The following is a 288,358-nucleotide window of genomic DNA, read 5'->3' as shown; positions in this document are numbered from 1 at the left end:
CTGGCTGCATGGGTGCTGGACTCTGGATCATGGTGGATGCTGCCTTCTACAGAGTTGATGAACTTGGCAGCGTGGTCGCTCTGTGAACTTGAAACAATTATAGTGGATACTACAGGGGTTTCTTGGCAAGAAGCACAATCACAGCAGAGTCCAGAGTTAAGTGAATCGAGTTTATATAAGAACGCAGCAAAACCATGCGTGCACAGTGTGAACAAAGCAAACACAAAAGTCAATAAACTGCCGCTAGAGGTCAACGGCCAGTTGCAGGGTATACGCCTTTCAAAGTATCGAATGCTTGGAGCATAGTTTAGAAACAAAGTCCAGAACGTTATAGCCGGTCACTATGGAAACAGATGCCGTTATCAGTACGGTATAGTTCTCAGAAAGTCTATCCAGTAGGTACCCTAACCCTGGTCCGGTTAGGGCACGGCAGGGCCGCTGAGTCAGCCGGAATCGCAGAACCACAAGTAGCAAGCAAACGGTAGATTCTTTAGGACGGAGCAAACAGTAAGTCTCACCGATCAGGTGGCAGCAGGTGACAGGACAGCAGAGCAGCGGAGACAGCCAGCGGCTGTGGAGCGGGCAGTAGCAGAGGAGTGCAGTATAGTCTCTTGAAGCAACCACGAATGGAACAACCTCAGCAAGCTACAGCAGCTGAGAAGCCAGGACAACCCAGTACTCAAAGGAACACAGGCAGAATACTCCAGCATTGATTAATGACTGGGGTGGAGTCTTAAAGGCAGCAGACAGGAACACATGAAGGCCAGACCACCTTCTTGGAGAAGGGCAAAATTCCAGAACATAGCAAAAGTGTCCAGAGTCCTGACATTACTCCCTCCTTAGAAGCGGCCTCAGGACGATCCCGAACCCGGTTTCTCGGGGAATCTCTGATGGAAAAGAGAAATCTTCCTTTGAGCGCTGATGTTCTCCACCGGTTCCCAAGAGTCCTCTTCAGGGGGATACCCCTGCCATCTAATCAGATACTGGAGCCGACCTCTGCGAATTCTGGAGTCAATAATGTCATCGACCACAAATTCCTCTTGCCCATCAATTATCACCGGCCGTGGAGGTGGCACAACACGACCCTGAAAAGTATTAGGTGAGACAGCCTTTAGTAGGGAAACATGAAATACGGGATGTACCTTCATAGTCCTAGGTAACTTCAGGCGACAGGCCACAGAGCTCACAATGCCATTAATCCTGAAAGGGCCGATGAACTTCTGTCCCAGCTTCTGTGAAGGAACATTCAATTTTAAATTCTTGGTGGATAACCATACGGAATCCCCTACCTTGAACACAGGTGCTGGTTTGCGGAATCTATCTGCCGATCTTTTGTAGCGCTCTTGGGCTGAAGTCAGGGTCTCTTTTAGGACCTCCATATTCTGTTTCATCATAGTAAGCCTTTCCTCTACAGCCGGAACCGGAGACTTTATTGGAGACCTGGGAAAGATACTGGGATGGTAACCCAGGTTTGCAAAAAACGGTGTTACCTTAGTAGAGGCGTTCTGAGAGTTGTTATAAGAAAACTCCGCCAAAGGAAGTAAGTCCAGCCAATCATCTTGAAGGTGGCTGACGTAGCACCGAAGATACTGTTCCAAGGTCTGATTGGTCCGTTCTGTCTGACCATTTGTCTGGGGGTGATAGGCGGAAGAAAGGCACACATCAATATTGAGTGCAGAACAGAACTCTTTCCAGAATCTTGACGTAAATTGGGAGCCTCGATCAGAGATGATCTCATCTGGGACCCCATGCAGCCGAAACACATTCTGTAGGACCAGATCTCCAGTCTCTTTAGCTGAGGGAAGACCGGCGCATGGGACGAAATGGGCGGCCTTTGTTAAACGGTCTACAACCACTAAGATCGTATTCATGCCTTTAGAGATGGGCAGCTCCACAATAAAGTCCATAGATATCGACCCCCATGGGCGGGATGGAATAGGTAAAGGTTGCAGGAGGCCCGTAGGTGACATACGCGGGGTCTTATGACGAGCACATACCTCGCACGAGAGAACGTAGTCCTTTGTGTCCTTCAGGCATGTTGGCCACCAGAAGAAGCGACTTAGGAACTCTTGGGTCTTCTGTACCCCCCTATGACCTGCCACCTTGGAATCATGAACCACTCTGAAGATTTTGAGACGGACCGCCTCTGGGATGTAAACACGTTGTCCTCTGAACCACATGCCCCCTTTAAGGACCAGATTGACATCAGCAGGTGGGTTAGTCAAGAGTACGTCACCTACATATGCTTCCTTGATGTCCTTCCACAAGTCCTTATCCTGGAGGACCCCGATGAAATTGGCATCGGAAAGAATCGTTTTCGGCGAGGGTCCTGGTAAGGCATCTGCAGCATGAATCCGAGATAGGGCATCTGCTTTCCATTGCGAGAACCTGGTCGAAAGGAGATAATAAAATCGAATTGATTCAGAAATAAGCTCCAGCGGGCCTGACGAGGAGAGAGACATTTCGCAGATCTAAGAAACTCCAGGTTACGATGGTCTGTCAACACAATAACTTGTTGAGCCGCTCCTTGGAGATGGTGCCTCCATTCTTTAAAAGCCGCAATAATGGCCAGCAGCTCCTTATCCCCTACGTCATAGTTCTTCTCTGCTGAGGTCAGCCTATGAGAAAAGAAAGCACATGGATGAAGTAAGGCCTTCTCTCCGACTCTCTGCGAAAGGATGGCCCCCAAGGCGTTGTCTGAGGCATCCACTTCCACGATAAATGGAAGTGTCGGATCAGGGTGGACCAACAGTGGAGCTGAAGTAAAACAGGTCTGGAGCCGAATAAATGCTTCCTGAGCTTGTGCAGACCATTTAAATGGATTCTCCTTCTTTGTCAATGCAGTGATGGGACGGACAATATCAGAAAAATTTCGGATAAAACGTCTATAAAAATTGGCAAAACCGATAAAACGTTGTACCTGTTTTATATTTTTGGGTACCGGCCAGACAGTGATTGCCTGGATCTTTCCAGATTCCATATTCAGCCCCTGAGGGGAGATGACATAGCCCAGAAACTGTATCTCGGAGCGATGGAACTCGCATTTCTCCAGTTTAATATATAGGTGGTTCTCCTTCAGCCGTCTTAAAACCGTCTTGACATGTTCCTCATGTTCCTGCAATGAGTCTGAAAAAATCAAAATGTCGTCCAAGTATATGACCACAAACTGGTCCAATAGATCCCTGAAAATATCATTGACAAGGTGTTGGAAGGTCGCTGGCGCGTTACACAGTCCAAAGGGCATTACTAGATATTCAAAATGTCCATAACGGCATCTGAAAGCTGTCTTCCACTCATCCCCAGGGCGAATACGCACTAGATTATACGCCCCACGAAGGTCTAATTTGGAAAAGACTTTTGCTTGGCGGACTCTCTCCATTAATTCAGGTATTAGCGGTAGAGGGTAGCGGTTACGTATGGTTACCTTATTAAGTCCCCGATAATCGATGCATGGTCTTAGTGTCCCATCCTTCTTTTTCACAAAGAATATATTCGCCCCAGCTGGCGAGGAAGAAGGGCGTATGAAGCCCTTGGCCAGATTTTCATCGATGTACTCTTTTAGGGCCTGAAGTTCTGGTGCAGCCAGAGGGTAGACATTACTAAAGGGGATCGCTGTCCCGGGAAGGAGTTCAATAGGGCAGTCATAGTGTCTGTGTGGCGGGAGCTGGTCTGCCTTCTCCTTGTCACACACATCAGAAAATTCCTTATAGACAGTTGGTATCCCCACTACCTGTATAGAAGATTCGGCCTTCAAGGATGTAGAGATTGTCTCCGTAGCAGACTTCTCCCTTGTTGGGAAAGTGATCGCCTTGGTCTCCCAGTTGATGGTCGGGTTCTGAGAGCGCAACCAGGGAATACCTAGGATCACGGGAAAATGTGGAGAAGAGATTAATAAGAACGACAATTGCTCCTGATGATCCGGCTCCAATAAGATCGTGAGAGGTATTGTCTCCTGGTCTACAGGGCCAGAGATTAGGGGTGAGCCGTCTACTGTCTCCAAATTAATTGGAGAAGCCTTCTGACAAGACTGAATGCCATGTTCCTTGGCAAAGGAAATGTCCATAAAATTGCCCCCCGCCCCTGAGTCGATCATAGCTGAGCTGGAAATCCATCTTCCAGCACACAAGATTTTAATAGGGAGGGAACAATGAGAGCTCTTTTCCTTCACTTCCCCGGGGGGCGTGGTCATAGCAAGTGACTGAAACACTGCATCTATAGGCAGGCTACACTCAGAAGTGTCAGATTCCGTATCACTGCCATCCAGCTCCCCAATTGCAGCTACCACTTTGTTCTGACGTTTAGGACATTTTGGGCAGTTAATCAGGAAGTGATCTGACTGGCCGCAATAAAAACACAAACTCTCCCGAAGGCGATGTTCCCGGCGTTCATTACTATCACGCCTCTGAACTGAGTCAATCTGCATCGGTACCTCCTCCACACCCCGAGATGTCTTACCTGCAGTTTCTTTGGGAGGAAGGGAAAAATTAGACATGCGGTTATACACAGCCAGCTTTTCCTGCCTGCGCTCAGTAAGGCGAATGTCTATGCGCACGCAATGCTGTATAAAAGCCTCGAGCTCCTGTGGGGATTCTGAGCGGGCTAATTCATCCTTTACCACGCTGGACAGGCCTCTCTTAAAAATGGGAACCTGTGCATAAAGGTCCCAATTAGTATCTACTGCTAGTCGCCTGAAGTCGGTCGCATATTCAATAACCGAGCGCTTGCCCTGGCGCAAAGATAGCAGCGCGGTCTCAGCAGAAGCGCGACGATTTGGATCGTCAAACATTAGTGCCATGGCGGCCAAAAAATCATCCAGCACATTCAGGCGTGGGTCACGAGACTCGATCATAGGATTCGCCCAAGCAAGCGCACGTGAGGTCAGCAGCATGATTATACATAGCACTTTAGAACGGCCCGTTGGGAAATGATCAGCATGGATGTCAAAGTACAGCATACATTGGTTCACGAATCCACGAAACTTGTCGCGGTCGCCATTGTATCTAAATGGTGGTAATTTAGGAAGGCTAGGTGGTGGTACGTGCCCTGCAGGCAAAGTCACAGGTCGAGCCCCCTGAGCTGCCATCTGTGTACTGATGTCCTGGAAGTTATGTCCACACTGGGTCTCCAATCCAGTCAATCTGCTTTCCTGTGCTGCAACTCGAGCGTCTAAGTCCTGCAGGTTCTGCTCAAAACCCCGTTGATTACGTTCCACGCTTTCAACTTTCTTTTGCAGAACATTCATATCCTGCTGCAGGGAACGGAGCATGGTGTACACCTGTTCCATCTTGCTGTCTGACATAGCTCCTGCAAACCCCTCTTTTTGGGCTGGAGTATCCTGAAACAATTATAGTGGATACTACAGGGGTTTCTTGGCAAGAAGCACAATCACAGCAGAGTCCAGAGTTAAGTGAATCGAGTTTATATAAGAACGCAGCAAAACCATGCGTGCACAGTGTGAACAAAGCAAACACAAAAGTCAATAAACTGCCGCTAGAGGTCAGCGGCCAGTTGCAGGGTATACGCCTTTCAAAGTATCGAATGCTTTGAGCATAGTTTAGAAACAAAGTCCAGAACGTTATAGCCGGTCACTATGGAAACAGATGCCGTTATCAGTACGGTATAGTTCTCAGAAAGTCTATCCAGTAGGTACCCTAACCCTGGTCCGGTTAGGGCACGGCAGGGCCGCTGAGTCAGCCGGAATCGCAGAACCACAAGTAGCAAGCACACGGTAGATTCTTTAGGACGGAGCAAACAGTAAGTCTCACCGATCAGGTGGCAGCAGGTGACAGGACAGCAGAGCAGCGGAGACAGCCAGCGGCTGTGGAGCGGGCAGTAGCAGGGGAGTGCAGTATAATCTCTTGAAGCAACCACGAATGGAACAACCTCAGCAAGCTACAGCAGCTGAGAAGCCAGGACAACCCAGTACTCAAAGGAACACAGGCAGAATACTCCAGCATTGATTAATGACTGGGGTGGAGTCTTAAAGGCAGCAGACAGGAACACATGAAGGCCAGACCACCATCTTGGAGAAGGGCAAAATTTCAGAACATAGCAAAAGTGTCCAGAGTCCTGACAGAACTGGAGGCAGTGGTGGTGGCGGATAGTTCGGTGCTGTGGGAGCAGGAAAATAGATTGGCTGCTGGTAATATCCTCCGGCCTGTTGATTGTAGATTTGTGACTGCTGCTGGGACTGCTGCTGCAATGTGTGGAATTGATGCGTAAGGTTTTCCGACATGCTCCGCTCGATTGCAGAAAACATATGTCGCGCCAGTCTCTCAAGGTCGGCTTCCAGGCGGTCAAGGCGTTTGTTGTTTCCTTGAACCCACTCTTCACTCTGTCAGCAATCAACCTAATCCCATCCTGGAAGACCGAGCTTAATTGCATGTCCTCTCCCAGGCCCTCTGCCGCTGATGAGAAGACCCACCAAAAGCAGCGGCAGAGGGCTGGGAGAGGGGAAAACCTGATGGACCGGCTGCCTGTTCCCCAGCCTGTGAAGCCTGCAATGTTGCTCCATTGCTGGTGGATGATTGGGACTGCATTTGTTCAGTGGCTTGTAGATGAGGGGCCGCTTCCACAGAGGATGATCCGGGTTGTGTTGTGCTGCACCAGGTTCTGTGTGAAAAAGAGAAAAACATTAGTGAAAAAAAAACAAATTGTGTTGTGCTGCTCCAGGTTCTGTGTGGGGAAAAAAATAACACATTATTAAAAATAAAGTAAAAAAATATATATACTGTATATACTTACGTTCACTAAGAATGTGCAGGCCTCAGAAAGGCAAGGTTCCGGTGGTACTTGTATTTCCGGAACCTTTGAGCAGCACCACTTCGAACCTGAATCTCCTCTCTCATGTCCTTGCTAAAGCGGTCCTTAATCGAGCACCAACAGATTTTGATTCGCTTCACTGTGAAGGGGAAAAAAAACAAAATTAATTGGAAAACAATGCACATACATTAACAGGTTCACTGCCGCATCAGACCACATTGCAATACTTACCAAAATCATTTCTGGCACGTGGCGTGGCACGGTCCCAAATCAGCCAGCAGCAATGTTGCCACTTCTTCCCAGAAACGTTGAATCACCACATTGTTGGAGTGCTGACTGTCACGGGTTTCCCACAAAGGAACTCGCTCTTGCTCAAGGTGGATAAGTTGCTCATTGTCTATATCGAGTGTGATTTCTTCCCGTTGTGAAACCTATAGATAAAATAGAAAAAAAGAATTTTAAGTAAAACTGAAAAAAAATTGTATTACAACTCTGATGAAAAGACTACTTACATCCCTCCTTTCCTCCTAAGACACATGACCTGGACGACCCTGGGAAGAATCATCTCCACTCGACTGCTCCTGCTCTTCATCAGTGGCAGGTACCTGTAAAGAAATTACATGATTTAACACATGTGGAGTAATGCCAGTCAATACATACCAATCAGTAAAGCAAATGTGATTACATAATCTTTGTCGGGTCCATCCTGGGAAGAAGTAAGTTCTTTGCTTAAGGACATTTTGAAGAGCAGGCAGCAGTCAAGTGAAACACTACAGAAAAGAACAGAGAAGAAAAATTAAACTTGTTAAAGGGAATCTGTCACCTATATTTAGTGATATCATGTAAAGATATCACTAAATTATGTGTCCCATAAGGATTTAAGTTGGGCCTTTGACTCCCCCCGACCCCGCACCTTTGAGGCATAAATACCTTTTTTAGCTTGTTGTGGGTGCATGCAAATCGCCGCGGTCCGGTCCGATGGGCGTGGCTTAGGAGTCTTCTCCCCCCACCTCCTCGGCATGCTTCATGTAATCTTCGTCTGTGAATACCACAGACACTGTTGGTGCGCAGTATGCTTTGCCAGACTGTGGGGGAAGCATATAATCGCTACTGCGCAAGCGCCAGTATTTTCCAGCGCGGTCTATGCCCCGGAAGTCTTCACATGCAGGACACACTTCCGGGGCATAGACCGTGCTAGAAAATACCGGCGCTTGTGCAGTAGCGATTATATGCTTCACCCACAGTCGGGCAAAGCAGACTGCGCAGACACCGGGGGCCTTTACATTGCGCAAGCGCGGAAACCAACGGTGTCTGTGGTATTCACAGATGAAGATTACGTGAAGCAAGCCGAGGAGGTGGGGGGGAGAAGACTCCTAAGCCATGCCCATCGGACTGGACCTCGGCGATTTGCATGCACCCACAACAAGCTAAAAAAGGTATTTATGCCTCAAAGGTGCGGGGTCGGGGGGAGTCAAAGGCCCATCTAGAAACCTTATGGGACGCACAATTTAGTGATATCTTTACATGATATCACTAAATATGGGTGACCGATTCCCTTTAAGATCCAAAACCAATGTAGACAAAAAAAAAAAACTTGGACACCAATACTTACATTACAGGCAGTAGTCCAACAGCACAGCAGTCAGCACAAGCCAGGGACAGACAGCAGCACCAGGAGACAACCGCAGCACCAGGAGACGACCACTGCACCAGGGCGCCGACCAGTCTACAAGGAACAGATAAAGCATTGAGAGAGACAGGCATTTACAAAGCGTCTATACTTACATATATAGTGTTGTCCTCACCAGGACAGAAAGCAGCACCAGGAGACAACCAGGAGAAAACCGCTGCACCTGGTGACAGCCAGGAGAAAACCTGCTGCACCAGGAGAATCGACCAGTCTTCAAGGAACAGAAAAAGCATTGAGAGTGACAGACATTTTCAAAGCTTCTATACTTACATAGACAGTGTTGTACTCACCAGGACAGAAAGCAGCACCAGCAGACAACCAGGAGAAAACCGCTGCACCAGAAGACAAGCAGAAGCCCACAACTGTGCCAGGACAGTCGACACGTCTAAAAGTAACAGAAAAAAATTAGTACAAAGTACAAACAGCAGTGAGAGAGACAGACATTTTCAAAGTTTCTATACTTACATAGCCAGTGTTGTGGTATCATCCAGAGTCCAGAGAGTTATGGCCTTGCAGTGTCCACACTTCCTTTTATAGAGCTATCAATTAGCAGGTGGTTGAATCACTTCATGGACCAACGCATTAAAATTACCCATGCGTATTGAACGCATGTGCATATGCATGTCCTTGCATTTATTATCAACTTTGATATCATGTTGGTGTATTTTTTCTGACACTTGGACATTATATGATATTTTCCTAATTGCCATTAATTGCTTGAATGGTATGTTTTTTACAAAATGTTATGCACTTGCACTTTGAAACTGCTTGAGAAAGGGCCACACTTGGGACCGAAACGTTGCACATGGGCCAATAAACTGCACCTGAATCTTATCCATTGGTGTGCTGCCTTCATTTTTGGAGAATGTTGGAAAGATTTGGCATGTGCCTGGAAGGATTTTGCACCCAGTTGTCATTTCTTGTTCTCCTTTTTGATTTTCACCTTTATATAGATTATATATATACTAGCTATGAACCCGTTCTACGCCCGGGTGGCGAGCATTTTTATTGGTATATGGTCTCCCATCCTGGTATGCATGGCACCCTCTCATTCCTATCCTGGTATGCATGGTCCCCTCACCCCCCAATCCTGGTATGCATGGTACTCCCTCATCCCTATCCTGGTATGCATGGTCCCCTCACCCCCAATCCTGGTATGTATGGCCCCCTCACCCCCTATCCTGGTATGTATGGTCCCCTCACCCCCTATCCTGGTATGCATGGCCCCCTCATCCCCCAATCCTGGTATGCATGGTCCTCTCACCCCCCAATCCTGGTATGTATGGTCCCCTCACTCCCTCTCCTGGTATGCAGGGTACCCCTCATCCCCCAATCCTGGTATGTATGGTACTTCCTATTCACTATCCTGGAATGCATGGTCCTTTCACCCCCTATTCTGGTATGCATGGTACCCCTCATCCCCCAATCCTGGTATGCACGGTACCCCTCATCCCCCAATCCTGGTATGCATGGTCCTCTCACCCCCCTATCCTGGTATGCATGGTTACCTCATCCCCTATCCTGGCATGCATGGTACTCCCTCATCCCCCGATCCTGGTATGCATGGTACCCCTCATTCCCAAATCCTGGTATGCATGGTACTCCCTCATGCCTATCCTGGTATGTATGGTCCCCTCAAATCCTATCCTGCTATGCATGGTACCCCTCATCCCCCAATCCTGTATGCATGGTACCCCTCATCCCCCAATCCTGGTATGCATGGTTCTCCCTCATCCCTATCCTGGTATGTATGGTCCCCTCATCCCCCAATCCTGGTATGCATGGTTCCCCTCATCCCCCAATCCTGCTATGCATGGTACCCCTCATCCCCCAATCCTGGTATGCATGGTACTCCCTCATCCCTATCCTGGTATGCATGGTCCCCTCACCCCCTATCCTGGTATGCATGGTACCCCTCATCCCCCAATCCTGGTATGCATGGTACCCCTCATCCCCCAATCCTGGTATGCATGGTACCCCTCATCCCCCAATCCTGTTATGCATGGTACCCCTCATCCCCCAATCCTGGTATGCATGGTACCCCTCATCCCCTATCCTGGTATGCATGGTACTCCCTCATCCCTATCCTGGTATGCATGGTCCCCTCACCCCCCAATCCTGGTATGCATGGTCCCCTCACCCCCCAATCCTGGTATGCATGGTACCCCTCACCCCCCAATCCTGGTATGCATGGTACCCCTCATCCCCCAATCCTGGTATGCATGGTACCCCTCATCCCTATCCTAGTATGCATGGTCCCCTCACCCCCTATCCTGGTATGCATGGTACCCCTCATTCCCCAATCCTGGTATGCATGGTGCCCCTCATCCCCCAATCCTGGTATGCATGGTAACCCTCATCCCCCAATCCTGGTATGCATGGTATTCCCTCATCCCCCAATCCTGGTATGCATGGTACTCCCTCATCCCCCAATCCTGGTATGCATGGTACCCCTCATCCCCCAATCGGGTATGCATGGTACCCCTCATCCCCCAATCCTGGTATGCATGATACTCCCTCATTCCTATCCTGGTATGCATGGTCCCCTCACCCCCTATCCTGGTATGCATGGTACCCCTCATTCCCCAATCCTGGTTTGCATGGTACTCCTCATCCCCCAATCCTGGTATGCATGGTCCTCCCTCATCCCTATCCTGGTATGCATGGTCCCCTCACCCCCTATCCTGGTATGCATGGTCCCCCATCCCCCAATCCTGGTATGCATGGTACCCCTCATCCCCCAATCCTGATATGCATGGTACTCCCTCAACCCTATCCTGGTATGCATGGTCCCCTCACCCCCAATCCTGGTATGCATGGTATCTCTCATCCCCCAATCCTGGTATGCATGGTGCCCCTCATCCCCCAATCCTGGTATGCATGGTACTCCCTTATCCCCCAATCCTGGTATGCATGGTACTCCCTCATCCCCCAATCCTGGTATGCATGGTACCCCTCATCCCCCAATCCTGGTATGCATGGTCCCCTCACCCCCCCAATCCTGGTATGCATGGTACCCCTCATCCCCCAATCCTGGTATGCATGGTCCCCTCACCCCCCCAATCCTGGTATGCATGGTCCCCTCACCCCCAATCCTGGTATGCATGGTACCCCTCATCCCACAATCTTGGTATGCATGGTCCCCTCACCCCCCCAATCCTGGTATGCATGGTCCCCTCACCCCCAATCCTGGTATGCATGGTACCCCTCATCTGCCAATCCTGTTATACATGGTAATCCCTCATCCCACAATCCTGGTATGCATGGTACCCCTCATCCCCCAATCCTGGTATGCATGGTCCCCTCACCCCCCAACCCTGGTATGCATGGTCCCCTCACCCCCAATCCTTGTATGCATGGTACCCCTCATCCCCCAATCCTGGTATGCATGGTCCCCTCACCCCCCCCAATCCTGGTATGCATGGTCCCCTCACCCCCAATCCTGGTATGCATGGTACCCCTCATCTCCCAATCCTGGTATGCATGGTAATCCCTCATCCCACAATCCTGGTATGCATGGTACCCCTCATCCCCCAATCCTGGTATGCATGCTACTCCCTCATCCCCCAATCCTGGTATGCATGGAACTCCCTCATCCCCCAATCCTGGTATGCATGGTACTCCCTCATCCACCAATCCTGGTCTGCATGGTACCCCTCATCCCCCAATCTTGGTATGCATGGTACCCCTCATCCCCCAATCCAGGTATGCATGGTACCCCTCACCCCCAATCCTGGTATGCATGGTACCCCTCATCCCCCAATCCTGGTATGCATGGTACCCCTCATCCCCCAATCCTGGTAAGCATGGTACCCCTCATCCCCCAATCCTGGTATGCATGGTACCCCTCACCCCCCAATCCTGGTATGCATAGTACCCCTCATCCCCAATCCTGGTATGCATGGTCCTCTCACCCCCTATCCTGGTATGCATGGTACCCCTCATCCCCCAATCCTGGTATGTATGGTACCCCTCATCCCCCAATCCTGGTATGCATGGTACCCCTCATCCCCCAATCCTGGTATGTATGGTACCCCTCATCCCCCAATCCTGGTATGCATGGTACCCCTCATGGTGCCGAAATGTATTCGTAATTTACATATTTAAATTAATCTGAAGTGGGCACTGTGGCGCTTGCGCACACCGCGCTGTTCGGCGCTGTTTTCTTCAAAAGGTCTGAGGAGTTGTGCGGCGGTAATTGGTGCCCGATTTCGGCGCCACAACCCGCTGTCTCCTGACTTCACGGCGAATACCTCGGTAATCTTTTGTGCCTAGTGTGATGACAGGAGAGAGCAGGTTGTTGCTCCGGTATCGGCACCTGCGCTTTCCTCTCTTTCCGGCGCCATTGTCTTGAAGACACACTGCAGTGTGTCTTCCCCAAAATGGCGCCGGAAAGCGCGGACTGCGCATGCGCCGATTCCGGAGCAGCAACCTGCCCTCTCCTGTCATCACAGCAAGACGCAAGACCCCATGGCCACACCAAATCGGTAAGGTGTCGTGCCGGCGGGGGGGTGCGTCTACCGCGATCTTCGGGGGGTGCGTCTTCCACGATCTCCTGGGGGGGTGCGTCACTCTGTCTGGAGCCAGACTGCGCAGGCGTGTCGCGCTTGCGCAGTCTATAAAGGCTTCGGACAGAGTGACGCTTAGCCCGTTATGTTATAGATATATATATATTCTATAGCTTGGTCGCCATAACAGAAGGGGGGCCAAGACACATTTCTTGCACAGGGGCCCCATGCTGTCTGTGTCTGCCCCTGCTGTGTTCGTTACTAATCCAGTCATGAGCCCATTCATCTGATCTGTCAAGAGTCACCTCATTTCATCTGTCCATAGAGCCTTTGAAAAATCAGTCTTCAGAGATTTCTTGCCCAGTTTTGATGTTTCAGTCTCTGTGTATTGCTCAGTGGTGGTTGGGTTTCAGCAGTGGCGGGCCTATAGCAAGGGTCCTTCTCCACCTCCAGACTCCGATGCAGCTGCACAGGTTGCATTGGGGCCTGGAGGTGGAGGAGAGCCCTTGCAGGGCGATTAATAATGAAAACAATCCCAATGGTCAGATTGCCCTCATCATAAGCGGCGTATTTTGGCTGGGATCTTTCCTGCAGCTGCGCTGCCTGCAGTAGAAAATGACAGAGGAGCTGCAAGAACACGTCCTCAGCTCCTTCTGCTTGACTCCTTCTCTGTGACACAGGCATGTGCATTAGCACTCTGCGCACGCCTGCGTCATTTAGAAAATTCCCGGCAAGAAGAAGGAAGCGATGCTGCGGTGGGGCAACTTACGGAGAGGTGAGTGTGTGTTTGTTTTTTCTGCAACACAGACAATACAGTTGGGAACAATAAACTCGAAAGGCAATACAGTGGGGGGGGCAATACAATGGGGAGACAATAGACTTGGAAGGCAATACAGTAGGGAGGCAATAAACTGGGGAGGAAATACAGTGGGGGAGCAAATCACTGAGAAGTAAAAACAGAGGAGGACAATACACTGGGGGGAGTAATACACTGAGGAGGCAAAACGTGGGGGCATTGCACTGGGAGGGCAATACACTGGGTGGGCAATATACTGGGTGGGCAATATACTGGGTGGGCAATATACTGGTGAAGCAATACACTGGGGGCAATACAATGGAGGGAATACACTAGGGGCAATACACTGGGTGACCAATACACTGGGGCGAATATACTTGGGAGGCAATAGACTGGGGGGCTATACACTGGGGAGGCAAATAGTGGGGAGGCAATACAATGGTAAAGCAATAAACTGGGAAGGCAATACGCTGGGGAGAAAATATACTTGGGAGGCAATAGACGGGGGGGCAATCACTGGAGAGGAAAACAGTGGGGAGGCAATACAGTGGTAAGGCAATAAACTGGGAAGGCAATACAGCAGGGTGCAATACACTCGGGAGGCAATAAACTGGGGGGCAATATACTGGGGAGTCATAACACTGGGAGCAATACACTGAGGAGGCAATACAGTGGTGAGGCAATAAACTGGGAAGAAGGTAATAAACTGGGGGGCAATATACTGGGGAGCAATACACTGGGAAGACAATACACTGAGGAGGCAATACACTGGGGTTAATACACTTAGGGGAAATACACTGAAGGGGTCAATACACTGGGGGAGCAGTACACTGAGGAGGCAAAACAATGGGGGCAATACACTGGGTGGGAAATATATTGACAAGGCAATACACTGGGGAGGCAATACACTGAGGAGGCAATACACTGGGGAGCAATACACTGGGGAGGCAATATTTTAGGGGCAATACACTCATGTCTCAATGTTATAAAATTATGCAAGGCACCTATGGATTCAAAATACTCACTACACTCCTTGATGAATTACCTAGGCAGTGAAATTTTCTGCCATTCAGGCACCTCAGGGGCTCAGCCAATGCAGGCCACAATCTATTCAAACGAAATCTGCATTCTAAAAGCCAAGAAGCGCTCCTTCTCCTCCGATCCCTGCAGTGTGCAAACAGTAGTGTACAACCACTTATGGGGTACTGCCACATTGGGGAGATATTGCATAACGAATTGTGGGGTCCATTTTCTCCCATAACCCTTCTTGCAAATTATAAATTTGGTGCTAAAACAGTATTTTAGTGGAAAAAATTAAATTATTTGTTCTCACATCTAAATGTTAGAAAGTTTTGTGAATCACCTGTAGGTTAAAAATGCTCACCCATAAATGAATTCCTTGAGGTGTCTAGTTTCCAAAATGGGGTCACTTGTGGGGGGTGTTTGCATGTCAGGGGCTTTACAAATGTGACATGGCATTCACAATATATCCCAGACAAATAGCACTCTTTCTTTTCCCAACCCTGCCATGTGCCCAAACAGAAGTTTTTGACCACATATGGGGTATCACATGTTCATGAGAATTTGTGCAACAAGTTATGGGGTCCATTTTCTCCTATTATCCATTGTAAAAATTACAAATTTGGGGGTAAAACAACATTTTCGTGAAAAAATGAAAATGTTATCAAATTCGGTGTAGTACCTGTGAGTTCAAAATGCTCACTATACCCCTGGATAAAATCCTTGAAAGGTACAGCTTCCAAAATCGGGTAACTTGTATTTTTTTCACTGTTTAGGCACATCAGGGGCTCTCCAAATGCGACATGAAGCCCGCAGACCATTCCTTGAAAGTCTGCATTCCAAAACGTCACTTCTTCCTTTCCGAGCCCCGCTGTGCGGCCAAACAGTAGTTTTCATCCACATATGGGATATTGGCGTACTCAGGAGAAATTGCACAAAATTTGGGATCCGTTTTCTCCTGTTAACCTTGTGAAAATAAAAAAACGGGGCTAAAAGTACATTTTTGTGGGTAAAATATGATTTTTTTTTTTCATTTTCACAGCTTTACGTTATATATACTTCTGTGAAGCAGCATTGGGCTCAAGGGGCTCACCACACATCTAGATACATTTCTTGAGGGGTCTAGTTTCCAAAATGGGATCAGTTTTGTGGGTGTTTTGTGTTGTCATTATGATTTAAAAAGATTAACCCCTTAACGTCCAATGACGGGGATAGCCCGTCATGGCAGGATATCAGTTCCAGCATCATGACGGGCTATTCCTGTCATGCCTTTGAACTACCACTGTCTGTAAGTTCAGTGCTGACAGCTGTCATAGACAGTTGAGAGGCACGGCAAGGGGTGCAGGGACCCTTGCTGTCGGTCCCTACACCCCAAGCGCTGTGACTGACCAAACACAGCAGCGATCGGGCAGGAGATGATGAAATCTCCTGCCCGATCAGTGCAGGAGCTCAGTGCTGCAGTGGCTGAGCTTCCTCCACTTACAGCAAGGAGCGGCATCCCGGCCGCTCCTGGCTGTTAAGCCCCTGAGTGCTGTGATCGAGCATGATTGCAGCGTTCATGGGGGGGAGGCAGAGGGTCGGGGGCTCCCTCTGCCTCAGGTCGTCGTCCCCGCAATGTAATCGCAGACCCAACCTGTGCCATGATGACCCGGAGGTTGTCATGACAACCTCTGGGTCATCCAGCTACGGAAAGCCTGGTCTCAGAAGCTTTCGGCATAGGTATAATGCATTGCAATGCTGGAATATTGCAGTGTATTATACCTGCAAATCAAAGTTAAAAAGTGAAAGTCCCATTAAGGGACTAGGTAAAAAAACATTTTTTATAAAACATATGTTAAAAAAAATAATAAAAATAATTTTAAAAAATCCCCTAAAAAATACAAATTTTTTTTGTAAAAAAACAAAAACAAACAAAAAAATACATGTTTGGTATTGCTGTGTGTTTAAAAATCCCATCTATAAAAGCGTTACCCTAGTTAACCCCTTCGGTGAACGCCGTTAAAACAAAACTCAAAAAAGTAGCAAATTATACTTTTTCCAAACTGTATCATACCGCTTGGAAAAAGTGCAATAACACGCGATCAAAAAGACATATATAAATAAACATGGTACCACTGAAAACGTCATATTGTCCCGCAAAAAACAAGCTGCCATACAGCTCCATCAGCAGAAAAATAAAAAAGTTATAGCTCTTAGAATAAAGTGATGCAAAAATAATTATTTTTTCTATAAAAGTTTTTATTGTGTAAAAAAAGCCAAAGCATAAAAAAAGATATAAATGAGGTTTCGCTGTAGTATCATAGTGACCCGAAGAATAAAGCTGCCTTACCAATTTTACCACACGCGGAACGAAGAAAAAAAAACAAAAACAAAAAAAATTCCTGAATTGCTGGTTTTTGTTCATTCTGCCTCCACAAAAATCGGAATAGAAAGTGATCAAAAAACGTTATGTGCCCAAAAATGGCACCAATAAAAATGTCAGCTCGTCCCGCAAAAAACAAGCCCAATCACGACTCTGTCGGCCGAAATATGGAAAAATTATAGCTCATTAAAGATCATTTTTGTGGAAAAAAATATGATTTTTTAATTTTCACAGCTCTACGCTATAAACTTCTGTGAAGCACTTGAGGGTTCAAAGTTCTCACCACACGTCTAGATAAGCTTCTTGGGGTTTCTAGTTTCCAAAATGGGGTCACTTGTGGGGGTTTCCATTGTTTATGCACATCAGGGGCTCTGCAAACGCAACATGATGCCCGCGAAACATTCCATCAAAGTCTGCATTCCAAAACTGTGCTCCTTCCCTTCCGAGCTCTGCCATGTGCCCAAACAGTTTATCCACCCCACATATGGGGTATCAGCGTACTGAGGGCAAATTGCACAACAACTGTTGGGGTCCTATTTCTCCTTTTACTCTCGTGAAAATAAACATTTTGGGGCAAAAAGATAATTTTTGTGGAAAAAATATGATTTTTTTTATTTTCACGGCTCTACGTTATAAACTTCTGTGAAGCAGTTGGGGGTTCAAAGTGCTCACCACACATCTATATAAGCTCCTTGGGGGGGTCTACTTTCCAAAATAGGGTCACTTGTGGGGAGTTTCTATTGTTTAGGCACATCAGGGGCTCTGCAAACGCAACATGACGCCTGCAGAACATTCCATCAAAGTCTGCATTGCAAAATGGCGCTCCTTCCCTTCTGAGCTCTGCCATGCGCCCAAACAGTTTATCCACCCCACATATGGGGTATAAGTGTACTCAAGACAAATTGCACAACAACTGTTGGGGTCCTATGTCTCCTGTTACCCTTTAAAAAATACAAATTTGGGGGTAAAAAGATCGTTTTTGTGGAAACAAATATGATTTTTTAATTTTCACGGCTCTACGGTATAAACTTCTGTGAAGCACTTGGGGGCTCAAAGTGCCCACCACACATCAGGGGTTCTCCAAACGCGACATGGCGTCCGATCTCAATTCCAGCCAATTTTACATTGAAAAAGTCAAACGGCGCTTCTTCCCTTCCGAGCTCTGCCATGCGCCCAAACAGTGGTCCCCCCCAACATATGGGATATCAGCGTACTCAGGACAAATTGCACAATAACTTTTGGGGTCCACTTTCACCTGTTACCCTTGGGAAATTAAAAAATCTGCCTCTGAAGTAATTTTTTTGTGAAAAAAAGTTAAATGTTCATTTTTTTTTTTAAATATTCAAAAAATTCCTGTGAAGCACCAGAAGGCTTAATAAACTTCTTGAATGGTACAGTTTTTAGAATGGTGTCACTTTTGGGTAGTTTCTATCATATAGACCCCTCAAACTGACTTCAAATGTGATGTGGTCCCTAAAAAAATGGTGTTTTAAAAATGAGAAATCACTGTTTAATTTTTAACCCTTATAACTTAGCAAACAAAAATTTTGGTTCCAAAATTGTGCTCATGTAAAGTAGACATGTGGGAAATGTTACTTAAGTATTAAGTATTTTGTGTGACATATCTGTGTGACAGACCACATGACCAGAGCATTGGGTATTTTCTTGTGGGCAGGGGGCGTATAAAGAAATCATGGCATGCCATAGCAGAAGTTCTATTTGGGCTCGGTCACCCTCCAAAAAAAACAAAACATTAAGAGCTTATCTCACAACTTTGCAGCCCAATTCCTCCCATTGAAGCCCCTAGATTGGCTTTTCATTGTCCCCATAAAGTATGATGCCAACAAAAGTGCCATCCAAACACAGTATGATAACCCATGATAATTCATCCTTAGTACACTCCACACGCAAGGTATGATGACCCTACTGTGCCTCCTCAGCTCCCTTGGCAAAGTATGGTAACCCCAACACAGTATGTTGCCCCAGTTATGATCCCCATACAGCCTTCCACACAGGATAATGGGCCCCACATAGTCCTCCATACGGTATAATGGGCCCCACATAGTGATCTGTTCATAATGATGATCTTACATATTCCTCAATATGACATTGCGGGCCAAATATACCCTGAGGGTCAGATTTGGCCCACGGATCAAAGTTTGTCACATATGCTCTATACACTGTGTAGTGACTCATTGAAATGAATGGGAGCTGAGCCGCAGTTCTTAGAAAAAGCCACTACACAATATACAGGGCTGAATTGTTCAGGCTCTCTCTAGCAGCTGATCATGTGGGTGCCATGTTTTGGGCACCCATCAATTTGATATTGAAGACCTATTCTAAGGATAGAGCCTCCATATCAAAGTCCCAGACAACCTCTTTAGTGTAGTTCTTTTTTATAGAAATAAAATATAAATACAAGCAGCTCCTATACTAGTACTGTACAAGTCATCCAGTATGTAGAAATTATGTTGATTAGTATATGTTTTCTTAATGTATACCTTTCTATAAAATGACCTACAAAATAACCTCCAGCAGGCCACAAATGTGCATGTGTCTGCACAATTGGTTAGAAACTGGCTCTATGAGGATGGTCTGAGTGCCCGACAGCCACAGATGGGGGTTGTGCTCACAGCCCAACACCGTGCGGCCTTCGAAAGAAATGCCACCCCACATCATTACTGACCCACTGCCAAACCGGTCATGCTGAAGGATGTTGCAGGCAGCAGATCGCTCTCCACGGCATCTCCAGACTCTGTCACGTCTGTCACATGTTCTCAGTGTGAACCTGCTTTCATCTGTGAAAAGCACAGGGCGCCAGTGGCGAATTTGCCAATCCTGGTGGTCTGTGGCAAATGCCAAGCGTCCTGCACGGTTGGGCTCTGAGCACAACCCCCATCTGTGAACGTCGGGCACTCAGACCATCCTCATGGAGTCGGTTTCTAACCGTTTATGCAGACACATGCACATTTGTGACCTGCTGGAGGTCATTTTGCAGGGCTCTGGCAGTGCTCCTCCTGTTCCTCCTTGCACAAAGGCAGAGGTAGTGGTCCTGCTGCTGTGTTGTTGCCCACCTACCATCCCCTCCACATCTCCTGGTGTACTGGCCTGTCTCCTGGTAGCGCCTCCAGCCTCTGGACACTACGCTGACAGACACAGCAAACCTTCTTGCCACAGCTCACATTGATGTGCCATCCTGGATGATCTGCATCACGAAACAATCACTGAACTCAGGGAGACCAGTCAAAGGAACCACTGCGGCAGCCGGCAAAGGCGCTCAATCACAGTGAAATCCTAGGTCCATTGCTCCCTGGGAAGTACGAATATGCAAATAAAGTCCATGGAGCCTCATTTAAGAGTCTCAAACACGGGACTAGCCAGATCTTCCTCCAGGGGAGGACCCAGCCAAGGAGCTGGATATTGACTTAAAGGGCCACTTAATATGGTGGTAATGGTGGTTTCCGAAAGGAGCCACTCCTTGGCTGGGTCCTTCCCTGGAGGAAGGTCTGGCTAGTCCCGTGTTTGAGACTCTTAAATGAGGCTCCACGGACTTTATTTGCATATCCTGGATGATCTGCACTACCTGAGCCACTTGTGTGGGTTGTAGAGTCTGTCTCATGCTACCACAGGTGTGAAAGCACAACCAACATTCAAAAGTGACCAAAACATCAGCCAGAAAGCATTGGTACTGAGATGTGGTCTGTGGTCCCCACCTGCAGAACCACTCCTTTATTGAAGGTGTCTTGATAATTGCCAATAATTTCCATCTGTTGTCTATTCCATTTACACAGCAGCATGTGAAATTGATTGTCAAACACTGTTGCTTCCTAAGTGGACAGTTTGATTTCACAGAAGTTTGATTTATTTGGAGTTATATTCTGTTGTTTAAGTGTTCCCTTTATTTTTTTGAGTAATATATATATATATATATATATATATATATATATATATATATATATATATATAATGTGTTCTACCTATTGTCCTGAGCACCTTCTGTAACAGCTTAACTATATCATCAATGATGCTAAAATGTTTCAATTTCTAACATATTATCATAATTATTTTGATAACTAGTATTGAGCAAGGCTCTGTTACTCTGCTTAAATTACAGCCAAATCAGTTCTCATACGTTGCACTGACGAGGGCCAATAGATTGAAACACAGTGTCTGCAAATTGAGATTCTGATTTGGCTTTTATCCTAAGTCATATTACAAGACTCCTAAAGGGTTGATTGTGACTTGTGACTTGTAGGATCGCTAATACCAACAGGTGGTGCTATAGAGTTTAACTCCTCTTTCTCTCTGAAGAGGTAATTTGCATATTAAATTTCCCAGAGGAGCAATGCACGGCGAATAAGCCTCCTTACCTTGACAAGCCAGAGCTGGTATGTCACTCTCCACAAAGAGAAACCTTACCCCTTAGACTACATTACAGCCATAACTTGTGCTGTGACACCCTGATGCCATGCTCGTAGTGTGAACCGGATGTACTGTTACATGCTCTGTTATGTATATGGGTGTTGTTTATAACATATCAGAATGTGACATATTAAACAGACTTTAGGGATCTGGAATCTTTACAATTTATTTCGTTCTACGTCTGTTACTGTTGGTTCCAGCGAAATGATGTAGGTGATGTATCTATGTTTTGTTCAGGAGTTGGAGGAGCTTATTTCCCACAAGACAGTGATGGTGGGGGGAACTATTAGCATATTTGGATGCATCAATGTATTTCCAGTAAAAGACCTCTTTTGGAATAATATTTTCATTTTCAGTTCAGACCTCACCTAAAATGTGATGATGATAAAGTGATTCCAAAGATGCAACTTTCTTGCCCAAAACCACATTTATTGCAAGCGGATCCACATGAATTTTATCTATTTACAATATGAAAACAATGGCCAAAATCAATTTAACCCTCTAGAATTAACAGAAACTTGGAGTGCTAAAGATTAGAAGCTTTTGTTTTATTTGATACATAATATGATATATATTTAATCTCCAAATCAATATTTTTTAATGTATGTTGTCTTATCACAGAATAATTACTACAAAGTGCTGGTCAGTAGTTGCAGTGGCATGGGATGTTGTGCCATAGGGGTACTTGCCCGGGTGAAGGCAAATTCTATGGAGAGCACAACATTTTGACTCCCATCTCCCCTGCTTATTATTTTGTTAAAATATAATATACGTGCTTGGGGGATAAGGGATTCAATGCTAGACTAGTGGAAGAGAATCTGGGACTGCTATTGGTGTATGGGTTAAAGGGTGCAAAATATTTTCCTTACTCTGGGGGCTGGCAACCCACTATACTACACTGGCACCCTTCTGTTTAACTTGCTGTCCACTGCCTGTTGTCAAGTGTAACAGGTGTAGGGATTCGCTCTGGTAGGTAATGGCGGGGCTGCAGTAACAAGGCAACACACAGGCTTAAAATCCAATTTCAGTGGTTTAATGTCACGTTGCAAACAGCAGGTTAACGGAAAGTAAGGAAAAACAAATATACTCCAGCTTGGAGAACCACTAGTCCCAGACTCACCCCTTGCACGGGACGGGCTTAACTAAGCGGCTGCCAGGTCCGCAGCATCCGCCAGGTGCCATTCCCAGGGTTGTTGAGAGCCTTGCTGCTATAGTCCTGCAGTACGGGGATCCTGTATACAAGTTCAGGCTAAGTCCAGCCACATTCCTGTAACTTCCAGACACACTCCCCATGTACCAAACACCAACCTCCATTACATAGCCCATAACCCCTCCCACAAGTGAGGTAGACATCATATGGGCTATTCACGTGACCATGACATCATCGCAGGTCCTGTCTTTATGGAAAAACCTGGCCAAACATTAATCTGCTGGGAGAAATGCATCTCCCATCCAGTAAACACCCTTTTCTGTACCACATACCTCCCTCCTATGCTCAACCCTAAGGGGGTGGACACATGACATACAGTGAACTCTGGGCAGGGCATCTGCATTCCCCTGTAGTCTGCCTGCCCAATGTTCTACTGAAAATTTAAAATTTTGCAGGGACAGGACCACCTGGTGACTCGGGCATTCCTCTCCTTGGTGTCAGAGACACCGCACTACACTCGCTCACAGAGCCAGTGCGCATGTCCTGAGTACAGAAACAGTGCTAAAAGATACCTGTGGAGCAGGGCAGCAGAGGTGACAATGCGTGCTTCAAACTATTAGTGTCAGGGTCCAGTCAGTGCCGGAAAGTAAAGAGGCACAGGACCTGCGGACACTGAAGTTAGCAAGCTGGCACAGGACCTATGGTCAGGTGACTGCAAGGGGGCGGGGCTTAGCGTCCTGCTTTCAGATATGACAGGACACTATATAACAACTCAGAGTCAGGCAAAACGGAGGTCACAACAGTACGGGCAAACGAGGCACAGGAGGGACAAACAGACGGGTAGTCAGACAAAGCCAAAGGTCATACACAAGAGGGCGACGTCGTACCAAGGGGACGAGCAGAGAGAAGTTGGGTCCCAAGCAGAGAGTCATACACGAGAGGTAGCGCAGTACAAGAGGGGCAGGCAGAACTCGTAACAGGGACAGAACCGGATCAAAACCAAACAAGCAAGCAAGATTTCAGGCACAAGGCACACATACGCACAAGGTCAACTAACTCAGCTGAGGGCAGGAGTATAACTGACACCGGACCTAGGTCCAGTGAGCATTAAATAGCCGCCCTCTGCCAGAGAGAGGCAGAACAATTAACCCCCAGTCTGATCAGGACGGGCCAAAGCGAAACCCCGCCCTGGATCATGACACTTAGCTTGACTCATCCACGTAAGAGGGGAATGATCTGTCACCAACCGAAATGTTCTCCCCAGCAAATAGTAGCGCAATGACTCCAGTGCCCACTTGATGGCCATGCACTCTCTCTCCACAATACTGTACCTGGTTTCAGCTGGGGTAAGCTTCTGGCATAGGAAACTAATGGGATGCTCTTCCCCGTTAGTCTCCTGAGACAGCACGGCACCGAGCCCTATCTCAGAGGCATCCGTCTGCACAACGAACTCTTTTTTGAAATTTGGAGTGATCAGGACTGGTGTACCACACAGTACCCCTTTTAACTTTGTAAAGGCCTCCTATAACTGATCATTCCAGTGGACCATCACAGATTTCCTCCCTTTTAAGCAGTCTGTTAAAGGCGCGGACAGGGTTGCAAAGTTGGGAATGAACCGCCTGTAATATCCCACCAAACCTAAAAAGGCTTTCACCTGTTTTGTTGTGAGGGGACAGGGCCAGTTCTGAATTGCCTCCACTTTGTTTACTTGAGGCTTGAGAACTCCTCTCCCAATGACGTAACCCAAGTACCGAGCTTCCTCCAACCCTATGGAACACTTCTTTGGGTTGGCAGTTAGCCCTTCTTGTCGCAGAGAGTCTATCACTGCCTGTACTTTTGCTAATTGACTTTCCCAGTCGGTGCTATACACAATAATATCGTCTAGATAGGCTGAGGCATAGCGGCGATGGGGATGGAGAACAATATCCATTAATTGCTGGAACGCTGCTGGTGCACCATGCAACCCAAAGGGTAACACCTAATACTGGAACAGCCCCTCGGGTGCTACAAAAGCCATTTTTTCCTTCACCGCCTTTGTTAGGGGTACCTGCCAATAACCTTTTGTGAGGTCCAGAGTTGTAAAATACCGTGCCTGCCCAAATCACTCTATCAACTCGTCAACCCGGGGCATAGGGTAGGCATCAAACTTTGAAATGTCATTAAGTTTTCTAAAATCATTACAGAATCTTAGAGACCCATCAGGCTTGGGTATTAGGACTATTGGGCTGGCCCACTCACTTTGGGACTCTTCTATGACCCCTAACTGTTGCTTAGTTTTTACCTCTAGATGGCTTGTCGCCGGGCCTCAGGCACCCGATATGGCTTTAGTCGGGCTTTGGCCTGTGGCTCCGTGACAATGTCATGTTGGATTAGGGAGGTGCGTCTGGGAAGGTCCGAAAAAACATCTGTATTTTGGCTCATGAACTCCCGGACCTCCTGAACCTGTCTAGGAGACAAAGTGTCTGCAATTTTGACTGCGGGTTGGGCTTCTCCTGCCTCGCCCCGAGGTGATGGAGCCTTCTCCATCTGAAACGCAGGCAGCGGACTATCCCCACCTAGGTTTTCTCTATCTTTCCATGGTTTAATCAAACTAACATGGTACACCTGTTCTGTCTTTCTCCGTCCTGGCTGGTGTACCTTGTAGTCTACTGGCCCCACCTTTTCCATGATCTCGTAGGGTCCCTGCCACCTTGCAAGAAATTTGCTATCTACGGTAGGCACAAGTACCAACACCCGATCCCCAGGGCTAAAGGTTCTTACCCGAGCCCCCCGGTTATAGACCCGACTCTGTGACTGTTGTACTGCCTTCATATGTTCCCGGACTAAGGGTAGGACTGTCTCCATTCTTTCTTGCATTTTTGCAACATGTTCTATCACACTTTTGTGGGGGGTAGGTTGATTCTCCCAGGCCTCTTTGGCTATATCGAGTAAGCCCCATGGATGTCTGCCGCACAATACTTCAAAGGGCGAGAACCCCATAGATGCCTGAGGCACCTCCCACACAGCAAATAAAAAATATGGCAATAAGAGATCCCGCCCTTCCCATCTTTGGAAACTGCCTTTTTTAACATGTTCTTCAGCGTCTTATTGAATCTTTCTACCAGACAATCTGTTTGGGGATGATAGACCGATGTGCGCAACTGTTTAACATTTAGCAAACGGCAGAGTTCCTTCATAATTTTTGACATAAAGGGAGTTCCCTGGTCTGTTAAAATTTCTTGAGGCATTCCCACCCTTGAAAACATACCCATGAGTTCCCTTGCTATAAGCTTAGCTGATGTGTGTCGCAGAGGAATGGCCTCAGGATATCGGGTAGCATGATCTAGAGCTACCAAGATGTGTTAGTGTCCCCTTGCCGACTTATTGAGAGGCCTGACCAGATCCATTGCCACTCTCTCGAAGGGTACCTCTATGATTGGTAAAAGCACCAAGGGACTCCGAAAGTGAGGCTGGGGACTGGTTACCTGGCACACTGGACAGGAATTTCAGTACCGTTTAACTTCTTCATGGACCTCTAGCCTGTAGAACCGCTGCAGAATTCGGTCTAGGGTTTTCTTTTGGTCCAAATGCCCCCCAAGTACATGCGCATGCGCTAAGTCCATTACCAGCCTACGATATGCCTGAGGTACCAGTAACTGTTCTACCATTTTCCCACTCGGTACAACAAATCTTGGTTCAGCTCAAAGCGTGGCAACACTGTAGCTGCCCCAGGTTGTTTGGGTTCCCCATTAACAAACAGTACATTTTCTCTGGCCTCACTGCATTTGCCCGCATTCAGTCCACCAATTGTAGGGATTCGCTCTGGTAGGTAATGGCGGGGCTGCAGTATCGAGGCAACACACAGGCTTAAAATCCAATTTCAGTGGTTTAATGTCACGTTGCAAACTGCAGGTTAACAGAAAGTAAGGAAAAAGATAAATATACTCCAGCATGGAGAACCACTGGTCCCAGACTCACCCCTTGCGCGGGACGGGCTTATCTAAGCAGCTGCCAGGTCTGCAGCATCCACCAGGTGCCATTCCCAGGGTTGTTGAGAGTCTTGCTGCTATGGTCCTGCAGCACGAGGATCCTTACTTTAGTGGTAACAACATAGTACTATAGAAAATGGATACCACACAATGGTGTATATATTTTTTAAAAATCATATATTTTATTAAACATAAAGACAAAAAATACACAGGAAAGATGCTGGAACACAAAAGATGAAGAGGGACTACTGCCTTCCTTTGTTAAGGATACTACTGCAGCTTTGGGACATTTGGAAAATATCCAACTTACTGAGGAAATGATACTTGTTACCGCTGACGTGGAGGCCTTGCATTCATCAACTGGTCACACTGATGGATTAAATGCAGTGGAAAAATACCTACGTCATAGCAATTTGAATGAAGAAATGGCCTCCTTTATCTTGAAATTACTGAGGTTCATCCTAACCCATAATGCTTTCACATTTGATGGGAAAATATTTTTGCAACAAAGAGGTACAGCAATGGGGGCCTCGTGTGCACCCTCATATGCAAATCTTTTTATGGGGGCATGGGAGTGGTCTATTTTCCAAGGTGAGGAGATCTTTGGTGTTGATCGGGTCCACAACTGGATCCGCTATATTGATGAGATTTTGTTCATCTGGGAGGGTCCAGTTGTGAACCTTGAGACATTCATGGATCGACTCAATGACAATAACCAAAATATGAGATTAGCCTATAAATTTGGACGTAAGATCGACTTTTTGGACTTATCCATTTCAGCACTCCCAAATGGACGTCTTCTCTACTATGGTTTTCCGTAAACCTACATCAACTAATCCCTGCTACATGCCTCTTCTGCTCATCCTAAATCAACAATCCAAGGCATACCAATTGGCCAGTTCTTGCGCATTAGGAGGATTTACTCTGAAGACCTACAATTTGAAGAACAATCCGAAATCTTAAAAAAGCGCTTTCAAGATCGTGGATATGTCCGTCGAGCTATTTAGAAAGGATACAATAGAGCTAAAAATATGCCAAGAGATCTACTTTTACATAAAAATCAGCCTCTGGCGCCGCGGGATGAGGGGAACAAGCAGGTAAGGTTCATTACCAATTACAATAGTAGGTGGTCTGATTTAAGAAAGATTATTGACCAACATTGGAAAATCCTCCTCACGGATCCCATCCTCAAACAATGTTTGCCCAATGCTCCATCCTTTGTGGCAAGAAGGGACCCCAATTTGTGGGAAATTTTGGTCCATAGTGCATATGATCCTAAGAGAATGGAGAAAAATAGGAAAAACCCTGAAGGTAAAGGGTTTTTTCCTTGTGGCTTATGTAAGGGCTGTGCAAACATGAAGAAGGGACTCAGTTTCTTTAACTTTGAGCGGTCTAGAAAATTTGATATTAGGGCCAATATTACCTGTGCATCTAAGGGGGTTGTGTATTATGCGGAATGCCCCTGTGGGAAAATCTATATAGGTATGACCAGCCGTGAATTGAAAGTACGGGTCCGTGAACATTGTCTGGATATAGAGAAAGCTAAAACAGTCACCGATATTAGCTCTCTAAAGACCTTACCCAGACACTTCAGGAAGTTTCACCAATGTAATTCTAGACTATTGATGGCTAAGGGGATTGATATAGTGATTCTTGGCCCTAGGGGAGGGGATGTGTCTAAAATATTAGCGAAAAAAGAATGTCAATGGATTTACAGGTTGGGGACACTCGCACCCCAGGGCTTAAATGAAAGCTTTGGTTTTAGCGCTTATCTCTGATAACCTTAGGGGTTGCCTTTGGGTAGGGGTTTTAGGTTTTTTGTTAGTGTGTTTTTTAATGGTCCTTTTTGTATTTTTAGTATTCCTGCTCTGATCGTTTTTTGATGCATATCCTCCTTCATTGGATGAATTTATGAAGAAGATCCCTATGATCCTGATGGATTTTTCGCCACGTGTCAACTAAGGGATGGATGTGGAAATCTTCTGCATACTTATGATATTCAAGCTTTATTATGGCATATATTAATGTCTTATTGTAAGCAGCATTATAATTACGACCCTGGTGACAGACTATGTCATGTTATATTAATATCCTATTTGCATGTCATTTTGGTATAGCATATAAATAGTATGTATGGGGTTGTTTGGTATTTTCTACTTTAGCACATTAATTGCACTGTCACTTTATATTAGCCTTATGTATTTTTTTCTATGGGTTTGAGGATATCTCTATTTAGGACATTTGGTATTAATATTAATGCTGATATGTATGTGGACTTTTGTCAGAGATCCGCTTGATGTTTTTAAATATATGCTGTGACCGCATGTATTGGTTAATAATTAGCCCTTAGAATTTTTTGGAGCTATCATATGGTTGTAGTAAATATATTTGTCCTATCCATAATCTCATATATTTGTCAATAACTTTATAGGATATTTTTGGAGCTGCTACATGATTAATATATCTTTTTTCCCTTAAGACCAACCCTTCTCGTGGCGGTTCGCATGCATTGTATACGGAGACACTGGAGGATATAAAGTGGTGTTTTCATGATTAAGGTGCGCTCATCTCCTCTTAGGACCTGGCAACACCGGATCATATGACCGCGAAATATCATCCCCATTGGTTGCTATGTCTCACGTGTTACAGCGTATGCGTCATGGATGCCTCAGCACTAGGATTGGAGCAGGACCTTAATGTTCACTTCACGCAGGCGCAGTTGGCTGTTCTATACAGCGGTCATAGGTGTATGCTGCGCAGGCGCCGGTAGTTAGTCTTGACAGTGGTCACAGCTTTATGCCGCGCAGGCGCCTGGCGCCGCTAGTTAGTTTGGGCAGTGGCTACAGCTTTATGCCGCGCAGGCACCGCCAGCTATTGATCATGACGCACGTTGTGAACACAGATTTTAGCAATTTTAACTGATTTACACACATGGTACTGGTATATAGACCGGATTTCCCCCTGCCCTGACACGCCTCCCGAAGAAGCAGTGCGAAACACGCGTCGGGGCAGAGGGACATCCAGGCATCTCCACCAGCACATATAGGTATGGATTCGTCCACCATTTAGTCTACTTACCTTTAACATTCAGGTCCCAGTTCATAGGTTTACATAGGCGTCTACTGACATGTCCATTAACCTAATAATCTGGCAATATTTTAGCTTATATGTGGGGCATTTTTTATAGTCAGACACAGTTATATTCTGTGCAGGAACACAGTTTCATTATAAATACAAAAACTATGCCACCAGTAATTTTTATTCATTGCTATATTATTTATTGTGTAAAGTGACTTTTTTTGAGCAGTAGATGTATAGGTTTGGCATTTCCACAGTGTTCCTGTTGGTAAATCTTGTTGTTGGGATCTGAGATGCCATGGACTTGTAGTCCCTCTTCATCTTTTGTGTTCCAGTATCTTTCTTGTGTAATTTTGTCTTTATGTTTAATAAAGTATGTGATTTAAAAAAAATATATACACCATTGTGTGGTATCCATTTTCTATAGTACTATGTTGTTACCACTAAAGTAATGATAAGATTCTGTGGTGTATTATCCGTGTAGGGATTAATAATATTTTTGGGCAATATTTGTGACTTTAGCACGAGGATCCTGTATACAAGTTCAGGCTAAGTCCAGCCTGTGACGGACTCAGCTCCTGCTGAGTCCATTTTTTGAGTGGACCCTCTGGGTCATGGCACCCACCCACCGAGGGCGAGCTTACCTTGTGAGAATCCACCCCCTATACAGGGAGTGTCAGGGGCAAGACCAAGGGGGTGAGCCACCACGACTGCTGGGACCAGACGGCCGGCTCAGGTGACATTAGACGAGTGTCTGACGACAAGGACGAGCAGGAAGCAAGACGAGACAAGACGTAGGTGCAAGATAACTTCATTAGGATAATTCAGGATCACATACAGTGTAAACAAGCAAAACGTGCAAGGTGCGCTCGTGGGCACGCCAAGGTCCATAGCATGGTACTTGCCAGGTGGCATGCCTAGGTACAGGTGACGGCACGATGGCATCGGACTCCGGACTGATGGCAACGATCGACATCATCAAGGCATCAGGCTGCGGACATCAGCTCCGGACGTCAGGCCGCAGTCATCCAGCTCATGATCTCTGGCAGCGATCGGCAGGTTCCGGGCATCCAGCAGGCAAACCAGGTTCCAGGCAAGGAAGCACGACAGATGTCCAAGAAGGGTGCGTGTTAGGGAACACGCCAAGGTCCAAGGCTAGGTGCGTGGCAAGGTGCGTGTGTAGGGGACACTCCAGGGTTCAAGGCTAGGTGCAAGGTAAGGTGCATGTGTAGGGGACACGCCAGGGTTCAAGACTAGGTGCGTGTGTAGGGGACACGCCAGGGTTCACAAAACAAGATGGTGCATGTGTGGAGACACGCCAAGGCACAAGGTACGAGACAGAGTGCGTGTGTAGAGACACGCCAAGGCATAAGGTACGAGACAGAGTCCTGAGCGTGCAAAGGGCACGCCAGGGTCAGGCGAGGCAGAGTCTTGCGCGTGCAGAGAGGCACGCCAGGAACAGGGTTCAAGGAACAGGCAAGACAGGAATCAGAGCAGAGCAAAGTTAACAAAGAGTTGTGCAAGAGTAGCACGAAAAGGCACAGTGCGAGAACCAGCGTGAGTGCAAGGGAGCACAGAGACCACGGCTGGGAGCGCCGGCAGGTGGTACTGACGATGGCAGTTGCAGGCGGGCACGACTAGAGGCGGCACCGCCGCGGGGCCACGCAGCCAGACCACTAAAGCACTGGACGGGGCACGGCTGAGGCCCACAGGCGAGCACGGCTAAGGCACACCAGGCAGGCACAGACGACCAGGCACGTGCACGGAGGCACGGAGCCACAAGGCAGGGCTAGGCAAAGACACAGGACAGAGACACGTACAGACAGTACGGCAAAGCCTAGTGCGAAAAGTGCAAGGGCGCACGAAACAACAGGGACAATACAAAGAACAAGGCAGAGACCTGCGCATGCAGAGAGCATGCCAGGGACAGGGACAGTCTAGCAGCGGAGCGTAGGCCGAAGCCCAGAGCCGGGCCAAGGCAGGGCCTTGGGACTAGACAAGGTACACAGGCGAGGCAGAGTCCTGCGCGTGCAGAGAGGCACGCCAGGGACAGGCAAGGCAGAGTCCTGCGCGTGCAGAGAGGCACGCCAGGGACAGACAGAGGCAGAGTCCTGCGCGTGCAGAGAGGCACAACAGGGACAGAGACACGGAACAGAAGCAGACAAGGACTACAAGGCAAAGCTGAGCAGGGACAGAACATGGCACGAAGGACAACACAAGACATGGCACAAGACAAGAGACGGAATACGAGCACGGAGCGTGTGCAGAGATGCACGACAGAGCAGAGGGCAAGGGCACAGAATAGAGGGAGCGCCCCACAGACCAAGCAGCCATGCAGGGACACCACACAATACTCAGGCCCTGAGCAAAGGAAGGGACGGCCTGATATAGGGCATAGAACCTCCTCTTCCAGGTCAGGACCAGGGGAGCACTTCCGGGTTCAGATCCACAGGATAACAGAGCACAGTCACATGATCAGAGTTCCAGACATGACGAGACGACTGCAGATCCAGTGCTGAAACCTAGACAGGTCACATGATCAGAGTTCCAGACATGACGAGATGATTACCGAACCAGACAGTGCAGGATCTTTAGGAAACGTCACATGATCAGCGTTCCAGACATGACGAGATGATTGCAGAACCAGACAGTGCAGGATCCAGGCAGGGACACATGATCAGGGACTCTAGACAAGACGAGAAGATCACAGAAGGCAGAGCAGAAACGCAGGCATCCTGCAGCTCAGACATGAGGTGAGTGTGCACACTGCTCTAGCGAACATGCAGGACAGCAGACAAGATATGCACATGCACATCGCTCCAGGAGTTCTTGAGACAAAACAGACATGGCAGACATGACAAACATGGCGGACATGACACAGCCTTGTTCCTGTAACTTCCAGACACACACTCCCCATGTGCCAAACACCAACCTCCGTTACATAGCCCATAACCCCAACAAAAGTGAGGTAGACATCACATGGGCTGATCACGTGACCATGACATCATCGCAGGTCTTGTCTTTAGGGAAAAACTCAGCTAAACATTAATATGCTGGGAGAAATGTATCTCCCATCCAGTAAAACACCCTTTACTGTACCACACAGGCTATCAGTTGAGAGAAGGCTAGCCAATGGACAATAATAGGCACAATGCATGCTGGGTAGTGTTGAGCATTCCGATACCGCAAGTATCGGGTATCGGCCGATACTTGCTGTATCGGAATTCCGATACCGACTTCCGATATTTTTTCAATATCGGAATTCGGCATCGGAATCGGAAGTTCAGTTGATTGACGGCCTGACGTCATCATGATGCGCGGTGTGTGCGCATCATGATGCGCCGTCATTTCGGGCCTTCCGGGGGTCTCTGCAGGCCTGCCGGGGGGCTGTGCCGGCCTGCCGGGGGGCTGTGTGGACTGCCCGGGGTCTGTACCGGCCTGCCGGGGGGCTGTGCCGGCCTGCCGGTGGTCTGTGCACCCTGTGGGGGTCTGTACCGGCCTGCCGGGGGGCTGTGCCGGCCTGCCGGGGGGCTGTGCTGATGTCCGGGGGTCTGTGCAAGCATCGTCCGATGGGACTACAAGTCCCATCGGGCGATGCCTGCTACCATGACAGTGATTGACACATTAGCCAATGATGGGACAGTAGTAGTCCCATCATCCGGCTAATGTGTTAAATGTTAAAAAAAAAAAAAAAAAATACTACATACATACTACATGCATGCTACATACATACTACATGCTACACACATACTACATATATACTACATACATACTACATACATGCTACATACATACTACATGCATGCTACATACATACTACATGCTACATACATACTACATGCATGCTACATACATACTACATATATACTACATACATGCTACATACATACTGCATGCTACATACATACTACATACATACTACATACATACTACATGCATGCTACATACATACTACATATATACTACATGCATGCTACATACATACTACATGCTACATACATACTACATATATACTACATACATACTACATACATGCTACATACATACTGCATGCTACATACATACTACATACATACTACATACATACTACATGCATGCTACATACATACTACATGCATGCTACATACATACTACATGCATGCTACATGCATGCTACATACATACTACATGCTACATACATACCACATACATACTACATACATACTACATACTACATATATACTACATGCATGCTACATACATACTACATGCTACATACATACCACATACATACTACATACATACTACATACATACTACATGCTACATACATACTACATATATACTACATGCATGCTACATACATACTACATGCTACATACATACCACATACATACTACATACATACTACATACATACTACATGCTACATACATACTACATATATACTACATACATGCTACATACATACTACATGCTACATACATACCACATACATACTACATACATGCTACATATATACTACATGCATGCTACATACATACTACATATATACTACATGCATGCTACATACATACTACATGCTACATGCATGCTACATACATACTACATACATACTACATGCTACATACATACCACATATATACTACATACATACAATACATTCATACAATACATACATAGACATACAGTACATATAACATAGAGTAACATACTTACCAATACTTGTCACATTGTTCCCCGAAGCCATTGTCTTTTCCGGAATAAATATTAACATAACAAACCACAAAAATACTCACCCACGATCCGAAGCAGTCCACGAGTGTGTCCCACGACGATCTTGGGTAGAGAACTGCAGCATCAGATGATGCTGCCGTTCTCTACGGGCTGCAGGAATCCAATGACGGAAGGTAGGTATCCTTCCGCACTGTATTCCTCCGCCACTTAAAAAAAAAAAAGTCCCTAGTCTCACTTTATGCCATTGCTGCGTGGGAATTTCCCACACAGCAATGGCATAAAGTGAGACTAGGGACTTTTTTTTTTTTTAAGTGGCGGAGGAATACAGTGCGGAAGGATACCTACCTTCCGTCATTGGATTCCTGCAGCCCGTAGAGAACGGCAGCAACAGCTGATGCTGCAGTTCTCTACCCAAGATCGTCGTGGGACACACTCGTGGACTGCTTCGGATCGTGGGTGAGTATTTTTGTGGTTTGTTATGTTAATATTTATACCGGAAAAGACAATGGCTTCGGGGAACAATGTGACAAGTATTGGTAAGTATGTTACTCTATGTTATATGTACTGTATGTCTATGTATGTATTGTATGAATGTATTGTATGTATGTAGTATATATGTGGTATGTATGTAGCATGTAGTATGTATGTAGTATGTATGTAGCATGTATGTAGTATATATGTAGTATGTATGTAGCATGTAGTATGTATGTAGTATGTATGTGGTATGTATGTAGCATGTAGTATGTATGTAGCATGCATGTAGTATATATGTAGTATGTATGTAGCATGTAGTATGTATGTAGTATGTATGTAGTATGTATGTGGTATGTATGTAGCATGTAGTATGTATGTAGCATGCATGTAGTATATATGTAGCATGTAGTATGTATGTAGTATGTATGTGGTATGTATGTAGCATGTAGTATGTATGTAGCATGCATGTAGCATGCATGTAGTATGTATGTAGCATGCATGTAGTATGTATGTAGCATGCATGTAGTATGTATGTAGTATGTATGTAGCATGCAGTATGTATGTAGCATGTATGTAGTATGTATGTAGTATATATGTAGTATGTATGTAGCATGTAGTATGTATGTAGCATGCATGTAGTATATAAGTAGTATGTATGTAGCATGCATGTAGTATGTATGTAGTATGTATGTAGTATGTATGTAGCATGCAGTATGTATGTAGCATGTATGTAGTATATATGTAGTATGTATGTAGCATGTAGTATGTATGTAGCATGCATGTAGTATGTATGTAGCATGCATGTAGTATGTATGTAGTATGTATGTAGCATGCAGTATGTATGTAGCATGTATGTAGTATGTATGTAGTATATATGTAGTATGTATGTAGCATGTAGTATGTATGTAGCATGCATGTAGTATATATGTAGTATGTATGTAGCATGCATGTAGTATGTATGTAGTATGTATGTAGTATGTATGTAGCATGCAGTATGTATGTAGCATGTATGTAGTATATATGTAGTATGTATGTAGCATGTAGTATGTATGTAACATGCATGTAGTATGTATGTAGTATTTTTTTTTTTTTTTTTTTTAACATTTAACACATTAGCCGAATGATGGGACTACTACTGTCCCATCATTGGCTAATGTGTCAATCACTGTCATGGTAGCAGGCATCGCCCGATGGGACTTGTAGTCCCATCGGACGATGCCTGCACAGACCCCCGGAGCCTGCACAGACCACCGGCAGGCCGGCACAGCCCCCCGGCAGGCCGGCACAGCCCCCCGGAGCCTGCACAGCCCCCCGGCAGGCCGGCACAGCCCCCCGGCAGGCCGGCACAGCCCCCCGGAGCCTGCACAGACCACCGGCAGGCCGGCACAGACCACCGGAGCCTGCACAGACCCCCTGGCAGGCCGGCACAGCCCCCCGAAAGGCCCGTACAGACCCCAGAGAGGCTGTACAAGGGCAGGAAAGGGTTTTTCTTATTCCGATACCGGAAGTCCCATAGACTTGAATGGGACTTCCGGTATCGGAATCGGCGATACCGATACTTTTTTTAAAGATCGGCCGATACCATCCGATACGATACTTTGAAGTATCGGACGGTATCGCTCAACTCTAATGCTGGGGAGTTTGGGAGTTCCAGTGCTTATAGAGCTGGCAGAATGCTGATGGATATGAACCGTACACTCAAAAAGATTGAGCAATGAGAGAACAAAAGAATCCGGACAGTTCATGGACATATTAGACTGCTATAGGCACCAAAAGGAGTTTTACATTGTTATGGGGTATAGGGGCAGCAAGCTTTTCTACAGATTTGTGTAAAACAACAGGTGAATTTTAAGTTTTGTTAATTAGAAATGTGAGTGAGGGGATAGGGGATTCCAGGAGTGTAATTTGTAACAGGTATGCTAAAATATGGCTGTATTATTTCCGTGTGGCACCAACAGAGTATTGACGCTGATCAAAAAAGCCCTCCTAAATGCACGGTTTTTAATGAAGGGCCTAATTCTTGAACTGCAGCTAATGCAGACAATAAGTATTCAGGATGCAGACATGAAAGAGTGAGGTAACTATTACACATCAGTCCAACATAAGATACCATCGCCTTCCAGCTGACTGGAAAAAAAGACTACCCGAACAGCAGCGTTCTACCGAGCAATATTCCTTTGGACGGTGAATGAGATTAACTGAGTTCACATGTTTCAAATTCAAATTATTTTCACAGATGTTTAGATACTGGGAGAAGATGTCCAACATGTCATAAATTCATTCACAATTTATTTTACTTCTGAAATAAAAGTTATGTAAGTTACAGAGTAACTGAGCTCAGCTCCTGGCATAGGCACTCGCAACTCGCAAGAGACTGTTAATGGAGCTGCAAAAAGTACTCAGCTTAACATGTGGTCATTCGCAGTGCTAGGTGATGTATGTATATTTATATATATTGTGAGACAGTGATCGGCATTGTTGTAAAAGGCCAGTATGTGTCACAGAGGAGGAGATCCCCTGCGCTGTAAGCCTGGAATGTTGCTCTGGGACCTGTAGTTCAACAAGCCTTTTGTTTATAAAAAGGGCTTACAGGGTTAGCCGGAGAGCTGGGGGGACTGGCTAACCACACATACACGCCGACCTATGTGGGTGGTTTCAGCAACATAATGTGACTGTGGTTTGGTCATATGATTGGTGTTGTAAGGTCCTGAGAGAGGACAGGTCTCTGTGTGTTGGAAGGTCCTGCGAGTGGACCAGATTCCTGAAGAGCACATGGTGAGGCCATGTACCTGAATGGTCTCTATGTTGGAAGGTCCTGCAAGTTGACCGGATTCCTGAAGAGCACAAGGTGAGACCATGTTCCTGCAGAGTCTGTGATTGCTAACTGCATTGGGAGGGATTTGGAGCCGGGATGGGGGGTACTTTCTGTATGTGTGGGGATTTGGAGTGGGGATGAGGGGGTACTTTATGTGTGGGGGGATTTGGAGTGGGGATGAGGGGGTACTTTATGTGTGTGGGTATTTGGAGTGGGGGGTGAGGGGGTACTTTATGTGTGGGGTGATTTGGAGTGGGGATAGGGTATACTTTATGTGTGCAGACAGTATGGGGAGCGAACGGGTAAATGTATGTGGACACAGTGAGTAGCGATGTGAAAAATGTATGTGGACACAGTATGAGGAGTGAGGGTGATGGGATGTGTGCAGACAGTATGGGGAGTCAGGGGTATGTGTGAGCAGACAGTATAGAGAGTGAGGGGGTAAATATATGAGGAGACAGTATGGTGAACAGGAGGGATGTTAGAGGCGAGCATTATAATGATACTTCTATCTTTAAGGGCATCGTGTGGAGATTTGCTGCAAGGCAGAAGACCGGAAAAGATGGAAGTCTGCAGAGACGACTGTGGATGAGAAAACTCATCATGGGGTCTGGACAAGAAGAAGAAAAGAACGAATCCAGAGACAACGTACTCTATAAGGTACCTGGATGTAAATATTATTTATGATACTGAATAATTCTCATGTTTTTATTTGATGGGAGCATTAAAGGGATTCTCCATGTTTGTGCTGAGTCTCCAGTCATTCTATGTGACTGCAGACTTCTGAATTCTCACAGTGCGCACTGAACGCTGTTAGGATTCTCTCATGCCGGTAATTTACATACATGCGGTCACATGCTGACTTGACATGTGTGGCCTCACTCAATGAAAATGAACAGAACGAGACCGGGCACGCCTATTCGGAATGTGGCCAGAAGTATATAAATCACATGCTTGTGCTGACGTGACCGTGTACTCTTGCCACCGATACGGGAGAATCCTAAAAGTGTGCAGTGCTTTCATTGTGAGAATTCAGAAGCCTGCAATGTCAGGATTCAGCTCTGCAGGTTCCAGTAGTCATCACATGGACACTTCACTCATATGCGATTTTCATACTTATGGTCCTGTAACAACTAGCTTAGAATCATAGAATCATAGAATCATAGAATCGTAGAGTTGGAAGGGACCTCCTGGGCCATCTGGTCCAACCCCCTGCTCAAAGCAGGATTCGCTAAATCATCCCAGTCAGATGTCTGTCCAGCCTCTGTTTGAAGACTTCCATTGAAGGAGAACTCACCACTTCTCGTGGCAGCCTGTTCCACTCATTGATCACTCTAACTGTCAAAAAGTTTTTTCTAATATCTAATCTGTGTCTCTTCCCATTCAGTTTCATCCCATTGCTTCTAGTCTTTCCTTGTGCAAATGAGAATAAAGTTGATCCTTCTACAATGTGACAGCCCTTTAGATATTTGTAGACAGCTATTAAGTCTCCTCTCAGTCTTCTCTTTTGCAAACTAAACATTCCCAAATCCTGCAACCTTTCCTCATAAGACAGGGTTTGCAGACCGGTCACCATTCTGGTCGCTCTTTTCTGAACTTGCTCCAGTTTGTTGATGTCTTTTTTAAAATGTGGTGCCCAAAACTGGACACAATATTCCAGATGAGGTCTGACCAAAGAGGAGTAGAGGGAAATAATGACTTCACGTGATCTAGACTGTATGCTTCTGTTAATACATCCTAGAATTGCATTTGCCTTTTTTGCTGCTGCATCACACTGTTGACTCATATTCAGTCTGTGATCTATTAGTATACCCAAGTCTTTTTCACATGTGCTGTCACTTAGCCCTATTCCTCCCATTCTATATATACTTTTTTCATTTTTATTGCCCAGATGTAGTACTTTGCATTTCTCCCTGTTAAAAACCATTCTGTTAGTTGCTGCCCACTTCTCCAGTTTATTTAAATCTTTTTGAATCATCTCTCTCTCCTCTCTAGTATTAGCTATCCCTCCTAGCTTTGTGTCATCAGCAAAGTTAATCAGTTTACCCTCAATTCCTTCATCTAAATCGCTGATAAAGATGTTGAACAATACAGGGCCCAGGACAGAGCCCTGTGGTACCCCACTTGAGACATTCTTCCAAGTGGATGTGCAGCCATTTACGACCACTCTTTGGGTCCGATCACTAAGCCAGTTATGAATCCACCTAACAGTTGCCTTGTCCATTCCATACTTAGTCATTTTTTCAATAAGGATTGTATGAGAGACTTTGTCAAATGCTTTGCTGAAGTCAAGATATACTATATCTACAGCATTTCCTTGATCCACCCAATCAGTGATACCGTCATAGAAGGAAATTAAGTTAGTCTGACATGACTTATCAGTTACAAACCCATGCTGACTCTGTTTAATCACTTCATTCTTATCCAGGTATTGACATACATGTTGTTTAATAATTTGTTCAAAGATCTTTCCTGGTATAGAAGTCAGACTCACCGGCCTATAGTTGCCTGGGTCCACCTTCTTCCCCTTTTTGAAGATAGGAACAACATTTGCTCTTCTCCAGTCTTCTGGCACTTCTCCTGTTCTCCAAGAATTTTCAAAGATTATGGAGAGGGGTTCAAAAATTTCTTCTGCTATCTCCTTCAGTACTCTGGGGTGTAATTCATCTGGACCTGGAGACTTGAATTCATTTAGGTTAGCTAAGTGTTTCCTCACTATCTTTCTGTTTATAGATATCCTGGATTCTTCTATTCCCTTAATAGGACAGTGAATAACAGTTGATGTTGCATTTCCTTTCTGACAGAAAACAGATGCAAAATAGGAATTTAAAAGTTCAGCCTTCTCAACATCCTGTCTTACCATTTCATCATTTTCATCCTGTAAAAATACTATAGCATCTTTGACTTTTCTTTTACTTTTGACATATCCCCAAAATCCTTTATTATTGCTTTTGACATCTCTTGCAAGCCTCAGTTCATTTTCAGCTTTAGATAATCTGATTTGTGCCCTGCAGGTTCTGCAGACAGCATTATATTCTTCTTTAGATATGCCTCCCTCTTTCCATTTTATAAACATTTTTTTCTTCCTTTTTAGCATGTGCTTAAGTTCTGTGTTCATCCATCCTGGTTTCCTTAAATGCTTCCTATTCTTCCCTCTTTTCGGAATTGTTAACAACTGTGCATTGAGAATTTCATTTTTCAAGATTTCCCATCCTTCCTGGACATTTTTGTCTTTAAGGATATCCAGCCATTGGATCCCTCCAATTCTCTTTCTGAATCCCTTAAAATCTGCCTTTCTGAAATCTAACCTTGACGTCTGAGTCTTCACAGGTCTTCCACCTCTAGTTATCCAAAATTCTAAAATAGCATGGTCGCTACCTCCTAGGGTCCCAGCCACTTTTACCTCCTCAACCATTTCCTCCCTGTTTATAAGGATTAGATCCAAGGGAGCAGTTCCCCTTGTTTTCTCCCTTACCTTTTGGAAGATAAAGTTGTCAGCAAGAGAGGATAAGAATTTCCTTGACCTGTTAGTTTTGCCTGAGAGAGATTCCCAACAAATGTCTGGATAGTTGAAATCTCCCATGACAACCATGTCATATTTTTTGGAGAACTTGGCCATCTGATGCATAAAGAGTTCATCTATATCTTCGGCTTGCACAGGCGGCCTGTAGTAAATGCCTACAATGGTGTCCTTTCCATTGTTCTGTCCTTGTATTCTTACCCAAACAGTTTCCACAGAACTCCCAGTCTCTGAAGCTTCAATCTCTGTGCAGATATACGCGTTTCGAACATACAATGCGACACCCCCTCCTGGTTTATCAAGTCTATTTCTTGCAAATAAGTTGTATCCTTCTAGTCTTGTATTCCAATCATGTGTATTGTCCCACCAAGTTTCAGTGATTCCAATGACATCATATTTCTTTTCCTGTGTTAGTAGTTCCAATTCTCCTTGTTTGTTGCCCATGCTTTGTGCATTAGTATAGAAACATTTTAGTTTGTGATTGGTTTCTCTTTCTCCAATATTTTTATTAATTAGATTCTTTCGTCTTTGTTCTTCCTTTCCACTTCTAATAGCAGAGTTCTCAATAGCATTTGTCAGGTGTATGGCTTTTTCTGGTCTTTTGCTTCCCTTCCCATGTTGTTCTAGTTTAAAGCTCTCCTTACAAGTGTAGCAAGGCGACTTCCAAATACATGCTTTCCAGTCTTCGTAAGGTGCACCCCATCTCTAGCAAGTAGTCCATCGTATAAGTAGTTCACTCCGTGATCCAGAAATCCAAATCGTTGCTGATGGCACCATCGACGTAGCCAGTTGTTCACCTGCAGAATCTTATTCCACCTCCTTGTTCCATGGCCATCCACTGGGAGGATGGAAGAGAAGACCACCTGCGCTCCCAGTTCTTTCACTTTCTTGCCTAAGTCTTCAAAGTCTCTGCAGATGGTTTCCAGGTCGTTTCTTGCGGTGTCATTTGTCCCCACATGTAGTAGCAGGAATGGGTAGTCATCTGTAGGTCTGAAGAGTCCTGATATCCTGTCAGACACATCTTTAATTTTTGCACCTGGAAGACAGCACATTTCTCTTGTAGTTATATCCGGTCTGCAGATAGCGGCCTCTGTTCCTCTCAACAGGGAATCCCCCATGACCACCACTCTCCGTTTCTTCTTCACAACATTTTTCTTTCTCCATCCAGGAGGACTCTGAAGGCGTACAAGGTTGCTGTTTGTTGGCAGAGTCTTATCCTGATGTATTTCTTCATCGTTTTCCTGCGTGAGAGCCTGGTACTGGTTTCTGAGCAGTATGGGTGCTGACTGCCTCCTGATCCTCCTGCTTCTCTGGGTCACATGTCTCCATTCCTCTGTTTCTTCAGGTGCACTTCGAATTTCTTCTCTTTCTGTAACATGAAGAGATAATTCTGCTCTGTCCAAGAACTCTTCACCTTCCTTAATGATCTTCAACGTAGCTAACCTCTCTTTGAGATTTTGCAACTTTTCCTCCAACAGGGACACAAGCTTGCATTTGTGGCATGTGAAGTTTGGCTTTTCCACTGGTAAATCTGTGAACATGTAGCAAGAAATGCAGCTCACCAAATGGCTCCTGGCCTCTTCCATCTTGAGATTTCTTAAAAACGATGAAAGATGAGCCAAATTTCCGATTTCCTCTTTTCCGATTTCCTCTTTTCAGCTGCAACGGCCAAAACCCAGTGATCGTTGAGCTCGCGGAGACTCTTCACTTATCCCAGAAGGCACTGGCAATATGCAAATGATCTCCTCAAGACTCTTCCCCTGGTTTTCCGATTTCCTCTTTTCAGCTGCAACGGCCAAAACCCAGTGATCGTTGAGCTCGCGGAGACTCTTCACTTATCCCAGAAGGCACTGGCAATATGCAAATGATCTCCTCAAGACTCTTCCCCTGGTTTTCCGATTTCCTCTTTTCAGCTGCAACGGCCAAAACCCAGTGATCGTTGAGCTCGCGGAGACTCTTCACTTATCCCAGAAGGCACTGGCAATATGCAAATGATCTCCTCAAGACTCTTCCCCTGGTTTTCTGATTTCCTCTTTTCAGCTGCAACGGCCAAAACCCAGTGATCGTTGAGCTCGCGGAGACTCTTCACTTATCCCAGAAGGCACTGGCAATATGCAAATGATCTCCTCAAGACTCTTCCCCTGGTTTTCCGATTTCCTCTTTTCAGCTGCAACGGCCAAAACCCAGTGATCGTTGAGCTCGCGGAGACTCTTCACTTATCCCAGAAGGCACTGGCAATATGCAAATGATCTCCTCAAGACTCTTCCCCCGGTCAGGATCGCTGGTGCATCGCTAAATGATCGCTAGTGAGCTTTCATACAGAAAGATCTCACAGCGATGCAGCAGCGACGCAGCGCACGATACTTACCATTCACACACAGCGATCCTGCGTCCTCCCGCCAGCCTCCACGCGTCGCTGGACGTCACAGCAGGAAGCCCAGCAGGAAGCAGACGACGAGAAATGGAGCCGGACATTCTCGCACGATCAGCGATGGACAGCGGGGGAGCCGGTCGTTGGTAAGTATCACACATAGCGATATCGCTAGCAATATCGCTATAACGTCACAAAACCAGTGACGTTTTAGCGATATTGCTAGCGATATTGCTTAGTGTAAAACCCCCTTAAGGGTACCGTTACACCTAGCGATGCACCAGCGATCCCGACTAGCGATATGACACAGTCAGGATCGCTGGTGCATCGCTAGGTGGTCGCTAGTGAGCTGCCACACAGGCAGATCTCACCAGCGACATCGCTGGGGACGGGGGTCGCTACTTACCTGTCAGACGCGGCGATCCTGCGTCCTCCCGCCCGGCTCCACGCGTCGCTCGTCGGCGCCACAGGAAACCCAGCAGGAAGTGGCCGACGAGGAATGGTCCAGGAGCTTCTCGCGCGATCAGCGATAACCAGCGGGGGAGCCGGTCGGAGGTAAGTATCACATGCAGCGATATCGCTAGCAATATCGCTGCAACGTCACAAAATCGGTGACTTTACAGCGATATTGCTAGCGATATCACAGTGTGTAACGGGGGCTTAAGTGTGCAAATCGCATATGTGCTTGGCGGGGGGCGCCGAACCGAATTCTTGCCCCGAGTGCCAGAAAGCCTAGATACACCTCTGCCTTCAGGGTTACCTTTGGCCTCTGTGCTGCCTCTCTGATTAATGCTCTCCTTGCCCAGGCTGAGAGTTTTGGTGGTCGGCCCTCTTTTGGCAGGTTTGTTTTGGACCATGTTCTTTCCATGTGATGATAATGAATTTGATGTTGCTCCAGGGGATCATCAGAGATTGGGATTTTTTTTATAACCCAATCCTTTACCTTCTCAACAACTTTGTCCCAAACTTGTTTGGAGATCTCCTTGGTGTTCATGGTGTTGTTTGGTTAGTGGTGCCTCTTGCTTACCCCATTAATGAACGCCAATTTGTCTTTTTACTGACCTAAGATATAAGAGAATAGCATCCCCATACAGGTGACAATCCAGCAGCTGTCGGCTGTACATTATAGGTGACAACTTGCTGCATTTGCCACGATCAGCGTTGACACCGTCAATATCTGTTTAACCACTTAGATGCTGCTGTCAAAAGTGATTACATCATATAAATGTATAACAGAGTGTGGCTTCCAATTCAACCTCGTCGGCACCCAGAGAACATGATTGTGTTGTCCTGATGTTTGCCACGGCAATTCATGGCCAAATAAAGGCCTTAGAGCAGGGGTCTCAAACTCAATTTACTCGGGGGCTGCTAGAGGTAGAATCTGGGTGAGGCTGGGCCGCATCAGGTTTTCCACAAGAAAAGCTCTTACAAAAACATTCCAATGTTATCAAATGTCTTTATTTTTTCATCTTATTTTGTGTTAAAAAATAAAAATAAATTAACAAAATCATAAGAAAAAAATAAATCAATCAGTAATAAATAAATAAAATGAAAATGATAATAATACAGCAGCTATAGAAGACTGAAGAAACCACATATAGTTGCGGTGCTCGGCGTTTTGCCGCGTCGCGCGGTTCTCCGAGGCCGTCTGTCGGCGTGACATGCGCTGTTATAGTGGGGCATCCTAGGGCACCCGTTATATTAGGGATTTGTAGATATATTCAGTGCATGGATAGTGGTAGAAGCACGGTGGGACGGCTTTTGGTGGGAGGTCTCTTCTTTTGATTGGTTGGACCATTGATTTATTCCGCCTCTTTAGCTTTAACACGTCCCTCCAGTGGGTCCTGCAAATTAAGATAGGCTACGTATTTGTCTACAAAGAACTACTGACCTATTAGATTACAACATAGTAAATGATGATTTGTTAGGGGATTTCTGATTGGATGAATTCTTACATAAAGATATGCTCTTGCTGGTGTGATGTCAACCCCCGGAAGAAGGCTGGTTGCCGAAGCGTGCGTAGGGGCAGATATCACCATCCACAGGAGGTAAAAGTTTGTCTTGCACTTAGATAACTTTCATGTGACTGGCCTTTTTAGTAGCATTTTTTTGTTTTGTAGTTGTTTGTCACTCTCTACCATTTGCTATTGAAAAGCGATTAGTGGGGTGTTTTTTGATATGTGTAACCTCTCAGTAGCTGGTATGTGGTGGGTGGTATCTTTACTTGGGTTTCCCACCTTTTAATTCTATGTGATGTGTGTACTTTTTACCAATAAAGATTTTCTATTTTGTTTAATTGGGTTCCTATGTGTTTCTCTTCGGATACATTTAACGTTTGTGAACCCAGTAATGGGTCCTTTCTCTAGTAAGGAGCTAATTAATTGGATTTGATATAGGAGGTGCTTTAAAATGCTCCGTTGTTGGACTTCAACACTTTTGATGTCATCATAGGTTGCAAGCCCCGCCGCTCATTATGATGTCATAATGGTTGACTATGGGATGGAGGATGTGTGATGGGTATATGGGCACTGGACTATGGTATGGAGGATATGTATGACGGGTATATGGGCACGGGACTATGGGATGGCGGATATATATGATGGGTATATGGGCACGGGACTATGGGATGGAGGATATGTATGATGGGTATATGGGCATGGGACTATGAGATGAAGGATGTGTGATGGGTATATGGGCACTCGACTATGGGATGGCAAATATGTATGATGGGTATATGTGCATGGGACTATGGGATGGAGGATGTGTGATGGAAAAATGGGCATGGGACTATGGGATGGAGGATGTGTGATGGGTATGTGGGCACTCGACAATGGGATGGAGGATATGTATGATGGTTATATGGGCACGGGCCTATGGGATCGTGGATATGTATGATGGGTATATGGGCACGGGACTATGGGATGGAGGATAATTATAATTTGCTATAACTAACCACAGTTAGTTACTATGCCCGGGCAGCGCCGGGTTCTTCAGCTAGTGTATATATATATACATATATATATAAAAATTTTATTTCTATAGCGCCGACATATTCCGCAACACTTTACATTTCAGAGGGGACTTGCACAGACAATAGACATTACAACATAACAATAATCACATAGATCATAACTGATCTCAAGAGGAATGAGGGCCCTGCTCGCAAGCTTACAATATATGAGGAAAAAGGTAGACACGAAAGGTGGGTGGTAACAATTGCGCTGATTGTATGGACCAGCCATAATGTTAAGTGTGTAACAGTACAGACACAGAGGGCTAATGGATGCATAAAGCATGTGGGAACATGATGCAGGGAACCAGGTTATGGTAAAACTTTTGGCTGTGTCACACAGGGATAGATTATGTTAATGCGTTGAGGCGATAGGCCAGTCTGAATAAATGCGTTTTCAGGGCACGCTTAAAATTGTGGGGATTGGGGACAAATTGTATTGACCTAGGAAGTGCATTCCAAAGAATTGGCGCAGCACGTGTATAGTCTTGGAGACGGGAGTGGGAGGTTCTGATTATTGAGGATGCTAACCTCAGGTCATCAGCAGAACGGAGGGCGCGGGTACGGTGGTATACTGAAACAAGGGAGGAGATGTAGGGTGGTGCTGAGACATGGACAGCTTTGTGGGTGAGGGTAATAAGTTTGTACTGGATTCTGGAGTGGATGGGTAGCCAGTGTAATGACTTGCACAAGGTAGAGGCGTCGGTGTAACGATTGGTGAGGAATATGATCCTGGCAGCAGCATTCAAGACAGATTGGAGGGGGGAGAGTTTGGTAAGAGGGAGACCGATTAGAAGAGAATTACAATAGTTGAGACGAGAATGAATAAGAGAAACAGTAAGAGTTTTTGCGGAGTCAAAAGTAAGAAAAGGTCAAATTCCAGAAATGTTTTTGAGGTGCAGATAACAAGAGCAAGCCAGTGATTGTATGTGGAGGGCAAAAGAAAGTATGACTCCAAGACAGCGGGCATGTTGTTGGGGAGTAATAGTGGGAGGAAACACAAGGAGTTCAGTCTTTGACAGGTTCAGTTTCAGATATAGTGAGGACATGATGTTAGACACAGCGTTTAGACAATCGCTGGTGTTTTCTAGAAAGGCAGGCGTGATGTCCGGAGAAGAAGCATATAATTGGGTGTCATCAGCTTAGAGATGGTACTGGAAACCAAATCTACTGATTGTTTGACCAATAGGGGCAGTGTACAAAGAGAAGAGGAGGGGGCCTAGGACTGATCCTTGAGGAACCCCAACAGTAAGGGGAAGATGAGAGGAGGAGGAACCAGCAAAAGATACAATAAAGGAGAGGTCAGAGACATAGGAGAACCAGGAGAGAACGGTGTCCTTGAGGCCAATGGAACGGAGCATAGTGAGGAGGAGCTGATGATCCACAGTGTCGAATGCTGCAGAGATCCAAGAGAATTAGCATGGAGTAAAGACCATTTGATTTAACTGTTAGTAGATCATTAGAGACTTTAGTGAGGGCAGTTTCAGTAGAGTGTAAAGAGCGGAAACCGGATTGGAGAGGGTTGAGAAGAGAGTTATCAATGAGATAGCGGATAAGACGGGAGTGGACCAGGCGTTCCAGGAGTTTAGAGATGAAGGGAAGATTAGAGACAGGTCTATAGTTAGCGGCACAGTTTTGGTCGAGAGATTTTTTTTTAAGTAGTAGTAGTAGTAGTACCGCTTAGAATTATCACCAAAAAGTTCTATCTTTGTCTCATCAGACCAGAGAATCTTATTTCTCATAGTCTGTGAGTCTGGGAGTCCTTCATGTGTTTTTTCGTAAACTCTATGTTTTTCATATGTCTTGCATTGAGGAGAGGCTTCCATAGGGCCACTCTGCCATAAAGGCCCCACTGGTGAAGGGCTGCAGTGATAGTTGACTTTGTGGAACTTTCTCCCATCTCCCTACTGCATCTGTGGTGCTCAGCCACAGTGATCTTGGGGTTCTTCTTTACCTCTTTCACCAAGGCTCTTCTCCCACGATTGTTCAGTTTGGCTGGACAGCCAGGTCTAGGAAGACTTCTTGTGGTCCCAAACGTCTTCCATTTAAGGATTATGGAGGCCACTGTGCTCTTAAGAACCTTGAGTACTCCAGACATTCTTTTGTAACCTTGGCCAGATCTGTCCCTTGCCACAATTCTGTCTCTCAGCTCCTTGGCCAGTTCCTTTGACCTCATGATTCTCATTTGGTCTGACATGCACTGTGAGCTGTGAGGTCTTATATAGACAGGTGTGTGCCTTTACATATCAAGTCCTATCTGTTTAATTGAGAACAGCTGGACTCCAATGAAGGAGTAGAGCCAACTCAAGGAGGATCACAAGGAAATGGACAGCATGTGGCTTAAATATGAGTGTCTGAGCAAAGGGTCTGAATACTTATGACTATGTGATAGTTCTGTTTTTCTTTTTCAATAAATTTGCAAAACTTTCAACATTTCTGTTTTTTTTCAGTCAAGATGGGGTGCAGAGTGTGCATTAATGAGGAAAAAAATTAACTTTTTTTGAATTTACTAAATGACTGCAATGAAACAAAGAGTGAAAAATTTGAAGTGGTCTGAATACTTTCCGTACACACTGTAGGCTTCCGAAAATACTTGTGTCCTTTCCAGTAATCCCACACAGCCTTTTGTGATGGTTAGATAAGGGCTCTGTGGGCCCATATCTTCATCTCCAGGACTTCTCGTCTTATTCAGGCAGAAGTTATTTTATTAATGACATTGGCTGTAAATTTGGGGTCATTGTCTTGCTGCAGAATAAATTTAGATTCAGTCAGATGCCTCCCTCATGGAATTGCATGATGGATAAATACTTGCCTGTATTTTGTAGCATTGAAGACACCAAGAAATGGACAACATTGAGAACTGCAGACACAGTGGTCGGAAAAGGAAATTTGGTGCAGAAGATTAAAAATACATCATAGTTATTTCCCTTCAAAATCATAAGATGTCACTCAGCTCAAATCTACAATTTTCAAATTGCACCTGTTCACACTTGTTTTTTTCTGTTTGGTAGTGCCGGTCAATTTTTTAATTATTCATAGTACACGCTTTCTGACTGAGCCCTCCTCCCAACAGCCTAATGTGTTTTTAAACAGAGCATGATCCTACCTTCCCTTATTATCGTACAGTAGGCTTTTAGCCCAGGAGAGACATCGTGTTAGGTTTAGGGTTCAAACAAAGAGGTATTCCTTGTCGCTGGCTCTTGGGCGCTTACGAATTGGCAATTTGTGAGCTAAGTACCTTCATTTTTTAACATGTTCTCTACAGCAGTAATGCAGTTCTAATTTCATATATTCAATGTTTACATATTATAGCATTTAAGAGTACAGCTTTAATTTGTTAGTTTTCAACTCAAATCTGGCAGCAACCAGTGGGACCCAGTTAAATCCATCTACTGTTTAGAGACATCTGGACAAGAGTGGTCTTCGTGGAAGAATTATGGGAAAAGCCAAGCCTTTGACATAGAAACAAGGCCAAGTGACACAACTAAGCATGAAATATAATAAAATATAAAATATATATAAAATATGATAAAACCAGTTTAAATAAGGATCTGTTGTCTCTAAAAACTGCTGTTACTGTGGAGGAATATGAAAATTTTCAAAAAGATCTGAAATCTAAGATACATTCCCTGGAAGAATCTATTATTTCTAAAAAGAAAAATAAATTTGGCAGGGATATATTTGATTACACGAACAATCAAGTTTATGAATGGGGCAGATGGGAAAGGCAACCTACTCCACCCAGATCGATATTAAAGAAACGCACTCGCACTTTTTTTTCTTCTGCACACTGGAATCAAGTGACTTTTTCTTCTTCGGACTTGGAATCGGATGTTTCTGTGGAGTCTTCCAACAACCCTGAAGTTAACACACATCATGTCAATTATGGTAATAAATCTCAAATGAGTTATTACCACAAACAGAAAAGGTCTAACAATGTGCCAAAAAACGCACCAGGAGAGGCGGTAGGAAACACCGCAAACATCCCATCTATATTCAAGAACAGACTGAGAAGTCAGTCCAAGACATTTCGTTAGACGTAATTAATTTATCATCTGATGTTCTATCTGAAACTGAAACCAGAGTGTTATCTTTGGGGTTGAATTTTGCTCCAACAAACACAGATTTAAATATTTTTTCTACTTTAAAAGACATTAATAAACTTGTCAGGGACCTGACGGTGAAAAAACATTTTTTCACAGAAGAGAAAACACAGGTCCCAACTCCGATTAGTGTCACTAATGAGTTTGCTGGAAAACGTTTTCTGGAACAAAATGGATTGTTAACCCTTATGGATCTGGACACTACCGACATGACTGCTAAAAATGACAATGTGATTTCCACCTTTAAGACAAGAAATCCTTTCTTTTATCCGGTACACACCAGAACTGATTCTATGGATCGTTTCCAGGACAATATTGAACAGGATTTGCGTAATCTCGCATCAGAGATTCCGTCTCGTTCTTATAAACATAATTTGTCAAAAGATGAACGAAATGCTTTAATCAAATTGAAAACAAATACCAATATCATTATTAAGATGTCGGATAAGGGCGGATCTGTAGTGGTTCTGAACAAATCTGATTATGCAAATGCTATCCATAACATGTTACTAGATAGTGATATTTATTATTTTCTTGAATCAGACCCCTCAGCAGAATTTTCAAAAATGTGTAAATGTGTGATTGATGAGGGATTCAGTCAGGGTTTTTTCACTAAAAAACAAGTTGAGTATTTGCATGTATTAAATCCAGTCATTCGGATCTTGCATGCATTACCAAAAACGCACAAAAATATTTTTCCACCCCCCATGCATCCCATTGTATCGGGAATAGGATCCTTCAGTGAACATTTAGGAGAATGGCTTGACGCAATTTTGCAGCCACTAGTTCAGAGAACTCCTGGTTACCTGAAGGATTCCAAGGATGTTTTAAGTATGTTCAATGGGGTAACGTGGGACCCTGAATGGTCATGGTTAACTTGTGATGTGGTTGCCCTATATACGTCCATTCCCCATAGAATTACTTTGCACGCCGTTCAGTTTCATTTGTATAAATATAGTTCATACAATGATTAGTTGCAGGTGTATATCATCTCAGTGCTTGCTTTTCTTTTATCTCACAATTTTTTCTTGTTTGACAAAAAATTTTTTCTCCAGAAAAGTGGAGATTCTATGGGAGCTAAATTCTCCCCGTCAGTAGCGAATCTAGTTATGGCGTGGTGGGAAGAACAGTACATCTTTTGCACAGATAATCCATTTTTTACTAACATCAAATGGTATTCTAGGTACATTGATGGCCTGATACTAGTGTGGCAAGGTGATTCAGTTTCTTTAGAGTTATTCCAATTTTACATCAATAATAATCCTTTCAATCTCAAATTTACCCATACATTTGATAAAAAAAGTATTAATTTTTTGGATTTGTGCTTGACTGGTATCCCTTTTAACACTATCAGCAGTTGTACGTATCGCAAAAAAAAACGCAGGCAACACCATACTTCACGCACGCAGTTTCCACCCACCACATACGATTCAATCAATTCCAGTGTGTGAGGTTATCAGAGCAAAAAGAAATTGCAGTGACAATACAATTTTTGATAGTGAAAAAAGGAACATTGAAAAACATCTCAAAAATAGAAAATATCCTGATTGGACTGTAAATCGTGCTTTCAGTATAGTAGATAAAAAATCCAGAGCGGAACTCATTTCACCGACTGTTGAACCAAATTCCAAATGTCAGATTGAATCTAAAAGTAATAATACTAATTTTTGTTCAGAACAGCCGGTCCTGGTTCTTACATATAGTACTCATTTCAAGTCAATTTCTGACAGTGCATCGAAATCTAAATATTCTGAGAGATGACGATATTATGGATACTATATTGAAGGATGGTATTAGAATTGTTTCCAGACGTGCCCTGACTTTAGCTAATTCTTTATCCCCCATCTTTTATGGCGCTGTTCAGACGAAAAATGTTTCCACTTGGTTGTCCACCACAGGGTTTTTTAGATGTGGGCAATCTCCTTGTAAAACATGTCAACGTTCTAAAAAAAAGTCTGTTTTTTTTTGTTCAAAAACATAAAGAAGTTCAAAATTAAGAGTTTTCTAAATTGCAACTCAGATTATGTTGTATACATAATAGAGTGTTCAGCATGCAGATTGCTATATGTGGGCTCCACGATCAGAAGATTAAAAGACAGGATTAGAGAGCATCTTTATGATATTATTCAGCCCACAACCCGTCATATATCTAACGCATCCAACCATTTGTAAACCTGCACAATAGACAAGTTGCACAATTTAGTGTTTATGCAATAGAGCAGGTGCATGGTAATATACGTGGTAGAGATAGGGTAAAAAAATTGCGGAATAGGGAAGCATTTTGGATTTATTTATTAAACACCAGAGTACCTTTGGGTTTGAACTTAAAGAAGGAATTTATGTTGCACTATTGACTATTGTCTGTACCATCTATATATGACATGTACCGTCGTAACTTAAATGTGTTATGTTTTTTTTTTTTCTCTGCCATGTTATCTGGGTGTTAACCTTTTCTTAGTGGAGCAATTATTTTCATTTGTTTACCACCTGTTTGGGGAGTATTTTAACTTTTGCAAGACTGCTCATTGTGAAACTGAGGAGTAAGAGCACTACACGTGTTCGAAACGCGTCCAGTTATCTAGGACATTCCTTCCTCCAGTATACACTGGTTATCAAGCAGCTTATTACCTTTTAATTTGTTTCGATAAAGATTTTGGATTTTATCTCCGGAGCTGGACACCTTCTTTTTTCACAAGTACCTGACGTCAAGCAGAGACGCTTCCTTGCTCGGATAGAAATACTCATGTGCGGTGTGGACATCATTATGAGGGTGAGCTGAATCAACTTTTTTCTATGAAAATATAGCACCTGGAGGGCAGGAAAATGGCAGCAGGCGCTCTGGATCGATGAACTGAAATCTGAAATATTTTGCTGTAACAGAAGGTAGAACGAAGACAAAATACTGGAGAGCAATACAATAATGAGCATCTGCAAAAAATAGTGAAGCATGATGGAGGTTACTTGCAAGTTTGGGACTGCATTTCAGAAAATGGAGCTTTGGTGTTTTAAATGGAATAATAATAATAATGTCCTTAATGCTGAGAAATACAGTTATTTGTAAGGAATTTGTTATTTTTACTACTTTAAGTACACTCCTGACATAAAGGCAATTTAATTTCCTCCCAGTAGTGACTGACTTTTTAGGTAGTGTCAAATACTCACATTGAAGCACAGATACATTGATTGGTAACTGTTTTTACATATGTAGGATCTATATTATTATTATTATTTATTGTTATAGCGCCATTTATTCCATGGTGCTTTACATGTAAGGAGGGGTATACATAATAAAAACAAGTACAATATTGTTAAACAATACAAGTCATAACTGGTACAGGAGGAGAGAGGACCCTGCCTGCGAAGGCTCACAATCTACAAGGGATGGGTGAGAATACAGTAGGCGAGGGTAGAGCTGGTCATGCAGCGGTTTGGTCGATCGGTGGTTACTGCAGGTTATAGGCTTGTCGGAAGAGGTGGGTCTTCAGGCTCTTTTTGAAGGTTTCGATGGTAGGTGAGAGTCTGATATGTTGTGTTAGAGAGTTCCAGAGTAGGGGTGATGTGCGAGAGAAATCTTGTATGCGATAAAGTACCGGGAGACGAGGTCACAGATGTATGGAGGAGACAGGTTGTGGATGGCTTTGTATGTCATGGTTAGGGTTTTGTACTGGAGTCTCTGGGCAATGGGGAGCCAGTGAAGGGATTGACAGAGGGGAGAAGCTGGGGAATAGCGGGGGGACAGGTGGATTAGTTGGGCAGCAGAGTTTAGAATAGATTCGAGGGGTGCGAGAGTGTTCAAGGGGAGGCCACAGAGCAGGAGGTTGCAGTAGTCAAGGCGAGAGATGATGAGGGCATAGACTAGGGTTTTTGCAGATTTTTGGTTGAGGAATGAACGGATTCGTGAAATATTTTTGAGTTGAAGTCGGCAGGAAGTGGAAAAGGCTTGGATATGTGGTTTGAAGGAGAGATCAGCATCAAGGATTACCCCGAGGCAGCGAGCTTGTGGGTTGCGGAGAGTGGGCAGCCATTTACTGTAATGGATAGCTTCATTGGGGGGGTCACGTGAGATGGGGGAAAGATGATGAATTCTGTTTTGTCCATGTTAAGTTTCAGAAATCTAGCGGAGAAGAAGGATGAAATAGTGGACAGACATAGAGGGATTCTGGTTAGTAGGGAGGTGATATCTGGTCCAGAGATGTAGATCTGTGTGTCTTCAGCATAGAGATGATACTGAAAGCCATGAGATTCTATGAGCTGTCCCAGGCCAAAGGTGTAAATGGAGAAAAGCAGTGGTCCTAGGACTGAACCTTGTGGGACTCCGACAATACGGGGCGAGGTGAGGAGGTGGTGTGTGAGTGGGAGACGCTGAATGTCTGGTCTGTTAGGTATGATGAGATCCAGGATAGGGCCAAGTCTGTGATGCCAAGGGATGAGAGGGTCTGTAATAATAGGGAATGGTCCACTGTGTCAAAGGCAGCTGACAGGTCCAGGAGGAGGAGGAAAGAATAGTGTCGCTTGCTCTTGGCGGTTAAGAGGTCATTGGTGACCTTAGTAAGGGCAGTTTCAGTGGAGTGGTGTGACCGGAAGCCAGATTGTAAGCGGTCGAAGAGGGAGCAAGAAGAGAGATGGGAGGACAGTTCAAGGTAGACGTGTTGTTCCAGTAGCTTGGAGGCATAGGGGAGAAGTGATATAGGGCGATAGCTAGATACAGAGGATGGGTCAAGAGAGGACTTTTTGAGGATAGGTGTGATGGAGGCATGTTTAAAGCTTGAGGGGAAAACACCAGTTGTTAGTGATAGGTTGAAGAGATGGGTTAGGGTTGGGATGAAGACTGTGGTGAGGTTTGGGATGAAGTGGGATGGGATCGGGTCAAGTGCACAGGTGGTGAGATGTGATCTTGAGAGTAGAGTGGAGAGTCATACAGCACTATACAGCATCATAGTACAATTAGGTTGTTATGTCATTGTACATGGAAGCCCATGAAAAACAGAACCTGTATCCCTTGTGTGGTTTGCACAGGATACTGGAAGAAAGGTCTACCTGTTACAGGAGATGTTGGCCATCTATGATGATATTTAGTAGCCAATTATAAGCCAATAATGCTCTTTTGTTTATCCTCATGCCCAAGTGACACACATTTTGGCTGCAGGAGAAGCGATTTTTGGCATAATTGGGATAATTTTTGACTTCACCTCTTCAGGCGTCTCCATCTGCTGTATGTCCTCAACAATATTGGTTATTGGAACTTGTGATTGTCTATATATGCTATTTGCATCGACGATGGATCTTAAGTTACCATTTTTTGATAGGAGAAAGATACGGAGATTGATAGTAAAAAGAGTTGTATGCTTCTCTGAATAAGTCTGTGTGCACATCGGCCTTTATCATCACAATTCTTTTCTGAATATGGCATTTTGGACACACTATACTGCCATCTGCACTTAACTTGCAGGGTAAAATACGATACACCCCCTTCATTTATTACACTGGTCGGAGCTCAAATCAGTTCTGTGGGACAGGTTTTCTGTAAGAGAACTTTTTATGAATGAGCCCCAATAAGCATTATCATTTGCACCTTGCATCTCTAAACATTAAACTTATAGCACTGGCATTTCTACTTGAATGTACCACCTTCATGTGTTTTATTTTGCAGTTTAATTTCCAAATACTAAATTCTAAGGACCCCAATTAATCAATATTGGTATTTTCTACATCGTCCGGACTTCACAGTTCGTAATCGTTTTGGCTACACAGACATCTGAATTCAGTCTGTAACTTTTTTCTTCTAGATGGTAGACCTCTGCAATTACCTGTGTTTAGAATGAATTGTCTATAACCTCTATTTCAGCACAGGTCAAGATGGTACAGGGAATTGTGAATATCTGAGGGGTTGCATTGGAGAAAACTGTAAACAAAACAAGACAATTTCAACTTTCTACATACTATTTAAAAAAAAATTGAAATAGATAATTTCCGAGGCACCAGATATTCACCAAATGTTTCCTTTACTGAATCATGTAAAAAAATACACGCAATTTAAACATGCTGAGATTTCAGGGCCTTTTTTGAGCCAAAATTGAAAAGTAGAGATTTTCTTAAAAGTAATCTTTCAGTAGGATCCACCCTCCTAACCCATCTATATGGGCATGTTGGTCAGAAAAAATTGAATAAAACAATACATTAATATCTGCGATCTGTTGTCTAATTTTAGAGAAATCCACATTTTTCTTAGTATGTATATCAGCTATTAAACTCTATGGGCCAAGACATGGATTTCCCTAAAAAATTTGCATCCAGACCATAGTTTAAATGAAGTGGAGTGTCATCAGCTTGAGACATGTAATGACTGACTGTCTGCTCTCCTTATTTACATGGCTCACACTGGTAAAAGTCCTTTTTCATGAAAAATAATCCCTGACAGATTCTCAGGGAGATCAGTGTCCCACCCATAGATCTGAACAGCTCATTTACCTATTAAGAAAGTGTGTATATATCTCTGGAATAAGACATTGGATCACAGATATGAAGGTATCATTGTATTCAACTTTCTATGACCTACATGCCCATATAGATGGTTTAGGAGGGTTGATCCTATTGACAGAGTCCCATTAAGTCTTGCTTAGAAAAGGCCTTTTTGTAACTGAAATTTGGCTTAGCTGAGCGCTCCCGTGTGCTCTGTAAGAACTGGTGCCAGACTCTTCTGTCAGTGTTTTATTTCTACCCCAAACAAAAGGATTGACCATTCTGGTTTAATAGGCTCGGGTCCTTATACCTTCTACCATAATCTGTCAAGAGAGAGTTGGAAGTATATTATACACATCAGACTGTAGGCCGATCTGATCTCATCAATATCGGAAGGTTCGGCCTACTTTAGCGGACTGATGTGTATTAGGGCCACTACCTTTGACATACCCAACCAAAAACACCCACCAGTTGTTAATTTAAGTAATAACAATGAATTGATAGAAGTTTCCAATTTGTACAATAATTTTTGTTACATTTTTTATACATTGTAAGACAAAAATACTAGTTCGAAATTATCGAAAACTTTATTGATTGTACAAAGTCTTCAATGCACATTGTAATTCTTTAGATTAAACCATGTTTATACAAATTAGCACTGCAATGCAATCTGAAATATTAATTCATGAATGATGGTCATAGTAACACTTCATTCGAAAAATATTGTCATAGATAAGCATATGATATGTTCATTATCAATTAGATTATTCATTTTTTGCACATACATAGTTTCGGGATCATTTACAGCATTTGCTTTGTGTTTAGTAACTGTTAAAGGGGACGTCCCATCAAGACAAACCCTGTTCATATATAATAGCAGGATTTATATCCTCTCTGACTCTGTCACCCAAAGAGGTGCCACTGCTGAGCAAGAATTGGGTTTAAAGGGGATGTCCACTACTAGGACAACCCCTTCTTGATTTAAATGTTTGGCCCAATAAAATAAAAAAGTTTATATTCTCCTGCCATGCAGGCGCCATTCCAGCGGTGCTGACACTCGTGTTTCCGGGGCATTCATGCAGTTGTTATGACACGTGAGCCTGGTGCCCAATCAGTGCTGGCATCACTGGCCCCACCTTTGAACAAATTGAACATCAAGAGGAAGTGAGAGAGCAGCTGCAGTCGTGACTTCCTCTTGAGGGTTGATTTGCCTGAGGGCGGGGCCAGTGACGCCAGCACTGATTGGACACCAGGCTCATGTGCCAAAGCTATGGAATGGCGCCGGCACAGGTGAAGAGTATAAGCTTTTTTTATTTTTTCGGGGCCAAGCGTGAGCTATGAGAAGGGGTTTTCCAAGTAGTGGACATCTTCTTTAAGAGTTAGAATACTGTCTGGTACATTAGACTACCTAGGTAAAAAGAGTGCTGTCAGATAAAAAGAATGTGGCTTATGAAAATCAATCCAACTGGTACTTTTGTACCTTTACTTCGTCCTTACTTAAATGGGGTCACCCTAGAGAGTGCAGCTTGTATATTTTCCAATCAGGTCCAGAAGATTATGGGGTATTAAATGAAATGAAAGTATGTGCATGAGATTAACTGATGTCCAGTAGACTAATATTAGGTCAACAAAACAATATGCATGTTTTTTTTTTTAAAACAACCCATGACAACTGAGGTCAGTGTGAACATAGCCAACGCTGGGGTTGTAAAACAACAGATTCCAATTGATACATGTGTTTTATTGTGGCATTATAGAAGTTAAAGGGATCTATCAGAATTCTGCTTTAGTTACCCTTGTTGACAAATTAGGTGGGAAAAAAAGCATAAAGATATGTATGTAGAAGTCTGGTCTGGGGTCAAAATTTTATTTGGGGCTCAGGAGTTTGATAATAATTTGGTGGGGAGTTAAATATATTTAGCCAGATCCTTATAAGCCTCATCCTAAGGCCGGGGACACACTTGCGAGAAACTCGCACGAGTCTCTAGCCTCAATACTCGACACTAGAGACCGGAGTGTGCGGCTGCATGTTTTCCTATGCAGCTGAAAGCTCCGGTCCCGAGTGCTGGTGGTATTGAGATGCGAGACTCGTGCAAGTTTCTTGGCCTAAAATGAATACTACCATTTTTGCTGCAATCTGTTTCTTGAGTAATTTTGATAAAATAACTGTGTTAACAGCATTAGATTATCTTTAGAGGACTAGTAAACTTGTCGTGTAGTCCTCCATATTTAGGTGCTCTATATGATCCCACTCCACCACTGATTGACAGCTTTCTGTGTACACTGTGCATAGGCAGAAAGCTCAGAGGTGTGGACGAAGTTATACTGAGCTCAACAGCTCTGTAATGGGGATCTCAAAGAGTGTTTAAGCATGTTATGGAGTGTGGGACATACACTTCTAAGGTATAGTAAATGTACGTGATGTTCTCTGATCTCTGCCACCATCTCTGAGATTGGGACCTTATCTTCATTTAAAAGAATTGGCTTCTGCATAGGGAATCACATGGAAAGCCTGAACCATGCCTTCCCTGCCTGTCCATGGTCAGAGGCTGGATACAAGGTCCTCATCATCTGCGCTGGTCCATAGCACATGAACGAAAAGACAGCGTAGGTGTGGTTCAGACTTTCGACTGTGCTATCTATGCTTCCAGGCAGATATTTTCGAGATTTGGCACCAGTCTAAGAAATTGGGGCATCAGCAGAATGGCACCTACTTGGTACAATGACCATATATTAGAAATGTTATCAAATTTACCATGGGGGTGAAGGATTGCGTTTTTTTTTTTTTTTTTTTTAATTGGAACTGCCCCATTGATTCATTTGTGTTGTCTATTGCTTTTGCTTTTTGAAAAGCAGTTGCATTTTTTCACTGAGAAACATTCAGCTCCTTGATTCTGGCCAGCCTTTAGTAATATTAGTGTAGAAAACCTTTTAAACAAGCAGTTTTAACAGCTCCCGGCGGTCATGGTCCAGTCCGGAGTTTATTTTCTGCTGCCTTCACTCTGGACTGGTCATGCGGGGGTTAATCTCCTCAGCATCGTTCTGGAGCTAGCGGGGCTATTTCGGTCTCTCATAGCCTGCTGACCAGTGTTAGGGATAGCTCAAGCTTCCAGTTTAGAGCCTCTGACCCTTGAACCTTGGTGATCCTCCTGCCTTTGACTGGTATCCACGTGTATGACCCAGACTGATCTCTGACCCCGTCTCTTGGTATTCGTCTTTGCTGCTACGTTCCCTCTCTGGGATTTGATTCCCCGGCTTGTACCCTGACCACGAATTTCGCCTCACGTTTTTGGACACTGTGCTCATGTTTTGGCTTTCTGACCCTCGGCTTGGTATTTTGACTACGTGTATTGCTGCTCCTTCTGGTACGTCTGCTCCTGATAGTTTCTAACTCGGTTCGTCTGACCATTCTCTCTCGTTACCTGTCAGACCTGTGCTGTTGCTCAGTGTTGCTGCTCTAGTGTGTAACCTCTCTTCCCTCACCAGCTCCCCCTGGTGTAGGTTTCACTACACCGGCAGCATAAAAGTGTTGGCTGGCTGCATTCCAAGCCTAAAAAAAAGCCACATTTGAGATATATACACAAATGGATTGTCTAACTCGAGCTAAACATTGGACAATTAAATATAATACTACCGTGAAACCATGTCTGCATGGTCTGCATTAATGTGTGATGGGAAATATGTGCATGATACAGCTTTCTTAAAGAAGAAAAAATCTAAAGCTTTATACCTAATAAACAAAATATACAAAAAAGTAAGCCGCATGAACAATACATGAGTCTTTAACACTTGTGATTATTAAATTACAAACATGGAAGACTGATTTTACATAAGATGTCAAAGTGCCTAATGTCTAAAAGTGAATGTCACTGTCACTTTTAGGAACAAAATTCCGTGCTAATCATATTCTTAAATGGAATCTGTCAGCAAGTTTTTGCTATGTAATCTGACAGCACCATGATGTAGGGACAAAGACCCCAATTCCAGTGATGTATCTCTTATTTAACTGGGTGCAGCAGTTATATTAGAGTCACAATCTTCTATGTTGCAGAGCTAGGAGAGCTCAGTTGTTTATCTGTGTATAACTCTGCTTTCTGTGTACATTATACAGGGACAGAGAGTTGCTAGTCAGTGCTGGGGGCGTGGTTGGACTAGGAGGCACAAGGGTAGTTGTCCTGTAATCAGAATCTCCTGCTGATAAAACTTTGCTTGTATTGAAACAGCAAAACAGAGCCATGCAAGTGACATATCCATGAAATCAGGGACTCTGCTCCTACATTAGGGTGCACTCAAATTATATATATTATTAACTTGGTGGCAGATTCCCTTTTCATATATCATTATACCATTTGAAGCTCCATTGTAGCCGATACAAGTCTCCAAATTCCACTGGTGAAGTTCCGATTGCTGTAAGGTATACTAAATAATGAACACAGAATTTCCAATGTATTTTGATTAATACAAATTAATGTTCAAAGGTTGATATTTTACACCGACGTATACTGGAGATTATTTGGCAGAAATTGTTCAAGAGGCATTACTTAGGCCAACTGATCAGATCCTGGATTCCTAAATATAGCTTTGACTACAAGAATGAATGATGCTACCTACCGTTATTGGTTGTTAGTTATACATCACTAATCACTTTTCTTTGGTACTAGTTTTCATAAATAGGCCACAATGTGGGGAACTTTTTGTGGGCCGCATCGATATTCCTGAAAATACATGTTCAATGAAGAACTTCATCATCAATCAAGTTATGAAAAACAGTCTTAGGGAATTAATTGGTAGCTTTCTTCTGGATGTTGTGGAAGGGTTTATCTAGGAATAATTTTTAAAGGGGTTGTCCACTACTCTAAATTAACCCCCCAATGTATCCCCCTGGGGCCCCTAATGAATTTTGTAAATACCTTATGTTGCCTATACTGCCTGTGAGAGGCGCTATCCGTGGCCGCTCACAGGCAGCACATGACCCAGCACTGACGTCACGACAAGTGAGGCGTGACTCAGCGCTGGGTCCCCACGGTGGCTGCTGGGTTGCGGGCGGGGTTACCCCCTGCATCACACCCAGAATCCATGCTTTCTCAATGAATGGGTGTGCGGTGGATGCCGGGTGTGACATGGGGGGATAACCCCGCCCGCAGCCTGGCAGCCAGCGCGGAATGAGGAAGAGTAACCCCCGGCTGCTGCCAGCACTTGACGGGACATCAGCGGAAGCCAGAGCCGGCTGCAGCCGGGGGTCACATGCTGCCTGTGAGCGGCCAGCAATAGCGCCGCTCACAGGCAGTATAGGCAACATGAGGTATTTACAAAATTCATTAGAGGCCCCGGGGGGAGACACTGGGGGGATAATTTAAAGTAGTGGACAACCCCTTTAAATGAAAAACATATAATCCTAAGCAACTTTGTAATTTACACCTCATCAAAATTCCTTACCGCTAGATTCGGATTTCCATCATGTGATCTCACCAATTTGCTTCTTATCCTGCCTTAGATTACATGTTGTAGAGGGCGCCCATGATCTGTGCCTGGTTGAAGGGAGCTATCACCAAGTTTTTTGACACCTAATCTGAGAGCAGCATAATGTAGCGCATACATGACAAACTCCGGCCCGTGGGCCAAATTTGGCCCACAGGGTGATTACATTTGTCCCACGAGGAAATACTCACTGCAGGGAGACGGCAAGTTAGTTTCACCAGTTTTCTCCACTCCAATTAGGGTGCACTTATTTTTCTACCCCACCGTTCATTCTTTTACGCTGCCCAATGGAGAGGTACGTGCGGCTGGGGAAAGCATCCTCTGGCTGCCCCGCAGCAGATTCAACCTGCTTTGCCTATTACAGTACATGAGTCGTAAAGATAGGCTACCCTGGCCAAAAAGGAGAAGCATCTATTTAGCTGAGTAAGTAGCACTGCGCTGCTCAAGTGTCATTGTGTGTAAGGTCACTCATCAGAGACACTGCGGTCCTCAAGGTTAGAAGGGGAGGAATCTGAGGAGGCTAGATAACCATCAAGTTGCTTTTTTTTTTTTATAAAAACATATGTGCTATTGATATTAGTAATGAAGTGGTCAGGATGGTGGAGGGGACAATAGTCACTGCATATGCTTATACATGTATGAATAAGTTCCTGGGCATTATTTTACTGCAAGAGGTGTTGTGTGTATGAATCACATTCGTAGAAGTATAATCACACACACCCATTGTTACCTCCTTGAAGTATCATCATATACACCCCTTGAAGTCCCATTGAGTATAATCAAATATGCCCCATGTAACAAAACGATGCCCCCCCTCCTCCCCTTAAAGGGATTGTTCCTTTTCAGCAAATGCCTGGCTGCAATTTATTAGAAAATAAAACAAGCCACGCTGTACTCATCTACCGGGACACATTTATAAGATTATCTTGGGACAAGAACATTTTTTTAAACACATCTAATTGTGGAATTTATTTTGTTCTAAGATCTACTGATTAAAATCCACTTTGTTCATGGGACAACCCCTTTATGTTTGTTTCCATATGAAAAGGTTATATTTGATGATAAGGAAAAACTTCCTCAATTGTAGACATTTTTTTTAATACAGTAAATATCAAGGTTGGCCTGCAAATTTATCCAAGCTTTTCATTTTGGCCCTCTGTGTATTTGAGTTTGACATCCTTGATGTAGAGACAAAGACTACAGTTCCAGCAATGTGTCTCTTACTGGGCTGCTTGCTGTATTTTTTATAACTACTTTATTAGTATGAGATTATCCCTAAAAGACTAGTAAACTCCTAGTATTAGTCTAGACAAGTACTCCTGCCCCCACTGCTGATTTACAACTTTCTGCCTATACACAGTGCATACAGAAATCAGCCAATCAGCGATGTGGGGGGGGTTATACAGAGCTCAGCATTCGGAGAACTGGTAGATCTGCAGCTGATAAAGCAGTGATTTTATCAAAACTGCTGCAAAAAGTGATACCTCACTGGAATCAGGATCTCTGTCCAGACCCCACTATTAGATGAGGAAACAAAAACCTAGTGATAAATTCCCTTTAATTACTTCCACAATAAGATGTCTTCATTGTTGATATCACATTCATTGCCCTGTTTCAGAACTGCACATGTGTGGCATTAGCTTGCGCATGAGCCATTGTAGAAAAGGCTATCTGAGGCAGGGACAGAAGCAAGTTGGCAGGGAGTGAAACAAGTTGGCAGGGACTGAAGCAAGTTGGCAGGGACTGAAGCAAGTTGGCAGGGACTGAAGCATGTTGGCAGGGACTAAAGCAAGTTGGCAGGGACAAGTGTCGGGGTTCAGAATCTTGCAAGCAGTGAACAATTTTGGCAGGGTATAAATTATAAAGTTGTTTGTGATGATATGAAGAAACGTTTTTTCAAATCAAAAGTTATTCTGGTAAAGCCACTTTAAATGCTGCATTTTCTTAGCCTTGATCTTTCATTAAAGAGCAGTATTTTACTCTTCTAATATATATAACTCAGTAAATACTTGCATATCCAATAAAACTACAGCTATTAAGCATTTGTTTTATAAGTTTGTGTTATCCTCTTGCTTTGTTATTACTCCTAGAAATGGGAATTACTCACTAAGGTTTGTCCCTATGAAGTGATAAGACGGCGCCTATGTAAGGACTTGTCGCCTACACAAGGGGAATTTTAACACCTAGCTGTCAATTTATTTTTGCTTTTCCAAGAGGATTATTAGAACAAACAATTTGCTTTCTGGAATTCTTATTTTAAGGGAAATACAAGATGTAAAAATAAGGAAATCTGATGAGTCTTGCATCTACGGCGATAAATCAGTAGATGCAAGAAGAGACTGTGTAAGACAAGGGTCCCCATCGAGACTCCCTGACATCAGTACATGCGCCCGCATGGTTTGCTTCATTGATACGTTTATGAATGTGTTGCATAATTTTTTCCAATAAATACATAAGAGAAAAAAATATCTTAACATGAGAACAAAGAAGTAACTGAAAACCTATTTCCTTATCCAGAAAGGGATCGTTACACAGCAGTTTTGGCCTAGATCACATTCTTAAAAACTGCACGCAGAGAAATATATATACTCCCACACATCTATGAGAAAATGTTGTTTACATATCGGAACTCCGATTGCCAAAATTTTTTGGCAAATGATTATTTTATTAGTCATGATATCTATGATAGTAGCCCTCATGGTGTCGATGATCATCCTGATATCCGTCCTCATAGCCTTCATGAGGGTAACCATGGTAGCCATATCCTCCATACTCATCTTCAGGGCAGCGCATTCCCAAGGATTGTTGGATGGCCATTTCCTGTCTTCTGAGCTGCATGGAGTCAATTAAATCATATACAATGGCCATGGACCACATGGGTGAAGGATACCAAGACTTGACGTTGCCATCTTTACCAACCAGGAGCATGGAGAAATATTCTGGGCTGATTTGAAAATAGTTTCTTATGTCTCTCACTAAGTTGAAAGAAAGATCTTCCCTCTCAACACTGGAACTTCCTGTAACGACAATGAGACATTACTCCATATCTAAGACACTTCAGGCTGGTTGAGTGCTCACCGATCCATGATCACACTTTTGTATGTGAAGATTGGCTTTGAGATAGACGTTAATCTAATGTGATCCCTGTGAGATCTTAGGTCAGGAAAATCATGGTGTGGCCGTGTTGTGAATGGAAAGTTCACGGTTCTGGACAACACAACAAAACTGATTGTAAGCTAACTGCTGCATAAATATGAGCGCCGACGTCAGCCCAGCTCCACTCATGTCAGTGGTGAAGTCATTTATCTGCTTGCCACATGTTATACAGTGATAAGAAAAAGTAAGTACACCCTCCTTAAATATTATAGTTTTATGTATCAAGACATAATGAAAAGAACTTCCAGTTTCTATCATGACTGTATATAGTATACTGTATATAGGTAAGGTGCACTGCAGGTAACTGTATATATTAAAAGTCCTGTAACTTTCTGTGATACTTTTTGCTTCTGCTTTTCACCATTTTCAAAATTTATGTGCTGACAATGAACTGAGACCTATCCTGACCATGTTCTGTTGGGTATGATCAAGATTTCAGCCACTGAATATATACGAACAAGCTGAGTAAGTAAATCTTTGATACTTTTTTTTTACATACGTGTAACTTTTAAATTGCTAGCACATTGATGGCGCTTGTGTTTGAAACCTCCATTGATTACACAAAAAACACCCCAAGATGTGCGCCGCTCAAGAGAAAGGAGCGCCAAGCTCTTACCTGAAAAGAGCACAAAGAGTGGAGTACTGATGGAGTCTATGCTTTCCATTGTAACCATACTAGGCTCCGTGTGCGCACTCAGGAGGTGTGCACTCCTTTCTCCTGAGAATGTCAAAACTCAAGGGATTTTTTGAGCGATGCATGGGGCTCTCAGGGCTCAAACTCCCATTTATCTTCTTGCAATTAAAAAGTCACATACTTTGCTCAACATTAAAATTGCAATACCAAGAAGGAAAAGTTGTGGAGTTATGGAAATCACAGAATCATAGAATCATTGAATCATAGAATCGTAGAGTTGGAAGGGACCTCCTGGGCCATCTGGTCCAACCCCCTGCTCAAAGCAGGATTCGCTAAATCATCCCAGTCAGATGTCTGTCCAGCCTCTGTTTGAAGACTTCCATTGAAGGAGAACTCACCACTTCTCGTGGCAGCTTGTTCCACTCATTGATCACTCTAGCTGTCAAAAAGTTTTTTCTAATATCTAATCTGTGTCTCCTCCCATTCAGTTTAATCCCATTGCTTCTTGTCTTTCTTTGTGCAAATGAGAATAAAGTTGATCCTTCTACAATGTGACAGCCCTTTAGATATTTGTAGACAGCTATTAAGTCTCCTCTCAGGATTGATAGACATCCATTAATCCATCTGGATTTGCATATCCGCTAAGCATATGAAAATAATTTAAAAAATGGAGAGAAAATTTTCAAAACATCTTCAGGTATTCAGTATTGAGTATGAGCGCCACATGCATTTACACATCTTGGCTGTTATAAATGTGTTTATTAATGTTGTCAGTGCAATATTCTGCCAGGTTGAATACACTTGGGCACACAAATCATCAAGATCCTCTGCTGGCAGCTCCCACTGCAGATGTCAACCAGTGAGGTCCTAGATGTGTTTGATGCTGCAGGCTATGGTACCACATTTAGGTCATGGAAGCTGCTCACAGTAGCACGAGCAACGTGTGGCCTGGCATTGTCATGTTGAAAAAAGGGTTCATGGAAACTCTTGAGGAATGCCCATACCGTCTTTTCATCATTCCACAAATTTTCCTTCTTGGTATGGCAATTTCAGTTTTGGGGAGTGTATATACTTGGTGTCAAAAGTTTTCTTTGTAAGATATGCTTCATACAAAGTTTTTTTCAGGGAAATTTTGGCCCCACACTACACAGAAATGAGTAAAATCCCGTATAAATAAATTTCATGGGTTTTAATGAGAGATTCATATTGCCACACATGCGGCTGCTGATTTTTTTTGAATAGGGCTAACCTACTGTATTTGTAGTTTGCATAGTTATCTCCACACTGAACTAAAAGATTGAACAGTTAAATTCCACAAACAGTTAGGGGACAATTGAAATGACCCCATACATATTAGATGGCCCAGTGATCCTGCTGAAATTGGGGGTCGCAAAACTTTTATCCAATATGTGTGGTGGACTTAATAAAATCGATAAGTTTTACTTATGCTAGTTTTACACTACCAGTGTTGAGTATTGATCACAATGCACGGACTGACTGGAGCTGCATGGACTGGCCAAGTATGGACCACAAGACACTTTTGTATTAAACTGGCCTTTCTAGACACAACTCTTCATCCAATTTTGTTAGGATATCATGTTATAAGGGCTGAAGCAAATATCCTTTTTTTCTCATTGACTATTTTTCCAAATACCAGTAAAGCAAATGTTTCTTACCATTGATAGGGTAGAGCTCTAATACACCACCACCTTCCAGGCCAATGCCAACCATTTTCAAAATGGCCATGTGTCGTAAACCTTAAATGAAACAAAAGTATGTATTATACAGACTTACTATTAGGAAAGCTTAATATTTTTTATAGCAGCAAGTTGCATTTTATTTCATAGCAGACAACCATATCACAATGCCATTCAATAAACCAAATGAATGGTTCAGATGACGCTTCAGTGAAGTTTTCTTACACACATGCAAATGTACTAATATCTATTTATAAGAAAGCTTTATAATTACTGTTGTCAAAACTACTTGTTTTTCTTTAGTATTCTAGGATCATAAAGAATTTCTAAGTAAACTGTGGAGAAACGGGGTCAGTGGGTGCTCTCATCCGCTGGCCCGACTGTCTTTAGCAAGACTGCCTGGACCTGGGCTTATACCACTGAACACCTGCTCTATCTCTCTGTGGGAAATACACTACACAGACAACACAGGGTTAGGGTAAAACAGTGGCAATACTTTATTGAACTACAACACCCAATAGCAAACAGAACAATCCCAGCAATTACCCCAAGATGGTGCACATTACAGGGTCTCACCCTTCCCTTCCACTGACTCGACAGAATAATGGTAGATGTTATGTCTGAGCTCCCAGGGTCGCTACTCGTTCCCCAGGTCGAGCGGCCGCACTGCAGGCAAATTCTAGGGTGAGGCCCGTGAGTTGGGCTTCCCTAAACTCCTTGCAATCTGTCTCCCCCTAGTCAATGGCAACAGTCTGGTCAAGTGTACTCACTGCCGTTGGCTCAGAAGGGGATGATGGAGGCTTGGAGTGTTGGTTATCCTCGGAATGGATGGCAGAAGGATCTACATCAGGGTGTTTCTTGGCTTGGCTTTGGGTGATGACAGTAACAGATTGGCTGGACAGTCCTTGTTCGAGGTAATTCCCCAAAATAACAGGTGTGGGGAGGCTGTCCATGAGTCACACTTCGACCTCTCCCTGGTAAGTACCCCAGTCCAGCTGCACACTGGCTAGAAGGATGTCTGAGCGCTGACCTTCAGCCATGAAGATGGTCACTTGGCAACCTGGTAAATAGTGTTCAGGTGGGACAATATCTAGACTGACCAGTGTGATGGAGGATCCAGTGTACCAAAGTCCCTGGGCCTGGATATCACCGACCTTGACTGACTGGATATGGTGTAGGAAGTTGGCTGGTGTAGGCTGGCCAACCCGCTGTGTAGTATGGACAGGATATATCACTATTGCTGTTGTGTCCTGGGAATAGCATCCCTCCAACCCTGCTGGCTCATGTTGGCAGATGTTGACCGTGTGAGCTGGCAAACTGGCTCCAGGCATGGGGCCCCCGGCCCTGGGAACAATCTTTGGCAAAGTGTCCAAGGGCCCACATGTATAACAGCGCCGTTGGTTGGGCAACTCATGGGTAGTGTTGGTAACCCTTGGTCCTGGTGGTCTGTCAAATCTTTGGTTGAAGGGTCTTCTTGGATCAGTGGGCATATCGGATCTCCAGCGAAGTCGATTGGCTGTAAATTCATCATCAGCCAGTCGGGCTGCTTGCTTTGGAGTGTCGGGCTTCTGGTCAGTTACCCACTCTCGAATTTCTGGGGCCATCTTCTCCATAAGTTGCTCAAGCACGATCACGTCCCAGAGGGCAGCAACAGAGTGGGCAGCCCTACGGTCAAGCCAGCGGTTGCAGTGTCTCCAGAATTGACAGCCAAATTCTACATAGGAGACCCCCTGGCGAGACAAAGTCTGGAACTTGGTGCAATATCTCTCGGGGGTGATGGTAAAAAATGCCAGCAGGGTGTCCTTAATAGTTGAATAATCCTAGCAGTATTGAGGCCCAAATGACTGGCAGCATCCCGTGCCTGACCAGTCAAAGTAGTCCACAGGTATTTAGCCCAATCAGCTATGGGCACCTGGTGCATCAGCATTAAAGTCTCAAAATCCTGCAGATGTTCATGGACTTCGGTGTTGGACTCATTAAACACTGGCAAGATTCTGTAGCGGAGCTGCGTTCCTTGTTGGGGGACTACCATGGGGTTAGGGTCCGATGCTTGCTGTAGGGGTACTGGAACTCCCAAAACTGATTCCATAACACAAGCTCTTTCACCACTTGAGGCTCCAGGTCCCTATGCAACCAACAACTTGTGGATTCAGGCTGCAGCTGACTGGGTAGATTCCAGATCGGCACAGGGTCCTGGCTCTGGCAATTCCTCTGGGTCCATCTCAGCAGAGTTTTTGTCATCCTCCACAACGTTCTGGGTATCCCAAAGAACTAATTCCTGGATCAAATCTGACCGAATGTCCGTGGTCCGGTATTCAGTCCATCGAAGCTGGCTCAGCTCCAGTAGTTGTTGTTTCTTTATACGGCTATACATCCACTCTGGTGCTCTTCCCAAGGCCGAGTTGGTGGGGTTGGACACGGTGGCATCCGAAACCTACTGTGTATGCCTCATCAATGGTCTGTTGGGTCTGTCTACATGCCTCCCTGGTTGTGAAGTCCTGGATGGTGTCTACAGACACCAGTCCCCTGTAGCTCCCCCGGTTCTGCCGGGCTGAGTAGTGTCCCACTTGCTGTCACCAATTATGGAGAAACGGGGTCAGTGGGTGCTCTTGTCCGCTGGCCTGGCTGCCTTTAGCAAGACTGCATGGACTAGGGCTCATACCACTGAACACCCGCTCTATCTCCCGGTGGGCAATACACTACACAGACAACACTGGGTTAGGGTAAAACAGTGTGGCAATACTTTATAGAACCAAAACACCCAATAGCAAACCGAACAATCCCAGCAATTACCCCAAGATGGTGCACATTACAGGGTCTCACCCTTCCCTTCCGCTGACTCACAAGGATAATGGTAGATGTTATGTCTGAGCTCTCAGGGTCGCTACTCCACCTGTGATAGGCGCGCACAGAGGAGATAACGCCAAGCATAGGGAGATAACCGAGAGCAGTCCTGTGTTCTTTCAGCTAGGTCCAAAGTACTCTGAGATGAGATCCTGAAGAGTGAGCCCAACCAGAAGAAGTCTCTTTTATACCTGAGGCAGCTGATCTATTTTTAGATTTACCCAGTGTCCTTCAGTCCACCTTCACAGCCTTTCCCTATCTACCTTCGAAGTCAACAAACTGGTTATAGAATACAATACACAATTAGCATATCAGCACACAATAAACAAAGATAAACATACACTATGTACAAGTCACTATTACAGACTTACACAGTATGTTAAATAATATGACATACTGTCTGTTAGGGCTGGCGGAACGCACCAAATAATAAAGATGGTAATAAGGTGCGCTTGCAGCCCGGGGTCCACCGTGAAGGGGTGGTAAACTGCTGCTAGTAATGGCGGATGCTATATGGTGGTATAATAGAACACATGTGGGTTAACGTCACCTGGTGTTTACAGGAGCGGACTCTGTTGCTTCACAGAGCCGCACTACCGATAAATGCTGTTAAAGCTCACAGCTCACAGAGCTCGGCAAGGTAAACGCTCAGTATCAGGTCACAGAACTCAGCCCCAAGGACACAGGGTCAGAGTCTCTCTAGACCTATTAAGCGTGCAGTGGAGTGTCGACCAAGAGAACCGTGGCGTACAGACCAAGCCACCACTTGGCGTTGAAGCCAGTCTCTGACTCTGCCTCCTACTTGCTCCTCAGCCTGGGCGCTAACAGGCTAGGCTACACAACACATGCGTACCAAGGGTAGGGGTTTCCAATGAGTCATTCACCAGAGACAATCATACATGCATACAACTCTCACTCCACATGGTCTAAATCTTTCTCTATATTAACCTTTTATAGCTGCATCCTTCCGGGACCTTCCTGACCTTCCTGATGGTCCAATCCGAGCTGGAGAAGGACCTGAGCATGTGACCTCCGATCTCCAATGAGAGATCGTCCCACGGGCATGCTCAGTGGACCGAAAGGAGGACTTAATCCCTGGAGTAGCTCACTGCTGACCAGCATGCGTTGCTGTAGCTGGACCAGAGGTGGCAGCAGCAACCAAACCTACAGAGCTGGTCTGAGCAGAGCGCCTGGATCGACGAGTCTGCTGAGCAGCCTCCCTGCGGCCGGAGAGGAATGGGAGACTGCCGAATGCAAGGCTCGGGATTCCTGCTGTGCAGCGACAGGAAGCCGATGCCTAACACTGTCTTCTTGACCCACCAGACATTATCACTTAAATCTGCAAGCCAATATACAGATAAAAAGTCAATTCTTCTTGGTTTGCAAAAACATGGTTGTCTGAGAAATTAAGATACAATCTGGTTTCCTCACATAAACCATGTTAAAAGGTTGTGATCCCATCTCATTGCCAAGATGTGCCATCACTTTTGGATCCATGTGGGTCCAACTACCAGGACCTTCTCTGACTCTAAGAACAAAGTTATTGCTGTATTACATTGCTGTATTCTCTCTGCAACATATCCTTAATTTCAGGACTAGTGATGATCCCAGTAGGCGGACAACCACAGGACAGAAAGTGATGGAATATCATTACTATATGCCATCACATAAGATAGGAAAACCATACCTCACAACTTTTCATGAGGAGGGAGAAACACTGTGGCACATGTAGTGTACTATGGCAATTTTTATTTACCTAAGCCAGTACCTTAAAGGGGTGGTATGATGCCTATGAAACCCTTTATAAAGCTTTAACCACTTTTATAATTATCCCTATTATTACATTTCACATGCTTTTTCCTATCCTCCTATTTCCGAAATGTGTTTTTTTTTTAACTTCCTGTGAATAATCTCAAATGGGATGTCACAGTAGGCTGGGGCTGCTCTCACTTCTCCAAAGAATTTGTCACCTCTCTTGAAACAAGACATCATTAGATGGTGGTATTGCAGCCACTTACCACAGCTACTGTAACTGCTATACCCTGATGACATCTTGGTTCATTAGAGGTAATCGAGCAGTGCCCACAACTTCAGTTGCCGTCACAGTCACTACATCTAAAACTGCAGTTTCTTGTTCTGAAAATAATTGTCATTGGGGAGTGGTGATAGAAGCAGGGTGAGTGACAGCAGCACTGCCTCACAGCTTCTATCACTGCCTTCAATTGAATCATCATCAGGGGGTAGCACTAGTGTCACTCACACTGTTTCTATCCTGACCGCTGGGTATTGATGCGAGAGACTCGCGCGAGTTTCTCGCATCACACTCACAAGTGTGACCCCGGCCTAAGGGACCTGTCGGCTCCCTGTTCCACCATTGTATTCAGCTGTATCTGTGTTCATGCCCAGAGCAAAAATCCATCTTTTGGAGTACTGAATGCTAATCATAATTTTAGTTTACTAACATATCCAATAGGTAAATAATTTCATTGTGGTAAAAGACTTTTATATTGTTCTATACAGGAGCTGATGTAAATTTAATTTTATGAGTCCTAAATAGAAAAAAATAAGTACACAAAAAATAATAATAAGGCAGATATAATTTTTTCACGCCCTATGGTAGACAGTTATACAATTAAATTTTATCTGCAACATATGGACATTCCCTCTAATCTGCCGATAGAGGGAGATGTTGTGCTTCAGTATAGTCATAAATTATTTCACTGGCTGACTAATACATTGCCCAATCTTATAGGAAACATCAATTAATGTGATTCATAATAAAACATCTGAATGTTGGCATCTTCTATTTTAAATATATAATGTACTAGATGGTGGCCCGATTCGAATGCATCGGGTATTCTAGAATATGTATAGTTTATTTATGAAGTTTTAATAATAATGCAATAATGCACCCCCAATCCTGATATGCATGGCCCTCTCACCCCTTTGTCTCCTGGTATGCACGGTCCTCTCACCCCCCAATCTTGATATGCATGGTACCCCTTCCCCCCTATCCTGGTATGCATGGTCCCCTCACCCCCCAATCCTGATATACATGGTCCCCTCACCCCCCAATACTGGAATGCATGGTCTTCTCACCCTCCAATCCTGGTATGCATGGTCACCCTCACCCCCCTTTCCTGGTATGCATGGTCCCCCTCCCCCCCATTGCTGGTATGCATGGTCCCCCTCACCCCCCTTTGCTGGCATGCATGGTCACCCTCACCCCCCATCCTGGTATGCATGGTCACCCTCACCCCCCCTTTCCTGGTATGCATGGTCACCCTCACCCCCCTTTCCTGGTATGCATTGTCCCCCTCCCCCCCATTTCTGGTATGCATGGTCACCCTCACCCCCCCTTCCTGTTATGCATGGTCATCCTCACTCCCCTATACAGGTACAGGTACAGTTGTGGCCAAAAGTATTGACACCCCTGCAATTCTGTCAGATAATACTCAGTTTCTTCCTGAAAATGATTGCAAACACAAATTCTTTGGTATTATCATCTTCATTTAATTTGTCTTAAATGAAAAAACACAAAAGAGAATGAAGCAAAAAGCAAAACATTGATCATTTCACACAAAACTCCAAAAATGGGCCAGACAAATGTATTGGCACCCTCAGCCTAATACTTGGTTGCACAACCTTTAGCCAAAATAATTGCGACCAACCGCTTCCGGTAACCATCAATGAGTTTCTTACAATGCTCTGCTGGAATTTTAGACCATTCTTCTTTGGCAAACTGCTCCAGGTCCCTGATATTAGAAGGGTGCCTTCGCCAAACTTCCATTTTTAGATCTCTCCACAGGTGTTCTATGCCTCCCCCCCATTGCTGGTATGCATGGTCCCCCTCACCCCCCTTTGCTGGTGTGTATGGTCACCCATACCCCCCTTTCCTGGTATGCATGGTCCCCCTCCCCCCATTGCTGGTATGCATGGTCCCCCTCACCCCCCCATTGCTGGTATGCATGGTCCCCCTCACCCCCCTTTGCTGGTATGTATGGTCACCTTCACCCCCCCATTGCTGGCATACATGGTCCCCCTCACCCCCCTTTGCTGGTATGTATGGTCACCCTGACCCCTCTTTCCTGGTATGCGTGGTCCCTGTTAAAAAAAAAAAAAAATAGTTATATACTCACCTTACGACAACCTCTGATCTTCTTTCCACGCGCTTGGCCTCGCGGTCCCAGTAATGCACTGCGCGAAACACCGCTGATGACATCGTGCTCTCGCGATAGTCGGACCGTGAGGCCGGGTGCGTGGAAAGAAGATCGGAGGCCGTAGGAAGGTGAGAATAACATTTTTTTTTTTAATTCTCTTTTTTACAGATCAAGGCCTGCCGCCCCATTGAGCGCTGCACCCGACTGGGAGACACCTGGAGGAAACCTAGCAGACCTGATCTAAATGGATGGCTAGGCTGTCACTCAATATACCGACAATCCCGACACGCCCCAATCACTGATTGGGTGGCTGAGCTGTCACTGAGAATGCTGACAGTCCATCATGCCCCTGCTGCTGATTGGACAGCTAGCTGTTACTCACCAAACTGACAGTCCAGCACGCCCCTGCACCTTTTAGGCTGGATGAGCTGTCACTCACTGTATCCCTAGGACATTGTGAGTGGTAGAGTTGTGACAATTATTATACTGCTTGGGTTAAAGAAGGGAGGTTATATGTAGGGGGAACAAGAAGTGAGAGAGTAAATTATACTTGCTTAATAGTTCTTAAAATAATTATGTTCTCCATACTTTTCTTTCCTTATCTTTGTGTTCTTATTACTTAGCTAAACTCAATAGTGTCAGGCACAACTTTAAGGCCGGGGTCACACTAGAGAGGAATACGGACGAGTGAGAGGCGTTAAAAGCACGTATTAGATTCTCTATGGGGTCCCTCGCACCAGCCGTCTATTTCTCATCCGTATTCTACGGTCCGTGCAATCGCAGCATGCTGCGATTGTCAGCGTACTACGGCCGTAGTACGCCAATGTAAGTCTATGGGTGCGCAAAAAATACGGGTTACACATGGACCACACGTGTGACCTGCGAGAAATACGCAGGTCTTTTGGCTGCTGCCAGGAAATGGCCCAATCCATCATCAGGAAGCTGATACATGCAAATCACCTCAAATAGCGCTCCAGACGTCCAGGAAGTCAGCCTCCACGGAGTACAGCAGCGTCATGGCGACATTTTATCTGAATGTGGAAATGCTAATTGTCCTGGTGCAGGAGCGTCCCGAACTATGGGACCAACGTGATGCCCATTATGCCAACCGGGCAAGAAAGGAGACGTCATGGAGGCGCACATGTAGGCAGATGTTCTATGACTTTGGTGATCGGCCACGTGATGAGCAGCAGAAACTGAGTAAGTACAAGCCAAAAAATTAGTAAAATTACCGCACAACAAAAAATGAATATAGAATCAGCACCCCCCTTCCTGTGCTTGTACTTTTTTCCTCATGAGGCCATTAGATTTTGATGTGACATGTGGTTTGACACTGCCATCATTTGGGCCAGGCCACAAGCTCCTCATCCTCCTAGCCAAACAAGTTATTAAGTGTAGTTACTTGATACATCAACTAATGTGACCCTGTGTATCTGGCCTTTATGCCCCAATTAGATATGCCACCATGGGTAGAAAGCACACCCCAGAAGGCCCCATGCCTAGACTACTGGTAGCAAATGTGACCTATCAAATATGTGAATTTGACAATATTTCCTGTCACATTGCAGTGGAAGATGTGATGAGACACTGGCGAAGCATCCGGAACCAATACCGTCGGGAACGTCAGCAGCGGTCCAGGAGTGGGGATGCGGGCTACATCAAGAGAAAGTACATATACTATGACCGCCTCTCCTTCCTCTCCCCAATTCTGGATCTCAGACCGTAAGTAGATACCTCACACCACATTACACAGATACTTTGCAGGGCCAAAAATATTTATTTATTTTTGGCTCTGTTCTATTTCATAACAGAACTCAGTCCAACCTTACGGACAGAGGAACTGGCTCCGAAACCGACGCCATCATCGATCCTGTGTCTGCAGGGGAAGAGGTGGCTGGCCCATCTTCGCCACCTACTAGGAGCATGGCTGAAGATTCTAGTCAGGAAGTGCCATTGCCTGCTCCCCAAAGCCCACCACCAGGACCATCTGGTGCTGCTGCAGCATCAGCAAGAGCAGAGGAGCAGGGCAACATCAGCAGCAGCCCAACTGGCCACATCCGGGGCTCCCCACAGCCTGCTGCCACATCCCGGCGAGGAAGAAGCCAAAGGCGGCAAATACCTGCCACTGATACCCGCACTAATGTGGACACTGGGTTCCTAAATTATTTATCCAGAGTAAATAGTGATGATGGGGAGGAGGCATACTCACGCAGCCTGGCCCTTTATCTCCGTGCCCTTTCCCGTGAGGTCAGGCTCCGTATTCAGATCCTGCTTGATACGTGCACATACCCCAATACCCCCTACGAATTATTTGAATATATTGAGAGGTGGCAGCTTTCCCCAAGAAATCTCATTCGCCTTAGGCACCCCCCACAAATGCATGCTCAAACAGGATCTGAGGATCCTCAAATACGTGTGCCTACACCTCACCCCCTTCCTCCCACTACCCAACCTTCAGTACAGCAGCCACAAATGTCTGCCTCTAGCCAACCACACCAATATGGCCACTTGTTCGCACCCAGTGTTGGAGGCTGGTCCCAACCTGGTTGGGGACGATATGGCTATCTTGGTGGGAATCAGACACGTGTCTACCACAGCCAACAAGATGCCCCTCCTCATTATTACTCTGGCCAGTACCACCAACAATCACAGGAGGCAGGACACTACCCACATCATGGGCAACAGTATGGCCCCACACAGGGAGATGTTGGGCAGAGTAGCCAGCAGCAACCACAGGCTGCTCTTCCGCCTTCTCCTTCCGCAACGTATGAGAATTTATAATTCTGTCTCCACAATCAGTCTGATGCCAGGAGATGTCCAGTGCGGTTTCACTGGTGATACAAATACCAATCCAAAGGAAAAAACAGGTGGTCTCCATCACCAAACTTTGTGAAAAGTTTAAGAATGTTTTCCAATCATATTAATAATCCACCATGACAGGCAAGGCTACCTTATGCCTTTCAGACAGATATTACATGTCTGTACAAAAGAGAATATTTAACCATGCTATACTGGTCAAGTGAAAGGATGAAAATACACTACTCACTGGTTAAGACATAGAGAGAGCGTGATGTTCTTAAGGCTGGTCGCCTTGATTTGTGACTATAGATAGCTGGGAAACAAATTACTACTTCACTAAGGCCAGCACGCCTTTTCTAGGCATTAGCAAGTGAGTAGTGTATTTTCATCCTTTGACTTTACAGTATAGCGCGGTGAAATATTCTCTTTTGTACAGACATGTAATATCTGTCTGAAAGGCGTAAGGTAGCCTTGCCTGTCATGGTGGATTATTAATATGATTGGAAAACATTCAGAAGAAATGTGAGTGTTATCTTTTATCAATAATTTTGGTGCTGGAGACCACCTCTTTTTTCCTTTGGATTGAAAATTTATAATGTAGCAATGTTGTTATTGCATAATATTATTTTGTGTTCTGTTTGAAAATGTTACTTTTCAAAAAAGTTTTCTTATGCAAAAAGGGCAATTTGGCCCATTGCCACAGTTTTCATATGACAATAATATGTTTGCCAAAAAAAAAGTAAAAATTTGTCTACTACAGTTTACGTATCTGTGTGATTTATCAAAAACAGTGTCAGCATACTAACATACGCTTAGCAATGCAATCAAACAGTCATAGAATCAGAAGGGGTATAAATATATATATTTAGACACACATAAAACCAAAAATTATAACAAAGACACAGCATGCTCTTGCCAAGAAGTTTCCCCCTCAGGTGAGATAAAGTAATTAGTGAAAATATCACGCACTTTGAGCCCAGAGAGCGGTCTACGTTGAAGGTTGATATGTGGTCTCACCCTACGCACATTGTCCGGCCTACGCACAACACCAGCCGAGGAGGAACAATCATGTATCCAGGTGAAGTTATGAAGAACCACACAGACTTTTACAACTTCATCAACATTTTTTTCACTCAGCTGAATGGCAGACTGGAGTACCCGCCATTTGGCACAAAGAATGCCAAAGGAACACTCCACCAGTCGTCTAGCACGTGATAGGCGCAAGTTAAAAATTTTGCGCCTGTGGTCAAGGTTGCGCCGGGGATATGGCCTCATGACATTGCGCGTTAACTGAAACGCCTCATCTGCCACAAGGACATAAGGGACTGATTTTTCAGTGGAGCCTGGTAGCTGGCGTGGTGGTGGTAGATCCAACTGGTTGGTGCGTAGCCGCCGAGCCATTATGGAAGTATTGAAGACTCTAGAGTCTCACGTCCTTCCATAGGCCCCAATGTCAACAATTATAAACTTGTATTGAGGGTCTGCCAGAGCCAACAATACAACAGAAAAGTATTGTTTATATTTGAAGAATTGGGAGCCAGAGTTCGGCAGCTTACGCACCCGGATATGTTTGCCATCAAGGGCCCCAATACAATTAGGAAACTGGCATTCCTCCTCAAAGTCCCTTGATATCCTCAACCAGTCTTCCATCCTGGGCTCGGGCATGACGACTTGATGGAGTCTTGTCCAGATTTCTATACATGTTGACCTGACTATGCCAGAAATGGTAGATCTTCCAATGAGAAACTCATGGTGGAGGGCGGCATAAGACAGGCCAGTGGACAGGAAGCTGAAGAACGACAGAAATGGATAATTTTAGAATGCAGAAAGTCCAAAAAAATCAGTTACATGCCGACCAAACTTGGTAGGAATTGAGATAGACTAACACAAACATATTTGGTTGCACAATGACTAAGTGATATTCAGTACATATTAGACCTAACATTCTGGTCTGTAAGTTTAAACATATGTGGACTAAGATGAGGGCATTAAACTTAGTCCAATAAGCCAAAAATGCATACTTTGGCCCACACATTATGAACATAGAGAATGTGGTTTTGTAGTACATACCGTATTGTGAGTAGAAGTCGCTCCTCTGCAGATATAGCTTTGCGCATCCTTGTGTCCTGAAAGGTTATCCCAGGGCGCACTATCTCCAAGAGTCGATCAAATGTGGCAATGCTCATGCGACAGAATTGGTAAAATTTAACAGGATGCTCCCGCAGAGAGGAATAGAGGTGTTGGAAATGACCTCTTGTGAGTTGTTGCCTCAAAAGTGGATGGACCCACATGCGTCTCCTCCTCCGCGGATCCACTATCACTGGGTATGGGTGACCAAAGCGGCGTGACAAAAGCCAGTTGAAGAGAACCTGCTCAGTTGTGTTGAAACTCAGACCCTCTGCCATGTTGCACATACAACACCAACACACCTAGTGAAGGCAAGGTCACAAATGGACAGAATGGAGGCAGCCACCTGTTCCTGAGGCAATAAATAGGGTGCAGGCTAATTATTTAAATAGTTAGCAGGCCTCAAAACCGTTAAATGTCCATTTTGCAAGGCTGCGAGAAAACTAGCTTACGGATGACATACGGAGCACTATTTAGGGGTCATTCATCCGTATTACGCCTGTAAACCATGGACCGTATTTTGCGTCGGTTAGTGTGACTCCGGCCTAAGGGTTATTATCTGGTGATTTAGCCTGGTTGGGTAGAGTTTAAACTATGGATGTCAATTGTTGGCCTATTTGTGGAAAGTATTAATTCTTATAGCAAATTATGATCATTATGTCATTTATAATACATTATTTGCATTGTACAAATTTCATAATGAACCGTATGGACTCTATATTGTTCACTTCTAGGCATTCACTCCACATGCAGGGGAGCAGGAGCTGATCATGACTGAGAATAGCTATAATGTGTATTCATTGTAATGGATTTTCTGCATCAGGGACAAAGCTTTCTTCTTTCTCCTGTGGCTAAGATTTAGTTTGGAATCATCATCCACAAAAATATTGTATTCTACATCCTGTATAATGACCTGCATAAGGAGATTTGTACATAAGGAGACCAATCATAACCCTGGCAATGCTTTTGCTGGGTTGGTGGCTCTTTTTTTCCCTATCATTCAAAATACTGTGTTTTGCGGATTATAAGACGCACTCCAAATTTTAGGTGAGGAAAATAGGAAAACATTTTTTTTTTTAAATAAAATGGTGCGTCTTTTAATACGCTTTCACGGCAGCTTACCTTGGGTGGAGGAGTGGGATCTCAGGTGGCATAGTTGCTGCTGCAGGAAGATGGCAGAGGCAGGAGATGCTGCAGGCTTCAGGCTTGTAGGAGGTGGTGTTTGGCGAAGGTAGGAATGGGTATCTCCCCACTCCTGCCGAAGTCACAGGCAGAAACTTCCTGCAGCAGTAATCCTGGGACCCTGCTCCACTGCAGTCGGTAAGCTACACTCAGATTGTAAGACTCACCCCCATTTTCCCCCAAAATTTTGGGGAAAAAAAATGTCTTATAATCTGAAAAATGCAGTAAGTCTCTTGCCAAAATCGTGCAGAGATGTTTGAAAGTTTGTAAATCCTTCAGAATTTTCCACATTTCTGCATAAATTTGACCTAAAACTAAATCAGATTTTCACACAAGTCCTAAAAGTAGACTAAGAAAACAAAATGAGTAAAAAAAATTATTAGATTTTCAGTATCTGGAGTGACCCCTTGTGCAGCAATAATTTATTTATTTGTTTTTTTTTTATCTATTTTTAGGACTTGTATGAAAATCTGATGTAGTTTTAGATCAAATTTATGCAGAAATATTGAACATTCTGAAAGGTTAATAAACTTTCAAGCAAATCTGTATGTATACTTGGCATCGTTAAAGAGGTTATCTGGGACTATTTTACTTTTTTACTATGGGCCTAAGAACTAACAAGCAGGTATTTGTTAACTACCTGCCTGTTCTGCCTGCCTGTCAGCTTAGAGTGCTCACTGACCACTCGTTCTGGCGATTCTGTGGCTTTTGCTGATATAATGTTGACAGAGCGGCTGCTTCTCTTCCTGCTGACAGGGCATGGCTGCGGATATCATGCTGATTGACAGCCGGCTCCACACTGCCTAATTAATTTGAAGCTTGCTATCAATCAGCATAACATAGGCAGTCACACTCTTTTGATAGAGCGGACCAGGTGGAACCACCCCCTATACAGGGAGCGTTAGGGGCAGGCCCACGAGGGATGGAACCGCAACAGCCCTAGCTAAAGGGGCGACCAGGGCTAGGTATCGGAGAGTCAGTGGAGAGGAATACGGAACCCAGATGCACGGAGGACTTCAGGAACCAAGGAGCAATAGAGGCAAGCGGGACTGGGGGCACTGGAGGCTAATGGAGGCTGGAGGCTGCAGGAAAGAGAGAGGAAGATGAGCACAGTACGGGCAGGAGCTAAGAGAACACAGAGCGACCAGACGGGTAGCCGGGGGTGACGATCCAGAGAGGCACACAGGACAAGGCTGAGACACAGGGCAAGGCAGGAGGAGGACACAAAGCAGGGGGCTACCGGAGGCAGCGCACACAGGACAGAATGAGCGCACAGAGGATACAAGGGCCTGAGGATAGCGGGAACGCTAACGCAGAGACAGCGTCACCGCAGAAGATAATCAGGCGTCTTACCTGACAAAGACGCTTGCTGAAATAGCCGATGGGTGCTGCCATGTTGGGGGCAGAGCCACTGCGTCACAGCTCCCAGAGGTCCGAGGGCCAAGGGAGATGACAGGCGCAGGCGCACAGGACCGATGACGGGGACCCCGGATGTCTGGAGCGGGGACGCAACGTGGAGTAGGAGCGCGCCGGGAGATGCACAGAAGAGTAGCGGGACCGCGCCGGTAAGTATGACAGGCGGGGAGCGTGATAGTACTCTCCCCTTTACTCCCCCTCTTTCTAACACTGGAGAGAAATCTTTTCATAATACGAGGAGCATCAATATTCTCTCGGGGTTCCCAAGACCTCTCCAATCGACCAAGAACAAGGTTCTTCCTCTAACTGTCTTCATAGCAAGTATATCCTTCACCTCAAAGGTATTGTCAGCACTACCTGGTTGGGGGGTGAGAGAAGGAGCCGAGTGAAAACAATTAAACACTGCTGGTTTGAGGAGTGATACGTGAAAGACGTTAGGGATTAGAAGCGAGGCGGGCAATTTCAACTTGTAGGCCACATCGTTGATGCATTTTACGACTTCAAAGGGACCAATGTAACGCGGACCTAACTTATAGAAGGGGATTTTTAGCCTGATGTATCGTGAGGACAGCCAAACTTTATCTCCTGGACGGTATGGAGGGGCGTCCAAACAGTTTTTTATCGGCATACCGCTTCATTCTGCAACTGGCTCATTCCAGAGCCTCCTTGGTCTCTCTCCAAATCTGAGAGAAGACGCGGACATGGAGTCCGTTGCCTTTACACCCAAGGTGGGGGAAACGGGAAGGGGAATGCCGGGATGTTGTCCAAAAACTATAAAAAAGGGAGACTTGGAGGAGGCTTCACTGGGATGATTGTTGTAGGCGAATTCAGCCCATGGAAGAAGAGGGACCCAGTCGTCCTGGTGGGCATTGTAAAAATGCCGGAGATAGGATGTTAGGCCTTGGTTGACTCGCTCAACTTGTCCATTCGACTGGGGATGATAAGCCGAGGAGAAATCTAGAGTGATCTTCATTAAACGCAGAGAGCTCGCCAAAAGTGGGAAGTAAACTGGACTCCTCGATCCGAGACAATATGCCGAGGAAAGCCATGGAGGCGGAAGATGTGGAGCAAGAAAATCTTCGCCAACTCAGGGGCAGTAGGCAGACTTGGTAAAGGAACGAAGTGGGCCATTTTGGAAAGCCGATCTACAACCACCAAGATCACAGAGCATTTAGAGGAAGGAGGTAAATCGGTAATAAAGTCCATAGCAATGTGGGCCATGGAGCCGAAGGCACAGGCAATGGGTGTAGGAGACCTGAAGGACGTTGTCTAGGGACTTTGTTTCTGGCACAGGAGGGACAGGAGGCGATGAATTCCAATACGTCTCGGTGAAGCGAGGGCCACCAATAGTGGCAGGAGATGAGAGAGAGGGTCTTCTTGGTTCCAGCATGCCCGGAAAACTTCGAGGAATGACTCCAATGTAGGACTTTCAGCCTGTCCCCACTTGGAACAAAGGTTTTACCCGGTGGTGGAGTGACTAGGCTTAGTGGAGCCATGGTAAGAATTTTGGCCGGGTTGATAATATGCATAGGTTCATCCTCACTGTCCATAGGCAAAACTGACCGGGATAGGGCGTCAGCCTTGATGTTCTTATTCCCTGGTCGGAAGAGGAGTTCAAAATCGAAACGCCTGAGGAACAAAGACCACCTGGCCTGCCGTCGGTTGAGCCTTTGAGTGGACTGAATATACTCCAAAGTTTTGTGATTCGTGAAGATGATGAACGGATGTACGGCCCCTTCGAGGAGATGGTGCCACTCCTCGAGGGCTAGCTTTATGGCTAGCAGCTCTCTATCCCCAATGGAATAATTTAGTTCAGGGGCGGAGAAGGCTTTAGAAAAGAATCCGCAGGTGACTAAGCGACCAGAGGAGGATTTCTGCAGAAGAACTGCTCCAACTGAAGATGCGCCCACCTCGAGGACGAACGGCCTATTGGCATCAGGACGGTGGAGCACAGGAGATTTTGCAAATTCTTGTTTCAGAGCCTCGAAGGCGACCTCAGCGTCCGTGGGCCAGTGGTTAGGATTGACACCCTTGTGGACGAGAGCAGAAATTGGCTTAGTCAGAGTAGAGAAATGGGGGATAAATTACCTATAATAATTGGAAAATCCCAAAAAATGCTGGATCGCCTTCACTCCGAGGGGACGTGGCCAATCGAGGACAGCAGAGACCTTCTCAGGATCCATTTCTAACCCAGAGCTCGAGACGATATAACCAAGAAAGGGCAGCGAAGATTACTCAAAGATGCATTTCTCCATCTTGGCAAAGAGGAGATTCTCCCTGAGGCGTTGGAGGACTTGGCGGAAGTCTCGGCGATGAGTGGACAGGTCTGGGGAGAAGATCAAGATGTCGTCTAAGTAGACTACGACACGAGTATAGGAGGTCTCGGAAGATATCGTTAACGAGCTTCTGGAATGCCGCAGGTGTGTTGCAGAGGCCAAATGGCATGACTAAATACTCATAGTGGCCGTCTCTTGTGTTGATTGCGGTCTTCCACTCATCTCCTGAACGTATGCGAACAAGGTTATAGGCTCCTCGCAGATCAAGCTTGGTAAAGACTCTTGCTCCCCTCAAGTGGTCAAAAAGCTCAGAGATAAGCGGCAGTGGAAATTTGTTCTTCACTGTGATGCGGTTTTAGCCACGATTGTTACGGCGGCGGAACACGCTTAAAAAAATATAAATAAAGCGTGTTCGCCGCCCGGGGTCCACCATGCGGCAGATGTAATAACCGTTGCTGAAAAGGCAGAGCACCAGGACGGTGATGTGCACAGGGAAGGACTGCACCTGATGCACAAAAGCAAGCTCTGTTGGAACTCACAGAGTTGCACACAAGAACACAAACACAAAAACGCTGAGTCTGTATATACTGCACAGATAATCAGCGGCACATGTGTGGTAGCCAGAGATTGGGGTAGTTAGAGATGTCACTACCACCAAATGGACTTACCGTGACTAGACGTGTGCATGGCGTCGCAGCTGCGGATGCCCAAAACGGCTGCAAGCGCAATTAGCAGGCGCAATGCAAGACGCTGGCTGCTGTAAAAGGTGGAGCTTGAGCGCGCAGGCGCTAGCGCGCACACTGGCTGTATCCCAATCACTCACACATTCGTATTATCAGAGGGAAGGGGTTTTATAATAAGTCATTCACCAGTCCAAGCATCCATCACCAAACACACAGAAGCAAGTATAGAAAATACTAGCGCATGGCATAGCGGCCATGCGCACTTTTTATAGCGTACGGGACCTGCCGGAAATCTCCAGAGCCCCGAGCATAACCAATCAAATCAGGAGCAGGACCTGAGCACCTGACTCCTGAATTCCAATGAGAGCTAGTCCCGTGAGCATGCTCAGAAGCAGGGAAAAAGGACTTAGCCTCTGGAGACAAATGTGAGAATCTGGGTTGCTGCATATGCATAGAATGACCCAGATTCCTAACATTACCCCCCCTCCTAGTGCCCCCTCCTCCCTGAACCCTCCGATCCACCAGCCTGTGCCTGACAGCAGCACAGGTCTCAGACTCGTCAAAAGGCGAGCCTGATCTCCCGGTAGGTGAAACCGAAAACCGGGAGATGCGGACGGTATTGGGGGAGACCAGATCATCAGGTCTCAGGAGGGACACCCAAGAAACAATGGGAGTTTTAGGAGAAGGCCGCCGTGTATCGGCGGACATAGCCGCTCTCCGTTCTGGAAAGCTATCCCGAGCACATAGGGTGCATGCCCGAATTAATTTTTTTACATCCCGAGCCCTGTGCGGCCACCAATACGAACCGACCAGTGACTTCGTGGTCTGCATATAGCCACGATGGCCGTCCGCATTGGGCGCGTGTGCCCACGCGAGAACTTTAGGCCGCTGGCGAGGAGGGACAAAAGTCTCACCTACCGATTCGCAATCAGACCATTGCAGGGCGCTGTCTTCCTGAGAAGCAGCAGGCAGATGGTGACAACCGCATATGGTCTCCTGCGCCGGACATGTCTCCGATATGGCGCGAGACACCTCCATGGGCTCAGGGGGTAGAACCTCTGGCTTGGGCAGATCCAAAGGCTCAAAAAATTAGGGAGCCGGAGTACCTCTACGCTTGGTGTGAGCATGCTCCAAACCACGCTCTGAAAAACGGAGGTCGATACGGGAGGAGATGGAGATTAGCTCCTCCAGAGTGGTGGGGATCTCTCTAGTGGAGAGAGCATCCTTTACGTGCTCAGCTAGTCCTCTCCAAAAAACTGGGATAAGTGCCTTGTCAGACCACTCTAACTCAGACGCCAGTGTCCGAAAACGGACGGCGTATTGACTTACTGAGAGTGATCCTTGAGACAAGGCAAGCAATTGGAGTGAGGTATCGTGTGTAACCCGTGGACCGAGAAACACCTGCTTAATAGCGGTAAGGAGATTAGCTGCGGTCCGAACATCTGGGTCACCACGCTCCCAAAGTGGCGTTGCCCATTCCAGCGCCTTGCCCGACAGTAGAGAAATAATAAAGGCCACCTTGGCCCGTTCTGTAGGGAACTGCGCAGCCAGCAGCTCCAGATGGATTGAGCACTGACTGATAAAACCCCTACAGGAGGCGCCATCTCCAGAATATTTCTCAGGTAACGGGAGGCGGGTAACTGTCGGCGCAAGGGCGGACATGGACATACGACCCACCGCGTCCGTAAGTGCCTGGACAGCAGCATCTGTGGCCTGCGAAGCTGCGAGGGCCCTCTCAAGGGTAGTCAAGCGAGCCTCGAGCTGTCGCACGCATTGCACGAGTTGCTGCTGATCTGCCATTTAGCCAGACCCTGGCGCTAGTATTATGTTACGGCGGCGGAACACGCTTAAAAAAATATAAATAAAGAGTGCTCGCCGCCCGGGGTCCACCATGCGGCAGATGTAATAACCGCTGCTGAAAAGGCAGAGCACCAGGACGGTGATGTGCACAGGGAAGGACTGCACCTGATGCACAGAAGCAAGCTCTGCTGGAACTCACAGAGTTGCACACAAGCACACAAACACAAAAACGTTGAGTCTGTATATACTGCACAGATAATCAGCGGCACATGTGCGGTAGCCAGAGATTGGGGTAGTTAAAGACGTCACTACCACCAAATGGACTTACCGTGACTAGACGTGTGCACGGCGTTGCAGCTGCGGACGCCCAAAACGGCTGCAAGCGCAATTAGCAGGCGCAATGCAAGACGCTGGCTGCTGTAAAAGGTGGAGCTTGAGCGCGCTGGCGCTAGCGCGCACACTGGCTGTATCCCAATCACTCACACATTCGTATTATCAGAGGGAAGGGGTTTCATAATAAGTCATTCACCAGTCCAAGCATCCATCACCAAACACACAGCAGCAAGTATAGAAAATACTAGCGCATGGCATAGCGGCCATGCGCACTTTTTATATTGTACGGGACCTGCCGGAAATCTCCAGAGCCCCGAGCATAACCAATCAAATCAGGAGCAGGACCTGAGCACCTGACTCCTGAACTCCAATGAGAGCTAGTCCCGTGAGCATGCTCAGAAGCAGGGAAAAAGGACTTAGCCTCTGGAGACAAATGTGAGAATCTGGGTTGCTGCATATGCATAGAATGACCCAGATTCCTAACAATGATAGTCAATACACGGGCGAAGAGACCCATCCTTCTTTTTCACAAAGAAGAAGCCTGCTCCAGCAGGGGACGAAGATTTCCGAAATGTCAGGGACACCGCCCTGCACTTGCTCACTGAGCCAGTGCGCGTGTCCTGAGTACAAAAACAGTGCTCAAAGGTACCTGTGGAGCAGGGCAGCAGCAGTGATGATGTGTGCTTCAGACTATCAGGACCTGAAGCACGTGACTGCTGGGGGCGTGGCCTAAGCGCCACAGAGCTAGGAGCTGCAGGGAAACTCCTAGAAAGGTAACTACGGGACAAGTTATCAAGGGGCAAAGACAGGGACGGAAACCAGATCAAGCCGGGGTCAAAGCACGAGATAGTAGGACAGTAGCAAAGGGTTAATCAGAGTGGATAGTCAGGACGTAGCAATAGATCAAAAAAACAGAACGGGCAATAGACGGTACAAAAGGGGAAAAAGGTAACGGAGTAACAATAGCCAAGCCAGGAGGTCAGAACCAGAGAAGACAATAGTACCAAAACGTGAGACAGAGAACAGAGTGAGGGGACAGGCCAAGTCATACATGGGAATCAAACAAGCAATGCAGTTTACCAGCACACCAGGGGGGTCAGTCACACAGCCAGAATAACAGTATAGCTGACAGGGAATCCTAGTCTGGAGTGAGTATAAAAACCCCTCCCAGATCCAAAGAGAGGCCGGCAAAATTAACCCTGAGAAACCAGGACATTAACCATGTCTTAACCATGACACAAATGAAACCTCGGGCTAGGTTGTCTTGGACATATTCGGACATGGCCTGGGACTCCACCAGGGAGAGAGGGTAAATCCTTCCATGAGGAGGCGTGGTACCAGGAACGAGCTCAATGGGGCAATCGTAGGGACGGTGTGGAGGAAGGACTTCAGCTTCTTTCTTGTTGAAGACATCCGAGAAGGAACTATACGCAGATGGCAGATGCAGACGGAGAGGACAGGGAGAGGACGGGAAATACCTACAGGACGCACCGACAGCAGACACCGAGCCCGACAGGACTCCCCCAGCGCAAAACATTGAAGTTATGCCAATCCAAGGTGGGCTCGTGGAGCTGCAGCCAAGGAAGGCTGAGAAGGACGGGATGAGAGATACCAGCCAGGACATAAAACGTAATTCTCTCCCTGTGCAGGGCCCCCACCTGTAACTCTACTTCTTGTGAGGACCTGAGGCTTCTCGAGGGTCCTAACGGTGACAGATAATTTTGTGACCTCATCGAGCCTAATAAAATTTCCAGCGGCACCCGAATCCACATAGGCCGCCAAGAAACTCGCTTACCACCGACATGCAGAAGGACAGACAAAGTAAGGGGTTGAGAGGTATCACACACACCTAGGGAGGCCTCTCTTACCTGACCTAGGCGGAGAAGTTTTCCAGACGTTCCGGACAGGAGTGGAGCAAATGGGACCCACTGCCGCAACAGAAACAGAGACCTTGGGTACTTCTTTCCCTATGACGCTGTTTGGAGAGCTTTACACAGTCCACTTGCATCGGCTCCGGTGCGGGGGCAGAAGTAGAAGCCCTGGGTCGAGGACTGGGTGGCATTGGACGAGAAATTCTTCTCTCACGGGCCCGTTCTTGGAACCGGAGATCAATCCGGGTGGCCAGAGAAAATAGATCCTCCAGAGCGGTGGGGGTGTCGCCACCAGCAAGTTCGTCCTTTATACGACCCGAAAGACCCCGCCAAAAGGCTCCTACCAATGCCTCGTTGTTCCAACCTACAGTAAGTCGGACGACAGGGTCCAAAACTGGATGGCATATTGGCCCACGGTTTGCGAACCCTGACAAAGACTGAACAGGGACTCCGTAGTGGAGGCTAGACAACCTGGTTCGTCGAACACCCGCCGAAAGGTGTCCAGAAAAATGGCCAGCTGGGTAACTACAGGATCATCATGCTCCCAAAGGGGATTAACCCACGCCAAAGTGTTCCCCTCTAAATGAAAAATTATGAAGGCCACCTTAGCCCGGTCAGTGGGGTATTGTTGGGGCAACAGTTCAAAATGGAAACGACACTGATTCAGGAAACCCCGGCACAGTTTGATGTCACCGTTATACTGGGGCGGTTTGGCCAAGCGCGGTGGAGGGTGAGAAACTGCGACGGGAGAGGACGCCGAGGCAGCTGACTGCAAGGAGAGCAATCGAGCGCCACCGAAGCCATGTAGCTAAGAATATGCGTCTGGGTGTCTCGCTGCTGGGCCAGCTCCTGTTGTAAGCCCACCAGCTGAGAAGCGTTCCCTGGATCAGACGATTGGAAGGCAGAAAGGCGCGAGTCCATAGATTTCATAAAGGACATTATGCGCGTATTAGTGCAGATGCATTTAGGCCTGTCTGGTTTGTATCTGAACTTTTTGGAGGATTTTTTCCTCTTTTTGAGGTTTTCATGTTAGAGTAGGACTGGCAAGTGTAAGGAACTTTGACGCAGTTTGCCAGCTTCCGTATTAAGACCTTAATATCAACCAATACCTTACATATATTGATATGTTTTTTGTGCACTTTTTATATTTCTTTCAGGGTGCAGTTGGGCCCAAATGGTTCTGCAAACTTGTGGCCTCTGTTCACACGGGATGCATTCTAGTTGGCACTGGGCAGCCCCCCTATATGGTGTTACTAAGAGGTTGTGAACCAGAAGTCCTGCATTCCCTGTGTGAACACTGCCACCTGCGGATTATTTCTTTTGCACTGGCGTACCACACGGCCAATCCCTGATTGTAGGCTGGCTGTTTCATTTGGTATTTATGCACCTGTGCAGCTGCCATTTTACTTGGGTCCGCTGCACCCTGTATTAGTGCAGATGCATTTATGCCTGTCCAGCTCCTGTTGTAAGCCCACCAGCTGAGAAGCATTCCCTGGATCAGAGGATTGGAGGGCAGAAAGGCGCGAGTCCATAGATTTCATAAAGGACATTATGCACGTTTGATTCTCCCATAGAAACACTAACTCTTTCTGAGCAGTCCCGGCTCCAGCGGGATCCATGGCCTGATTATGCTGTTACGGTGTGGGAATACGGTGGAATCTGAAAGTGGACCCTCTGGGTCACGGCTCCAGAGCCCCCGAGGGCGAGCGGACCAGGTGGAACCACCCCTATACAGGGAGCGTTAGGGGCAGGCCCCCGAGGGATGGAATCGCAACAGCCGGAGCCAAAGGGGCGACCAGGGCTAGGTATCGGAGAGTCAGTGGCGAGGAATATGGAACCCAGATGCACTGAGGACTTCAGGAACCAAGGAGCAATAGAGGCAAGCGGGACCGGGGGGCACTGGAGGCTAACGGAGGCTGGAGGCTGCAGGAGAGAGAGAGGAAGATAAGCACAGTACGGGCAGGAGCTAAGAGAACACAGAGTGACCAGACAGGTAGCTGGGGATGACGAGCCAGAGAGGCACACAGGACAAGGCTGAGACACAGGGCAAGGCAGGAGGAGGACACGAAGCAGGAGGCTACCGGAGGCAGCGCAGACAGGACAGATTAAGAGCACAGAGGATACAGAGGCCTGAGGATAGCGGGAACGCTAACGCAGAGACAGCGTCACCGCAGAAGATAATCAGGCGTCTTACCTGACAAAGACGCCTTGCTGAAATAGCCGATGGGTGCTGCCATGTTGGGGGCAGAGCCACTGCGTCACAGCTCCCAGAGGTCCGAGGGCCAAGGGAGATGACAGGCGCAGGCGCACAGGACCGATGACGGGGACCCCGGATGTCTGGAGCGGGGACGCGACGCGGAGCAGGAGCGCGCCGGGAGGCGCGCAGAAGAGTAGTGGGACCGCGCCGGTAAGTATGACAGGCGGGGAGCGTGACAGCATGTATTTAGCCTGCACCTTGAAAGTGAGAGCTTCAATTTGTACGATACCACATTGATCTGTTTGAGGGCCTCGAAAGGAACCAATGAAGTGGGGACTTGCAAGACAGCATCTACAGGCGGATGTATTTAGAAGAGAGTTACACCTTATCTCCAAACTGGAAGGATGGTGGATCCAGATGTCTCTTGTGTCTCTTTTCAGTATGCGTGTTCATTCCTCATGACGACTTCTCCAGAGCAGCTTTTCCCTACACATCTTGGAGAATTCTTCAGTGAAAGCATCAGCTGCAGGGACACCAGAAGCATCCGACACCAGAAGAAGAATAACCGGCTGTTGACTATAAACAATGAAGAACAGTGATTTTGTGGAAACCTCACTTTCATGATTATTATAAGAGAGATATACCCAAGGCAACAGCTTGGTCCAGTCATCATGGTGCACATTTGTGAAATGCCGTAGAAAGTTAGACAGGATTTGATTGACTTTCTCCACAGTTGGACTGAGGATGGCATGCAGATGAAAATTCCAAGACCACATTCAACAGTTTACAAGTAGATCTCCAGAACTGGGATGTGACCTGGGCTCCCTAGCGGACCCAATGTGAAGTAGAAACCCATGAAGGCGAAAGATGTGCTGTATAAATCTTTCAGCGAGCTCGGCTGCAAATGGGAGACCAGGCAAAGGAGTAAAGTGAGCCATTTTTGAGAAGCGGTCAAGCATGACCCAGATGATGAAGAAACCAGAGGACACAGGGAGGTCCCTAATAAAGTCCATTGTGATGTGTTGCCAGGGAGCTGAAGGAACAGGAAGCGGTAGAAGGTGCCCAGATGGAAGATGCTTAAGAGTATTGTTTCGAACATAGAAAGGTGAGGAACCTATTCCAGAATATCCTTTCTCATTGTAGGCCACCAATAATGATGAGAAATGAGTTGCATAGTCTTACTCTGCTGGGCATGACCAGCCAAGTTAGAAGAGTATCCCCACTGCAGAACTCACTTTTTATCAGATTCTGACACATAAGTCTTCCCAGGGAGAATCTGAATCAAGTTCCTGGTGGGTTCAATAATATGCTGGGGTTCTTTCGCTTGGTCAAGGGATGGAATGGTACTAAAGATGGCATTTGCCTTGATGCTCTTGTCGGCTGGATGAAAATACAGGAATAAATCAAACCTAGCTTATTTTGGATTCATTCTGTTCCTTTGAGTAAATAATGCTATTCCTCTTGAGCCATTTTGATCACCAACAAGTCTTGGTCACCAATTGATTAGTTTCGTTCAGGAGCAGAGGAGATCTTGGAGACGAAACAGCAGGTTGCCATACGACAAGGATGAAAGACTTTTGTGTGATAACTGCCCCTGCTGCAGAGGATGAAGCATCCACTTCCAGGAAGAATTGTCTGCTTATCTCGGGTTTGTGTAGCACAGAAGCAGAAGAGAAAGCCTGTTTTAGGGAGACAAATGCCTTCTTAATCCAGATCTTGGGATAATCACTGTAATGAGAGCAGTCCGGGGTGAGAAATTAGGAATAAATTGGCGGTAATAGTTGGCAAAACCTAGCAACTGCTGAATTGCCTTAATGACTTCTGGATGTGGCTAATTGACAGTTAAAGACAACTTTTCTGGATCCATACTCATCCTAATATTTAAGATGATATACTGTATATTCCTAGGAAACGTAGAGAGGACTGCTTGAAGACGCATTTCTCATACTTAGCGTACAGGCGATTTTCTGTAAGTCTTTGTAAGACTTGGCAAAAATTTCTCATAAGAGAAGGCAGGTCAGGAGAGAAAATGAGGATACCATCCAGGTACACCACACAGGAGTAAAGGAGATCTCTGAAGATGACATTCACAAACTCTTGGAAGAAAGCTGGGGCGTTATTGAGCCCAATATACATAACATGGTATTTGTAGTGACCGTCTTGGGTGTTGAAAGCAGTCTTCCACTCTTCTCCTTGGCATATGCGGATCAGATTACATACCCCTCTGAGATCGAGTTTAGTGAAGATCTTAGCACCTCTAAGATGATCCAAATAATTCTGGAATCAATAGCAACAGATATTTGTCTTGATCATGATTTGGTTGAGGCCCTTATAATCTATACGAGGCTGGAGTGTTCCATCCTTCTTCTTAATAAAGAAAAATACAGCTCCTGCTGATAAGAATGACTTCTGGATGAATCCCCTTGCAAGATTTTCCTTGTCCTTGATGTACTCAGACATGGCTTGGGTCTCAGCCTAAGACAGAGTAGATACGACCTCGAGGCGGTGAAGATCCTAGGAGCAAGTCAATGGGACAGATATATAGCCTGTGTGGAGGTAACTTCTCTGCTTTCATCTTATCAAAAATGTCAGTGTACGACCAGTAAGTGGGTGGTAAGCTAGACGGAGTCACAGGTAATCGAAGAGAACTTTTTGCAGCAAGACAGTCCCCAACGAAGCACTTGACCGGATCTCCAGTCTCCAGTCTGGAGGTTTGTGGAGACATAGCTATGCCAGGTCCAGGAGAAGAGAATGCAAGACGTTATGAAGTACATAGAATGCAATCTTCTCCATATGCAGAATTCCTACCCGAAGTTCCACATGGTCAGTAACAAAATGCACGACTTCGGATGGGGCCTTTCCATTGACAGATGACACCATCAAAGGACTCTGAAGGCATAGAACAGGACGGGAATCTGGTACCAATCCATCACAGCCTGCTGCAAGAAGTTTCCAGCAGCACCAGAATCTAGATAGGCCATCTCCGTGAACCACTCGACACAGATACGGATAGACTCAATGGTAAAGAGGAATTGCTTTCATACTTTCATACAGAGAAGCCTTTCCAACAGACCCTAGACTTGGAAGTTTCCCCACTTCCTGGAACAAGAGAAGATAACGTTTTATGTGCCACCGCAGTAGTAGAACAATCCCTTGGCATGACAATGTTCCTGCTGTTGCTCGGTTAGCTTGACACAGTCCACCTGCATGAGTTTAGGAGAGACAGCTGAAGCAGACGACTGGGTAATGAACAGCATCTGAAAGTCAGACAAAGTGATATTCTATCTCGTGCCACCTTTCTGGAGCATTCTTGAAACCTGAGGTCAATACGGATAGCCAGGGAAATTAGGTCATCAAAGATAGTAGGGATGTCTCTGCCAGCCAGTTCGTCTTTAATTATTCCAGACAATGCCTCCCAGAAGGCAGCTACCACTGCTTAGTTATTCCAGTCAAGTTCAGAAGACATGAAGCGGAATTGGATTCCAAATTGACCCATAGTCAGACTACCCTAATGCAGTCTAAGGAGAGAGGATGCAGCAGAGGTGACACGGCCCGGCTCATCACAGACCTTGTGGAACACCCAGAGGAAGGCCTACAGATCTGAGGTCACAGGATCCCCTCTCTCCCAAAAGGGGTTGAGCCATACAAATGCTTCTCCTCCTAGATGGTACATCAAAAATGTCAGTTTGGCCCAATCGAAGAATAACTGGTGAAACAACAGTTCATAGTGCAGTGGTCATTGGTTGATTAATCCATGGCATAACTTAGGATTTTTGTCATGATATGGCCAAGCAGACAAAAGAGGACCAATTCCAGCAGCTTTGGAGTCAGTGGGGTCCATGGCCTGAACAAACTGTCATACTGGTGGATCGTGGACTACCTCGTGGAGAGCCTGGATGGGTGTAAATAAGTGAACATCTGGGTTTTCACCAGAGCCACTGATGGTGGGGTTAGATTTGAGTCACAGGTGGATGCCAGGTGCCACTCCAGGACAGGTACTGCTGCAGCTGACCGCAATGGTCAGGACAGTAGACACAAACTCAGATTCCAAGGCAGGACCAGATTCTGATGGAACAGATATTATAGCTGGTTAAGATGGGATCAACACTGGAACTGGTTTAGATAATGCAGGTCTCAAGCACAGGTCCTGATTCAGGACCATCAGAGTGGTTTCAGGTTAAGGGACCGCAGAAGAGGTTTCAGGTTCAGGTAACAGTGATGCCATTTCAGGTGCAGGTACTGCAGGTGCAGTTTCAAGTTCAGGTACCACAGGCGCGGTTTCAGGTTCAAGTACCGCAAGAGCGGCTTAAGGATTAGGTATCATCAGAGTGGCTTCAGATTCAGGGACTGCAGAATAGATTTCAGGTTCAGGTACCAGTTATGCCGTTTCAGGTGCAGGTACTGCAGGTGCAGTTTCAGGTGCAGGTACCACAAGCGTGGCTTCAGGTTCAGGTACCGCAAAAGCGGCTTAAGGATTAGTTACCAACAGAGTGGCTTCAGGTTCAGGTATCACAGGTGTGGTTTCAGGTACAGGAACTGATTCAGACAAGGCTGGTACAGGTAAACTGGACAGGCATAGGAACCTAACAACAGACTAGCAGCTCGCTGATTAACTAAGACAATTGTTGCTCAGGCACTTCTCAACAGATGGCTTTGCCTTAAGTACTAAGTGCCTCCAAGCTATTGGCTGGAGACACATTGGAAGCTTGCGTGCTGTCCCTTTTAAAAACAAGGATTGAGCACGCACGCCTGCTCCCTAACCGCAGGAGACCTGGGTGGGGTATGCAGACCCTGGGACACGGGAATCGGAACAGGAGACGTGAAAGGGCTGCCTGGGCGGTGAGTAAGTCGGCATCCTTTTTGGGGGAGGAGCAGAGGCATATATAATATGATTGCAATATATGTAAAAAAAGGATAAAAACTTTGATGGGAATGCTTCTTTAAGTTCAGATTGATGATTCAGCCCCCCCATAACAATCCTAGTTTCTTATGTGGCATCTTGGCAAAATTAATTGTCTACTTGTGTTTTAGGCAAAAAGCAATTTACTATAATCTTATCTGATACCACAAATTATAGCCATGTAGAATATTATATAAATAATATAAATATTGTTTTATTTTTTTATGTAAAATATTTTAGTTTTTTTTAAATTAATATTAAATTCCCAAAATAAAAACTATTAAACAATCTAAATGTGTTTTAGGAGACAACAGTTTAATACATATTTTCATTGCACCTTTGATGTTGATAACCAGGACGGCAAATGTCACTTGTTCACAAGACCTCCCTGCATGAGAAGCAATGACTTGTATTTTCCATAACTTTCAGGCGATGCTAAGTGTCTGGAAAACACATGTCTGTTCAGACTAGTGTTTGTTGGGCAGGCAGCCAAGTGAAAGAAAGTCATCAGCTTGTAAAATAAATAGCTTTAAACGTGACTTTGGATTAGTTTTACAACTATATAAGAGTGTACAAAACTGAATTAATGCACAATATTGTGTAATTACTCAGAAGAGTACATAACATCGAAGTAGGTTCTGTAGATATTATGGAAAGAGGGAGATCCAAATTGGTTGGCTGTAAAAAAACTTTGCAGAACTTCCCACTGCATTGCTGGCAAACAAGGGGTGGGTTACAAGTCCTAGTGTCATGAAAGGGTGGTAAAATCTATGAGCATAAAATTGGTGTTCTATGCTTGCCTAATTTTTTGTGTACGACAATGAGTCCTTGTGTATTGTGTTTTTGAAATACATGGAAAACCAAAGAAACCACTAGGCAAGGACCTAAGAAGAATGGTAGTGGGACAAGGGTAGTAGAGTAAAACACCTTTATTAAACAGTGGGTGGCAAAAGTTGGCACTGTGTGCAAAAGAGTGCCCTCACAAGTACAATGATTAGATTAAAAAAGCATATTAATAAGCAAAATGTACACAGAATTAAAATGATTGAGAAAGGAGAACCACAGGGAAAGTAAGATGGTGGATAATTAAATAAAGTGCATTGTTAAGCAAAGTGCATAATAATAGTAATCTGTTTAAGAATAAGCCTGTAGGTAAGAAGTATGCAAATCACCCCAAATATATATAAGGAGAGCAGTCATAAAAGGGATATGTGGGGTATATAAACTGCACATTATATAAGAAAAAAGATATGTGGATAGCAGCAATAGGCATTATCTGATGGTGGTGTGATGGTGGTCCCCGCTTCAAGTGCGGTGCATGCCCCAACGCGCGTTTTGGAGCGTCAGCACTGACGAAAGTCCTTGGTTTTACTCTACTACCCTTGTCACATTACCAATCTTCTTAAGTCCATGCCTAGTGATTTCTTTGTTTCTTCACATTTTGAATTGACTGCCATTCAATTCTTTAGGACGTACATGCCACATAACGTATATTATATGTTTATACACAGATTTCTTTAATTCCATTTAAGCTGCTACACCTAATTTTTCTGTTTGTTCTATTTGAAATGCATGGTAGTTGTTGCTATTGGAGTATCAACAACAGCTGCTGTTTATTTTGGAGACACTAAGTTATGCAGACAGTAAAAGGTGATTTGTCCACTGTTAGCCTATGTTAACATGTTGCATTTTTTATGCATTTTTTTTCAGCAGGCAAAACCTGCTCTACTGCTCTAACAGCAATGTTAAAAAAGAAGATGAGCTTCAATGGGAGATGTCACGGCAGCTGTGACCCGGCCCGTGGCCCTGGGCGCCCATTATAAAAGGGGGTTGTTTCAGTGTGCTTGTGGTGGTGAAAGTTTATAAGTGATTCGTGACGCCACCTGTGGTGTTCGGCAAGGGAGATGTAAGCCGACGCTGCAGACAGATTCTCTGGGACAGATGGTGTGGTGCAGCAGTGATGTTATAGCCCTCCACAGGCAGGGCTGTAGTCACAGGGCAGAGTGTCTTGCTTTGGAGTGAGCGCCTATTTAGCGCAATAGCCAGTATTGACTGAGTGTATACCAGCATTGGAACACAATATGAGTTTCTATGGCATGTGGTTGTAGGACACTTGCAGGCTTATAGTAATAGCTGTCAGCAGTAAATGTTTATTCTGTGTTCTGAGCCATTTCATAATGATTTAACCCCGTGATTTATGCCTGCTTAGTGTGATACTCTGTTTACTGATGTAATTTTTACATTGTTTAAATAAAATGTCTATATTTTATTTCTAAAACATTTTGTGACTTTTTTGCTTTAATTAGCTAAAAAAGGTTTCTGTGATCATATTGAACTCAGAGTTGTTGAGATATTGTTGTTCTATAGTGTATGGGAATTGTTGTGGTAATAGTTGTTTAATTTTGTAGAAAAAAAAGAAGATCACTGACATGGCACAAAACTAAAGTCATTTCAAATGGCAACTTTCTGCCTTTAAGAAACACTCAAAGAAATCAAGAACAAAAAATGTGATAGTCAGTAATGGTTACTTTTTTAAACCAAGCATAGGGGAAAAATTATGGAATCACTCAATTCTGAGGAAAAAATTATGGAATCACCCTGTGAATCTTCAGTCCCAAAACTAACACCTGCATCAAATTAGATCTGCTCGTTAGTCTGCATCTAAAAAGGAGTGAGCACACCTTGGAGAGCTGTTGCACCAAGTGGACTGACATGAATCATGACTGCAACATGAGAGATGTCAATTGAAACAAAAGAGAGGATTATCAAACTCTTAAAAGGGGGTAAATCATTACGCACTGTTGCAAAAGATGTTGGTTGTTCACAGTCAGCTGTGTCTAAAATCTGGACCAAATACAAACAACATGGGAAGGTTGTTAAAGGCAAACATACTGGTAGACCAAGGAAGGCATCAAAACGTCAAGACCGGAAACTTAAAGCAATATGTCTCCAAAACAGAAAATGCACAACAAAGCAAATGAGGAACGAATGGGAGGAAACTGGAGTCAACGTCTGTGACCGACCTGTAAGAAACCGCCTAAAGGAAATGGGATTTACAGACAGAAAAGCTAAACGAAAGTCATCATTAACACCTAAACAGAAAAAAACAAGGTTACAATGGGCTAAGGAAAAGCAATCGTGGACTGTGGATAACTGGATGAAAGTCATATTCAGTGATGAATCGCGAATCTGCATTAGGCAAGATGATGATGCTGGAACTTTTGTTTGGTATTCCAATGAGATTTATAAAGATGACTGCCTGAAGAGAACATGCAAACTTCCAAGTCATTGATGATATGGGGCTGCATGTCAGGTAATGGCACTGGGAAGATTGCTGTAAGTACATCTTCAATAAAGGCACAAGTTTATGTTAATATTTTGGACACTTTTCTTATCCCATCAGTTGAAAGGATGTTTGGAGATGATGAAATAATTTTTCAAGATGATAATGCATCCTGCCATAGAGCAAAGACTGTGAAAACATTCCTTGAAAAAAGACACATAAGGTCAATGTCATGGCCTGCAAATAGTCCAGATCTCAATCTAATTGAAAATCTTTAGTGGAAGTTGAAGAAAATGGTCCTTGACAAGGCTCCAACCTGCAAAGCTGATCTGGCAACAGCAATCAGAGAAAGTTGGAGCCAGATTGATGAAGAGTACTGTTTGACACTCATTAAGTCCATGCCTCAGAGATTGCAAGCTGTTATAAAAGCCAGAGGTGGTGCAACAAAATACTAATGATGTGTTGGAGTTTTTTTGTTTGTTTTTCATGATTCCATAATTTTTTCCTACAGAATTGAGTGATTCCATAATTTTTCCCCTATGCTTGGTTAAAAAGAGTAACCATTACTGACTACCACATTTTTTGTTCTTGAATTCTTTTAGTGTTTCTTAGGCTACTTTCACACTTGCATCAGTACAGGCCCGTCGCAATGCGTCGGGCCGACGTACCGACGCACGTTGTGAAAGATTTGCATAACGGGGGCAGCGGATGCAGTTTTTCAACGCATCCGCTGCCCCATTGTAATGTCCAGGGAGGAGGGGGCAGAGTTTCGGCTGTGCATGCGCAGTTACATGTAACTGTTTTTGTGCGTCGCGGCCGCCAAAACACGACGCATCCGTCGCACGATGGATACGACGTGTGGCCATACGTCGCAATGCGTCGCTAATGCAAGTCTATGGAGAAAAAACGCATCCTGCGGGCAACTTTGCAGGATGCGCTTTTTCTCCAAAACGGCGCATTGCGACGTACGTCACACGACGCTAGTGTGAAAATAGCCTTAAAGCCAGAAAGTTGCCATTTGAATTGACTTTAGTTTTGTGCCACGTCTGTGATCTGCTTTTTTTCTACAAAATTAAACAACTGAATGAACATCCTCCAAGGCCGGTGATGCCATAATTTTTGCCAGGGGTTGTATCTATCTCATATCTATCTATCTATCTATCTATCTATCTATCTATCTATCTATCTATCCCATATCTATCTATCACATATATATCTATATATCTATATTTTATAGGTGAGTGTATCAATCGAATGTGAATTGACTTTTGAGTAAAATTTCCTGAAATTTGCCTGTCCCAGCAGATTCAAATAATTTACAAATTGATTGGCTAGGATCACAAAAAAAAGCCTGGCACTCTTGCACACCCTTCTGCAAATTGTATCAGCCATTGAGGGGGCTCATGATGTCAGGCACTGCTACGTAATGCCTTGCAGATATCACATCACATGGTCCAGTGCAGGGGAGCTATCACAGGGACTATAAAAAAAGAGGGCTGGCTAAGCAGTGTCTTTAGGATTTTACAGCAGGAGGTCTCATTCCACATAGGGATCGAAAATGGTCTAAAACTGATTGTGGTGTTCTACTGCAGTGCTAAAGCACACTGAAAATGGTAGTGGTAGTTTCAGTCTGTGAATAATAATCCAAAGATTCATGTGTGGGAGCTGCTTAGTCATTGTGAATGTGAATTGATTGATCTGTGATATACTGCAGCACAGTACCTTAAGCAAATCAATTTCTTTTTTTTATTCTTGACATACTGCAAACAAGAAGGGCAGTTTAATACTCCTCTATCCTACATGTGATATTGATGAAAAATCTTGAAACCAAGGCTTGTTTGTCACAGAATGTATGCTTCTTGGCTTGTGAGACAGACAAGCTATAAACCATATTTTTTTAAAGAAAAAAAAATCTCTATATTCCAGGATATAAAGACAAGTATCTGTCTCACAAAGAGTAAACGTTGTAAAAAAATTTTTTTTTTTGCATGCACATTTCTTTGCCATCATAGCTCCTATATTAGACACAACACCTGAATATCGATGTTGCTTATCATCAGTTTTCCCCTAGCCAGACAGGTAGATGTCACTTGGACATTAATATGGCCATGATTGCAATAATGAGCGCCAAAGGAGCTCAGTCTGGTCCTAATAGAACTCAGAGATCTATGAATCGCCTTCTCTGGGCAATTAGAGTTTTTGCAATATTGAGATTTGCAATGAACTTATAAAAACTGCAGCAAATTGAATATTTGTGAGCATGTAAATACATGTATATAAATATAAATATACACCCAGTATATGGGCAGTTGTGTGAAAAAGTGTTTGCCCCTTCCTGATTTCCTATTCTTTTGCATGTTTGTCACACTTAAATGTTTCAGATCACCAAACAACTTTAAATATTAGACAAAGATAACACAAGTAATCACAAAAAGCAGTTTTTAAATTGAGGTCTTTATTATTAAGGAAAAAGAAATCCAAACCTACAGGGACCTGTGTTAAAAAGTGATTGCCCCCTAAACCTAATAACTGGTTGGGCCACTCTCAGTAGCAACAACTGCAATCAAGTGTTTGCGATAACTGGCAATGAGTCTCTTACAACGCTCTGGAAGAATTTTGGCCCATTTGGCATCTCAATCGGAATAAGGTCAGGACTTTGACTAGGCTATTCCAATGTTTTAATTATGTTTTACTTAAGCCATTCAGAGGTGGACTTTCGTGTGTGGTTTGAATCATTATCCTGTTGCATAACCCAAGAGAGCTTCAGCTTGAAGTCACGAACAAATAGCCGGACATAATACAGGGTGGGTCATTTATATGGATACACCTAAATAAAATGGGAATGGTTGGTGATATAAACTTCCTGTTTGTGGAACATTAGTATATGGGAAGGGGAAAACTTTCAAGATGGGTGGTGACCATGGTGGCCATTTAAAGTCAGCCATTTTGGATCTAACTTTATTTTTTCAGTGGGAAGAGGGTCATGTGACACATCAAACTTATTGAGAATTTCTCAAGAAAAACAATGGGGTGCTTGGTTTTAACATAACTTTATTCTTTCATGAGGTGTTTACAAGTTTCTCTTTGGTTACAGAGGTTAACACGTGAGGAGTGGATAGAAATTGTGTTGATGTCTGGTGAACGCAGTACCCGGGTCATTGCAGCAGATTTCAATGCAAGACACCCTACGTAAGAAAACTGTCACCATTCCCATTTTATTTAGGTGTATTCATGTAAATGGTCCACCCAAAAAAGTTTGCCTCATCACTGAACATAATATTCTGTGTACACTGAGGGTCCTGTTCCAATTTTTGTTTTACCCATTCGGCAAATTCAGGGCACCGATCTGGGTCACCAATCATTCCCATTTTATTTAGGTGTATCCATATAAATGGCCCACCCTGTACATAGAACCATATAGATCATGCAGCAATTAAGTTGCAAATAGATCAAGAGTGTAATACAGAAATGATATAAAATACAAAATGTTTTATTTCAAAATAGATTAAAATAAACAAAACAAACTAATAAAAACAGGGATGCCTCAAACCATAAAAAGCACATATGGGGAGAGCAGCAGCAGTGATAGGCTATTAATACCAACTTGATTTTGTCCTATCTGGTAATATGAACAAATCCCCACCTTATGTGATCAACTTACACAGACATAGAGTAATCAGTGACTTGTATTTCTCAGACTAAGTAGCATTTTAGGGAAAAATCACTCATATCGGGTGATTTCACACGTCCAGATAATACCGGTACCTGAGCTATCCGTGTCCGTGTGTCCATGTGGATACGTAGGCCATCCGTGTGTGATCCGTGTGCTATCCTTATGTCCGTGTGTGATTCGCATGCTGTCCGTGTGCCGTCCGTGTCCGTGTAGAGAAAAAATTGGTTTCAATGTTAACCCTATGACTCCTAAAAATGCACACGGACGGCACGCGGATGGCACACGGACGCCATCCGTGTGCGGTACGTGTTTACACGGACCCATTGACTTGTATGGGTCCGTGTGATCCATGCTGTTGCACAAAAACGGACATGTCAGCGTATTTTGCACACAGACACACGGTCCGTGAAAACATGCTGACATCATTAGAATGTGTCTATGTGTGTCAGTGTCTCCGGTACGTGAGAAAACTGTCACTACACGTACCGGAGACACTGACGTGTGAAACTGGCCATCTTTAGACATCTAAACAATATTCAGAGAGGTCAGAGAGTATCAGTGAAGGAACAATTTGCTTCTATAGAGATAAGCCAATTTGCTATATAAGGGTGGTTTCACATTTGCGTTTAAGGCCGCAGCGTCGGCTTCTGCACGGCCGCCGCTAAGCCCCGCCCCCTGCCGTGCCTCCACCAGTAGCTCCGCCTACGGGCACATGACGCTGCATGTGTCCTGCGTCCCCTATCTTTAGCACTGGGGACGCAGGCCGTGCGCAGGTATGTTTTTGGCGGCGCATGCGTCCTTTTGATGCTGCGTCGAGCGCACCAAATTGCAACCTGTTGCGATTGGAGCTGGTCGGCGCAGCGTCAAAAGGACGCATGCGCCGCCAAACGCATACCTGCGCATGGCCTGCGTCCCCAGTGCTAAAGATAGGGGACGCAGGACGCATTCAGCGTCATGCGCCCGTAGGTGGAGCTACTGGCAGAGGCACGGCAGGGGGCGGGGCTTAGCGGCGGCCGTGCGCAGGCCGACGCTGCGGCCTTAAACGCAAATGTGAAACCACCCTAATACTTTATTCAGAGAGGTCAGAGAGTGTCAGTCAATCCTGCCTGCCAGCATATGGGAAGCATAGTAAAGATCACATAAGGGCAGTTTCACACGTCAGTGTCTCTGGTACGTGTAGTGACAGTTTTCTCACGTACCGGAGACACTGACACACGTAGACACTTTCTAATGTATGTGTCTATGCAGATGTCAGCGTGTTTTCATGGACCGTGTATCCGCGTGCAAAACACGCTGACATGTCCGCTTTTGTGCAACAGCACGGATCACACGGACCCATACAAGTCAATGGGTCCGTGTAAACACGTACCGCACACGGATGCTGTCTGTGTGCATTTTTAAAAGTCAAAGGGTTAACATTGAAACTAATTTTACCAAAACACGGACACGGACACACAGACAGCACATGGGTGGTACACACGGACATACGGATAGCACACGGATGGCATACGTATGCACACGGACACAGATAGCTCCGGTACCGGTTTTTCCGGTACCGGAATTATCTGGACGTATGAAAGTGCCCTAAGTTGAAGATTTGTTCATATTACCAGATAGGACAAAATCAAGTTGGTACAGTATTAATATCCTATCACTGCTGCTGCTCTCCCCATGTGTGTTTTTTATGGTTTGAGGCATGCCTGTTTTTATTAGTTTGTTTTGTTTATTTTAATCTATTTTGAAATAAAACGTTTTGTATTTTATCTCATTTGTGTATTACACTCTTGATCTATTTGAAACTTAATTGCTGCATGATCTATATGGTACTATAATGAGGCAGCAGAGTTACTCTGGACTCCGTCTGGCTTCTGTTCAGCAGTGTCCTTTTCAAAAGTGCACAAAACTGTGGCCGACGGCACTTTTATGCAATCCTAAAAAGATGAACACCGCCAGATCACAGGTCCTATGGTGTCCACAGTGCCTCCATCTGCCTCATTATAGGGAATCTTCTGACAGTGGATCTGTCTGAATCACATATTTCAGAGATTTACACAGAAGCCCCGGTGTAAGCGCTCAGCGCAGAGCACAGGATAAATGTGTGCCAAGCCTTACTGCAATCTTTGGGAGGAAGAATGAAAAATCAACTGCATGTGAAGAATTGGTTTTATTTATTTTTTTGCCGTTATTTTTTATGCTCGTGCAGTATAAGTGATTAAGCGACTTTATTCTTCAAGTCGGTGCGATTACAGCGATTACAGATTTATATCGGGTTTTATGTTTGGCTGCTGTCACACACTTTTTATTGCGAAAACTAGTTTTTGCATCACCATATTTTGAGAGCTATAATTTTTCCATATTTCGTCTTGTTTTTTGCGGGACGAGTTGCCGTTTTTATTGGTACCATTTTCGGGCACATGACATTGTTTGATCGCTTTCTATTCTGATTTTTGAGAGACACAATGAAAAAAACAGCAATTCACTTGTCTTTTGTTTTGTTTTTGTTTTTTTAAACCGTTCCGTTTTATTATTCGGGTCACTACAATTACAGCGATACCTCATTTATATCTTTTTTATGTTTTGGCACTTTAAGGCTGGGTTCACACGTAGCGGAACTCTCGCGGAAATTACCGCGAGAATTCCGGAATTCCATTCCACGGGAAAATCGCATTTTAAATTCCTGCGATTTTCCCGCAGAAAAACTAGCATTTTGCAAGAGTAATTAGCTTGCAGAATTGCTAGCATCTTCCAAGCGATCAGTAGCATCGCTTGGAGAACTGATTGACAGGTTGGTCACACTCGTCAAACATAGTGTTTGACGAGTGTGACCAACGTTTTACTATTGAGGCCGCCTATGCGGCCTCAATAGTAAAAGATAGAATGTAAATAATAATAATAAAAAAAAATATTGTTATTCTCACCTTCCGACATCCCGCGCAGCCTTCCCGCCTCTCTCCACGCTCCCGGTCCCAGTAATCCTTTGCGACAATTACCGCGATGACATCCGTTCTCGTGGGATCGCGACGTCTCGCGGTCATTCGCGATGACGTAGCGCGAATGACCACGAGACTTCGCGATCCCGCGAGAACGGACGTCATCGCTCGCAAAGGCTTACTGGGACCGGGAGTGTGGAGAGAGGCGGGAAGGCTGTGCGGGATGTCAGAAGGTGAGAATAACAATATTTTTTATTTTAAATTCTATTTTTTGCAGGGATATGGTACCCAAAGCCCGGAGGACAGTCTCCTCTCCTCCAGACCGTGGGTACCATACGCAAATGTTCTGCTTACTTTTTGCATGGTGGGCACAGCCACATTCGGAAAGTAAGCAGAACAATGCATTCCTATGGGTGCGGGATCGCCGCGATTCCGCGAAATTAATGAGCATGCTGCGTTTTTTACCGCGAAGCAATTCCGTCGCGGTAAAAACCGCAGCATTAGCACAGCATTGCGGAATCCAATAGGAATGCATGGGATGCTTATTTTTCGTGTTTTCGTGGCAAAATCGGGCGGTAAAAACCGCCGCGGAAATGCAAAAAAAGCCACTTGTGAACCCAGCCTTACACTATAAAAACTATTTTATAGAAAAAAAAATATTTTTGCATCACTTTATTCTGAGAGCTATAATTTTTTTTATTTTTCTGCTGATGGATCTGTATGGCGGCTTGTTTTCTGTGGGACAAGATGACGTTTTCAGCGGTACTATTTTTATTTACATCTTTTTTTTTTTATCGCGTTTTATTGCAATTTTTGTTCGGCGGTATGATGATAAAGCATTGTTTTTGCCTTTTTTAACTTTATTACTGTGTTTACTGAAGGGGTTAACTAGAGGGATAGTTTTATAGAAGAGGTCGTCTCAGATGCGGCAATACCAAATATGTGTACTTTTATTGTTTTTTTTACTTACATAAATAAATGTATGAATTGGAAAAATATTTAGTTTTTTTCTATAGGGATTTTTAAAATAATATTTTCACACTTTCCAATATTTTTTTCTTTACTTTTTTACATTGTCCCAGTATAGGACATTACTATTTTACATCAGATCGCTGATCTGACACTCTGCACTGCAGAGTATCAGATCAGGAACTGACAGGTAGGGAAGGAGGCATGCCGACGAGAGCAGGTGTTCACAAGCCACCTTCCCTGCAGGTCCCAGAAGGACCTCGTGGCCATCTTGATGCCAGGGGTCTACATGGAGACCAACAGGACAATGTGATTGCATTGCGTTGTCCTGATGGAAGTGCGCAGGGAGCCCAGTCCATGTGCGATGCCCATCTATCTCACTTTCAATACTGACAATGGCATCAGAGGGGTTAAATACCCACGATCGATGCTAGCACTGATCGTGGGCATTGCTGCACATACAGCTGACACCCGCACCTGATCGCTGTGCTGTACTAGTACTGCTGTTTGCGGGAACGCATCTCCCACAAAGCTGTACTAGTACGGCGCATGTGGGGGCTGGGTTAATCTCTATTTTCAGTTTTAAATTAATGATATGCTGTGCCCCAGGGTGGCCTGTGGGGGGAGTTCATGTGGTGCATGGATTAGGTATTCATGATGTAGACTGCTGACAGGTCACTGATCCCTCACTGACCAGCCCTCTAGCTTACATAATGAATATATGTACCGTACATACTGCAAAGAAAAAAACTCATCCGCAGGCAGGCGCCAGCCATGGCACCTGTGCTGCAGCATAATAGCATCTTTAATGTACACTTAATAAATGTGCTTTATGTTTTTCTGAGAAGTATATAAAAAATCCTGTGCCGATAGCTGCGCAGGTGTGGGTGGTGCCATCTTTGAGGAGGAATTTTTTTTTTCTTTTCTAGCAAGATGGCCCCACTGGCGCATGCGCATGTGCAATAGCAGCTATCGGATCACCTCTGTATACACCAATAGCTGCTAGTGCACAGGTGCAGTGGGCGCCATTTTATGGATTGTTTTATATACTCCTCAGGAAAACATAAAGCACATTTATTAACTGCAGATTAAACATGTGATTATGCTGCAGCGCAGGGGCCACGGACGGCACCTACCTGAAGAAGGTTTTTGTTTTTTAAAGTCTGTGCATATATTCATTATGTAAACTAGAGGGCAGGTCTGTGAGGGATCTGTGGCGCCCCTGAGGGTCCAGTCACCATAGAGGTACTGCACCTCAGCCAGAGGTGTGGTATCCCATCTTGCAGGTAAGATGGAGACACCTGACCTGGTTTTGACATGACACTTACATCCACCACACACTATAGCAGCAGGTGCTCCTAATCCGTGCTGGCTAGGAAAGAGTGTTAGAGGGTGGGTGGAGCCTAAGGGTTAGAGCAGGAGAATAGAAGGGAAGTTAAGAGGGTCTTCCTGTAGGGGAAGAAGGGGAAAGATGTGCATAGGCAACATTCCCGTAGGGGAAGGAGGCAAGAGATAGAATTGTACAGCAGACTCCTGGTCTGAGGGGCTTCTGGTATGGACTGAAGGACTGAAGGAAGCTCCCTGAGAGGGAAGGGACTCCCAGAGGCACGAGCTGAGCAAGTGCTAACCATGGGACTCGTTCCAAGCTGACGGACATCAGGTAGGAGAAATCCTGGTCGCAGAAGGGTCTTGGCCCCTAGCCTAGTGGTGTGGACAACAGGACTCAGCTAGAAAGCTGACAGCTGTGGAAACTTTAAGGGCCACAGCCAACAACCACAGTTATCTTCTATCGAAAGGCAGCCAGAAAGGATCAAGGAAACGCAGTGGGCACGTTATCCGACAGGGTCCGCGGTTGCTGGCCTGGGACACTGACTGTGAGGTGCTGGGAAGGAAGAGGAGTAGAAATCAGCACAGTGAGATGGCCGGGGAAGGCATATACTGACAGGGAGTTCTGGAAAAGGTGTCCTCCATCTGTCTGGAAGTTGGCTGGATCCCTCACCTGGAGGACGGAGCTCCAAGCGATTCTGTGCAACAGAATTGTGTGTAAAGCCTTGGAACTGCATTCAGCTGTGTCTTCTACATTCTTTCTGTGTCACCTACTCAGTACTGCTACATCCCTTGCTTCACACTACATCACCATCTCCCTCAACTTGTACTAAACTGCCCTGGGACTAAGCTCTGCCTGTGGAGAGCTAGTCCAACTCTGCTGCATAACACCATCAGTCCCAGAGGATCTGCACTGCAGCGCTGGTCACCTCTGACCAGAAACCACAGGTGGTGTCACAAACACTCATTACCAAAACTCTTTATTTCTCATCCCCTGTAAATATCCCCTTTTATTAGACGCCCAGGGCCACGGATTGGGTCACCGCTGCTGTGACACTGCCCCTTTAAGAAGAGGTTCGGTACCGAGTATCCCCACTGCCCTGGCGTGTGCTCCATATCAGTGACCTGTCAGCAGTCTGCAATAGGAATACCTAATCAGAGCGCCATATGAAGGCCCCCCATAGGTCGCCCTGGAGCATGAGCATATCATTAGCTCAAAACTGAAAATAAAGATTAAACAACAACCACAGGACAGATTTCATCACCCAAGGTATCATTTTATACAGTTTTAATCAGTATAACGACGCCGACCTGACAATGTCTGTAGGTTACTGTGCACAATCCTGCTGACAGGTTCCCTTTAAATATGACAAACATGCAAAAGAATAGGAAATCAGGAAGGGGCAAACTCGCTTGAATACAGCCTGATGAGCGAGTATACTCATTGCTCGGGTGGTCTCCGAGTATTTTGTAGTGCTCGGAGATTTAGTGTTTGTCGACTCAGCTGCATGATTTGTGGCTACTGGACAGGCTGAATACAAGTGGGGATTGCCTGTTTACTAGGAATTCCCCATATGTATTCAGCCTGTCTAGCAGCCGTAAATCGTGCGGCTGAGTCGACAAACACTAAATCTCCGAGCATGCTAAAATACTCGGAGATCTCCCGAGCATGCTCGGGAAAACCTGACAAATGAGTATACTCGCTCACCACTAAGCCTGACATTTTTACAGGGTTCATGGATATATTGCCTGTCATTTGTGTGAACATATGTGCAGCAGGAAAAGGTGTACATGTACTCAAAATTAAAGCTGTCCTATAGTCTTGCCTCCAGTTAAAGTTGTAAGCCAGTTATGAACTGCTCTATGACAGGGTCATTAATACAATATGTTGCAGATTCAGAAGCATTGGTAGTAATTTAGTAAAACATGTTCCCCAAATAACACAATTGCAAGCTGTGATATCACCTTACAACATGGCAAATTAAAACTCTGCTCCATTTACTGGATGCAGATTACTGCACAAGTACAAGACTATTAGGGATTGTTCACATGTTGTGCTTTTGCTGCAGTTTTTTTCCCCTCACACTTTTGCAGCAGGAAAAAAGCAGCATTTTACAAATATCAGCAGATGCCTGAAATCTCATGCACATGTTGCTTATTTTTTACTTGCAGATCCAATTGACTAAGGACAACTTCCAAAATTGAGAATACCCCTTTAACTGTAGAGAGGAACAGTTTATGTCCGCACTCCTTTACTTGTAAAATGAATGGTCTTTATCTACAACAGGCATGTTTTTATGGTACATTCTTTTCAAGTGAATCATGAAACTCTGAGGTGTGCATATGTACCATCTAATTTCCTATCCTCCCCCAAAGTTTAGATTTTTCTTTTAATACATAAACAACAGGTTTATACATAAACGAGGTTCTGGGAAAGAAAAATATACACATGCAGTTAAAGCCTAAAAGGCACCTGTCAGCAGGTTTTTTGATATTTAATCTGAGAGCAGCATGATATAGGGGTATAGACCCTGATTCCAGTGATGTGTCACGATTGCTGTAGTTTCAATACAATCAGCGTATTATCAGCAGGAGATTATCACAATAGGACTAGGTCTCGTGCAAATCAGTCAGGGTAATATGTATAATCCTGCCCCCACCAGCTTGCTAACAATTTACTCTGTACACAGTAAGCTACAAACCAATGGTGTGGGTGGGGATATACACCGCTCAGCATTCTGAGCACTGCTACATCTACAACAGAGAAAACTGGGATCCCATCCAAACTACACCAAGCAGTCCAAGTCCAGTAAAGGCACAGTCACATGACTGTATTACTTGCGAGAGGATCGGATCGCAATCCTTGGACTGGCCGTCCAATCTCCTGACCTGAATGTGACAGCATGTATTTCTATGAAGCGGCCACGCTCAAGTCAGGATAGCTGACGGCCAATCAGAGGATTGTAATGCGATCCTCTTGCAAGTAATACTGCCATGTGACTGTGCACTAAGTGTTAAATTGCTGGCATCAGTTTCTCTGCCCCTACACCATGCTGTTCTATGATTACGTAATAAAAACCTTTTTACAGATTCCCTTTAATTTACTGGTAATACATCTCAAATTGTTATGTCAGGACTCAGGAACAATAAATAGAATTGTGATAAATTTCAGATATTGTGATATTCTTTAATAGGAAAAGGCCTTTCTTCAGTTTGATTAGCTATTAAAATGTAAAAGTAAAATATCAGTATTACAGGGGTTCTCTGCCTAAACTGCATGCTGTGAGGATTCTCAGGTATCAGCACCGGGAAAGGCAGTCACATGACCATAAGGATGTGATATGTGTTGTGAATTCGCTTTCTGGCCTACCTCTGGTTACTACTGAAGGTAGTGGAGCTGGTCAAATTGACAGAGGGGTTGCAAGTTCTCTTTCTGGGCTCCCTCTGGTGGTTACTGGAGGTAATGGAGCTGATCTGGTTAACAGAGGCTTGCCACCTGATAATGAGGATGACGATTGGAGATCTGGGGTTTAAGACTGGGATTTAAGACAGCCGACTCCCTCTATCCCTGCTGGTGATTTTTCTTCCTGCCTCCTGAGGTCTTAGTTTCTAGCTCAGTCCCTGCATGTTCAGCTGTGTTCATTTGCTATTCTGTTTACATTTGATCTGGTTTTGTCTATTTCAGTTTTTTGTGGGTCAGCCAGCTCTGGCTGGGGCTGTGCTGAATCACCATCCATATGTTACTGCTTGTGCCAATTTGTTTTTGTCCCTTATTAGATTGGCCTCTTTTTGCTCTGCTTTCAGAATATACCAGATTGCTGATATAGTGGGCGAAGTCGTGCGACTTCAGTATTTTTTGCATCAGACGTGTTGGACTTTTTTGCAGGGTTTTTTGCGTGATTGCAGACAGTGTCTTTCCTTTCCTATCCTGTCTAGTCAGTGTGGGCTCCATCGTTTGCTCAGTCTATTTTCCTACCTGCGTTTGTGTTTTCATCTTGTCTCACCGACAATATATGTTTGGGACTATCTATTCCTTTGGGGTCTGCTCTGGGGCAGTTTAGATTTCCACTTTCTTGCTATAGGCTTAGCTAACTCTCCGGCTGTGCTGAGGTGTCTAGGATCATCGTAGGCAAACTCCATGGCTACTGCTAGTTGTGTGGATAGGATCAGGGGTCTGCAATCCGCTTAGTTACCAACCTCTCTGGTTTTCTGTGGCTTAGCTTGGGCTTGCTCTCCTCCTCGGTGACCCAATCATAACAGATATGCATACTCCAGGACAAGACCCAAGTAGACTGTTCCTGACACCGTCAATGCAAGTATATTGCGCGCGGCTGGAAGTCTAGAGTGACTGTATAGAGTGACTGCAGACTTGTCAAGTTTAAACTGGACAACACCTTTACAGTTAAAATTAAAGCAAAGATCCACTTTGAACATGAACAACATTTTATAATTTATTCTATTTCACATAAAGTTACAACCTGTGATATACAGTATGTCTATGCTGCATTCATAATTTTACCGTTTCGCATTGGAGATATTTGATAGCTTATTGACAGAATCACCAAAAACATTTTAAAAGGTAAATACCTGTACAGATACCTATTAGGGTTTATAGACACTATAAAGAAGATTATCTAAAACTAGCTGAAGAGCTCGGCGTTGCCCGGGCATAGTAACTAACTGTGGTTAGTTATAGCAAATTATAATGATTATATTGCACATAATAACATTTCACATCACATATTCAACACTACAGATTTGCAACACAAATTAAGTAAATGATTACCCAAGTATTGATAGTATTTTATTTTCAACTCATTCAAGAGCCTTTTGATAAACAGCATTTTTGGTTTTACCTTTCAGTGCAAAGATGAACAGATTTTTGGCAGTTCCAACTCTTGAACAGGCCACGTAAAGTTGACCATGAGAAAAGCATGGAGATTGCAAATCAATCCCTACTACTTTCAACGACTGTCCCTGAGCCTTGTTAATGGACATTGCAAATGCCAGTCGAAGTGGAAACTGAAGGCGTTTAAAATAAAATGGGAAATCAGATGGAATGAGTGGAATTCTTGGAATGAAAATGTCCTCTCCTTTGGCACATCCTGTTGCTGAGCTGTGCATCTAATCCTCTCCTGTGTGATACTGTCTGCTGAGCTGTATATCTAATCCTATCCTGTGTGATACTGTCTGCTGAGCCATGTATCTAATCCTATCCTGTGTTATACTGTCTGATGAGCCATGTGTCTAATCCTGTCCTGTATGATGCTGGGCTCCCCCTGCAGTCTGTGTCAGAGGGTGGTCTGTGTCGGCACGGTGATAAATTGTGTTATTTCCAGCTTTACAGAAGGATGATAACACTTGAAATGATAAGAATACTAGGCCTCAGTTACCATAACTGTCTACAAGAAAAACTGTTGCTCATAGCAACCAATCACAGCTCAGCTTTCATCTTTTAAACAGCTCTGGTGAAATGAAAGATGCTTAGTGATTGGTTGCAAGGAAAACTGTTGCTCATAGCAACCAATCACAGCTCAGCTTTCATCTTTTAAACAGCTCTGGTGAAATGAAAGATGCTTAGTGATTGGTTGCTATGTGGAGTGGGCATGGCTTGATACACAACATACATACATACACTCAATTTTTTATATATAGATTTTGTTAAATAATCATGACCCATAGTGATCAGTAGAGGACACCTTCTATCTAAAAAGGGGTTGTCTTCATGGTGCCCCTTTAACTACAACCCGAATTCCAAAAAATGTGCTGTTGCATATTTGGGTGATTTCATTTTTTTCTACATAACTTGTCTCATGTCATTTCAATCACAGAGTATAAATCACCAAAGCTACAGTACCTCTATAGAGACAGTAAGACATCATGGAAAGACGGAAGCTCAGCAGCCTGAAGAATTGTGAACGCTTGTTTGGATCAGAATGAGCTTTTTGAGATATTCTGTAAGTTAGAATCTGTCTATAAACCATAATACGGTATGCAATATTCTCTTCCTTTCATATAACCAAAGACAAATAAAATGTCTTTACAAGGGAAATACTTGTTTGCATCAAACTAACGCCTAATAAACTTGATATAATTATTGACCATTAAGGCACAATGTCTGTTTATATGCACATCTAACCCAGCCAGGAGACTCATTCTAACATTATTCTCCAGCCCTAGAACTCAGGGGATGTCAATATGATGCTCTGGAGTCTCATTGGTGGAGCCTAGGGACCAATGATTGAAGAGAAGAGGAACCAATAGCTCTCTCAAAACTATAAATACTTGGTATTCTTGGCAGTTGATGGCAGTAGTTCTCAATGCCTCTCACACGCAAGATAATGCTAAAAATGTATTAGTTCTGCTGACCCCTGAAAAAATTGACTATGGAACACATAGGATCTAAAAATACAGCAGTTACAGAAAATATAAAAAGCATCTAAATATAAATGTAAGCTTTTTTGTCACTTCTGTTCTGCACCATGTCTTGATCTTCTACTGAGAAGAACAGGATATTCCCTTAATCTATGTACTCTCTCATTCAGACATCAGTGATTTTTCCCATATATGAAAAAATTGACCGTTTTTTATCAGTGTGCTGGATCAGATTTTCATCCATTTCTTCTCCGTGTGTGAGTTTTTACCATCTGTGTTCCATCAGTTTTTTGGGCACACAATAAAGCCTCCCAAATTTCCAAGATCATTAAAACCATTAACCCCTTCATGACCAAGCCTATTTTGACCTTAATGACCAGGCCATTTTTTGCAATTCTGACCAGTGTCCCTTTATGAGGTAATAACTCAGGAACGCTTCAACGGATCCTAGCGATTCTGAGAATGTTTTTTCGTGACATATTGGGCTTCATGTTAGTGGTAAATTTATGTCAATAATTTTTGCGTTTATTTGTGAAAAAATCGGATATTTGGCGAATATTTTGAAAATGTCACAACTTCCAAATATTGAATATTTATTCTGTTAAACCAGAGAGTTATGTGACACAAAATACTTAATAAATAACATTTTCCACATGTCTACTTTACATCAGCACAATTTTGGAAACAAATTTTTTTTTGTTAGGAAGTTATAAGGGTTAAAAGTTGACCAGTGATTTCTCATTTTTACAACAAAATTTACAAAACCATTTTTTTTAGGGACTACCTCACTTTTGAAGTCACTTTGAGGGGTCTATATGGCAGAAAATACCCAAAAGTGACATCATTCTAAAAACTACACCCCTCAAGCTACTCAAAACTGCGTTCATGAAGATTATTAACCCTTCTGGTGTTTCACAGGAACTAAAGCAACGTGGAAAGAAAAAATGGACATTTTAATTTTTCCAACAAAAATTTTCTTTTAGCATCAATTTTTTCATTTTCACATGGGCAACAGGATGGATCCTAAAATTTGTTGGGCAATTTCTCCTGAGTACACCGATACCTCATATGTGGTCATAAACCACTGTTTGGGCGCACGGCAGGGCTCAGAAGGGAAGGAGCACCATTTGACTTTTTGAATGGAAAACATGCTGGAATATTTAGCGGTTGCCTTGTCGCGTTTGGAGAGCCCCTGTGCACCTAAACATTGGAGCTCCCCCACAAGTGACCCCATTTTGGAAACTAGACCCCCCAAGGAACTTATCTACATGCATAGTGATCACTTTGAAACCCCAGGTGCTAAACAAATTGATCGGTAAAAATAAAGTACTTTTTTTTCACAATAATTTTCTTTTAGCCTCAGTTTTTTCATTTTCACATGGGCAACAGGATAAAATAGATCCTAAAATTTGTTGGGCAATTTCTCCTGAGTGCACAGATACCTCATATGTGGTCATAAACCACTGTTTGGGTGCACGGCAGGGTCCGGAAGGGAAGGAGCGCTATTTGACTTGGAATGGAAAATTAGCTCCAATCGTTATCGGACACCATGTCGCGTTTGGAGAGCCCCTGTGTGCCTAAACAGTGAAAACCCCCCACAAGTGACACAATTTTGGAAACTAGACCCCTTATGGAACTTATCTAGATGTGTAGTGAGCACTTTGAACCCCAGGGGCTTCACAGAAGTTTATAGCGCAGAGTAGTGAAAATAAAAAATCATTTTTTTTTCCTCAAAAATGATTTTTTTAGCAAGCTATTTTTTATTTTCACAAGGGTAACAGGAGAAATTGGACCACAAATGTTGTTGTCCAGTTTGTCCTGAGTACACCGATACCCCATATGTGGGGGGGGGGACCACAGTTTGGGCACACGTTGACTTTTTGAAATGAAAATTACCTCTAATCGTTAACGGACACCATGTCGTGTTTGGAGAGCCCCTGTGTGCCTAAACATTGGATCACCCCCCAAATGACCCCATTTTGGAAACTGGACCCCCTAAGGAACTTATCTAGATGCATAGTGAGCACTTTGAACCCCCAAGTGCTTCACAAAAGTTTATAACGCAGTGCCGTAAAAATAAAAAATATTTTTTTTTCCTCAAAAAATTATTTTTTAGTGCACAATTTTTTATTTTCACAAGGGTACCAGGAGAAACTGGACCCCAAAAGTTGTTGTCCAGCTTGTCCTGAGTACGCTGGTACCCCATATGTGGGGGGGGGGAACCACAGTTTGGGCACACGTTGGGGCTCGGAAGAAAAGTAGTGACATTTTGAAATGCTGGCTGGTCTGCGGGCATCATGTTACATTTGCAGAGCCCCTGATGTACCTAAACTGTGGAAACCCCCCTCAAATGACCCCATTTTGGAAACTAGACCCCCCAAGGAACTTATCTAGATGTGTGGTGAACACCTTGAACTCCCAAGTGTTTCACAGAAGTTTATAACGCAGAGCCGTGAAAATAAAAAATAATTTTTTTTCCTCAAAAAAAATGATTTTTAGCCAACAATTTTTTTTCCACATGGGTAACAGGATAAATTAGACCCCAAAAGTTGTTGTCCAGTTTGTCCTGAGTATGCTGGTACCCCATATGTGGGTGGGGACCAATGTTTGGGCACACGTCGGGGCTCGGAAGGGAAGTAGTGACATTAAGAACTGCTGACTTTGATGGAATGGTCTGCGGGCGTCATGTTACATTTGCAGAGCCTCTGATGTACCTAAGCTGTGGAAACCCCCCACAAGTGTCCCCATTTTGGAAACTAGACCCCCGAAGGAACTTATCTAGATGTGTGTTGAGCACTTTGAACCCCCAAATGCTTCACAGAAGTTTATGACGCAAAGCTGTGAAAATAAAAAATCATTTTTTTTCCTCAAAAAATGATTTTTTCGCTCACAAATTTTTATTTTCACAAGGGTAACAGGATAAATTGGACCCCAAAAGTTGTTGTCCAGTTTCCTCTGAGTACGCTGATACCCCATATGTGGGGGGAACCATTGTTTGGGTGCACGTAAGGGCTCAGAATGGAAGAAGTGACGTTTTGAAATGCAGACTTTGATGGAAAGGTCTGCGGTTGTCGTTACGTTTGCAGAGCCCCTGATGTGCCTAAACAGTAGAAACCCCCCACAAGTGAGACCATTTTGGAAACTAGACCTTCTAAGGAACTTATCTCGATGTATGGTGAGCACTTTGAACCCCCAAGTGCTTCACAGAAGTTTATAATGCAGAGACGTGAAAATTAAAAAATCATTTTTTTTCCGCAAAAATAATTTTTAGCCCCCAATTTTTTTATTTTCCCAAGGGTAACAGGAGAAATTAGACCACCAAAGTTGTTGTGCAATTTTTCTTGAGTACGCTGATACCCCATATGTTGGGGTAAACCACTGTTTGGGCACACGTCGGGGCTGGAAGGAAGGGAGCACCGTTTGACTTTTTGAACGCAAAATTGGCTGGAATCAATGGTTGCACCATGTCGTGCTTGGAGACCCCCTGATGTGCCTAAACAGTGGAAACCCCTCAATTCTAACTCCGACCCTAACCCCAACACACCCCTAACCACAGCCCTAACCCCAACACATCCCTAACCCTAATCCCAACCCTAATCATAACCCTAACTGCAACACACCCCTAACCCTATCCCTAACCCTAACTCTAATTCCAACCCTAACCCTAATTCCAACCCTAAACCTAGTTCTAACCCTAACCCTAATTCTAACCCTAACCCTAATTCCACCCTAACCCCAATTCCAATCCTATCCCTAACCCTAATTCCAACCCTAACCCCAATTCCACTCTAACCCAAATTCCACCCTAACCCTAATTCCAACCCTAACCCTAACCCTAATTCCAACCCTAACCCTAATCCTATTTCCAACCCTAAACCCTAGCCCTAACCCTAGCACTAACCCTAGCCCTAACCCTATTTCCAACCCTAACCCTAATGGAAAAATAAAAATAAAACTAATGTCTTTATTTTATTAGTTATTCCTGCCTATGGGGGTGATAAACGGGGGGTTTATTTACTTTTCATTCTATTTTGATCAATGTGAGAGTTTATCACAGTGATCAAAATGAATGAATGAATCTGCAGCTGACGGGCGCACTGCGCTTGCGCCCGCCATTTTCCAAGATGGCGGCTCCCATGAAGCAGGACCGCAGGACACTGGGAGCTGGAGAGGGACATTGGAGGTACCGGGTGGGTGAGGGGGGGTCGGAAGGTGGGGGGAGCCTATAGAAGGGGAGGGGAGCAGATGATGACGGTGGTGGCACATTGCTGCCGTCAGTCAGTATCGGCCCCGTGAATCGTGGGGGGGTCGGATCACGGTCTCCAGCTATGTCCGATGCTACTGCAGCATCGGCCATGGCTGGATTGTAATATTTCATCAATTTTCATTGATGAAATATTACTATCTCTCTGATTGGCTGTTTCACTTTTAACAGTCAATCAGAGCGATCGTAGCCACGTGCGGGGCGAAGCCACGCACCCTATGGTGAAGAACAAAGCCCCTTGTATCTGCGGATCGGGTGACCTTTTAGTGAACCCGGTCACCCGACCCGCAGGGGGGCTTTAAAGTCATGTGGCGTCATTGGTCGGGAAGGGGTTAAAGGAACCTGTCCCCAGAAAAAATGCTATTAACCTGCAGATACGGGTTTAATTTGCAGGTTAATAGCGTTACTAACCTGCTTTTGGCCCGCTCTTAACATGGTAACATAGTATTTAAGGTTGAAGGGAGACTTTAACTCCATCTAGTTCAACCCATATCCTTACATGTTGATCCAGGGGAAGGCAAAAAAAAACCATGTGGCAAACAGTAAGCTTCACATTGGGGAAAAAAATTCCTTCCCGACTCCACATACGGCAATCAGACTAGTTTCCTGGACCAACGCAATATCAAAAAATCTAGTATATATACACTGTAACATTATAATTTTCAAGAAAGGCAATCAAGGCCCTTCTTAAATTTTAGTAGTGAATCACTCATTACAACATCATACGGCAGAGAGTTCCATTAATCTCACTGCTCTTACAGTAAAGAATCTGTGTCTGTGATTAACGGAACACTGTTGGGAGAAAATGAACATTATTCCCCCCGAGGGTTCCGGTTTCAGTCACGGGGGTGGCGCTGGTTCAGTCACCGCTCTGAGTATCCATAACTACATCTTCCTATTTAGGTCACTTTGAGTTAGGTGAATAATAGACAGCACAGAGGTATCTATATAATATATCGCTTGATTTTTGCTGAATAGGAGAGAAAGATGCATAGAGAGCAGCATTTGCTATTAAAAATATATTTTTAGATATTCTACATACCCATATTGCAAGCTTGTCCAGTCAGTGCATAAAGCTGCTGTTGATAAGCCCATTCTTCATCATTGGCAGAAGATATAATCAGCAAACGTCTTCTCCAGCGGAATCTATACAAAATTTAACACATTGAAAGAATGTTTTAACTTTTAACAGAAAGCAATTTTCTTGCCTAAGTGGTCCATTATAAATAGTGGTGGACATACAGTAGAGATGGAAATAAAGTTGACAATCGAAACCAATTCAATTAAAATGAAAAATGAGAAAAACACATGCACCCGGTCCTCTTAACTTATCACTCCATTTTGTACCTCTACTATAGCAGTACCTGAGGTCTCGGTAAGCCTCTGATTTCATATGGATGCATATAGATTCTATTTTTTGGCATTCTGCATAATATAGCCCGTGCGATGTCTTCCAATGTGGCAAAAAGACTTTGGGCCTCCTAAAGCACTAGGGCCCTGATGAGACTGGGTCCTCCACACTCCCCTATGGTCATGTCATGGAATCATACATAGGACTTCATTTTCTATAAAATACCACTAGCAGTAAATCCTTTTGTAATCTACAAAAGTTGGAGCAACAGATGGAGAATACTTTAATGGAGGAAAAAAGGCGTGCTCCTTGTGTTGGCAGTGTTCAGTATGGTAGTCAGAGTAGAGAAAAGCTTAGTATCAATTACTGAGAGGGGATAAAAGTAGATGAGTGATAATTGGTCAAGGAGTTAGTGCAGGACCGGTGGCGTCTATCTAGATCATCCTCAGTGCATGCAAAAGCATCAGAGACAGCATATTGGTAGCCACACCTACAAGTGAGTGCTTGCTCACACTACTCTATCAATCGGGTATGTGCTAACTGATTTTTTTTATTGGTTAGCACTCAGACCAAATTATATGTAATGCGGCAGCACTCACCAACGTTTTTTTTTCGATTACCGATTCGGTAGAAAAAAAAAATTGTAGCATGTTGCGATTTGACTAAGTTGGACAAGACTCGCCCTTTCAAGTCTATGGGTGCGTGGAAATCATCAGACTGCACTTAGATGACATCTAAGGGATGTCCAATTTATGCGCGCTCACAGAATGGAGAAGATGGAGAAATGTTGTCCTCTGTGTTCTCCTCACAGTGTGCTCTGATTCTCAAATTCAAGAGAACTGGATCACACTATGCTAACACTTGGATCAAACGTTAATCAGAGGTTGATCGGAGTGTCATTACCATAATCGATCTGATTCTCTCCGATGAGAGAATCTACAGTCGTGTGACCCTGGCCTTAGTGTGAGGACCAGTAGAGTCATGGGAGACAAGACATCAAAGAGTCCAAGTGCTATCCAGTAGGCCCCCGGTGTACCGTCTATACTAACGTGTATGTGTTGTTCTAGTTATTAATAGGGAATATAGCCACCGTATATTGAAAGCCATGACATACTACTGCACAAGGACTGCTGCTACCCTTTAATTTGCTGGTAAGGAAAGGAAAGTGTGTTCAGATTACACCGTGGATAGAAAAGACAAACCAATCAAGCCAATCAAAAGTTTAATAAAGACCTCTTTTTTTTCTAAATAATTTTATATTCATTTTCAGAATATTTGGCAACATAAATCATCCATGAAAATTGCTACATACTTTTGTATTTTCCGAAGAGAAAATTGCTTTTTTATATACTGTGTGATTAAATTTCCAATGCAGACTGAACCAATAACATCTTTGTTCTACTTTTTCATTTTTAAATACCGGTTTTGAAAGAAGTTAATTTGCAAATTAAGTTTTCCTTCTGTAAAAGAGATGAATAGAGAAAAGTATAATTCCTCTTGGCTGAGTACCGGAAAATGTATTGAAGTAACAGACTTGAGCGGCATTGAATACTTGGAATCTGTTCATCGACAATGAATAAAATACTTTATCTTTACTCAGGGGATGCCAGCGGAAAAACCCACATGCTACACTGCTTAACAGTGTCGCGGAATATAAATATTGTAAGGAAAATCACAGATCGTTGGTTAATTGCAGTAATTAACAAAGACAAATTGTGTTCTGTGTTATAATGGCTTTCGTGCTATTTTACATAAAAAGACAATTCTGAAGGGGTAAGCGAAAAGAAGTGGAAAATATCGTTCTACGTCCTTGTACACATGACCGTACTAGGGATCTATTTTTTACAGATCTGTAGAAACCTATGGGCCTGTACTTTACCACTAGGGGCCTACAATTTCTGGCAATCAAGGTTTTTTCTTATAAATTAATTTAAAATCCATGAAGAAAAAAATCTTGGTATATTTTATTGCCTACACATGGATCGCCTAATTCTGAATGGCGAGGACTATCTGCCATTATACAGGTTAAGGACGCACAACTCCACTTATGTGACTGAGGCCTAAAATCTTCTGTCATCATGTAGACATGTCAGAACACTACAATGGGAAAGATATGAGAGCTTTGACTTCATCTGGCCATGATTTTTTAATATTAAAGAGATATTTTCATCTCCAAGATCCTATCATTATTTGTAGTAGGTGTAATAATAATATTAGCAAACCTCTCCAATTGGAATGTAATATAGTTATTCTAATTTGCTATGCCATGTACCCCATGTGTAAGCCATTGCAGTAGATTAGGTATCCATGGTTATGACCACTAACAACTAACTGTTACTATATGAGTGGTCGTAACTATGGATACCTAAGCTACTGCAATGCACATGGGGTAAGCAACATAGCAAATCAGAAGAACCATACTAAATTTCTAATTGGACATGTTTGCTACTATTGTTACACCTACTACATATTGGGTTAGGATTAGGATTTGGATATGGGAATATTTCTTTAATCTTTGTTCATATTGTGTTTTTGCCATGTGTCTGTCTGAAGCCATGAAAAATAAGATTTGTGAAGATCTATTAAAGGAACCATTGAGTTCAATGAAGCAGATTGAGTCACTTTGTGATCTGTCTAGCCTGTGTTTCAGGTAGTGACCATCTTCTTTAGGAGGGCACAAAAGTATGGTTGACAGTGCATTTGTGGTCACGTCAAAAAAGGTGAACACTACAAAAAGGAAGATCAGATAAAGCACAAAGTGTCTCCGTCTAGTTTGTTAAAGTCAATGGCTCTATGGTCGGTTTCACTTGAATCCCATTTTGTAGGGTTTCTCTCTCAGCCCTGATGGAGCCACCGACATGAAGCAAAGGTGCAATGTGAATCCGGCCTAAGTCTCTGGTTTGCCCAGAGAAAACACTTGACTCCCAAAAGGTTGTCTAGTTTAGAAAATCCATTTTCAGATATTGCTCTACAGAATCTTGAGTTAATTAATAACAGATAACTCCCTCCAATTAAGAACTTTCTTAATAACAGATGACACCCTCCAATTAAGAACTTTCATCTATTAATTGTAGTGAGGACAGCAGATATAAAGCGCATCCTTCCATTCTTAGGATATTGCATATATCATCAAAATCTCACATAAATGGATGGGCTAAAACTGACCTGAAGCAGCGCCGGACTAGTCAGGTCTCTCCTTATAGTCCGCGACCAGCTTTTCAAACTAGGATTTATCTTGAACCCTGCAGCATTTCAGAGTAAAACATACCTGGCGGCAATGATGCAGTCAGGCCCTGATTCATGCTGCCCATAGTTCAGGCAACATCAATCTAATGACAAATTCGATTTAACTCTGCAACAAGTTTGTAGCTAGTCAAAAGTATCAATATATCCAAAGTCTCATGCACATGCGCATATGAATTTTACCCTGAAGGACGGGGTGCAAAATGGAAACTGGTCCCGTATGATGTGATCGAGCATTTTGCAATGTTTTAAATGGGCTTACCAGCATAGTGGTCTAAAGATGGAAATACAACATACTCAGCATCTTCTGAATAAGCCTGTGTACATGAGGCCTAATGCCCAATTTACACTACAAGATAATCGTGAACGCACATTGTTAAAACCACGATTATCTTGCTGTGCAAACTGGCTTACGAAACGCTCATTGTTCGGGTGGAATGATCTTACCTTTTATGGAGCACAAAAGAATATCGCTCTCTGTGGTGCACTGTCTTGTGTAAACAGGACTCTGCCGAGAACAACTACAGCCTAGAAGCCTATGTGCATTGCACTTAGTCATCTACAGTAGTATAAATTGCTCAGTGTGCATTGTTTACTTCAGTCTACCTGTGTAAATGACCGCTGATCAGTGAAAGTTTACAAATCGGTGGTTGTACCATACCACAGGTGGGTCCATGTAGATGGACCGTTAAAGGGAATCTGTCAGCAGGTTGCTGCTATGTAATCTGAAGACAGTGTAAGGGTGGTGGACTGCACTGTCACTTTCCTCACCGTGAAGACACCAATTGCATCTTGTGTACTATGTCGCGTGACATTGTAAACAGCTCTGGCAAAAATTAAGAGACCACTGCAAAACTTTCAGTGTGTCTGATTTTTCTCTTTATAGGTCTATTTTTGAGAAAAATGTAAATTACTCTTTTACTCTATAAACTACTGAAAACATGTCTTCGAATTTCCAAGCACTAAATTTTGTATTTAATTTTCAGAAAATGAGAAATGGTCAAAATAACAAAGAAATGCAGTGCTTGCAGACCTCAAATAATGCTAAGAAAACAAGTTCATAATCAATTAGAAACAACAATACTAGTGTTCTAACTTTTGGGTGACCTTATGCCACCCTTGGTACAAAAATGTAAGAAGTTCTTCTTTGTTTGATGGCTTGTGACTATCTTCCTCTTGATTACATTCCAGAGGTTTTCAATGGGGTTCAGGTCTGGAGATTAGGCTGCAAGGGGCGTGGTTTGCAGGGGAAGGGAGCGCAGATGTGCTTTTAGGAGCTCCCGCTTCTTCTCCTTATTTAAGCTACATAATTTGCTAAATCGTGGAACTTTTTGAATTATAAAGAAGAAGAATATGACAAGAAATCGATCCAAGAAGAAAAAGGCTGCTCCTTATGGAAAAAATCTGCGGACTGGGCAGATAATCACAGAGAAGGTCTCCCATGAAGGCCTTCAGCATGTCGGAGGTAAACAAGCTAAACCTCTTTCTCATGCAGCTGGTTCGCGTGACGTGGAAGCAGGAGTGAGTTCATCTGGGGTCCGGCTGGCCTGTCCGACATTCGCGGTGAGTTCCCTTGAGCTTGATGTTGTCCCGGATCCAGTTGCTACAAGTCGGGGACCCGCGGTGAGAGCTGAGGCTGAACGGCTGAAGAGAAACATCAGCGACGCTGCTCCCAACATGACGCTGGCCTGTCCGACATCCGCGGTGAATTCTACAAGTCGGGGACCCGCGGTGAGAGCTGAGGCCGAGCGGCTGAAGAGGAATATCAGCGACGCTGCTCCTGACATGACGCTGGCCTGTCCGACACCCGCGGTGAGTTCTACAAGTCGGGGACCAGCGGTAGGAGCCGCGACCGCGCGGCGGCTGTAGAGGAACATCAACTACGCTGCTCCCGCCATGACGCTGCATGGATCTTCTGGTCCTTCCCCATCCATCGGCCCGCGGCTCATCCGGAGAAGTCCGGGTGCATCTGGGGCACATTAAGCTCGTCAGCCATCAGTGGAGGAATCCCCGAGGCTTGGCCCGCAGCAGGCTTCTACTGATGAGGACCGGAGGATGTGTCGGGAATCATTTATGAGCGCTGCGGGCGTGCAGCAGCAGATTTAAAGCATTGAGGCTCCGGTTGTTCTATCTCAAAGACCTGCGGGACTGTCACCTATCAGCCGGTATGTTAAAAGCAACTTAATATACGATGCGGCTAAGTTTGTGCCTGCCGCTGCAGACATGAATTTCAGCCTAGGATCGGTGATAGAGCCGGCGGTGGGGGAGAGGTCTCTGCAGGGGCATGGAGATTCAGGAAGATTTCTTAATAATAACAAGTTATTGCAACCTCAAAATCATTTGGAGTGTGGGACGCTGAAGGAGAATCCTCCTACTACTCTTAGTTACATTAAGGAGGGGAATCATTTAAGAATCATTACTTCTCAATTGCCAGATGAAACGGTTAATAGAAAACCGCTACTAAATATTGATGGGGTCCAGCCTTCTACCTGGCCTGCTTTTATCTATGGCTCACCAAGTTAATAAAAAGGTTGACTCACTTGCGGACTCTACTACCAGTATTAATGGAGGAATGCAAAGAAATAGGTCCACAACTTTCTCTGATGTGGCGCGGGGGGAGCCAGCTCTAATTTCTCCTAAGAAGGAGGAAGCTTTTCACAACCCAGCTGACGCATCCACTATATCCGGGACTGATACCTCTGCGCCCACCTTAGAAACCCGCAAATATTTCTGTTGGAATGAGATGTTTGCTGAGAATGAGCGACTGATTAAAATTTTTTTTGAACAATTACACCAAACCCCTTCTTCTATGCACACTGATAAAGGGGTCAAAGAACAAATCGAACAATCAGCTATGCCAGATTCATCTTTAGAATCTGAGGAAGAATCTGAAAATTCGTCCCTGCATGAATCCATTGAGGGGTTAGTCTCTGTTAATAATTCAGCAAGTGATAACTCTGATTATGATGACACCGATGAAGTTTCTTCACATTACTCCATTTCCTCAGAGGATTCTAATTGCAAAGCCCAAATTAATGGACTTAGTATGGTTCAAGACAAGTCTGGTATGGGTATAGGAGTTCCTATTGTCAACATGTTGTTACTGGATAATATCCCAGCTTCAGACGATTATCCTACTGAAAGTTTTCTGATCAATATATGTAAAGCTTTTCTGAAATTGTTGGACAGTTGGCGAAATTCTACTAAAGATGAGGGTAATTCGGAACTATCACTTGGACCTAAGCATAAAAGAAAAGTCCCTCAATCAACAGACAAAGTCATAGCTTCAGAGTGCGTGATCAAGAAGCTTTTTAAAGATATACTATCGTCAATGATCGGTGATAATCATTTAAAATCTCATAATATATCCAACAGTTCTTTTCAAGAGTTGAAATCTGTATCCGGAAATCAAGAAATCTCGTCTTCTAAAGTTGCTCCAGATCTACATGAACTCTCGAATTCTTTGAGGAACATTCAGAAGGATATCACCTATTTTAGATATTCGTTGTCCAACTATGAAGATTTAAAAAGGAAAAATAACGTGAAGGTCAGAGGTGTCCCTGATTCAATCCATTCATCTCAACTGAAAGACTATATCTCTTCAATGGTGTATCATCTATTTCCAGAATCTAAAGGGAAGAATTTAATCGAAAAAGTATTCAGGATCAGAAGACCCTCTTCTCTACCGTCTAACTTACCTAGTTACGTAATTGTTTCATTCTACCCTAATTGGGTAAGAAATCCTCTTCTTGGTGTTTCTAAGGAGTCGGCTTTCATCTCATCGCCATATAGGAACGTACTATTTTTTAAAGACTTATCCAAAAACACAATGCAAACACGCAGGTCATTCTACCAGATTACCAGATTCTACCAGATTACCAAAGAACTTCAACGTGCTGGGATTCATTATAATTGGTCGCAATCTTCCACTTTGCCTGTGAAATTTGCCTTCAAATTGACTGTTATTCGATCTCCGGGGGAAGGTATGGACTTTTTAAAAAAGGCTGGTATAGTTCCTCATTCATCCCCTTCTGGCGCTTCACCTCCATCTAAACAGGATCCTGGGCCTGCTTATAATCCGAAGTTATGGAACTGCGGATGACACTCGGCCTCTGCATAACTGTGGACTTTCAAGGCAGCCTAATCTAATAATTGGAAAAGCGGCTATAATAAATAATTGATCCATACTCCAAGAGTATAGTTTGAGAAACAAAACCGAACTTTCCCTCCATTTGGTCCTTGGGTACTGGTTACTCTGACCGACTCCGACAAGTCTACATAACTTATATCTTGAGAATACTTTCAGCTCGTATAAGCATGTCAGTAAGAATTATTAAGCGATACTAATACCTTTTTTTTGCAGGTGTTGTACTATAATATGTATGCTTGTCTTTATTTATATAGGGGTTTTACTCCTAAAAATATTGCAGAAAATAATACTGTTAGTTATTGTCATGTCTTTTCCTTATGGGGTTATTCAATCCCCTTTATATCGAAGAGACATGACATTCTTAGTTTAGTCTATATTTCCCCTCCCTACCCTTCCTTTTGTTTTACCCTTTGTATGTCGTAATAAAGCGACTTAAAACCTATTCCGAATCCCTTATCCTTCCCTACACCCTTTGTTTCACTGTAACATATACATTTAAATATCAATGTAAAAATATTACTGTTATTCAAAAAATTTAATAAAGTTGTTTGGAAAATGGAGATTAGGCTGGCTGTGACAGGGATTTGATGTGGTGGTCCTTCATCCACACATTGATTGACCTAGCTGTGCGGCATGGCCTTGCTCTTCTTTGTTTCTCATTGATGAAAGGCTTTTTTTCTAGCTTTACATGACTTGAGCCCTGCCTCTAGGAGCCTGTTACAAACTGTTCTTGCCATGCACTTCACCCCAGCTGCCATTTGCCATTCCTTTTGTAGGTCATTTGATGTCATCCTGTTGTTGCTGAGTGACATTCGAATAAGATTATGGTCATCCCGGTCAGTGTAGAGTCGTTTTTACCCTCTGCCGGTCTGTAGCTTTGTTGTCCTCAAAGTCTGCTGCTTGACCTCGTTGTAATGGACTGCCGTCTTAGAAATTTTAAGGATGGAGGCAACATGATGCTCACTGTATCCCTCTGCTAGTAAAGTCAAAATTGAGCCTTTCTTTTCCTCACTCAAGGCTTTTCTTTTCAACTCCTTTGGCATGGTTAAAGGTTAATTTTTCATTCTTATTACTTTTGGGATATTGCTAGCACTTGTTTTGCCATCCAGCTTGTCCTATTTCAAGAGGATTGTGAACACCACAGCAGGGATTTTTATACTTTCCTTTGTTAAATAAGATTTGGTTCAGGTGATCACCTAATCAAAAGCACATTAAGTAGAATGAGGTGTACTCTGGTTGGAGGTGTACAACTGTTTTTCCAGGATAACCTTGTATGTGGCTTGATTCATATGTCCTTTGCAAAGATTAACCTGCCTAATTCCAGATGATCACCAATCCTCCACCAAATTTCAAAGTAGGTGCAAAACATTGTGGCTTGTATGCCTCTCCAGGTCTCCATCTAACCATTAGATGACCAGGTGTTGGGCAAAGCTGAACATTAGACTCATTAGAGAAGATTACCTTACTCCAGTTCTCTATGGTCCAATCCTTATGGTCTTTGGCAAACTTCACCCTGGCTCTCCTTTGCTTCTCATTGATGAAAGGCTTTTTTTCTAGCTTTACATGACTTGAGCACTGCCTTTAGGAGCCTGTTACAAACTGTTCTTGCCGTGCACTTCACCCCAGCTGCCTTTTGCCATTTATTTTGTAGGTCACTTGATGTCATCCTGCAGTTGCTGAGTGACATTTGAATAAGATGAAAGTCATCCCGGTCAGTGGAGAGTCGTTTTCGCTCTCTGCTGGTTTGTAGCTTTGTTGTCCCCAATTGTTGTTCGCTGCTTGACCTTGTTGTAATGGACTACTGTCTTAGAAACTTTAAGGATGGAGGCAACATGACGCTCACTGTATCCCTCTGATAGTAAAGCCAAAATTGAGCCCTTCTTTTCCTCACTCAAGACTTTTCTTTTCACATTCAGTAGAATGAGGTGTACTCTGATTGGAGTTCATCTGACACTGGAATGGAATGGCTGTCAGACATGTAGAGAAGCTTATTTTTATAAAACTGTGCAGTGATCTCTTAATTTTTGCCAGAGCTTGTATATTTTGTCATGTGAACTGTATTGCATTGTGGTATTTGTCTATGTAACGTATAGCGTGTAATAAGTATTGTTAGTATAATATGCATAGTGTGTAGCAGTTATAGGGAATGTGTAGTGTAAGATAAGTAATGTAGTGCATAGTGTGTAGTGTAATAAAGGACTGCCCAGCAACAGACAGCAGGGTCAGAAGTAGTTAAGTGTTGGGACTAGCCCACAGGGGAAGGGCTTAATGATAGGGACAGGACTGTGCTTACTGGATAGCGTCAGATAGAGTTTGAAGAGTAAAAAATTTGCAGTGCTGCCAAAGGGGTGATCCACTGCTAAACAAGACTGGAGCGAGGAATAGAGAGATCCTAAAGAGAGTTACTGACAAGACTGAGAGACCTTACAGAAGGCAATATCGGATAACACACCAAGTCACGAGGAACCCGGGAGCTTGCTAGTGCTGAAGTTAAGGGACCTAAACAGAACAGAGAGCGTTGGACTAGTGGGGGTCCTAAGCGGAAGATCCAGGGCATCCGTAGTGATGGGACGTGGATCCGTTAAGAGAGTAGTGAGAAACTTGCTGATCAGGGCTGTGGCCTAGAAGCTGGATTGTGGAGATATACTGTAGAGACGAAACAGATAATCTGCAGAACCCTTGAGTATCCTACAGAGGAAGAATACAGTGGGAATGAATAGGCTTTTTACTGTGAAGGAAATGTGCTTCCGACTGTTTCCCCACTATTATTTGTACATAACTCTTATAAAGTTCAGTAAAGTCCCCATGTTTGTACTGAAACCTTTATTAATCTATGGAATTCTTGGTCTTAGCCAGCCAATACCATCGGCTAAAGGCGGCCTGCATGAGCATTAAACCCACACACCACTAACATCAACACCCAGCCAAGACACAATCTTTCATTGAGTGCCCTAGGGTGTGAAAGAAGACCAGCACCTTGCCAGCAGTTATTGCCATTCTACAGCAGCATGAGGTAGGTGTTAAAACACAGAATTCAAATATATGGCACTCCAGGCTGTGTATTGTTTATTAAAACACTGAATGTTTTATCACTATTATCATTGCTGTGACTAGCTGGTGCATGTGCTCTCCCATCCAACTCCGCCCCCTTCTCTGATAAGTAGCTCGCTGTCAATAGACTATGTACATTCAGTGCCTCATGTGGGCAGGGGCAGCTTTCTTGTTCTGCTTCATTGCTAAATCTAAAAGCTCTGATTGTGTGAGAACTGCTGCACCCAGTAATCTAAGGGATATGTCATTGGATTCAGGGTCTTTTTTCCTTTGTCAGGCTACTCTCAGATGAGGTACCAGAAACCTGCTGACAGATTATTTTTAAGCTATGTTCACACATAGCTCGTTTGCAGCAATTTTTCTGCAGTCAAAACATGCTCTCTTGGCAGGTAAAGGGAATCTGTCAGCCCTTTTTTGAGATTTCATATAATGATATCATTCAATTGTATGTCACATAAGGATTCTCTTAGTACTTTTGCTTCCCCCTGACCCTGCAACTTTCATGCATAAATACCTTTTTCATATCGGTTCAGATGTATGTAAACTGCCACGGTCCGTCCGCTGGGCGGGGCTTATTCAACTGCTCCCCCCCCTCCCTGTCTTGCTCTATGCATTTCTTCTTGTGTTGAGCAAGACAGGGAGGGGGGAGCAGTTAAATAAGCCCCGCCCATCGGACCGGACAGCGGCAGTTTACATACATCTGAACCGATATAAAAAAGGTATTCATGCATGAAAGTTGCAGGGTCAGGGGGAAGCAAAAGTACTAAGAGAATCCTTATGTGACACACAATTGAATGATATTATTATATGATATCTCAAAAAAGGGGTGACAGATTCCCTTTAAAACAGTGCATTCAAAACACAAGTTTTGCTGTTTTTAACTGCGTTTTTTTAAAAATGTGATTACATGTGTGATTTGTCTGCAGTATATGTTCAAGTTAGTTCTATTCACTAAAAATGCAGCAAAAACACAGTAAAAATACAGTAAGACCTGTTTGCTGTATTTTTTTTGCACTTTCTCATTGTACTCCATCAGTGAAAAAAAAGCCGAAAAAAAACTCTGAAAGAATTGACATGCTGCAGATTTTAAAAAAGCTGCAGCTCTCAAAGTCAGTCAACAAACAAATACAAATGTGTGCATGGAATTTCTGAAATCTCATAGATTTTCCTGGTACTGCAGAAAAAAGCATGTTATTTGCAAAAAAAAAAACAAACTTAAAAATGCTGCAAAAGCGATGAATGTGAACAAAAGCCTGAATGGGAACCTATCAGCAGGATTGTGCACACAGTGTCAGGTCAGCACTGTTAGGCCGGGGTCACACTAGAGAGGAATACGGACGAGTGAGAGGCGTAAAAAGCACGCATTACACACGGACCAATTATTCTCTATGAGTTTGCTCCCAACAGCCGTATATTTCTCGGGCGTATTCTACGGTCCGTGCCAATCGCAGCATGCTGCGATTGTCAGCGTACTATGCCCGTAATACGCCAATGCAAGTCTATGGGTGCACAAAAAATACGGATTACACAAGGACCACACATGTGACTTGCGAGAAATATGCACCCGGTGTCTTTTACAAAAGCCGGCAATTCAGTGCGTGATACAGTAAACTCACACTGACAGGTTTAATAAAGAAAGAAAGAATAGATATATACACAATAGAATACAAATATATATATATATACATACACATACATGTCATTGTGAAAAACATATATATATATTTATATTTCACAGAGTTCTTCATAGCAGAATAGCCGCTAATTAACTCTATCAAATAATTCCCCAACCCGACATGAAATGACACATGGTTTACATTCAGTAAACCATTTCATTTCATGTTTTTTTATATGTCCTTGACTAATAATTAGATGAGGGTTTGTGTGCAAAATTTGGGAGTTGTAGTTGTTATTTTAAGGGGTTAATTCTTTGTTAAAAAATGCGTGGGCTTCCCATTGTCCTATATTGGTGGCGAGTGGGTTAATCTAACAAAGGGTTAATGTCACCATTCGATTGTAAGGTGACATTAACCCTTTGTTAGATTAACCCATTCGCCACCGCTACAGGACAATGGGAAGTCCAAGCATTTTTTAACAACGAACTAACCCCTTAAAATAAAAACTACAACTCCCAAATTTTGCACACAAACCCTCATCTAATTATTAGTCAGGGACATATAAAAAAACATGAAATGAATAATAATAATAATAATAATAATAATCTTTATTTATATAGCGCCAACATATTCCGCAGCGCTTTACAGTTGAACAGTTTCAAACACAACAGTCATAAGTAACAACGTTAACAATACAATAATTAAAGCGAAATAAGACGACCCTGCTTGTGGAGCTTACAATCTACAATGAGGTGGGGGAGATACAAAGCATAGGTTTGTATTTACAATGATGTATTTACAATGACGGTCCAGCCATCTTCAGGGGGTGGGGGTTAGATGGAGATAGTGAATGGGCTACACACACACAAACATAACATGACATTGATTACTGAATGTGATAGGCCGCTCTGAACAAATGTGTTTTGAGCGAGCGCCTAAAACTATGCAAATTGTGGATGATCCTAATATCTTGGGGTAGAGTATTCCAGAGGATTGGCGCAGCACGGGAGAAGTCTTGGAGTCGGGAGTGGGAGGTACGGATTAGGGCAGAGGTTAGTCGAAAGTCATTTGCAGAGCGCAGCGGTCGGTTAGGCCGATAGACAGAAATGAGGGAGGAGATGTAAGGGGGTGCCGCACTGTGGAGAGCTTTGTGGGTGAGAACAAGTACTTTGAATTGTACCCTGTAATGAATTGGCAGCCAGTGTAACGACTGGCGAAAAGCGGACGCGTCTGAGTAACGATTAGCCAGATGGACAACCCTGGCTGCTGCATTAAGGATAGACTGGAGAGGGGAGAGTCGAGTGAGAGGGAGGCCAATTAATAGAGCATTACAGTAGTCCAGGCGGGAGTGGATCAGGGCGACAGTGAGAGTTTTTGTTGTTTCCATGGTGAGAAAAGGGCGGATTCTAGAGATGTTCTTTAGGTGTAAGCGGCATGAGCGGGCAAGAGATTGTATATGGGAGGTGAAGGAGAGATCGGAGTCGAACATAACACCCAGACAGCGTGCCTGCTGTCGGGGTGTTATTATGGTGCCACCCACAGAGAGGGAAATGTCAGATTTAGGGAGGTTAGTAGATGGTGGGAGCAGAAGAAGTTCAGTTTTGGAGAGGTTGAGTTTCAGATAGAGAGCAGACATGATGTTGGAGACTGCAGACAGACAGTCAGTGGCGTTCTGTAGTACAGCGGAGGTAAGGTCAGGGGATGATGTGTACAGTTGTGTGTCATCAGCATAAAGATGGTACTGAAAGCCAAATCTGCTGATGGTCTGTCCAATTGGGGCCGTATAGAGAGAGAAGAGAAGGGGGCCAAGGACTGAGCCCTGAGGTACCCCAACAGTGAGAGGAAGAGGAGATGAAGTGGAGCCAGAAAACAGAACACTGAAGCAGCGGTCGGAAAGATAGGAGGAGAACCAGGAAAGAGCAGTGTCCTTAATGCCTAGTGACTGGAGCCTAGAGAGTAGGAGAGGATGGTCAACAGTGTTGAAAGCTGCAGAAAGGTCGAGAAGAATGAGCAGAGAGTGGTCACCATTACGTTTTGCTGTCAGAAGGTCATTGGTCACTTTGATGAGTGTAGTTTCTGTCGAATGTAGGGGGCGGAAACCGGACTGTGAAGGGTCTAGGAGGGAGTGAGTGGAGAGGTAACGGGTAAGGCGTGAGTATATCAGGCGCTCCAAGAGTTTAGAGATGAAGGGGAGATTGGAGACTGGTCTGTAGTTGTTTGTGCAGGATGGGTCGAGGGTGGGTTTCTTTAGTAATGGAGTAATGATAGAGTGTTTGAAGGAGGAGGGGAAAATGCCAGAGGAGAGGGAGAGATTAAAGATTGTAGTTAGGTGAGTTGTGACGACTGGGGAGAGAGACTGGAGGAGATGTGAGGGAATGGGGTCGGTTGTGCATGCTTTACTGAATGTAAACCATGTGTCATTTCATGTCGGGTTGGTGAATGATTTCATAGAAGCCGGCAAGTTAATTAGCGGCTATTCTGCTATGAAGAACTCTGTGAAGTACAAATAAATATATATGTTTGTCACAATGACATGCATGTATATATATATATATACATATGTATTCTATGTGTCTATATCTATTCTTTCGTTTATGTTATAAAACCTGTCATAGGGCCCATTATATGTCCATTTTGCAAGCTGGCGAGAAAATCTCGCCATATGGATTCCATACGGATTCCATACGGATTCCATAAGGATTCTTACATGCGCAAAATATGCAACCACACCTTGCTTACGGATGACATACGGAGCACTATTTAGGGGTCATTCATCCGTATTACGCCTGTAAACTACAGACCGTATTTTGCGTCGGTTAGTGTGACCCCAGCCTTAGGGTATGTTTCGACGTTCAGTATTTGCTGCAGATTGGACGCTGCGTACAGCTGCAGCATCCAATCCTCAGCGTCCAGATGTTACAGCATATGTGGAGGGGATTTTATGAAACCCCATCTCCAAAATGCACACAGAGATGCAGGTGGCAGGCCTGCGTATACGCACATGTGGCGCGTCCTTATAGACCGCAGCATGTCTATTTATCTTGTGGAAACGCTCAGTCTCCGCAAGATAAATATCACCGTTCTATGTATAGGATGCGGTGATTCCGCATGTGTCGCACGTACAAAAGCCAGCAGCACTCTGGATGGAGCGGGGATCTGCTGCGTTCAAAGTGCTGCCAATATTGAACGTGGAAACATACCCTTATACTGATTAGAATGATGCCTGGCTTGATGGAATCCGTCTTGTGGTTGTTTAATCTTTATTTTCAGTTTTTAGTTAATGATATGCTCATGCTCCGGGACGGCCTGTGGGGAGGTCTTTATGTGCTGTTCTGATTAGATATTCATAATGCAGACTGCTGACAGGTCACTGATCCCTCACTGACCTGCCCCCTCGTTAACATAATGAATATTACATATGTATATTGAAAAAAAGCAAAACCATTTAGCAGGCCGGCGCCTGCGCTGCAGCATTATCGCATATGTACTGTGTGTATAAAGAATGTGGTTGAGATTTTCCTGATATAAAAAAACTGCCTCTCATGTGCAGTAGCAACTATCAGTGTATATAGAGGTGATCCGACAGCTGCTACCTGCTACTGTGTAGGCACCGGCGGCGCCATCTTGCTAGAGAAAAAAATATATCCTCCTCCAAGATGGAGCCACCGGCACCTGCGTAATAGCATCTCTCAAGTGATTGCTGATGGCGCTGCTGGCACCTGCGCAGTGGCAGCTATCTTGGAGGGGGATTTTTTTTTTCCTCTAGCAAGATGGCGCCACTGGCGCCTGCGCAGTGGCAGCTTTCAGATCACCGATAAATGCTACTGCGCAGGCGGGGCGGGCATAATTTTCAAATGGATTTTTTTTGAATATCAGGATAACCTCAAGCATATTAGTTATATGCCCAGTACATGACTGGCACCTGCCTTGCAGAATGTTTTTTTTTTTTTCATTATGTATATATAATAATCATTATGTTAACTAGGGGGCAGGTCTCTGAGGGATCAGTGAACTGTCAGAAGCCGCACTGGTGAATACCTAATCAGAGCACCACATGAAAACCCCCCCACAGGCCGCCCCGGAGCACGAGCATATCATTAGGTAAAAACTGAAAATAAAGATTAAAAAACACTCATAAGATGGATTTCATCACTCAAGGTATCATTTTAAGGCCGGGATCACACTAGCATATGGCATGCGGTGCGAGAGCATCGAATGTGATATGCTAATGACCCTCGGCTCTTGCTCTGCTGCAAGCGGGAGCCGAGTGTCATGCGTCTGTGCCCTGAGCCTCTCGCACAGAGAGAATCGGAACACAGCTGCGGAGGAGGTGGAGAAATGAATTTCTCCATCTCCTCCATTGCCGGGGTCAGCGTATATCGCCCGCCTCTCATGAGCAGTAGCTGCTTTCAGTGTAGATAGCGGGGATCCGACAGCTGCTACCTGCTACTGTGTAGGCACCGGTTGCGCCATCTTGCTAGAGAAAAAAAAAATTCCTCCTCCAAGATGGAGCCACTGGCGCCTGCGTAATAGAATACGGGCGAGAAAAAAGCGGTGATGGGAGCTGCCCCATACATTATCAGCGGTCCGAGTGCTATGCAATGTTTTATTGCATAGCATTCATCCGTATTCAAAACAAGTGTGACCCCGGCCTAAGCAGTATAACGGCGCCGACCTGACGCTGTCTGTGGGTTACTGTGCACAATCCTGCTGACAGGTTCCCTTTAAGGAATAAAACCAGTTGCTGTGTGTCACCTCGAAAAAACATGTAAATTCAATTTAGCAAGTTTTCTTAGCTGCCTTTGTGTGATAAATGTAAATGCTTGTTAAAGTTAAAAGAGTTAAAAAAGTGTTTAAATCATTATGTTGTTAATGTAATTGTGAGTGACAGTGAAATTGCCACCACACATGCAGACACAATAAGTATCCATTGTGTTAAGCAAATATTGAGGTAACAGGGAATCATCCAGCATACAGCATTAGTAGGATATGTAATCAGCATAACATTACAGAAAACAAGGCCGTAGTTGCTGATACTGAATAGTGAGCACAGTTTAGAACAAAGGGAGAGTTCTCTGGCTTTAGTCATTTATACCCTGTTGTAGATCCATTGTTTCCCCCATCAGTTTCGTCCCTAAATGCCGACAGATTAGTCTCTGTTCACACTTGCATTGGAGACCTAGTTATAGTTGCTGCCAAAAATAAAGGATAAAATATTGCAGCATCGCTGGACATCACAACAGGAATTCGACAGACCCCCGTTATAGTTATAGCTAAAAGGGTCTGCTATGTAACGGATCTGGCACTTTGAAAAATTTTATTTTACAGTATATTCATAAAGTATATGGCAAGTACATTTTGATGATGATGATGATGATGATGATGAATATTAATGTTTGAAGGATTGGTGAAAATGGAATGGCGCTCCACTCTGTGTTTCACTAAATTCAACTTCTGCAAAATCACATCTTGCATTATCCATGACATGCATTATACTCGCACTTCTGTGTGCATTATTCTGGAGCTATATCATAACTTTGTGCATGATCTGTGACGTCAGTGTTTCCATAATTGCTGATAACCCCTACAGCACCATGAATACCTAATAAATGTATCATCTACAATCTAGCCACAGTCTTCTGTGTATCCATTTGTGGGTTTTCCTTTCTGAAGGATGCATAACGGAACAAGCCTAAAGTGTCTATGGGTAAATCTCGCTCTGAATATCTGAAGTTGTGACAACTGTGCATTATTCCCCTGTCTAATGTGACATCACTGTACACCCTTTTTCTCCAGTGTGACATTACTCTGTGCATGATCTCTTTACTGTTATACTACAAGTATATGAACTATATGCAGTGGTATCACTGTGTGCCCTAAAGACAAAACACAGAGTGGAGACCAAAATCACCGTTCTGAATTTACTACTGAAAGTGGTCATGGTGGAGAGGGGCCTATTTTACTTTGGAAGTCAATATTATTTGTTAAGTTGTTATACTTGGGTGTTCACATATCACATGTTCAAATCCTCAAATCTACTACAAAATGACTTTTAAATTATTTTCCACTATTAATATACAGAGCCATGCTGGATATGGGAAATGTGAAAAAGCTGTTCTGATCTCCTTAAAGGGAATCTCTCAGCAATACCTTTACCTAACAGTCGAATCCTCTGTTACCAAGAAATAATCCTCTGAATAAGCCTCTGTCACTTTGGCTTTATTCCCCACCCAGTGCTGCATCCTTCTGCATGACTGACAGCTTATTTGCTTGACATCACACAACAATGGAGTTGTCAGTTAAAGCAGGAGGAGGTAGCTCTGGAACGGTAATAGAGCTGGAGTGACAGAGGCTTCAGATCTTCAGCATCATTTGCATATCCATTCAAGCGCTGATTTCTCAGTAACGAAGGAACAAACTTTCTAGCTTAAGGTATTGCTGAATTTGTCTTTGAAAGAGCTACACATGCATATAAATAGTTTGGGTGAGGAAATCCTGGTGACAGATTCCTTTTAAGCCCTTCCCGACATGCTTGGGGAGCTGCGTTCCTGCAAATCGCCATATATATATGGCATGAAGATTGCCCTGGCCCACGCTGAGCACCGCCATGATCAAATGAAAGTATCAGCTCTATATGATAGCTGACACCCTGAAGCAATGCCCACCCACAATTGGTGCTAGCACCGATCAGGGGTGTTTTACCACTCTGATGACACTGTCATTAGTGACAACAACATTGTGGTGCATCGCAGAGGGAGAGAACTCCCCCTGTTCTCCCACTGGCACAATGTTATTGCGATTGTGTTGTGCAATGGTCTCCATAGTGACCCTAGGCCAAAATATGGTCATGGGGTCACCCAGGGAACGTGGATTGACAACTCATGCTCAGAGCATGAGCTGACATGCCTCCTCACTGCATCTGAGATGATAATCTAAGCATTGCAGAGTATTAGATCAGCGATCTGTCAGTATACAGTTGATGTCCCACCCTGAAACAATGTTAAAAAAGTAAAAAAAAGCTAATAAAAATTGTAAAAATATTTTTTAAAAAAAATCACAAAATAAAGAATGAAAAAAAGGAAAAAATAATATTCCAATAAATACATTTATTTATGTAAAAACAAAAATAAACAACAAAAAGTATAAATATTTGGTATTGCCGCATCGAGAACGCCCTGTAAAACTGTCCCACTAGTTAACTCCTGCAGTGAACACCGTTAAAAAAATAAATACCAAAAAATAAATATCATCATACTGCCTAACAAAAATGGGAATAAAACACGATCAAAAAGACGAATGTAAAGAAAAATGAAAACTATGCATACGTCATCTTGTCCAGCAAAAAACAAGCCATCATCACCGGAAAATAAAAAAATTATAGCTCTTAGGAAAAAGCAATGCATAAATAATTATTTTTTTCTATAAAATAGTTTTTATTGCGCAAAAAGCCAAAACATAAAAAATATATAAATATGGCATCACTGTAATCGTACTGAGTCGAAGAATAAAGCTGCCTTATCAATCTTACCACACGTTGAATGACATAAAAAAAAAACAATTCATGAATTGCTGATTTTTGTTCATTCTGCCTCCCTAAAATCAGAATAGAAAGCGATCAAAAAATGTCATGTGCCCGAAAATGGTACCAATCAAAATGTCAACTCGTCCTGCAAAAAACAAGCCAACACATGACTCTTTGAGCCGAAATATGGACAAATTATATCTATCTAAATATGGTGATGCTTTTTGCTATAAAAAGTGTCTTTTAGTGTGCGACAGCAGCCAAACATAAAAAAACTATATAAATCTGGTATCACTGTACTCACACCGACCCGAAGGATAAAGTCACCTAAACACTTACACCTCACGAGGAATGGCATAAAAAATAAATAAAACCAATTCTTAACTTGCTGTTGATTTTTTCATTCTGCCTCCAAAAGATTGCAGTAAGGATCGGCTGACACTTATCCTGCGCTCTACACTGAGTGCTTACTTTAGGGTTTCCGTGTAAGGCTGGTTTCACATTTGCGTCTGTGCGCACAGCGTTTGATCTGCATAGATCTGCATGCGTCATGCGTACATATATTTACCATGGTGTAAGCAGGGACATGCATTTGCATGCGTTTGCATGCTTTTGCGTACGCATGCATCGTTTTGCAGTGTCTGGCGGTGTCCGGCAAACTAAACATGTTGCATTTTTTGAGGCGTCAAATATGCGCAGGCATGCGCATGCAGATGACTGCATAAAAAATATGCATTACTGTCTATGGGGACGCATTGGTACGCAAGGACATGCATACGCATGCGTTCGATACACATGCGTTCTTCAGAATATATATAGAAATCTCATGAGACACGCCCATTTTTGTCTGGTGTCATATCGAATGCATGCGCATAAACAATGCAAACGCATGCAAAAACGCATACAAACGCATGCACATGGAGCATTTTTCCCATCATGCATAAGATAATGTGCATAAAAAATGCTGCGTAAACATGCGTTTTGCATGCGTTTGCGCTTGCGGATGATACGCTGCAGACTGAAACGCTAATGTGTACCTAGTCTGTGAAAAATGTGATTCAGATGGAATGCCTAGGGAAAAATTCCCGATAACGAGGTAGATGGAGTCACTGTTGACGCCGCGTGGCCACCTATGATATGGTGGTGTCCTTCTTTTTAGGTGTGCATAAAAGTGCGGTCCACCACAGTTTTGTGCACTTCTGAAAAGAAATATACCGCTAAATAGAGGCCAGACGGAGTCCAGAGTAACTATGCCGCCTCATTATAGTGAGTGGCTCACTTGGGGGTTTCATTTGAATCACGTCACTTGGAGATTTAGATGTAAACTCCAAAGTAAGTGCTCAGCGTAGAGCGCTGAATAAATGTGATCCCAAATGTTATGTAAAATGTTCCCAAGAAAAGCTTCAACTCAATCCACAAGAAAAGCAAGTACACACTCAAGTCCGTCATCTGTCAATGAAAATATAGGGTTTTCCATGTTACTGGTAGTACACAGGCTCTTTATAATCAAACTGACTCATCGCCCCTCGAAAGAAATTCAGCAAATTCTGCACTTTCAAATCCAAATGCTCCCTCCTTTCTGAGCCCCATAGTGTGTCTAACCCACATTTAGCGTCTACATGTTTGGTATTTCTATAGCGATGACAGCCCACCTAATTTACAGGTGTGTATCTCCAGAAGCATGAGCTGGACACCACAAGGTACTGGTGACTATAATGTACTCGGCACTGCAACGGCAGTTTTCAATTTTCACTCAGCAATATCCAACCACTGATTGTTTCTGGAAAATACCCATGGAGTCAAAATTGTCACAATACTTGTAGATAAACTCCCAAAGGGGTATGATTTCCAAAATGGGGTAGCTTGAGGAGGGATGATGCTCTTCTAGCACTTAGTGGCTCTGTATAGGAAGTCCGCAAACTATTCTAGCAAAATCTGCACTCCAGGAGGCAAATAGCCCTCCGTCCCTTCCGAGTCTCGCCATGTGGCTAAGCAGTACTGTGCAGCCGCATATTGGTTATTTCTAGATTCAGCAGAAATTGTGGAACAAATTTTGGTGCCATTTCCCAGTGTGAAAATGTAAAATCTGGGACTAAAATAAAATAATTACATTTTTACCATCAAAATTTAGTTAATTTATTCTTCATTGCCCAATGGTATAAAATTCTGTGACACACCACTGGTGTCAATATGATTACTGCACCCCTATATAAATTCACTGAGAGGTGTAGTTTGTAAAATGGGGTCACTTATGGGGACTTCTTCTGTTTTGGCACCTCAGGGGCTCTACCAATGTGACATGGCACCCTCAAACCAATCCAGCAAAATCTGAATATGGAGCTTATTCCCTTCTAAGCTTTGCACTGTGCCTCAAAAGTAGTCTTCGACCAGATATGGGGTATAGGAGTACTCAGGAGAAATTGCAAAACTATTTTTGAAGTCTATTATCTCCTGTTATCATTGTTAAAATAAAAAAAATTGGGGATAAAAGAAAATTTCTGTGGGCAAAATGTGATTTTTTAAAATTTTTTTTCATGACTAAACTTTATAAACTTCTCTGAAGCACCCGGGGGTTCAAGGTGCTCAGCAGACATCTAGATAAATTTCCTGAGGTGTCTAGTTTTCAAAATGGGGTCACTTGTGGGGGATTTACACTATTTACAAACGCATCATGACACCCGTAGAACATTCCATAAAAATCTGCGTTCCAAAACATCACTTCATCCTTTCTGAGCACTGCCGTATGCCTAAATAGTACTCTTCCCCCACCTATATGGGGTATCAGTGTACTCAGGAGAAATTGTACAACAAATTGTATGGTGCAATTTCTCATGTTACCCTTATGAAAATGTGAAATTTGGGGCTAAAAACCTTTTTGTGTGAAAAATGTGCTTTTATTTTTGCGGTTCAACTTTATAAACTGCTGTGAAGCATCTGGGGTTCAAGCTGCTCATTACACATCTAGATAAGTTACATGAGGGCTCTATTTTGCAAAATGGTGTCACTTGTGAGCGGTTTTCATTGTTTTGGCACATCAGAGGCTCTCCAACCGCGACATAGCATCCGCTAATTATTCCAGCAAATTTTGCATTAAAAAAATTAAATGGCGCTCCTTCCCTTCCGATCTCCGTGGTGTGCCCAAACAGTGTTTTTCCTCCACATATGGGGTATCTGCATGCTCAGGAGAAATTGCACAACACATTTTTGTTTCTATTTTTTTATGTTACCTTTGCATAAATAAAAAATGCATCTAAAATATTTTTTTTAAAAAAAGTTAAATGTTTATTTTTTTCTTCCACATTCCATTAATTCCTGTGAAGCACCTGAATGGTTAATAAACGTCTTTAAAGTGGTTTTGAGCATCTTGAGGGGTGCAGTTTTTAGAATTGAGTCACTTTTGGGTGTTTTCTGTCATATAGGTCCCTCAAAGTCACTTTAAATCTGATGTGGTCCCTAAAACAATGATTTTGTAAATTTTGTTGGAAATTTGAGAAATCGCTGGTCAACTTTTAACCATTATAATGTCCTCACAAAAAAATTATGTTTCAAAAATTGTGCTGATGTAAAGTAGAGATGTGGGAAATGTTATTTATTAAGTATTTTGTGACATAACTTTCTGATTTAAGGGCATATAAATTTAAAAGTTTGAAAATTGTAAACTTTTTCACATTTTCGCCAATTTTCACAAATTTATGCAAGTTATATCAAATTACTTTTACCACCATCATGAAGTACAATATGTCATGAGAAAATAATTTCAGAATTGGTGGGATCCGTTGATGCATTTCAGGGTTATTACCACATAAAGTGACACTGGTCAGAATTGTAAGATTTGACCTAGTCAGGAAGGTGAAACGGGCTTTGGGGTGAAGGGATTGAAGACTTTTTAGCATGTGCCATTTCCACACATTGATCATTGGTAGAGCCTTAGTAAACTACTGGGCACCAGTTAGAAATCTATCCAATAGTCAATACCTCCAGGGAATCGCTAACCCCTTACTTTAGTCCACTAGGAAATGATTACTATACTGTTTATAAGATATTTAGAAACATAGTTATTTGTTTCCAAGAAGATAATTGTGTTGTGATTGAACACAGACTTTTGCAAACATGTTAAGTGGCCGTCTGGCACTATTTCAGTACAAAGATTACTGAATTTATGCTTGCAATATTTGGAACCAAAATCTAGAACTGCAAAACATAAACTGAATTACAGATGTGAATTATAATCTCTTTTTTATGGCCTGATAGCAACTTATTATGTAATAAACATTTAGGTATTTAGCTGTTTTATTTATTTATGTATTTATTTTACAAAATTGGGATTTGATGGGTCATAATCAATTTATATCTGTTTTTAACTTCCTCACAGAGCCATCAGATGAACAGGACACAGAGCCTTCAATCAAACAACTAACTGGTATGGCTGATGGACAGGGGTGCCATAAGCAAATCTTCTCCCATCTGATAATGATGGCCTATCATAAACATTAGATAGTCTTTTGGCCTCCATGCATTCTGTTGTGAGCATTGGCTCTAAAAAGTCCTCGACTCCTCCATACAACTTGACAGAGTTTGAACAGATTTAAAAAGAAAAATGGGAAACAATTACAAAGCTGATACTTGTCTGTGGGTTTAAAGGGTAACCACTTTCAAATAACTATTCAGAATAAGTTGTCCTATGTGTGCAAATGAAGAATAACATTGTTTCTGGCCAATAAATGACTTATAACCTGCATATTCCCCCCTCTGCATGATTTAGCACTAATATATACCCCACTCACCATGAGCTCACCATGATCCTTCCATGTTTCCCATTGCTTGTTTTCCCTCCCTACTCCTCGCACCTCCTTTCCCTCGAATAATGGAGAGATGTCTGTGTGGCACCCCAGGAGTTCGGTTGCCACATTGGCCTTGCCTCCCTCCAGGGGGGAATGATGTCATGCCTGGAAGCAAAGAAGGAATCCCCCACTGGAGCCCGAGGCTGTGTGGGTACTAAAGCCCCGACAGCAGAATCTGGAAAGCAGAAGACAGCAGATCCTCTGTCCCCTACTGATAGTCGATGACACAGCAGCACGTGTGAGCCGGAGACGCCAGACATGAGCGACCCCTGAAACAGGCTCCAGCTGCCTGTCATGCGAGTGGAGTTCTACCTATGCATTCAACAGGAAGAGGGACTTGAATCGAGTATACAGCAGCAAGTACCTCAGAGAATAGCGATAGAAAGGAGGCCTCACAACCCGCCTAATTAGGGAAATTCCCAAATTGCTTCCAGGCTGACCGGCTACAGAATCATCTGTAACCTGAGCCCCGGACTGTACCTGCATTGCTCAGTAAAAGGTAAAGGAAACTGCACCCTGCTGTGTCTTCTGAATCATTCCTGCATCACCTGCCCTGCACCACATTCACCATCCTCACCTTTAACATCTACACCCAAACTTCCGTGGGATACAGCTTTACCTGTAGAGAGCTTAACCATCTCTACTGCCTTGTCACCATCCCAGAGGACCTGCATAGCAGTGTCGGTCCCCTGACTGAATACCGCAGGTGGCATTACGAGCACTTTATTACAAACTTTATTATCCCTTTTTCACTATCCCTTTTATTGGATGCCCAGGGCCATGGACCAGGTCACTGCTGCTGTGACACTTCCCCTTTAAGAAGCGGCCGGGTACCAAGTGTCCCCACTGCCCTGGCGAGCGATCCATTTATCTTGTCTGAGAAAGAGCTAAGCTGTTAATTCAGAGTGGATGACCAGTTCAGGAGTCAAGGGGGAGAGAAAGAAGTGTCTGATTAGTGGGGAAGGAAGCAGATTTCTCTGATAAGATTTATTGGAAAGTTTCTTATATTAGCCTGTACTATTGATTTATGCAAAGTTTGTTGAAAATACAATTCAATTTTAAGGTTGGAATTGGCAACTAATTTACATTACATCTACTATTTAATTATTTTTTACCTTAATTAATTTTGCTTCAAAATAACGGATGTATATTACTTTGTTGTTTTTTGTTACAGATTTGGTGTTAAGAGTTTTTTTTAGAAGACTGGGGATAGACAGCATATTTGGCTGCAACACAAGTCAAAAAAGCCAAAGATTAATGCAGATGCTACATCACAGCATAATGCAGGCAAAAAGGCTCACATTGTGACCCCAAGGGAAGTGTGATTACAACAAGAGAGTTGCAAGAAGTCATAACCAGTTGAAATTTTTGCGACTTGCTCTTTTCAGTCTAGGTATACTAGAGGTTGCAGTGCAATTCCATACACATGTTTTGTGCTTGATGTAGTTCCATCAAAATAGCAGGTTTTGGCTAGGTCTGTGTTACAGCCAAAGCTGCTGTATAAAAATAATTTCATATGAAATAGAAATTGGGGAAAGTTTTAGGTAAACAAGTGCCATTGTTGCTCACCTGTATTGGCTTCATCAACCATGTGCACATCTTCCCTCCCTGGCGGTCATCTCTCTCTGTGCTCATGCACATCTGGTTGCCCTAGTAAATTAGTGTGCGCCTCATATCATGATCCTAGACTTTTTAAAGCTCGCTCAGGCAGATGCACACTGACTATTTAGGTATAACGTGCACACTGCTACTATGTGCCACACTCAGTCTAGCCAAACGAAAAACTCAAATCTGCTATCACTGGGCTCTGCTGCAATCCATTCAAAGTGTACCTCCTGGCAAACACACCTCAGCTGTCCCAAGGTGCTGTTGGCACATTCAGCTCTGCCATATGAAGGTGCCTGTCTGCCAACTCAGCTCTATTAGACCAAGAAGTCTGTCTACAAGGCTTTGCTGTTCCAAGGTGATATCCAAACATTTGGCTCTACTGTACAAGGTTGACTGACTACAAACTCTTCCCAACTCCTCCAATGCATTGCCTCACATTCAGCTCTGTTATTCCATGGTGCCCATCAGTATATCCTGCTCTACTGGTCCTTACTGTGACATATCCAGGTCAGCTATTCTACATCTGGTACGTATTCCCAGCTGTACTGATCCTCATTGTTCCTTGTTCTGTTTGGCTTTGTTGCATCAACGCTTCTGTCACGTGCTTTTCTCCCTGATTTACAGCTTAACAAATCCACCTTAACAGGTGAACCATAACAATAATTTTATTGGGATTTTCTACAAATAAGGCCAGTGAAAGTATTTATTAAAGAAGCACTTCCATCAGAGTTTTTATCCTCTTAATGTGTTGAAATCATCATATTATATCACTGTATTTACAATTGCTCATTTTGCTTTTCTGCCCAGTCATTTGTTCTCTTTTCTCTGCTCTATGTACCAGTAGAAACAGGAAGACCCTTGTCCCTGCATTTATCTCCTCCCTCTTCAACTCCTGAGCCAGATCATCCCTCTTCCCCACTGCCAGGGACATTTGCAGTGACTGATGACTCATACAGGAAAAATTGGCCTCCTGTTTCTACAGAGCTTAGAAGGATTCAGGTAGTCAGTTTTTTATCTTGTGATGTAATAAACCTAATGGAAAATAGAAGAGTTAGCCAGGTAGGAAGGCAAAATGAGCAATTGTAAGTAGACAGTGCTATATAATATGATGACTGCAATATATTAAGAGGATAAAAACTTTGATGCGAGGAGGAATAATTCTTTAAGAGCCTCTTGAGCTACATGTGTGATAAAAGGAAGTTAATACTTGCAGTGAAGATGTGAATATCATTTAAAGCTACATAATGTAAATAATATACTGCATTTAGAATTTTTATAAAAGTGTATAAAGCGACTTAAGATTTACTCATAAAATGAGTACTGGTACACTGGAGCTAATTCTCATTTTATAATTTTCAGTGCTGGACCCAATTTCCCGAGTCTTAGATCTTTCTTGTCGTTTTAATGTGGAAATTAGTCGTAATCATGCCTTCCTGCCCCAGCTTTATCGCATTTAGAATATTTCTGTACTTCTTGGAGGCCTCTTCCTACAGAACTGTATCTGTCCCTCCTATTTAAAGGGAGGTTCCAAATATGGATGATAATCAGATGTTTCTTTTCTTCTTCTAGTGGGTGGCAAACATCCAGACTGATAACGTATGGGAGTTCTAGCATTTGAAGGGAAGGCACATGTTTGTTTTTACATGAAAATGTTCCAGTCAGTACAATTTCAGAAGTTGGATTAAAGCAAGTCAAAGTATTCTGAAGTGCATAATCTTCTGTTAGAAGTAAAAGGACAGACTAAACAAAGGGATTTGTTTAAGATAATTTTTCAGTGTCAGATGCCGTTTATAGGATGATCACTTTTGACTGATGTACCTATCGCATCAACTGCTAAATATCCTTCTAGGCATTATCAAAGTAGACTTTTAGAAAAAAATACAATGGAAACTCTACTACTAGACAATGAAAAAATGACTTTTACATACTTTTCCAAAGTATTTTTTTTTACTAAGCAACCAGGATCTTTTTAATGTTTTCCCCTAGACAACCAGGGAACTGGTCAAAGAGGTATGTAAGAGAATGGCGGAAATTGATACCTCCCAATTACATATATTGCAAACAACCATGGTGTATTATCCACTGGACCTTCAGTTTTTTTGTCTGATAAAGCCATCTACCGTATATGAACTATGAAACAAGTTTACCATTACAAATTCCTACTCACTGTAAATTTTTTTTCTTTTTATATGGATTGAAAATAATGCCTAACAAATTATTGCTTTATATTTGAAACAATACATTATTCAGAATAGATATTACAATACATTTTAAAACGTTAGAGATAGAGAAAACGTTGTCTTGAGAAAAGCAAATATTTCACATCATTTTAGTTTTGATGAAATGTCTTCCATAAGGAATTTTTTTAACCCCTTAACGAACAGGGGTATTTCCGTTTTTGTGTTTCCGGTTTTGCTCCCCTTTTTACCCAGAGCCATAACTTTTTTATTTTTCCTTCAATATCGTCATGTGAGGGCTTGTTTTTTGCTGGACAAGTTTTACTTTTGAATTACACCATTGCTTTTACCATGTCTTGTACTGGAAAATGGGAAAAAATTCTAAGTGCTGTAAATTTGCAAAGAAAATGCAATTCCACAATTGTTTTTTAATTTTTTTTTACCATGTTCACTAAATGCTAAAACTGACCTGCCATTATGATTCCCCAGGTCATTACAAGTTCGTAGATACCAAACATGTGTAAGTTCTTTTTTATCTAAGTGGTGAAAAAAAAAGGTGATATTCTCCTTTTTTCAGGATCTGGGGCTGGGTAAGGGCTTATTTTTTGCGTGCCGAGCTGGCATCTTTATTGATATCATTTTGGGATAGACATGATGTTTAGACCTCCAATAATTGCATTTTACTGCATTGTTGCAGAGACCAAAGAAAGTCATTCTGGCATTTTGATTTTTTTCTCATTATGCCGTTTACCGATCGGATTAATTCTTTTTATATCTCGATAGAGCGGGTGATTCTAAATGTGGCACTATCAAATATGTGTGATTTTATTTTTTTAAATTGTTTTATTTTGAATGGGGTGAATGGGGGGTGATTTGAACTTTTATACTTTTAAAAAATATTAAAAATGTGTAAATTTTTTTTAGCCTTTTACTTGCTTCAGTAGTCTGCATGGGAGACGAGAAGCTGCGATCATAACATCGCTTGTGCTGCACATGGCAGGGCTTCATCCCTGCTATGTGCACCAAAAATACTCATCTGCTATGAGTGCCAACCACCGGGTGGTGCTCATAGAAGTTCGGCAATGACAACCACAGGGGTCTCCTGCAGACCCTTGGTGGTCATGTCAACCCATCGGTGCCCCGCAATCATGTTGCACATCCGGTTTACGCAAGATTGATTCCCACCGTGGCTGTTAGGGGCACATGACAGCTGATCAGAGCAGTTGTCATGTGCCGGAAATGGTGCAGGCTCAGCTCTGAAGCCCGCACCAAAGAGAGGGAGGCGACCTATGATGTATTTACACGTCATAGGTCGTTAAGTAGTTAAAGGGACCAGTCACGCAAAAAACAACACTATTATCCTGCAGATATGGGGTTAATTTGTAGGTTAATAGTATTCAGAAGCTGCCTGGCACTTGCAATATGAGCCCCTCTGCCAAGAGGAAATAAACTGCTTGTCAGTGTGGGGCTAGGTTACAGCCGCTGCTCACTGTCCACTGAGCGGTGACTGACACTGCGTCAGCCGTGCATCTATTGCTGAAAGCCCAAGGCTGCCCGAAGGAATAAAGTTAATTTCCTCACTGTAGCGGTGTTCTCAGTACGTGCACCATGCAGTTTCAGAACGCTATTAATTGGCAGATTATCCCCATATCTGCAGGTTAATAGTGGTTTTTAACTCAAATTTGAAGATTTCCTATTAGAAATATGCTTCACTTAATTTTTTTTGGAGAAGCTTACCTTGAGAGAAAACTTTCAAGTGATCTTGTCTTGTCTTCCCTTTTACATGTAATCCCATCTCTTTTCTGCTTCTCCATCTCTTTAATTCTGGATTGGAATGTATCAACTATATCAAACACTGACTTCATAGAAATAGGCACTTCATAATATTGCTGCACAATAAAAAACAAAACAATGAAAACCAATTTAAATATATAATCCGAGAACTTAACATTTAGTTTTAGTAATACGTGCCATAGGGGAGAGGTATTGTATGGTCCATCTATAATTTCAAAATTAATGTATTGAACACTTCTTTACACCTTCTTTACTAGCTCCAAAAATTATTGTTAACAAGCAGATCTTATATACATCTATATATCCAAACTGGTGCTAGTTGACATCATATGAGGCACAGTAACCCTCTAACAGCTTGGCACATTGACTTGAAAGATTAGGTGAAGGTAGCCTACTAGGGGAGTTTTGGCACAAGAGTAGTATTTAGCTAGGATATTTTACCAAAAGGAATTTCGGAAGTAGCAATTGGGGTAAAATATAACTTTTATTAAACTATTGCATTAAAAAGGTTAACAGATAACCTGATAAAAAACTGCTTGAGTGCAAAATGTGTATTGTGCAAAAATGGACGCAACTACTAATAGTATATGGGTTGCAACAGAGATAAACAAGGTCACCTATCCACATGTAATAACCAGGTTCTTTTTAGTATCTCACTGAGGCCATGTCTTTAGAACTAAATCTGAGTACAATTAGAACCAGTGGTATCTCATATACATCAATTATGGTGTTTGCATTGGTTCTCCTGCTAGAGAAAATCGACCTATTGTCACTAGAGACATACATAAATTAAGGACATGTCACTGAAAGTCAAGACTGGGTATGCAATGAAAAACAAAATCACATCAAATCATTGCAATCTTCATTGTACTGGAGACCATAATAACACCAACATGGGGCATCCAGAGCAATAGTCTAACTGGTATTCCCTCAAAAAATGCAGCAGAGTATAATGCATAGATTCTACAAACAATGACTCATATTTCCTGCAGTTAAATTAGTGGAAAAGGAAAATTCTCACCAGGAGAGGTAGGGTTCGTATCACCACATTATTCCTATAGCAGGCTGGAAGTCCCAGCCATAATCTCCTGACGTGTTTCATCACCTTAGACTCATCCGGGGAAACGCACAAAAGGCATATGTATGCAGGGCTGCTGGAAGTGCTGCAAATAGCTGTTACCATTTTTTAATGCGCGCCTTCAGGGGAAGCGTGTGATCATCTTTTGGTGAATGGAACATACGGCCGGGGTTGAGCTATTTCTTCTGGAACGCATATTGTCGACGCTGACACGCATGCGTCACTTCCGGTATAAGCGCCCACATTTACAAAGACTGCTCTTCCCCCGGCAATCACCAAGGAGACGATTAGACGCCGAATCGCAACAGTCATCATGGTAAGTGATTATTGATCTGCTTAATAAGTGAGACACTCAAAAGCGGGCAGATACTGAACAGATTTTGGATACCCTAAATCTTGTTCATTACATATAAGGCTTAGTGCCATCTCAATAACAGGTGATATCTTATAAGTGGTCACCAGTATAAGTAGATCAGACAGAATCACGCAGAATAAGGGTACCCTATTAACTAACGTTAATGTTAAATGAGTAGGCAACACGGCAGAACCCCAGGGACAGAGGACCGAAAAGGTAAAACAGGGTGGGTAAACAAAAAAAAGGAAAAAAAACAAGGAAAAATTAGAAAAAACACAAGAGGTGGAAGGGGCACAATAATATCCATAATTAAGCCTAAACTAGCCCTACCTAAGGCGGAGATTAGCACCCTAGGAGTCCTGCGCAGTGGCGCCCGCAGCCCCGCACTCAACGGCGGCTGCCCCTAACTAGACTCCCTAGTGTGCCCTATCAGAGGAAAGACGAGAAAGATAACTATTCATTCAAACCTGTGGGATGAACCATTTTGAGACAAAAAATCCATTGGGTTTCTTTCTGTAATAAACTTTTGTCCCAATCACCTCATCTGGGATGTGGGGTGATTTTATCTATCCTCACAAATTTCATTTTCTCGGTGTTTCCTCCGTGTACTTGGTTGAGGTGATTGGCTATTGGTGTGTCCCGTTTGTTTTGTTTATCCCTCAAATACCCACCCACCCTTCTCCGCAGTTCCCTCTTCGTTTTGCTTACATATTCTAGACCACATTCACATGTGGCCTTATAGATGATCCCCTTTGGCAGTTGATGAATGGGATAAAATGTCCCAATCGTGTTACTGAAAAATTCTTTCCGAGGTGCGATCACTCTGCAAAAATTGTACTTGGTTGAGGTGATTGGCTATTGGTGTGTCCCGTTTGTTTTGTTTCTCCCTCAAATACCCACCCACCCTTCTCCGCAGTTCCCTCTTCGTATTGCCTACATATTCTAGACCACATTCACATGTGGCCTTATAGATGATCCCCTTTGGCAGTTGATGAATGGGATAAAATGTCTCAATCGTGTTACTGCAAAATTTTTTCCGAGGTGCGATCACTCTGCAAAAATTGCAATTCCTGCACCTGAAGCAACCTTTCGGTGGGTTGCTCAGCCAAGACTCGTTGGTTGTTGGCTGGAAAAAGCTGTGGACCAACCTGTCTTTTAGTGACCTTCCTTTTCTAAAAGTAATTTGCGGTCCCTCTGAAATGCTATCCTTTGTCTTCATCCATTTTAAGGACAGGCCAGTGTGTCTGGAAAATATATCTTATTTCCTTGGATTTACTACAGTATTTTGTTATAAATCATAGGGTTTCCTGATCATCTCTCTTTTGGATGGGATTAAGTAGCTGTTTACGATCTCTCCTTAGTGAGTTCTTGTATGTCTCTCTAAGTACCCTATCTGTATACCCCCTTTCAAGGAATCTTTTCCTGAGGTAATCAGCTAGCTGTTTGACCACAGTTGGGTCAGAGCAATTTCTGCAGATACGTAAATACTGACCCTTAGGTATCCCTCTCCTGAGAAGGGCAGGATGGTTTGATTCCCATCTCAATACAGAATTTGTAGCAGTGGGTTTTCTGAACGTACTCGTTGATAGTTCCCCATTCTTAATTTTTAAATTGTAATATCCAAAAATGATAATTTAGACCCACTGGTTTCAAAAGTGAAGTGGAATCCCAGATCAATGATGTTGAGACTTCCCACAAAATCTGCAACTTCATTTTCACAGCCTTTCCATATTACAAAAACATCATCAATATAGTGCAGCCATAGAATAACCTTTTTACTGGATAGTATTATAAATCCACATTGATAAGGCTTGTATAGGACGCCAGTCACACAGATTCATGTACTGCCCAGTGTCTGGCTTACAGTCTATCAGTGATGCCCACACTATTAGATCAGTGGGGCTGCCCCATATTATATAAGTGCACCTCACAAGGACAGATACACCATTTCTCCAAGCCAACACTAATATAGTCAAGCCTCATCCTGCAAAACATTAAAAATGTACAATACCTAAAGATGCAATAAATGCATATGGTATTTTTCAATATTTTGGAAAAATACAAAAGGTCTGCAACCCACGTTAAAGTTCCTCATTGTTTCATTTCCCTACACAAAAATTCATAGCAAGTTGCTAGTCTGAAGGTGGAGGACCAGTGGTCATAGCTTGTGAGAAGTGATGGAGGGGTCTCTAAGAAGCTGTGGTCACCAGGTAGAAAGGAAGCAGACTTCAGAGCAAAAGGCACACTTTGCAAAGTGTGGGACGCCAAATCAATAACCAAAAAGTTAGTAACGCAGAAGATATTGTAGCTAAGCAGGACTTAGTATGATGGACTAGTGGGGCCCCAAGAGCAAGGGTTGCAGGGCGCCAGTAGTAGAAGAAATAGGATGTGGAATCGAAGAGCAAGTAAGGAGACTTGCTGATCAGGACTGTAGAGTTAAAGCTGGGTTGTGGTGGAGTAGAGAAAAACAGTGTGCACCATCAGACCTGGAGTAAATTACATAGAAAGGATAAAGAAACGGGAGCCTCGCCCGTGGCTACCACCACGCACAGCATTGCAGGGACTAGAACATGAGAGAAGCAAAGTCCTTGTAGAATAAAATCATTGAGAAGCAAGGGCAGTAATAGGGGACAGACAGAGCCCTGAAGAGATGAGTTTGGGAACAGAGTTAGAGCCCTAAGCATTATGGCTGCATTGTTTGACTGACTGACTCTTTACAAGTGGTAAGAATGCAGAGTCTTGTCTAAGGCACTCACTGGCGCTCCAAAATAATTATAATTTTTGTGGCAATTGACAGTAGCCAGAAGTCATTTTGCCCTACTTTATGTGTTGATATAATCTGGGCTGTGATTTCACATGCTACAGTTGTGCTCGAAAGTTTACATACCCTGGCAGAATTTTTGATTTCTTGGCCTTTTTTTTTTAACAATTCTTTTGCTTGCCCCATGACTCACAATCCAGAAATGTCAGTAGCTGGATGAAAGATGCAAGAGTCTGTCTGGTTCCCAGAAACTCACTCAGCTTTTTTGCGCACACACTGATTACAAGCAAACAGGTCACAGGTGAGGATGTTACCTTTAGTAGCTATTCAAACCCATTTGTGTCAACTTCTGTGCACGTTATCAGGACAAAATAACCAGGGTATGTAAGCTTTTGATCCGGGTGATTTGGATGTTTTGGGTTGTCATTATGATTTAAAAAGAGAAAACACAGCAGTTTGACAATAAATGGCTTCACCCAACCACTTACCATGAGTGGACAAATCGTTTTGGGGTTATCATTCATACTCTCTGAAAAAAGGCCAAGAAAGCAAACATTCTGCTGGGGTATGTAAACTTTTGAGCACAACTGTACATGGTTACGAGGCACTGGGCATCCCGGGCAATGTAGCTGAGCTGCTAAGGAATAGGAAAAATGATACAATAACCTTACAGACTATGTATTATAAACGTTTAAAAAAATACAGATTTAAGTCAGCTGCAAAGGTTTGTGTAGTTTTAACTAGACTCTGTAGGGCTCTGAAAATAACATGAAAACCCTTAACTTTCCATTATTATATGCTGTAAAACACAGCAATAGAGTTTTCAGCAACTAAATCACGGACCTTTTGTCTCTGGCAGATTTCGCTGGACAATGTGTATGGGATGTGGTCAGCACTACAGGGGAGCTTGAGTTCCCCAACTGGGACATGGTTGCTCTACCTCCAACTCCATGGTTACACTATTTTTTTTAATCTCCTGTCCAGAATCTTACAACCCAGCTCAGACTCTTTCAATCACTGTGTGTCTTTTTTGTGGCTCCCACGCACATATTTGCTTTTGACTACAGCATTTTATTTGTGAGAAAAGCATAAACTCCAGTACACTTTTTGTCCAAGCCTGAGCAAGGGAACTAGGAATATGTGGACTTAAAGAAGCATTCCTTCTCCCATCAAAATTGTTATCCTCTTAATATATTGCAGTCATCATATTATATACCACTGGGCATTTACAATTGCTCATTTTTCTTTCTACCCAGTTAATTCTTGTGTTTTCCATTAGGTCTATGACATCACGTGATTAAAAAGTGACTAGATGAGTCCTTCTAAGCTCTATGTAGAAACAGGAGGTCAATTGTCTCTGTGCAAGGCAGGAGTCACTGCAAAAATCCCTGGCAGGGGGGACGGGTCAAGGAGTTGAGTCAAGAGTTGAAGAGGGGGATGAGTCATTCTGGGACAAGAGACTTCCTATTTCTACATAGAGCACCACAAATAGAATAATTAACTGGGTAGAAAGGCTGAATGAGCAATTGTAAGTACACAGTGCTATATAATATGATGATTTCAATATAGTAAGGGGATAAAAACTTTGTTGCGAGTGCTTCTTTAATCACTCACTTTGATTCATAAGCTGTCATTGTTCTGTAAATTGCAGGAATATAATTTTAGGACACTGGTATAGGACTCTTGTTTAGCTGAATATAATGTGCCCTCAGGCATCGTACCAACTGTATGATGTCACACATATGTTCATCACAACCCCCTTATGGAGGGAGGTATTTTGATCTTCTCAATTTGATGCCTACTCAGCTGTCCACTAGAGATGAGTGAATAAATTCACAGCACCATGGTCCAGTGGTCAGATTAGTACTTCATGGCCGCTGGATGGCAGTCCTGTGAACCGCCTCCTACCTGCTGTATTCTGTGGCTCCTCTATTCATTAGCCGGCCTAGTATGACATTGTGTGTGCATCATATTTCACCACTGAGGTTGTTCCAGGCAGGCTTATCAAAGGAGGACCTGCAGATGATGGCAGGTAGGAGTTGGTACATTCGGTTCTTGCCCATTCAAGTCTGGGGGTTAGTGAACAAAATGGCTATCACACTGATGTCATCCATATTCTGTCTGTTTTTCATTGGCTGGTCGCCAGAAGCTTGGAGAAACATCCATCTTTTTTGTGTAGGAAATAGAAATGGAAGACACACAGATAGGAAATATGGACACACGGATCAAAAATGGATGAAAAACGGATCCAGTGCACTGATGATGAATTGAAAATAAAATACTAATAAATGAATAAGGCTTTAATAATGCTGCACGTGCCTGGTATTTGCAGCCTTGTTCTAGGCAGTGGCAATGAACGCAGATCTAAAGCTGCACTATATTTAGTTTTTGTTTAGTTGGTTATTTCATAAAAGAATATTGAAGTAAAACGCTGAGATAATCTGCAAAAGTTATTATACATTCTTTATAACATCTACTTTCTAAATAAAATGTACTTAAACAAAAAAAGTCTACTTTTTAAACAAAAATGTATATTATGCCATTATTGGGTCATAATAAGTTTAACCTGTTATTAGACATATGACATACTGTTCATTGTGATTTGCTTGGTTTGACCCTGCAAATAATCAGCAGTTTTGGCTTTTTGACAAGAATTTCCTGTTACCCATCAGTGAATTTTTATCTTCGCACACTGAGGAATTTTAAACAGAACGTCTTTTATTACGGAGGTGGTATGTCATGTATGACATGGTACATGTAAGTTAAAACATACCTCCAGCTGTTGGCTGCAGGACTTTTGAAGATGTGCTAAGAAATGTCAATAGATATACCGGATGTCATATGAGGCTATATTCAACTGTGGCAGCTTTTTTTGTTTTGAATTTTTTTTGCAACTGTACCACTTATATAAAAAGAATTTGTAGAGATTCAAGGAAACACTGCTGGATACAAATCTAGTGCAGATCTGTGGGCCAAATTGTTTAGAATTTTTTTTAATACAATCTACTAAGTGTGCGCATATCTTTAATACATAACAATATAATTACCAAAAATTAGAAACACTGCATATAAAATGGAAAAATCTACTTACCTTAACCCTCATATCTAAATCTGTCAGTACCATGAAGAAATCATTGTAAGTCATCCCATACTCTTTTCTTAATTCTGTAATCAGCTCACGGTCCAGTAAGTCATCATCTCCAACTACCTTCATTGGTTTTTCAGTTTCTAAAGCAATATAGAACAGTATCAAAATGTTTCTTCCTTGTCATAATTTCAAGTGAATCTGTCATCAGGTTTTTTGCTACCACAAAAGAAAGCAGCATAGTGTAGGGGTGGAAATCCTGCTTGCAGCGATGTATCACTTACAGGGCTGCGTACTGCCATTTTGATTAAATCACTGTTTTATCTGCTGCCGGTCTAGCAGTTCTCTGAATGCTGAGCTCTGTATAACTCCTCCCACACCACTGATTGGCAGCTTTCTTTGTGCACTGTGCATAGGCATAAAGATGCCAATCAGTGAGGGGTGTGGGGGGGGGTTCTACAATATGCTGATTAGGTAATTTCCCCAACATTGTGCAGAGCAAGCAACGGTAAGGCTCAGGCGGCACCTGCACCAATGGCCTTTATGCCTGAAGTAGCCATTGCTACAGGTGCTGCCCGTTTCTTCCCTGGCTTGTTCTGTTTGTTTTTGTGAACACAATAAACTTGCAATCTACATGTGAGTGCCACTCAATTTTTGTTTGTTGTATGACAGTCACTTTTCTATAGTCTCCTCTCCTCTCGCCCACCTGAGTACGGAATTATGCAGTTAGCCAAGGATTGACACAATAACTAGTTAATAGTACAACACCAGGCAAAAAAAGGACTAGTCAAGGTTAACCTTATTTATTTATGATATATGAATTCATTTCTTTCATTTGGTGTCTATTTCTTATGGGTTATTTTATATAAAAAAAAACACATTGGAGCTTATTGATGACATTTGCAATGATGATAACACATTTTATGATACAAATAAAAAGGCTTCCCTCTGTGGTTGTCTGTGCTATACTTTTCTTCATTAGTTGTGCAACAGAGATTTGACTGCGCCAGCTATATATAGAGAAGATGAACGTATGTGACATTATATAACCCTATATATCACACTTTTAATACAGTGGGTATGGAAAGTATTCAGACCCCTTTAAATTTTTCACTATTTGTTTCATTGCAGCCATTTGGTAAATTCAAAAAAGTTATTTTTTTTTTCTCAGCCAAGTCTGAGGTCAAGAGCACTCTGAAAGAGGTTTTCATCCAGGATATCTTTGTACATGTTTCCTTCAATTGCAACCAGTCATCCTATCTCTGCAGCTGAAAAAACACCCCCATAGCTGCCACCACCATATTTCACTGTTGGTATTTTACTGGGCATGTGATGAGAAGCACCTGGTTTTCTCCACACATACCACTTAGAATTATCACCAAAAAGTTCTATCTTCACCTCATCAGACCAGAGAATATTATTTCTCATAGTCTGGGAGTCCTTCATGTGTTTTTTAGCAAACTCTATGCGGGCTTTCATGTCTTGCACTGAGGAGAGGCTTCCGTCGGGCCACTCTGCCATAAAGGCCCGACTGGTGGAGGGCTGCAGTGATAGTTGACTTTTGGGGAGCTTTCTCCCATCTCCATACTGCATATGTGGAGTCAGCCACAGTGATCTTGGGGTTCTTCTTTACCTCTCTCACCAAGGCTCTTCTCCCGTGATTGCTCAGTTTGGCTGGATGGCCAGGTCTAGGAAGACTTCTGGTGGTCCCAAAATTCTTCCATTTAAGGATTATGGAGGCCACTGTGCTCTTAGGAATCTTGAGTACTGCAGAAATTCTTTTGTAACCTTGGCCAGATGTGTGCCTTGCCACAATTCTATCTCTGAGCTCCTTGGCCAGTTCCTTGGACCTCATGATTATCATTTGGTTTGACATGCACTGTGAGCTGTGAGGTCTTATATATACAAGTGTGTGCCTTTCCAATTCAAGTTCTACCAGTTTAATTAAACACAGCTGGACTCCAATGAAGGAGTAGAACTATCTCAAGGAGGATCACAAGGAAATGGGCAGCATGTGACTTAAATATGAGTGCCTGAGCAAAGGGTCTGAATACTTATGAACATGTGATTTGTCATTTTTTCTTTTTTAACACATTTGCAAAAATTTCTACATTTTTTTTTTTTTTTCCAGTCAAGATGGGGAGCAGGGTGCACATTAATGGGAACAAAATGAACTTTTTTGAATTTACCAAATGGCTACAATGAAACAAAGAGTGAAAAATTTAAGGGGTCTGAATACTTTCCGTACCCACTGTATATAAGTATATTTATTTACTTTTTAGCAAATTGATCAATTACTGCATATACGGTAGATTTTATTTGAATCGGAATCTTTCAATAGTATCTACTCCTAAGCAGTGTACAGTATATAGGCACGCAGGTCGTAGAAAATTGAATGAAATGATACCTTGAGATCTACGATACGATGTCTTATTCCAGAAAATACACATTTTTTCTTAATAAGTAACTGAGCTGTTAAGATCTATGAGCCGAACATAGATCTCTTTGGAATCTGCCTCAAGAGTTGGAGTTACCAATGTGAGACATGTAATGACTGACAATCTGCTCTCCTGATCTCAATTCAGAACGGTGCCTGATTGCAACTAACACAGTACAGCAGACCTGAGCTTTATTTCATTATAAATACATCTGCAGCTGCATATCTTCTCATTGTGCTGTTAGCTTTGCTACAGAGCTGTGCCTGATTAGACCTAGCATTTTCACAGCTTCCATCTCATAGGCAGTCAGTGGGGAGGGAGTTGAGGACAGTTCATCTGATAGCACTATTAGAGGAGACCTACAATTGCAGATGTGTTTGTAGAGACAAAGTTCAGCTCTGCTGTACTGTGTTAGTTATAATGACACACAGCTCTGCAGTAAGATCAGGAGCAATGACATCAGTTATTATATGTCTTACACTAGTAACTACTTTTTTCATTTAAAATAAGCTCTGGAGGAAGATTTCCATGGAAATCTTTGTCTGGTCCAAAGATTTTAAAGGAAATCTGTCGGCAAACTTTTGCTCTATAATTTGAGAGCACCATAATACCAGGCAATAAATTCTGATTCAAGGGATCTATCACTTAATGGACTGATTGGTGTAGTTTTGATAGAATCCCTGTATTGTTTAAAGTAGATGTTGCAAAGCTAAGACTTTTGGGCTTTTTATAACCCTGCCGAAGCTTCTGACAGGCAGCTTCCTGTGTACACTGTGAATTGTCAGCAAGCTGCCAATCAAGGGAGTGGGTGAGATTACACGGATTAGCTAAACTGCTGTGCACGTGAGACCTAGTCAGGTAGTGATATTCTCCTGCTGATAAAACACTGATTGTATTGAAACTATAACACACAGCCTAGCAAGGGAGGCATACCTGGAATAAGGCTCTTTTACCCTACAGTGGCATGTAAAAGTTTGGGCACCACTGTTCAAAATTACCGTTATTGGGAACAGTTAAGTAAGATAAAGATGAAATTATCTCTAAAAGGTCTAAAGGGAAAGTAGGCCAATGCAAAAGTTTGGGAACCCTTGGAGATTTGTGTGCACTTTAACCCTTGCATGACCGGAGGTATTTTTGTTTTTGCGATTTTGTTTTTTGCTCCTCTTCCTCCCAGAGCCATAACTTTTTTATTATTCGGTCAACATGGCCATGTGAGGGCTTTTCTTTTGCGAGATGAGTTGTACTTTTGAACGACACCATTGGGTTTAACATATCATATTTTGGAAAGTGGTAAAAAAATTCCAAGTGCAGTGAAATTGCAAAAAAAAGTGCAATTCCACAATTGTTTTTTTATTTTGCATTTTACCATGTTTACTAAATGCTAAAAGTGACTTGCCATTATGATTCTCCAGGTCATTTCAATTTTCTTTATGGACCATCGCCCCTTCCACAGTTACTCCGACCAGAAAGGCGGCTATATAGAGTCACGGGAACGGTGAGGTGTTGCCCGAACAGGATTCACAGCTGCTGGCCTGGAACACTAATTGTGAAGCGCTGGAGTGGAAGAAGGAGTTAAGCAGCGTATAGTTTGGAGACGGCCAGGGAAGGAACACACTGACAGGGAGAGCTGGGAAGGTGCACTTCATCTTATCTGGAAGTTGGCTGGACCCCTCACCCGGAGGACACAGCACCAAAGCGGACCTCTGTGTGCACCAGACTGTGAGTAAAGCCTTTGGAACTACATGCCCTTGTGTCCTCCACTTTCTTCCTGTGTCTCACGCCCGGCTCTGCTACATTCTCCACTCCACAGCATCTCACCGTCCACAACTTATCACCACCGCCCTGGGACTACAGCCCTACCTGTGGAGGGCTTCAACAACTCAGCTGCGCCCCAACATCGGTCCCAGAGAAGCGACATTGCAGCACTGGTCAATCTGACCAGGTATCACAGGTGGCGTCACAAATCATCTCATAAACTCTATCCCCATTCAATTCTACCCTTTTACATGACCGCCTGAGGCCACGGACCAGGTCACAGCCACTGTGACATTTCCCATTGAAATCAACGGGCCGGGCGCCGAGTACCCCACAGTCTCTGGGGCAAGTCACAAGAAGAACCAAGAATCTCACAGAACTGGAAGAATTTTCCAGGGAAGAATGGATGAAAATCCATTAAACAATAAATGAAAGACTCTTGGCTGGCTACAAAAAGCGTTTACAAGCTATGACACTTGCAAAAGTGGGTGATACTAGGTACTAACCATGCAGGGTGCCCAAACGTTTGCATCAGCCCATTTTCCTTTTTGTAATGTTTAAAATATAAAAATGACAGTTTTTTAAAATTTAAAATACAAAGGAAATGTATTATCTTCAACTTTAGGCAGTTTAGAGATCATTTTATCTTCAACTTGCTTATCTGTTCACAATAACAGTAATTTTGACCGGGGGTGCCAAAACTTTTACATGCCACTGTATATTATGCTGCTAACAGATTTAATAGTAACAATCTGCTGATAAATTCCATTTGGATGCTGCATACAGCCGCAGCGTCCAATCCGCAGCGTCCAGATGTTACAGCATAGTGGAGGAGATTTTATGAAACCCCATCTCCACTCTGTGTGCATGGCCGCATCTGGCGGCCCTGCGTAACCGGACATGCGGCGCATCTTTATAGACCGCAGCATGTCTATTTATCTTGCGGGGACTCTCCATCTCCGCAAGATAAATAACTCAGTCTATGAATACGATGCGGTGATTCCACATGTATTAAATGAACACTTCGGGAATCACCGAGCGTACAACAGGGGGCGACGCTTTGGGCGGAGCGTGGTATTCGCTGCGTCCAAAGCGCAGGGATTCTGGCCCATGGAAACATACCCTTACTTATCATCCATATTTTCAAAGTGTTTTAATGGATTTTAACCCCTTAAGCCCCAAGGGTGGTTTGCACGTGAATGACCGGGCCATTTTTTACAATTCTGACCACTGTCCCTTTATGAGGTCATAACTCTGGAATGCTTCCATGGATCCCGGTGATTCTGACATTGTTTTCTCGTGACATATGGTACTTCATGTTAGTGGTAAAATTTCATTCAAATAACTTGCGTTTATTTGTGAAAAAACAGAAATTTGGCAAAAATTTTGAAAATTTCGCAATTTTCCAACTTTGAATTTTTAAGCCCTTAAATCACAGAGATTCGGCACACAAAAAACTTGATAAGTAACATTGCCCACACGTTTACTTTACATCAGCACAATTTTGGAACCAGAATTTTTTTATGTTAGGAAGTTATAAGGGTCAAAAATTGACCAGCGATTTCTCATTTTTGCAACACCATTTTATTTTTACAGACCACATCACATTTGAAGCCACTTTGAGGGGTCTATATGATTGAAAATTCCCAAAAGTGACACCATTCTAAAAACTGCACCCCTTAAGGTGCTCAAAACCACATTCAAAAAGTTTATTAACCCTTTAGGTGCGTCACAGGAATTTTTTGAATATTTAAAAAAAATGAACATTTAACTTTTTTTCACAAAATACTTCAGGTTCAATTTTTTTTATTTTACCAAGAGTAACAGGAGAAATTGGACTGCAAAATTTATTGTGCAATTTTCTGCGCATGGCTGAGCTCAGAAGGGAAGGAGCGCCGTTTGACTTTTTCAATTCAAAATTGGCTGGAATTCTGATCGGACGCCATGTCTCGTTTGGAGAGCCCCTGATCTACCTAAACAGTGGAAACCCCCCACAAATGACACCATTTTGGAAACTAGACCCCCCAAGGAACTTATCTAGATGTGTGGTGAGAACTTTGAACCCCCAAGAGCTTCACAGAAGTTTATAACATACAGCCGTACAATTAAAAAATCATATTTTTTCCACAAAAATGATCATTTCACCCTCAATTCTTATTTTTCCAAGGGTAACAGGACCCTAAAAGTTATTGTGCAATTTGTCCTGAGTACACTGATACCCCATATGTGGGGGTAGACCACTATTTGGGAGCATGGAATTGAGATTGGACACCATGTCGCGTTTGGAGAGCCCCTGATGTACCAAAACAGTGGAAACCCCCCCACAAATGACACCATTTTGGAAGCTAGACCCCCCAAGGAACTTATCTAGATGTGTGGTGAGCACTTTGACCCCTCCAGTGCTTCACAGAAGTTTATAACGCCCGGGTGTGAAAATAAAAAAATCGTATTTTTTCCACAAACATGATTTTTTAGTCACCAATTTTTTTATTTTCCCAAGGGTACTAGGAAAAATTGGACCGCAAAAGTTGTCCAATTTGTCCTGAGTACCCTGATACCTCATATGTGGGAGAAAACTACTGTATGGGCACACGTCAGGTCTCGGAAGGGAAGTAGTGACGTTTTGGAATGCAGACTTTGATGGAATGCTCTGTGGGTGTCATGTTGCTTTTGGAGAGCCCCTGATGTACCTAAACAGTGGAAACCCCCCACAAGTGACCCCATTTTGGAAACTAGACCCCCCTAAGGAACTTATCTAGTTGTGTGGTGAGCACTTTGAACCCCCCAGTGCTTCACAGAAGTTTATAACGACTGGGCGTGAAAATAAAAAAATCGTATTTTTTCCACAAACATGATCTTTTAGTCCCCTTTTTTTATTTTCCCAAGGGTAACAGGAGAAATTGAAACCCAAAAGTTGTTGTCCAATTTGTCTTGAGTACGCTGACACCCTATATGTGGGAGAAAACTACTGTATGGGCACACGTCGGGGCTCGAAAGGGAAGTAGTGACGTCTTGGAACGCAGACTTTGATGGAATGGTCTGCGGGTGTCATGTGCGTTTAGAGAGCCCCTGATGTACCTAAACTATTGAAACTCCCCACTAGTGACCCCATTTTGGAAACTAGACCTCCCACGGAACTTATCTAGATGTGTGGTGAGCACTTTGAACCCCCAAGTGCTTCACAGAAGTTTATAACGCCTGGGCGTGAAAATAAAAAGATCATTTTTTTCCACAAAAATGATATTTTTGCCACCAATTTTTTATTTTCCTAAGGGTAACAGGAGAAATTGGACCCCAAAAGTTGTTTTGCAATTTGACCTGAGTAGGCTGATGCCCCATATGTGGGGGTAAAACACTGTTTGGGCGCATGGCAGAGCTTGGAAAGGAAGGACCACCATTTGACTTTTTCAACTCAGAATTGGCTGGAATTGAGATCAGACGCTATGTTGCATTTGGAGAGCACCTGATGTGCCCAAACAGTGGAAACCCCCAATTCTAACTCCAACCCTAACCCCAACACACCCCTAACCCTAATCTCAGCCCTAACCCTTGCCTAACCCTAACCCTAGCCCTGGCCCTAACCCTAATGGGAAAATGGAAATAAATACATTTTCTTTTAATTTTATTATTTTTCCCTAACTAAGGGGGTGATAACGGGGGGTTTGATTTACTATTTATGGTGGGTTTTTATGTTTGGCAGCTGTCGCACGCTAAAAGACGCTTTTTATTGTAAAAATAGTTTTTGCATCACCACATATTGAGAGCTATAATTTTTCCGTATTTTGACCCACCGAGTCAAGTGAGGTCTTATTTTTTGCGGGACGAGTTGACGTTTTTATTGGTACCATTTTCGGGCATGTGACATTTTTTGATTGCTTTTTATTCCGATTTTTGGGATGCAGAATGAACAAAAACCAGCGTTTCATGAATTTCTTTTGGGGGGGTGCGTTCGCACCGTTCCGCGTGCGATAAAATTGATAAAGCGGCTTTATTATTTGGGTCAGTATGGTTACAGCGATTCCTCATTTAGGTCTTTTTTTATGTTTTGTCGGTTTTATGCAATGAAAACTATTTTTTCTAAAAAATTATTATTTTTGCATCGCTTTATTCTGTGAGTTATAACTTTTTTATTTTTTCACGGATGATGCTGTATGGTGGCTCATTTTTTGAGGGACAAGATGACATTTTCAGCGGTACCATGGATATTTATATGCATCTTTTTGATCGCGCGTTATTGCACTTTTTGTGCGGCGGTATGATAATAAATCATTATTTTTTGCTTCGTTTTTTATTTTTATTTTTTAAGGGGTTCGCTAAAGGGGTTAACTAATGGGACAGTTTTATAGGGCAGGTCGTTACGGACGCGGCGATATCAAATATATACTTTTATTGTATTGTTTTCTCTATTTCCAAAAAATGAATTTATTGGGGGAATATTTTTTTTTTTCTAATTTATTTGGCGATTTTTTAAAAATTATTTTAACACTTTTTTTTTTTAACTTTATTACATTGTCCCAGGTGGGACATCACTGTCCTGTGACAGATCTCTGATCTGTCACATCACAGATCACTGTGACAGATCAGCGATTGTTAGGAGTGGCGGAAGGCACTAAAAAAATTAATAATTAAAGCGCCTTCGCCACTCAGGGTCCACCGTGCGACAGGTGATATAACCGCTGCTAGAGAGGCAGAGCACTGTGGCGTTAATGTGCACGGGGTTAACTGCACCCAGAGTGCACTGAAGCAAGCTCTGTTGAGGACACAGAGCTGCAAACTTAAAGCACACAAAAACGCTGTGTCTGTTTAAGTCACAGAACAACAGCGATAAAGACACGGTATTACAGGGTCACAGGAGTAGCCTTAACTCTCAGAACTACTCCGAACTAGACCTACCGTGAAAAGAGGTGCGAGGCGTCGCAACTGCGAACGCTCGAGAAACTGCAATCGCAGCGCGGCGTGAACGGAGCCAACGAGGAGACACCGCAATATCGCTGGCGCGATGCAGGACGCTAGCTGCTGAGACAGGAATAGCTGGAGCACACTGGTGCTGGCGGCTGCCCAATCACTCACACAATCGTAATGTCAGAGGGAAGGGGTTTCTTAGTACAGTAAGTCAGCCCTGAGCTAAGCCAATGGAATCAGGAGCAGGACCTAAGCACCTGACTCCTGAACTCCAATTGGAGCTCGTCCCATGGGCATGCTCAGAAGTTGGAAAAAAAGACTTAGCCTCTGGAGACAAATGTGAGAGTCTGGATTCCCACATAGGCAGCATAGAACCCAGATTCCAAAAAGCGATCTGTCACAGGCAGTGCAGCAGGCTTCCTCGTCCCTGCGCTTTGCAGGCACTGAGGAAGCCAGCTCCCTGCAGGCCCCCGAAGGTCCCCGTCGCCATCTTGGATTCGGGGGCCTGCAGGGAAGGAGTCCCCCCGCAGCAGCGCTGCACATTGCGCTGCCGTGCGGGGCTCAGGGAAGCACGGAGGGAGCCCCCTCCCTGACGATGCTTCCCTTTAACCCCCGGTACACCGCGATCGTGTTTGATTGCGGTGTGCAAGGGGTTAACGTGTTAGGGGCGGTCCGTGACTGCCCTTGACACATTTTGCCGGGTGTCAGCTGTGATAATCAGCTGACACCCGGCCGCGATCAGCGGCGCTCACCACGTGGGCGCCGCTGATCGCTATGACGTACTATCCCATCCCTGGGAATTAAGTCCCAGGGCACATAGACGGGATAGTATGTCTCATTGCAGAAAAGGGTTAAATATCTAATTGAAAATTAAAAGAAATTATGTGACAGCAACTGAAAAACACATTTATTCTTGGATTGGTTTCAGTTTATAGCAAGAATGATGTCTAGCTTTGGCAGTCAATCATCCTTCTCAAGCAAAGCATATGGCTTTACATAAATAATAATCTTTATTTTTATATAGCGCTAACATATTCCGCAGCGCTTTACAGTTTGCACATATTTTCATCACTGTCCCTGATGGAGCTCACAATCTAAATTCCCTATCAGTATGTCTTTGGAGTATGGGAAGAAACCGGAGTGTCTGGAGGAAACCCACGCAAACAAGGGGAGAACATACAAACTCCTTGCAGATGTTGTCCTTGGTGGGATTCGAAACCAGGACTCCAGCGCTGCAAGGCTGCAGTGCTACATAGTAATTAGATGCACATTGACAAAATGATAGAACTGCAATAAAATTGTGAACATACATTTTGCTACAGTGACTCGTATACTTAATTCTACCAAGCAACAAATAATTCATATCCTTTAATGAACTCCAAGAATTTTTTTGTCAAAATACTTACAAGTTAATTATTTGCTACATTAGTTCAAATATTCGGTCTCCCAACGAGAAAATATCATTAGACATTATAGGTTTCCCATGGAGGCAAAACTACATGCAGGAGGAATTGACTGGAGAATCAAGTTGTGCATTTGTCATGCCTCTCTGCTTTTATATCAATGGCGGTGACATAAGAGTGTACTACTTAACTATCTTTCTTAGTGCTAAAGACTTTAAATAGAGGGGCAGGCCGCATGCATCGGCAGCTGCTCCATTAAATTCCTGCTGGACAAGGTCTTACAACCAGAGGAGAATCAGGAACATACTGTAAATCTCCCGTCCTGCTGAACTGTCTGGACCCCAGCAGTGGAACCAACATCTTTTTAGTACTGAAACTATCACCTTTCCATTAGCCTGAAATATCCCTTTTAAAGGTAAGGTGCCACTTATAAAATGTGCCAGCTAATAAAGTATGTGTATCAGGGCCGGACTGGGACTAAAATTCAGCCCTGGCATTTGAAGTTACACAGGCCCACTAGCCACATGGTGACTATATAATATCTTTGTACACTTGTAGTTTACAAGAAGTGAGAGGAGATTAACACGACTATATAACATGTAGTCACAGCTGTGCCCAGTATTTCAGCTCAGTCCTATTTATTGCTTTTAGGTACAGTACTCCTCCCAAATCTCTGTCCCCTTTTGTATGCATGATTACAGAATTCCTGGCAGAACTGCTCTCTATTGGGCAACCAGACCCCCTGGTCATAGCTGCCCCTATCATACCTCCCAATTTTTGAAGAAGGGAAAGATGGACAAAAACTGCGGCGCGCACAGCGCGCCGCTGCAAATTTTTGGCCACGCCCAGCCACACCCATTTCACAACTAGTCACACCCATGTCCACACCTAATCGCACCCATTTAACACTGCTGATCACACTGACTGGTACTGAGGGCACAGTGGCTGGCATTATGGGCACACTGACTGGCACTAAGAAAGAGAGAAAACAGAGAGAGAGAGAAAAAAGAAAGCAGAGAGCGAGAAAGAAAGGGGAAAGAAAGAAAGAACAGAGAGAGACAGAGAAAGAACAGAGAGAGAAAGAAAGAAGTAAAGAAAAGAAAGAAAGAACAGAGAGAGAAAGAAAGAAAGATTAGAGAGAGAAAGAAAGAACAGAGAGAGAAAAAAAGAACAGAGAGAGAAAGAAAATGAGGGAAAGACAGAACAGAGAAAGAAAGAACAGAGAAAGAAAGAAAAAGAGAGAAAGAAATAAAGAAAGATTCTACAAAGATACTATAGCAGCCCGGCTCCCATTGTAGTGCCCACCTGAGCCTCCCGGTGCAGGACCTATCATGATCCGCTCACATGGCCGTCATCCCCGATTCCAAGGCGATCCTGCTGTCTGCGCTGTCAGAGGAGGACACGGTGATGGATCTGAAGCATTCCTGGTTCCGTCACAATCTCCTCAAGAAATTATCTCATTTCCGGTCAGCTTCCAGCACATCACTTCAGGTGGAACGTCATATGTGTGTTTTAAAATGCTCCTCGGGGCTCCGCCGTGTACTCCTGTGTCCGTGGGAAAAGCCCGCTTTGTATGCTTTGTACACACTTGGCTCCGCTCCGTACATCCCGTACACATATGGCTCCACTCCATACACACACGGCTCCACTCCGTCCACCTCGTACACGCGTGGCTCCGCTCCGTACACCTCGTACACCCACGGCTCCGCTCCGTACACACACGGCTCCTCTCCGTACACCTCTTACACACACGGCTCCGCTCCGTACACCTCGTACACACACGGCTCCGCTCCGTACACCTCGTACACACACGGCTCCGCTCCGTACACATCGTACACACATGGCTCCGCTCCGTACACCTCGTACACACACGGCTCCGCTCCGTACACCTCGTACACACGCGGCTCCTCTCCGTACACCTCGTACACACGCGGCTCCTCTCCGTACACCTCGTACACCCACGGCTCCGCTCCGTACACCTCGTACACACGCGGCTCCTCTCCGTACACCTCGTACACACGCGGCTCCTCTCCGTACACCTCGTACACACGCGGCTCCTCTCCGTACACCTCGTACACACACGGCTCCGCTCCGTACACCTCGTACACACACGGCTCCGCTCCGTACACCTCGTACACACACGGCTCCGCTCCGTACACCTCGCACACACACGGCTCCGCTCCGTACACCTCGTACACACACGGCTCCTCTCCGTACACCTCTTACACACACGGCTCCGCTCCGTACACCTCGTACACACACGGCTCCGCTCCGTACACCTCGCACACACACGGCTCCTCTCCGTACACCTCTTACACACGCGGCTCCTCTCCGTACACCTCGTACACCCACGGCTCCGCTCCGTACACCTCGTACACACGCGGCTCCTCTCCGTACACCTCGTACACACGCGGCTCCTCTCCGTACACCTCGTACAGACGCGGCTCCTCTCCGTACACCTCGTACACACACGGCTCCGCTCCGTACACCTCGTACACACACGGCTCCGCTCCGTACACCTCGTACACACGCGGCTCCGCTCCGTACACCTCGTACACCCACGGCTCCGCTCCGTACACCTCGTACACACGCGGCTCCTCTCCGTACACCTCGTACACACGCGGCTCCTCTCCGTACACCTCGTACACACACGGCACCGCTCCGTACACACACGGCTCCTCTCCGTACACCTCGTACACACGCGGCTCCTCTCCGTACACCTCGTACACACGCGGCTCCTCTCCGTACACCTCGTACACCCGCGGCTCCGCTCCGTACACCTCGTACACACACGGCTCCTCTCCGTACACCTCGTACACACGCGGCTCCTCTCCGTACACCTCGTACACACGCGGCTCCTCTCCGTACACCTCGTACACACACGGCTCCGCTCCGTACACCTCGTACACACACGGCTCCTCTCCGTACACCTCGTACACACACGGCACCGCTCCGTACACACACGGCTCCTCTCCGTACACCTCGTACACACGCGGCTCCGCTCCGTACGCCTCGTACACACGCGGCTCCTCTCCGTACACCTCGTACACACACGGCTCCTCTCCGTACACCTCGTACACCCACGGCTCCGCTCCGTACACCTCGTACACACACGGCTCCGCTCCGTACACCTCGTACACACACGGCTCCGCTCCGTACACCTCGTACACACACGGCTCCGCTCCGTACACCTCGTACACACACGGCTCCTCTCCGTACACCTCTTACACACACGGCTCCGCTCCGTACACCTCGTACACACACGGCTCCGCTCCGTACACCTCGTACACACGCGGCTCCGCTCCGTACACCTCGTACACACGTGGCTCCGCTCCGTACACCTCGTACACACGCGGCTCCGCTCCGTACACCTCGTACACACGCGGCTCCGCTCCGTACACCTCGTACACACGCGGCTCCTCTCCGTACACCTCGTACACACGCGGCTCCTCTCCGTACACCTCGTACACCCGCGGCTCCGCTCCGTACACCTCGTACACACGCGGCTCCTCTCCGTACACCTCGTACACACGCGGCTCCTCTCCGTACACCTCGTACACACGCGGCTCCTCTCCGTACACCTCGTACACACACGGCTCCGCTCCGTACACCTCGTACACACACGGCTCCGCTCCGTACACCTCGTACACACGCGGCTCCTCTCCGTACACCTCGTACACACACGGCTCCGCTCCGTACACCTCGTACACACACGGCTCCGCTCCGTACACCTCGTACACACGCGGCTCCTCTCCGTACACCTCGTACACCCACCGCTCCGCTCCGTACACCTCGTACACACGCGGCTCCTCACCGTACACTTCGTACACACGCGGCTCCTCTCCGTACACCTTGTACACACACGGCACCGCTCTGTACACACACGGCTCCTCTCCGTACACCTCGTACACCCACGGCTCCGCTCCGTACACCTCGTACACACGCGGCTCCTCTCCGTACACCTCGTACACACGCGGCTCCTCTCCGTACACCTCGTACACATGCGGCTCCGCTCCGTACACCTCGTACACAAACGGCTCCGCTCCGTACACCTCGTACACACACGGCTCCGCTCCGTACACCTCGTACACACATGGCTCCGCTCTGTACACCTCGTACACACACGGCTCCGCTCCGTACACCTCGTACACACACGGCTCCGCTCCGTGCTCCTCGTACACACGGCTCCGCTCCGTACACCTCGTACACCCACGGCTCCGCTCCGTACACCTCGTACACACACGGCTCCGCTCCGTACACCTCGTACACACACGGCTCCGTTCCGTACTCCTCGTACACACGGCTCCGCTCCGTACACCTCGTACACCCACGGCTCCGCTCCGTACACCTCGTACACACACAGCTCTGCTACATCCACACTGTAAATCCTGACCCCACACATACTTACCTCAACCAGCACCATGACAACAGCAAAGCAGAGTCTTGCAGACGGTAGACGCAAGGCTGAGCGCACAGGACCTGTGATGAGGTCACAGGAGGGGCGGAGTCAGGTGTGACATGATCGGGGGTCTGGACAAAGGCTCCTGATCATGTGACCCCCTGACTCCTCCCCTCCTGTGACCTCATCACAGGTCCTGCGAACAGAGCGAGCAGGCAAGCGAGTGCGACGCTGTGAGTGGCTGCGGGAGGGAGGGGGTCTCATGCTAAGGCGAGGATGGGGTGCGTGGGGGTGCGTGGCGGCTTATCTCCCTGCAGTGCGGGAGGAACTTGGAAACTATCACGGCAGAGGGCCGGCGGCAGGAGCAACAGTGGCCGCAGCCGCAGCAGCTGGCAAGCGGCCAGATGATCGGGCGCTGCCGCCCGCGGCCCACATGACAGCGGCCCAGCGGGAAAATGCCCGGTTGGTTATATTGCCAATCCGGGACTGATGTGTATTATTAATTAATTTTTAAATAATAAAAATAGCTTGTTATAATTCTTTTTACTAAACCTGTCACCAGGTTTCCCCAATATAAACTACAGCCAGCACATTTAATACCTACTTTACAGTATTCTAGTAAATATATAAGGCTACGTCCACACGGTTAGTAACCGGCAGCGCTTTGAAGGCAGCACATGTCCACTGCGTCTAAAGCGCTGCCGGCTTTTGAACACAGGTGATTCCGCATGTGTTCATTGAACCGTGCGGTATCACCGCATCCTATACATTGCACTGGTGATATTTATCTTGTGGAAATTCCGTCTCCGCAAGATAAATAGAAATTCTGTGGTCTAGAAAGACGTGCTGCATGTCTGTCTCTGCAGGTAAGCCACGGAGGTCTGAGCATGCATAGTGGGCATAGGATTTCTTGAAATCCCATCCACTATGCTGTAACATCTGGTCGCTGTGAGTTAGACGCTGCAGATGTATGCAGTATCCAAACCCACAGCGTTTAATGTCCCACTCCCCTCTACGTAGCCCCAAAAATCCCTATTATAGTCCCCCATACGGTGTGGTCCAGTCCAATATGCGTCGCTGGTCTTGCTTCGATGCCTCCTCTCTTATCGCACTCAATGTCCTCTTTCACTGCTTCATGTGGGTGAAGTGTCCTATAACATCCACGCATTGTCCCTAAATTGCACTCCTGAGCAGGCGTACTTCGTTCTGCCTTGCAGAGATCAGAGCTTTACTTCTGGGTTATCAGCGATCTTTGGATTCTCCCAGCGCATGCGCATTACTGTACTATACTAAGATCTCAGGAGGGTGTCATGATCTCAGTGCGGGTTTGACTCGCACACGTGGGGTTAATGTCTGGAACCAGTGCTGATGACTGGCATTTCTGGGGTTAAAGGTTGTGATCCCAGTGCAGGCTTACCTGCACACCTGGGGCTATGATTGTGGCCTCTCCCTGGTTCTGGGAGAGGCTTCTTATAGCCTCAGGACGCTCCCATCCCCGTCAGTTATACTTTCGCCCTTGGCATTGAGTGGTGACCCCTGAGTGTGTTTGTGCTGTGTTCTGGTTGCTTGATTCTCTGTGTACGACTCGGTCTGTTCTCTGGATATTGCTTTGGATTCTGCTTGGTACCTTCTATGTCTGTTTGGTTTTGACTTCTGCTTTGCCCTGACTATCCGTTCTGTCTCATCTCTGGTACTTTACTGATATATCTGTGTATGACCTCCGTTTTGCCTGACTCTGAGTATTTCTGTATAGTATCCTGCCATCTCTGAAAGCAGGACGCTAAGCCCCACCCCCTTGCAGTCACATGACCTTAGGTCCTGTGACTGCTTGCTAAACTTCAGCGTCCACAGGTCCTGTGTATCTGTAATTTCCGGCTGTACCTGACCCCGGGCCCCCCTACAGTGCGGGTGAGTCCCTGCTTAGTGGAGGCTGCACACCGGCACTGACAGGATCCTGACATTATAACTGACCGTTAAGTTTTTGGGGTTTTTTTTCTTTCTCTGCTGAGAAATATGGATCCCATACAATCTCTTGCTGAGCAAATGAAAAATCTGAGTCAGATGTTCTCAGCAGCAGGTTTCTGAGACAGTGCAGGGGGCTTTAGCTGCTGGGTCTCTGGGGGCTGGGGCAAGTGATGTTGTTTTGGTGTCCCCAGAACCACCTGTTAAACTGCCTGATTTCTTTTCTGGGAACAAAAAGGAGTTCAGGGTCTTCATGGAGGGGTGCAAACTCTTCTTTAGTTTGAGGCCACGTTCCTCTGGGGAAGAAACTCAGAAGGTTGGGGTCATATGTCTCTGTTAAGAGGGTCTCCACAAGATTGGGCTTTCTCCCTTCCTCCCACTGCCCCTGAGTGTCTGTGAATGCGTTTTTTGATGCCCTCGGGCACATATATGATAAGCCGGACCGAGTGCGATTGGCAGAGGACATGGTGATGAGTGTCTGTCAAGGGAAACACTCGGCTGAGTGGTTTTGTACAGAATTCCGCCGCTGGGCCGCAGAGGTCTCTTGAGTCAACACCGCACTCCGAGGACTCTTTCGCAGAGGCTTGTCCGAGCAGTTACAGGATGCCTTGACATCACATCCCCCACCTAACTCACTCGAGGACGCCATGACCCAGGCCGTCCGGATGGACCGCAGGCTGCGGGCCAGGGGGGTGATGCAGGCGGAGACTCCATTGTTCCCTAGTGGAAAAGAGACTGTTTCTGTCCCCATGGACATAGGGGCTCTCTCCCTGAAGGAAAAGGAGAGACAACGCCAGAGAGAAAAGCAGTTATGCTTCTACTGTGGTAAAACGAGACATTGGAAAAGGGAGTGTCCTGATTGTCCATCCTCAACCCGGTCGACGGGAAACGACTAGGTCTGGGTAGTCAGCGGGGAGACTACTCAGACCCTCAGGTACCCTTTTCCTCGATTTCTAAGGTGTTGCTTCATGTGGAACTGGTAGTGGACGATTGTTGTTTTCCCTCTACAGCTTTCGTGGACTGCGGATCATCCATCAATCTCATTGACTCCCAATTGGTCACACGCTGTAAGATAGGGACAGTTAGACTTAAGGTTCCAATCAAAGTGGTGGCCATTGACTCCTCCCCCCTCACTAAAGAGGGAATTCTCTTTATGTCTGACTTGTTTTCGCTCAAAGTGGGCGCTACCCATGTGGAAAAATTAAGTTGTTTGGTTCTGGACAATCTACCAGCAGCATTGGTGTTGGGCATGCCCTGGTTACAACGCCATAACCCAGTCATTAACTGGAAAACGGGGGAGATTGTTCAGTGGGGTTTAATGATTCGATGTTATGTGATAAGTCTGCACTATTGGTTGAACCTGTTAAATCTGTATCTGTGTCATCTGTCGAGCTGGAAGGTATTCCGGAGTACCTGAAAGAATTCGAAGATGTGTTCTCTGAGACGTTGCCACCACATAGACCCTTTGACTGCGCTATCGAGTTAGTCCCGGGGGCTAAATTGCCTAAAGACCGTCTGTTTAATTTATCTGGCCCTGAGCGCTTGGCCATGAAAGATTACATTGCTGAGAGTATTCGCAAAGGACACATGCGTCCCTCAGTCTTACCTGTGGCGGCAGGGGTTTTTTTGTAAAGAAAAAAGTTGGTGGTTTACGTCCCTGCCTCGATTTTCACGTTTTACAATAATTTTAATTTTTTTTAACTTTTTTCTAACTTGTTTACTTTGTCCCAATATGGGACAATCATTTTTTGCAAGCTGATTGCTTCTACAGCATGGAGATGAAGCAGCATCATCATGCTGCAGAAACTATCAGCTCTGCACTGATAGAAAAACTGCTCATCATGCACTGGGCATGATCAGCAAGTTTGCTAGGTCTGATAACCTGGATGTCGTCATGACGACATTGGGTCACCAAGGCAACGATTGGGACCCCCGTGTCACGCTCCAGATTCTCTGATCCAAAGGCAGAGGGGCTGTCAGCCCTCTGCTGGCTTCTGGAATGCTGTTATCGTGTTCGATCTCAGCATTTTGGGGCTTAAAGTGCGGTGACTGCTCTTAGTGTTGGGTGTCAGCTGTCAGAATCAGCTGACACCTGGCGGCGATCGTACACCCCCCCCCGTGTGCACGGGCGATCGCTCAGACGTAATATTCTGTCCCTGGTCAAATAGGCCCAGGACACATGGACGGAATATTACGTTTTAGGTTGGTTTTACACTTGCTGCATTTTTTGCGGCTCTTTATTGTGGCCACAATAACGGGCCACAGAAAAGCTTGCGAATGGCCGTTTTTTATTTTTCCAATGGTACTGAAATAGTAGTGGAAAAAAAAACAGCGTTCCGCAAAACCCGAAATGACGGTGCCCCACAAAAACAAACTTCCGTTTGTTTTTGCGGCCCCATTGTTTTTCAATGGGGGCCGTGTCCGTATGCCATATAAAAGATCAAGCAAGCTCGATCTTTTATCACAACCGCAAATACGGCCCTCACGGCCGTACGGCACACAGCGCACCGTGTAATTTTTGGAGGCCGATTTTGCGACGCCATAGGAGTCTATTGGGGCCGCAAAATCGGCCCGCAAAAACACGGTAAGTGTAAAAGCAGCCTAATGTCAGAAAGGAGTTAATCTTTTGCATTGATCAACAGCACTGTAGATGTTCAATAATTAAATTATTCATCAAAAATACAAATTGCCTAAAAAATCTGCCCATAGTGTACCATAAGGCATAAATCCTATATATCTACATTATAAAAATGTTATATACAAGTAATTACTCCTATTACTCTTCTTATTTTCCCCTAAAAGGTGTTCTTATGCACCAAGCAAATACTACTGCTTTGGAACGCATCAAAAATGCATTACTGACACATATACGACCTCTACCTCGTGAATGAGAAAAGAATGGTATACTATAGCTGAACTATACATATTGTGAAAATGATCTTTTATTCCTTCTTATAGACCATTCTTCTATAATACACTTCTCACAAGTATTTTCTGTTGGACTATAATAGACTGTCGTTGTCAGCCTTTATCCAGCACACTCATGGTCCTGGTGATACAGAGACCACATTAGACCTGTTAAACATCAAATACCCATTTGAGATAAAGCCACAAACCATGAGTAAATGGGTCTGGTGGAGATGTATGATCCAGTCATAGCCAAATGGCAGTGGTCTATGCAATAAGTAACTTACCATCTGATATCATTCATAATGAAAACAAATATTTCCTGGCCAAGCACTTTCAACAACGTTTTGAGGGCCCAGTTGCAATTGACTAGTATTTAGTGACAATTATACCTCCTTGGAAAATAATTTATTAATTTGTTTGTTGCGCTATTTTTTTTACTGTTCACCCATATTTTTCGGCAGAGTGTATGTAAGACCAACATTGTTGACAATTTTTTTCCTAAATAAGTTTTTAAACTGGTGTCATGTGTAGAGTGTTTTAGGAAATCCTTTTTTTGATCTAACAGTGGTATAGAAATCTATTACTCATATTTGCGAGGTGTAAGCTTTGCTGTGTAGACTGGGACGTATGATTGGAATTATCTCTTTATTATCAGTAGGAACAGAATAAAAAATGATAATATCAGCTGTTGAGGCCTAGAAAGATGCAATAGCAACACTATATGCAAAGACTTGGCTTTCTTTATATTACCCTATTGAGGAAGAAGCTGTACTCCATTAATTGTTTAGACATGATAAGCTCAAAAAAGCTAAACTCAGCCATGCCTCATTGAAATGACTCAGTCAGCATACGAGAATATGATGTCATTGTCTAAGCCATGACTGATTGCAACTTCCCATCATCTACTGTAAGTTTTCCCCTTGAGACTCTGACACATTTATTGTTGCACCATCATTCATGGTTGATGATGCATAGTTTCCATGCATCTCATAAAGCGCAGAGGGTCGCACAATCTTCACAACACAATCTTCAGAAACTATTGATATGATCTAGGAAAACATGATGACATCATAGTTATATTACTGCTATATTCCTCTTCTAGGTATAAAGTATAAAGGCTGGGTGGAAGACTGAAGAATAGAAACATGCCGTGTCTTTTTAATGTCTCTTTGTTCATTGTAATCTAATAAGGCTAATGTTGTTTTTCTTCTCTTTGAACAACAGTTCACATGGGATCTGTAAATGACTGTAATCCAACCTTCCTGAATGGGGAGAGGGTACATGAATCATGAGGTTGATGTGGTCTCTAGGGTACTACACATGGTATGCAAGATCAGTGATCAAACATTTGCTTTGCAAAGTTCAGGAAGAAAAAAGGTTCAAAATGAGAAGACATGTACTGTAAAATGCATACTAAATTCCTACTGCAGGGCAACGTAATACTAACAACAATAATCCTAATAATAATAATTCTATTTATTATTGTAATTCACCTCTGTGACTAGGTAAAAGGCAGAATACCACATTTTCAGGACTATAAAGAGGTATTCCCATTTCCCAATATATAGTAATGTAAGATAGTGCTTACTGTGTGTTATTGGGGAACACTCGCTTGGCAGTGGATTAACGTAGACAGGCACAGTTTTTCACACAAAACAGTCCATACGGTTTATTTAAAACGTCATAAACCGTACCATAAGCCATGTTGCACATCACCGGCTTACACGTAGTCCATTACTTCATCACGTATGGCTTTGCAATTGCATTCGCTAGTCACACCTGACTCTCTCCAGTCACCGGGTGACAGCACAGTTCAGTAACTGACCTTTGTCAGTGCACATAGTTCCTTTCCCATACCCAGGGTTACCTTTCAGGAGCTTCTGCTCCACAGGCTGACTCCTCATCAGTCCAAGGTCCTCAACAGGACGGCATCTTTCAATGTTGGGCCGTCCCAGGCTCTGCACACACATGTGGCCTGTCCGGGTGCTATTCGGGACGTTCGTCCAACACCCAGGCCACCAGGTCCAAAGTCTCACCGCGTGCGCTTCAGGAAGTTCATCCCCACCTGGGACCTTCCAAGTCAGATCTTCCTGGACCTAGCACTCTGAACCATTCAGGTCCATACACTTTGACCATATGACCAGACCTCAGTCACATTACATGGTTGCAACCACCCCTATGGATGGGCGGTGCATGTGTGGTTATTCAATTCCTGCCCAGCTCTCTGACTAATCCTATAAGCCCCCCTTATAAGTAAACACAACAAACACTTGTGGAGCTATAAGTCCCAGCATAACCATATCATATTGGGCTTACAGCGCAGAGGACCTCTGCGACACATACCGGCCATTTACAATACTGCCAGACCTTAATTCACCATCATAATTATGCCTCCAAGCGCATCCTGAAGCGCACACACAGCGCCCCCTAGCTGTAACAGGGGTCACTGCCTCACAGTAGGTATAATAATATTACAAAAAACCTAATAGTTGACTGTTAGTGGTCATTACCTAAGCTACTGCAATGCCCAGCACATGTGGTAAGTATCAAAGCAAATCTGAAGAACTATACTAAATTTCTAATTGGAGGTGTTTTCTAATATTATTCTTATTACACCTACTACATATTGGGATAGGATCTTGGAGATGGGAATACCCCTTTAACATTTTTTAAACTGAAGACTGCAACCAGGATCGTCCCTAGGCCTCATTTAGATGGCCGTAATGCAGGCACATATTAGCACCTGTGCTATGACTGCAAAATCTTAACATCTACTGTATATTCAAAAAACAACAATTTTGCAGTTTTCACTAAGTCACATAATCAGCAGACATTATGAGATTACTTCTCAGTAGTTATCTCATGATTATCACAGGCAGTGGTGGGCACAGACAGAAGAGGGCCACTGGGGAAGAACAAAATAAGGGTCCTTTGCAGTCTAATAACTCATAATAAAACATAATTGCACTTGCCTTGGAGGTAGAAGTGGCCCCTTACCTCATCTGCACAGATGAGGTAAGGGGCCACTTCTACATATGTTGGTGCAATTTTACTAAAGAGAGCCCCCTGTTATGAGGATTTTATACCTCAGATGAATGCCATGTACAGTTGAAGCCAGAAGTTTACATACACTAAATAAAAAGACACATATGCATGTTTTTCTCAATATCTGACATGGAATCAGAATAAACCTTCTCCATTTTAGGTCAACTAGGATTACCATTATTATTAATGTTTTCCAAATGCCAGAATAACGAGAGAGAGAATTTTTTAAGGCATTTTTATTACTTCCCGCAAAGTCAAATGTTTACGTACATTTCATTAGTATTTGGTACCATGGCCCTTAAACTGAATTGTGGCGCCCCTGAGGCTCAGCCGCCACAGAGGTACTGCACCTACTCCTGAGGTGTGGTACCCCACCATCCAGGTAAGTTGGAGGCTCCTGACCACGCTCCAACACTCGAACCCCACACAACAGAGTACTTCTGCAAAGCCACATTGCGGCTCCTTGCTTAGAGAGTAGCAGAGCACCTTTGGTGGCTCCCTGGTTGGAACACGAAACGTGCTGGGAGGTGGGTGGAGTTGAGAATACATAAAAGAGCGGGAAGGTTTAGAATTACAGGTCAGTCTAGGAGAGGAGGCCACTCAGAGAGGAGTGAGGGAAGAAGATCCCTGAGAGAGGGATGGAGGAAGGAGGTGCTGCAGCAGACCTGAGTGACCTGGGTCTGCTGGCACAGGAAAGAAAAGAAGGAGAAAGACATTGAACTGACACCTGATCTTCCATAAGAGAGAGAGATTAGAACGGAATGACGGAGTAAAAGGGAACAGAGAGGACGTGGGTTAGAGGAAGAACCCTGCCTAGAAATTCTAAGTGCAAGGCCGGGGCCTGGTCCCCGAGGTTGTATGGACACTAATGGTTCTGCAGCAGACACCGGTGGAGTAGTGGGCTGTAAATGCACTACTCCCATCTAAGACTTGGGGCACAACAGCAACTTGGATAGTGAGCCGGGACTCAGGAGTAGGGAGTCCCCGAAGCAGGCTACAGCTGTCTGCCGTACAAGTAGAGTTCTTGGGAACATCTGTCAGGAGGCACTCCAGTGTAACTCCGTACTGGGAGTACTTCACACTTAAAGGCGCTATAGAGGAGACATTCAGAAAAGGCACATATTGGCGGAGCGTTGGAAGAGAGCATTCCATCTGACCTGGAGGTTGATTGAGCCTCTGACCCGGAGGACACGGTACGGAGGCAGACACCTGTATGTACCACAAACTGTGAGTAAAGCTTTGGAACTGCAAGCCCTGGTGTCCTCCATCCATTCTTGCGCCAACGCATCCAGCCCTGCTACATCTGGGTACCAGCTTCTACACCGCTTGTGCCTCTCCTCTTCCCCCACATCTACACAGCCCTGGGGCTACAGCTCCACCTGTGGGGAGCTTCACCATCTTGGTTGCTACACACCACCAGCCCCAGAGGATCTGCATGCAGCGTCGGCCTAACATCTCACTTGCCGAACACCACAGGTGGCATCACAAACTATTCATTCAAATCATTACATTCCCCCATTACTTGGGCGCCCAGGGCCACAGACCGGGTCCCCGCTGCTGTGACACATCCCGCTGATACCGGCCTGGTACCGAGTACCCCAGAGCCCTGGGAGGGCGACCCAGAATGACTTGGATCAAACGTTTGAGATAACCTCCCACAAGCTTCTCACAACATTTGGGCCCACTCCTCCTGACAAAACTGGTGTAACTGATCCTGGTTTGTAGGTCGCCTTGCTTGCATCTGCCTTTTCAATTGGATTAAGATTTGGTCACTCCAAAACATTGACTTTGTTATCCTTAAGCCACTTTGTTACCATTTTCGCAGTATGCTTCGGGTCATTGTCCATTTCAAAGACCCATTTCCACCCAAGCTTTAACTTTCTGGCTGATGTGTGTTAGGCATCGAGCTTCCCCCACTGCACAGGGGGAATCTCAAGCCATGTCCTCTGTGGTCTCCCATTCCTCTGTAGCCGCAGAGATTCCTGCTCAGCAGCTTCTTGCCCAGGCTGATGCTAGGCGTCTGGTTGCTCCTTCTGGCTCTGCTATAACTCCATGCTTGAGTCAGCAGCAAGTAGACACTTCTGGGACTAAGTCCTGTTTTTTAGGTACTGAGCATGCTGTGGGACAACCTCTCATTGGAAGTCGGAGGTCACATGCACAGGTCCCGTTCCTGCTCGGATTGGTCCACTACTGGGAAGGTCCCGGAAGGACATCGCTATAAGAGAATCGCATGGCCACCTGGCCATGTGCTAGTATAGACTCTAATGGTTAGTTGTGTGTGTGATGATGGATGCTTGAGACTGGTGACTGACTCATTAAAAAACCCATACCCTTGGTTGTGTTTGTGTTCAGGGTTAGTGTTTAGAGTCAGCGCCGAGTAGTGGCACTGCCTAGTGCCGCAGTGTCCCAGGCTGCTCTCACAAAGTAACGCCAGAGTGTGCCATCCAGCACGAAGGCACATTGTACCGCATACTTCAGCGTCCGTCAGTGCGGCGCCGTGCGCTGATAGAGCGCTTTCCAGTTAAGCGTAAGCTGGTTAGTGGCATCTGCCAGTGCATGCAATTGTAACGGTGCTACCTTTCTTTATTCAGTCCTGGCATCGCAGTTGCGGTGTCGAACAATAGTGGGACTAGAGGGACTCCAACCCTGTGTCCTTGGGGCAGAGTCCTGTGTCCCTTTACTAGCGCTCACCCTGCCGAGCTCTGTGAAGTTAACAGGCGCCGACGTTGGCTTCTGCGGCTCTGTGCAGTAACAGTTAGTTCCTGTGTACACCAGGTCAGCAGTTATCCAGCCGGTGCTCAGTTAGTGTACGCCATTACTAAGCAGCAGTTTGCCACCTCTGCACGGTGGACCCCAGGCTGCAAACGCACCTTACTACTATTTTATTATTTGGTGCATTCCACCAGCCCTAACATTATACTAGTGCCAGGGTCTGGCTAGTAATGGCGGACGAACAGCGACTGCTGCAGTACATCCGGCAGTTGGAGGGCAGGTTGGCGGCTCTCGAGCGTTCAGCCTCAGCTGGCGATGTTACTGCAGTCGCTGTTCAGGCAGCCACGGAGGCTGTCTCCTGTGTGACCACTGCCATCCCTGCCCCAACTTTGTCCCGCCTCCTGCTGCCCGAGAAGTTCTCGGGCGATAGTGCTTCTTGCAGGGGTTTTGTGAGCCAGTGCACTATACAGCTGGAGCTGCTGGCTGCACGATTCCCCTCCAAGCGGGCTAAGGTGGGATTTATTGTTTCCGTCTTGTCAGGCAGGGCTTTGGAGTGGGCCACACCACTGTGGGAGCGTGGTGATCATGCGGTGCAGAGTGCCTCGCAGTTCTTGGGCACTCTGAAGCAGGTTTTCCTGGGACCGTGAGTCACCCATGACACCACGCTCCGGCTGCTGGCATTGTCACAGGGCTCCTCCATGGTCAGCCACTTCGCCATCCAGTTACGGACACTGGCCTCGGAGTTGGAGTGGCCAGATAAGGTCCTTATTCCGGCATTCTGGAGAGGTTTGGCTATCCATGTGAAGGACGCTCTGGCCACCCTGTGATCTGTCATGTTTGCCGGCAGTCCGGTCACCTTGCCAACCGATGCCCACAGCGGCTGGGAAAACGCTTGCACCTAGCGGCCGTAGGAGGTGGCTCACTAGAATCAGCGGCATTTTCCTCCAAGTTGTCCTTTAAGGGGACACTTGAGTTTGGTTCTTCCACTCTGGCGGTGGAGGTTTGCGTGGATTCTGGAGAGGAGGGCAATTTTGTGTCGCATGCCTTCGCTCAACGGCACGCAATACCCATGGTTATGTTATCTAGGCCAGTCACCATCAGAGTGGTGAACGGCGCAACTCTGCCCTCACAGAATACCCACCAGACCGCCCCATTGTTACTCTCGGTGTCTCCATCTCATCAGGAGACGATATCCCTCCTCGTCATGCCCGAGGGTATCGTCCAGGTCCTTCTAGGGGTCCCCTGGTTACGGTATCACTCTCCCCATATAGAATGATCCTTGGGGAAGATTCTTGGTTGGAGTATATCATGTGAGGGTAGATGTATGAGGGAGTGCATTCAGGTTGCCTCCACCGAGGTCCCCGCAGATCTTTTCCCGCTCCCCAAACACTATCATCAGTATGTAGACGTGTTCTCCAAAAAGGCGTCAGAAACCCTTCCACCGCATTACCCCTATGACTGTCCTATTGACCTCCTGGAGACAGAGGCCATGTCTCAATAGATCAGGGAGAATCTGGCAAGAGGATTCATTAGGAAGTCAGTGTCACATGACCCTCTTCCCATTGGAAAAAATAAAGTTGAATCCAAAATGGCTGACTTCAAAATGGCCGCCATGGTCACCACCCATCTTGAAAAGTTTCCCCCCTCCCATATACTAATGTGCCACAAACAGGAAGTTGATATCACCAACTATTCCCATTTTATTTAGGTGTATCCATATAAATGGCCCACCCTGTACACATGTGCTGGCAAGAAATCTTGGTAGGGAAAGCAGGTCACAGAAAAAAGAATGACCTGTCACTGTCAAGGTATGGGTTTAATCATTATAAAAAGTTCTGTACATACGGTACATGCAGCTATTTTGCAGTATAAAATCTTCATTGCAGGTTCTTTTTATTCAAGGTAACTGTAGCAATATGTTATATGTTGATGTGGCCTCTAGGGGTCTCACTACTTTGATGTGGGTACTATAGAGTGTAAGAACTTGTTGGTTAGTTGTTGTTAGCAGACATCTTGTAATGGAGGAATATATCACAAGTCTCATGTAATAAACAAGCCTGGAGATATCCAAGGAGTGTGACCCTTGACCGGAAATACATAACAGAACATGGTGGCAGCTGGGCACAGAACCTGCAAATCCTCAGAGCTTGTGTGAGGCTGGGACTGTACAGAGGATCACAGAGAATCACAGCACCTGTAAGTACAGACTCCCTGACAATACTACAAAATGGAGACTGGTCTGAAGCCCCCTCAGGGACTGGATGTGACTTCATGTAATTTGTCCCAGACTTGGAGACATTGGAAGGAAGAGTTTACACTGTATGTGGATCTCACAGTGGCCCCCACTGATGACAAACGAAAAGTGAAGCTGTTTTATTACCTTATTGGGGAAAATGGCAGAGAATTAGCCCACACCTTACTCCCACACACAGACAACCTCCTTCTAGCAGATACAGTATTGTGCAGGCATTTGATAAACACTGTGACCCAAAGAAGAATGAGACAGTGTAAAGATATAACTTTTTCACAAGGCATCAGGAGGATGGTGAAAATGTGGACAGATATCTGACAGAGTCGAGGAGGCTGGCAACAACATGTGGTTTTGGAGAGATCAGGGACAGTCTAATCAAAGACAGAATGGTGTGTGGCACCTTGTACATCCGACCTGAGGAAGAGGTCATGGAATGGACCTCGAAACGCGTTGTCTTTGTATGTACCATGAAATAAAGCATTGATATTGGAACCTACTCCTAGAATCGACTGGATTTCCTCCATTTGAGGGTTGAAGTATAGCAGCGCGGGAACCAGGTGTTTTTTTTTTTTCCCTTTTGGGATCTCCTCTTTGAGTAATGGAAGCAGATGCTGTCTGTCTACACCCTCCTGCTGCAGCTTCATTATATGGGATTGAGCGTATTTAGTAGTTGTGGAGTTACACAACCTCTGAGGGTGAGTACCCTGAACAATTCAAATTTTACTTATTATATCTGGTAAAGCCCTACGGGCGCGCTTTTGTGGTTTCTTTTATCTTGAGAGAGGAAGACATGACTTTAGAGAAATGCATGCAAATCTGCAGGGCTGCTGAACTGACAAAACACAGCCTGAAGATGATGGCAGGCACCAGTGATAATGATGATGATAAGGTACATGCAGTATCTATGAAAGGAAAGACAAGACCAAGCTCCCCTATAAGCACTGTCCACTGCAAGTATTGTGGGAATAGACATGAGAGAGGCAAAACCAAGTGTTCAGCATATGGTGAAACCTGCAGATTGTGTGGAAAGAAGAATCATTTCTCAGCTGTCTGCAGGCAAGGAACAGACAAACAGTACAGACAGCTCCACACTGTGACACCAGACACTGACAGTGCAGAGGACATTTCATGGCTACAACTGCAGCCTGCAGCAGAGAAAGTCAGCATAGTCAGGCAGTCAGGAGGCAAGGATGCCAAGCAGCTTTATGCAACATTCTTGTTGGACGAAAATCCCATTAGATTTCAGTTGGAGTGTGGAGCAAGCTGCAATGTAATTCCATCTGCTCTGCTGAACAAACAGATTTCCATTGAGCCAACTGACAAGGTACTGGTGATGTACAACAAAAGTGTTCTGAAACCAATGGGGACATGTAAGCTCAAAATACGGAACTAAATGCAGAGCACAACTTGGATATTCAGAAAATAAAAATGTATGCTGATTTATTTGAAGGTGATGGGTGCTTTGAAGGTAAATATAGGCTAGAAATTGACAACACCGTGCAGCCTACCAGATTACCTACAAGGAGAGTGCCTGTAGGTTTAATGCAACCACTGAAAGTAGAACTGCAAGATTTACAGAGAAGAGGTATGATAGCACCAGTCAATAAGAGCACAGATTGGATCAGCAGTTTGGTCATAGTGCAGAAACCATCTAGCAAGTTAAGAATATGCATTGATCCTTAGCCACTCAACAAGGCGCTGAAAAGAAATCATTACCCCATGCCGACATTAGATGATGTTCTACCAAATCTATCAAAAGCTAAAATATTTTCTGTATGTGATGTGAAAAATGGATTTTGGCATGTGGCACTGACTGAAGAATCAAGTTTATTTACAACATTTTCTTCACCATTTGGACGCTTTAAATGGCTGAGAATGCCCATGGGACTAAAACCTGCTCCAGAGGTGTTCCAGCAGACGTTAATGCAGGCTTTGGAAGGACTTCCTGGAGTGAAGACAATAGCAGATGATATACTAATAGTGGGAGAAGGTGAAGATATGGAATCTGCAATCAAGGATCACGATCAGAAGATGATACAATTTTTGGACAGATGCAGAGCAAAACACATAAAGCTGAACTTGGACAAATTCAAACTGAAAATGACAGAAGTGGCCTATGTTGGACATCGTCTGACTTCAAACGGTGTAAAAGTAGATCCTGAAAAGGTGAGAGCAATACAAGATTTGCCTACCCCTACTGATGTTTGTGGAATACAACGATTTTTGGGCATGGTAAATTATCTCTCCAAATTTTGCAGTCATCTGTCAGACATGTGTGAGCCACGGACACAGCTAACCCACAAAGATGTGCTCTGGGAATGGACGGAAATCCAGGAGACTGCTTTCCAATCAGTAAAGAAAGCTATTGCAGATGCAGCAACCCTAAAGTATTTTGATCCAGATCAAGAAGTAGTGGTACAATGTGATGCTTCAGAAAAAGGCCTTGGAGCTACATTAATGCAGAACAAACAGCCAAACACATTTGCAAGCAGAGCCCTTACAACAACAGAGCAGGGATATGCTCAGATTGAGAAGGAACTACTGGCTGTGGTACTTGGGTTGGAGAAGTTTCACTAATACACCTATGGTCGACGGGTAAGAGTACAGTCGGATCACAAACCTTTGGAGAGCATTACAAAGAAACCACTACTGAATGCCCCAAAGAGACTACAGCATATGCTGTTACAACTTCAGAAATATGATTTTGACATCGGGTACTGTCCAGGAAAAGACTTACTGATTGCAGATACGCTAAGCAGAGCTTACCTTCCTATCACAAATAATAAGGAGAAAGACATTGAAACCATCAATATGTGTAACTATCTTGCAGTGTCAAAAGAAAAGTTGAAGCAAATCCAGACTTTCACAGAGAAGGATAAAAGTCTCCAGAGTTTAAAGACTGTCATCTTGCAGGGCTGGCCAAAATACAGGTAACATGCTCCAAGGGAAGTTTCACCATTCTTCCACATAAGAGATGAATTGTCACTGCAGCAAGGAATCATCTTTAATGGAGACAGGGCAGTTATACCAGAAGTTCTCAGAAGAGACATACTGAAAACATTGCACTCTTCTCACTTAGGCATGGAAGGATGTCTACGTCGAGCGCGAGAATCTGTTTATTGGCCAGGTATGAATGAAAACATTCAAAATTATATAGCACAATGTGAAATATGTGCATTCTGCAGTGATAAGCAACCAAAGGAGACATTGCAACCACATGAAATTCCACATAGGCCATGGTCAAAAATAGGAACGGACTTGTTCACATGGAATGACAAAGAATACCTGATTACAGTGGACTATTTCTCTAACTTCTGGGAGGTTGATTTGTTGCAGGACACAAGGGCGGGAACAGTGATTAAAAAACTCAACGCCCATTTTGCCAGGTATGGCATTGCAGATGTCGTTTTCTCGGACAATGCGGCGCAGTTTAATTTGGAAGAGTTCAAAACCTTCAGCAAGAAATGGGAATTTGAACACTAGACGTCTTCTCCCAGATATCCTCAGAGTAATGGGAAAGCAGAGTCAGCAGTAAAAACAGCCAAAAGACTCATGCAGAAAGCAAAACAAGCAGGTACTGATGTATATCTGTCTATACTGGATCATAGAAACACACCCACTCAAGGCCTAGATAGCAATCCGGCGCAGAGGCTCATGAGTAGGCGTACAAAGACACTCTTACCAACTGCTAGTCATCTGTTAAAGCCAAAGTTGCTGGGAAACAACAAAGCTAAATTACAGAAGAATCAAGATAGGCAAGCTTTCTATTACAATAAATCTGCAAAGGATCTGCCTGAGCTCCAGAGAAATGACATCATTCGGCTGCAGCCAAGCAGCACGTTTGACAAACACTGACAAAAGGCAAAAGTTGTCCAGAAACTAGGACCTCGGTCATACGAAATTCTAACAGAGGAAGGAAGAAGACTAAGGAGAAATCGGAGATATCTGAGGAAATCACAAGAAAGAGATAATTCATTTTCATGGCCTTTTGAGCAGTATCCTGACACCCAAGACAACGAGGCAGCAAGTACAAGTCAAGTACCAACAGTGACAGCTGTCCATCAGGGTGAGGATTCTGGCCAGGGACAGGCAATATCAGAAGGCATATTACCAGGATCAGAAGAACTACCAGACGTAGGCAGTGACACATCTTATGTTACTAGAACTGGCAGAATTATCAGAAAGCCGGCGCACCTCAAGGATTATATCTAACTGGACTTATTATGTTATAGCTCTAACTTGGTCATGGTATACATTGTTTATTAATTTTATTGTTCTTTCAGTTAAAAGAGAAAGGATGTAGCAATATGTTATATGTTGATGTGGCCTCTAGGGGTCTCACTACTTTGATGTGTGTACTATAGAGTGTAAGAACTTGTTGGTTAGTTGTTGTTAGCAGACATCTTGTAATGGAGGAATGTATCACAAGTCTCATGTAATAAACAGGCCTGTGATCATTGACCGGAAATACATAACAGAACAGTAACCACAACATTTTAGTATGTAATCTTCATTCCTTCATTCACTTTCATACATCTCATATGCAGTTTGCAGCATTATCCAAGTTTCAAGTTTTTATATTGTAGGAATGTCCCTCCTAGTAATATTGGCTGGATGTAAGGTGTGGGTGTATCTAGGATGCTGTAGTCCTCATTAGCTCATATGTTCAGCACAACTTTTCTCCTGCACCGATTTGCTCTTCATGTGCTTTTCTCCCTTATCCATAGCCTGCTTTCCCATTGCTCCATGAGACTACAGTTGTGCTGAAAAGTTTACAAACCCCGGCAGAATTTTTGCTTTCTTGGCTTTTTTTCAGAGACTATGAATGATAACACCAAAACTTTTTCTCCACTCATGGTTATTGGTTGGGTGAAGACATTTATTGTCAAGCTATTGTGTTTTATCTTTTTAAATCATAATGACAACCCAAAACATCCAAATGAACCTGATCAAAAGTTCACATAACCTGGTGATTTTGGCCTGATAACATGCACAGAAGTTGACACAAATGGGTTTGAATGGCTACTAAAGGTAACATGCTCACTTGTGACCAGTTTGCTTGTAATCAGTGTGTGTGCATAAAAGCTGCGTGAGTTTCTGGGATTCAGACAGATTCTTGCATCTTTTATCCAGCCACTGACATTTCTGGATTGTGAGTCATGGGGCAGGCAAAAGAATTGTCAACGGATATACGGGAAAAAGTAGTTGAACTGTATAAAACAGGAAAGGGATGCAAAAAAGTATCCAAGGAATTGATAATGCAAGTCAGCAGCATTCAAACTGTGATTAACAAATGGAAAATCAGGGGCTCTGTAAATACAAAACCACGGTCAGGTAGACCATCAAAAATGCTGCGCAGGAGCTACCTAATGAATACACTCATCAGCCGCTCTGTTGTGAAATCTCTTGCTCGGAGTTCTGAGCCGAAGCTCCCTCTGGTGGCTGCTGAGAGTAGTGGAGCTGGTCAGGTGGATGGAAGTTCCCCACCTGACAACGATAATTGAAAACCTGGGATTACTGGCTGGGAGCATATAATTGAGCTGGCTGCTCTTGGAGGTTGCTGGTGATTTCCTCAGTGTGCATTTGGAGCTCTTTTGTCCCCTGCCTGATCTGCATGGTTGAGCTAAGTGATTCTTTTGCTAATCCTTTGCATCTAAACTGGTTGTGTCTTTTTTTTTGCTTTCTGTTTTTCTGCTAGGGTTCAGCGTGCTCCCTACTGGGGGCAGCGCTGGGCCCTGCTTCATATGTTGCAGCTTGTTCAGTCCCCTGTTATGTTAGTATCTTTTTGCTTTGCTGCAAGTTTATAACAGAGTGCGGGGGTGAGATGTGGATAGGATCAGGGGTCTGCAATCTGCTTAGTTACCAACCTCTCTGGTCTTCTGGTGGCTTAGCCTGTTCCTGCCATGCTCCTCAGGGACCCATTCACAACACCGCTCCTGCTCTCACTGTTATTAGCAGCAGAAGGTGTCGGATGATGAGAGCTGTAGTCCTATCTGCTGACACCAGTGACTGGAGATAAACTTTATACCTCCGATCACAGCTGAGCGCTCGTGCTGTCTTTTGAAAGCTTGTGACCCTCGGCTCTCAGACTGGTGGGGATTATTTCATAGCTGATCAGAAGTGGGGCATGTCGCGCTGTCATGCACATGACAGCGTGGCAAACACTGGATGTTCAGGCCCCTCATTCAAGTGAATCGGGTCCGGGTTTTGGTCCGGGTACTGTTCTGGTGCCGGAAGCCGAACTTTTTTTAACTGCTCGGCCAAACCCACCGGACCTGAACATCCAGGTGTCCGCTTATCTCTAGTAAGTATTCTTTCTTCACCGCCCTATGGTATAAATTTCTGCAATTCACATGTGGTGTTAACATGCTTACTGCACCCTAGATGAATTAATTAAGAGGTGTTTTTTGTAAAATGATGTCACTTATGGGGGTTTCTGCTGTTCTGACACCTCAGGGGCTCTGCCAATGTGACATGACACTCTCAAACTATTCCAGTACTCGAGTATGGCGCTTCTTCCCTTCTGAGTTTTGCACTGTGCCTCAAAAGTACTTTTCAACAACATATGGGCTTGGGGAGAGGGGGGGATTTTTGAAGCTCACCATGCCATGTCATCTGATATTGGAGGCTGAAATCTGTGTCGGGTGCTGGTCCTGCTGGTGAAGCTCAGCCAAAGGTTCAAGGAAAGGAAATAAGCGGCACATCTATCCACAATATGTAAAAAGTTTAACATATTGAGGACGGATGTGCCACTTATTTCCTTTCCTTGAACATATAGGCTTATCTGTGTACTCAGGAGAAATTGCACAACAAATTGTATGGTCCATTTTGCTCCTGTTACCCTTTTGAAAATGAAAACTTTTTTGGCAAAACCAATAGTTTTGCGGGAAAAATTTATTTTTTCATTTTCATAGTTCAACGTTATAAACTTATGTGAAGCACCTGGGGGTTCAAACTGCTCAATATACATCTATATTAATTTCTTGAAGGGTCTAGTTTCCAAATTGGCATCATTTGATTCCACTTTTTAGGCACATCAGGGGCTCTCCAAACACAACATGGCATCTGCTAACCATTCCAGTCAATTTTGCGGTCAAAAAGTCAAATGGCACGGTTTCATTATGAGGCCTGCCATGCACCCAAACAGTAGTTTTTCTATACATATTGGGTATCGGCATTCTCAAGAGAAATTGTAAAACAATTTGTATGGTGCATTTTCTCCTATTACCCCTGTGAAAATGCTAAATTTGGCGCTTAAAGAGCATTTTTGTGGGAAAAATTTGACTTTTTATTTTCACGGCTTACCATATATCTAGACACATTCCTTGAGGGGTCTAGTTTCCTAGCCCAGCCATGCACCCAAACAGTATTGGCGTACTCAGGAGACATTGCACAACAAAGTTTGACATTCATTTTCTCCTGTTAACCTTGTTAAAATAAAAAATATTTGGGTCAAATGTAAAATATTTGTGAAAAAAGTTAAATATTCATTTTCCCTTCCACATTTCTTCAGTTCCTGTGAAACACCAGAAGGGTTAATAAACTTCTTGAATGTGGTTTTGGGCACCTTGAGTCACTTTTGGGTATTTTCTATCATATAGTCCCTTCAAAGTCACTTCACATGTGACATGGTCCCTAAAAAAAATGGTTTTGTAAATTTTGTTGGAAAAATGAGAAATCGCTGATCAACTTTTAATCCTTCGAACTTTCTAACAAAAAAGTTTCAAAAATTGTGCTGATGTAAAGTAGACATGTGGGAAATGTTATTTATTCATTATTTTGCATGACATAACTCTCTAGGTCATAAAAATGAAAAAATTGAAAATTGCAAATTTTCTCACAAATAAACGCAAGTTATATCGAACAAGTTTTACCACCATCATGAAGTACAATATGTCACAAAAAAACATTCTCAGAATCAGTAGGATCCGTTGAAGTGTTCCAGAGTTATTGCCACATAGCTGACAGTGACAGTGGTCAGAATTGTAAAATTTGTCCTGATCATGAAGGTGAAAACAGGATTGGGGCTAAACAATCGTCCACTGGGACAGTTTAATTCAGATTTAATTCAGATTTGATGTAAGGACTGAATAGCTGTATACAGCCATGCCATTTTTTTCTTTGACAGGGTCATGCTGCTAACAATATCTGAGCAGAAGTTATGACATTTTAACTCCTGCTTCTTTCCAAAGGCAATTTGGGGGAATTAGCATTTTCACACCTGTATTACATGTTAGTGCAGTCTGCCTGTGCTTACCATTCTGAGCCATTGGGCCAAGTGAGGAGCCTTAAATGAACCAGTGTCCACCCCAAAAGTATGACTTAATAATAAAGTGGTTCTGATGGGGAAATTTTCGAAACATACTACGCAGTTACCAATTGAATCTTTTAATTTTCTAGAATAAATTATATTTTGTTTAAAGAGTTAAAGAAACTGAATTGTAACCAGACAGCCATAATTATTATTGACAAGATCAGCAGATATACGATTTCTCCGGAATAAACACTTCACACATTTTTGTGTTTGCGCAACACCATAAATTAGGGTTTTACTGGTATTCAGCGAGAACTGAAAAACAAAACCGGCAGTGTTCACAGGTAAACACAGAACACATATTCATGTCTATTTTCGGATGTGAAGAAATTGTACAGAAATGGCTGGAGCTTTGGTACAGACACATTCTGCCAGGTGGTTGCGGTATTATCCAAAAAATTTTTTTCATAACCCATAAAATATTCTTTTGGTAAATAAAACATTTTGGGTATCAATTTGTAAAAGGGACATTGATTTCCTAAAATGACTTGAGACCCATTTCATTATCTAACTGATCACCGTCCATTATGTAACATATACTATGGATTATGGTATATGATGATATGTTTGTCTTGGCGTTAGTGATTTGTCCTCCAGCATTTTCCGAAGTCTGCGGTTAAACAGACAAATAGTGAAATTAAAGATATTTGATATTTATGTGGCTGCTGAGCAGATGAAAAGGAAAGGGCAGACGTGCGCTAACCTCACCGAGTTTATAAAAAAAGATTTGGTTCAAATATCTCGGTCAGCATTTCTGGAAAATATATTAAAGGAAATATGTTACCACAGATCAACCCTCTCTCCGTATGGAGCCTCACATAGTGAATAACTGGATTCCTCCTCCAGAACCAGTGCAGACCCTGAGATATAATTTATGGGTCTTTTGCTGTTATAACTGCAAATTGACTGACTTGAAAGAAGATGTCTTAGACATACATCGTATTATTTTCATAGCTGGGGTCTCATCGTTTAGGTCACCACTTTTACCAATTTGGAAGTGTTGGAGAATGTGCCACAGGAATGGACATAGGCATCTATGGCAAATATGGGCCTGATTACTAGAAGACTTTTTGTGCTCCTTGGTCTTCAATAGCTAAGCATAAAGCTCATGCAAATGTTTTTAACAAACTATCAGTATTTCCGAACTATGAAAGTTACCAGCTTTTGTTATTTACTTACATTTCCGCAGAGTAGGAAGCTGCGCGATTCTCTACTGGGCTCCGGTACACCGGCATAGTCTCCACATGCGGCATATCACCTCCTGATGTGCACAGTTTTTAAGATTTACGTATTGCTCTAACCCCAACCTTATTTTTCTGGATTTACCTCCAAAATTAGCCATAATTATAGCTTCAACACAATAATATAGACATGAGTTCTGAAAGCTACTAACAAATGGTAGTGCCCTCTACTGCCCCATAGTATCTTGTATCAAAGCTTATAAGGAAGCATAGTGCAAATATGTGTCAGTATCAGTACAATGATATTAATATACTAGAAACAATTGTGTGCCAAGCACCCAGAATAACTTAGACCACTATGCCAGACACATAATAATACCCAAAAAACAGTCATGATTACATATCGGTGCCTTACAAATATACCATCCACAGTTTTGGAGTAATTTATTAAGGCTGGTGTCACATATCACTAGTTAAGAGCTGGTGCTGATTTCCACATGTATACCAGTTTTCTGATGTTCGTATTGTAAATTTAAGGCATTGTATTAGGCTAAAGCGTTACCCGTAGAGTTGAGCGAAACAGGTCTGTCAATTTCAAAAATCGCCGACTTTCGCCAAAGTCGGGTTTCATGAAATGAAACCCGACCATAGCGTGAGGTCGGCCATGAAGTCGGCTACCCGAGCGCCAAAGTCGTGTTTCAAATGATGCTTCCAGTGCCTTTTTTCAGCCAATGATGGAGGACGCACACTGTGGGCAACGCGATGACATAGGCAGCGGCCACCACTATCTTAGAGAAGGCAATGAAGTGATTGGCTGGCTTTGTGTGGCGTCACAGTGGGTATGAAAGGCTGTGACCGCCGACCGCCATCTTACTTCTGCCGACCTTAGCATAGGGAGAGGTGCTGCTGATTCTGAATAGGGAGAGCGTTAGGCAGTAAAGCCAAAAAAAAAAACTGCTTCTGCTGATAGCTCTTTTCACTGTACAGTTAGTGTGCAGCGAAAGGGGAGGGTTTTTGCTTTTGTGCAGCAGCGCTGGTGATGATTAGGCTGCATTATAAGGCTACCTGCTAGCTGCATTGCTGTGTGCACACTGGTGTTCAAACTGCTTTTTTCAAAGCACTCCAACTTTTATTATTTTGTCCTGGTGAGTTACTGAGCGTTCATTTTTTCACACACCGTCTAGCAGTGTACGATCCTCACACACTACCGTGTACCGGCTGGTATCACGGACAAATAGAAGCTATCTGGATGTGACTCTGGAAGAAAAAGCCAAGGAGTTTGTCTGTTTTACCAGACCTACACCCTAGAGTGCTGTCCGCTTTTCAAACAGTTTCGTATATCTGCTGTTTGACTACGGTGAAAACATGAGAGAGACAGCGTGTGTCAGTCCCTATAGAAATAGACAGAGATTGACAATTTTCCATACAGACACCGTATAGTGGTGTACGCTCCTCACACACTACCATGTACCGGCTGGTATCACGGACAAACAGAAGCTATCTGTGTGTTACTCTGGAAAAAAAGCCAAGGAGTTTGTCTGTTTTTCCAGACCTACACCTTAGAGTGCTGTCCGCTTTTCAAACAGTTTCGTATATCTGCTGTTTGACTACAGTGAAAACTAGAGAGAGACAGCGTGTGTCAGTCCCTATAGAAATAGACAGAGATTGACAATTTTCCATACAGACACTGTATAGCGGTGTACAATCCCCACACACTACCGTGTACCAGCTGGTATCGCGGACAAATAAAAGCTATCTGTGTGCAACTATGCTGTTTGACTACGGTGAAAACTAGACAGAGACAGCGTGTGTCAGTCCCTATACAAATAGACGGAGATTGACAATTTTCCATACAGACACCGTATAGCAGTGTACGATCCTCACACACTACCATGTACCGGCTGGTATCACGGACAAATAGAAGCTATCTGGGTGTGACTCTGGAATAAAGCAGAGGAGTTTTTCCGCTTTTCCAGACCTACACCTTAGAGTGCTGTCCGCTTTTCAAACAGTTTCATATATCTGCTGTTTGATTACGGTGAATACTAGACAGAGACAGCGTGTGTCAGTTCCTATAGAAATAGACGGAGATTGACAATTTTCCATACAGACACCATATAGCGGTGTACGATCCTCACACACTACTGTGTACCGGCTGGTATCACGGACAAATAGAAGCTATCTGTGTGTTACTCTGGAAAAAAAAAGCCGAGGAGTTTTTTCGTTTTTCCAGACCTACACCTTAAAGTGCTGTCCGCTTTTCAAACAGTTTCGTAGATCTGTTTGATTACGGTGAAAACTAGACAGAGACAGCGTGTGTCAGTCCCTATAGAAATAGATGGAGATTGACAATTTTCAATACAGACACCGTATAGCGGTGTACGATCCTCACACACTACCGTGTACCGGCTGGTATCACGGACAAATAGAAGCTATCTGTGTGTTGCTCTGGAAAAAAAAGCCGAGGAGTTTGTCTGTTTTTCCAGACCTACACCTCAGAGTGCTGTCCGCTTTTCAAACAGTTTCATATATCTGCTGTTTTATTATGGTGAAAACTAGACAGAGACAGCGTGTGTCAGTCCCTATAGAAATAGACGGAGATTGACAATTTTCCATACAGACACCGTATAGTGGTGTACGATCCTCACACACTACTGTGTACTGGCTGGTATCACGGACAAATAGAAGCTATCTGTGTGTTACTCTGGAAAAAAAAGCAGAGGAGTTTGTCCGTTTTTCCAGACCTACACCTTAGAGCGCTGTCCGCTTTTCAAACAGTTTCGTATATCTGCTGTTTGATTACGGTGAAAACTTGACATAGACAGCATGTGTCAGTCCCTATACAAATAGACGGAGATTGACAATTTTCCATACACACACCGTATAGCGGTGTACGCTCCTCACACAATGCCTTGTATCACGGCCAATTAGAAGCTATCTGTGTGTGACTCTGGAAAAAAAAGACGAGGAGTTTTTCCGTTTTTCCAGACCTACACCTCAGAGTGAGTGCTGTCCGCTTTTCAGAGAGAAAAAGATGAGAGGGCACTCCAGAATATATGAGAGGATCTATGACAACACACAGTGTGAACAAGTACCAATCAAAGAAAAAGCAGTGTGTATAAAAGTCACAATCACCCACAATAAGAAAATAATCGGAACAATAAATGCCAAATATAATTTTTATTATACAAAAAACACACTTATTTGGACAAACAATATTTAAAAACAATTAAAAAGCCTAAAAAAGGACCAGATGAAACAACCCAGAGTGCATATAAGGACCCTTGTAAACACATTTACACCAAGTTGGCAATAATAAAGAATCAAAAGAATATATATATAGATGCAGGTAACAAAAAAGCCCAGTTTAACAATCATAAAAAATGTCACAGTACATGTTCAAAAAGAGTCCATAAGAGGTATGTTGGCTAACCCAATTAGCAACCTGAGACCTAAAGCGGACCCATGGCCCAATAAGCAATAATCAAAGTTGCCCTAAATTCATATGTGACATTAAAAATAGCCACCTAAGACACTATCTCAAATGAAATAATCACAAGCACCTGAAAAATAAAGTGCTAAATGTGCTGGAAAATAGACCTGAGAAGTGTGTGGTGGCAGTAAATAACCCTGTACAACAGCATTTCTGTGCCAGAAAGATAATAATTAAAGCGGTACAGTGACCTAGATGAGAAAAGGGGAAGACGTGAAAAAAAACCCTTATTGGCACAGAGAAGAAGAATGAAAACCGGCTGAATCAATCGAGCATAGAATAATACTACGTCAAAACTAAAGCATATAACAGGTTAAGCCTGCGGCCAGCATAACGGTGTAAAGTGGGGACAACCCCATGCGCATCGCCACCAGGGAGCGTGGCTTCCTCAGGGGAGAAGTGGACTGATATGTCCAGATAGCGTGCTATAAATATAGGCAAAAATTAGAATTTGATAACTTACATCCTTTAGCCTAGCGTCCGATGAGACGGCGTCCGGAAGTGGCAGCCGCGCATGCGCGGCTACCTAACAACAAGGCGCCACCGCTACGGGCGCCTCCATGGAGATGGCAAAGAACAGGCAAAAAAACTGCACGTGCACAGTAAAAGCATGAGAAACCATATAAGCCCATCATAGGGCAAAAGAGAAAATGACACATGCGCAGTAGACAAAAACTGGGAAACATCATTTAGTGAGGTGCATAACATATGAAGATGTAACGCATTATATACGGTACCTGGAACATAGAGAAAAGGAAAAAGACGCTCTCAATGAATAGGGAGCAAAGAGGCTTAATAAAGCATCTGCTGTTTCATCACGGTCAAAACTAGACAGAGACAGCGTGTGTCAGTCCCTATACAAATAGATGGAGATTGACAATTTTCAATACACACACCGTATAGAGCTGCCTGATTCTCAAACAGTATTGTATATATGCCGTTCGCATTACAGTCACATCTATACAGAGTCAGCGTGTGTGTGTGACACTCCGTAAATACATATATGGAGATTGTTAGTCACACAAAAAACGTATACAGCTGTACACTTCTGATACAGTTCCGTATATCTGCTTGCTGGATTACGGTCCAATACATACTGTGAGAGCGTATGTGACTAACAAAATATATACGTAGATTTAGTTTTTTTAATACACCTTACACAGCTGGATGCTCCTCATACAGTACCATCTCTCTGCTGGTATTTTTTGTACATTTTCCCAAACATGAGGAAGTATGGTGGAAGAGTCCACGGACGTGGGCAGGGGGCGCAGCTGGTTCTGATGGTGGTGGTGCATCGACTGGTTCTGGCAAAAGCACAATAGCAGCTAAGGCAGGAGGTGTTGAGCCTGCGTCATCCTCTGGCCCAAGAACGCCTGTAAGGTTGCCTTTTCTTGGAGTAGGAAAGCTGCTTTTAAAGCTGGAGCATCAGGAACAAGTTTTGGCGTACATTGCTGAAACAGCCACCAGCTCTATTGCCTCCTCTTCTGAAAGTTCGAAACCTGCAAGCACGGAGTCGTCAGTGCATGGTTCGAGTCAGGAAAAACACCTTTCCTTGTGTCCTTCACCCCCACCAAAAGTTAAGGATGCGGCAGCCCACACTTCAGATTACTCTATGGAGCTCTTTTCACATACCATGCCTGGGTTATCGAGTCAAATCCAGAATTCCCCAGTCCAAGATGAATCTGACATGGAGTGCACTGATGCACAGCCACTGCTAGATGATTCTGCTGGTACATTGACCCAGAGCACTACATTGCCCTCGCAGTCAATTGAGCCAGAATCTGACCCTGATGAAACTCAGGTGCCCCTTCCTGCATACTATACCACCTTACACGGTGATACAGAGGAAGGTAAAGAGGAAGGTGCAGATGACTTTGAAGAGGAGGTGATGGATGACCCAGTTCTTGACCCGGATTGGCAGCCATTGGGGGAGGAGGGTGGCGCTGGCAATAGTTCAGAAAAGGAGAAGGATCCGCAGCAGGCACTGACATCGCAGCAGCAGTTATCTGGCAGGTCCGTAGCTGTCCAAAAACGTGGACCAAAAACTAAAAGAGTTGCAGGACAGCTTGGCCAGATGGTCAACTTAGCACAGCGTGCAAGGCCAGAAAATGTATACCATAGTAGGAAGAGTGCAGTGTGGCACTTCTTTATCCAAAATCCTACTGATGAGGCAAAGGTTACCTGTAAGAAGTGCGGAAGGACCTTTAGCCGAGGTAAACAACTCAGAAATTTGAATACCAGTTGCATACTTAGACATTTAATCAACATGCACTTGCAAGCGTGGATGGACTACAAAACCTCAGGTAGCACGTGTGCACCTGCTCCGACTGAAGTTAGCCAGCAACGCTCCATCGCTTCCCCCACTGTAAGAACACCGCCACCGTTAAGCACACCACCAGCACTAAATGTGGAGGTGTTGTCGCAAGGCCAAAGCACTCAGGGAATCACAATGATTTTGCAACACAACACTGAATCTAGGCCATCACCACCAATACCATCACCAACCCCTTCTCACTCCGTCCGGTCCACCGCTACTTCCCCCATATGCAGCTCTCCAGTCCAGCTCACCCTACCAGACACTCTGAGTAGGACAAGAAAGTACTCATCCGCGTATACTTTGTTTGTGTCACGTGGACCCGTCCTGTGTGACACGACCCGCAGGCCGGTAACTAAGACAACAAGACACGGCACGTGTAACTATCTTGTGTGACACAACCCGCAGGCCGGTAACTAAAACGACAAGACACGGGGGAAGGGGAAACAGTTACAATGGTGGGTCCTGCGATAGGGAGCGGGGCCATGGAGACCTCCTGCACTCCCCTGAGTCAGTGTTCCTCACACTCCTAATGTTCCCTATACAGGCTCCTCACCTGTCGCCGAGCCGGAACCTGTCACCCTAGCACACCCTACACCTATCCCTTCCTACGGAGCTGGGTGGTGCAGGCACTGGCCCCACCGCTGTACTAATTAACACCAGGGAAAAATACAAACAGGGAAACACCACTTAGCTTTGCTCTGTTGCTCTTGCTCCCAGCAACAGAGTCCACCACCAGAATGCAGCTTTCTTCCTGAATAGCTGCCACCAAGCTCTGTCAGAGCTGCAAGGAAATCCCCTCTGTGACTCCTTCCACACCAGGACTCTGACTGTGCTGCAAGGAACTCTCTCTAGCTCCTTCCTCCACCAAGGATGGTTGGAAATGACCACTATCACCAACAGTGATTGCAACACCTGACACTCTTTTATAGCAGAGCCAGAGCAATCACACCTGCTTTATAATCACATGCACTAAACTAAAGAAACCAGAGTGCAATGACCCTAACGGCCACTGGGGGCAAAACTAGAACAGAAACCACCACAGTGTAATGACCCTAATGGCCACGGGGGCAAAACCATCTTTAAGCACAACAGCTTAAAGGGGTTGTCCGGGCTTTTCACATAATCTCAGGGCATATCTGGGCTTCAGAATGCTGACAAGTAATTTACCTTCTGTGGCCAGTTTGCAGCGTTTGCTAGATATCAGCTCTTGCTTGTAAAAAAAACGTCCTGGGGGGTGTGTTCTGGCATTGAAATGAGAACTGGTTGTTTCCTTCTACTCTACTAAAAACCTGCCCTCTATAGCAACAACCCCACCCTCCATAGCAACAGGCCCTCCCCGACCACATGAACAAGCCCTCCTCACACAGTAACAAATCCTCCCCCTCTAGCAGCCTCAGTGCAGAGAGCAGTTGCTCCTCCCCCAGACACACACTGAACAGTGATCTATGGAAAGTGAAACTAGTGAGGAGGAAACAACCAGTTCTCATTTCAATGCCAGAGCACACCCCCTGAACGTTTTTGTTGCAAACAAGAGATGATATCTAGCAAACGCTGCAAACTGGCTACAGAAGGTAAATTACTTATTGTCAGCATTCTGCAGCCCAGATATGCACTGAGATTATGTGAAGCCCGAAAAACCCCTTTAAGGAAAAGAAAAGGTTACTAGTGCATTTTATCTGTCATGATCCAGCATGGATCATGACAGTTTGAATGGCTACATTGCCAAACTAATCTCATTAGAGATGATGCCCTACCGTTTGGTTGAAAGCGAATCTTTCCGCGACCTCATGGCCTATGCTGTCCCAAGCTATGACCTACCCAGTCGGCACTTCTTTTCTCGAAAAGCCATCCCAGCCCTCCACTGGCATGTGAAAGACCACATTGTCCATGCACTATAACAGTCAGTGAGTGGAAAGGTGCACCTCACAACAGATGCATGGACCAGTAGGCATGGCCAGGGCTGTTACGTGTCCATCACTGCGCACTGGGTTAATGTGGTGGATGCAGGCTCCACTGGGGACAGCAGCGGTGGAACAGTGCTGCCTAGCCCACGGTATAGGAAACAGTTGGCTGTAGGCTTTCGATCCTCCTCCTCCTCTATCAGCGAAAGCTCGTCCTCAGAGCGCAGTCGCACGAGCACTCCATCCGCAACTGACAGTGTTGTACACGAGGTGTCCCACTATGGAACAGTTAGTGGTAAGCGTCAGCAGGCTGTGTTAAAGATGATGTTTTTGGGCGAAAACAGACACACCGCGGAGGTACTGGCCGACTACTTGCAATGACAAACTGAGTCATGGCTGGGCAGTCTACATCTTGAGCCAGGCAAGGTAGTTAGTGATAACGGGCGGAATTTTGTGGCAGCCATAGCCCTTTCAAAACTCAGACACATGCCTTGCCTGGCTCACACTTTGAGCCTGGTGGTGCAGTGCTTCCTTAATAATTATCCGGAGTTAACAGCCCTGCTCCAAAAGGTGCGAAGACTGTGCTCGCACATCCGTTGCTCGCCCATACACTCCAGTCATATATAGAAGCTGCAGCAATCGCTCCACCTCCCCAAGCACCGCCTAATCATAGACGTTGCAACAAGGTGGAACTCCACTCTGCACATGAGTGCTCCATCCGCAGCTGCCAGTGTTGCACACGAGGTGTCCCACTATCGAACAGCTAGTGGTAAGCGTCAGCAGGCTGTTTTAAAGATGATGTCTTTGGGCGAAAACAGACACACCGCGGAGGTACTGGCCGACTACTTGCAGCGACAAACAGAGTCATGGCTGGGCAGTCTACATCTTGAGGCAGGCAAGGTAGTCAGTGATAACAGCCATAATATTGTGGCAGCCATAGCCCGTGTAAAACTCAAACACATACCTTGTCTGGCTCACACTTTGAACCTGGTGGTGCAGTGCTTCCTTAATAATTATCCGGAGTTAACATCCCTGCTCCATAAGGTGCAAAGACTGTGCTCGCACATCCGTCGCTCGGCCATACACTCCAGTTGTATGCAGAAGCTGCAACGATTGCTCCACCTCCCCAAGCACCGCCTAATAATAGACGTTGCAACAAGGTGGAACTCCTCCCTGCACATGATTGTGAGGCTGTGCGAACAGAGGTAGGCTGTAATGCACTTGTGGGAGGATACATGGGCAGGCAGATTGAGGGAAGACATGGAATTGTCAGGTGTGCAGTGGTCAAAGTTGAAAGACCTCTGTAAAGTCCTTCAGTGTTTTGAGGAATGCACATGGCTGGTAAGCGCAGACGACACCATCATAAGCATGAGCATCCCACTTATGCGTCTGCTCATGCAAAGTTTGATGCACATTAAGGATCAGGCATCTGCAGAGGAGGAGGAGGGGAGCCTTGATGACAGTTAGCCATTGTCTGGCCAGGGAAATGTCCTGGACGAGATGGAGGAAGAAGAGGAGGAGGAGGAGGATGAGGGGGATGATTATTTTGGCAGGAGGATGCTTCTCAGGGGGGCAAGAGAAAATGTTGGCATTCCAAGGTCAGGTACAGTGTTTGTGCGTGACTGTAGGGATGTGGATTTGCCAGAAAGTGCTCCTTCACCCACCACTGGCAGTGCATCATTGACACCTGGAACATTGGCCCACATGTGCGATTATGCCTTGCGGATCCTAAAAAGGGACCCCCGCATTTCCAAAATGATGAGAGATGATGACTACTGGCTGGCCAGCATCCTCGATCCACGCTACAAAGGCAAATTACACAACATCTTGCCACAGGAGAACCTAGAGATAATATTGGCTAACAAACAAGCAACTCTGGTAAACAGGTTGTTTGAGACTTTCCCAGCACACAGCAGTGGTGCTGTTTCTCCCACGAGCCGTAGTGGGCACAATGGAAGAGGTGTTCGTGGTGCACACAGCCAAAGTGGCGTTGGAGACAGGGGTTTAATGATGTTGTGGAATGATTTCTCAAGTACCGCTCACACGACTGCTAATACTGCATCGATTAAAAGTGACAGGAGACAGCAGTTGTCAAATATGGTTACAAACTACTTCTCCCATATCGATGTTCTCCCTCACAAGTCATTCCCCTTTGACTATTGGTCCTCTAAACTGGACGCCTGGCCTGAATTGGCACAATATGCCTTACAGGAGCTCGCTTGCCCTGCTGCTAGTGTGTTATCTGAAAGAGTCTTCAGAGCTGCTGGATCCATCCTGACAGAAAAAAGAACCCGTCTGTCTACCCAAAATGTTGATGACCTAACCTTCATTAAAATGAACCATGCATGGGTTGCAAAGGATTTTGTCCCACCTTCCCCTGATGACACATAAGTTCCCAGAAAACTGCCTCGCTTTTGTCCTCCTCTTCCTCGGACTTGCCCAATTCCACCCTTTGCAGCAGCTGAATGTCCAGCCAACACATCAACATATGTCATTTTTTAAACCTCCCTAAGTGGGCTTCCCACCCCCCCAATGGCTGGGGTCAACACCTGGTGCACCCGGGCAAGTGCCTTTGCTCTGAACAGGTGGATGGGCCCACAGATGGCCGACGGCACTGGCACAGGGCCCCTCATAGTACAATACAGTGTCTCTGACGGTGGGGGGCCCACTCACCGTCAGACACACCAGTTTACTATGAGGGGCCCTGTGCCAGTACCGTCGACCACGAGTGTGCCTCCCCTGCTTGGTCATGGCCACAGCACTTGCAAGTTACAATACTTACCTCTCCCTGCTCCACCGCTGTGTAATCTGGGCAGTTAAATTCTTCACAGGGACGGCCACTAGAAATTTGGTGCATTGATCGATGATGGTTAAGATGTAGCTATGCCCTGTCCTGCTGGCCTCTACCTTCAGATGATCAATGGCTACCATTTGTAATGGACGTCAACTTACAAGCGGATGCAGTGGTGCTTTATGATCACCTTTCACAGTTGAGATAGTCACAGACGTGTGACATTCCTGCCACCATTTTTCAATGTCTCCTCTCATGCCAATCCAATAGAATCACCTACGGCCTGTGGCTTCTGTCTTTGGCACTCCAAAATGAGCAGGCACATCATGATAGGCAGTGAGGACCATGTGTACATCTCTCCCTGTGATGACAGTTTGATGGAAACGAGTAACGGTGATGTGATCCATGCTACTGCGATAAAGCAATCCTTTCTTCACAAAGAGTCCTTTTCGCTGTCTCCACAGACACAGTAATTGAGGGTCTGCATTGCCTCTGCAACATCTACCGGGAGGTTTTCCCGCGATGAGTAATTCCCAAATTTCTGATAACACTCAAATTTCCGTCTGTACTTGTATACATGTAGTTTCCAGTAGCGGAGAGTCTGGACTGGCTTACTGAGATTTAAATATATACGAAGATTTTAAAGTACCACAACACTGTATACTGTTGTACGCTTCGACTATCTTTCCCTTTTTCTACTTGTTAAATTCTGGTGTAATACATACTGAGCCTGTGAGTGTCTGTGTCTGACTCCGGAAGTATAGACGAAAATTTACAATTACCCCTAGACTGGATACACCTGGTATGTGCTGATACAGTACCTTTGTTCCAAATTTTGTATTACAGTATCATCCATAGTGAGTGAACGTGTGTGAGCGTGTGTGGTTTACGCCTTCTATATATACGGTGAATCAGAGATACCAATTTTTACCCTATACTCGATACAGCTTGTATCTTGCTATACAATACCTTTGTTTGACATTTAGTATTACGGTCAAATCCATACTGAGTAAGCGTCTGAGACTGACTACAGAACTATGTTTACGGAGATTTCAATTGTACCCTATAATATATATACTTGCTATCTCGTTATCCAGTACCTTTTTTACAACATTTTTTATTATGGTCAAACCCAGACTGAGTGAGTGTTTGAGGGTGACTCCGGAAATATATACCGAGATTTCAAATTTGCCCAACACTGTATACAAGTGTGCGCTTGTGTTACATTACCCATTTACAGCTTTTCATATTCTTGTGTACTCCATACTGGGCCTGGGAGTGTTTGTGTCTGCCTCCTGAAATGTATGCAGAGATTCAGAATGTTTACACTATACTATATATACCTTGTATCTGGTGATACTGTACCCTTTTTCACCTTCTTATTTTATTGTGTAATCCATACTGAGCCTGTGAGCGTCTGTGTATGACTCATGAAATATATACGAAGATTTACTGTTATCCCTAGACTGTATAGAGCTGTACGCTTCTTATACAGTACCATATATCTGCTGGTATTTTGGGTCAATTTTCTAAAACATGAGGAAGTATGGTGGAAGAGGACGCGGATGTGGGCGTGGCGGGCGTGGTGGTGGTGCATCTGCTGGTAGTGCCAAAAACACAATAGCAGCTAAGGCAGGAGGTATTGAGCCTGCGTCACGGTGTAGCTCTGGAAGGCCTGTAAGGCTCTGTTTTATGGGAGTAGGTAGACTGCTTTTAATGCCGGAGCATCAGGAACTGTTTTTGGCTTACATTGCTGAAACAGCCTCCAGCTCTATCGCCTCCTCTTCTTAAGTTTAAAAAATGCAAGCACTGAGTCTTAAGTGCAGGCTTCTGGTCAAGAGCAACCATTTTCCTTGTGTCCTTCACCCACACCAAAAGTGAAGGATGCAGCAGCACACACTTCAGATTACTCCATGGGGCTCTTTTCACATACCATGCCTGGGTTAATTAAAAATGGGGCCCATCATATACTGGAGCATTCAAAATGGGGCAGATCAGACACTGGAGTAGCATCTATGGGGCACATTATACACTGGAGCATTAGAAATGGGGCCCATTATATATGGAGCATTATTTGGGCCCATAACACACTGGAGCATCGTCCATGGGGACCATCATATACTGTAGCATTATGTGGAGCTCATCATATACTGTATGGAACATTATATGTGACCAATTATTCTGTATGGAGAAATATATGGGGCTCATTATTTTGTATGGCGCACAATGTGGTGGCCATAATACTGTATGGAGTAATATACTGTCCTTTTTTTGAGCTTTTGTAGAATTTAAAATAGATCAGTCATGTCATGTAAGCAGTGAAGTATTTGTCATTGTACTATACCTATATTTCTGTGCCGTATCGGAGCATGATGAGTTGTGGTCCACCAAGGACAACATCTGCAAGGAGTTTGTATGTTCTCCCCGTGTTTGCGTGGGTTTCCTCCCACACTCCAAAGACATACTGATAGGGAATTCAGATTGTGAGCCCCATCGGGGACAGTGATGAAAAAAAATGTGTGCAAATTGTAAAGCGCTGTGGAATATGTTAGCGCTATATAAAAATAAAGATTATTATTATTATTATTATTGTGGTATGTGTTAACCCCTTAATGACCGGAGCTTTTTTTGATTTTTCGCATTCGTTTTTCGCTCCCCTTCTTTCCAGAGCCATAACTTTTTTACTTTTCTGTCTATATGGCCATGTGAGGGCTTATTTTTTGTGGAATGAGTTGTACTTTTAAATGACACCATTGATTTTACCATGTCGTGTACTCGAAAATGGGAAAAAAATTCCAAGCGCTGTGAAATTGCAAAAAAGTGCAATCCCACACTTGTTTTTTGCTTGGCTTTTTTGCTAGGTTCACTAGATGCTAAATCTGACCAGCCATTATGATTCTCCAGGTCATTACGAGTTCATAGACACCAAACATGTCTATGTCCTCTTTTATCTAAGTGGTGAAAAAAAATTCCAAAATTTGCTAAAAAAAAATAATAAATTTGCACAATTTTCCGAGACCCGTAGCGTCTCCATTTTTCAAGATCTGGGGTCGGGTAAGGGCTTATTTTTTCCTTGCCGGGCTGATGTTTTTAATGATACCACGTTTGTGCATATTCGTTCTTTTGATCGCCCGTTATTGCATTCTAATGCAATGCCTTGGCGACCAAAAAAACGTAATTCTGGCATTTTGAATTTTTTTTTCTCGTTACGCCGTTTAGCGATTGGGTTAATGCTTTTTTTTATTGATAGAACGTGGCGATACCTAATATGTGTATGTGGGATTTTTTTTTACTGTTTTATTTTGATTTGGGCGAAAGGGGGGTGATTTGAACTTTTAGTTTTTTTTAATTTTTTTTATTTTTAAACATTTTTTTTAACTTTTGGAATGCTTCAATAGCCTCCATAGGAGGCTAGAAGCTTGCGCAGCCCGATCGGCTCTGCTACATATGGGCGATGAGCAGATCGCCCATATGTAGCAAATTTACTCCTGTGCTTTCAGCGCCGACCATCGGGTGGCGCTGAAAGCCATATGCCTGGAACAACCATAGAGGTCTCATAGAAACCTCTGGTTGTCCAGGCAACATTATGTTGACCCCCGATCACATGACGGGGGTCGGCGTTGAGGTCATTTCTGGCCCGGCGGCCGGAAATGCTATTTAAATGCCCGCTGTCAGCTTTGACAGCGGGATTTAACTAGTTAATAGGTACGGGCGGATGACGATTCCACTAGCGCCTATGGCGGGCACATGTCAGCTGTTCATAACAGCTGACATGTCCCGGCTTTGATGCGGGCTCAGCACCGGACTGTGTCCGTCATTGGACATTAAGGGGTTAAAGGGGCGCTCTTTGGCCCAGGGCACATGAAAACCTTTAGCCAGCCCTACCCCCCCACAACTTTATCCAAATAACCCCCAGTTTTCAGTGCGTAACTATTATTATAAAGTAAATTAAGTTTGACAAGCTTCAGTAATAAGAATTGATGTTTTTGGCATTGAAATGGGCACTGTAGGTGTGTTTACTGTCCTCCACTCCCTGCCGACTTTGCTTCCCCATTGACTTGCATTGGGTTTCATGTTTCAGTCGGCCTCCGACTTTTCCCTATAGTTGGCCGATTTCGTTCGACCCGACTTTTGAGAAAGTCGGGTTTCATGAAACCCGACTCGACCCTAAAAAAGGCAAAGTCGCTCATCTCTAGTTACCCGTTTTCCAGAAAAGTGCAGGGTGCTGGCACAAAAAGGGCAAAGAGCTGCATTTTTGCATAAGTACACCTTGTACTGAATTTTACCGTTTTTGAAAACTGGTTTAGAGAGAATCTAAGATCTAAGATGTCATGCTCCCTGGTTTTTGAGATTGGGAAATAATACAAAGTTGGGGAAAGTAACCTGGCACTATAAAAAATGCACTGTTCAGTGTAATTTGCAAGCTTAGGTAGTTTTGATTTTTTCCGTTTACTGTAATAGTTTTACATATTTTGGTAAGAGTTGTGAAAACAGTTGACGTCATTTAGAAAGAGTCCGAGCAGCACTGTAGCTATGTGTCCACAATAGTGTTTGCCTCCTTGCTGGTTGTAGCCTTACTGAGTCTTACGAATTGTGTCCCATTTGTTAATTGTTCCCAGATGTTCTCTTACTTTGAAAGTTGGAAGCAAAGTTTCCTATGTTAGCTGTTCCTAATGAAAGTGTCTACTTAATATTGCCATGCTATCTTTGCATACTCATCCATGTCTTTTCTATATGGGATTATTACTGAATTGTGTTGACACAGCTGCTCACTTTACAGCATTTGTTTGGTTACAAGTTTCCTCAAATTGCTTTTTTAATTTTGGAGCAGTTTATTTAAGCTTTCTCCGATGGTGTTACTTTGTCTTTCCTGGCCAATCTGAAACGTGTTGTGCTTCTACCTGGAGATTTCAAAGCTTTCCTTTCTTTTTTTGCAGTGAGGCATCATTAAATCAAATATGGGAACACTGTATGTCCTAGGATACATTCTGGCTCTCCTACAAGATAAGAAAAGCCAAAGCTAATCTGGCAGAAGCTTAATGCTTGTCTCAAATGTCCAAAACATGTATCTGTGAAACTGTTTTTCTTCTTTTTTTCTCATGTAAAATTTCATGTGTTTCATATTACAGAAATGTATACATAGGGTTAATCCCTTTGCTGGCATCTAATAGTACAGAAGTATGTCCTGAAGGGTTTGCAGCTCAACACACTGAACAAAACCAAAAATATTACTTAACTTCTCAAAAGCTCCTTTATTCTTTGGTACTTATCTATACTCTATATGGGTCAATTAAGCCAAAATTTCCCAAAATTCAGCATGTGACAAAAATGTCACTTTACGTAAAGCATCAACATTGGTATGCCAAAAGTTATGTGCATAGGGCATATCTGCTATTACATATGTTTTTAAGCATAAATCTAGAATCTGTAGGTTTGGAAACTGTTTGTAGGAACTTAAAGGGAGGGTCCAAAAACAAAGGTTATTTTCATACTAAATATCAATCTATTTCACGTGATAATCTCACTGTTCTAATCGAAAAATTCCCTATTGTTCCTTCTCTACCTTAACTTGCTATTTGCTTTTTTTTTCTTACCGTCGAATGAAGTTTCGGTTGAGAATCCCCAGTGCATGCTGGCATACTCAAAAGGGATGTCGTATGAGGGCCGAGACTATGATCCACTGTGGTAGCTACTATCTCACCCTGAAACCAAGCTTCATCAGTGAAGTAAGTTTCCAGATAAGGGCTAGTCCCTTCTTTACTCAGTATGCACCAGTTGTCAATTCTGATGCATGCTCCGTATGGTTCCTGCTTTATATTCCTTTAAATGCACGGTAAGAGCCGGTAAGAGGGCCTACTGCTATTGTGTATTGAAAAGGAGAGAAAATGGCAAGCCGAGAGAATAGACACCAGCCTAGCCCTGGAATCAGACATCATGGATAAAAACACCTTTGCTGTCTTCTTTATTGATTAAAATGGGAGAGAAGGCATGATGTGCAGTACTAGTCAAATGTTTGGACACAACTTTTCATACAATTGTATTCCCTTGTTCTTTTTCAATGTGTGCATTGTAGATTAAGACTCAAGACAGCAAAACCACAAGGAAACAAGGACTAAAGAACATGTGTAAAACAAACTGGAATATGTGTTAAAACTTAGACTCCTCAACAAGCATTAGGCTGGGATGGCTTCCAATGAACAGGTATGCCTTGTCAAGAGTTCATTTGTGGAATCAGCAGCCTTTTAGAAAGTGTTTGCGATCATCTGGAGTTTTTGGCAGAAGCAGTTTTGATACACAGTTCTAAACAGTGCTGAGCCCTATTCCACTACTGTCCAAAGCCAGAATATGGAAATAAACATGCAATTAACTACAGTCCATCGTTACTTTAAGACATGAAGGTCAGACAATTCAGAAATCTGCTGTAAACTTAAAGATATCTTCAAGTGCAGCCATGACAACCATCAATCTCTACAATGAAATTGGCTTTCACAAGCCCCAAGGACAAAAATTCCAAGAATTACTTTTGCTGCAGATAATTTCAACAGAGTTACCAGCTTCATAAGTCACATATTGACAGCACATCACATAATAGCCCTCTAAATAATGCATAGACATCAAGTAGTAAAACTGTGGTCTGATAAGTGAAAATTAAAATTTTTTGGCACCATCCAACATGTCTTTGTGAGATGCTGATGCTGAGGGTATGATTTTTACATGTGTGATGCCCACTATAGGGAGAGGTGCAATAGTGTGGGGATGTTTGGCTGGTAATACTGTTGGTGATTTATTCCAAATTCCAGGCACCCTTGCTTAGCATAGCTACCACCGCATTCTGCCATGACTACTGGTTTGCACTTAGTGGGAACATTATTTGTGTTGCACTAAGACAAAAAGGGGAAAGGAGTATTCTGTCAGATGACATGGCCTCCATCACAATCCACCACCTGATTTAATTTTTCAATTGAGATGGTTTGAGTTTAGTTGAACTTCATAATGAGATCAAAGCAGCCAACAAGTACTGAACACATCTGGGAATTCCTTCAAGACTATTGGAAATCAATTCCAGGTGACTACTTGTTGAAGCTGCGTAAGATAATGCCAAGGGTGTATATAGCCAACGTCAGAGAAAAAGGCTGGTACCTTGAGGAATCTAAGGTTTCACTTGCGTTTCTTTAATTCTTGTTTATATATACCGTTTCTTTGTAGTTTTGCTGCCTTCAGTCTGAATCTAAAAAGTGCACATTCCAGTAACAACAAGTACAGCCATTTCATAAACAGCTGTTTCCAAAGTTTTACTGCTACTGTACAGTGCACCTCATGTATCAAATTCACATAGGAAAAATTGTCTTTGGACCCATCAGAGTACATCTATTTTTTTCAAATTTAAGTTACAATTGAAAACTAAATTCTGACAAAGCACCCATTTCCTTTTACATACATAATGTACAATATAGCTTTGTACTGTGAATACTGTTGTTGAGATCCTACGGTCCAAGGGAGTCTGAAAGAGATTTCTCGAAAATTCAACACAAATATTGATGCTTAGAGTAAATTATAGAAATAAATGAATATGAACATGCTATGTAACATACATAAAGGGGGAAATTAATCATTTCCTTTAAACCAATTTTTGAGGTTGAAAAAAGTCACAAATTATGGAGCACACATTTCCGCTCCTATTTTTGAGAGGCAAACGTTTTAAGTAAATTAAGTTTGCTTTACTCCAGCAAGCTTTTTTTTAACACCAGCGTATAAAATACTGATCTTAATAAATTCCCCCCCATAGACTTAGGTAACAGCATTCTACACTAAGAGTCCTTTTGAACCAACATAAAAAGTGAATGATACTTCTGACTTTAACAAACCTCTGAAATGTAATAAAATATGTTAGAATTTTGCATAGTGGTCAATCCATCAAAAAACAATTACTCCAGGTCACCATAACCCATTTCCCTATCAGTCCTGAAACGTCCAAGATACAGACCAAAGGTGGAGGAGGACAGAAACTGAGGTCCCTTTGGTTTAGTAATTGTAGGGGACTAGGCCCCATAGCAAAGACAGACGTCAGCCTTGATCACCTGATTGACAACTTTCAGTGCCTATTACCTTTAGAACAAAAGCATCAGGTATGCTGAACTCCAAGTACAGTGGGGAAAAAAAGTATTTAGTCAGTCAGCAATAGTGCAAGTTCCACCACTTAAAAAGATGAGAGGCGTCTGTAATTTACATCATAGGTAGACCTCAACTATGGGAGACAAACTGAGAAAAAAAAATCCAGAAAATCACATTGTGTGTTTTTTTTTCATTTTATTTGCATATTATGGTGGAAAATAAGTATTTGGTCAGAAACAAGCAATCAAGATTTCTGGCTCTCACAGACCTGTAACTTCTTCTTTAAGAGTCTCTTCTTTCCTCCACTCATTACCTGTAGTAATGGCACCTGTTTAAACTTGTTATCAGTATAAAAAGACACCTGTGCACACCCTCAAACAGTCTGACTCCAAACTCCACTATGGTGAAGACCAAAGAGCTGTCAAAGGACACCAGAAACAAAATTGTAGCCCTGCACCAGGCTGGGAAGACTGAATCTGCAATAGCCAACCAGCTTGGAGTGAAGAAATCAACTGTGGGAGCAATAATTAGAAAATGGAAGACATACAAGACCACTGATAATCTCCCTCGATCTGGTGCTCCACGCAAAATCCCACCCCGTGGGGTCAGAATGATCACAAGAACGGTGAGCAAAAATCCCAGAACCACGCGGGGGGACCTAGTGAATGAACTGTAGAGAGCTGGGACCAATGTAACAAGGCCTACCATAAGTAACACACTACGCCACCATGGACTCAGATCCTGCAGTGCCAGACGTGTCCCACTGCTTAAGCCTGTACATGTCCGGGCCCGTCTGAAGTTTGCTAGAGAGCATTTGGATCATCCAGAGGAGTTTTGGGAGAATGTCCTATGGTCTGATGAAACCACACTGGAACTATTTGGTAGAAACACAACTTGTCGTGTTTGGAGGAAAAAGAATACTGAGTTGCATCCATCAAACACCATACCTACTGTACAGCATGGTGGTGGAAACATCATGCTTTGGGGCTGTTTCTCTGCAAAGGGGCCAGGACGACTGATCCGGGTACATGAAAGAATGAATGGGGCCATGTATCGTGAGATTTTGAGTGCAAACCTCCTTCCATCAGCAAGGGCATTGAAGATGAAACGTGGCTGGGTCTTTCAACATGACAATGATCCAAAGCACACCGCCAGGGCAACGAAGGAGTGGCTTCGTAAGAAGCATTTCAAGGTCCTGGAGTGGCCTAGCCAGTCTCCAGATCTCAACCCTATAGAAAACCTTTGGAGGGAGTTGAAAGTCCGTGTTGCCAAGCGAAAAGCCAAAAACATCACTGCTCTAGAGGAGATCTGCATGGAGGAATGGGCCAACATACCAACAACAGTGTGTGGCAACCTTGTGAAGATTTACAGAAAACGTTTGACCTCTGTCATTGCCAACAAAGGATATATCACAAAGTATTGAGATTAAATTTTGTTTCTGACCAAATACTTATTTTCCACCATAATATGCAAATAAAATGAAAAAAAAACAGACAATGTGATTTTCTGGATTTTTTTTTCTCAGTTTGTCTCCCATAGTTGAGGTCTACCTATGATGTAAATTACAGACGCCTCTCATCTTTTTAAGTGGTGGAACTTGCACTATTGCTGACTGACTAAATACTTTTTTTCCCCACTGTATCTGTTTCTTCTCTTCCAAAACATCTACCATCAGACGAGACTCAGGAAGTCCCTCTGCACGTTAAATGGTTTACCAGTTCAGCTGCAATCAGTGGGTTTTGCCAACATTAAAGAAGCACTCCCATTAAGTTTTTTATTAATGAAATGTTTGTATATATGCATGTACAGTGGGGAAAAAAAGTATTTAGTCAGTCAGCAATAGTGCAAGTTCCACCACTTAAAAAGATGAGAGGCGTCTGTAATTTACATCATAGGTAGACCTCAACTATGGGAGACAAACTGAGAAAAAAAAATCCAGAAAATCACATTGTCTGTTTTTTTTTCATTTTATTTGCATATTATGGTGGAAAATAAGTATTTGGTCAGAAACAAGCAATCAAGATTTCTGGCTCTCACAGACCTGTAACTTCTTCTTTAAGAGTCTCCTCTTTCCTCCACTCATTACCTGTAGTAATGGCACCTGCTTAAACTTGTTATCAGTATAAAAAGACACCTGTGCACACCCTCAAACAGTCTGACTCCAAACTCCACTATGGTGAAGACCAAAGAGCTGTCAAAGGACACCAGAAACAAAATTGTAGGCCTGCACCAGGCTGGGAAGACTGAATCTGCAATAGCCAACCAGCTTGGAGTGAAGAAATCAACTGTGGGAGCAATAATTAGAACATGGAAGACATACAAGACCACTGATAATCTCCCTCGATCTGGTGCTCCATGCAAAATCCCACCCCGTGGGGTCAGAATGATCACAAGAACGGTGAGCAGAAATCCCAGAACCACGCGGGGGGACCTAGTGAATGAACTGCAGAGAGCTGGGACCAATGTAACAAGGCCTACCATAAGTAACACACTACGCCACCATGGACTCAGATCCTGCAGTGCCAGACGTGTCCCACTGCTTAAGCTTGTACATGTCCGGGCCCATCTGAAGTTTGCTAGAGAGCATTTGGATGATCCAGAGGAGTTTTGGGAGAATGTCCTATGGTCTGATGAAACCAAACTGGAACTGTTTGGTAGAAACACAACTTGTCGTGTTTGGAGGAAAAAGAATACTGAGTTGCATCCATCAAACACCATACCTACTGTAAAGCATGGTGGTGGAAACATCATGCTTTGGGGCTGTTTCTCTGCAAAGGGGCCAGGTCGACTGATCCGGGTACATGAAAGAATGAATGGGGACATGTATCGTGAGATTTTGAGTGCAAACCTCCTTCCATCAGCAAGGGCATTGAAGATGAAACGTGGCTGGGTCTTTCAACATGACAATGATCCAAAGCACACCGCCAGGGCAACGAAGGAGTGGCTTCGTAAGAAGCATTTCAAGGTCCTGGAGTGGCCTAGCCAGTCTCCAGATCTCAACCCTATAGAAAACCTTTGGAGGGAGTTGAAAGTCCGTGTTGCCAAGCGAAAAGCCAAAAACATCACTGCTCTAGAGGAGATCTGCATGGAGGAATGGGCCAACATACCAACAACAGTGTGTGGCAACCTTGTGAAGACTTACAGAAAACGTTTGACCTCTGTCATTGCCAACAAAGGATATATCACAAAGTATTGAAATGAAATTTTGTTTCTGACCAAATACTTATTTTCCACCATAATATGCAAATAAAATGAAAAAAAAACCAGACAATGTGATTTTCTGGATTTTTTTTTCTCAGTTTGTCTCCCATAGTTGAGGTCTACCTATGATGTAAATTACAGACGCCTCTCATCTTTTTAAGTGGTGGAACTTGCACTATTGCTGACTGACTAAATACTTTTTTTCCCCACTGTATTATAGTGTGAGTGCATTAATATACTCACCTACCGTTGCTTTCTCCGGGCTCCAGCACCGTTTTCTCTTCTTCTGAGTGACAACAAAGCTCTGCAGACTGGCCAGGTCAAGCTGCGCTCTGTGTGACCCGGATGTGTCTTTTACAATGTATGCCTATGAAGCATCAGAATAAAGCTAAATAGGCTTTCATTGTAAAAGAGATTTCCAGTTCATGCCTAGAGCATAGAGTGATCCGACTAGTCTCACTAGTGGTGACATCACTGAGTTTAGAAGAAAGTCACCGGACACCAGAGAGAGCAGCGGTAGGTTAATATAGTAATACACTCACACTGCATTACATGCATGTACACACACATTTAATGAATGAAAACCTTAATGGGATTGCTTTTTTAACATAATGTGTATGGACAGAATAAGTTTCTTAGCTCACCGAAGTCCACCAGTACAAACCTCTGTCTCATGTAAGAAGTTTGAGAAACTGAAGGTGCAGTTTAAGTAACTCTCCACTATGTGTACATTCATTTAGAAATCAAGTGCTTCTCTGTCCTTATTGCGTACAGCACTGCGGTCTAAACATCATACCAGGCTACAAAGTATTTTTTCAAATTTTGAGTTACTTCTAAACACAGATTAATAACGAATATGTGATTCTTCTCCATAAGGTGCTATCAAGATCATTTCAACTAATAAAGATCATTGTAGTGATTGTAAAATGATTACATCTGACCATAGCTAATATGCGCTTTCCGAAAATAAATGAACATTATGACTGTTTCCGGCTACAGATAAATCTGTACTATGTGCAGCAACAGACAGGAAAACTAGCCGTAAATATGAGGATATGTAATAACAATCCATTGGATTTTACAGCGCTCCAGCTTTATCTGCATACGGATCTTTGAAACTGCCAAGCATATCTATAAAAAATGGATGACCACTTTGGTCAATACCTTCTTATTTAAATTAAAGTTCCCCATTTTACCTTCTCTATTTTTTAAGTACCCAACCTTCCTTTAATCTGTGCGCCAATGACATAATCATCAACATTAAGGCTACTTTCACACTTGCATTTTTTTGCGCTGCGTGCACAGTGCAAACGAGCATAAAAAACGCATCATGCGTTTTTGATGCGTTTTCTTGTTTTTTGCAAAAAAATGCATGCTTTGACGTGCGCATGCTTGCATGACCATGCGCACGTCAGCGCTCCCATAGACTTTAATGTGTTTTTGGATGAATTTTGTGCGCATTGCGTGCACATGCTTTTTTTTGAGACAGGTCGGACGCACAAAAAATGCAACAGGATGCATTTTGTGCACCCGGGCGCACACTACAAAAAAAGCATGCGCATACAAACGCGTACAAACGCATGCCAATGTGCACCCATGTCAAGTATAGGAAAAAAAACGCATGCGCAAAAACGCAGCGCAAAAAAACGCAAGTGTGAAACCAGCCTAACAGAAATAAACACTTGAAATAGATCACTCTGTAATGACTCTATATAATATATGAGTTTCACTTTTTGTATTGAAGAAATGAAATAAATTAACTTTTTGGTGATATTCTAACTTAGTGAGAAGCACTTGTATATACACATTTTTTTTTTTTATTTATAAGTCAAGGGTCACTAACGATGAACCTAAGCTACAAGTTCCATCTCCATGTGTGGTAGGGCATGAAAGCAACATGAGAGCTGCTCAGAAGATGTCTTCTTAGGCACGACTGTTACCTTGAACTGGAGGTGAGCGTGTTGAAATCTAATTACTAGGGAAAATGGAGCAGATTGTGAGTGCTGCTCATCAGAGTCTCCAACAGACTTTTCTTCTAGACACTTAATTTATAGGAGGACATTGATGTGACCTATCTCTTCTGAAAGGGTGTAGTCATCTGTGTCCACCATATGCCCCTTTCCCAGTACTGATGAGCCAGGGGCCAGAAAATTGCGTGATGCAAATACACATATGCTAATAAGTATTTCAGAGAAGTTTTAAGGGGGTATGTTACACTTTATATTTTAGCCTTAATGCTACTTTGGAGGTGTTGGGGAGATATTACACACACGACTTCAGTGTGCGGAGCTTGACACTATTCTTTCTCTTTTTCATTTACCTGGGATAACTCAACACCTCTACTCTCCCTGTGGGTGATCTACTGAAGAATGAACTTGATCTTCGGAAACCACACCTAAGTTCTACAATTCTTTTAACAGGATGTTATGAAAAATATTTTCCTCTGTTAACCCATGCAGCACTCACGGAGAACCAAATACAATGTATGAGGCAACAAATCCTCTAAGGTTACTTCTCTAGAAACACTGCAGAAGCTCGACAAAGATAAATGTGTATAGATGCTTCAAAACCAGACTACAAATAACGCAATGTCTACTACAGCAATGATTGTCTTGAAAATGACATGCTTATCAATGAATGGTACCAACAGTTAGATGATTATCTGCAAACATTAAATCAAAAGTCTGGTTACATTGTTGAAACTGTATAAAAAATTAAAAAACTGAAAAATAAATGACTTAGCTGTTCTTGTATTGAAGCTAAAAAATATTAGATTGTACAAAAATCTGAGATTATAACTGAATAATCAAAATATTCTGGGTACAAAGTTTTTCAAGTTGCTGCCTATTTCAGTCATAAGTCATCATCATGAATGAACTGTATTAAATGAAGATGTTATTCCATAATCAGAAGAACGTATCCCAAAATGAGACTTCATTGTGGAAGTTAATGTATGAAAAATGGCTTACCTAGTTGGAAGTGATCAATTTTCATTGTGCTGTTGGTCAATGTTCCAAAGATTGTGATAATTGAGATCTTTCTGACGGCCATCTCACACACTGTCTCCAGATACTCATCGCGTTGCTGGGAATACATATTGTTCTCCTCCTTTGGAGTTGTGATGAGCTGTATGACACATTTGAGATGTTCAAGAATAAACTGAGGTGAATCTTTTTAACAGACCTTAATTAAGGTAATCCTTGCCTAAAAGGGAGTGCTGCGTCCCCTTAATTGTTTCCTCTGTTCTGTACAAGTCAACTATACATTGAGAATACCAGCTGGGCGTGGGTTTGCAAGTCCGTTTACAGAGACCGACAGGGTCCACTAAACGACCGGCAATCGGTAAACATTTATTGATCGGCAGTCATTTAATCGCCTGTTTACACAGCCAGACCTTGGTAAATGATGCACACTAAATGTCCTGTAGAAGATCCCTCAGTGAACATAGGCTACCACTGATCTTGGCAGTGCGAGTCCTGCTTACATAGGACCATGCATCGCTGAGAATGATGATCTTTAGCATTGCACAAAAATAATTTCACTTGATGAATGATCATTTTTATAGGCAGCCTGTTTACAGTGACAGATTAATGTGAAAGGAGTGATTTTAGGAACGCTCGTTCATAATAATCTTATATTATAGATGCAGTTTTAGTCTCATTCAGGTACAGCCTCTACAAAAAGCACTGTATATGTATGTCGAGAAAATGATGGTGTCACAGTGCGATGCAGAGCTACGGAGACATTAATCAGTGGATTAAAATATGTGCTAGACCCCAATGACCTAATGTTGATAGCAATAATTAAAAAAAAAATAGAAAACTCTTTTAACTAATGATCTCTGAAACACTTTAGGATATAAAACAAGTAACACACTTTGCTTGAACTAGCGTGTCGAGAGCAGACACCATTTTGCCAAACTTTAAGGGGTCTCCTCAAGTCGTCCCTTGAGTGTCTCAGAGCTATGCATGCCCTTTACAGTCTCCTTTCTTCCTAGTTGCTTGCGGGGCGGGTGCTCCTCCTTGAGTGACAGTTCTGTTGAGCATCTTCATTCAGCTACTACACATTAATGGTCTATCAGTGCTTGTTCTGAGTCCCTATATCTACATATAGTACATGAAGTATCTACATATAGAGATAACAAGGACTTTGAACAAACATATAATCCAGAAAAGTGAGAGCTGTGATTAGAGCTTCCGAGGAAACTGCCTATGTGTTACTGTGGGGATGGGAAGGGCTTTCTCACAATCGTTAATTTCTTTGAATGCTAGAGGATCATCTTCTGTCACATACAGTACATTAACAGATATGCAGCTTCACATCACTAATCTGACAGCAGCAGGCCATAGGATCAAAAACAGACAATTTCACTCCCAAAACGAACTCCTCTAAATCACAGTAATTAGGAAATAGAATTAGATACTCTGATTGAGAATCTGTCATTTTTACATTTCAACTAAATTGCATTGTTTTCACCCGCAAATGGGCTGTATACTGCATGCTGATGCAGAGATGAGGGGGATGCTCTCCTGACTAGGTTGTGCATGTCACAACCCCATTGTATGCCCAGCTGCTGCAGTCATGCCTGCTGATTGAAGGAAATCTTCATCTGCATATATATTGAGTAGTAAAAGGAGATTGACATTTCTGGGTGACGGCGGTGCTGTTGGAAAAATAGTAGTTTAACGCTGGGGTAGTATTTAATAGCAGCATAATTACTCATTTCAAATTCGGACTTAGCTCTTTAAAAAATACACTACATGCACTTAATGAAGAGGACTCCTAAGGCCGGGGTCACACTTGCCATTTAAACGGCCGAGTTTCGCATGGTAATACACGGCGCTGCCGCCGGGACTCAGGAGCGGGGCGTGCAGCTCCATGTATTGCTATGCGGCCGCATGCCCCGCTCCTGAGTCCCGGCGGCAGCGCCGTGTATTACCATGCAAAACTCGGCCGTTTAGATGGCTAGTGTGATCCCGGCCTAAGTGTGATCATGTAATGGAGAAGACTCATACCAGAGTATACATCATGCACAGAATTCCTAACTGTTTTCACAAAATGGAGGGGATTCATATATGTGCACACATAATAGAGAGGACTCCTTAGGCCTCTTTCACACATCAGTTTTTTGCCGTCAGGCGCGATCCGGCTTTTTTTTGTAAAACCGGATCCGGCGAAATGCAATGCCGGATCCAATTTTCCCCATTGACTTGCATTAGCGCCGGATCGCGCCGGATGGCATTGCGTTTCATCCGTTTTTTGCCGGATCCGGCTATTTGTCTCATTCCGACGTCTGGAAAAAACGGCTACTGTAAAGTTTTTTGTCTCCGGCGAAAAAGCTGGAAGCACCGGATCCGACGCTTCCGGCTTTTTGCCACAATGAAAGTCTATGGGCGCCGGTATGCGCCGGATCCAGAAAAAGACGGATCAAGCCACCGGATCCGTTTTTTTAAGTCTGCGCATGCTCAGATAAAATTGGCCAGCCCCCAGGAAACAGATATAACCTGCTAGACGGATCCGGCAGAAAAACGGATCCGGTTCTACAGTTCTCCAAAATTTATGCCAGATCCGTTTTTTCTAAAAATAGCCGGATCCTGCCTGACGGCAAAAAACTGATGTGTGAAAGTAGCCTTATAGTGTACACATAATGGACAAGACTCCTATGATTGTGCACATAATGGAGAGGACTCCTATGAGTGTGCTTGTAATGGAGAGGACTCCTATGAGTGTGCATGTAATGGAGCGGACTCTTAAGAATGCACATATCTTAGAGAGGACTCTTAGGTCTTGTTTATCAACATGCAGTATACAGCTTGTTTATGGGTGACTAGTGGAGGAATTATGGGTGAAAAATTACATATTTTGAAATAGCATCTTTTTATCTAATATTTGCTGGAAACTATAATTGAAGAGGGTTTCAAAGAAGAAGAGTTCAGTTAATGAACAGTGGAGAAAAAAGTATTTAGTTAGCCACCAATTGTGCAAGTTTGCCCACTAAGGCCTCTTTCACACATCAGGTTTTCGCCGTCAGGCGCGATCCGGCGCTTTTGACAGAAACCGGATCCGGCGAAATGCAATGCCGGATCCGTTTTCCCCCCCATTGACTTGCATTTGCGCTGGATCGCGCCGGATGGCCATGCGTTTCATCCGGTTTTCGCCGGATCCGGCAATGTGTCGCGATCCGGCGTCTGGAAAAAACGGTGACTGTAACGTTTTTTGTCTCCGTCGGCCGGATCCGGTTTTTTGGTCTGAGCATGCTCAGTAGCTCTGCCCACAAGACATATATAAAAGCAAGACAGTGGGACCCACAGCCACACCCAACATGCCACCCAAGACAGCAACCAGGCGCAGGAGAAGGCAGGAGACCACTGCAGCACCATCCGCACCACCACCACCCCAAATGGAGCAGCAAATAGAACATGCTGAGGAGGGGAGGCCAGCAGCAGATGAGAGACGGTAATTATCAAATCCCCCATTCCTCCAAACTAGGGCTATTGAATATCAAGATATTCATTGGCCCTTTGTTTCTCTTTATTCAACAGCCGCCCAAGAGATGCAGCAGCAGCAGCACTGGCTTCACTGGCAGCAGCTGTAACACCACCCACAGCCATGGAGTCTGGCCAGCAAGAGGACAGCACATCTTCTGGGAGCCCTCCCTCGCATCGTCAGCGTTTGACGGTAAGTTTTTATTTCCAAAATCCATCTTCTCTGTAATATATGTCTATTCATTGCCTTTTATTTCAAAACAGGAATCACAAGATGAAGAGGAGCTCCCAGAAGAAGAAGGAAGGGGTGGACAGACACTTGGAGTGGGCTCACAATTCGTAAGTTTTTTGCATCAAACGCAGAAACACAACATCACACTACACACAACATATAGAAAACAATGTTCTGCAGACCACACACAGCAAACAAATGCCTACATCCAAAGACATAACTTTTTTTGTTTTCTTCTCTAGTCTTCCCAATCTGGTGCTTGGCCAAGAGGTCCTCGCAGTGCCTCCCAGGGTCGTCGGCGACAGCAACGCGGCGGTCACCAGCGTGTAAGTATAAATATTTTTGCTTTGTTTTTTTGCACTTTTTATTTCATTTCTTTTGTGGAGGCTAATTATGTTATTTTTGTCTTTTTCTTTAACAGCCTTCACAGCGTGCTCCCGACTCTGACGGTGAGGATGGAGGGATTGATGTGGACCGCCTCATCGATCTCGTCAGAGAAAGGGAGCCGCTCTGGAATATGGCTGACCGCCGCCACGCTGACCTGATTGTTACCCGACGACTCTGGGAGGAAATCTGTTCTCTCCTTGTGGGCCGCTGGGAGGACCTCGAAGCTCGGGCCCAGATTAAAGAGCGTAAGTATATACAGTACCGGTTGCTTGATGTAAACCAGTGTTTCCCGAACTCCAGTCCTCGTGGTCCCCACGGATCATGTGTTCAGGATTTCTATTTACTATAGAAATCATGAAAACATGACCCCTGGGGACCATGAGGACTGGAGTTTGGGAAACACTGATGTTGTATACTAACCACTCCTTTCTTGTTTCAGGGAACAGAATTGTGAATCGGTGGCGGTCTGTGAGGGATCGTTTCAAGAAGGAGTTCAATAAAGAGATGCGGGCCCCGAGTGGATCTGGAGGACGCAGGAGCAAGTACAAGTACGCAGAAGCCCTGTCGTTCCTCCGGGAAACAATGTTCACCAGAAGGTAAATATTACACACCACATGTGAAAAAAAATGTTATATGTAAAAAATTTTTTCAGCCAGGGCCATACCATGTCAGTATTTTAATTGTTTTTTTTTCTCTTTATTCCACAGCACGGTGAGCAGCACTCGGGAGCCGGCACGATTGGACCCTTCTGAGGCGATCCCTGAGGAGACCGGCACCGAGGGACACTTCGACCGCCCCGGTACATCTGCAACTTCCCAGCCTTCCCACACATTCGACCCATCTGTCCCATCCACCAGCACAGGAGCATTGTGGCCGCCTACATTACATGAAGCTGCTGGTGAGGAGATCGCTTTCCCTTTACCCCACCCTTCTGCCCCTGCCACCTCTAGTACACCTGCGGGTACTGGGCGGCAGCGGCAGAGGGGTCAGGAAAAGACTTATGCGCCAGAGTTCTTGCATCTGAATGCATCTTTCCAGAACTGTCTCAAAGTCTTGTCAGAGCAAATATCCGCAGGCTATCAGCAGATCAACTCCAGCATTCTGGAGGTGAAGACACTTCTGCAAACCATGCATTCAGAAGCAAGATCTTCGCCAAACCACACCTTTTTCAGGTCTGTTGTGGAGCGCATGGAAACGCTCTCTCCTGCCCAGCAGATGCATGTAATGCATTCATGCCACGCTGCTCTCCAGCAAGTTACCTCCCAACCTCCTCCTCCCACCACAGTAGTTCCTCCACCTGCACCCCCTCCAGCCACTTTCCATCCTCCCCCTCCTATTACATCTACACCCCCTCCAGCCACTTTCCATCCTCCCCCTCCTATTACATCTACACCCCCTCCAGCCACTTTCCATCCTCCCCCTCCTATTACATACCATCCACCTCCAGCCACTTTCCATCCTCCCCCTCCTATTACATACCATCCACCTCCCCAGCACCATCCACCTCCCCAGCACCATCCACCTCCCCAGCACCATCCACCTCCCCAGCACCATCCACCTCCCCAGCACCATCCACCTCCCCAGCACCAGCAACCTCCCCAGCACCAGCAACCTCCCCAGCACCAGCAACCTCACCAGTACCAGCAACCTCCACAGTACCTGCAAACTCCCCACTTCCAGCAACCTGCCCCGTACCAGACATCTCCCCACTTCCAGCAACCTGCCCCGTACCAGACATCTCCCCACTTCCAGCAACCTGCCCCGTACCAGACATCTCCCCACTTCCAGCAACCTGCCCCGTACCAAACTCCTTCCCCATACAACTTGCCATCAACATCATCTGCTCCTACAGTCCCTGCCCAACCCTCCACTCCACCACCCACCACCTCTTCTGCTTCCCACATGTCCACCCATTCTGTAGTTTTTTCCACACCTTCACCTCTAACTGTTCCTTCCCCACCACGATCCCAGTCCTCTCTCCACACTCCCAGTGTCGAAGTGTCCCGCAGCCCCTACAGCAGTATTTCCACCACACACTACACAGAATTATAATGTGTGTATTTAAATAAAAATGACCAGTTTTATGGTTTCAGTTTTATAGTTTCAAAGTTTTATTAAACAAGTTTATTAAAATTTTAAAAAAGTTTACTAAAAAAAACATTTTTCAATAAAAGTTAAATTATTTTACACTGGTTGTCTGTCATTTCTTTCTGCGGCGAAAAAGGTTAAATACAGGGTATTTAAAAGGTGAAATGGTATTCAAAACTAGGTATATAACTGTGGGTAAATTTTAGCTTTTTGCCACAGTTGTGTTCCTGGTTGTGTTTGAAGCAAAGTATTTCACCTAAAAAGTTGTGTTTATTGTTGGTGATTTCCTAACAATGTACACAACTTTTGTTAAAAGGTGAAATACTTTGCATAAAACACAACCAGGTACACACCTGTGGCCTAAAGCTAAAAATAGAGACCATGACAAGATAGCCAACTTTGGTTGGCAAAGGTATATACTGTTGGTCCAGAAGGTACACAAGTTTGGTTAGGGCACAAATCTTTCACACTCTGTCATCCTGCCAGTGTACTCTGCCTTGAGGTGACATAAAGTATAGTGCAAAATTGTCCCTCATTACTGAAACTGTCACAGAACTTCTAGTGGTAATGTCATGGTAATCTTGCAAGGTGGTTTCTTCAGAGGTGTCCTCAATGGAAATGGGTTCCTTGCAGATAACAAAATTGTGGAGTACCACACACGCTTTGATCACCTCGTCCACAGTTTCTGTCTTGAGGTTGATCGCAGTCAATAGGACCCGCCATTTGGCTGTCAGAATACCAAAGGTACATTCAACCATTCTTCTTGCTCTTGTGAGGCGGTAATTAAAAATGCGTTTTGGTCTTGTCAATCCTCTGCTAGAGTACGGTTTCAAAAGGTGTTCTGACAGCTGGAAGGCTTCATCCCCTACACAGACAAATGGCATAGGTGGACCAGATGTTTGCGGCAGCGGTCTAGGTGGTGGGAACTGGAAGGTGTTTCCATACAGTTTACGCCCCATGGCAGACAGTTTGAAAACTTGAGAGTCATTGGAGCGGCCATAGGCCCCAATATCAACCGCAATAAATTTGTATTCCGCGTCAGCGATGGCCATGAGGACAATTGAAAAATATTTCTTGTAATTGAAATATTCAGATCCCGATCCAGCTGGCTTTACAATGCGGATATGTTTCCCGTCCACAGCGCCCAAGCAGTTTGGAAACTGACATATCTGTTGAAACTTGTCAGCAATTTCAATCCACCTCTCTGTTGTGGGCTCTGGTAAAAACTCTTCAGCTAAGGAGTCCCACAGTGCACGGCATGTGTACTTCACAATTCCAGATATGGTGGAAATCCCGAGTCTGTACTGGAAATGCAGTGACGAAAGGGATTCTCCAGTTGCAAGAAATCTGTGGGGAATTACAAAACAATAAATTAGTTTTAAATCACAGCATTACATACCAAAACTGACCTATAACACTTGGAGATACAAATTACCACCAACAAGATTGCAGTGAAAGTGTGCTCTGATGCGATCACATCCAATAAATGTGGCTTACCTTAAAGTCACCATCAGACGCTCTGCGGGTGAAACAGAGAAGCGGCAATAGGTGTCCGCTTTTCTTATGAGGTGTGCAATGCGCTCCACCAAGTAATCAAAATTCTCCATTTTCATCCTAACATATCCAAAAAATTTATCCGGGTTTCGTCGAAGGTCCATGCATAGTGTAGAATAGACCCCACGCGTCATTCTCTTGGCTGTGATGGGGTGGATCCACAAACGTCGTCTACGATGCCTGATGCGCTGCTGTCTCGCTCTCTCCTTCTCCAGAACAATCACCCTCAAACGATTCGCCTCCGCTGTAAAATCTGCCAAATTCTTCAAAATATTTCCAATCACAACATCCATCTTCGCCAGTAACTTGCTCTTCTCTCCAACCTGCACTTTCTCCTCTACAACCTGTCAAAGAAGGGCTGTAGGAACACGCTATATATAGTTTTCCAGTAGCCAATCCCGTTCGGAAGGCCACAAGGGTCAATTTTAAAAACCGGATCCGGCGTAATCCGTCGAAAAAACGGATAGAAAAACGGATGAACCGGATGAGACGGATCCGGTTTTGTCTGTCCAGAAAAAGACAGATCCGGCAGAAAACCGGATCCGTCACATCCGGTTTTCAGAAACATTTGCCGGATCCGGCGTTCCGGCACGACGCCGGATCGCGCCTGACGCCGAAAACCTGAAGTGTGAAAGTAGCCTTAGAAAGATGAGAGAGGCCTGTACTTGACATTATAGGTAGACCACAACTATGAGAGACAAAATGAGAAAACAAATCCAGAAAATCACCTTGTCTGATTTGGCAAGATTTATTTTTCAAATTATGATGGAAAATAAGTATTTGGTCACCTAAAAACATACAAGATTTCTGGCTCTCACAGACCTGTAACTTCTTCTTTAAGAGGCTCCTCTGTCCTCCACTTATTACCTGTAGTAATGGCAGTGGCACCTGTTTGATCTTGTTATCAGTATAAAAGACACCTGTCCACAACCTCAAACAGTCACACTCCAAACTCCACTATGGTGAAGACCAAAGAGCTGTTTTAGGACACCAGAAACAAAATTGTAGCTCTGCACCAGGCTGGGAAGACTGAATCTGCAATAGGCAAGCAGGTTGGTGTGATTAAATCAACTGTGGGAGCAATAATAAGAAAATGGAAGACATACAAGACCAATGATAATCTCCCTCAATCTGGGGCTCCATGTAAGATCTCACCCCGTGGGGTCAAAATGATGACAAGAACGGTGAGCAAAAATCCCATAACCACACTGGGGGGATCTAGTGAATGACCTGCATAGAGCTGGGACCACCGTAATAAAGGCTATTATCAGTAACACACTACGCCGCCAGAGACTCAGATCCTGCAGTGCCAGATGTGTCCCCGTGCTTAAGCCAGTACATGTCTGGGCACATATGAAGTTTGCTAGAGAGCATAAAGATTATCCAGAAGAGTATTGGGAGAATGTCATATTGTCCGATGAAATGAAATTAGAACTGTTTGGTAGAAACAAAACTCGGCGTGTTTGGTGGAGACAGAATGCTGAGTGGCATCCAAAGAACAACATACCTACTGCAAAGCATAGAGGTGGTAACATCATGTTTTGGGGCTGTTTCTCTGCAAAGGGACCAGGACGACTGATCCATGTACATGAAAGAATGAATGGGGCAATGTATCGTGAGATTTTGAGTGCAAACCTCCTTCCATTGTACTATCCAGGAGTCTTACATCAGCTTAATGTCCGATATAAATTATATAAAATATAACCTTTATTGAACCTTTTAACTAAACAAGACAACCACACAGTGAAACAACCAACCGTGCCACCTACCATGGCCCTAGATAGGAGCCCTATTGTAGAACTACCTGACTACCCCTGGGTTAGTGTAACATACGGTCACTCAATTGTCCAGGAAAGGAGCTTTATAAAGGTTGCCAAGAAGAAAGTGCAAAATGAGTGCAACTGACACAGACATTAAAGTGACATGTGCAAAAACAAATGAGTACCTAACTATACTGTTCCCTGTGACTGAAAGCCTTCCTGTCAGCGGAGGTTGGCACCCTACTGGTCAGCGGAATGGCGCCCCCGCTTCACAACGGCTGTCCCTTGGAATCTGTGATATCTCTAATGATGCTTAACAAGGGCAGCACAGCAATACAATAGTATGGAAGGCATAAATTATGCCAGCAACATAATTTTGACAAATGCGGCAGAAAAAATATTGATAACAGTAAGAAGATAAAAGGGTACTCAAGGTTGGTGGTTGATAAAAGAAGATCTCAACGCGTTTCTCCTAACTGGATCATCAGGAGGTAGATAATCAGATGCTGTCAGCATCACTTACACTCATTTTGCACTTTCTTCTGTTGCCTACCCAACTACCTCTATCTTGGCAACCTCTATAAAGCTCCTTTCCTGGACAATTGAGTGACCGTATGTTGCACTAACCCAGGGGTATATAGGAGATTTAGGGTACAGCCGCCGTGGAGCGGGGGCACCAATCTCGATTGTGTTCAGGGTGCCAACCTCCGCTGTCAGGTAGTTCTACAATAGGACTCCTATCTAGGGCCATGGTAGGTGGCACGGTTGGTTGTTTCACTGTGTGGTTGTCTTGTTTTAGTTAAAAGGTTCAATAAAGGTTATATTTTATATAATTTATATCGGACATTAAGCTGATGTAAGGCTCCTGGATAGTGCAATTGATTTTTGACCTTACTTTTTCATATAAACGCCTACATTTAGTGCAAACCTCCTTCCATCAGCAAGGACATTGAAGATGAATTGTGGATGGGTCTTTAAGCATGATAATGATCCTAAGCACACCACCAGGGAAATGAAAGAGTGGCTTCATAAGAAGCATATGAAGGTCCTGGAGTGGCCTAGCCAGTCTCTAGATCTCAACCCCATGGAAAACCTTTGGAGGGGTTTGAAAATCCGTGTTGCCCAGCGACAGGTCCAAAACATCACTGCTCTAGAGGAGAGCTGCATGGAGGAATGGGCCAACATACTACCAACAGTGTGTGCCAACCTTGTGAAGACTTACAGAAAATATTTGTCATTGCCAACAAAGGATAAATAACAAAATATTGAGGTGAACTTTCGTTAATGCCCAAATATAGTTGTGGTCTACCTATGATGTCAATTAATGGCGCCTCTCATCTTTTTAAGTGGGAGAACTTACACAATTGGTGGCTGACTACATACGTTTTTTCCCCCTATATAACGTTCACAGTAAAGTTAAATAAAAGATTGCAGAGGTAATGATAAGACACTTTAAGGGCATGATTCCACGGTCCGGAAACATTCAGGAATAGCTGCCGCAGCGTTTAATCCGCATAGGCCAGATGTTCCTGCATAGTGGAGGGGATTTTATGAAATCCCGTCTCCACTATGCGCATGATTACGCGGGTGACACACCCACGTAATCGGACATGTGGTGCATCTTTTTAGACCGCAGCATGTCGGTTTACCTTGCGGACACGCCCTGTCTCCGCAAGGTAAACTGCCTACTCTATGGGTACCTTGCGGTGATTCCAGATGTGTTCACTGAGCACATCCGGAATTACAGCATGGACAGCAGGGGGCGGGGCTTTGCACGGAGCGGGTTTTTCACTCCGGCCAAAGCGCAAGTAATACGGTACATGGAAACATACCCTAATACTATAAAACATTACAAAGGACAAAAGTTAGTAAAGTGCAACTAGTTTTATATTGCTGCATCAGGTAATAAAGAACCCCACAATCACAAACACACAGGGACTGTGGCACTCTTCAGAGGTTGTCACATTCTGCTTCATTCTGGAAACAGGACATAACAATTATTGTGTGCTTTTAAGTAAGACTTAGTTTTATAGTGGCAAAAACATTTGATGAGTGGTGTACCTTTGTTCTTGTGATCAATTGTGGTCCCAGTGGTTACAACTGCACAGAACATACATTTATGGCATAATGTATGAATATACCATTAATGCATTTGATGGTAAAACTTTTTCAGTTATTCTCAGAGAGAACAAAATAAAAAAACATGTAGTAATCTATATTTATTAATCAAACTAATGTGTTGCTATGCTTTTGGTCCTATTATATTCAAGACCGATCTAGTTACTTGTGTCCATATGGCTTCCATTAACTTTGTGTTTGTTTACTTGCAATTTATTCCTAGATGAAGAATGATCACATTGGCATCTAGTCTATGCATGTAATATTTTTCTATATCTTCATTATCTCCTTAAAGGGTTTTCCACTACTATGATACTGAGCACATATCCTTAGCATAAGACATTAGTATCAGATCAATGAGGTCCTAAACCCTGCACCCCACTGATTAGGTCTGACAGGGGTCACTCATAAATAGTGTATGGAGGGAAACACCATAGTTTAGTTGCTGCTCTTGCATCAGCTGCTTTGATGGCAGTGATGGATGTTGAAACCCCATGATCTGAAATTGATGACTTATCATTACATTTGGTCATCAATATCATAGTCGAGGAAACCCCTTTAAGTTCATACAGCATAATGAGTCCCAAAACACTACAAGCCTGTCCCTACAAACTCATCAACTGATTTCTTTTGAATCAGATCTTTTTTATTAAACATTCAGGAATCAATACAGAAAGAATATGACATCTTATATAGCTAGTAAAATTTACATTGAGAGCAAATATTATTTAAAGGGTAAAACTCTTCCTGTGTAAGAATAAATAAAAAGAAGAAATCTCAAAACACAGATATTTGCATAAAATTGAGCCTATAAACAACATGGCTCCACAAATAAACAAAAATCAAAATTATACATCAGTGCCTCATTTCAGCGGGAAAACCATCCCCGCCAGCCGCGCCACTCCGCATCATATTTCGCCCCCCCCCGCCCCCCACGGATATCAGGTCCAATCCACCCCAGCTCCCTCCCACCGCGCCACTCAAAATCTACTTCGCCACAAAGGGCACTAGACTTTATTTTCACCCCCCAAGCATCCCCTCATCGCAAGCACAACAGCAACTGGTCCAACATCGCATCCCGTACCAGTGCGCCCGAGGGGAGACCCGGTGACTCCATCCATGGCTGCCAAATTTTGTAAAACTTTCTTAATGCATTTCTTTTTAAATAAGCCCCCCTTTCCAATCTGATGACATTATTTAATTTATTTTTAAGCTCTGACAATGTTGGTGGCATAGGATCCAACCAATGATATGCAAGTATCTTTCTTGCCTGATACAGGATGCGTGCTATTCCCAGGGCCACTGCAGAGTCCGGGTCAACCCCCTCCTCCCACAAATTCAACAAACATAGACGAGGTGATGGTCGTATTGTGATATGGTATACTTGGGCTATGAGTCCCAGGGTCTGCCTCCAGAAATCCCCAATGTGCCCGCACTCCCCATCAACTGATTTCTAATACTAGAACAATAATATATGTTATAAAATGGTTACATCTGAGGTAAGTGCCTTAAAGACCTACCAATAATCTTCGCTTGCCTTCAAAGTTGTGCAGGAATGTTGACAATGATCTTTTCGGGGCTTCGGTAACTGTCTTTTTCACTGGTTTGACGTAACTCTCTTCATCACCTTTTCCTGCCTTTTTATTTTTCTTGTTACGATCTTTTTCCGCCTTAACTTTTTTATCGGACTTGTCTTTTTTAGAAGTTTTTTCTTTCTTTGGAGGTTTCTCTAACTTATCAGCTTTTTTTTTCTTTTTATCAATCTTCTCAGTTTTTTCCCCCCTTTTCTGCTCTTTTTCCTTTCTGGGTGGAATATTTACCTCTTCTATAGTTTCTTCGACTTGTGATGTTGTGGGTTTGCCAGCGTTAAATTTATCATATTCATTTGTAAATATTTTCTCAACCCCTTTCTTTTTAGATGATTTAGTCTTTTGTGGTTTCTTTTGAGTTGGTGTGACATCATGAGAACTTTGGCCTTGTCTATCTGTACGGTTATCCCCAAACCGCCCTGTGTTTTCTTTTGTATAATGCTCTGTAGTGGTTGCTGAAACAACAGGAGCGACAGTGTGGGACTCATGGACCACTGGTTTGTTTGTTTTGCTTGTAGTAGCAAAGTGCTTTCCTGTCTGCACATGCTGTCTATCTCTGTGTTTGTCGGTTCTCACAGGAAAATAGGGTCTTGCTGTTTCTGGATCACGAGTTGTTACTTCAGCTTGGACAGGCAATCTATGAGATTCTGAAGTGCTCATAGACTTAGTAGTCCATGGTTTTTGTGTTGTGGGAAGAACTGTTGTTGGCACTGTTGTTGGTGCTCTTGAAGCTGTAGTTAGGATTCGTGTAGTAGCCTTTGTGGAAGGTACAATAGTTGTTATTTTAACTGTGGTTGAAGGTGTGGATGGTGCTGTGTAGGGTTTTCTTGTACTTTTAACTCTAGTTGACCTTGTAGGGATGACATTTCTTTTTGGTTCCTCCTTCTTAACTGTGACTTGGACAGTTTCACTAGCTGGTGTAGGATTTGTGCCTCTTGTCGTACTACTGCTACCACCAGTCTCTCCTTCTTCAGATACTTGACCTTCTACACCAGCTGCTTTACATTTTTGTACAAAACCTTTTTGCCTGAGTTTTTCTATTTTTCTAATGGGACTTTGATCAACGACCTCATACATTGCTTCTAGACGAACAGGATAAGGATATCTTTCCTCTATTTGCAAAGTCTTCTTGAGAAGAACCATACCAAACTTTCCTTTTTCCAGTTTCAAAGAAGTCATCATTTTTGGCACAATTGCTGGATCGATAGGCTGTTCTAAGATCTTTCCTTCATTAGTAATTCGTCTTATCTTCCCTCCTTCTTCTCCTTCCTCATGGAATATGACAATCTGTTGAATGTGTCTTTCTGCAAGTTCACAATAGACATCATTTTTCAGAAGGCTCATCATGAGTCGGTAATAGCCATCAGATGCATGAGGCGCGGAGATAATCCATACTCTGTTTTTGCCAGCAAAGCTAGCAAGAATATTAGGTGAACTCGCAGTAGATGGAAAACGTGCTGTCCTAGAACGTGCAGATGTTGCGCTGTCATCTTTCAACATCCTAGCTTGCGGTTGCCTCACACCAACCCTTTGTTGTGTGTTGACCCTTTTAACCTGAGTTTGACTTTCATCCCTCTGCATAGTTTGTGATAAGTTTCTTTTCAGTAATCCCCTATTTACAGATTTATTTTGATTTATTTGTAGATGTCCATGCTGTCTATGGGAAGGTAGAGTTCTTCCATTGTGAGATATACTGCCAGCTCCATTGTCCCTGTGAAGTGCTCTTCTCTGAGTTTGGTCAGAAGCACATATTAACCACACGGCCAGCAAGATTGCCAGACGTAATATTAGAGTCCTATTCATTGTGCTATTATCTGCAATAGACAGAAATAGCTGATAATATAGAAATAATTGCGGCATAGGCAAAAACATTGTAATGTCTCATAAAAAGCCAAACCCAAAGTTTAACAAGCTGAGCATAACATATTAGAACAAGTAAAGCTTTTAGCAGTCCTTTATGAAATTATATGTCTAGAAACCTTTCTAAAACAGGAAGCGCGGTGACCCTACTTAGCCTGATTTCCGGTCCTATTCTATAAAACTGACTCTGGGTGACATATCCTGCAGGAGAGCCTCTGAATGAGCTCCATACCCCTGGGGGACACAAACTCATTTGGTCCGAGGGCCACATTGTTAGATTAAACCAGTACCAAGGACTGCATTAAAACTTTAAGGGGACCTGTGATGTCAAAAGATGCCATTAACCTGCAGATATGGAGTTACTCTGCAGTTTAACTTCGTTCTAAAGTCGTGCGGCTGCTGTACTGAAAGCCCCACTGCCGGGAGGAATTAACTTTATTACTTGGGTTTTCAATCATAGAGTCGTGGCTTTAGTCACCACTCAGTACCTAGTGAGTGGGGGCTGTAACCGTACCCCTACATTGACCGATAGGCCGCTGTACAGTGCTTCAGTGCAGTCACCTCTCAAACCGTGTTGGGGTGCGGTTACAGGTTCCATAATGTAATGTGACTGAAGCAGCGCCGACTGCACCTCTATGATTGAGAGTCTGAGGCTGCTGGAAGGAAGAAAAATTCTTATCCTCCTGGTACCTGGGCTTTCAGTGTGGCATCATCCACATGGCTTTAGAATGCTATTAACCTGCAGATTCTCCCCATACCTGCAGATTAATAGTGTTTTGGGACACGACAAGGGGTATTATAAGCTAACATATGACATAAATGCCTTATAAGTTTTATTAGTTCCACATCCAGGACCTCCACTTATCTGAAGGATGGAGTTCATTTGTTCACCTGTTCTTAGTCTAGAAGGAAAAAGGCCATGCATCTGTGTGTCTCTCTCTACTGAAAATGGAGGGAATCTTTCAGTAGGATTTCACACCTCAAACTGACTGGAGTAACATTTCTGGTGATGCCCACAGAGGTGCACGCCATAATGGTGACAGTTTTCTTGCGTAGGGTATCTTGCATTGAAATCTGCTGCAATGACCCGGGTACTGCGTTCACCAGACATTAGCACAATTTTCTATCAACCTCTGCAACATGTCAATGGATGTAAACAAAGAGAAACTTGTAAATAACTCATGAAAAAATAAAGTTACACTAACACCAAGCACACCATTGTTTTTCTTGTGAAATTCTCAATAAGTTTGATGTGTCACATGACCCTTTTCCCATTCGAAAAAATAAAGTTGGAACCAAAATGGCTGACTTCAAAATGGCCGCCATTGTCACCACCCATCTTGAAAAGTTTTCCCCCTCCCATATACTAATGTGCCACAAACAGGAAGTTAATATCGCCAACCATTCCCATTTTACATAGCTGGAATCAGGGTCTCTGTCCCTACATTATGCTGCTCTAAGATTAGGTAGCAAAATCCTGGTGACATTCCCTTTAAGATGATATTGTGCTTTATAAATACAGATGTCAGAAGTAGTTTAGTCAATATTTAGCCTCCTATGACCCACACTTAACATTTAATACCCAGGATAATGCATTGCTTTGCATTAAGGATACATAAGGTTGTCTACTTAACACATCTTGTACTGTACATAAGGCAACAGGAATATTTTATCACAGTTGTTAGGCAATGATGCGTATTTGAGAAACACACTAATGATTGTCAGACATAAGACATTCTACTTTTTCTATTACTTGAGCATCAATGCAAATCGTTGTTGCTACAACTCAGTCTCTCGGTATCATAATGACTTGTGTTTTCAGAAGAACCAAGACCAAAATATGGATTTGGTTTCAAACCTCAACATAAAGCCATTACTCTTTACTTTGCACTTACATGTGTTACTTAGTTTCAGTCTTTGATCAATAAGTCATGAATCAGTGCTTGCAGTAATGAACTAATAACAATATTCATTATTATTATAAAAGATATAAAAGATTGTTAAAGATATGTACGCAGGCCTCATGCAGATGTAGGCGGAGCTGAACGGATGAGGTGTCGCAGTGGGCTGAGCTTCATGGAGGAACTCCGCAGCCCTCCGCAGCTCTGACATCCACAAATCTGAAACCAGCTTTAAATTGGCCTTCCATATTGTTTATGTACAAAGCCCGGAATAATTCAGTCAGGATAGACATACAATGGCATGGTTCTGGGAATACATATGAATAGGCGAGCAATATGTGATTGGTGGGGATCAGATCTTGTATCCTCCCTCACTCGCCAATCAGCAGCAAGAAGGGAGCAAGGAGGACTAGGATGAAGTATCAGAAGCAACATCATGGAGGAGGGTACACATTAAAGTCACCTTAAGGCTAGGGTCACACAAATGTCTTCTCTCCATCCGAGAAAATCGGTCCAGCTATGATAACCAGAGTTTGATCAGAGGGTGATCATGATGTCATATGAGTGTGGTCTGATTTTTTCTAAGGACCCATTAACATGGATGGGCGAGTGCCATCTGATTCTTGGCGGCAAATTGTGCATGCTGCCATTTTTTTCCTAGGATTACTTGGTCCAAGGATAAAGTTGGACATGCGCACAGTGCTTTAGGTATGAGTGCTATCCCTCAAAACCACGGAGAGCATTTGTCCAATTAAATGGCCCAAGATCTAAGAATAGTTCATAGAGGTTAAATGGTTAAATTCTATAGTATCAAACTGCGCTCCACTTTATGGTGGCGATTTTACCCCCAGAACAGAAGAGCTTTTGTTTTTTTACTTCAACCACTTTCTATGACTTATGGGACAGCTCCCCTATGTCTTTAACTGACAATACAGTTCATCTAAAAGGGGAAGGGACTTGCCAAGTCTCGACCCCTATCTCCAGGGGCCTCACATCAGCTGCATGGCCTGCTCATATGTTACCAGTCGTCTTGGCTTTAGGCCCTGTGCACACATTGAGTATTTGGTGAGTTTTTTACCTCAGTATTTGTAAGCCAAAACCAGTAGTGGAACGGTCAGAGGAAAAGCATAATATAAACATGTCACTACTTCTGTATTTTTCACACACTCATGATTTCGGATTACAAATACTGGGGTAAAAAAAATCACCAAATATTGGATGTGTGCATGTGACCTTATTGAGATTTTGTGCTGACTTTGTAGCACTGTCAATGATGCAGCATACAAGGTAGCACAGCGTACACAACACACACACACACATATATATATATATACAAACCATACATATATACGTACATATATATAATATATGGTATATATATGTATGTTGTGTATATATATACTGTATATATATATCTATCTATCACTTTTGTATTGGTTGCATTGAATATACACCATCGCATACCCCCTGGATATAACATCCCACTGAGTCATATATGTCTCAACCCTCCCCCACTCCCCCAACATTTCTCCGTACAGCTGAACATTTGGTTTTGGAAGTCTGTTTTGGCTCTTTGAACAAATACTTCAATGTTACTCATTAAGTTCATGCAGTCAGCTGTATCAATATAGTTCAACATGGAATTTAAGGTTATTTGCAGCTTCTGGGGCCAATTACGAACATCAGTTCCTTTCTTTTTCAAAGGGTTAGACTTCTCTCTAAGCAACTCATTGTGAGCAAAGTAAACCGTCCTGGTGGGAAAATGCAGAAGAAACTGCAGAAAACGCATGGATACGGGAATAATGGCTAATTACATCTGCTACATAAAGTTTCCCTGCAATATGTATTGTTGGTGACCATGCTTTCCAGAGTTTTCTACAACTTTCCAGTGTTTCATTACAATAGTGAATGAACATAATGGACCTCAGAAATCATGTTGAATGCCTCTGCTAACTATGCATTGAGGTACAGAGTCTGGTGATCCTGGACAGTATGGATAATTTGGGAGTCAATGACCAGTGCAGTACAGACATAGACAAGAATGGGGAGAAGATATTGGATGTTACCTTGTCTCTTCCGCTAGACTTCACACCTCCATTTCTAGGTGTTGATGGAATCGGTTGTCCTCCTAAAGCATCGGCTTGTTTAGATGTTCAAAGTTTTCTTCCTCATTTTCTTCTTCTTGGTCCTTTGTTTGCGGGAGGGATGAGAATGGATTGAGAGACGGACACTCGTGACTGAAGGAAACGACACAAGTTTTTCTTTGACCAGTGTTTATTCTTCTCCTCGACTCCTGTTTCCTGGGCACTTTTAATATTTCGTTTCACTGCGAAGAGTTTAGAGAGGAAACGTCTACTCCACCATTAAACACATTCACACAAGATCTGTAGTCTCTGCAAGCCAGAGAAAAAAATTGGGAAGAATTTAACTGATCAGCAGAACACCGCCTCCTGCCCAATGGAAGCAATGAGGGAGGGCTGAGGACTGAGATTTACTTATGGGACTGAAACATTACACATCACCAGAAAGTGAGGAAGCATGATAGCTGGTAGCTACACATCCTACATTGCATCGCTCTGGATTTGTTGGACATTTAAACAACTTCTGTTCTGATTACTCCAAATTCTCAGAACTTTATCATCTTATAGTATAAATCTATATACAGGGTGGGCCATGTATATGGGTACACCTAAATAAAAAGGTGTTTTGTCCATTCTGCAAATTCAGCGTGCTGATCTGGGTCATCCTCGTGGAGATGCTGCAGCAGCTGGATTTTGTAAGGATGCCATTCGTGAGTAGCTAATATCCGCCGAAGGGATGCTCGACCGATGCCAGATCGGCGCGATGAATTTGCAGAATGGGCAAAGCAAAAATTGGAACAGGATCCTCAGTTTACACAGAACATTATGTTCAGTGATGAGGCAAACTTTTTTGGGTGGGCCATTTATATGGATGCACCTAAATAAAATGGGAATGGTGACAGATTTCTTGCTTAGGGTGTCTTGCATTGAAATCTGCTGCAATGACCCGGGTACTGCGTCCACCAGACATCAACACAATTTCTATCCGCTCCTCACGTGTTAAACTCTGCGACATGTCAATGGCTGTAAACAAAGAGAAACTTGTAAATAACTCATGAAAGAATAAAGTTACGTTAAAACCAAGCATACCCTTGTTTTTCTTGTGAAATTGACAAACAGTTTGATGTGTCACATGACTCTCTTCTCAGTGGAAAAAATAAAGTTGGATCCAAAATGACCAACTTCAAAATGGCCGCCATGGCCACCACCCATCTTGAAACGTTTTCCCCCTCCCATATACTAATGTGCCACAAATAGGAAGTTGATATCACCAACTATTCCCATTTTATTAAGATGTATCCATATAAATGGCCCACCCTTTATATAAAAATGAGTGTATGTATGTGTGTGTGTGTATCGGCCACGCCCACTCCACATAGTAACCATCACTAAGCACTAGTGTTGAGCATTCCGATACCGCAAGTATCGGGTATCGGCCGATACTTGCTGTATCGGAATTCCGATACCGACTTCCGATATTTTTTCAATATCGGAATTCGGCATCGGAATCGGAAGTTCAGTTGATTGACGGCCTGACGTCATCATGATGCGCGGTGTGTGCGCATCATGATGCGCCGTCATTTCGGGCCTTCCGGGGGTCTCTGCCGGCCTGCCGGGGGGCTGTGCCGGCCTGCCGGGGGGCTGTGTGGACTGCCCGGGGTCTGTACCGGCCTGCCGGGGGGCTGTGCCGGCCTGCCGGTGGTCTGTGCACCCTGTGGGGGTCTGTACCGGCCTGCCGGGGGGCTGTGCCGGCCTGCCGGGGGGCTGTGCTGATGTCCGGGGGTCTGTGCAAGCATCGTCCGATGGGACTACAAGTCCCATCGGGCGATGCCTGCTACCATGACAGTGATTGACACATTAGCCAATGATGGGACAGTAGTAGTCCCATCATCCGGCTAATGTGTTAAATGTTAAAAAAAAAAAAAAAAAAAAAAAAATACTACATACATACTACATGCATGCTACATACATACTACATGCTACATACATACTACATATATACTACATACATACTACATACATGCTACATACATACTACATGCATGCTACATACATACTACATGCTACATACATACTACATGCATGCTACATACATACTACATATATACTACATACATGCTACATACATACTGCATGCTACATACATACTACATACATACTACATACATACTACATGCATGCTACATACATACTACATATATACTACATGCATGCTACATACATACTACATGCTACATATATACTACATACATACTACATACATGCTACATACATACTGCATGCTACATACATACTACATACATACTACATACATACTACATGCATGCTACATACATACTACATTTCCCACACAGCAATGGCATAAAGTGAGACTAGGGACTTTTTTTTTTTTTAAGTGGTGGAGGAATACAGTGCGGAAGGATACCTACCTTCCGTCATTGGATTCCTGCAGCCCGTAGAGAACGGCAGCATCAGCTGATGCTGCAGTTCTCTACCCAAGATCGTCGTGGGACTCACTCGTGGACTGCTTCGGATCGTGGGTGAGTATTTTTGTGGTTTGTTATGTTAATATTTATTCCGGAAAAGACAATGGCTTCGGGGAACAATGTGACAAGTATTGGTAAGTATGTTACTCTATGTTATATGTACTGTATGTCTATGTATGTATTGTATGAATGTATTGTATGTATGTAGTATATATGTGGTATGTATGTAGCATGTAGTATGTATGTAGTATGTATGTAGCATGCATGTAGCATGCAGTATGTATGTAGCATGCATGTAGTATATATGTAGTATGTATGTGGTATGTATGTAGCATGTAGTATGTATGTAGCATGCATGTAGTATGTATGTAGCATGCATGTAGTATATATGTAGTATGTATGTAGCATGTAGTATGTAGCATGCATGTAGTATATATGTAGTATGTATGTAGCATGTAGTATGTATGTAGCATGCATGTAGTATGTATGTAGCATGTAGTATGTATGTAGCATGCATGTAGTATGTATGTAGCATGCATGTAGTATGTATGTAGTATGTATGTAGTATATATGTAGTATGTATGTAGCATGTAGTATGTATGTAGTATGTATGTAGCATGCATGTAGCATGCAGTATGTATGTAGCATGCATGTAGTATATATGTAGTATGTATGTAGCATGTAGTATGTAGCATGCATGTAGTATATATGTAGTATGTATGTAGCATGTAGTATGTATGTAGCATGCATGTAGTATGTATGTAGCATGTAGTATGTATGTAGCATGCATGTAGTATGTATGTAGCATGCATGTAGTATGTATGTAGTATGTATGTAGTATATATGTAGTATGTATGTAGCATGTAGTATGTATGTAGTATGTATGTAGCATGCATGTAGCATGCAGTATGTATGTAGCATGCATGTAGTATATATGTAGTATGTATGTAGCATGTAGTATGTAGCATGCATGTAGTATATATGTAGTATGTAGCATGTAGTATGTATGTAGCATGCATGTAGTATATATGTGTTATGTATGTAGCATGCATGTAGCATGCATGTAGTATGTATGTAGTATATATGTGGTATGTATGTAGCATGCAGTATGTATGTAGCATGCATGTAGTATATATGTAGTATGCATGTTGCATGTAGTATTTATGTAGTATGAATGTAGCATGTATGTAGTATGTAGTATGTAGCATGTAGTATGTATGTAGTATGCATGTTGTATGTATGTAGCATGTAATTTTTTTTTTTTTACATTTAACACATTAGCCGGATGATGGGACTACTACTGTCCCATCATTGGCTAATGTGTCAATCACTGTCATGGTAGCAGGCATCGCCCGATGGGACTTGTAGTCCCATCGGACGATGCCTGCACAGACCCCCGGAGCCTGCACAGCCCCCCGGCAGGCCGGCACAGCCCCCCGGCAGGCCGGCACAGCCCCCCGGAGCCTGCACAGCCCCCCGGCAGGCCGGCACAGCCCCCCGGCAGGCCGGCACAGCCCCCCGGAGCCTGCACAGACCACCGGCAGGCCGGCACAGACCACCGGAGCCTGCACAGACCCCCTGGCAGGCCGGCACAGCCCCCCGAAAGGCCCGTACAGACCCCAGAGAGGCTGTACAAGGGCAGGAAAGGGTTTTTCTTATTCCGATACCGGAAGTCCCATAGACTTGAATGGGACTTCCGGTATCGGAATCGGCGATACCGATACTTTTTTTAAAGATCGGCCGATACCATCCGATACGATACTTTGAAGTATCGGACGGTATCGCTCAACTCTACTAAGCACTTTTCATTTCACTGGAGCTGTTTAAAAGAATCTGAGCTGTGATTTGTTGCTGTGAGCAACAGTTTTCCTTGTAGACATTTGTGGTAACTGAGGTCTATTATTCTTATTATTTCTATGGTGTTATCGTCCTTCTGTAAAGCTGGAAATAACACAATTTATTACCGTGGCGACACAGACCACCCTCTGACACAGACTGCAGGGGGAACCCAGAGGGAGCCCAGTATCACACAGGATAGGATTAGATACACAGCTCAGAAGACAGTATCACACAGGATAGGATTAGATACACAGCTCAGCAGTCAGTATCGCACAGGATAGGATTGGATACACGGCTCAGCAGACAGTATCACACAGGATAGGAATAGATACACGGCTCAGCAGACAGTATCACACAGGATAGGATTAGATACACAGCTCAGCACACAGTATCATACAGAATAGTATTAGATACATGACTCAGCAGACAGTATCACACAGAATAGGATTAGATACACGGCTCTGCAGTCAGTATCACACAGGATAGGATTAGATACACGGCTCAGCAGACAGTACCACACAGGATAGGATTATATACATGGCTCAGCAGACAGTATCACACAGGATAGGTTTAGATACACAGCTCACAAGACAGTATCACACAGGATAGGGTTAGATACACAGCTCAGAAGACAGTATCACACAGGATAGGATTAGATACATGGCTCAGCAGACAGGACAGTAACACACACAGGATATGATTAGATACACGGCTCAGCAGACAGTATCACACAGGATAGGATTAGATACATGGCTCAGCAGACAGTATCACACAGGATAGGATTAGATACACGGCTCAGCAGATAGTATCACACAGTATAGGATTAGATACACGGCTCAGCAGACGTATCACACAGGTTAGGATTAGGTACACGGCTCAGAAGACTGTATCACACAGAATAAGATTCGATACATGGTTCAGCAGTCAGTGTCACACAGGATAGATTAGATACACAGCTCAGCAGACAGTATCACACAGGATAGGATTAAATATACGGCTCAGCAGACAGTATCATACAGGATAGGATTAGATATACGGCTCAGCAGACAGTATCACACAGGATAGGATTAGATACATGGCTCAGCAGTCAGTATCACACAGGATAAGATTAGATACAAGACTCAGCAGATATTATCACACAGTGTAGGATTAGATACACGGCTCAGCAGACGTATCACACAGGTTAGGATTAGGTAAACGGCTCAGCAGACAGTATCACACGGGATAAGATTCGATACATGGTTCAGCAGTCAGTATCACACAGTATAGATAAGATACACAGCTCAGCAGACTGTATCACACAGGATAGGATTAGATACACAGCTCAGCAGACAGTATCACACAGGATAGGATTCGATACACGGTTTAGCAGTCAGTACCACACAGGATAGAATTTGATACTCGGCTCAGCAGACAATAACACACAGGAGAGAATTGCATACATGGCTCAGCAGACAGTATCACACAGGACAGGATTAGATAGATAGACGGCTCAGCAGTCAGTATCACATAGGATAGGATTAAAGTCATGGCTTAGCACACAGTATCACACAGGATAGGATTAGATACATGGCTCAGCAGTGAGTAGCACACAGGAGTGTATTAGATACACGGCTCAGCAGACAATAACACACAGGAGAGGATTAGATACACGGCTCAGCAGACAGTATCACATAGGAGAGGACATTTTCATTCCAAGAATTCCACTCATTCCATCTGATTTGCCTTTTGATTTTAAACGCCTCCAGTTTCCACTTCGACTGGCATTTGCAATGTCCATTAACAAGGCTCAGGGACAGTCGTTGAAAGTAGTAGGGATTGATTTGCAATCTCCATGCTTTTCTCATGGTCAACTTTACGTGACCTGTTCAAGAGTTGGTGTTAGAATCTATTTCGCTTTGACCATCCGCCATCTTGTTGTGGCTTTCTGTCTGCTGGTCTTTTTCCTCTAGTGCTGGTTTTGTCTTAAGTCAGGTGATTGTATCATCCTTTATTACCCAGCACCTGCCTCCCAGTCCGTGCTGAACAACAGTGTTAATCCGCTGGTGTTCTGGCTAGGTGCCTTGTTTGCTTTCTGTGTGCGATTTTGTGCAGTTCTGGGTTCTCTAGTTCTGCCAGTTTTGTTTTTTGTTTTCCGTTCATTTCTGCAGCTCCTGCTATTTTCCTACTAGGAGGTTACCCGTTTTTGTTTCCCAGTCCCTAAACTTCAGGGATTCCCTTCCCCATACCTATAGGTCTTTGTTTGAGTTTAGTCTAGGAAACGTCGCTGAGTCTATTCACAAGAAATAGGTCGTCCACTCCATCGTAGGGTTTCAGGCTAGTCCTAGTGCAGTATGAATCCAAACAAATATAAACCTCATATCATCACAAATAATGATCCCTTCAAACTCAAATCATAACACCAAAGGAACAAACGAAGGAACAAAAGATCCAAAAAATACCAAATTTTATTATATTATAGATCAAAAGCATATATCATGGCAACACCATGTACTAATTTATAAGATACATGACTCAGCAGACAGTATCACACAGGACAGGATTAGATACACGGCTCAGCAGACAGTACCACACAGGATAGGATTAGATACATGGCTCAGCAGACAGTATCACACAGGATAGGTTTAGATACACAGCTCACAAGACAGTATCACACAGGATAGGGTTAGATACACAGCTCAGAAGACAGTATCACACAGGATAGGATTAGATACATGGCTCAGCAGACAGGACAGTAACACACACAGGATATGATTAGATACACGGCTCAGCAGACAGTATCACACAGGATAGGATTAGATACATGGCTCAGCAGACAGTATCACACAGGATAGGATTAGATACACGGCTCAGCAGATAGTATCACACAGTATAGGATTAGATACACGGCTCAGCAGACGTATCACACAGGTTAGGATTAGGTACACGGCTCAGAAGACTGTATCACACAGAATAAGATTCGATACATGGTTCAGCAGTCAGTGTCACACAGGATAGATTAGATACACAGCTCAGCAGACAGTATCACACAGGATAGGATTAAATATACGGCTCGGCAGACAGTATCATACAGGATAGGATTAGATACACGGCTCAGCAGACAGTATCACACAGGATAGGATTAGATACACGGCTCAGCAGACAGTATCACACAGGATAGGATTAGATACAAGACTCAGCAGATAGTATCACACAGTGTAGGATTAGATACACGGCTCAGCAGACGTATCACACAGGTTAGGATTAGGTAAACAGCTCAGCAGATAGTATCACACGGGATAAGATTCGATACATGGTTCAGCAGTCAGTATCACACAGTATAGATAAGATACACAGCTCAGCAGACTGTATCACACAGGATAGGATTAGATACACAGCTCAGCAGACAGTATCACACAGGATAGGATTCGATACACGGTTTAGCAGTCAGTACCACACAGGATAGAATTTGATACTCGGCTCAGCAGACAATAACACACAGGAGAGAATTGCATACGCGGCTCAGCAGACAGTATCACACAGGAGAGGATTAGATAGATAGACGGCTCAGCAGTCAGTATCACATAGGATAGGATTAAAGACATGGCTTAGCACACAGTATCACACAGGATAGGATTAGATACATGGCTCAGCAGTGAGTAGCACACAGGAGAGTATTAGATACACGGCTCAGCAGACAATAACACACAGGAGAGGATTAGATACATGGCTCAGCAGACAGTATCACATAGGAGAGGACATTTTCATTCCAAGAATTCCACTCATTCTATCTGATTTGCCTTTTGATTTTAAACGCCTCCAGTTTCCACTTCGACTGGCATTTGCAATGTCCATTAACAAGGCTCAGGGACAGTCGTTGAAAGTAGTAGGGATTGATTTGCAATCTCCATGCTTTTCTCATGGTCAACTTTACGTGACCTGTTCAAGAGTTGGTGTTAGAATCTATTTCGCTTTGACCATCCGCCATCTTGTTGTGACTTTCTGTCTGCTGGTCTTTTTCCTCTAGTGCTGGGTTTGTCTTAAGTCAGGTGATTGTATCATCCTTTATTACCCAGCACCTGCCTCCCAGTCCATGCTGAACAACAGTGTTAATCCGCTGGTGTTCTGGCTAGGTGCCTTGTTTGCTTTCTGTGTGCGATTTTGTGCAGTTCTGGGTTCTCTAGTTCTGCCAGTTTTGTTTTTGGTTTTCCATTCATTTCTGCAGCTCCTGCTATTTTCCTACTAGGAGGTTACCCATTTTTGTTTCCCAGTCCCTAAACTTAAGGGATTCCCTTCCCCATACCTATAGGTCTTCGTTTGAGTTTAGTCTAGGAAACGTCGCTGAGTCTATTCACAAGAAATAGGTCGTCCACTCCATCGTAGGTTTTCAGGCTAGTCCTAGTGCAGTATGAATCCAAATATAAACCTCATATCATCACAAATAATGATCCCTTCAAACTCAAATCATAACACCAAAGGAGCAAACGAAGGAACAAAAGATCCAAAAAATACCAAATTTTATTATATTATAGATCAAAAGCATATATCATAGCAACACCATGTACTAATTTATAAGATACAGAGTACATAAAGGGAGGAAAATACCTAACCCTAAATATAAAAGGTCACAGTTGTGAATAAAGGACAAACTGTGAAAGGATCACAATAGCCAGATTCAAAAGCAGCAATGGCCCAGAATCTTAATGGAACTCAATATGCACCATATAGAAGGATTAAGTATCCCATGCAATGGAAATTAGGCAAGTTCCAAAGTGCAACATATCACCATATCATGTGGTACATAGAAAAAAAAAAATTCACCATATACATGCTGCCAGTATACCTGTCGTAATGCTGCCGCCTCTGCAGTTTCATCAGGAGGTCTGATTCAACGCCTGATGAAACTGCAGAGGCGTTGAAACGCGCGTTGGGGTGCATCACAGGTTCACATAACCAGGCGGCAGCATGACAACAGGTATACTGGCAGCATGTATATGGTGATTTTTTTTTTTCTATGTACCACATGATATGGTGATATGTTGCACTTTGGAACTTGCCTAATTTCCATTGCATGGGATATTTAATCCTTCTATATGGTGCATATTGAGTTCCATTAAGATTGTGGGCCATTGCTGCTTTTGAATCTGGCTATTGTGATCCTTTCACAGTTTGTCCTTTATTCACAACTATGACCTTTTATATTTAGGGTTAGATATTTTCCTCCCTTTATGTACTCTGTATCTTATAAATTAGTACATGGTGTTGCTATGATATATGCTTTTGATATAATATAATAAAATTTGGTATTTTTTTGGATCTTTTGTTCCTTCGTTTGTTCCTTTGGTGTTAGTCCTAGTGCAGTGTCAGCTTCTCCCCTATCTACCTTAGTACTGAGTTGCAGATTCGTAACAGTTTGTCCAGCCACAAAAAAAACCCCTCCTGGATTCCTGCAATATGAACAGCGACCAAGAACTTGCTCAACGCTTGCCAGGATTAACTTTGGAAGAAGCCAGCATGCAATAGCACATGAGTAACTGCCCTGTAGCACGCTTTGATGAACCTAAGGTAGGACTACCTGAGTTTTTTTCTGGTAAATGGCAGGAATTTTTTACATTTAAAAATGCATGTTTGCTATATTTTCGGCTTAGACCTAGGTCCTCAGGGGATGAATTTCAGTGGGTAGAGATTATCATGTCTTTATTGCGAAATGAACCCCAAATTTGGGCATTTTCATTACCTCCTGATGATCCTTGCTTGACGTCAGTGGAAGCATTCTTTACTGCTATGGGGTCATATGATGATCCTGATCGGGTCACAGCAGCTGAGGCAGGGCTCAGACGGCTTAAACAGGGTTCTGCTGATACTGAAAGGTACTGCACCCTGTTCAGACGATGGTCCGCAGAGGTCAGGTGGAATGACCCAGCGTTCAAGAGTCAGTTTTTAGCAGGTTAAAGATTTACTTATTGCATACCCTGCACCTGCTACTTTGGAAACTGCTATGCAGTTAGCTATCCATGTGGATAGAAGGTTGAGAGACAGGCAGAGTGAAGACAGGGCTCCTGCAGTGCTGGACCCAGTTTCTCAGGATGGCCCCGTAGACAGCGGGGAACCTATGCAACTTGGGGCGATGTCCTCCCGTTCCCAGGAGAGGGAGAGGAGGTTCTGTGAGGGGCTATGCTGGTATTGTGGTAAGGCTGACCATTTTATTAAGCAATGCCAGAGTCGCATAAGGAAAGAAAAAAAAAACGGTCAGTAGGAGCAACACTCCCGTTCGTATTGCAATTATATGGTCTGCAGGAGATGTTTTTTCTCGTAATACCACCTATCATGGTCAGTCCATTGACTTTCAAGTAATGGTGGATTGTGATTCTGCACTTAACTTGATTGATCAACAATTTCTAGACAAAAAAAAGATTGATTCTGAACCATTGTCTTCTCCTTTTCCTGTTGTGGCGATTGATAACACTCCCCTGGAGCATGGGTGCGTTTCTCGAAAGGTCACCGGGTTCCCACTTATTGTGAATAGGGAAAATCAGGAGTGTATAGACTTGTTTGTACTTGCTAAATTGCCTTTTCCAGTCGTCCTGGGTTTACCCTGGTTAAAGGTGCACAATCTTTTGCTGGACTGGTTGTCTGGTACTATAAGATCCTGGGGTCAAGGGTGTTATGGTAAATGTTGTAATATGCACATTGCTGTTGTTGTGAAGATGGGAGCTTCCTGAACCCATTCAGGATTTCTGGAAGATATTTTCGGAAGTTGAGTCGCAAGCTCTACCACCCCATAGAGATTACGATTGCGCTATTGAGTTCGTCCCAGGTACTACACTCCCTAAGAGTCGCTTATTTAATCTGACGATTCCCGAGAGGGAAGCCTTAAAAGAATACCTACAGACTAGTCTAGCTGCAGGTCATATAAGACCCTCTAAGTCCCCTGTGGCCGTAGGATTTCTTTTTGTAAAAAAAAAAAAAGGATGGGGGTCTTAGGCCGTGTCTGGATTTTCAGGATATTAATAAATTACTTTGCCCAATCCTTACCTGTTACCGCTAATTCTGGATTTGTTTAACCAACTAGCCGGAGCCAAGTGGTTCTCTAAAATTGACCTTCGTGGGGCATATAATTTGCTGCTGGTGAAGGAGGGCGATGAATGGAAGACAGCCTTTAATACCCTGGAAGGTCATTTTGAGTGTCTAGTGATGCCTTTTGGCCGTACTAATGCACCTGCGTTTTTTCAAAATTTCATTAATGACATTCTGAGGCCGTTGATCGGTAGGAGTGTTATTGTTTATTTGGATGATATTTTGATCTGCTCACCTGATCTGGGGTAGCATTGGCAGAGCGTCCGCGAAGTTCTACAGAATTCGAGCGAAAACACACTCTTTGCTAAATTGGAGAAGTGCGAGTTTGCTGTACAGAAAATTAGTTTTTTTGGGGTACTTTGTCTTCAGTGATGGCTTTGAGATGGACCCGGTGAAGGTTAAGGCAGTACTGGAGTGGCCTAGGCCTGAATCTTTAAAGTCGGTTCAAAGATTTTTAGGGTTTGCTAACTATTACAGGAAATTCATAAAGATTTTTTCTGTTATCGCTAAACCTATAACTGATTTCACCAAAAAGGGTTCTAATACTGTACAATGGTCCACTGAGGCTGTTAAGGCTTTTGAGCATCTCAAGGAGAGGTTTAGCTCTGCTCCTGTTTTGATCCAGACAGATGAGACTAAAGGCCCCTTTACATTTAGCAATGCACCAGCGATCCCGACCACGATGCGACCCGGTCAGGATCGCTGGTGCATCTCTAAATGGTCGCTAGTGAGCTGCCACGCAGGCAGATCTCACAGCGATGCAGCAGCGATACAGCAGTCATTACTTACCTTTCAGATGCGGCGATCCTGACGTCCTCCCATCCGCGTCCATGCGTCGCTCGTCGGCGCCAGCAGGAAGCCCAGCAGGAAGCGCCCGACGAGAAATGGAGCTGCGCGATCTCGCGCGATCAGCGTTAGACAGCGGGGGAGCCGGTCGGAGCTAAGTATCACACATAGCGATATCGCTAGCAATATCGCTGCTGCGTCACAAAATCGTTGATGCTTTAGCGATATTGCTATGTGTAAAACCCCCTTAAGCCATTTCTGGTAGAGGTTGATGCCTCATCAATAGGGGTGGGGGCTGTTCTGTCCCAGGAGGGAGAGGATGGGGTGAATCCCTGTGCTTTCTTTTCTAAAAAATTTTCGGAGACTGAGCTCAACTATGATGTTGGGAACCAAGACTTGGTGGCTATTAAACTCACGTTTGCGCATTGGCAACATTTTTTGGAGGGGGCTAGACATCTGATACAGGCTTTTACAGATCATAAGAATCTGATATATCTGGATGCTGCTAAACGTTTGAATGCCCGTCAAGCAAGGCGGGCACTGTTTTTTGCCCGGTTCCATTTTTCCGTAACACATATCCCTGGGACAAAGAATGTTAAAGCAGATGCTTTGTCTCGTAGTTTCTCTCCAGATCTTAAGACTGAGAAGGAGGAATGTATTTTGCAGAGAGGGGTGGTGGTGGCAGCATTGGGTTCTGAGTTGGAGAATAGCATCCTAGAAGCTCAGAATGCTGCACCAATGAACACTCTGTATGGTAAATTATTTGTGCCTAGAGCCTTGAGGAGAGCTTTTTTTTCTGAATGTCATGAGTCTCACTTGGCAGGTCATCCAGGGATTTTGGAAACTAGAAAGTCGATTGGTCGAAGTTTCTGGTGGCCAGGGTGGCAAAGAGAAATCATCAAGTGGGTGCGTCAGTGTACTGTGTGCGCTAGGTCAAAAGCCTCACATGATCCGGCTGCAGGGTTGCTGTGCCCTTTGGAGGTTCCTAGTTTACAATGGATGCATCTTGCTATGGATTTTATAACCGATCTGCCGTTCTCTGAGGGTTTTTCTGTCATCTGGGTTGTTGTGGACCGGTTTAGTAAGATGTATCATCTGGTCCTGTTTAATAAATTACCCTGCGCCAAGACTTTAGCTAAGTCATTTGTGAAAGAGACTGTCAGGCTCCATGGTGTTCCCAAGGACATTGTTTCTGATAGGGGACCACAGTTTGTGGCTCGCTTTTGTCATGCTTTTTGTGACAGATTGAAAGTTCGCTTGTCATTTTCATCAGGTTATCATCCAGAGTCCAATGGACAGACCGAAAGGAAGAACCAGGGCGTCAAGCAGTTTTTGAGATGTTTTGTAGCAGACAATCAGGAGATGTGGTCAGAATATCTACCACTAGCTGAGTTTGCCCTTAATAATCATACGTCTTCCTTGGCTGAGTGTTCTTTTTTTTGCTGTTCAGGGAGACATCCATCTTTCGGTCCATTTTCAAAGGTTGGGGCGATGGTGCCTGAGGAGGAGAGTTTTTCTGGAAATTTGGAAAGGGTTTGGACCAGTGTACGCCGTAATCTGAAAGAGGCGAATAGGAGAGAGAAGAAATATTTTGACAAGAAAAGAAGGGAGGTGTTCTTTGCAGTTGGGGACATGGTCTGGTTGTCCTCTAGGAATCTGCATTTGAAGATTCCTTCTAAAAAACTGGGGCGTAAGTTTGTAGGACCCTTCAAAGTGGTTCAGGTTGTCAACTCGACATTGGTGAGATTAGACATCCCCTCGTCCTGGAGAATTAATTCAGCTTTTCATGTATCTTTACTTAAGTTGAGTTGACATGCCAGACAAGAAGGTGATACCGACTGTTCCTCCAATTGATGAGGACAGCGAGTTTGAGATTTCACGCATTTTAGATTCCAGGTGGCACAGAGGAAGGTTGCAGTATCTCTTGTCCTGGAAGGGATTCAGTCCTGCGGACTATTCCTGGGTGAAGGCTGAGGACGTCTCAGCCTCAAGGCTGATTAAGGCTTTTCACTGGAGATTTCTGAATAAGGCTCGGCCAAGAGGTTCCAGAGGATCCTCGTAAAAAGGGGAGGTACTGTTAGAATCTATTTCGTTTTGGCCATCCGCCATCTTATTGTGGTTTTCTGGCTGCTGGTCTTTTTCCTCTGGTGCTGGGTTTTTCTTAGGTCAGGTGATTGTATCATCCTTTATTACCCTGCACCTGCCTCCCAGTCCTTGCTTGACAACAGTGTTAATCCGCTAGTGTTCTGGCTAGGTGCCTTGCTTGCTTTCTGTGTATGATTTTGTGCAGTTCTGGGATCTCTAGTTCTGACAGTTTTATTTTTAGTTCTCCGTTCGTTTCTGCAGCTCCCGTTATTTTCCTACTAGGAGGTTATCTGTTTTAGTTTCCCAGTCCCTAGACTTCTCAGGGATTCCCTTCCCCATACCTATAGGTCTTCGTTTGAGTTTAGTCTTGGAAACGTCAGTGGGTCTATTCACAAGGAATAGGTCACCCACTCCATCGTAGGGTTTCAGCCTAGTCCTAGTGCAGGGTCAGTTTCTTCCTCATCTATCCTAGTCCTGAGTAACAGATTCGTAACAGCGTCGGCGGTACCCAAACTTGTAACTGATCTGTCAGTACAAAAACCTACACCTGTGTCCATCCTGGTTAGGGTTCCACAGTCCATAGTGCCGTAGCCTATTCCAGAAACTGAATCTGAATTCTGTATAGGGGTAAGTTTACATGGACTGACCGGCAGCACTAAATGACCATCAATCGGTAAACCATTATCGATCGGCTGTTGAATATTGCGGTCAGTCTGTTTAAACAGGCTAGTAAACGATGCACACTGAGCGATCAGTCGCATATTATATATCATCTATTATTGTAATACATAGTGCTGTCTCTAATTACATAGCATTCGCTTCGGTTATAATACATCTTGTATTATATAGCGTCCTCTTGTTATATATAGTGCTGTTTTCTATTACATATATAGTGCTATGTTATGTATAGGGATGTACATAAGGGAAACAAATTTGCACTGTGCACCATGCGCAGCGCTCTCTCTGGCTTTTTGCATCTTCATACAGTTGTGGCCAAAAGTATTGACACCCCTGCAATTCTGTCAGATAATACTCAGTTTCTTCCTGAAAATGATTGCAAACACAAATTCTTTGGTATTATTATCTTCATTTAATTTGTCTTAAATGAAAAAACACAAAAAGAATTGTCCTAAAGCCAAATTGGATATAATTCCACACCAAACATAAAAAAGTGGGTGGACAAAAGTATTGGCACTGCTCGAAAAATCATGTGATGCTTCTCTAATTTGTGTAATTAACAGCACCTGTAACTTACCTGTGGCACCTAACAGGTGTTGGCAATAACTAAATCACACTTGCAGCCAGTTGACATGGATTAAAGTTGACTCAACCTCTGTCCTGTGTCCTTGTGTGTACCACATTGAGCATGGAGAAAAGAAAGAAGACCAAAGAACTGTCTGAGGACTTGAGATACCAAATTGTGAGGAAGCATGAGCAATCTCAAGGCTACAAGTCCATCTCCAAAGACCTGAATGTTCCTGTGTCTACCGTGCGCAGTGTCATCAAGAAGTTTAAAGCCCATAGCACTGTGGCTAACCTCCCTAGATGTGGACAGAAAAGAAAAATTGACAAGAGATTTCAATGCAAGATTGTGCGGATGTTGGATAAAGAACCTCGACTAACATCCAAACAAGTTCAAGCTACCCTGCAGTCCGAGGGCACAACAGTGTCAACCCGTACTATCCGTCGGCATCTGAATGAAAAGGGACTGTATGGTAGGAGACCCAGGAAGACTCCACTTCTTACCCCGAGACATAAAAAAGCCAGGCTGGAGTTTGCCAAAACTTACCTGATAAAGCCTAAAACGTTTTGGAAGAATGTTCTCTGGTCAGATGAGACAAAAGTAGAGCTTTTTGGGCAAAGTCATCAACATAGAGTTTACAGGAGAAAAAAAGAGGCATTCAAAGAAAAGAACACGGTCCCTACAGTCAAACATGGTGGAGGTTCCCTGATGTTTTGGGGTTACTTTGCTGCCTCTGGCACTGGACTGCTTGACCGTGTGGATGGCATTATGAAGTCAGAAGACTACCAACAAATTTTGCAGCATAATGTAGGGCCCAGTGTGGGAAAGCTGGGTCTCCCTCAGAGGTCATGGGTCTTTCAGCAGGACAATGACCCAAAACACACTTCAAAAAGAACTAGAAAATTGTTTGAGAGAAAGTACTGGAGACTTCTAAGGTGGCCAGCAATGAGTCCAGACCTGAATCCCATAGAACACCTGAGGAGAGATCTAAAAATGTCAGTTTGGAGAAGGCACCCTTCAAATATCAGGGTCCTGGAGCAGTTTGCCAAAGAAGAATGGTCTAAAATTCCAGCAGAGCATTGTAAGAAACTCATTGATGGTTACCGGAAGAGGTTGGCTGCAGTTATTTTGGCTAAAGGTTGTGCAACCAAGTATTAGGCTGAAGGTGCCAATACTTTTGTCTGGCCCATTTTTGGAGTTTTGTGTGAAATGATCAATGTTTTGCTTTTTGCTTCATTCTCTTTTGTGTTTTTTCATTTAAGACAAATTAAATGAAGATAATAATACCAAAGAATTTGTGTTTGCAATCATTTTCAGGAAGAAACTGAGTATTATCTGACAGAATTGCAGGGGTGTCAATACTTTTGGCCACAACTGTATGTGCACCAGAGCACCTGGGTGTTAATCACATGACCTATCATGCAATTTCTCAAGGAAATCATATGACATGTCACGTTTTACATTGAGTGCTGGGGGGTCACACCTTCTAAACTGCCTGGGGCCCTGGCTACTCTTAATTCATCCCTGAGTACAGTTATGTATTATACATATATTCACTTTTCCAGTCTTTTCCATCTGGCGCAGACAGACATGATGACGAATTCTTCCAGCCATGACTCATCTACAGAGTTTACAACACAGAAACATTTGGCTTTTCGCATTTCCAGCACTGTCCCCATATAGTCACAGACTACACACAATTCCTGGTCTGCTGATACCCCAGTAATGAGCCTTTTGCTCCCCTCTTTGTCCCTGTTACAGGACCTGCAGCGCAGCCCAGTAACAGTGCTCCTCTTAGTGCCCCACATAATAATAATGCCCCCATTATGCCCTTTACAATGTATTAACACGATTTTTGCACCCTTTAGGTGGTAAAACTATTCTCCAAAAAATATTAATGTCCTCTGTGAGTATGCGAGAAATAAATAGTGCACTCTTTTTGCCCCTTAGAAACTAGCAAAGTCCCCTTTGTGCTTCTTTGATAATTATAGTACCTGTACAGTGTAATAATGCATCTTTAGTTCCTACTTAATTAATTTTGTCCCCTTTATGCCGTTACAAATTAATACAAAAAAGCAATACAAAATATGTTGATTTATTCTCTTCTTTTTTTTTTTTTTTTCACTATTTTTCAGATTGGGAAAAGGGCGTGATTTAAAGTGTTAGAGTTGTAACTTTTTTTTATATATACAGCTCTGGCAAAAATTAAGAAACCACTGCAAAATTTTCAGTTTGTCTGATTTTTCTCTTTATAGGTATATTTTTGAGTAAAATGTACATTGCTCTTTTATTCTATAAACTACTGACAACATGTCTTCGAATTTCCAAACACTAAATTTTGTGTTTATTTTCAGAAACTGAGAAATGGTCAAAAGAACAAAAAAATGCAGTTGCTCAGTTGCTTGCAGACCTTAAATAATGCTAAGAAAACAAGTTCATAATCATTTAGAAACAACAATACTGATGTTTTACATCAGGAAGAGTTCATAAATCAATATTTCCCTGCGTACCTATCTTTAACATTGCGTACGCAGGGACATGAGGTGCATGCAAATGCGTCCGCTTTGGGCGATTTGACGTGTGTGCCGACCGCACGGAAACGCAACATGTTGCGTTCCCATGAGGTCAGCGGGCATGTCAAAATGCCGCGTGTAGATGCATCCGCATACAACGCATGTCCTTGCGTACCCAATGTTAAAGATAGGTATGCAGGGAAACGCAGGCTGCATACAGAAGTAGGCGGAGCGTAGGCGGACCTTCAGGGAGGAAGAAAGGAGGAAGTAGGTAGTCATCCGCAGCCCTCCTGAATGCAAATGTGAAACCAGCCTTAGAAGTGTTGCGATATATTGGATTAAATGAACTCAACCTACTGTTCTGAACTATTTATTATTCAGCTACAGTATATAAACCAATGATCTCTTTGTCTATTATCACATGATGATACTTTATAAGTATCTAGGAGTAAGGAGTCAGGCAAATATTCCAGTCTGTGAAAGAAAAAGGGGGTCTGCCAACCCCAGAAGAGTCTGAAATACAGCACTCAGTTGTTGCTACAAGATTCAGTTATAAGTTTTCTAACATATAGGATAATCCAAAAGTAGCTATAAAGTTATATCAATGAAAAGTATCACATTGTTTGTGTATTACGTTAACATTTAACACTAGAAAAAAAGGGAATTCGCTCCAGCTGCATAAAAGTCTTCTTTTACTGAATGTGAATCAGTTGACACATGATAAAATTCTCCATATTATCACACCAGACTCAGGTAACGCAGAGGCTACGCGTTTCGACCTATAAGGTCTTTATCAATGCCATACCTAGTCTCTAGTGCAACTAAGCTATAAATACAAGACTGGCCAATAGGAAACATGCAATACATCACATGACACCTAGTTCAGGTCCTGCGCATACAAAATATCACATATAACAATACATAATTAAAAACATTAATAGCAATGCAACATCAAGTCATGTCTTTTGTTCAGACCGATTGGGTGTCTCGTGTTTAAATGATAAATACAAAATGCTTCTCGGGTGAGAAGCCGCCGTTTCATATCTTCTCCCCGAGATGACAAATTAACCCGTTCTATTGCTTGTATTTTAAAATGAGCCGTACTTCTAGCATGACACTCTATAAAATGTCTAGATGCCGCTGATATATTTCTTCCAAAATTGGTGGTATTTGTGATGTCATATAGGTGCTCTCTTATATGTATTTTTAATTGTCTGGTCGTACAAACGACATAAAACAAATTGCAAGCATCACAATTTTTTTAATGCCAGAGAATTGTGGATTTAATTATGCCATTTAGTAGGAAAAGAGAAAATCAAGACATAGCAAATAAACCCTACATTTGTTTTCAATATAGTTCACAATTCTCTGGCATTAAAAAAATCATATACAAATATCTACCCATTTTATATGAAGATGAAAAATTGGCACAAATTTTGATGGCAGGTGTAAATATAGTGTCCCGTAGGGCACCTTCTTTAGGTAATAGATTATCACCTAGCTTGTATTCATCTAGTAAAAAATCCAGAAATAATTGGTTAAATTACAAGGGCTTTTATAAATGTGGTGCTACTTGCTGCAAAATGTGCACGCATGTTCAGATATCCAAAGAATTTAATAATAGTGACAACACTTTAAAATTCAAAATCAATAACTACATTAATTGTAATTCAAAAAATATAGTGTACAAAACTAATTGTGATGCTTGCAATTTGTCTTATGTCGGTTGTACGACCAGACAATTAAAAATACGTATAAGAGAGAACCTATATGACATCACAAATACCACCAATTTTGGAAGAAATATATCAGCGGCATCTAGACATTTTATAGAGTGTCACGCTAGAAGTACGGCTCATTTTAAAATACAAGCAATAGAACGGGTTAATTTGTCATCTCGGGGAGAAGATATGAAACGGCGGCTTCTCACCCGAGAAGCATTTTGGATTTATCATTTAAACACGAGTCACCCAATCGGTCTGAACAAAAGACATGACTTGATGTTGCATTGCTATTAATGTTTTTAATTATGTATTGTTATATGTGATATTTTGTATGCCTAGGACCTGAACTAGGTGTCATGTGATGTTTTGCATGTTTCCTATTGGCCAGTCTTGTATTTATAGCTTAGTTGCACTAGAGACTGGGTATGGCTTTGATAAAGACCTTATAGGTCGAAACGCGTAGCCTCTGCGTTACCATGTGGGAGGAAATTGGAGTACCCGGAAGAAACCCGTGCAAACGCGGGGAGAACAGGCAAACTCCTTGTAGATGTTGTCTTTATGTGGAAGTTCTCACAACCACACAAAAAGACATTAGACCATTCCCTAGTGCTTCAGCAGTGTGGGAAATGGTGGTGTGGTGCCAATTTGAAAGTGTTTGAATTTGTATGAAACCATAAATTTTAGAAAATTCTCCTCAAACTTGAACCTCTGCGGATCAATCAGCTCATCCCTAATAGTTAACAATGTAGAAAGCCTTCTGAGATTAATTTCAATACTTAATTTAAATAATTTAGCAGGCTAGCATGTAGCTGATTGGAGTTTGTTAACCTTTGAGGTTTTGGGATATTTGAGCTTTCACTGTGAAAGGAGCAATAAGGCTGCAGCCAGCTGACAGATTATTGAGCTTTGCATTTTCCTGACTCAGAAGATAAGCATTTCTCAATGACATATGGGGTAATAATGCTGCTCTTTGTGGGTGCTGAAAGGAATGAATGATGCAATAGATAAAATGTGTCTATGGAGAAAGCGAAGTAATAACGACAGTACAGTATCATACTCTCAAAAGTCATGGCTGTCAGGTCCACAGTAAATCAGTAAGAAACAACTAGTATATTCCAATATGGATATTTGTAGCCTGATTGGAACATATATATTTGAAATAACTGCAAGCAATACATTTTCAGAGTGTCATTAATGTAGAGATATAGTCATAGCCAAAAGTGCTGGCACCCTTTAAATTTTTCCCAGAAAAGTGCTATGACTGACACCCTTGAATGGTGTCCCCTTACTGCTCCATACAGGTATATTGGCTTATTCAGCGTCCCAACTCCATGGTGTGGTTCCTGGCGTACTCCTGCTTCTCCCTGGTGTGCGTGCCTCAGCTCCTGGCGGCGTGCCTATTGTTTGAGTGTGCGCTCCCCTTCTCTTATAGGGGCAGCACGCGCATAATAAATGCTCTCAGCTTGTAGCTGAGAGGCATTTAATATAACTAGTAAACAAGCGGGAAGGCACTCAGCCTATTGCTGGAAGTCACCCTTCATAAAAGACTCCCTCTCCCTTAGGGAGATGCCCAGCAACGAGTTTAGTCATTAGGTAGTGCAGTTGTGAATTTCCCTGATACAAAGGGAACAAACTGTGGGCTGTTAGGGACTAGAAATGGCCACTGGTCCTGATGAGGCCAGTGTCCTGAAGCCGAATCCCTGATCCCGATGCGGCCAGTATCCCAGATCAGTGTGTCTGAACATAGCCCTAGTCTACATGACTCCTGGGGTCAGCAACTGCAGTTCTGGGATCTTTCTAGGAGTGGTACTTTGTGGCTACCTGCAGCCCAGTCTGTCTCCACCATCAGGAGCTCCAGTGAACACCTGGTAGCTACACCCCTTCCCAGGTAGGCCGTTTCTTGTGGCACAGTGGGTCCTCAAATTCACATGCTCCACAATTGGGCGTAACACTTTCATTGTACACATGTTTATTTCCTTTGTATGAATTGGAACAATGCAAAAAAAGCAGGAAAAAAAGGAATGAGTTTAGTCATTAGGTAATGTGATGTTCTATCAATGCAGTTGTGAAGCTCGCTAGTATAAAGGGAACAAAGTGTGGGTTATGAGGGACTAGAGATGGTCATCTTGCATTCTTTGGCCACTGCCAATAATTCATGGCTCCTCTTTTGTTTAATTGGCTTGGCATGCCATCTAGTGACAGAGTGACACCACACACTCATTGAGTTGGCTAATAAAAAGATGAGTCATAGATACCATAAGATAGGAAGCAGTTCAAGGGGCTCCCATCAAGCTGCAGCAGAACACTCACCAGGCCGCTGGATCAGGATTCTGCGAATCAAGTTGCTTATCTCCATGTGGGACTTAAAGGGAACCTGTCATGTCCCCAAATGCCATAACCCTGTATATATGGGGTTACTCTTGTCACGCCGCTCCCACCTGGGGGCAGGACCCCGGACCACTTCCGGTGCCGCGGGCGCTCCGAGGGTCCCGTTGGGTACGCGCACTTCTCGCTCCTAGCTCCATAGTTGCGCTATGTTCCAGTGCACACGAGCGCTCTGCCCAGCTCTGTCTTCGGTCTTGTCCTCTCTATGATACTGGAGGACTTGACCCGGAAGTTCTTGTACTCATGTGCTATATCAGGCTACCTCTTCCTATGGGAGGTGCCTGATTTCTGTTGTGCTTCCTGGCTTGGTCTTGTTAGTCCTTGCCTGGCTGTGCGCTGTTTTTAGGTCCTCTGTCTTTTGCTCTATTTCTGGACTCTGCCTTTTCACTGTTCCTATACTCTGCCTAAGCCTACTTCCCAGCACATGCTCCGTGCATACACTCTGCTCTGTGTTCTGTCTAACTCTGCACTCCGGCATGCTCTCCGCGCACGCTCTGTCTGACTCTGTACTATGGCATGCACCTTTGCACACACCCTGCGTTGCTCTCACCCGGGCATGCTTGTCTGTACACATCATACGTGCTCTTGTGTACTCGCCTTGCACTATCTAGCATCCAGCGCACTCTTGTGTAGATTCCTAGTATTGTCCTGTACTCTCTGTGCTTCCGAACACTCATCCTGTTTACTCTGCGAGTCCCTGTGCCCACGCTTTACACACTCTGGCACTCTGCACTCCCCCGGTTCCTAGACACACTCACTCGTGTCTCCTGTGAGCCGGCCACCTGGTGCCAGCAGTCATGGTACCATACCCCCTGGGGCTTGCCCCTGACACTCCCTGTATAGGGGGGTGGTCCTCACTAGGCCAGCTCACCCTGGGAAGGTTGGTGCCACGACCCAGAGGGTCCACTCCAGGAGTCGTCACAATTCTTCAGGTTAATAGCATTCTAAAGTTGCGCGGCTGCGGGCACTGAAAGCCACCATGAAGAAAGGAACTGTATTCCTTCCGCCAGCCTATGAGCCTTATATTGGCTCAGCACGCATGGGATCAGTCACGTTAAGCATGCGCCAGCACATTGAGCCAGCTGTTAGTCAATGGGCCGAGGTGTGGTTACAGCCTCTGCTCACTGTGCACTGTGCAGTGACTGAAGCCATGCCAGGGCACTGAAAGTCATTGGTTGGCAAAAGGAATAAACTTAATTTCTGCCCAATAGCTGACTGTCAGTGTGGTGGCCTGGTAGCTATAAAATACTTTTCACCTCCAAATTGGCCACATATCTACAGGTTAATAGCATTTGGGGACATGACAATAATCTTTTTATTTTTCATATTCATATTCATAAAGTAAGAGAAAGGGAAGATGCACAAAATAGAAAACACCTTTTCTATAACATTCACTTCTATCTTGTCTCATTAGAAACTGTGCCCAGGGGCAAATATTAACTGTTATTAAAACTTAATTCCTTTTAATCCAGTTGCTCTATGCTCATCCACCTGGGGTTCAGACACCAGCCTCACCCTGGCCTCACAAGGATAATAGAAAAAAATTGAGTCCAGCTCAACAGGGCTGTATTTTCCTTTTCTTTTTATTTTTCAAAAGAAATTATAGTGTTTATGTAAGGGGTTACAAGGACTTCATTATTTCCCCACACTCATCCCGGTAAACCGTTGGTTTTACGACGTATATAATATTTTGTACCTGATTGCTGCTATATGTACAGTATTGTTCACGGAAAGTGCAGTACCTAAGTTAGTCCTCTAAATGGGGACATATTAGTATTGTAAATAGTTAACATAGGAGGAGTCTGCTGTGAATAAGCTAGAAACATTTCCTGATTGTAGTCAGTAGGGCCAGGGAGCACAAAGAGTCCTGTAGGGCTTAGAGCCTGGGACAGTACAGTGACTCCGCAATGTTCAAGTTGAGATCACAGTTTGTCCAGGGCCTGATAGCTGCCAAAGGTTACTTTCTAAAGTTAGTGAAGCTGGACAGGAAAGATGCTGCAGAACCGAACGGGTCGGTGTGTCCCGGGGGACACCTTGGGAGGAAAGCGGAAAGACACAGTGAAAGCGAAGGATGCATACTGTGTGGAACCTTATGATGTGGCTGTAACTGAAATGGACAAACTGTGTACTGAAGCGAGAAAATTCTTTATTGTTGAGTTGGAACTGGACTCTGTCTCTTTATGTGTAACAATGCCAGCAGCAGGATTTAAGCAACCCAAATGGGACCCTGATGGTGCAGAAGGTGAAACAGAAGGTAAAATAAAAAGGGGACTTTGTATGCATGTCTTGGGAGACCAGGGAGTGATTGAGCAGTCTTTGTCATCCACGACCACAGCCCTGGCTCCCCTCACACTTGCCGTAGTCAGCAGGATCCCGCAGCTTTGCAATATGGGTGATGCCATGAAAGATGAAGAAATTGATATTCTTGATGTGACCAAGGAAAATGAAGAAATTGTTGATATTCTAGATATGACTGATACCCTGGATGTGATTAATGTACTGGATGTGACTGACACTGTGATGGCAAAGATGGGTACTCTAAAGATGATGGAAGAAGGCGAAAAAATGAAGGGCGACAGCTTTGATCCCACCCCTCATGGGCTTCCTGACTTGGAAATGGCACAAAAAGCTGTCTGGCAGAGTCGGCAGCTTAAGCATGGTGTCCTCCCCTGGTGGGTGTGTCTGAAAAGAGGAAGACCTCCCTCCTTACAACAGACTGCAAAGAAATGGGTGGAGCAGTCAGAAGCAACCCCACCTTTGAACGGGTGGAGTCCAGAGGAGAAGGACGTCGTATCATAAATAGCGACGCCATTATTGAGTGAGTTACCTGTCTTCATGCATCGGCGGAGAATCCTGAGCTGGAGCACCACGGATGCAGAGAAGTCTGAATCGGAAGAAGAATATGAACCGGAAGAAGCAGCCCTTCTGGAGTCTGAGCCGGAACATCATAGCCGGGAGCCTGAACATCACCGTCAGGAGTTGGAGGCCGAGGAACCGGAAACAGTGACTGCCCTGGAGGAGCCCATGCCGGAAATGGAGGCCGAGCCAGAGTGCGCAGCTGCATCAGTGGAGGGATCCGATGGTCGCAGGATGGTCGTGGCTGGGATGTTGGAGCAGATGGCGGTGAGTGCACCTCAGCCCTTCACCCCGAAAGGCTGGTCTGTACCTCGGTCCCTCACCCCAGAGGCCACACCCCATTCCTTGGCCTGTAACATTTCCATCAAGAGACAGATGGCCCCTTCCCATCCCACATAGATTGCAGAGGATGACCTGGAGCTATATGCGGGCCCGGAACAGGCACAGTCAGCCCCCTGTTCCCTGGTAACCAAAAGGCCATGACCTGCCTCTCCCCTGTCATTGTGGAGACAGGAGGACAAGACACAGGCGGCCGCAGGGTCATCTACTGGAGTACGAGCACGGAGCCCAATGTGGAATAGCGTGACATGGTATGCGTGTCACTAAGCTGTGGACTAAACTGACAGGGAGGAGTAGTGCCTGTTGCACAAGATGGAAATGGGACTGTTCCGCATCCATGTGGGCAAAGGAGCCCTATAGCACCAAAGTCGGGTACAGTGTGGTCAGTATGGGCCACAGTAGAATGTTGGGTGTTGTTTTTCCCCAATGAACTATCTTCCTTTTCTAAAATAACAAAAGCCTAATGGACAGAATGCTTCATGAAAAGTACATCCAACACGAAAAGGAAGCAATGCCTAAAAATTCCAAACTTTATTATGACATAATAAAAGATATCACAGAAAAAATACACAGAAAAATCCCTATTGTTGTAAAGGGGGGACGTGACACACAAAAAACCGCACCTTAGGGAAACAGCAATGCTACATGTATATATGATGATTGAAATACTCTTGTAATTCCTTTGCAAGCAGAAAAGCCACAAGAATGTGCAGGCCTAATTACTAGTGAAAACGCAATGGTACATAAAAGTGATAAATATAATAGTGCGGCTATTACATGCTTACAAGAGTGCAATAGACAAGCCAAATTGGAAGTACTGGGCAATATAGAATGAATATGCGCTAGTAACAATAAAGAATGAACCCAGCATGTATCCAACCAATGATGAAAAATGGCTGTTCCCCTTGAGAAAGCTAACGCGAAACGCGCGTCGGGGTTTCCTGCCCGCACCCTAAGGTAAACATGCTTTAGCAGCCATTTTTCATCATTGCAATTTTTAGTCCAATTGTTTTTATATTTGTTCGGGTCCCATGGATGGACGGGACTCGGGTGTGTTGGACTGCAGGTGTCACCTGAACGACTGTGTGCCAAGCACCTGTGGAGTTATTAATGGACCCTCCTGTGGAGCAAGCGGATGTTCCCCGGTGGTGGCGGATGACGTTCAGAGACCTCTACTGAACCAAAAGAAAAAAAGAATGGCTGCGGTGAGTGATGTCCGGCACCCTCTGCTGAGCCTGAAGACTTTGTTTGAGTGCTTTATCTTCCTGTGTGGAATATTTACATGTAAAAATAACGTTTTTACGTATGACATGGTCAGGGACAACCATCCTGAAAGGAAGGGAGAGTGTAAGGGGGTTACAGGGATGCTATTATTCACCCACACTCGTCCCGGTAAACCGTTGGTTAATGTTTTACGGTCTATATAATATTTTATACCTGATTGTGGCTATATGTACATTATTGTTCAGGGAAAGTGCAATACCTAAGTTAGTCCTCTAGATGGGGACACATTAGTATTGTAAATAGTTAACATAGGAGGAGTCTGCTGTGAATAAGCTAGAAACATTTCCTGATTGTAGTCAGTAGGGCCAGGGAGCCCAAAGAATCCATTAGGGCTTAGAGCCCGGGACAGCACAGTGACCCGCAACATTCAAGTTGAGAGCCCAGTTTGTCCAGGGCCTGATAGTGGCCAAAGGTTACAGCAGGAAGACGATGCAGGTCAACACCAGAATGTGGCAGCTAACAACATGGGCAGATGCCCTTATGTCTCGGGTGAAACGGACAGGGGAACTCCTAAGGTTAAGGAAGCTGGACAGGAGAGATACTGCGGTACCAAACGGGTCGGTATGCCCTGGGGACACCCTGGGAGGAAAGAGGGGAGACACAGGGAAAGCGAAGGATGCATACAGTGTGGGACCTTGATGTGGCTGTATCTGAAATGGACATACTGTGTACTGAAGCAAGTAAATTCTTTATTGTTGAGTTGGAACTGAACTCTGTCTCTTTATGTGTAACAATGCCAGCAGCAGAACTTCAGTAACCTAGATGGGACCCTGACAGTGCAGAAGGAGAAGCAGAATGTATGCTAAAAAGGGGACATTGTATGCATGTGTTGGGAGACCAGGGAATGATTGAGCAGTCTTTGACAGCCACGACTATGGCCCTGGCTCTCCTCACACGTACAAAAGAAAATTTTCATGGTTGACATGACCCTGTCGACATGTTTCGACTGCACTAAGGCTATGTGCACACACTGCTGATTTTGATGCATTTACACAGCATTTTTGGATGCGGGGAATTGCATCAAATCCACAGTGTAGTGCACTGCCAATGTTAATCTATGTGAAATTAAGAATTGGTGCAGAAAAATCACCTTCGATTTGCAGCGTTTTATTTTCCGCAGCATGTCAATTTTTTTGTGGATCTGCAGCTTTTCTGCACCCATTGATTTCCATTGAGTCAGGCACATGCGCATCAAAACCGCAGGTGTAAAAAGATTTGCAGATTTGCTGCGTATGTGGGAGCGAGAAATGCTGCTGATCAGGATGGAGGAATAGTGTGTGGGCAGAGTGTGGGAGGAGACTGTGTGCATGTCTGCGTGCGGGGGTATGTGTGTGTGCGGGTCTGTGTGTGTCTCTGTGTGTGAGTGAGTGTGCATGTGTCCCTGTGTGTATGCTGTTGTGTGTGTGTGTCTTTGTAGACAGCCATTGTCTGATGGGACTACTCCCATCCGGCTATGAATGCTGTCACAAATGACAGTGACAGCATTGCCGATGATGGGACAGTAGTCCCATCAGACGATGGCTGTGTTCAATTGTAAAAAAAGAAATTTTTTAAAACTTTTATGTCCTTAAATAAGAAAGTGATGTCACACAAAATAGTTGATAAATATCATTTACCACATGTCTACTTTGCCTCAGCACACTTTTTGAAACATGCATTTTATTTTGTTGGACGTTATAAGAGTTCAAAGTTGACCTGCGATTTCTCATTTTTTCAAAAAAAATTTACAAAACCATATTTTTAGGGACATCAGATTTATAAAGACTTTCAGGGATCTATATGACAGAAAATACCCAAAAGTGACACTATACTTAAAATTGTACCTGTCAAGGTGCTCAAAACCACATTCAGAAAGTTTATAAATCCTTAAGGTGCTTCACATGACTTTTTACAATGTGGAAGGAAAAAATTAACATATAACTTTCTTTTCACAAAAATATAACTTCAGATCCAAATTTTTCAATTTTCAGAAGGGTAACTGGAGAAAATAGACCATAAAATTTGCTGTGCAATTTTTCATGAACATGCTGATATCCCAGTGGGGGAAAACCACTGTTTGGGCGCACATCAGGGCTCAGAAGGGAAAGAGCCCATTTGACTTTTTGAATATAAAATTTGCTGGAATCATTAGTGGACGCCATGTCGCATTTGGAGAGCCCCTAATGTGCCTAAAAAGTGGAAACCCCCCACAATAGCCCCATTTTGCCGCTCTCCTACAGCACAGTTGTGATTTTCTCCTCAACGAGATTACAAGGACTTTTCTCTGCCAAGTTTCTTTCTCCTTTATCACCAGTTATACATTTGGTAAACGGCACATGGTTCTGAGGAAGGCCTTTTTGGCCGAAACATTATTTTGAATACTGCAATACCAATTTTTGTATTATTATGGATTTATTTTGAAATAAATTAATTGCAATTGCCTCTGGGAGTGCTGAATTCTTTTTCTTAGAAAGTTTTCTAGCTCTGGTGATTTGGTTGTCATGAAGATGAAGTCGTGGGGGCACTGATTCAAGGGCAGAGGTGCTTCCTCCCTCTGCCTGCTCACTAAATGCTGTGATCAATATCGATCACAGGATTTAGCGGGAGCAGTGTGGTCACCTCTCATGGCATTGAGTGCTGGATATCAGCTATCAGAATCAGCTGACACCTGGCGGTAATCACTCGCTCACAGCCCCCCTGTGTGCGGGCGATCGCCATTACGTATATACAGTGAAGGAAATAATTATTCGATACCTTGCTGATTTTGTAAGTTTGCCCACTGACAAAGGCATGAATTGTCTATAATTTTAAGGGTAGGTTAATTTTAACATTAAGAGATAGAATATCAAAAATAAAATCCAGAAAATCACATTGTATAAGTTATATAAATGTATTTGCATTTTGCAGAGAGAAATAAGTATTTGATCCCTCTGGCAAACAAGACTTAATAGTTGGTGACAAAACCCTGAGGAATTTTGGTCCACTGCTCTTTGCAGATCATCTCTAAATCATTAAGATTTTGAGGCTGTCGCTTTGCAGCTCAGAGCTTCAACTCTCTCCATAAGTTTTCTATGGGATTAAGGTCTGGAGACTGGCTAGGCCACTCCATGACTTTAATGTGCTTCTTTTTGAGCCACTCCTTTGTTGCGCTGGCTGTATGTTTTGGGTCATTTTCTTGCTGGAAGACACAGCCACGACCCATTTTTAGAGTCCTTGCGGAGGGAAGGAGGTTGTTAATCAGAATTTTACGGTACATGACTCCATCCATTCTCCCATTGATGAGGTGAAGTAGTTCTGTGCCCTTAGCAGAGAAAGACACCCCAAAATTAATGTTTCCACCTCCATGCTTGAGAGTGGAGATGGTGTTCTTTGGGTCATAGGTATTTCTCTTCATCCTAACAAGGCGAGTTGAGTTAATGCCAAAGAGCTCAATTTTTGTCTCATCTGACCACAGCACCTTTTCCCAATCACTCACAGAGTCATTCAGGTGTTCATTGGCAAATTTCAGATGGGCCTGCACATGTGCCTTTTTGAGCAGGGGGACATTGTGGGAACTGCAGTATTTTTAACCTTTACGGCGTAATGTGTTACCAATGGTTTTCTTGGTGACTGTGGTCCCAGCTGCCTTGAGATTATTATCAAGTTTCCTTCGTGTGATTTTAGGCTGATCTCTCACCTTGCTCATGATCAAGGATACCCCACGAGATGAGATTTTGCATGGTGCCCCAGATCGATGTTGATTGACAGTCATTTTGTATTTCTTCAATTTTCTTACTATTGCACCAACAGTTGTCTCCTTCTCACCCAGTGTCTTGTGGTTTTGTAGCCCATTCTAGCTTTGTGCAGGTGCAGGTCTATGATCTTGTCCCTGACATCCTTATAAAGCCCTTGTTGTAGAGCTTAGAGTCTGACTGATTAATTAAATATGTGGACAGGAGTCTTTTTATAAAAGTTACTATGTAAGACAGATGTCTTTAATGCAGGTAAGAAGTTGATTAGCAGCATCTAACTGGTCTGTAGGAGCCAGAACTCTTAATGGTTGGTAGCTGATCAAATACTTATTTCTCACTGCACAAAGCAAATAAATTTATATAATTTATACAATGTGATTTTCTGGAGTTTACTTTTGATATTCTATATCTCAATGTTAAAATTAACCTACCTTTAAAATTATAGACTGTTCATGTCTTTGCCAGTGGGCAAACTTACAAAATTAGCAAGGGCTCAAATAATTATTTCCTTCACTGTATAGTGCATTGGTCCGGAAGTCCTTCTCAATCATGTCATATATATACTGAAATTGCAAAAGGGGTAATGAATTTTCAAATTTTCTTTTCCCTAATAATATATGGGGTGAGGTATGTACTGCAGTCACACAACATAAACTAATTCTTCCCTCTATTGCTATCCGCCATGCGTGGCATTTGGAACAAATGAATGGAAAGTAGATACCATAGAGAGATATACAGTGGGGAAAAAAGTATTTAGTCAGCCACCAATTGTGCAAGGTCTCCCACTTGAAAAGATGAGAGAGGCCTGTAATTGGCATCATAGGTAGACCACAACTATGAGAGTCAAAATGAGAAAACAAATCGAGAAAATCACCTTGTGTGATTTGGCAAGAATTTTTTTGCAAATTATGGTGGAAAATAAGTATTTGGTCAAAACATGCAAGATTTCTGGCTCTCACAGACCTGTAACTTCTTTAAGAGGCTCCTCTGTCCTCCACTTATTACCTGTAGTAATGGCACCTGTTTGAACTTGTTTTCGGTATAAAAGACATCTGTCCTCAACCTCAACAGTCACACTCCAAAATCAACTATGGTGAAGACTAAAGAGCTGTTGAAGGACACCAGAAACAAAATTGTAGCCCTGCACCAGGCTGGAAAGACTGAGTCTGCAATAGACAAGCAGCTTGGTGTGATGAAATCAACTGTGGAAACAATAATAAGAAAATGGAAGACATACAAGACCATTGATAATCTCCCTTGATCTGGGGCTCCACGCAAGATCTCACCCCGTGGGGTCAAAATGATCACAAGAACGGTGTGCAAAAATCCCAGAACCACTACTGAATGACCTGCATAGAGCTGGGACCACTGTAAGAAAGGCTACCATTAGTGGTTTTAGGAAGTTTCACCCCCAGCAGTTCGCCCCCAGCATTTCGCCCCCAGCAGTTCGCCCCCAGCAGTTCGCCTCCAGGTACACTTCGCCCCCGAATATTTCGCCCCCAGCATTTCGCCCCCAGGTTGTTTCGCCCCCGCACATTTCGCCCCCGCACATTTCGCCCCCGGATGTTTCGCCCCCGGATGTTTCGCCCCCGGATGTTTCGCCCCCGGATGTTTCACCCCCAGCAGTTCGCCCCCGGATGTTTCGCCCCCAGCAGTTCGCCCCCTGATGTTTCGCCCCCAGCAGTTCGCCCCCGGATGTTTCGCCCCCAGCAGTTCGCCCCCGGATGTTTCGCCCCCAGCAGTTCGCCCCCGGATGTTTCGCCCCCAGCAGTTCGCCCCCGGATGTTTCGCCCCCAGAAGTTCGCCCCCGGATGTTTCGCCCCCAGCAGTTCGCCCCCAGCAGTTCGCCCCCGGATGTTTCACCCCCAGCAGTTCGCCCCCGGATGTTTCACCCCCCGATGTTTCGCCCCCAGCAGTTCGCCCCCGGATGTTTCGCCCCCCAGCAGTTCGCCCCCGGGTGTTTCATCCACAGCAGTTCGCCCCCAGATGTTTTGTCCCCAGCAGTTCGCCCACAGCAGTTCGCCTCCGGATGTTTCGCCCCCTGCTTTTTGCCCCCAAATGTTTCGGCCCCAAATTAGGCAGGGAATTTTGGCCTTGTGTTTTAGCCCTAAGACCGCTTTCACAGTAGCCACTTTCCCAAGTGCTAAGCACTGGAAAATCGCTAAGAAGATTGCCAATTTTGAATATACTACATGGTGGCCCGATTCTAATGTATCGGGTATTCTAGAAGGCACAGCCACGTGGTATGTTGCACAGGTTATGTAGTATATTGGACAGTCCACGTAGTACATTGTACAGGCCACGTAGTATATAGGACAGCCGACGTAGTATTTTGGACAGCGCACGTAGTAAATTGCACAGTCCACATAGTAAATTGCACAGCGCACATAGTAAATTACACAGCGCACATAGTATATTGGCCAGCCAACGTAGTATATTGCACTGGTCACGTAGTATATTGCACTGTCCACGTAGTCTAGGAATGTGGGCACTATATTCATGTTTAAAAAAAATAATAAAGATATACTCACCTCAGCCACGGGCCCTGAAGTCCTCGCGCCTCTCTGCAGTGCTGGCGGTGGCTTCCGGTCTGAGCGTAGGACCTGCGATGATGTCGCGGTCACATGACCGTGACATCATCGCAGGTCCTGGACGGTGTGCATTGGAGAGAGGCGCGGAGGACAGCGCGACGTTGGAGGGGGTGAGAATAACTTTTTTTTTTTATCATTATTATTTTTAGCATTACATCTTTTCACTATTGATGCTGCATAGGCACCATCAATAGCGAAAAGTTGGTCACACAGGGTTAATAGCAGCGTTAACGGAGTGCGGTACACCGCGATCCGTTAACGCTGGCATTAACCCTGTGTGAGCGGTCAGCGGTGAGTGCAGGGCAGTGAAGCAGCGGCCATTTTTATGGCAGACTGTGACCGTCGCTGATTGGTCGTGGGCGTTTTGCCAAGACCAATCAGCGACTTGGATTTACATGACAGACAGACGCCGCGACCAATGAATATACGAATAAAACGTTACAGACAGAAAGACAAAAGTGACCCTTAGACAATTATATAGTAGATAAGTCAATGGCTAGAAAAGCGAGGTGTTGTTTCGGCCAGCTCTTTTTATTTTATTACCGGAGCTATTTTTGAGCACTTAGCGTTCATCAATAGCCTGTATCTTATGGGTCATTACCGAGAGCGCTCACAAAAGCGCTCTGAAAAATGCCAGTAAAGCACATGCTTTGGAGTTCTAAAACAGTGGCAGCACAAGGGTGCTTTCACACTTCCGCTACATATGCACTACAGGCCGCCCGTTCGCTTCTGTAATGCCACATTCTGCTAACCTGCAGCGGAACGAAAAGAAGAAAATGCTCTTCTTTTTGTTCTGACACTGATAGCGGAATGCGGCATTACGAAAGCGACCGGGCGTCTGCAGATCGCGGAACCCAGCCGTTCACTTCTATGGGCAATGCAAGCGGAATGCCAGCATTCAGCCAGCATTGCCCTGGGGTCAGCTGGATGTCAGATCCAGAGCGGATCGACCTCTGGCGGCCACAAACACAAGTGTGAAACCACTCTAAAATTACAGTGTGCAAGAGGCCTAAAATCTAAACAATTTTGAACTTTTACCTGACCCAGCACTGACCTGCTTTGTTGCAAGTTTTGTTGCAGATGTAACAAGTAGCATGGTCACATGTCCTGCAAGTTACATTAGACTAGCTTTTATTCCATCTGTATATCAGAATATAGCAGTGTCTGAAATCTCCACAAAGAGAGAAGTGTACTGCCACAAAAAATCAGTCAGCTTCCACAGCAATTCACTTTCTACAACTATGAATTCACTTCTGTCCAAACGTGGAAGGAGCAAGTTGGTCCATGAGAATCACATTTACTTATTTTCCAAACGAACCGCTGACGATGTTCATTCCATCTGGGTATGTGAAAAACGGTCGACTTGCAAGGGACGTGTTTGGACCAATGAAGAATCTGGCGAAGTTGTGAAAGTAGTCAATCTTCACAATCACGCAGCACAAGCTGCAAGACCTGAAGCAATCCGACTTGTTAATGAGGCTGTGACCAGGGCAAGGACAACACAGGAGACACCACAACAGATTCTCACAGACGTCGTTTCAGGAGCCCATTCTAATGTTGCAGCACTTCTCCCAAGGAAAGCATCACTGAAGAGGACAATACGATTAGCAAGGCAACTTGGCAATATCCCAAGGTTACCTCAAACCCTTGATCAACTTGTTATCCCCCTCGAGTTCCAGGAGATCAGTATTGATGGTGTCCAGCAGCAGTTCCTTCTGCATGACTCTGGTAAGCTACTTAACCATTTAACATTGTATTAAAACAATTCCATTATGCATAATTATTGCAAAGTTTATTTTGCACAAATGTGAAAAATGCTACACTATAAGGTGCTGATATAAAATACTATGTGATTTTTGCCTTCAAGAGAAACTTTGAGGGTAATATAATGTAGTGAGGCCTACTGATTCCAACTAGTGTTGGCCGATCACTGGAAGGATAGGATCAGATCGGGCTGATCATACCGAAAGATTGGAATTAATTCAGATCCAATCTCCAGAGCTAGATGCAGATATATATATATATATATATGCACACTGTACGCCCGAACAGTGTGTGTGTGTATATATATGCATATATGTGGGTGGGTGATGGTGGTCTGGCACTTTTGGAACTTTGAAATGCAATAAAGGATTTGTATAGGACTTCAGGAGCGCGGAGGTCTTTCTTCATGGATGCATGTTAAGTACGGGCGGAAGCCAACCCCTGCTCTAGCAGCACACTGAGTCTTCAGCAACAATCTCAGTTGAGCCACTCTTCTTCCAGCTTTCTTGCATATATATAATGGCCCCAAGCTGCGCTGTTAAAAAATAAACAAACCCAGTTATTCAACTCTCTCTCCGGTGTCCAGCGCTGTCTCCGGCGGTGCAGGGAATTCCGAAATCCCAATGCTATGCATTCTGGGTTGTGCATCACCACCTCTGCACATGTGCCGGGCTGTTCTGTGACGTGATGTGGTGCTTTCCCAGGACCGCCTAGTGAGCGGTCCTGGGATCACTCTCCACTGTAGTTATAGTACGGCAGGCACAGAGGCGGCGATGCGCCGCCTGGATTTCGGGATCCCCTGCACTGCTGGGCTAGGAGCCGGAGCCAGTACTGGACACTGGAGAAAGAGGTGAGTAACTGGGTTTGTTTATTTTTTAACAGCGCAGCCTGGAGCCATTTACTAAAGCTAAATATGCACACACACTGCACACCTGTATAGTGTGTGTGTGTGTGTATATATATATATATATATGCGCACACTGTTCGGGAGTGTATGCCCGGACAGTGTTTTCAGATTACGGAGGATTCCGATTTCTAATTCAGATCATCATCATGATCTGGCTACAAATTGGATCGTAATTAGAGTTGAGCGAAACGGGTCGAAAAAATTCAAAAGTCGCCGACTTTTGGCAAAGTCGGGTTTCATGAAACGAAACCCGACCCTAGGAAGAGGTCGGCCACGAGGTCGGCGACTTACGCGCCAAAGTCGCGTTTCAAAAGTTTGTTTTGCACTCTTTTTCAGCCAATCAGGATCCACGGACACTGTGGGCAACGTGATGACATAGGCACGGGTCACCACCATCTTTCAGAAGGGCATGCAAGTGATTGGCTTGCTTTGGTGGGCGTCACAGGGGGTATAAAAGGGCGTGCATGCCGACCGCCATCTTACTTCTGCCGATCTTAGTATAGGGAGAGGTTGCTGCTGATTCTGTAGGGAGAGCGTTAGGCAGGGAAGAAGACAAAAAAACTGCTTCTGCTGCTAGCGATTTGGCCTGCACAACACACCAGTCACTGTGTGTGCAGTGCAAGGGGAGGCTATATAGTGGTGTATCAGTGGTGTTGGTTGTTGGGCTGCCTTCTAAGGCTTCCTGACATTCCTGCATTGCTGTTTACCCACTGCTCTGCAAACTGCTTTTTTAAAAGCAATCCAATCTCCCTTATCCTCTAGTCACTTTTGTCACAGCTGTGCCATCGAGCCTGTCACATAGCGCTCAGATATTCATTGGGCCTCACACAATCCAAAAGTGTCCAGTGTCCAAAAGTGTGTGCAGAGATTCAAAATCTCCCTTATCCTCTAGTCACTTTGGTCACAGCTGTGCCATCGAGCCTGTCACATAGTGCTCAGATATCAGTGGGCCTCACACAATCCAAAAGTGTCCATCCAGTGTCCAAAAGTGTGTGCAGAGATTCAAAATCTCCCTTATCCTCTAGTCACTTTGGTCACAGCTGTGCCATCGAGCCTGTCACATAGCGCTCAGATATCAGTGGGCCTCACACAATCCAAAAGTGTCCAGTGTCCAAAAGTGTGTGCAGAGATACAAAATCTCCCTTATCCTCTAGTCACTTTGGTCACAGCTGTGCCATCGAGCCTGTCACATAGCGCTCAGATATCAGTGGGCCTCACACAATCCAAAAGTGTCCAGTGTCCAAAAGTGTGTGCAGAGATTCAAAATCTCCCTTATCCTCTAGTCACTTTGGTCACAGCTGTGCCATCGAGCCTGTCACATAGCGCTCAGATATCAGTGGGCCTCACACAATCCAAAAGTGTCCATCCAGTGTCCAAAAGTGTGTGCAGAGATTCAAAATCTCCCTTATCCTCTAGTCACTTTGGTCACAGCTGTGCCATCGAGCCTGTCACATAGCGCTCAGATATCAATGGGCCTCACACAATCCAAAAGTGTCCAGTGTCCAACAGTGTGCGCAGAGATTCAAAATCTCCCTTATCCTCTAGTCACTTTGGTCACAGCTGTGCCATCGAGCCTGTCACATAGCGCTCAGATATCAGTGGGCCTCACACAATCCAAAAGTGTCCATCCAGTGTCCAAAAGTGTGTGCAGAGATTCAAAATTTCCCTTATCCTCTAGTCACTTTGGTCACAGCTGTGCCATCGAGCCTGTCACATAGCACTCAGATATCAGTGGGCCTCACACAATCCAAAAGTGTCCAGTGTCCAAAAGTGTGTGCAGAGATTCAAAATCTCCCTTATCCTCTAGTCACTTTGGTAACAGCTGTGCCATCGAGCCTGTCACATAGCGCTCAGATATCAGTGGGCCTCACACAATCCAAAAGTGTCCAGTGTCCAAAAGTGTGTGCAGAGATTCAAAATCTCCCTTATCCTCTAGTCACTTTGGTCACAGCTGTGCCATCGAGCCTGTCACATAGCGCTCAGATATCAGTGGGCCTCACACAATCCAAAAGTGTCCATCCAGTGTCCAAAAGTGTGTGCAGAGATTCAAAATCTCCCTTATCCTCTAGTCACTTTGGTCACAGCTGTGCCATCGAGCCTGTCACATAGCGCTCAGATATCAGTGGGCCTCACACAATCCAAAAGTGTCCATCCAGTGTCCAAAAGTGTGTGCAGAGATTCAAAATCTCCCTTATCCTCTAGTCACTTTGGTCACAGCTGTGCCATCGAGCCTGTCACATAGCGCTCAGATATCAGTGGGCCTCACACAATCCAAAAGTGTCCAGTGTCCAAAAGTTTGTGCAGAGATTCAAAATCTCCCCTGTCCTATAGACACCTTGTACCTTGTTTTACATTACTATATAGTTTGTTGGATTTTGTCTACATTTCTACCAAAAATGAGGAAGGCTGGTGGAAGAGGCCGTGGAATTGGGCGGGGGTTGGCAGCTGGTAATGATGGTGTTGGTGGTGGATCTGATGGTAGTGGCAAGAGCAAAATAGGACCGAATGCAGGAGGTGCTGACCCTGCGTCATCGTCTGGCTACATAAGGCCTCGAACGCTTAGTTTTCTAGGAGTTGGCAAACCGCTTTTAAAGCCAGAGCATCAGGAAAAAGTTTTGTCTTACATTGCTGACTCAGCCTCCAGCTCTATCGCCTCCTCTTCTTCAGTTGTAAAAAGTAAAAGCACTGAGTCGTCATTGGAGGCTCATGTTCATGAACCACACCTTTCCTTGTGTCCTTCACCCCAACCAAGATTGAAGGATGACGCAGGCCATACTACTGATTACTCCATGGAGCTGTTTTCACATACCATGCCTGGATTATCAAGTGAAATGGTGAATTGCCCAGGCCAAGATGAATCTGACATGGAGTGCACTGATGCACAGCCGCTGATGGATGATTCTGCTGGTACATTCACTCAGAGCACTACATTGTCCTCGCAGTGTACAGAGCCAGATTCTGACCCTGATGAGATTCAGGTGCCCCTTCCCGCACACTATACCACCATACACGGTGACACAGAGGAAGGTGCACATGACATAGAAGAGGAGGTGATGGATGACCCAGTTGTTGACCCAGATTGTCATCCATTGGGGGAAGAGGGTGCTGCTTCCAATAGCTCAGATGAGGAGCATCCACAGCAGACATCGACATCGCAACAGCTGTTATCTGGCAGGCCCGGAGCACTCCAAAGACAGGTTCCAAACATCAAAAGAGTTGCTGGACAGCTTGTCCAGAGGGTCAAAAGATCACAGCGTGCTAGGCCGCAAAATGTCTGCCAAAGTAGGAAGAGTGCAGTGTGGCACTTTTTTGACCAAAATCCTCATGATCAGGCCAAGGTTATCTGTAAGAAGTGTGCAAAGACCTTTAGCCGAGGGAAAAATCTGAAAAATTTGAATACCAGTTGCATGCTTAGACATTTAACCAGCATGCACTTGCAAGCGTGGACACAACACCAAACCTCAAGTGCCATATGTGCAACTGATCACAACGAAGGTAGTCAGCAACGCTACATTGTTTCCCCCACTGTAAGCCCACCGGTTAATACAGCAGCAAATGTTGAGGTGTCGTTGCAAGACCACAGCAGTCAGGGAATCCCACTGTTATATCAACGAAAGACTGATTCTAGGCCATCAGAAAGAACACCAACTCCATCACCATCATCAACCCTCTCTCAGTCCGCCCTGTCCACCGCTACTTCCACCATATGCAGCTCTCAAGTCCAGCTCACCCTCCCAGACACTATGAGTAGGTCAAGAAAGTACTCAGTCTCTCATCCGCGTACACTGGGTTTGAACGCCCACATTGCCAAACTAATCTCGTTTGAGATGATGCCCTTTCGGTTGGTGGAAAGCACAGCTTTCCGCGAACTCATGGCCTATGCAGTACCACGCTATGACCTACCCAGTCGCCACTTCTTCTCTCGCAAATCCATCCCAGCCCTCCACCATCATGTGAAAGACCGCATTGTCCATGCACTCAAGCAGTCAGTGAGCGGAAAGGTGCACCTCACAACTGATGCATGGTCCAGTCGGCATGGCCAGGGCCGTTACGTGTCCATCACTGCGCACTGGGTTAATGTGGTGGATGCAGGGTCCACAGGGGACAGCGGTGGTGGGACAGTGCTGCCTAGCCCACGGTATAGGAAACAGTTGGCTGTAGGTGTTCGACCCTCCTCCTCCTCCTCCTCCTCCAGAAGCGAAAGCTCGTCCACAGAGCGCAGTCGTACGAGCACTCCATCTGCAGCTGCCACTGTTGCACACGATGTGTCCCCCTATCGAGCAGCTAGTGGAAAGCGTCAGCAGGCTGTGTTGCAGATGATGTGTTTGGGCGACAGACACACCGCCGAGGTGCTGGCCGAGTACTTGAAGCGACAAACTGAGTCATGGCTGGGCAGTGTACATCTTGAGGCAGGCAAGCTAGTTAGTGATAACGGCCGTAATTTTGTGGCAGCCATAGCCCTTTCAAAACTCAGCCACATACCTTGCTTGGCTCACACCTTGAACCTGGTGGTGCAGTGCTTCCTCAAAAATTATCCGGAGTTAACAGCCCTGCTCCATAAGGTGCGAAGACTGTGCGCGCACATCCGCCGGTCGCCTGTACACTCCGTTCGTATGCAGAAGCTGCAGCGATTGCTCCACCTTCCCAACCACCGCCTCATTATCGACATTGCAACAAGGTGGAACTCCACCCTGCACATGGTGGAGCGGCTGGGCGAGCAGAGGCAGGCCATAATGCATTTGTGGGAGGATACACGGCCAGGCACTTTGAGAGCAGACATGGAGTTGACAGGTGTGCAGTGGTCGAAGCTGAAAGACCTTTGTAAAGTCCTTCAGTGTTTTGAGGAATGCACACGGATGGTAAGCGCAGACGACGCCATCCTAAGCATGAGCATCCCACTTATGCGTCTGCTCATGCAAACTTTGACGCACCTTAAGGAGCAGGCGTCTGCAGCCAATGTTGATGAGGAGGAAGAGGAGGAGGGAATCCTTGATGACATTCAGCCATTGTCTGCTCAGGGACCTCTCCTGGACGAGGTGGAGGAAGAAGAGGAGGAGGAGGAGGATGATGATGGGGATGATTACTTAGGGGAGGAGGATGCATCTCGTGGGGCAAGTGAAAATGTTGGTGTGGCAAGGTCTGGTACAGGGTTTGTGCGTGACTGGAGGGATGTGGATTTGCCAGAAAGTGCTCCTCCACCCAGCACTCGCAGTGCATCATTGACACCGGGAACATTGGCTCACATGTCAGATTATGCCTTGCGGATCCTAAAAAGGGACCCCCGCATTGCCAAAATGATGAACGATGACGACTACTGGTTGGCCAGCATCCTGGATCCACGCTATAAAGGCAAATTACAAAACATCATGCCACAGGAGAACCTTGACCTAATATTGGCTAATAAACAAGCAACTCTGGTAAATCGGTTGCTTGAGGCATTCCCAGCACGCAGCAGCGGTGATGGTTCTCACACGAGCCGTACGGGCCGGGGGCAGCTTGGCAGAGGTGTTCGTGGTGCACACAGCAGAAGTGGCGTTGGAGACAGGGGTTTCATGACAATGTTGTGGACTGATTTTTCAAATACCGCTCACACAACTGGTAATACTGCATCGATGGAAAGTGACAGGAGACAGCAGTTGTCAACTATGGTTACAAACTAATTTTCCTCCCATATCGATGTTCTCCCACACAGGTCATTCCCCTTTGACTATTGGGCCGCTAAACTGGACACCTGGCCTGAATTGGCCCAATATGCCTTACAGGAGCTCGCTTGCCCAGCTGCAAGTGTGCTATCGGAAAGAGTCTTCAGTGCAGCTGGATCAATCCTGACAGAAAAAAGGACCCGTCTGTCAACCCAAAATGTGGATGATCTAACCTTCATTAAAATGAACCACGCATGGGTTTCCAAGGATTTTGTCCCACCTTCCCCTGATGACACATAGGGTGACAGAAAAATGGCTTGCTTTGGTCCACCTCTTCCTAGTACTTCACCTATTTCGCCTTTTGCATCAGCTGAATGTCCAACATCAACATATGCCACTTTCTAAAACTCCCTAACTGTGCTGCCTCCCCCCCCCATGGCCGGGGTCACCACCTACCGCACGACATCGTGCGAGTGCCGTTGCCCTGGACAGGTGGGTAGGCCGACTCTTGGGCGCGGGCACTGGCACAGGGTCCCTCATAGTGCAATCAAGTGTCTCTGACGGTGGTGGTGCACACCCGCCGTCAGACACACCGCTGTACTATGAGGGGCCCAGTGCCAATACCGACGCCCACGAGTGGGCCCCCCTTGCTTGGGCAGGGCCCCAGCATTTGCAATCTTTACCTCTCCCTGCTCCTCCGCTGTGTAATCTGGGCCGTCAAATCCATACTGTGCCTGACACCGTCTGAGCCTGCCTCCTGATGTATAGACATATATTTTGAATGTGTACGCTATCCATACATGTTATCCGGGGATACGGTACCCTTTTTAACCTTTGTGCAATCACGTGCAATCCATACTGGGCCTAACACCGTCTGAGCCTGCCTCCTGAGACATATATTTTGAATGTGTACGCTATCCATACATGTTATCTGGGGATACGGTACCCTTTCTAACCTTTGTGCAATCACGTGCAATCCATACTGGGCCTAACACCATCTGAGCCTGCCTCCTGAGACATATATTTTGAATGTGTACGCTATCCATACATGTTATCTGGGGATACGGTACCCTTTCTAACCTTTGTGCAATCACGTGCAATCCATACTGGGCCTAACACCGTCTGAGCCTGCCTCCTGAGACATATATTTTGAATGTGTACGCTATCCATACATGTTATCTGGGGATACGGTACCCTTTCTAACCTTTGTGCAATCACGTGCAATCCATACTGGGCCTAACACCGTCTGAGCCTGCCTCCTGAGACATATATTTTGAATGTGTACGCTATCCATACATGTTATCTGGGGATACGGTACCCTTTCTAACCTTTGTGCAATCACGTGCAATCCATACTGGGCCTAACACCGTCTGAGCCTGCCTCCTGAGACATATATTTTGAATGTGTACACTATCCATACATGTTATCTGGGGATACGGTACCCTTTCTCACCTTTGTGCAATCACGTGCAATCCATACTGGGCCTAACACCGTCTGAGAATGATAGATGGGGCCCACCATACACTGGAACATTCCAAAGGTGGACATCAGACACTGGAGCAGCATTTACAGGGCCCATTATACACTAGAGCATTAGAAATGGGGCCCATTATGTTTGGAGCATTATTTGGGCCCATAAGACAGTAGAGCTTCATCCATGGGGACCAACATATACTGTAGCATTATGTGGAGCTCATCATATACTGTTTCAAACATTATATGGGACCAATGATTCTGTATGGAGAAATAGATGGGCCTCGTCATGAGATGTAAAAAGTGAGGTATTTTTCATTGTACTATACCGCTATTTCTCTGCCGTATCGGAGCATGATGAGTTGTGGTATGTGTTAAAGGGGCGCTCTTTCGCCCAGGGAACATGAAAACCTGGAGCCAGCCCTCCCCCCCACAGTCTGTAGCCAAATAACCCCCATTTTTCAGTGCGTAACTTGTATTATGAAGTTAATTAAGGTTGACAAGCTTAAGTAAGAAGAATTGATGCTTTTGTCATTCAAATGGGCACTGTTGGTGTGTTTCCTGTCCTCCTCTCACTGCCGACTTTTATTCCCCATTGACTTACATTGGGTTTCGTGTTTCGGGACGACCCCGACTTTTCCCTATAATCAGACGATCTTGCTCGACCCGACTTTTGGAAAAGTCGGGTTTCACGAAACGAAACGCGACCCTAAAAAACCAAAAGTCGCTCAACTCTAATCGTAATTTAAAATAACGATCAGCCTGAAAATCGTAATAAATTACGATCTTCAGTGATCGGACCGGCCAACACTAATTCCAAATATGCAGCATTGTACTGGCCATACCTGTCCTGGATGCTGCCCCGGAGTTCAGCCTCGCCTGTCTGCGGCATGCACGGACTGAACTGCCATCGCCGGCTGATTCCTCGGCTCTCGTAGTTCAGTCCTGCAGATCCGTGGACAGGTCGGACTGAACTCCGGAGCTCAGGTGAGATACGCCATGATTTGCAGATGCATTTTGCCTGCTGCTTCCAAGCACTTTTTAAGCACTTTGCAAGCGCTTTGGCAAAACGCTTCTGCAAATAGGGGACGTGGCCAAGCTCTGCTATGGGCGTGGCCATGCCCTGCTATGGCCTAAACCGAGCGTATTTGGCATGGTTTGCAGGCATTTTTCGGGAGGTTTCCCTCTTGCCCATTCCCATTCCTTCCGGGATCCGCCGGAAAATAGCTTTGAAGCTATTTTCCGGTGGGGCGTTTTCCGGCCCCGGCCGGAATCCGCCCGTAACCCGCACCATAGACATGAAAGGGCGGGTTTCAGGCAGGAAACACAGCACGGAATACGCCTGTAAATCCAGCTTGTCTGGATAAAGCCTGAGGCCTCGTGCCCACTGGCGGAAGGGGATTGTGGAGCGGCATCTCCGCAGCGGCTGTAATTGCGGTAGCAATTGGAGATCCCACAGGAATCTATTTGTGCCTGCAATTGTGGCCACTATTGTAGTACCCTAATTCTGTATCAAAATCTTCACTTAACTCTATGGATTTAGGTGCAGGTTTTAGTGCAGGATTTCAGCCCCTTGTCTGAATGGCTGGAATTTTGTTTGTATAATGGCAGCATACATTGACATGCTGCACTGCATGTTTTTTTTTGTAAACAAAATTTTTTCATCAGCATGTGGATGGGATTTACACATTAATGCTGCATATGACCCCAGCCTAATGGACCATTCAGTTATGCCTTAGGCCAAAAGCACACTGGCGATTTTATTGGCGTTTTTTGCGTCCTGCACAATCCTCTCAATGAGACAGCATAGGCAGCGCGGACGTCACGAACGTCCGCGCTGCCCACCCGACGACTAGCGTGCCCATCCGCCTGAATGGAATGCCCCATTCAGGCGGGCGGACCGCCCAGTCGTTCATTCAGACGTCCAGCCGCACGCCGCGTCTGGATGCGGCTGTCAACTAGACGGCCCGTTCAGCATAATGGCGATCGGCCGTGCTGAACGGCCGTCTAGTTGAAGGGTCTAAAGGTACCCTAAAAATGTGACCTATTTCAAGTTTGGAAGTAATTTTAATTTTAAATAAAAATATATAATTTTCCACTGGGACAATATATGTTGTAAAAAACTATTGGTTGGCCCCTTCACACTAGATTTTGCTTCAGTTTTTTATTATGAAATCAGAAAATCTGGAGCAAAATGTGAGTATTTAATGTGAGATATGAACAGAGTCTTCTGATTAGGATATTTTTTTTGTGAATTTATCCCAAAACTCTGCTGCTTGTTACACTTTTTCTGTTATTTCCTCTACTAATACTTTCATTTTAAATTAGGAAATGGACACAGCCGTATGTTGATATTTGAAACAAGAGACAATCTCCATCTACTGGCACAAAGTAAAGAGTGGTTTGCTGATGGCATGTTTTTCACTACACCAGCCTTGTTTAAGCAACTTTACACAATCCATGTAGTCCACAGCGGCCTTGTTGTTCCTGTAGTGTACACCTTGCTGACAGACAAGAGCCGTTCTACATACCAGAGGTTGCTGCAAGAGCTGAAGAACTTGCAGCCTGGACTGCAGCCAGACAACCTGATGTTGGATTTTGAACTAGCTGCAATACAGGCATTTGAAAGTGAATTCCCCAACTTTGTGAAGACTGGTTGCTTTTTCCACCTATCACAGTCGGTTTGGCGTAAAGTTCAAAATGAAGGACTCAAGATGCAATACCAAGGTGACCATGAATTTGCCCGTTGGATACGCATGATACCTGCCCTGGCCTTTCTACCACCACAGAATGTTGTGCAATCATTTGAAGAATTGGTGGAAGATCCTGACTTTCCACAAGAAGCAATACCTATTGCCAACTATTTTGAAGACAGCTATATCGGTCGAATGAATCGCAGAGGACGTCAAGCACCTTTGTTTCCAGTTCAATTCTGGAATGTGTATAAACGAACATTGAATGATCAACAGCGAACAAATAATGATGTCGAAGGATGGCACCGTAGCTTTCGAGAAACATGTGGTACTCTTTTCCAAAATATATACCGGTTCATTAACTGTCTGAAACATCAGCAAGAGCTCCATAGTTTTGAAATTATTCAGATAATAGCAGGAAATCCCATCGCTGCAAGAAACAAAAAGTACGCTGCAATTTCAGCAAGGGTTAAACGTATCGTGCAAGATTTCGATAATAGAAGCTTGATGGATTATCTGAGAGGCATTGCCTACAGCTTTGATTTTTAGTTCATGGTCACATATTGTGTGTTTTGAGAGCAGTGTTTTTAGCTGTAAAATAATTCAAGCATTATAACCTGCAATTTGTATTTTCTCTTTTTCTCTAATCCTTCCCCTCTATACCTTTTTATGTTTCTTGTTAAAACAGTTTTGATATATACAGTTAAAGCATAACTCTGCAAAAAACATGTTATGTTATAGTACCTGTGCCCATGATATTCATTTCCAAAGGAGACCTTCCAGCAGCTTCACTTCTGTGTGAAAAGTCTCATCCAAGTTAAAGCTCCATGTGCTGCAGGATTTCAGTGGTTGCTAAGGAGGTTGTTTCTCCTTAGTAGCAGTACTTGTGGATGGATTCTAGAGGGCGTGGCTGCACAGGAGCATGCAGCTAACAATATATTCCTTATGATGTATAAAGGGATGCTGGTTTACAGCCCTCTGCAAAGCCCCCCCTATGTGTTCCGTCCTGTAACGGCTTTACACAGGCAGGGGGGAGCCCTCCTCTTGTCCAGGACAGAGCACATGAGCGGAGGGTGAAGGGGAGCTTTGCAGAGGGCTGTGAACAAGCAGCCCTGAATGTATCATAGGGAGCCAGGAACCGTTCTGCTCCCAAGGGGGCACAACCTCCTTAGTAACCAATGAAATCCTACTATTTTACTGTCTGTTTGTAAAATTACTCATCTAGAAAACAAAGTTTGAGAATAAAAAAAACTAATTTGATCAGAATTGTATATCTTAGACTCATATGGTGTATTATTAGTGATAAGCAAACCTGCCAATGTTCAGTTCAGGCAGGTTTTTCCCGGATGTGAAAGATCCAGGAGCAAATTGCTAGAGGCAAAACATTCAGGGATGAACTGCTGGGGGCGAACTGACAGGGGGCGAAACATCCGGGGGTGAAACATCCGGTGGCGAACTGCTGGGGGCGAAACATCCGGGGGCGAACTGCTGGCGGTGAAACATCCGGGTACGAACTGCTGGGGGCGAACTGCTGGGGGCGAAACATCCGGGGGTGAACTGCTGGAGGCGAACTGCTGGGGGCGAAACATCCGGGGGCGAACTGCTGGGGGCGAAACATCCGGGGGTGAACTGCTGGGGGCGAAACATCCAGTGGCGAACTGCTGGGGGCGAAACATCCGGGTACGAACTGCTGGGGGCGAACTGCTGGGGGCGAAACATCCGGGGGTGAACTGCTGGAGGCGAACTGCTGGGGGCGAAACATCCGGGGGCGAACTGCTGGGGGCGAAACATCCGGGGGTGAACTGCTGGGGGCGAAACATCCGGGGGCGAACTGCTGGGGGCGAAACATCCGGGTACGAACTGCTGGGGGCGAACTGCTGGGGGCGAAACATCCGGGGGTGAACTGCTGGAGGCGAACTGCTGGGGGCGAAACATCCGGGGGCGAAACATCCGGGGGTGAACTGCTGGGGGCGAACTGCTGGGGGCGAAACATCCGGGGGCGAAACATCTGGGGGCGAAACATCCGGGGGCGAACTGCTGGGGGCGAAACATCCGGGGGCGAACTGCTGGGGGCGAAACATCCGGGGGCGAACTGCTGGGGGTGAAACATCCGGGGGCGAACTGCTGGGGGCGAAACATCCGGGGGCGAACTGCTGGGGCGAAACATCCGGGGGCGAAACATCCGGGGGCGAAACATCCGGGGGCGAAACATCCGGGGGTGAAACATCCGGGGGCCAACTGCTGGGGGCTAAACATCCGGGGGCAAACTGCTGGGGGCGAAACATCCGGGGGCGAAACATCCGGGGGTGAACTGCTGGGGGCGAAACATCCGGGGGCGAAACATCCGGGGGCGAACTGCTGAGGGCGAAATGTGCGGGGGCGAACTGCTGGGGGCGAAATGTGCGGGGGCAAAATGTGCGGGGGCGAAACAACCTGGGGGCGAAATGCTGGGGGCGAAATGTTCGGGGGCGAAGTGTACCTGGGGGCGAACTGCTGGGGGCGAACTGCTGGGGGAGAAATGCTGGGGGCGAACTGCTGGGGGCGAAACTTCCAACTCCCACCATTAGTAACACACTACGCTGCCAGGGTCAAAGATCTGCAGTACCAGACTTGTCCCCTTGCTTAAGCCAGTACATGTCTGGGCCCATCTGAAGTTTGCTAGAGAGCATTTGGATTATCCATAAGAGTATTGGGAGAAGGTCACATGGTTTGATGAAACCATAGTACAACTGTTTGGTAGAAACAAAACTCAACGTCTTTGGAGGAGACAGAATGCTGAGTCGCATCCAAAGAACACCATACCTACTGTGAAGCATGGGGGTGGCAACATCATGCTTTGGGGCTGTTTCTCTGCAAAGGCACCAGGACAACTGATCCATGTATATTAAAGAATGAATGGGGCCATGTATTCTGAGATTTTGAGTGCAAACCTCCTTCCATCAAAAAGGGCATTGAAGATGAAACGTGGATGGGTCTTTCAGCACGATAATGATCGCAAGCACGCCGCCAGGGCAATGAAGGAGTTGCTTTGTAAGATGCATATGAAGGTCCTGGAGTGGCCTAGCCAGTCTCCAGATCTCAACCCTATAGAAAGTCTTTGGAGAGAGTTCAAAGTCCGTGTTGCCCAGCGACAGGCCCAAAACATCACTGCTCTAGAGGGGCTCTGCATGGAGGAATGGGCCAACATACCACTAGCAGAGTGTGCCACCCTTGTGTAGACTTACAGAAAACGTTTGACCTCTGTCATTGCCAACAAAGGAAATATAACAAAATATTGAGATGAACTTTTGTTCATGACAAAATATTTATTTTCCACCATAATTTGCAAAAAAAATCTTGCCAAATCAGACAAGGTGATTTTCTGGATTTGTTTTCTCATTTTGACTCTCATAGTTGTGGTCTACCTATGATGTCAATTACAGGCCTCTCTCATCTTTTTAAGTGGGAGAACTTGCACAATTGGTGGCTGACTAAATACTTTTTCCCCTCACTGTATTAAATTTGTTTTAAGTTTTCAGTTGCTTTACGATAGTATTAGTTATAGCAAGTGTGAAAAATTGAAGTTTCTTTAGATAAGTGAAAGGGTAGAAATTATTTGTTAATTGTAAATAAG

At 44.1% G+C, this 288,358-nt stretch overlaps 1 protein-coding gene and 2 long non-coding RNA genes across 3 annotated transcripts; 2 read left to right on the top strand and 1 right to left on the bottom strand.

Annotated features, from left to right (window-relative positions):
• Positions 1-12,828: 12,828 nt before the first annotated feature.
• Positions 12,829-30,152, top strand: LOC141076158 (uncharacterized). The gene is made up of 2 exons (XR_012227426.1): positions 12,829-12,939; positions 28,537-30,152. It is a non-coding gene; the product is annotated as an uncharacterized lncRNA (long non-coding RNA).
• A 27,638-nt stretch (positions 30,153-57,790) lies between these two features.
• CCDC80 (coiled-coil domain containing 80) lies at positions 57,791-239,684 on the bottom strand. The gene is made up of 8 exons (XM_073563495.1): positions 239,355-239,684; positions 233,459-235,341; positions 220,284-220,440; positions 158,234-158,370; positions 150,892-151,043; positions 120,638-120,741; positions 68,167-68,247; positions 57,791-65,717 (listed from the first exon to the last, which is right to left on the bottom strand). Exons 2-8 carry the CDS (start codon positions 235,328-235,330, stop codon positions 65,368-65,370), a joined length of 2,853 nt encoding a protein of 950 aa, XP_073419596.1. The 5' UTR covers positions 235,331-235,341; positions 239,355-239,684; the 3' UTR covers positions 57,791-65,367.
• On the top strand, positions 173,293-220,100 carry LOC141076155 (uncharacterized). The gene is made up of 5 exons (XR_012227425.1): positions 173,293-173,357; positions 211,608-211,727; positions 212,075-212,202; positions 219,143-219,266; positions 219,683-220,100. It is a non-coding gene; the product is annotated as an uncharacterized lncRNA (long non-coding RNA).
• Positions 239,685-288,358: the final 48,674 nt, after the last annotated feature.

This window comes from Dendrobates tinctorius, unplaced genomic scaffold, assembly GCF_039654945.1.
Source record: "Dendrobates tinctorius isolate UK_male_01 unplaced genomic scaffold, ASM3965494v1 ptg000391l, whole genome shotgun sequence".
Lineage (NCBI taxonomy): Eukaryota > Metazoa > Chordata > Amphibia > Anura > Dendrobatidae > Dendrobates > Dendrobates tinctorius.
Note: the sequence above shows the minus strand (reverse complement) of the source record. Positions and strands in the feature narration are given on the sequence as shown.

Coding starts and splice junctions, on each gene's coding strand:
- CCDC80 (XM_073563495.1), bottom strand. CDS start 235,330: ATGAATAGGACTCTAATATTACGTCTGGCAATCTTGCTGGCCGTGTGG. Junction 158,371..220,283: donor AATTGATCACTTCCAACTAG/GTAAGCCATTTT, acceptor ATATTGCTTTAG/AAACTGAAAAACCAATGAAG. Junction 151,044..158,233: donor ATTTAGATATGAGGGTTAAG/GTAAGTAGATTT, acceptor TTTATTGTGCAG/CAATATTATGAAGTGCCTAT.